This window comes from Moschus berezovskii, chromosome 15 (genome assembly GCF_049115385.1).
Source record: "Moschus berezovskii isolate FMDL1 chromosome 15, NW_MosBer_1.0, whole genome shotgun sequence".
NCBI classification, from domain to species: domain Eukaryota; kingdom Metazoa; phylum Chordata; class Mammalia; order Artiodactyla; family Moschidae; genus Moschus; species Moschus berezovskii.
In genome coordinates, this window is record NC_142474.1 from 13,570,645 (window position 1) to 13,777,994 (window position 207,350).

A 207,350-nucleotide genomic window follows, 5' to 3' on the forward strand; every position below is an offset into this window, starting at 1 on the left:
AGCCTCTGTGTCATCCAGTCTCAAAGCCCAGGAGAGAGAACAGTTGGCCTGCCTAGCTCAGGTGTGTGCCGCCACCCCACCCAGGACCCTGTGGGTATGGCTGGAACAGGGCAGGGGCGCACATGTGGGCTTCAGAGCTGCCCTAGTCCAGTATCCTTGATATCATCGCTTTTCCCAAAGGCTGTGAATTCACATCTCCAAGGTGAATTCACCTCTCCAGGTGTGCCTCAGAGTTCTGCATCTTCTGCACACCCAGCTTTACTTGGGGAAAGGCAGAGATGGTGAGGATCACCTGGGTGGATGAAACAGAGCCAAGAATAAGTGGCACTCTGTTGGAAGACAGAATCAGGACTCAAAAGGCTTCCTGCAGCTTAGCAAGCCAACAAGATGATGCCGAATGAAGATGACTGTCCAGGTCAGCTCCCGAGTTCCAAGAGTCAGTTTCACAAGGGACATTTGGAGGAAGCCTAACAACAGCTCCTTGTGAGAAAGACCGAAGGTTTTCTTTGACTCCTCACTGGAAATGAGTCGGCGCTGCGGGCTAGAGGGCTAAATCACAGAGAGAAGCAGAGCATCTTTGGCTGGGCTGGAGGGGTGATGGGCGTTTGGGACTTCCTGCAGCCAGAGACCTGAGAGATAAGAAGGCCCCCACCAGGAAAGGAGCAAGACAGCCTGACCACCGGGCTGGGCTGCGGAGGGTTAGGGAGCAGAGAGGGCTTAAGATGCCTGGGGAGGGGTCAGCAGAGATATCAGATGTCCTGGGCACCTCGGGACAATGAGGCTTCAGGGAGGCAGAGCAAGCGAACAGGGACGGTCTGGGGCCTATTCCAAGGAGGTGGCTGCAGAGGTGTTGCTGGCGCGTCCCCAAACACGGTCATCTCGGCTTCAGAGCCCTGGACCGCGGTCCCCGGGCGCGCACGGGCTTTGAAGACGAGTGTGTCCCGCGGGTGGACGGCTTTGAGCCCCGCGCCCAGGCCGGTCCCAGGGGTCTGGCTCGACTTCTCACCGCCACCGGGTGCCCGCGGACGACGACGGTGGCAGATGGGTGTGTTTGGGGGGCTCCTCCGGGGCGTCGACGACCTGCGCCCCTGCCACCCCGGGGCTGCTCCCTGCTTAACCTCTGGCTCGCGGGCGTCAGCCGGGAGCTGGGGCGGGGGGCTGGCGGCGGCGAGGGGGCCGGCGGAGGAGAGCGGCGCGGCCCCGAGTTTATGCTAATCCGCGCAGAGCCCGCCTCCCGCCTCCCCTCGGCGGCCCCAGGCGCGAGCCGCGCCGGCCACTCGGCGGGACGCAGCCGCCTCGAAGCGCCAGGCGCCCGGGCCAGCGAGCTCCGGGGGCCGCGACCGGCGGCGGGACGCGGACGGGCGAGCGGCGGGGCGGCGGGCGGACACCCGGCGGGGGCCCCGCGCGGGGCCAGGTGGAGACCCCGGGGCCGCGATGGGCCGCCGCCGCCTGCCGGTCTGGCTGTGCGCCGTGGCGGCGCTGCTCTCGGGGGCGCAGGCCAAGGGCACCCCGCTCCTCGCGCGGCCCGCGCCGCCGGGTGCTTCCCGCTACAGCCTCTACACGACGGGATGGCGCCCGCGGCTGCGCCCGGGGCCGCACAAGTAAGCGCGGGCCGCGCCGCGGGCGGGAAGCGGGAGGGCTGGGCCCCGGGCGGCGCTCCCACCTGCCCCGGGCCGCGCGCGCGGGGGCGCCGGGCACCCCAGGGCGAGCCCCCGCCCGGCCGGGCGCCCCCACGCTCCGGGGGGCTGCGGGGCTGGTGAAGGAAAATAAGCCGAGGGGGCCTGGCGCGGCGGCTGGGGTCCTGGCAGTGCCCGCGGAAACCTTTCCAGCGAAGTAACATTTTCCAGCTGCGCTGTGTGCAGACTCCGGGCGCAGCGGACCAGGTGGAGGGAGCAGAGGGAGGGCGGACGGCCCGAGCGCGCGGAGCACGCGGGGCCATCCCCATCCCGCGCCGGGGCATCTCCTCTCTCCCGCTGCCCACCAGGTAGGAGAAGGAGCCGTGCGCCCTGCGGCTCGCCCCCTCCCGCGGTCAGTCTGGACCCGCGCAGCCCTTGAGGAGCCCCCATGTGGCTGGGCCGCAGAGCTGGTCAGGGGGCCCCTGGGTCCTGGGCCTGTGTTGTGGCTCCAGAGCTCTATGGGGTCCAGTCCGCAGGTGGTTGGCGTCTGCCAGGCAACGGCCTCCCCTGCCACAGTGTCTGGTCTTGAGTAGTTTCAGATGAGTTAGGGGCTAGCTGAATGTGAGCTCCCGCTGAGTTTGAGCGGTATTATAGGAGGAGCGCAGCCAGCCAGCCCATGGCTGACACTCGGTAGGCCTGGGCGCATCAGTGCCGGCTTCCTGGAGGAGGTGCTACGAAAAATGATCTGAGAGCAGGGAACCAGGAGCTAAGGTAGGGGCCGGAAAACTCCACGGTGGGATGTATTTCCCCAGGAGTCAGTCAGGGGAGGAAAGGTGCAAAGTGTGGTCTCAAAGGCACCAAGTTGGGACCTCAGAAGCTTCAATGCCAAGATAAGGAGCAAAGAGCCAGTGAAGGAATTAGAGAGGGGTGGGGAGTGTGGCATGGGAAACCCAGAGTGGGCCTCTTCCCCAGGCCAGGAGGGTGGCTGCACCGGGCACCTGGTTCAATATTGTACTTACATAGCCTAGTGACCAATCCGACGGGGAGGCTGGGATCAGGGAAACCAGCAGTGGGGCTGGACTCAAGACCAGTTCCCTGGATCCCAGGAACAAGGAGGGGCACAGAAAGGAATTCCCTGGTGGTCCACTGGTTAGGACTTGGTGCTCTCACTGCCCTGGCCCAGGTTTGATCCCTGGTCGGGAACTACGATCCTCCAAGATGCCTGGTGGGACAGGAAAGAAAAAGAGGCAGAGAGATGAGAGTCTGGTCTCTTGCTAAGGCCCGCAGTGGGGGAGGGGAGGAGGAGCAGCCTCAGGGGGCCTGGCACAGGCCGGGTATTCCAGGGATGCCCTTTTCCCTGCAGGGCCCTCTGTGCCTACGTTGTGCACAGGAATGTGACCTGCGTCCTACAGGAGGGAGTGGAGAGCTACCTAAAGGCTGAATACCGGCAGTGCGGCTGGGGGCCCAAGTGCCCCGGGACAGTCACGTAAGTGCACCCCCGTCCCTCCCACTCAGGATCCCAGGCACAAGCTCCAGGCCTGCCTTCAGTGGAGGGCAGCAGCCCGCTCCACCAGGGCTGCGACTCCAAATGGCCTTCCCCTGTGCTCATACGGGTGGGAAAGAGGCCAGCGGGGAACAGGGCTCAGGCTGGAGCCCACAGAGGGTCCCAGGGGAGCAGCAGCACAAGACAGAGGGGGTGGGGACAGAGGAGAGCAGAGAGTCACATTGGCAATGGCTGATCCCAGAGGGGGCCCCTGGGCAGACCCAGGGAAGGTGGCGCTGACCATGGAGAAGGCAGGCCAAGGGTAAGAGGCTGGGAGCCCAAGATCTGGGGCTTCAGCCAGATGGGTGGGCCGAGGACATGCTGCACGCAGGTGTGACGCACAGGTCTGTACTTGGAGATGTTCAAACGTGTGTCTGAAAACAGACCTGTTTGCTCCCGTGTATCCGTGGGTAAACAGGGGAGTTCTATGGGGAGCACTCCCCTGCATCCCTGGGCCTCTCTGCTGTGCTCAGCATCAGAGGTGCCCTTCTGCCAGCCTCCCGGGCCAGAGCCGAATTCTCGGAGCAGGCCAGGGGGCAGGGGAAGGAAGTAAGAGGCCTCCCAGGTAGGGAGTGGCCCCCAGGCAGTGTGACGGGCTGTCTGCCTCAACTTCTCTGCCCTGCCTCTCACCTACCTAGAGGGTAGAGGCTGGGTTATGTCAGAAGTTTTCATGGTGCCGCCAAAGCCAAAGTTGGAATTTCCGATGGCAGGGTGAGCCAGAGGGGGTCCAAGTGGTCTGGGGAGTCTGGGGGCTAAATTCCCACTAGTCTTTGGCCCCAGCAAAACAGCATGGGGCAGGGCTTTGACCTGCCCCTTCCCTAAGGCATCTCCAAGCCTCTGGAAGGCCTGCTGCCACCCCTCTGCCTTGTTAGCAGAGAAAAGGCGGAGATACTGGTGGGGCAGTGAAGCTGGGAGACTTCCAGCCCTTCTGCCAGTGTCATGAGAGAGGCCCTGCGTCCCAGCAGGGGGAAGGGGCCCCTGCCCATGGACAGAGCTCTGCCCTCTCCCACCCCTGACCCAGGTACCGCTCGGTGCTCAGACCCAGATACAAGGTGGGCTACAAGACGGTGACGGACCTCGCCTGGCGTTGTTGCCCTGGCCTTGCTGGAGAAGGCTGTCCAGAACACCTCACGGACCATGGGGCCACACCACCTCAGCCGGAGCCTGAGACCCAGAGTCCCTCGGGGCAGGTGGGCCCAGGCCCCAGGCCCCTTCCTTCCAGCAGAGTGGCCCCAAGCCCCCATGGTGAGTCTGCCCACGGAGACCCCCACCAAGGTGATCAGGCTTCTGGGGGCTGACCCAGGCTGGCGGAGCCCGGGCTGGGCAAGGGAGGGTGCATCTCACTCTGGGTGTGAGGGCAAGCCCCCCAGAGCCCCCCTGCCACAGCTGGGGGGGAGCCATGCCCAGCAAGGTCGGCTTAGAACAGAAAATCTCTCGGGCGTCTGGGCCATAGGATGGGCTGAGTGAGCCAGGCCAGTGATATTCCTGGGGTTCTCGCCTCTTTCCCAGGAAGGAAAGGCCCAGGGCTGTTTGGTGAACGGCTGGAACGCCTGGAGGGTGATGTCCAGCGCCTGGCACAAGCATATGGTACCCTCAGTGGCCTGGTGGTCAGGCATGACGACCCCAGTAGGATGACCCCAGTCATGCCTGGACCCAGGGCTCCTGCCACCCCCGTGGGCTTTGGGGTCATCCCCGAGGGCTTTGTGAGCCCCCGAGACAGAGCTGGAAGACCACTCAGCCCACCCCTGGATGAGATCCTGAGCAAGGTGACTGAGGTGAGCAACACACTCCGGACCAAGGTGCAGCTGCTGGACAAGGTGCATGGGCTGGCCCTCGGCCACGAGGCTCACCTGAAGCGGCTGCGGGAGGCGCCCCCGTCCCCCCTCACCTCCCTGGCGCTGCTGGACGAGTACGTGGACCGACGCCTTCACCGGCTCTGGGGCAGCCTGCTGGACGGCTTCGAGCAGAAGCTGCAGGGTGTCCAGAGCGCATGCGACCTGCACGTGCAGGAGGTGCGGCAGCAGTGTGAGGAGGGCCAGGCGGCCAGCCGGAGGCTGCACCAGAGCCTCGATGGCCGAGAGCTGGCCCTGCGCCGGGAGCTCTCACAGCTGGGTACCCGGCTGCAGGGCCTGAGTGTGGCTGGTGGGGGCAGCTGCTGTGGGCAGCTGGCCTTCATCAGGGCCCGCGTGGACAGCCTCGAGAGGAACCTGCAGGCCGTGATCGAGGCCCACCGGGGCCGCGGCGCCCCCGATGGAGATGACCTCACGCGGCTGTCTGCCGCCATGCTCGAGGTGGGCATGGATGGGCTGCTGGAAGGCGTGGAGACCGCCAACGGGACAGGGGGTGGAGCCGGGGGCTGCTGTCTGGGGACGCAGGAGGGGGGCTGGGGCGCGCGCGGCTTCCACACCACGCTGGAAGAGCGCGTGCAGAGGCTGGAGGAACGCCTGGTGACGCTGGCCGGGGAGCCGAGCCACGACCGCGCCCCTCCAGGCAGGCCGGCTCGGCCCCTCGTGCAGACGGAGCTGGCCGTGCTGGAGCAGAGGCTGATTTCGCTGGAGACCTCGTGTACCCCCAGCACCACCTCTGCCATCCTGGACAAGCTTGGGGCTGAAGTGAAGGCCTGGCAGAGCCGGAGCGAGGCCCTCCTGCGCCAGGTGGCCAGCCACGCGGTCCTGCTCCAGCAGCTCAATGGCACCGTGGCCGAGGTCCAGGGGCAGCTGGCGGAAGCGACGGGCAGCTCTCTCCAAGGCGAGATCACCCTGCTCAAGGTCAACCTGAACTCTGTGAGCAAGTCGCTCACGGGCCTCAGCGACTCTGTCAGCCAGTATTCTGATGCCTTCTTGGCCGCCAACACGTCCCTGGATGAGCGGGAACGCAAGGTGGAGGCCGAGGTCCATGCCATCCAGGAGCAGGTCAGCAGCCAAGGCTCGCGGCTTCGGGCTGATCACAGGCAGGTCCTGAGCCTGCGCGGGGAGCTGGAGCAGCTCAGGGCCAGCATGGCTGAGGTGGCTGGCGGGCTGAGCCGCTGCCAGGACACGGCCCAGGAGCTCCGGCACGCGGTGGGCCACTTCGATCAGAGGGTGGCCCAAGTAGAAGGTGCCTGCAGGAGGCTGGGCCTGCTGGCTGCAGGCCTGGACAGCTTGCCAGCTGAGTCGCCGGGGCCCAGGGAGGGCCTGTGGGACCATGTGGACCAGCTGAATCGCACACTGGCCCAGCACGCCAAGGACATCGCCCACCTCCAGGATGACCTGCTGGACTGCCGTGCCCAGCTGGCTGAGCGGGTGCGGCCAGGGAAGGCCAATTAGGTGGGCTGGCTGGGACCCCTGAGATGCCTCCAACCCTGGGAGCAGACCCTCCCCACCGCCCCCGTCCCCCACCAGAGTCCAGCCTCCCTGGCCAGCGCAGATGCCATTTCAGAAGGGTTTGAAGGAACAGTCCAGGCACCAAAACCCACACTAGGTGTTGCACCAGCTGGACAATTCAGGATCACGGTCAAGGCCGGTACTTCATGCCTCAAGGCCGGGGTGGCCCTAAGAGACCTCACCATCGAGTCTGCAAAGTGTTGTTCTGCAGATGCCCCAGCCGGCACCTGCGCACAGACCTCCAGGTCCCTGCTCAGACCACGGTCTCTGTGGCTCCCTTGGCTCAGTGACGACAGCTCCAGGCCCGCAGAGGCTTCTGGCCACCCTGTCCCTCTGGCCTCGCTTCTCGGCCATCTGGGCTCAGTTTCTTCAGGAAGGCGGTGCCCGTTGGCATGGTCCTCCTACCTGGCAGCTTCATGGATACTGTTTCTGAACCGAGGACTAGAGGTTTCCACCGCCCTCCCCCTGGCTCCTTCAGGACAGAATGGAAACACAAGGACTCGGCGAGAGCACTCTTTATTCCTTCTGATCCTCCCCCAAGGTGAGGGCTTAGGCAGCTGTGTTTTCCTAGCAGAAAGGATGTTTGGAGACCCCTCCCACTGTAATTTATCCTCTTTTTCTTTCCCTTCCCCAGAGATGTTTCTAGGGTACTTTGGTCCCTGCTTGGTCCCCTGCTTTCCATTTTGGGGAAAATCCACCCCCCACCCCAGGTTAGAGCCTCCTTCCAGAGGGCAGCCCTCATGTACGTCATGGCCCGAATGAGGCCAGACCCTGGGCAGGAGGCCACGGCTGGAGAGCAAGGGCTCCAGGCCTAGTTTCCAACATCCTTGGAAAACCCCAGCCCTGCACGGATGTTCCCAACGGGGTGAGAAATTCAGGTATGACAACATGAGAACACAAGTGTTTGTCTGGCTCACATACCCGGCGGAGACCCATCCCTGCTGAGGCTTGCGGCCTCGGTTTCCCCACGGGGGCCTGGGTGCCCCCGTGTTAGCTCGCAGCCACGCTTTCTGTGTTCCTGACATTTGGTGTTCTGCCCTCCACTTTGGTGCTGGGCGGCAGGAGTGGTGGTTGGGGGTGGGGGTAGGTAGGGCAGGCCTGGATTAAAGCTTTTAGCCCATCTAAAGGCCCTTTCTTCCCCAAAGGTGGTGGGAGGGGTGGCGGCAGTGGGGTGTCAGCCCTGCTTCCCACAGTCCCTCAGACAAAAACTCATGCCGCAGCTGTGGGTGGTGAAATGACCAGCAAGGGCTGGGGGGTGGGGTGGGCCAGGCAGGTCATCCCCTGTGTCTAGGGCTGTGTCCTCAGTGGAGGTGTGGGGAGGGGCCGGGTGTGTGGCATCTCCCTCCCCAGAGGCTGGGGGTCCTAGCACCTCTGGTGTCTGGATGGGCTGAGGCCCCATGGCACCAGAGGGGGGCCACAGTGACGTTGGGCTGGCTCCAGAGCTGTGGGAAGGGGCCAGGGCTACAGAGGATCTGGCTTCAGAGGGCACAGTGCAGGCTCCCTAAAGAGGGTTGGGAGACAATTTCTTCCCCGGATGGTTGGCCCCTCTCCTGGGCGTACAGGACCTCAAGCCTCAGAGGGGCCTCTCTCTCATCTCTGTCCTGTCAGGAGTTGAATCCAGGTCCCGGGTGAGAGGGAAAGAGACATCAAGAGGGTAGAGAACCCCCGCTAGGACCCAATCATTTCCTGGCTACAGGGCAGGGCCACACCGAGGCCTGGAGCTGCGGCCCCTTTGCCCCCTGACCATAGCTCAGCTGGCCAAGACCAAGGGCCAGGAGAGGCCATGGCCAGCTTGCAGCCCTCCTCCTCCCCTTCAGTGGGTTGGCCAAGTGGGCACCCAGCTTTCTGACCCCCACGCCCTGGGACACACAGTCAGTTCTGGGCTGAGCCATGGTCGGCGGGCAGCTGGAGGCAGGCTCAGACCAAGGCATTGAGGTCCAAGGGGGCCAGTGGCTCGCGCCAGTAGCAGAAGTTGCTGTATTCAGGGTGGGCCAGGTCTGTGCTGGGGCCGCGGGCCACGGGCGGGAAGAGGAGCTCGACCACCTCGCTGAGCCGCTCGTACCTGCGGGCAGAGATGCAGGGCTCCGTCACAGCAGGTGGAGACCTTTTGTTCTGCCTGGGAGCCCTGGACCCGGGGTGGGGGTGGGGGGCGAGATAGGGGGTGGTCCCCAGGGGCGGGTAGGTAGGTGGCACTGGGCCCCGGGGAGAGGGCTGGGGCATGGGGGCACGTGGCAGGGCCTCACGTGGACTTGTGGTTCTTTATCAGCTCCTGGCTGAGCTCTCCCCGGGGGTTGACTGTGAAGATGCGGCAGGGAGGCAGGCCGACCTGCCGGTAGGCAGTGACATCCTACAGGGGACGAGGAGGGGTCGGGGGTCAGGGGGCCAGGAGGGGTGGAGCCAGCAGCTCAGCGCCCCCCTGCTCCCCAAGGAGGGGACACTCACATTGGGCCTGTTCCCAAAGGCGGCATAGAAGGGCTGTTCCTGGGGCAGAAAGAGCTGCTGGACATCACTTAGGCAGGCGATCTTGAACACCTCTGGCTTCCTCTCTATCACCTCCCTGCAGCAGCCAGGGCCGTGGGCAGGGAGGGGGTTAGCGCGCTACCGGATGAGCAGGGTCAGGGGACAGCTGAAGGGTCTGACCCAGTGGACTCCCGAGCGAGGCTGGACGCTGGCCCAGCCTGGCGCGGGCTGGCGGTGGACCTGCATACTGCCCCACCCTGCCCCAGCGGTGGGCTTGTGTCCCCTGGGACAGTTACCTGTGCAGGGCAGAGAAGAGGCTGCTGGGGGACAACAGGATGGGGCCCTTAGGGAGGCCGCAGCCCCTCTCGCTCACCCACTGCAGATACCCCTTGGTGAGGTTGGCCATGCCGATGGCCCGTGCCGAGCAGTACAGGAACTTGTACCCGTTTCTGGGGGTGAGATGCGGAATCAAAAGACCGGCCCAACCCACTTCGTCTTCGTGGCTTCGATCGGCTTAAGTGCAACCCTGGTGCCTCTGCCGGGAGGGGCTTAGCATGGCAGCTGAGCCAGACCAGGGAGGGAGAAGGGACACGCACAGAGTCCCGAGGCCTAGGTGGACCCAGGCCCGAGGTGAGGACTCGGGCCACTCTGTAGGCTTCATCTACAGCAGGAAGGCCAGCAGGTAGACTCAGGCCCCGACCCCGGCCCCACGAGATGAGCCTTTCACAGGAGAACTGAGGGCCAGCAGGTCTCCCCACTCCAGGGACCTGCCCCGGGTTCCTCCTTTGCCCTGGGGTCTAGCCTGGCTTCCAGGGGCGGAGGCCAGGGTGGCCTCAGACATCGTGTCACTCCCTCCCTGGGGCCCTGCCCCGCCCAGGCACTCACAGGTGGATTTTGTGGTAGAGACTGGTGATGCCCTGATGTGTCCAGTCTTTCCCCAGTTGGGGCAGAATGTGGCCCAGAGCGTCCGACCTAGAGCCACAGAGTACCCAGTTACCCAGTTCCTCGGAGACAGTCCCACGAGGCCCTGCAGCTCCATGGGTGTGGTCCAGGGGGCCCCGCCCCCAGTAGCCCACCGGGAGGGCGGGCCCCTCTCCCCCGCCCCCTCCGCCAGCACAGAGGGAGGCGGGGCCCCAGGCCCCCCCCCACCCCGCCCACGGCTGGCCCCACCTCACCTGGTGATGGTACCGTCGATATCAGAGACGATCACCTTGTCGTCCCACTGCCACAGGTAGATGGTGGCCCTGCAGCGGCAGGTGCCCTGGTACTGGGTGGTCACACTGAAGACCACATCGTTGGCACCTTCTTGCAGGTTCAGGCGCCGCTGGAGTTGGACAGCGGGGAGGGGGGCCGTGGCTCAGCGGGACATTGTCCTTCCACCACCCACCCCCAAACCGTGGCCTTGCCTCTCCACAGGCCTCCTTCTCCTGTTCCTCCCAACTCAGGAAGCTTCCTGAATGCATCAGAGGCAGCCATCTGGGCAGAAGTTGGCCACAAGGAGGACTCAAGGGACTGCTGGGGGGGCCCATACAGCTCCGGGCATGGGAGCTTCGAGATGAAGCTCATGGAGCAAGCCTGGCCCGTGACCCCGCCCAGGTTTCTCAGGTCAGCCTCGGGGCCAACACTGCTCTGGGCGGAGACACCCCACTCCACAGAGGGGGCCCCGAGGGGATCTTCACTGGCAGCCCCCTGCCTGAGGCTAGGGTACCGGTGATATCTCCCCCCGAAGAGAGACCTAGCCCTGCTCTTGGTCCAAAGAGAAGAATCAGGGTCACAGCTTGTGATCTGGCTGATCCCCGAGCTGCGTGTGCACCCCTGGGAACCACACAAATGGCAGCTACTCTGTACCAGGCTGGCCAGACCCTACTGGGCACCTCCCTGGCCAGAGTCAAACTTGGGAAAAAAAACATTCTTGTTACAGGAGCCACAGTGACTCTAGGGTGTGACTTGGGGGCCTAGGGTTGTCAGAGTCTTTGAGAAGCTGTCATCAGCGTTTGACTTCCTGTAGCTTCCAAAGGGAGACCCGGAGCCAGCCAACCCACTACAGGGACATTTTTTTAAATTGCTTTTGGCCACGCTGCAGGGTATGTGGGATGTTAGTTCCGCTACCAGGGATCAAACCTGTGCCTCCTGCATTGGAAGTGCAAAGCTTTAACCCCTGGACCACTACCAGGGAAGTCCCTGCAGGTAGATATTTTAAGATTCTATACATAAGAATGTCCTTTTCTACTTTTCTATACATAAGAATGCTACTTTTCTAGCCAGAGTGTTCACCAAAGAATGGGCTTGTTTTCTCCCTGCCTTTGTCCAGGGGTGGGAAGCAGTCCTGGCTGAGATGCCCCTGCGAGGTGGCTGCCAGAGAATGGTGTTGCTAACCCACCAGTTTCTTGTCCTTTTGGGGAGGTCAAGGCCAGACCCCCATTTGGCTTGAAAAGGGACATTTTCAGAGTTTTCTGTCACTTATGGTGTCTTTACCTCTCATATTTTTCTAATAAACTCAACTTAAAAAAAAAGGGCTGGCATGTGAAGAAGTGGCACAGAGGCGTCCCCAGAGGAGGCATGCAGGGGCCGGCAGGCTGGCAGACACTGGGCGACGGATTCTGGGCTTCAGTGAACACAAGCTGTTTTGCAGTCGGGCCCTAAGGGCCCTGGGAACATAGTTCTTGCAGCCCCGCCACCCCCACACCTGCACACACTTACGATCTGACTGGAGGAGAGGCGGAGGGACTTCTTGTAGGCAGGGGCGTGGGCTGGGGGTGAGGGGGGCGGGGAGGGGGCCTCCAGGATGACGGGGCTGTCCAGGGTGTCGTCCTCGCTGCTCAGGGCTTCTGTCTTCTCCCTGAGGGCGGACCAGCTCTCAAGCCACTTCCCCCAGGCAAGGCTTTCCCTCCCGTAAGTGCCCACCCCTCACCCAGGTCACAGGGAGCCTGCTGCGTGTCCCTGAACCTCTAGGGATCCCTCCCTCTAGGGGCCGCCCATTTAGGGGGTGGTGGCAGGCAGCAGGATGCAGGCCAGGGGTTCTCCACCCAAAAGGGTGACTCCACAGAGCCGGAGCAGAGACGCAGGGCCCCCAGCCCCCAGGGTGCTCTCCATGGTCAGGATGTTGGTACCTGCTTCGGAGACGGTGAACTGAGAACTCTGTCCTGGCCAATCCCGCCTGCCGCGGGGGCAGTCAGCCCATCCTCAGTAACCACCCCCCCACACCCACACCCAGCCTTGGGCACTCTGGGCCACTTCAGACATGAGAAAAGGAAGCAAGGTCAGCTGGCCCCTGGGGGAGAGGGGATGCCCCACTCCTTCATAAGGTAGCCCCTTGTCCGGGCCGGTTATCTGGGTACCCCTTCCAGCTCTGCAACTTCCTGGCTGTGAGACCTTTGGTGTATGTAGGTTTTCCTGTGAAATGGGGACATGTCCCAGGAAAAAGAAGGGGTGTAGAAGTGATCGCAGAATGAGAAAGACCCATGGCAGGGGAGGGGTGTTGGCTCCATCCGCCCCACACGGCCATCCTCCCCAGCTCCTACTCCAGCTGCAGAGCCCCAGCCACGAGATCCAACTCACCCCCGCTGCTCCCTCACTGCGGTTTTCTCCCTCTGGGTGCTGCACTGTGGGGGAATTTCCATCTAGTGAATCCCCGCCCACTGCCCATGCGGGGCCCGCCCTGGGACCATGATCACCCACCTCCTTGGCCGGGAAATCCCTGCGTCGCCAGGAAAACCACCACCGGCCTCCCTTCCGGGGCATCTTCTCCTTCTCCAGCTTGTCCACGGCGCTCTGCGGGCAGAGGAAGGCCACTGGCGTTTTCTCCTGCCCCACTCAAACCCACCTTACCTTGCCCTGCTGACCCCCATGAACCCGGAGTCTGGGGCTGACTCTAGAGCAAGGTGCTATCTACATGTGGAGGCTAAAGAAGCCTACTCACCCCCATCTTGGGATTTTGAGCAATGACTAGGAGCTAAGCGTGGGAGAACAAAGTCCACTTCTGCCTGCCTCTACCCCCACCCCAGCTAGAGCTGATCCCCCAGCTCTAGTCCAGCCTTAGCCTGGCCTCCAGACCTCATGAATCAAGATCTACTGCCATCAGACCTACTCTAGTGGCTGAAGGCAGTGCGCTTTGGGAGTTTCTCAAGATCTGGTTCTCCCTGCATGATGCCACCAAGTGGTGGCAGGGACAGTCTCTAGTCAATACTACCCTCAATCTCCAAGACCAACATTGGCAATTCCTAAGGTTAGTGATCTATCCCCTGAGCAGCCTCCTTCTCTGTACACATGACCATCATTGTCTGGTGGGGACAGCACAACCCTGTGAAAAACTCTGATTACGTTTGTGCTAGGTAATCCCAGGGATAGCTCGGCCCAGGCCCACCTAGGAGACTTATCAGCTTCCTGCAAATACAATGGAAAACCCAAGTCAGGAGGACAAGCAGCTTCCCAGGTGCCGCTAGTGGTAAAGAACCAGGCTGCCAATACCGGAGCCGTAAGAGATGCGGGTTCAATCTCTCCCTGGGTCGGGGAGATCCCCTGGAAGAGGGCATGACAATCCACTCCAGTATTCTTGCCTGGAGAATCCCATGACAGAGGAGCCTGGCGGGTTATAGTCCGTGGGGTTGCGCAGAGTTGGATACGACTAAAGGGACTTAGTGCCCACCACTTGGGCTGGTGGAGTTTCTCCTGTTTGTCCGGGTTAAGGTGAGGAGAGCCAAAGGAGGGGGAGACCCTCTCCTTTCCCACAGGCTCTGGGGTCCCAGCTTAGACCTACAGCCAACCAGAGGGCAGAGCTGAGTGGCACCAATGGGAGGCACCCGCTGTCAACATCAGGTCATTCGGGCAAGCCTAAGCAAGCTAATAAGGATGGGCCAGACAGGGCAGGGCCCTGGATGGCTCCCAGAGGGGCAGAAGGGGTGGGTGCAGGTCAGCTCTGTGTGGGGTGGAGGTTCTGGGAGGGACTACAGAGGCTGGACCTTCCACCTCTGAGCATCCGCACAGGCTGTTCCCCACCCCCGTCTACTCACCCTTCAGACATCAGCAAAACCCCTGCTGGAGGCTCTCACAGCACCCCAGACTGCTCCGTCCCACTTCTCACAGTTGAACTGTATACTCATTTGACTGTCTGATTAAGTATCTCCCTATGAGGGCTTGACTCTCCCTGGTCCAGGCCTGGCACATAGTAGGTACTTAACAACTGTGTGCTGATAAAGCAAGACTCCAAGCCCAGCCTGGAGAGGGTCTCCGGGGAAGGTGAGGGGTGGGACCTCCACCTCCCAAGACTGTCTCTCAGATCCAAAAAGCTCCTGCTGAAGGCATGTGCCTGTTGCCTCTGGTTTGCCCTGAATTCCAAATCCATTCCAAATGGACTTAGCCATGGCAGGAAGCCAGGGTAAGGGGGGTGCTTCACCCACACCGCCTGGGGGAAGGCTTCAAGGAGCCTGAGTCTCTCCTCCCCGAGTGGGTCCTGCTGCCCACCAGCCCCAGGCCCATCTCTGCCCACCCTCTCCTTCCTTGCCAAGGGGCCCTTACCCCAAGGCTATGGCCACTTCCCCCAGGAGATCCAGGGGGAGCTCCAACCATTACCTTGGGCAAGTTTTTCTGAAAGGCTTGCAGGGACAGGATCATGGGGGCAGCTACAGCCCAGTTATAATGCCTGCAGAGACAGATGGGGTGTCAGGGCCATGGAGAAAGGGGTGACCCAGCAGCCCAGTCCCAGTACCCACTGCTTGTTGATCTTCACCACCAGGTTCGGGTCGTCCAGGAGGCCGGGGTTTTGGGCGAGGTCCTGGTAGGAGACCAGGTGTTGGTTGAACTTCTCTGGGCGCAGAGGCAGAAAGCGAGAGGTGAGCTGATGTCCCGTGTGACCCACTGTCCCAGCCCCTCCCGGCTGCCCCATCTCTGCCCCTGGGGCCTCCTGCAGCTCGACCACAGCGGGGCTCCTGGCTCCCCAGGGCTCTGGCATCTGCTGGTCCCAACCCAGGCTTTCCTGGAGTCACAGCTTGGCGTCACTTAACATTGGCTTCACAGGGTCCTGGGGATGCCCAGCACTTGCTGGCCGAGGGTGGGCTCCATGCAGCCTCACACACACCTCCGCTGCCCACCCTCAAGGATCTTCCCTCCCTTCTACCATCCCCTGGGCTCAGTGACAGTCCTCAGGAGGGCAGGGGCCACCGCCGAGCATACCCACGGAGACGTCCCTGCTGTTGGCCAGGCCCCCACAGAGGGACAGCGCCACTGTGTCTGCTGTGTCCGCAGTAGGTTCTGGCTCCTGCTTGGGGTCGCAGTCCCCCAGGGGCTTCAGGCTGTCAGGTGCACTCCACTTCCTGGCCCCCAGCCCACCGTTGCTGGGGATGAAAGGACCAACAGGGACGTGAATAGGAGGAGGAGGCTGGGAGGAGGGCCTGGCCCCTGCTAGCTGACCCCTGGCCCTACAGGCCTCGATCCCAAGACACCCTGGAGTCCAGAATCCAGGCACCTCTGGGGGAAGTAAAGGGCTGCGTTCTCAGAGTCCAGGGAGGGCAGGTCATCCAGGTAGATGTCACTGGGACCCAGGTGCTGGCTTCTTTTCAGGGAACCTGGTGGGAGAGGTGGGGGCATCTGTCGGCCTAACCCAGCGAGGTGGACTCTTGGGAGTACTCTGCGTCCCCTACCCCTGAGCACCACAAGGGGGTGCTGTCTGGTTAACCGTCTGCAAGGCTAGGCAGGTCCCAGGTCTGCACTGTGCAGTACACTAGCTGCTGACCACACGAGGTGGTGGGGTATACTTCAACATGGCGTGATGAAGAAATGGAATTTTAAGTCTTATTTTTTTCTTTTTTTTGGCCACGCCCAAACAGGGACTGAGTCCTTGCCCCCTGCAGTGGAAGTGGGGAGTCTGTACCACCGGACCGCCAGGGAAGTCCTCCAAGTGTTACTTCATTTTAATTAATTTTAATTTGGGGATTCCCTGGTGGCTCAGATGGTAAAGATGGTTCAATCCCTGGGTCAGGAAGATCCCCTGGAGAAAGGAAAGGGTTACCCACTCCAGTATTCTTGCCTGGAGAACCCCATGGACAGAGGAGCCTGGCGGGCTGCAGTCCACGCGATTGCAGAGTCAGACATGACTGAGCGACTGACACTTTCACTTTAATTTTAAATAGGCACTTGTAGCCAGTGACGACCCATGTGGACAACTCAGGAGCCAATTTCCTCTCTTAATACTCTCCCTGGCCTCGCTTAAGATAGACCATCTGCCTCGGTTCCTAGACACGAAACCTCTCTCCCTCCTCATCACCATGCTGTTCCCTCTGCCTAGAATTCTCTTCCCCTGGTCCTTACTTGGCTGGATCTTTATGGCCCACGTCTCAGCTCAGGCATCACCCACTTAGAGAGGCCTTCCCTGGTCCCATGATTTAAACAGCCCCCATCCCAACCAATGATTCTGTCTGGTATGTGCCACGTTACACTCTCCCTGCTTTACGCCTGTGTCATCTGTCTGCTCCATGGGACTGTGAGTCCCTCAAGGAGTGCTGGGCCAGACACAGTGCACACAGTAGGTGCTTAAATGTGCTTGAAGTCCCGGAGTCCACCCAGGGGATAATGTAGGCCAGGGAAGCAGTGGGAGGGGTCCAGCCATCACTCACCTTTCCTCTGGGAGACCCCCTCCAGCTTCCGGGTGTGAGAGGGGTCTTCCAAAGCAGCCCAGCTCCAGGATTTGGATGGAGGACGGGGCCCCGTGTCCCCCGAACTCTGAGTCTTGGCTTCCTCCCTCTCAGGGGCAGAGAGAGGGGGACCCGCCAGAGCGGGCGCCTCTGTGTCAGGCTGAAGAAGGTCAGTGCCAGGCCCTGTCTGCAGGGTTGGGGGTCCCAGAGGGTCCATGCCAATCACAGAGGCGGAGGGGCTGCTGGGCGCCCCCTGAGGCGGAGAGGCTGTCCTGGAGCTGGCATCAGCGACCACCGAGGACTCGGGCCACTCAGCTTTGCCCACCTTCAATCAAAACATTCAGGGGACGATGGGGACGGGGCAGGGCCTGCCTCCCACAACCTGCAAGGCCTCAGGGGGGCGGGCCAAGTCTCAATCACTCCAGTCCTGACCCGCAGGGGCCATGGATCCCCTAAAAGGCAAGGCTGGGGGCCTGACACAGGGGACTCACCTTTGGCAGCTTCCCCCAGGCCCACTGCATGTGGGACTCTGCTCTCAGGGGACTGGGTTCGGGGGTCCGCAGTTCCAGCTCCGAGTCACTCTTGGGAGATGTTAGCTCACCTGGCGAGAGGCTGCAGGAAGCAAGAACTCAGGGGCCCCCAAGCCAGCCAGATGCCCCCTGCCGCCCTTTCCAGCCTGGGAACGTTTTTTTTTTTTTGCAACATGTGTTTATACCTGTGTTGGATCTAGAACATCTAAAGAATATATAAATATATAAAGAACTCCTGTAAATCAACAATAAGAAGGCAATCCAGTTTAAAAAAAGAAAAAACAACAATGGGCAAAGTTGTGACTTCTTTTTTTCGGCTGTGTGCCACATGAAATCTTACTTCCCCAAGCAGGGATTGAACCCACACTCCCTGCATTGGATGTGTAGAGTCTTAACCACTGGGGTACCAGGCAAGTCCCAGGTTGTGACTTCTTAATGGGTTTAGGGTTCCATTAAGGGTGTGAAAAGGCTTTAGAACTCGAGGCGGGGTGATGGTTCTACAATATCGTGAGTATACTAAATTCCACTGAATTGTGTGTCCCTTAAAATTGCTGATGATGAGTTGGTCGCTTAGTCATGTCTGACCCCATGTACTTTAGTCTGCCAGGCTCCTCTGTCCATGGGATTGTCCAGGCAAGAATACTAGAGTGGGTAGCCATTCCCTTCTCCAGGGGATCTTCCTGACCCAGGGATCAAATCCGGATCTTCTGCATTGCAGGCAGATTCTTTACCGCTTGAGCCACCAGGGGATTATTTAAAATGGTTAAAATGATAAATTCTAGGTTTTTTCTTTTCAACTTTTTGGCTGCACCGTGCAGCATGTGGGATCCTAGTTCCCCAACCAGGGATCAAACCCATGCCCCCAGCCTTAGAAGTGTGGAGTCTTAACTACTAGACCACCAGGGAAGTCCCATGTGTATTTTACTGCAATTAAAAAAAAAATGTTGAATATCAACACTTTACACAAAAGATATACAGGCTGGTAAATGCAATAAATATGTTCTGTATCATTATTCATCAGCAAAATGTAAATGGAGACCCCTCTGAGACCTTGGCTTTGAGTCTCTGCCTGCGGCCCCCCTGGACGCTCACCTGGCCTGGGGGTGCCACTCGCCGTCAGAGTAGGGGTAGATGTCTCTGGGCTCCGGCGAGGACTCTCCTTCTGTTTGGATGCTGCTGAGGGCAACTCAGGCAAATAAATGGTCACTGACTGGACAGGTACCCTGGGCAGGGCATGGAAGCCTGGACATCACTAAGGAAGTAAAGCAACTAAAGCCCAGAGAGGTCAAGGACCTGACCCAGGGTCACACAGCATCGGCAGAGGAAACTGAGCTTGAACCCCAGGTGGCGTGCCCACACCCTCAGCCCCGTACATACCCTGGGGGCTCCGGCCTTGGCTTGTCCAGCAGGGATGGCTCACTCTCAGCGCCTGCCTCCAGCTCCTCTGAACTAGAATCGGCTGCCACCGCATCCTCCTTCCGCTTGGTTTTCCTCCTGCGCCGTTTCTTCTTCCGCCCGGTGGAGGCCATGCCCGCGATGCTGGCATCAGGCTCGCTGGTGGTGCCCAGCTGGGAGTCCGAAGGGAACCCCGCCAGGCCCCCCCAGGGGATGGGTGACGTGCACAGGCGGGGAGGCACGTCTTCCTGTGGAGCAAAGCAGGGGCGGGGCTGAGGGGGCAGGAAAACAGGCCTGGAGGCTGCAGGGGCGGGCGGCGGAAGCATGGCCTCATGACTTGCTGGCCTCAGAGTTCCTCACTGAGATAGAGCAGCCCCAAACCCCAGGCCCCGCCCAGAGGGGACACCAGTGAGGACGCACTCACCTCATCGCTCTCCAGCTCCTGGACGAAGAAGGCCTCTCCGCTGTCCCCCAGCTTCATGTGCAGGTCCACCGGCTCCCCGTTGATCTCGATGTCCACCTGTAATGGTGCATGGTGGGGCGGGGGTCCCCGCTGTCATCCCCCACTCCTACCTCCTGTCCACTGGCCTCCAGGCTGGTCCTGGGGACACAGGCTGCCTGCTGCCCCAGCACACTGCACTTTCTGGATCTCTCTCCTCCCTCCCCACCTTGGGGCGCCCCCTGATCCCCACTCTGAGGGTCTCTGCTCACATCTCAACATTCTTGTTTATGCCTTGGTTTCTGTGTTCCTCTCTCTCCCACAGCCCATCAGCACAAGAACATGATTTTTTTTTAACTTTTTGGCCACCCCATGTGGCATGTGGGATCTTAGTTCCCTGATCAGGGACTGATCCCACGTCCCTGTATTGGAAGGATGGGAGTCTTAACCACTGGACCACCAGGGAAGTCCCAGAACATGATCCATCTTGTCACTGGTGGTCCCCAACACCCAGGAGCGCACCCAAACAGTTGTGCATGACATGAACAATGTTAATAAGGACCCTTTCCTGGGCACTCTCTAGAGTGTGTTATATAGACCATCTCATTTAATCTTCACAACCACCCCTGGCCATAGCTCCCATCATCATCCCCACTTACAGATGAGGAAAATGAGGCTCAGAGGGGTTAATTAATTTCCTGGGAAGTAGCCAAGTGAGGCTATGAACCCAGAAAGTCTGAGGCCACAACCCAAGCCCTTAACCAGTCAGCTACACCATCTCCCGAAAGGTTACACTCTCCTATTAGGATTTGGGAAAGTCACCCCATTGTGAAGGGGGTCTGGGCTCACCAGACCAGAACTTGGTGTTAATAAAAATCTGTCATGTTCGTCTGAGCCCCGCGAAGACGGAGCCGGTCTGCTAAGGGGGAAGGGACTAACTTGTGAGTAACTCCCCCCACCACTCCCCAGTGATCTCCGAGTTCATCATCGGGGAGATGAGAATGTACCCATTCACACGGGTCAAGTGACTTACCAGGAACACACAGGTAAGGTCTTAGGAAGCTGGAGCCGGTCTGATGGCCCCCGTATGGAAGCCTGCCCTGATATGCTGCTTGCAGGGGAAAATAGGGACCCTCCTGGACCCGAAGCCCCAGTCCAACCCCAGGAAAACACAAAAGAAGGGAAGCCTGCCCGGAGGACGCATTGCCACCCCAGGGAGGTCTGGGTCCTGTCCTGGGACCATGGTGGTTGTCCTGGCTCCCAGAGCCCAGCCCCCACCCCCCGGGGGGCCCCTCTCCTGGCCAATACTCACCACCTTCTCCCGCGAGCGCAGGACGCCCAGCTTGCCAAAGCGCACATGGAAGGGTGAGCATCGGAAGGAGCCATCCACCTGCCTCACCACCAGCACATCAATGCCCCCGCTCAGCGTGGCCGGGTTCAGGCCCTGGTACAGGCCCTTCACTGTGCCGAACACGGTCTCCGCCAGCTGCCCCATGTAGTTCATGGCTGTGCCGGCGAAAAAGTGGAGGTGCTGGGCCCACCCCTGCTTCTGGGGACGGCCCTGCAGCCTGACCCCCTGGGACCTACCTCAGGCTTCCGGTGTGTGGTCCTCGGAGCACCTCCACAGACGGGCAGCCGTGATGGGCTGGGAGGTGTGCCTGAAGACGTGGGTTCTGATCCCAATGGTGCCCCCTCCCTTCTCCAACTGCGATGCTCACTTCTGTCAAATCGAGGCGCCGGGTAAGGCCATCCAGGGCGCTGCGAGCCTCTAAATGCCATGAGTAATCATGACCACAGCGCTCAGTGGCAGGGCTCCTGTCGTCTTTACGACAACCTGCCAGGCCGGCCTAGCGGGTCATTATCCCTGTTTACAGACAAGCCAGGCCAAGGCTCAGAGAGGCAGAGTGACTTGTCCACGATCTCACCACCCATCAGGAGAGGAGCCAGGATTCGCTCCCAGGCCTGGGTGGTTGCTGAGCCCTTGGTGTGAACCCCTGGGATGGCCTGACTGTGGGGGCAGGGAGAGGGAAGGCACCCCATGTACAGTGAGAGGCCAGCCTTATGGCACAACAGGCCCAGGGCCCTCATGGGTCACATGGGACAGTCCCAGGCAGAGGGGAGAAGGGGACCTCAGTTTTCCCATCTGAGAAATGGGTTGCTTGCTGCCTCCTGGTCCTAGGAGTTAAAAGGAACCTTACTGGGCCATTGTGGCTAATGTGTGGGGGACCAAGGGTGGAGGTAACCCTGGTACCTAAGGCTTTGCTCAGTTCTCAGATGCTTGCAGTAAGGCATCCCCCACAGCTGGGCCCAAACAACAAAATATAAAGCCCAAACTCCCAAATTCTTCCCAGTTTCCCTGGGACATGTGGGAAGCCTGTCTATAGCCATGATCTGATCCCAGTGTCTCTAAGTCATAGCTCTCAGCCCTGACCCCACTCCTCAGACCCACATTCAGGGCCTTGGGCTGGCCCTGGGCCCATCACAGCTGTTCCTTCTTCTCCTAGCTAAACTGGTCCCTCCGGCTTTCACACTGGGCAGAGCTGGGTCAGCCAGAGGCAGGAGCCGTAGCAGCTGCGGAGAAGAGCCAGGGCCATAACGAGAGCCACCTCCACGCTGGCCGGGTGCCCGCCCCACCAGCGTCAGCTCATCATCCCTTCCCTGCTGGCCAATGTATAGCCCTGGCCTATACCCTTCTGGCTGCCAGGACCCACACCATCCCACCTTCACAGGGCACTTCCTTTTGATCCTGCATCCTCCAGGCAGACCTGCCATGCAAGCTCACCCGTCAAACAAGTCAAGTGACTTATCTGAACCCTATGAAGCTAGCAGGCCGTAGATGGGGGGAGGGAGTGATGACTCATATCCTGGTTTCCTGATTCCATACCATGGTTCCTTCCCCTCCGTGGTCCTCAAACCACGCCACAGTCATCTACAAAGAGGGCCACCCTCTCTGCACAGCCCTGTAATGTCTCACCAAAATCCCAAATGTGCTGCTTCAGGGCCCAGCATCACCTGGCAGCTGATTAGAAACAGAGAGCCTCACAAACATAAGGTCCCATGAGAATTGCTAAAGTGAGAAACTGGGGTAAAAATGAAACTCTTTGGACCCCTAAAATGTCACTCAAATTGAACACATCTTTTACCTGCAAGGCACACCTGCTGTGTGATGGTGAAAACTCCCACTTTGGTTTCTCCATCCTTAACATTACAGTATGAATACGGGAGACCCACTGACAAAGAGAGACATGTGGTGGGCAGGGCTTTAGATCACTGAGGCCAGGAAAAGCAGAGAAGACTCCAGAAGCTTCTAGGAATATAAAGCAGCAAGCATTGGCTTTCTCAGTGGCAAAGAGTCCAGCAGTTAAGAATCCTGCATTGTCACCTGGCAATGCAGGGGACACGGGTTCGATCCCTGGTCTGGGAAGATATCACATGCCGTGGAGCAACTAAGCCCATGCGTCACATTGACTGAGTCAGCGCTCTAGAGCCTGGGAGTTGCAACCACTTGCCCCCTAGAGCCCGGGCACTGCAACGAGAGATGCCACCGCTGTGAGAAGCCCATGCACCACAGTGAAGAGGAGAGCCCACTCAAAACTAGAGAAAGCCTTTGCAGCAAGGAAGACCCAGCACAGCCAAAAATAAATAAATAAGTATATAATTTTTTTTTTTTAAAGGAGCAAGCAAGGGAGAGGCACCCCGGGAGTGGGAGCAATGTTCTGCCCTGCACAGAGCAGAAGAGCCAGTGGTGGGTGGGCGGGGAGGGGGCGGAGGAGACAGGCTCAGCTCCACCTGCTACTGGGTTTCTCAACTTTACCACTACTGCTTTTTGGGGCTGGGATAATTCTTTGTTGTGGGGTTGGCGTGATTTGTAAGACGTTTAGCAGCATTCCTGGTCTACCCAAGTTGCACCCTCCCTCCTGACAACCAAACTGTCTCCAAACTTTGTCAAATGTCCTCTGGGGGACAAAACTGCCCCCAGCTGAGAGCCACTGAGATAGGAGAAAGCTGAGTGGCAGAGGGGGCACCCGGGTCCTACTCTGATCCACTCGTGGGATGTGGTCCGGGAAGTAACTTGCTGGCCTCAGTTTCCCCTTCTATGAAACTCAGCCTGGGTTTCTCAGACTTTCTCAGCTCTAATGTCATGGGAGCCTAGAATTCATTCCTCTCCTTGCTCCCCCGCTCACAAGTGGATGTCCCACCTCTGTCTGCTCAGTATTTTGGAGGGGAGGGGGAGAGTCTTGTGAGTCAAGCCCTGGGCTCCCTCCCCTCTGCCTGCACCCATTCCTGAAGACACCTCCTGTCTCCGGGACCAGCTCTGCCTCCTTGGTCTGCTCTGGATGGAGGAGAGCTCTGCTCGGCTCCCCTATACTCCCCTTTACCCCCAAACTCACAGGTCTAAAACCAAATATGTCCCCTTCCCCTGGGAACTTGGTCAGCTGAATTCTTCTAAGGACTCATGGCTACCCCTCCCTCCCAAGGCCTCTGAAGCCTATTCCCCAATTTCCTGCTCATCTGGCGCCCCCTTTCCTTCTGTCCTAGATTGAGGCTTTATGACCAATGCCCAGATCCTGGGGGGCAGCAGACAGTGTGGTTAAGGCACCAGACTGTCTCTCTGACCCTTACTAGCTGTGACCCTGGGCAAGTCACTTCATCTCTCTGAGCCTCAGCTGCAGCCTCCTAAATGGAAATAACACAGGGATGCCTGAGTAACTCATGACATAATTGGTATAAAGCAGCGGCAGGCACTGAACGCCCACCCACACCACCTATCAGTTGCAGCATTGTTTTTGGAATCGTGACAGTCCTTACTCAGGCTGGTGCTGAGGGCAGGACAGGTCAGACTCCAACACACGGCCCCTGCCCTGAGTTGACAGTTCAGACTTAACATGGCATTCAAGGCCCTGCACAATGGTGGCCTCACTGTTTGCTCCAGGCAGGCCTCCCAGGGTGCCCAGGCCTCAGAGTCCACAAACATCTACACGCCACCCCACCCCACCAGACCTGCATACAACCCCACTACAGGGAAGGCAGAACAAGCTGCCCTGGGTCTCAGCCTTTCTGGTCTCCCAGATTCAGGGCTGGTCGCATGTAGTGCTCTGTCTAGGACCAGAGGGTGTTGGAGGGTCAGCCCTGCTCCAGCTGTGCAACAGAGACAGTTCCACCAAGGATCCCTAGCTGCCTTCACTGCTGCTGCTTCTGACCTGCCCAGTCTCAGGGCCGGCGGGGCAAGGGTCAGACCTTGTCTTGCAACTGAGGACACTTAGTATCAGAGAGGGTGGATGTCTTCCCCAGCGTCACACAGTCTGCCAGAGGGGTGAAGCTGGAGGTGGGGTGGGGTGGGGTGGTGAAGCTTTTCCCCAGAGAGGTTTGTATATCTCACTCTCTCCCGATCCCCCATTCTGGATGTCCCGGGACCCCGGAGGCGCTGAGTCGGGGAGAGGGATGAAGTGAGGCCCGGCTCCACCACCCAGGAGTTCCCTTCGGATATCTGCAGAGGGACTCGGCCCGGGATCGGGAAGGAATGAGGGTCAGATGGCAGGGCAGATGGGCGGTGCTGGGTGGGGCGGGGGACGGGGACCTCATCTCCGGCCCTGGTTGTGCCCTACCTGGGGAGCTGCCCACTGGACTCCAGGCTCCCAGAGCCGCCGCTTCTACCTGAGGGCACAGGGTCAGCAGGTAAGTGGCTCCAGCCCCGCACTCCCTAGCCACTTCCGGCTCCTCTAGGACTGGGCGAGATCCCGGTTCCGCCCCTTCCACGAGCTAAGGGCGGCCTCTGCAGGTCCCAATCCGTCTAGACTCCACCCACCAGGGGCGCCCCGCCTGGTCCCCACGCCCAAGGGCGCCCTTTCACCTACAGTGTCCGGGGCGGGGCCAAGTTCCAGGCCCCGCCCCCACGTCCAGTTCGCCCCGCCCCGAGCTTCAGGCCCCGCCCCGGACTCCATTCCGTCCCGCCCCCCCAGTGCACCCCGCTCCCCCGGGCTCCAGCCCGCCCCGCCCCCCGAGTTCCAGGCCCCGCCCCCGGGCTCCAGCCCGCCCCGCCCCTGGGCTCCAGCCCGCCCCGCCCCGCCCCGCGCCCTAGCGCTCCCCGAGGGACCATCCCTGTGGCCCGCCACCACCCCAGTCCCGGGAACGGCGGAAAAGCCAGGACTTTGGAATCCAGCCGACCTAAGCCTGCCTGTCTTTGCTCCTAGCTCGCTGTGCGACTTTGGTAAATTCTTTCCCCCATCTGACCCCACTTTCTGCTTTATGGGGATAGCGCCCCCGCCCTTGCAGGATTTTCTAGATGACCCGAAATGACTTTGAGAAGCATCAGGCACTCGAAAGTCCCCTCTCTGGGGCAGCTTGGACTTCCTAATCCCACCTCCAACATCCGCCCCCGCACCCCTCCTCCAAGGCTGGATCGGACCCTCGTATTCACTCACATGGCCCACAGCTATAATTTCATATTCGCTTGAATTTGATGTTATGGTCTGTCTCTTGGAATTCCGTGAGTGCAGGTCGCGTTCATGCTTACACCCCAGCGTCCAGTTCAGTCCTGAAACACAGCAGGAACTCAATAAATGCCCGCTCTTCATTCCATCCAGCCGATGCAATCCTGGTGGAGCGGAAGTGGGGGGGTCAATACCTCCACCGGCCAGCAGAGGGCAGGCGATGACCAGCCTTCTCGCCGAGCTGGCGCCGCGAGAACAGGCAAGTCCAGGTGCGTGAAGATTTGAAGCATCCAAGGACCCGCAAGCCGCGGGCCGGGGGCTTGGGCATCTGTGGTTGTGACTTGATCTGGACCAAAGACGTCTCCGACAATCTGTGAGGATGGACGGCCCCTGAAGATGCTCTGAGAAAGGTCAGCAGGTGAAGGAGTTTGCTGTAAAGACAGGAATTCCAGGAAAAGCTGGGAGGAATGGGACTCAAGGGCAAAGAGTCGAGCTTAGAAAGTACTAGCCGGTGGGGAGCGAGAGGTGGCCGCTGTTGTTCTGTGACTCGAGATGGCAGGACCTGGCTGGAAGTGACTGGCCTCAGCTGTCCTAGATGTAGCAAAAGTCATTTGGTGTCAGTCTTGAAACCGGGCTGTGTCTGCTGGTATCTCAGAAGAGCCCGGATGGGAGCAGAGCTATTTTGGGTGGTCAGAGGGCAGAGTCATGCCACAAACATGTCTGTGAAAGCATTGTATATAAATACTATATTAAGCAGGGACACCCTGGAAACTTCAGAAATCCTTCAAAGGAGTCTGGGAGGGAAGAGAGGAGAGAGAACAGGGGTTGTGGCTACAGGTAGCACAGTAATTCTGCCTCTGGGAGCCTCAAGTTCCTCATCTGCAAGATGGAGATAAAAATCTACCTTGTAGGACTGCATTGGATTAAACAGGATGAACTGAATCAGTGGTTCTCAACCTTGGTCGCACATTGAAATCACTGTGCCCTTGGCAAATACTGATGCCTGGGGTGCGAGAATTAAAAAATAACAACTCTCCAGGTGATTGTAATGTGCTGCCAAGGCTGAGAACTACAGAGCTAAATAAAACACTGAACATAGATCAGGGCACATACTAGGGGTTCAACAGTGTTTAGTTCATTTTTTTTTTAAATGGAGCACACTTTGTTTTCATTGTTCTTTGTTAGAGAAAAAAGTTGATACAAAGATTGTCGCAGAAATTGGATTTCCGACAGGCTTGTTTCCGGAACCATGAATCATCTGGGATTTGATGCTTCTGGAGGTGGGGGAAGACAGAGGCAGCCTCGGGTAGTATGACTTGTCCTAACACCCAACTGAGCTGAACAAGGCAGGGACCACCCTGTTCTAGCTTGTGGTTTGCATCACTGTCTCCGAGGCATCCTTTGAGTGTGCAATCAGCATGAATGCTTGTGTTTGCCCATTTCTGGGGTTAAGGATAGAGGCAGTTTTCTCCTCTCCCTCAGTACCCTTGAGCGGTGGTGGTGGGTGGGGGTATGCCACTGTTTATCTTTTGAGCAACGCGTCAGTGCAGGGGGGCACTTCCTTCTCTATGGATCTTGGTGGCCGTATGTGCTTTGTCACAGACCCAGTGATTATTCACTGCAGCCCACTGCTTTCTTCCTGGGTGAACCCAGCCTGAAGTGCTATGAGGATCCACTCACCCAGGCCTGCAGCTGTGACCCCTTGCCATGGGCAGCAAGATTGGCTGCAGAAGCGGGCTCCTCAACCACTCCTGGTGGTCTGGCCCCGCTGAAGGTGGAAAGGGAGACAGAGAAACCCGCACTGACTCCCTCCAGATGCGGGCTTTTGAATTGGGTGGCAGACAGTTGGTGTCAGGCCAGGGTGATCAGGTTTAACAAATAAAAATACAGGATGACCAATTAAATTTGAGGGGCTTCCCTGATGGCTCAGATGCTAAACAATCTGCCTGCAATGTGGGAGAACTGGGTTCAATCCCTGGGTTGGGAAGATCCTCTGGAGAAGGGAATGGCTACCCACTCCAGTATTCTTGCCTGGAGAATTCCATGGATAGAGGAGTCTGGCAGGCTACAGTCGGGCCCCAAAGAGTCTGACATGACTGAGCAACTGACACATTATACTAAAAAGTTATTCATTGGCATCTGAAATTCAAAATTAATGGTATCTCCTTGATTTTTACTTGCTAAATCTGACTGGTCAAACAGCCAAGGAATGCTCAGCACATGGAGCTTGCAATGGCCTCCTGCTCAGTGCTGCTACATGCAGCTTCCACCTGTCACTGCCCTGCTCCAGAACTGTGCGTGGCTCCCAACTGCTTCCAGAGACAAGCTTGGACTCCTGGGCTACTGTGCTGGGCCTGGCTCTCCTGCCAGGCCAGCTGCCCTGCTTGGGCTCTTTCCCATCTCTGCCCCTGCTCACGTTTTCCTTGCCTGGCATGTCTCCTGTCCATTCCCCGTAGCAGTTGCAAACACTTACTGAGCACCTACTGGATGCAAGCAACATGCTGAGTTTTTCATTTGCATTATCTCAATTTGATTATCACAAAACCTAGTAGAAAAAAAAAAAAAAACCTAGTAGAGACAGTAGTTGTCCTGTTTTACCAGTGAAGAAAGCGATGCTGTCAGATGTGATTCTTTTTTTTCAAACTGAAGTATAGTTGATTTACAATATTGTGTTTCAGGTGTACAGCAAAGTGATTTGGTTATATATATATATATACTCTTCTTCAGAGTCTTTTCCATTATAGGTTATTACAAGATTTTGAATATAGTTCCCTGTGCTCCACAGTAAATCTTTGTTATCTATTTATGTATAGCAGTGTGTATCTGTTAATCCCAATCTCCTAATTTATCCCTTCCCTCCTTTTCCCCTTTGGTAACCATAAGTTTGTTTTCTATGTCTGTAAGTCTGTTTTGGGTTTATAAATAAGTTCATTTGTATGACTGTTTTAGATTCCACGTGTAAGTGATATATAATATTAATATTTGTCTGTCTAACTGACTTCACTTAGCATGGTAATCTGGAGGTCCATCTATGTTGCTGAAATTGGCAATATTTCATTCTTTTCTATGGCTGAGTAATATTCCATATAAACATACACACCACATATTTATCCATTCATTTGCTGATGGACACTTAGGTTGCTCCCATGTCTTGGCTAAAATAGGCTGCTATGAATACTGGGATGCATGTATCTTTTCAAATTAGAGTTTTCACCTTATCTGGATATATGCCCAGGAATGGGATTGCTGGATAGCTCTATCCAACAATATCTATTGCTGGATAGCTCTATCTAATGGAAACTCTAGTTTTAGTTTTTAAAGGAACCGCTATACTGTTTTTAAGAGTGACTGCGCCAGTTTAAATTCCCACCAGCAGTATATGAGGGGTCCCTTTTCTCCACACCCTCTCCAGCATTTATTATTTGTAGACTTTTTGATAATGGTGTGATGTGATACCTCTTTGTAGTTTTGATTTGCATTTCTCTAATAATTAGCGATGTGAAGGATCTTTTCATGTGCCTATTGGCTCTGTGTGTGTCTTCTTTGGAGAAATGTCTATTTAGGTCTCCTGACCATTTAAAAAATTTTTTTATTGAGTTGTATGAGCTGTTTGTATATTTTGGAAATTAAGCCCTGCATCATTTGCAAATATTTTCTCCAGTCCGTAGGTTGTTAGACATGATTCTTAAACTGTGGTCCCTGAGACAGCAGCTGCAGTACCATGCACACTGTCAGGCCCTACTCCAGACCTACTGAATCCGAAACTCTGAGGCTGGGACCCAGCAATCTGTATTTTAATCAGCTCCCTTCAGCCACACCAAAGTGTTTCTGATGCTTGTTCTAGTTTGCGACTTGCTGCTCTAAGAGATGAAGTAACTACAGGAACCTCTCATTCAGGCAGAGGTTGAGAGGATGGTAGAGGACCCCCAGGCAGGGTGTTTATGATCATTCTGAGCATCGTGCCTGGGCTAGGCTCTGGAAATGCTGCAGCGACCCAGCAGTCCTTGTTGGGAGGAGGGGGAAGAAAGAAGGGAAAGAAGCAGAACTGACAGGCAGTCAGGCAGTTATGATGGATGGCAGCAGGATGGGAGGGTCAAGGAAAGCTTTCCTTAAGCAGACATCTAAGTCTCAAAAATCAGTTGGAATTAGTTAGATATAAAGGGTGGGAGGGCTTCTCAGGTGGCTCAGTGGTAAAGAATCCGCCTCCCAATGCAAGAGAGGAGGGTTCCATCCCTGCGTTGGGAAGATCCCCTGGAGAAGGAAAACGGCAACCCACTCCATTAATCTTGCCAGGGAAATCCCATGGACAGAGGAGCCTGGCAGGGCTATAGTCCATGGGGTCGCAAAGAATGGGACAGGACTTAGTGACTAAACAACAACCAAAGGGTGGGAATACTATTCCAAGTGTACTGACTAGTTTGTAGAAAGGCCATGCAGATGTACCTGGGGACAGTTCAGTCTTGATGACGGAAGGTGAAACAGCTGAGTAGGGGGCAGGGGAGGAATCAGATTGTGTGTGGTGGGGGGAGGGGAGGAAGTGGGAGGCGAAGTCCTCCGCTTTCAAAGCAAAGGAGGGAGCTTTAGGGGCTTCCCTGATGGCTAAGATGGTAAAGCGTCTGCCTGCAACGCAGAAGACCGGGGTTCGATCCCTGGATTGGCAAGATCCCCTGGAGAGGGAAACGGCAACCCACTCCAGTACTCTTGCCTGGAAAATTCCGTGGATGGAGGAGCGTGGTAGGCTACAGTCCATGCGGTTGCAAAGAGTTGGACACGATTGAGCAACTTCAGTTCAGTTCAGTTCAGTCGCTCAGTCGTGTCCGACTCTGCGCGACCCCATGAATCACAGCACGCCAGGCCTCCCTGTCCATCACCAACTCCCGGACTGTGAAGAAGGCTGATCGCCGAAGAACTGATGCTTTTGAACTGTGGTGTTGGAGAAGATTCTTGAGAGTCCCTTGGACTGCAAGGAGATCCAACCAGTCCATTCTAAAGGAGATCAATCCTGGGTGTTCATTGGAAGGACTGATGCTAAAGCTGAAACTCCAATACTTTGGCCACCTCATGCGACGAGTTGACTCACTGGAAAAGACTCTGATGCTGGGAAAGGTTGGGGGCGGGAGGAGACAGGGGACGACAGAGAATGAGATGGCTGGATGGCATCACCGACTCTGTGGACATGAGTTTGAGTGGACTCCGGGAGTTGGTGATGGACAGGGAGGCCTGGATGTGAGCAACTTCACTTAATGGCAATTGAGAAAAAGCCCTCTGGCTTCCGTGTGGAGCGGGCACTAGAGAAGATAGTTGGGGAGGGGGCGAGCAGAGACCCAAGGGTGTCAGGCCTTCCCTATCGCCCCTAGACCCAGCCGCTTCTGACCTTCAAGGCAGTTGCAGAGATTCAGACCCCAATCACAGTTTTGGGCAGGTGGCGGTTCCAAGGCCCGAGTTGCGGCATCCGAGGCCAAGGGGTGGGGCTGGGGAGGGAACTGCCCCCGCCGTCTTCCGCTACTGGCCCGCCCCGATGGCCCCGCCCCGCCGCCGGCCCCGCCCCGTGGTCCCGCCCCACGGCCGGCCCCGCCCCGTGGTCCCGCCCCGCCCCCGGCCCCGCCCCGGCCCCGCCTCTCCCCAGCTGCTGGCTGGAGGAAGCCAGGCTCTGGGCTGCGATCCTGGGTTGCTCTTCCTTTCCTTGTTTCCTTTCCCTGCCGATGTGGCTGAGGCTGCGGGGCTCCTGGGGCCTCTCCTCCCAGACTTTCAGGGACAGGCTCTGGATGTGGTCAGGGATCCCTAGGCTGGAGGGCAGGAGACTTCCGTTGCTGTCCCCTATTCCTGCCAACCAGGCTGTGGGTGGGAGCTGAGCACTGTCCCAGCCTGGCCAGGTTGCCTGGCAATGTGGGCTCTGGCTGGGCAGTTTCCGGCTCCAGCTGTCCTTCCCAGAAAAACGTCAGTTTGACTGAACCCTTTTGAAACCTGTTTGGGATTTCTAGTCGAGGGAAGAACACTGAAAGATCATTAACCACCTGTGAAGGGGAGCTTTCTGTGTGTTCTGAAACCTCCGCAGAACTTAGCAGCTATCCTATGCGCTGAACCTTCAGCAAAGGGACCTCTTATTCTTCCTCTTTTTACTTAGATGTACTTTCTGGCCCCGTTCTCCTCCATCTGGTATCCAGACTCATGTCTCACTATGCTTTGCAATTCAAGGAGGGTCTCAAAAGGATGGGCTTCCCCGGTGGCTCAGCAGTGGTTTGATCCCTTGAGTTGGGAAGATCCCTTGGAGGAGGGCATGGCAACCCATTCCAGTATTCTTGCCTGGAGAATCTCAAGGACAGAGGAGCCTGGTGGGCTACCGTTCACAGGGTCGCAAAGAGTTGGACATGACTGAAGTGACTGAGCATGCACACACGCTAGAATGGATGCTCAATATTTTTAAATTTTGTTCAGAAATAGAATAAGAGATGTTAAAAAATACTGTTTAGGGCTCCCCTGGTGGCTCAATGGTAAAGAATCCGTATCTCAATGCAGGGGACACAGGTTTGATCCCTGATCTGGGGAGATCCCACATGCAGAACAACTAAGCCCATGTACCACAACTACTGAACCTGCACTCTAGTGCCCATAAGCTGCAACTACTGATCCCATGTACCTCAAGTACAGAAGGCTGCACCCCAGATCCTGTGCTCCACAACAAGAGAAGCCACAGCACTGCAACTAGGGAGTAGCTCCCGCTCGCTGCAACTAGACAAAGTCAGTGCAGCAACAAAGACCCAGCTCAGCCAAAAATAAGTAAGTAAAAAATTTGTAAAAACATTGTTGAGAGATCAGTTAATGATAGGCCTTGAATTGTACAGGGATGGAGTATATGCAGGAGAGTCAGGGACAGCGTCAGTAGGTTGAAGTGGTGGATGGAGCCATGAATAGTGGAGAAAGTGAGTGCTAGGAGGTGGCCCATCTGGCCTTGAATATGGGGTAAAACCACAGGTACTGAGGAGCCATTGATGGTTGTTGAGCAGGAGAGGGACACAATATTGCTGTCACTGTACCAGTGTAAATGTTATATGCCCCATAGGGTCCTGCTCGATTACATCAACAAATCATCATCATTGGGCTTCCTAAAAGAAAAGCAGTATGTATTCCTGAGTTGAAAGTCATCACTTTTGCCTTATGCATAATTTTTTCTACCTGTTTAGTATCTTTGGTGGGGCTTCCCAGGTGGTGCAAATAAAATCCACCTGCCAGTGCAGGAGACACAAGAGACGCAGGTTCAATCCCTGGATTGGGAAGATCCCCTGGAGGAGGGCACAGCAACCCATTCCAGTATTCTTAGCTGGAGAACCCCATGGACAGAGGAGCCTGGAGGGCTACAGTCCATACGGTCGCCAGGACTGATGTGACCGCACATGCACATGTCTCTGCCAAGCTCCCTGCTGGTGTGAAATACTGAATTCCAGATTTTGAAAATTTATTTAGGGGCAAGAGAATTAAAATTGGGGCTTCCCTGGTGGCTTGGATGGTAAAGAATCTGCCTGCAATTCAGGAGACCCAGGTTTGATCTCTGGGTCGGTAAGGTCCCTAGAGAAGGGAATGGTCACCCACTCCAGTATTCTTGGAGAATTCCATGGACAGAGGAGCCTGGCTGGATGACAGTCCATGGGTTTGCAAAGAGTCAGATACGACTGAGTGACAAACACTTTCTAACACAAAAGAACTAAAGAGGAAGGAGCAAGAAGAAAAGAGATGATACAGGTAGCAATGGGATAGGGTGGAAGAGAGAAGACTATCATGGATTTTCCTGGGGTCCCCACCCAGTCAGTTTTCCAAGGAGCTTGAGGAGCAGCCGGGAGTGAATGTGGGCTGCATGCCACATTTCTGACCTTGGTGCCACGTATTACAATATCAGGGGCTGGGGGGCCACGTGGCAGAACCCATTGAGTCATGGGACGCACAGCCACACTGCTTCGTAAAGCTTGGTGTGAGGAGTATTTTTGTATTTTACAGCCCAGCTGTCTGTGTAATGACTTCCTTCCCTCGGCCTTGTTCACTGAGGTGTCCCTGGGCGACCAGCTGAGTCACCACATTCCTTGCAGCTTAAAACACTGGCCCAAGCACAGGGGCCTGGCTCCTTCATGTAGGTGGGACCTTTGAAGTCTGCTGGAGAGTGTGGAAACACAGGCTACAGAACTCCCATCTCTCACCTGTACCTCTCCCCCAAAACGTGATTTAAAAAGCAAGTGAAAATAGAAAGTTCATCTGTTAAACACTATGGAATGGCCACAGCCTGAAAAACAATTATTTATCAGCAACCATGAAGTCATATAGGACTTACCCTATTGCCCAGCAGGTAAAGAATCTGCCCGCAACTCGAGACACAGGAGACGTGGGGTCAATCCCTGGGTCGGGAAGATCCCTTGGAGGAGGAAATGGCAACCCAGTCCAGTACTCTTGCCTGGGAAATCCCATGGACAGAGGAGCCTGGTGGGCTGCAGTCCAAAGGTTTGCAAAGAGTCAGACATGACTGAGTGACTAAGCACACAGCAAATGAAGTCAATGTCAAATAGAATGCAGGGAAGTGAGGAGACGAGGGGTGACCAAGAACTGACACCCCTGCCCTCTGTCCTGTTGCAGCATGAAGGGTCCGAAATCCAAGTGAAGAGACTGGGAACTCTCATGTCCTGCTGGAATAGAATGGAAACTTGCTCAGCTCTTCCGTAAAATAAACAATAAGCATGTAGTTTTCAGTAAAAATAAGGATACATTGGCAGAAAGTTCAGCAATCTTACTCCTTGAAATATGTTTTAAAGGAAGCTTGGTCAGGTATATAAGAAGACAAGGCAGAGATTATTTATGATAGCCTTGTTCATGGCATAGGTGAGTGGGAAGCAAAAATGAGTTAATAAACTGTGGTAGAGGCTGACCTTGGAATTCTACACAGCACTGAGAAACTATGTGTCAGGTGTACATACACAGCATGGATGGAACTTATAGTGTTAAGTGGGGGAAATCAGTAAAGGAGATTTAAGGCATAATACTTTCCTAGCCTTACTGAGGTATGACTGATGTATAGTAAACCACGTGTATTTAAAGAGTACGATTTGAGTTTTGACATGTGTAGATACCCATGAAACCATTACCACTATCAAGCTAATGAATATATCCATCTCCTGGCCAAGTGTGGAGTAGATCTATATGTATTAAAATGAACAGATGTTGAATACCTATTAAGATAGGAAAAAAGTTCAGCAGTGTGTGCAATATAAACCCATAGTTAAAACAAAAAATGTGTAGGTACCCTGAAAAATCTGGAATAATATATACCAAGATAAGCTATTTGTTATCGTTGCTTAGTCACTTAGTCATGTTCGACTTTTTGCAACCCCCATGGGCTGTAGCCCACTAGGTTCCTCTATGTAATTCTCCAGGCAAAAATACTGGAGTGGGTTGCCATTTCCTTCTCCAGGAGATCTTCCAACCTAGGGATCGAACCTGGGTCTTCTGTACTGTAGGCCAATTCTTTACCATCTGAGCCACCAGGGCAGCCCCTGGTGGTTATTATAGGTTTTATATAAAGGTCACCATTAAGTGTTTGTTCTTTGGTGTCTGGCTTCTTTCACTGCATGTGATTTATTAGAGTCTTCCATGTTGCTGTGTGAAGCCGTAGTTCATTCACTTTTAGTGCAGCATATAGCAGCATTCCATTGGGTGACTATACCAAAATTTATTTATCCCTTCAAGTACTAATTGACATTTGAGTCGTTTCCAGTTTAGGGCTACTACAAATAATGCTGTTGTGAGCATTTTGGTACATGTCTGCTGCTCTACCTTAGCATGTATTATAGTGCGGTTCCACATCATTTACATCTATAATCTTGTTATTTCTCTTCTATTTAGCCTGCCTGGATTTTGCTCCTATTTGCCTTTTTTTCTCCTTTTCGATCAGCCAAGTGTTTTTGATTATTGCATTTTGTCTTCTGTATTAGATTTTTTTAAGTGTCTTAAAACATACACAACCCAAAATTTACCATTATAACTATGTTTAAATGTGCAGTTCACTAGTTTTAAGTACATTCACATTTTTGTGCAGCCAATCTCCAGAACCATTTTCATCTTGCAGAACTGATACGCCCCATCCATTATGAAATCGTTTCCCATTCATCCCTTTGCTGCTTCCCCATTCTACTTTCTATCCCTGTGTATTTCACCATTCTAGGTATTTCATACAAACAGAGTCATGTAGTATTTGTCTTTTTGTGACTGGCTTAGTTTCTTTTTAAAAAAAATTATTTTTGACTGTGCTGGGTCTTTGTTGCTGCACGCGCTTTTCTCTGGCTCACTGCATCATTGACTCAATGGACATGAGTTTTGAGCAAACTCCGGGAGACAGTGAAGGACAGGGAAGCCTGGCATCCTGCAGTCCATGGTGTTGCATGGAGTCAGACATGACTGAGCAACTGAACAACAAATCATGGAAGCCAAATAATAATTAAAATTATTTATTGTATCATTATGCACATTGATGGAAAGCATTATTCCCACCATAAGATTATTTACATCCATTTATTTAGCTAGGAACACTAGCTTGAAGAGGTACTGATATATTCTATTTGAAATTGTTTCTCTAGAGCAAACCATTGTCTTACAGTTGGAGCATGTTGAAGAAGAAATTGTTTTCTCATAAGCTTTTTTTATTCTTTTGAGTCTCAATCACTGAATTCAAGGGACTTAGAATCCCGGTGTCCTGATGAATACGTTAAAATCAAGCATTCTATTTGTATTCTGATGATATTCTTAGATCCATATGAATGTTGGTTGGTTTGTGAAGCTCATATTTCTCCCACCGGTACTGTGACATTTGAAGAGCATTTGTTGTGAAAGTTTCACACCAGTTTTCACACCACTGTGCTTCCTGTCACATTTTCTTCCTTTATTGTTCTTTTGCTCTTGTTCACCTGTCTGCTGCCTTCTGCTGCCTGAGAACTTGTTTGGTTGACAGACTACATCTTCTTGCCATGCATTGGTATATTCCCGCCAGGTATCTAAGTCACCTGATTCAGGAGACTGGTGAATAAAAGGCACGTGGTGTGTAGCTGCTAATCTATTAGAGAAACCTGTGCCCACTGGGATGCCAGAGTCTAATGGTTCTGTCTTCTGAATGATTTCCTGAGTGTTCCTTTTAGTGGATGTCATGTCCTTAAAATAGTCAAGTCCAGTTGTTCTAAAGCTTTTTGCTGTGTTGTCACATTCCCATTTCCTCCTTCAGTCTTTGCACATACCTGTGGGTGCCTCTTCATCCCAGAACCCTTCCACATCTGTCTGCTAAAGAGCTGATGAATAATCAACTCTAGTTGGCAGAGTTATTTGATCTTCCCTTAATTTCTGTCCTCTGCCAGATCTGCATACTAATCTCTTTGGGAATGAGAATACTGTTGCTGGGTGGGTTTGTACTTTAGATAATCAAAACTGTGATGATGGCCCTGGTGGGGATCAAAACTGGCCCCTTCCTCTCCCCATCTTCCCAGCAGAGGCTCCAGTCAAATTGCTCTTTAATTAATATATTAAACCAGTTTGATATGTCTTTGGTTTTTTTATGGTTTCATTGTGATGTGTGTAGATGGAGATTGATTTTTATTTATACTGATTTGAACTTTTAAAAATTTATTTATTTTAATTGGAGGAGAATTGCTTTACAATACTGTGTAGTTCTGATTTGAATTTATTTGGCTTACCTATGACTAGATATCTTTCATAAGTTCTAGAGAATCCTCAGACATTATCTTTTCAAATATTGCTTCTATCTCATCCTTTCTCTTTTTCCTGTAGAAACAATCTTAAGGTTAGAATGATGTAAATTTTTTCCAAAGAGTTTAATATTTTTTTTTCTACTAACCCCTTGAAGTGCTTACGGTTCAGGATCCCTTTAATCTGTATTCATAGTTTCACATTATCTAGACAACTCAGATGACTTGAAGCCAGGCTGCATCTGTGAAAGGAATGGATCACTTCTAGTTCACATCTTAAAGTTCTTCAGGATCCTAGATTAAAGTGTAAAGAGTTTTGTTGGCTGGGAACTTGCATATCACACTGAGGAGTCTAAGAAGGGGTGGGCAGTTGTGGATTTGTCAAATCTGATTGATCAGAGGCAGCATTTTGTTAATATTTTTTAATTGAAGTATAGCTGATTTACAATCTGTTAATTTCTGCTGTATGGCAAAGTGATTCAGCTGTACATATACATATGTATGTTTCTTTTAGAAATATTCTAAAATATTCTAGAAAATATTCTAAAATATTCTAGAAAATATTCTTTTCTATTATGGTTTATCATAGGATATTGACTATCCTTTGATATACAGTAGGACCTTGTTGTTTATCCATTCTATATTTAAAAGCTTACATCTGCTAACCCAACCTCCCACTCCATCCCTCTCCTAAGTCCTCCCCCTGGGCAACCACCAGTCTGTTCTCTATGTCTGTTTTTCTATTTCTATTTCATAGGTTCATTTGTGTCATATTTTAGATTCTACAGATAAGTGATATCATACATAGTATTTGTCTAGTATGATAATCTCTAGTTGCATCCATGTTGCTGCAAATGGCATTATATCATTCTTTTTTATGGCCGAGTAGTATTCCATTGTACATATGTACCATATCTTATCTGTTCCTCTGTTGATGGATATTTAGGTTGTTTCCATGTCTTGACTATTGTGAATAGTGCTGCTATGAACATAGGGGTGCATGCATCTTTTCAAATAATAGTTTTGTCTGGAGGTATGCCCAGGAGTGGGATTGCTTGATCATATGGTAATTCTATTTTTAGTTTTCTGAGGGACTTCCATACTGTTCTCCACAGTGGCTGTACCAATTTACATTAAAGGGCAGCTTGTTGAATCCTAGTGCTGTGGCCTGTTGTGGGAAAAGGAAGAAGGCAGGCTGGGCTAGACTAGGGCTAGGGAAACACAACCAGCCACAGAGATGGGTGGTCATGGCCGAGGTAGACTAACGCACCAGGTCTACCAGGTGAGGAGGGGAGGTGAGAAGCCAGGACTGTAGAGAAGCTGCGGATGTGACTAGGGTGGCACTGTAATCCGAGGCCTCTGTTCACCGGGGCCAGAAGCAAGTTTTCTTCAGTGATTCTGGGTAGCTTGGCTGGCCAGTGTCTCCTCCTGGCCAACCAGCACCACGTGTATAGCCTGGGCTGGGTCTGGGCGCTCTGGACAGCTTCATTATTGTTCTGTCTACATCCATTGTGAGCCCTCCATTCTGAACTGCACCCAGCAGGTTGTCCTTTATTGAAGTGTTTATTGACGGGTTCCTAGAATGCAGCTCAAATTATTACCACCACCTTCAAGGCCCTGCATGATCTGACTGGCCCCTGTCCACCTCTGCAGCCTGACCTCCTCCCTCTATCCGTCTCATTGTCTATATGCCTTCTTCCTCTTTGTTTAAACCACCATGCACCGTGGATAGCTGCAGGGTCTATGCATGAGCAGTTCCCTCTACAGGGAGCACACCTCTCCGATATTCTCCTACTGTGATGGGCTAAATGTGTATGTACCTGCAAAATTCATATGTCGAAGCCCTAACTCCCAGTGTGGCAATACTGGGAGTAAGGAAATAATTAAAGTTGGATGAGATCATGAGAGTGGGATCCTGATCCAGGACGGTTAGTGTCCTTGTAAGAAGAGATACCAGAAAGTTCACTCTCCTTCTCTCTCCGTGCTCGTATATGAGGACACAGCAAGAAAGCAGCCACGTGCTAGTCAGGAAGAGAGTCCTCACCAGAAACTGCATGTGCTGGAAACTTGATCTTGGGATTCCAGCCTCAAGAATTTGAAGAATATTACTTTCTGCTGTTTTAAGTCATCTAGTCAAAGGTATTTTGTTATGGCAGCCCGAGCACACCAATACATCTAGTTTAATTAGATCTCACACCAACTATTTCCCTAAACGTTTTTTTTTGCCATATTGGGTCTTAGTTGCTGGGCACAGGCTAGGACTTAGTTTGCCCTGGGCATGTGGGACCTTAGTTCTCCAACCAGAGATTGAACCTACATCTACAACATCGGCTGGTGGATTCACTGAACCACCAGGGACCTCTCGCTCTAAGTGTCTTTGATCCAAAGTCTCCTATTTCTGGGATCTTGTGGTACTAGGCACCATGTAAGATTTCTATTTTTGATTATTTGACCAAACCAGTGTCCCCTGCATTGCAAGGAGGATTCTTAACCACTGGACCAGGGAAGCACCATAGTTCATTTCATAGTTAATCCTTCTCTTGCATTTAAAAAGTCTGGAATTTAAAAATCCCAGATGCATTCCCATCCCCCAGAGGCAGCTAGTGTAGTGTGTAAGTAAGTAGGATTTAAACCCAGAACTCCCGAGTTTGAATCTTGTCTTCCCCACTTATTTGCTGTATGAGCTGGAGTAACTGACTTAACTGATTTGATTATCTTTGATTATTTGATCAACGTTGACATCAGTTCAGTTCAGTTCAGTCGCTCAGTCGTGTCCGACTCTCCGCGACCCCATGAATCACAGCACGCCAGGCCTCCCTGTCCATCACCAACTCCCGGAGTACACTCAAACTCATGTCCACAGAGTCGGTGATGCCATCCAGCCATCTCATTCTCCGTCATCCCCTTCTCCTCCCGCCCCCAACCTTTCCCAGCATCAGAGTCTTTTCCAGTGAGTCAACTCGTCGCATGAGGTGGCCAAAGTATTGCAGTTTCAGCTTTAGCATCAGTCCCTCCAATGACCATCCAGGATTGATCTCCTTTAGATGGACTGGTTGGATCTCCTTGCAGTACAAGGGACTCTCAAGAGTCTTCTCCAACACCACAGTTCCAAAGCATCGATTCTTCGGCGATCAGCCTTCTTCACAGTCCAACTCTCACATCCATACATGACCACGGGAAAAACCATTGCCTTGACTAGACGGACCTTGGTTGGCAAAGTAATGTCTCATACTAGACTGTAAATTCCATGAAGGTTTCTAGTTTTATCCAAAGCTACACACCTAGAACCCAGTACACAGCCAAGTACGTAATAGGTACACAGTACATATTTACTGGGAAAGAGAGTGGTGGGGAACAGACAATGCCTAAGGTTGGGAGGGTTTTATGAACATTCAAGTTCATCTCTGGTCCAGCAGCACCCCTTTAGCCCTCTCTACTGACAAAGCCTAACATTGTGCCACTGACAAAAGAGACATGTTAGCAGAATTCAGCTCCAGCATCACAAAGCATGGCAAGGAAGGGTAGATTGCAAGGAAGGATGGATTTAGAACAGAGAGACAATAAATTGGCACAACTGGATTCAGAACTTTACTTAAAACTATGGATGGGACTTTCTTTTTAACCTTTGAGTTCTCATCATGCATCACACACCATGTTAATAGCAACACGTAGATTATCTCATCCAGTTCTCACAAAAACATTAGGGGGTTAAGTCAGTTACTCGAGCTCATACAGCAAATAAGTGGGGAAGACAAGATTCAAACTCAGGAGTTCTGGGTTTAAATCCTACTTACTTACACACTACACTAGCTGCCTCTGGGGGATGGGAATGCATCTGGGATTTTTAAATTCCAGACTTTTTAAAGGCAAGAGAAGGATTTACTATGAAATGAACTATGGGGCTTCCCTGGTGGTCCAGTGGTTAAGAATCCTCCTTGCAATGCAGGGGACACTGGTTTGATTCCTGGTCCAGGAAGATCCCACCTGCCACAGGGCAAATAAGCCTGTGCACCACAGCTACTGAGCCTGCGCTCCACAATAAGAGAAGCCACTGCAACGAGAAGCCCGCGAGCTGCAACTCAGGAGCAGTCCCTGCTCACACAGCTAAAGAAAGCCCGCATGCAGCAATGAAGACCCGGGACAACTAAAGATAAATCAACTGAATTTTATTTTTTTTAAAGAAACGAACCATGTACTATTGATTAAGCTAAAGGGGTCTCTCACTACCCTGGTTCTATAGAATTCTCTTCCTTCTAAACCTCAGTTCATGGCTAGTTACTGCCTTCTCTGTGCTGTGAGGCACTGTGATAACCTCATTCTTGACAAGCAGCCGGCATAGTAATCACCGAGAATGTTTTACCTTCTCTTCCTTCTATTGTTTACAGCTCAGACTCCCGCTTGTGAAACTGTGGCACTGGCTACTGCTCAGAGCTGTGCAGTGAATGTAGCATTCGAATAGCCATCGTTAGAATGCTTTTGGTTTCAACTAATAAAAAAAAATCCAGCTCAAGTTAGAATCAGTAATAGAGGGAATGCATTGATTTATGTGACTTGATTGGTAAGTGGGATTCAGGTAAGCTTTGGTTGGCGTTTCAACACTCTTCCTCTTCAGTTCTTTCCACTTTTCCTGAGTTCATGGATTGGCTTCATCTTTAGCCTGGCTGTTCTCATTGTACTAGAATAGCTGAAATGGTTCCTTACTGACACCCAGGGAGGGAGTGAAGGCTTTTACCCAATTGTTGTGAAGAGGTAAATATTGAGTACTGATAGATGTAATCCTGGGTAAAAGGTCTGTCTTTGCAGCAATCAGTACAAGGTATATTGTGCGATGGACTGTAGTCCGTCAGGCTCCTCTGTCCATGGGGATTTTCCAGGCAAGATTACTGGAGTGGGTTGCCATTTCCTTCTCCAGGGAATCTTCTCAACCCAGGGATCGAACGTGCGTCTCTTGAATACTCCTATATTGGCAGGGGGGTTCTTTACCACTAACACCACCTGGGAAGACCAACAGTCAATTGAATTGAAGCTCCACACTTGCATGTGGGAGATGCGGGTCCAGCCCCCCCAAACTACCTCAGGACTGTACAGTGGGAAGTGCAGTAGACTGGATGTTAGGAAGATGCATCTGTCAGGGTAGGCTAGGTTTTGCTTTGGTAACACACAAGCCCTGGCCTTGCTTTTCAAACAGGCAAGGTTTGTTTCTTGTTCATACTACATGTCTGCTTGGGTCATTATGCTGTGTTTTCTCACTCCAGGACCCAGACTGATGGAGCTGTCACCTCCTCAAGCATGGTCTATGGCTGTGGCTGAGGGAAAGAGAGCATAAAAAACTGCTTTCTAGCTCTTAAAGTTTAGGCTGAGAGTGATGTGCTTCTACTTGCAATGTATGGACCAAAACAAGTCCCACGGCCACTCCTGACTCCAAGCTGTGAGGAAGTATAATCCTATCATGTGCTTGGGAAACAAACCAGAATTATCTGGTGACGTAACATTAATGTCAACTATCACAAAGGGCTTGTGGAGACCACCCCAGCTTTTCCCTACTTTTTACTGGGAAAAAAAACTTGGATTGCTACATTTTAAAAAAAGAGATCTTCATACTGTGCAGAAATTAGGTGTTTTCCTGATTTCTGATCAAATGTCTCTGTTCAGTTCAGTTCAGTCGCTCAGTCATGTCTGACTCTCCTACTTTTTACTGGGAAAAAAAACTTGGATTGCTACATTTTAAAAAAAGAGATCTTCATACTGTGCAGAAATTAGGTGTTTTCCTGATTTCTGATCAAATGTCTCTGTTCAGTTCAGTTCAGTCGCTCAGTCATGTCTGACTCTCCGCGACCCCATGAATCACAGCACGCCAGGCCTCCCTGTCTATCACCAACTCCTGGAGTTCACTCAAACTCATGTCCATAGAGTCAGTGATGCCATCCAGCCATCTCATTCTCTGTCATCCCCTTCTCCTCCTGCCCCCAATCTTTCCCAGCATCAGAGTCTTTTCCAGTGAGTCAACTCGTCGCATGAGGTGGCCAAAGTATTGCAGTTTCAGCTTTAGCATCAGTCCTTCCAATGAACACCCAGGATTGATCTCCTTTAGAATGGACTGGTTGGATCTCCTTGCAGTACAAGGGACTCTCAAGAGTCTTCTCCAACACCACAGTTCAAAAGCATCAATTCTTCGGCGATCAGCTTTCTTCACAGTCCAACTCTCACATCCATACATGACCATGGGAAAAACCATAGCCTTGACTAGACGGAACTTTGTTGGCAAAGTAATGTCTCTGCTCTTTACTATCAAAGTTGGTCATAACTTCATTCCAAGGAGTAAGCGTCTTTTAATTTCATGGCTGCAATCAGCATCTGCAGTGATTTTGGAGCCCAAAAAAATAAAGTCTGACACTGTTTCCATGTCTCTGTTATTTTGCCATTAAGCAGAATCAATGGATCTGTGAGGGACTTAAGACACCTTCTCAACTCAAAATAACACCCTTTTCATGGTCTTGATCAACACAAGTGGATTCCTACTGAAACTCATGACTTGTAAGCTGACCCCGATTGTTCTGGTGGAGGGAGACACCTGACTCAAATTAGGCCAGTTAGGGCCTCTCTTCTGGGATTTTGGAATTGGAATGATCAGGGATTTACATGTCTCTCATGTCTCTCTGGATCACTGGAAGTGGTTGGGAGATAGATTTCCCATTGGAAGCAGAGGAAACAAGTCTTCAAGAGTCTTACTGGCAACTCTTGCTATGCTTCCATTTCATCCAAAAGCGCAGCTGGGTTCTTGCTGCTGGCCTAAGAATCCACTCCCACTTCCCCCTGTCCCCACTTCCAAAAGCTTTAAGATCAGTTCCCCTCTTGTTTTTCTTAAACTGGGTTGATGGGTTACTGGTAACTTGCAGCCAGAAAACTCCTAATCGATACATGTGACACAAAGAAGTCACAGGTGTAGCCCATTCCAGTAAAATAGAGGTCAGGTTGTAGTTCTATTGCATCAGCTGTATTTCTGGCAACTTTTCTGCTTGAGATAGTTCATCTGAATGGGAGTGAGTGCAGGTGACATTATTATATGGATCAACTGGAATTCACTTAAAACTTTTTTTTTAAAGGAAAATGATTTGTCTCTTTGGGTAAACATTATTTGCCACATACCTCCCAACACAGATATTACGTGCACACTCTTTCCTCTGCCTGAGGTCCTGTCCTCTTCAACTCTGTAGACCCAGCCTCAGTGTCACCTCTGCTGGGAAGCCTTTCCATGTTCTCCTATATAGAACAAGTGATGTTCTTCTCTTTGCTTTCCAAAGTGTTGACACGTACATCTAGTGTTACATATTTTCTTCCAGAAGTGTTTCTTTCCACATCTGGCTCCTCTGAAATATCAAGTTCCTCGATGGTTGGGAGAGTGCCTTGTTTATCTCTGCTTCCCATAGTGTTGGGTTGGAACAGATGCTCAGAAAAGTTTGTTGACTAAATGGGAGTTTTAAATGAGAGGACTATAACCCACGTACAGTCATCCCTCAGTATCTGTAGGGGGCTGGTTCCAGCATCTGTTGTGGATACCAATACCCATGGATGATCAAGCCGCATAGTGGGCCCTCCATACTCCTGGTTCTGCATCGTGGGATTCAACCAGCCATGGATCGTATAATATGGTGGTTTGTCAGCTTTGCTTACTGGACACCAGGCACTGTGCAGAAAGCTGCCCGTGTGCTGTCATTTAATCCTCTCAGTCATTTCTACTGGCTTGATTATTGATATTTTCATTGCTCTTTTATGGATGAGAGATTAAATAGCAAAGTCACTCAGCCAATTATTAATCTGCTGTATATGGCAGATGTGAGATTCCAACTCTGGAGAGTGCTCACTGTTTATTGACCCCTAGATTCTAAAGGTGGGGACCACTTTCTGAGCATATTTGCTACAGACTTGGGACTCCATAACAAAAAAGGTGCCTGGGACGTGTGACAAAAACTCAGAAAAGGGGTCACCTTTACCCCAGGTGTCACAGGTTACACAACAGAAGCTGTGGAAAAAGAGCTTTACTGTACCTGAGGGGGCTGACTGATGTGCTTGAAAGTTCTCAAGTACCTTAAGATTTAACGGAAAGCAGTCATCAGAAGTCGTCCTTCTTGTTAAGAAACAGAGGAGAGAAAAAAAAAAAAACTGCTGTAAAGTTTTGGTGGGATAAAAGGAAAACTAACTCCCAGGCGATGCTTGTTGGGAAATACTGGACTGAGGAGAGAGCCGCGGCTCAAGGTCAGGGTTCCCAATCCAGCTAGCATCCTTTTCAAAGTGCAGCCTGGCGTGGCCTTTCTTTGGTGGTTCTCTAGAAAGCCTAGGACACGGGGTACAAAAGCTGGGAACCTCCGGGGATGCAGCATCCGCCCCCGGTCCCCGCTCCTCCCCTGCCGGGTCAAGCCTCCGCGCCGAGAAAAGCGGGAGCGACGCCCGCGCATGCGCCCGGGATACGGGCCTCTCTCTGCGACGTCAGGGGGCTTGCGCCCGCACGAAAGCCCCGCCCCTCCAGGCGCCAGAGGCGACTTGGGCGGGGGGCCTCGGGCCACGCCCCCAGCCGAGCCGAGCGGGGCCGAGCGGAGCCGAGCGCCTCCGAGTGCGGCCGGGCCGAGCCGAGCGGCCCGGAGTCGGTTGGTGCAGCTGCGTCCCCGCCGCCCAGCCGTCCGCGGCTCCGGCGTCGCCGCCGCCGCCGCCGCCGCGGCCTCCGCCTCCGCGCGGTCTGCGTCGGCCGGCGGCCGGCCGCCCGCCAGCCGGGAGGGAGGCCTGGAGCGCGCGGAGAGCGGCCCGGCCGCGGGCGCCGCCGCCGCCACCGCTGCCAGGTGAGCGCCCGCCTCGGCCCGCCGACCCCGTGCGCCCCCGCGGCTGTCATTCCCCGTGTGCGTGTGTGTGTCTGTCTGCCCGCCTGTCAGCGCCCCGTGTCTGCGCGCGCGCCTCCCGCCACGCCTGGCCCCCGGCCCGGCCCGCAGCGTCGCCACCCCCGCCCGCTGCCCCGGGTCTTTCTGTCAGCCGCCAGCACCCCCGGGCCGGGAGGCTCCGCCCCTTCCCCCCGAGGCCCCGCCCCGCCCCATCTGTCATCACCCGCCCCCTCCCCCCCCACCTCGCTCCCGGCTCGGGCGCCCTGCAGGCGTGAGGGTGCCGCTGCTCCCTGGGGGTCCGAGCAGCCCCCCCGTGGCCGCGCGGCTGCAGCTGGAGGATCGCGGCGGGGCGGTGGGGGTGTCCGCAGAACCCGCCGGACCATGCGAGGGTGCGTGTCGGTGTGAGCGCAGTGTGTGCGCCCTGGAGCCGGGAGGGGAGCGCGGCGGGGTCGGGGCGGGGGGCGGCCTGATCGACGTGGGGCGGGAGATGCCAGAAGACCGAGAGCCACTTGCCCCAGCGCCCGCGGGTCCTCTGCGTCCTGCGGGGACGGGGCAACCCCGGGCCTCTGGTCCGCTCTGCCGGGGAGGCAGCTGGACCGGGACTCGAGCCACTTGGGGTTACGGTAGAGTTCTCCATCCTGGGGCCGGCCCCCCCCCCCCACCTGCCCACGCGAAGGCAGCGGAGCTGGGCTTGGGCACCCCGGATGTCGCGAGGGGCACGTGAGCGGAGTTTGGGGGCTTGTGAAACCCTGCGGGTTTGGGATTTCCATTCAGAGACGCCTGTCGGAAGTGATTGAGGGCTGGGTGGGATGTGGAGCTTAGGTGGAAAGTGTTTTGAGAGCTTGAGTCATTTTGAGTTGCGTGGTTTGCATTTCTGAGCAGTGATTGCCCTGGGCTTGTGCCCTGTGAGAAATTGTTGTGTGTTGTAGGGGTTGGTCGGGGGGTGGGGGTGGTGCTCGTGTAGACGAGGATTGAGGGCACACTTCTTTCTGTTTTTATCTGTGTCATGTGGACGTATAGTATATTTATTCATGAGACCTTCGTACAGCCTCAGTTTTAAAAAGGGTTACAATAGTTTCCATTTACGGATTCTCTTGTATGCTGTTATCTTGATGTGCTTTATTTGCAGTAACTTCGTATTGCGATATTTCAAAACTAAGAGAAAACGCGTCCTAAAACAATTGGTATTTTGCCGGATAATTCTCAACCACGGGGAAAGAGCCAAGAGCGCACTTCATTAGCTGGAACAACTTATTCGGGCTTAATTTGTTTCTAAGAGTCACACAGTGGAAAAATCCAGAAGCGGCATAGTAGTAGAGGAGTGTTAGGAAATTAATGAAAAGAACCCTTCTGTTGCTGCCTTGGAAAGATGGTATCAAAGTTGGTGTAGAGCACAGTGCTTCTATGTAATGATAAACATATTAACCAGGTTGGTTTTGTGACCTTGATATGTGGCTTGGTGCTTGATTTGTGTAGTGCTTTGTAACAGGGAAACATTGCATGGGAAGCAGGGTAATTTAGGGAGAAAATGGTCCTCTTTTTTTGGGTCATATTTAAGTAAGATTTCACACCAGGGCATTCTGCTGGTGGAGGTGAGTCTTTAAATTTTCTACGATGACATCAAAAATTACAAAAGTAACTCATGTTTAAGGCAGAAAACTAGAAGAAAAAAAAAACTAAGAAAAGCTTAAGAAAAAAGCCGTCATCCCACAAACCATAGGAAACCACACTTTCCTATTTATCCCTTTAGTTTTTTGTTCCCATATGTAAGTATGTTTTTTCTTACAGAAGTGCTACTGTACTGTAAAATTGTGGTTATGATCTGCTTGTTAACACTTACAAATAGATTGTGAGCAGTATGTCTTACTTTTGTAAGAACTTGTTCCTTTTCTGATCCTTTTAAAAAAGAGATTAGAATTTTTGCTTGCAGTGCTCCAGCAGTTTCCCATCTTAAAGTCCCTGCCGTGGCCTATGAGGCTGCCTCCCTGTCCTCACTTCCAGCCTTGCCTGACAGATCTCTTTGCTATTGTCTAAAAACTTCAAGCCAACACCAGCCTCGGTGTCTTTGCATTTGCTCTTGTGTCAGCTTGGAACCCTGTTCCCTGGATACCCTGGTTCTTGCCTCAGGTCTCCACTCTGTGGAAGACTTGCCTCATCTCCCTGTCCTCCTTAATCAACCTTACTTTTTTTTCATGGTACTTACCACTACTTGGTAAATACCAATTTATTTGTTGGTTTACTGTCTCTTTCCCCCCATTAATCTGTGAGTGTGAGGTTTTTTTTCATTGATGTATCTTCAGAGCCCAGAACCTGACACATAATGGGTGCTTAATCAGTATTTGCTGAATGAATGAATGGATGCTCGTTATCCATCCATTCATGAGACCTTCCTGGAAGCCTCCTAGGCTCTTAGATAACCATATCATGAAGTGGGATAACAATCCTTTAAAAGTCAGGATAGGCCTCTCCTTTACATATCTGAGGTGAAGAATTTCATGGTGTGAGGTTTATGGTCTTAAAAAGAATCACAGTCTTGATTTAACTTGCACGATTGAGGGAAGGAAGAAGAGTTTTGGCCACTGTTACTGACTTTTCTTCTTATGCATTATTCCTTATGTTACACTGGAAATCTTTGAAACATTTCAAGTATTCCAGTGGTGTTGACAGCTATGATTTTGGTTTGGTGGTTCTTAGTGATAGTTTTAGCCTCAAGAGCATAATGAGTTTTTTGTGTCAGCAGATACCCAGAGATTATAGCTTTATTGCATTTTCATCTGAGGAGTAGCTGTATTTTCCTGGCAATTCTGTCCTTTTCAACCCCCTGCTTATCAGTTTTTGGATGGTTTAACAGGTAACTTAAGGTTGTTTTTTGTTTTTTTTTAATTTTAAAATAAATCCTTGATCTCTTGAGCCTTTTACGTTTCTCATTTGACTCTTGAACTGTTTGAAAGTACCAGTTTCATCTTTCAGGACAAAATGACATCTGTAGTAAAACATATAATTGCATTTTCATTATAAGGAAGGGGAAATTTGTATAGTGAGGCAGAATTTTTACAGAGTAGAGTGTGAGTATAAGGTTTTTAAAGCCTTGAATTTCAAGCAGGCAATCTCTAATTTTAATGAGTTTTTTAAAAGAATCCTTGCTTTTGCTCTAAAGGAAAAGAATTCCTTTGAACACAATCCAAACCATCAAAAAGTATTTTTTCTGATGCTTCAGATATATTTTGGGGAAGAAATCGTAAATGAAAAATTTTGTTCTTTTAAAGGAAGGCCTAAAGGGAATGTGTTAAGAATTTATTTGTATTTGTTCCACAGGCGTTTATTAAGCACGTCGCTGGGGCAGCTATACAAGCACGTTGTATGGGCTGCATTACCACGTTTAGTTTTAGATTACCTGCTGATTTGTTATTACTTATTCCCTTCTTTCCCTTATCTACCTCCCTTCTCTCATCAGATTCTCTCCCTAAGTGAGCCCATCCGTTCCCAGGACTTTATTACCCTCTGGATGCAGATGACTGCCTGAGTTACACCTCCCGCCCAGACCTTTCTTTGGTTCTGGGTTTCCAGTTTTAGCTCCTGCCTCCCTTCTCTGTCTCCTTGCAGACTCGCAGTGATCTCAAACTTCTCGTGCCAGCGGTTGATCACTCAGCCTCTCCCTCTCAAGCCTCCAGATTTGTATTCCTCATTCTCGATCCCTCTGCCCTCTCTTCTGCCTTCTCCTGCCCCCAGCCTCCCTTTCATCAGCACTGTCCATCCATTCACTGTTTAGCCGGAGATCCGAGAGTCGACCTGGATTTTCCCCCATTCCTCAGCCGACATCTAGTCCCTCAGTGTGGGCTGTCGGCCTGGGCTCCAGGTGCTTCAAGCTCGCCCTTCCCTCGGTGCTCCTCATCCGGCTACCGTCCTCTCTCAGCTGGGTGGCTGCCCCTGCCTGCCGCCTGGTCTCCCAACTTCCACTCCTGCCTTCTCTAACCCATTCTCCCCCTGCAGCCAGCGAGCCTATCAGACCTTGTCCCCTCGAGCGTCCTCTGCCCATTTCAAGGCCTCTTACCGCCCTGAGATCCACGTCCACGCTCAGGTGCCAGCCTCTGCCTCTTCTCCACCCTCCACTCTTCGCTTGCCATGCTCCTGTAAGGTGGAAGTACAGTCGATTCTTCTCAGTGCCAAGTTCTTCTCTTCCGTTAGCGCTTCCCTCTGCCTGCCAGACTCTTCTAGGAGAAGGGCCTTCTCCGACATCTGGGCTCAGTGAAAATGTCCCTTCTCAGAGGGGTCCCTTCCCTGATCACCCCTTTACAGCAGCTTCCTCCTCATTGTCCCCCTCTCAGTACACATGCATTTCCTGCTTAGCATGTCACCAGAATTCCAGGTATTTCATCCAGATGTTTGTTTCCTTCTTTATGGTCCATTCCCCCAATAGACTGCAAGACCAAGAGGGCAGGGACAGCCTTGGCCTATTTATGGTCCAGTCTTGGCCCCGTCTCTGTGTAGATTTCACTAGCCACAGGTCCCGGATACCTTTTGAATGATAAAGTGATTGTAACAGCCAACCTTTTTTGAAATTATGTGCCAGGTCCGTGGTTAAGTGTGTTCACACATTATTTCTCAACCTCTGGGAGAAGCTACTAAGGTGGTGATGGTTATTACTTATCATTTTTTGTTGTTGTTTTGAGACAATTGAGCTTAGAGAAGTAACTTTTGAAGTTACAAAGCTAAGAAAGTGGTGGAGCCAGAATTTGGATCTGTATGGTCTGACTGTAGAATCTTTCCTCTTATTCTTTGCTGCCCTCTGATAAGAATGTAGGAATGAATAAATAAACATTGAACAGTCTGTAAGATTAATATTAGGTGGTTCTTCATGTTTGTGTTTCTGAGCATACACTGGAGCATAAAAAACAATGCTTGTGTTAGGGTTGTGCATTTCCTGGAAACTTTCTGTTAACAAGCCCTATGCTGAAACATATAGATTAGTTTGTGTTCAGGCTGTTGTTTTTTTTTTTAATAAAGATTTAAAATATATTTATTTATTTGGCCATGCTGGGTCTTAGTTGCAGCATGCAGAGAATCTAATTCCCTGACCAGGGATCAGACCCAAGACTGCAGTGCAGAGTTTTAGCCACTAGACCACCAGGGAAGTCCCAGGCTCTATGTTTTTATTTTACCTCTGCCACTTACTAGCTGCAAGCCCTTGGGCAAATTCCTTAACAGCCTGTCTGTTTTTTTGTTTTTCAGCTGTAAATGGAGAAAAATAATATTTCTTATCTCACAGGGTCATTATAAGTAGCTTAATTATACACTAAAAGCAATTAATGTTAGCTATTAATATTATATGGAGAAAAAAGTTAGGAAAAGACTTTTAGCCCCATTAACAAACTAGAGTTGGGTTACGAGTGAGAGACAGACCATAATTAACAGTATTGTTTTACTGACTCTGGTTTTGAGTTTATAAAAGTTATCAGGGAATTAACTCTTTGTCTTAGAATTATAATCGTTCTGTATGCAGCTTTTGTTTGTATTTAGTTAAATGCTTGTAGGTAAGAGAGTTTTATTTTCTTTTTCTTTTTAGACTCCTCCCAATCTTAAGATTCTCAGGGTAGAGGGATCCTTTGAGAGGGTGGATTCCCCACCCCCACCCCCCATTCACGACTATTACAGCTTACTTCGGTAATGATTATCACCAGGGAGCTTGCTTTAAATAACCAAGCAAACAGTAGGCCCAGCACAGGCACGGATGGGCTTGGCAGCCCTTAAGATGGAATATCTGGGCATAGCTGTGTTTTCTGGTGGAACAGCTTATAAGCAAGTGCTAGTCTGATGACTTCCATCATTTCTGTGAAATAGAGGTTCGCTAAGAGTGAGTGGGAAGAAGTCAGAGGAAAAGCAAGGAGACTTGACATACAGTCAAGGTCAGGAAGAGGAAGAGTGAACTTGGGCCGATGCCCGTGACCTCTCAGCAGTGTGCAGGGCTCTGTTGAGGTAAGAGACTGTGGATTGATCAGGGCACTGGTAACATACAGCTGGCTAGTGTCAGGAGCAAATAAGACGTCTAGTTGGACTGAGCCTGGCTGCAGTGAGCTGCAGCAGGACAGTGTAGCGGAGGAACTACACTGTTCCTCCGAGCAGGGAGTTATCAACATAAGCAGGAAAGGGGGTCCCAGCTGGACGTGGAGGAGAAAAGGGCCAGAGGCGTGGGTGAAACGAAGCACTGCGTGTATGGGAGCACTGGAGTAGAGGGACGTGTGAGTGGAAGATCTCAGAGTTGGAGCAGTTAATTACCGCACAGAACAGGCGCCCGGGTTTTGCCGCGGACTTGCATAGCCCAAGTGAAGTGAACTCAGTGAAGGAGGCCAAGTGACTGAGGCTTGAGAGTTGTTTGGGTCATCCCTGTGGTTATCCAAGCCATCAAAAGGATGGTAGGACCTTTGGGGTACAGAGAAGGAAGGCATGTCAAGTCTTGGGTGAATGGCGTACCAGCAATAAGAGGGTTGATGGCCACCCTGGAGGAGCCTCAGAAGACTGGGGCATTTTGCCTGAGAGCAGAGGCAGAGCAGTGACCTGAAAGCTTTGTTGGTTGCGGGGTCTCTCTGGAAGAAGTCAGCCTTGGATCAGGTTCATTGTGCTTCTGAAGGCATCCCGATTTCAAGTGAACAGCATGGGTGACATGTAGTATTGTGTTTCTATATCTGGTCGTGGAAATCATCTGAGGGTCTGCATTAAAAAGTCAGCTTCCAGGGCTCCACTCCAGGCCCACCAAATTAGAATTTCTAGGAGAGGGGACTGAGAATGTATATTTTAACACTCCACTCTCCGCACACATACCTAGTAATTCTTTTTTTCTTTTTATTTAATTGGATAATTGCTTGACAGTGTTGTGTTGGTTTCTGCCGTACATTGCATGAATCAGCCATAAATATACATATGTCTCCTTCTTGAACCTGCCTCCCACTCCCCACCCCATCGCACCCCCTAGGTTGTCACAGAGCACCTGCTTGAACTCCCTGTGCTGTGCAGCAACTTCCCACTAGCTGTGTATTTTGCATACGGTAATATATATAGTTTAGTGCTGCTCTCTCAGTTTGTCCCGCCGTCTCCCCTGGTAATTCTTCATAATCAGGCAGGATTGGGAAAGGCAGCTGTAGTGGATAAGAACACGGGAGGTCAACTGCTTGGGTCTGAAGTAAGGCAGATGAGGGCGAGCCTTAGCCCATGACTCTTAATAGCTTGCCTTTCTAGGTTTAGCTGATGGCAGAGACTCTGAATTAAGAGACCCTCCATTAGAGTCCGTCACCCTGGCTAAAGCAAGAAGAGACAGCTGTTGATGACAGAGACAAAACTCCCTCTACCAAGTCAGACAAAGGATGGCAGTTTGGGGACACTCAGAGAGGAAACAGTCTTGTTTGCCTCCGTGGTCTCTGAATACATTAATCAATCATAATTGCTATCCTGTTCAGCAGGAATAGATCCAATTATGGTTTGATTAGTTCAGAAAGGTTGAGAAGGAAGTAATGCAGTTTAATTTAGAAAGCTTCCATCCTAATCTTGCATGTTTTAGTACTTCAGTTACCAGTAATATTAACTTATGTGACATAGTTCTATTTCTGAGGACACTGGATTAAAAAACCCTTTACTCAATGAAAAGCCAAAAACAATAGCAGTTATTATCCCCAAGGGGTTGCGTACACGACTAGATAGTATCGTTATACCAGAAGGCCTGCCACCCCATGCTCCCAGCTTTTATGAAGAAACTTCTGTTTGTTTCCATGATAAGGACAGGGAGTCATACAGGAGAATAGCTGCTAGAGAGGGAACTTGGGGTTCACCATCCAAGATAATATTTCTTACCTCACAGGATCACTATGAGTAGCGTAATTGCACTCAAAAAGCCAATGCTAGCTATTAATGTTGTGTGGAGAAAAAAAGGAGAAGACTTTTAGCCCCATCAACAAATTAGGGTTTGGTTAAGAGTGGAAGACCATAACTAGCAGTGCTTGTTCCACTGACTCCTGTTTTGTTTATAAAAATGATGAGGAAATTAACTCTTTGGCTTGGGATTTATAATCATTCTGTTGATTCTGACCATCCTGGGCTGACAGCTTAGAACCCCCTACTGCTAGTGAGGAGGGTGTGAGTTTGAGCTGCGTGTTTAGAATATTAAACTGTACTTAGCGCCCGGTTCGTCATAGCCAAACACTGAAAGCTTTGGGAAAACAATGTTGCCCTGCCAGACAGAAGTAGTTGCTTTGGACCTTGAGCTTGAAACTTAACTTGCCGGATCGCGTGCTCTGTTTCTTACTTCCTCGTAGCACTGTCAGTACTGAGGGGCCTGGCTTTCAACCTTGATGAACTGGGCACCAAACGTGGCACAGTGTCTCTGTTATATTCCTGTCACTTTGCACGTCCTTCTGCGTGCTGTCCCATCTCCCTGCTGAACTGCCGGCAGCCATCTGCATGCATGTTTTGAGACCCAGAAAATGTGGCAATAGAGGCTTAATAGTGCCAGCTCCGCCAGAATTTTCTGTTTGCAAGTTGAAATTTTTAAAAAGTAATTCCCTTTTAGGGGAAAAAAAAAGAAAATTCAAACAGGAATTTAGAATATTTTTCCCTTGTAGAAAAACATTTTCTTCTAAAGCTGAGAAATACTGAGCAGAGGCCAAAGAGGGTTAGTGATAGTAAATGTGGTCTCTAATATCACACTTTTCCTGTCCTTCAGAGCTCAGGACCCCCGAAGGTCTGCTGTGTTATGGTACCCTTGACAGCATCTGAATCACTTAAAGAGTATTTCAGTTTGTGAAGTGTTTGTATTCTTGTTGAACTAGGCACTTTGGGGTTAAAAAAAAAAGTCACTGGTCTCCAGGAACACTTTTTTTTAAGTTAGACAAGGTGCATTTAAGTCTCTAACCTAAAGTAGATCGTGCATTGTGCTGCAAAGCAGGTATAATCAAAATGTGGGTTCCCAGACAAAAGAGAGGTTATTTCTGGTGGTGGGTGGAGTTGGCAAGAGGGGGTTGCAGGATACTTTCAGGTAAGATTTGTCATCAGACTGGATCTTGAAGGTTGGGGAGAATTTTGAACTCTTCTTGATATTCTGTGTTTACTAAGGCATCGTTTATTTTAGCAAGACTATAGAAATATTTTGGTGCTTAATGAATTAGCTTTCAGTTATCTAAATGACTCACTCATCCAGCATGCCTCACGCCTTAATTACTTTGCATACCTTGTCTCCCTAAGTAACATATGAAGTATTAAGGAATGTGTGATGGTGAAAGGCTTTTATGGAAGCCCTTAAAGATAATCTTGGGATCATAGTGGATATCTCAGATCCCTGAAGAAATGGAAACATTGTGCTGTGGTGGTGAGTAGGAAATCAGAATTGCAGTGGAAGGCGCATGTTTGGGTGTGTCATCTAGGAACTGGGGGAAGATGGCACTCTTGGGACGTTGGTGAAGACCCGATAGGGAAGGCATAGTCTGAGGGTTACGAGGCTTCTTTTTGTTTTAATGACTTTTTAAAGAGTCATTTATGTTTTCATTTTTGTCCTCACTGGGTCTTCATTGCTGCGTGCGGGTTCTCTCTGGTTGCAGAGAGTGGGGACTACCCTCCGCCGGGGTGCTCAGGCTTCTTACAGCGGTGGCTTCCCTCGTTGCAGAGCACAGGCTCTAGAGTGTGCGGGCTTCGGTAGTTGTGGCACATGGGCTTAGTTGCCCTGCAGCACGTTAGATCTTCCCGCATCAGGGATTGAATGTATGTCCCCTGCATTGACAGGTGGACCCTTAACCACTGGACCATCAGGGAAGCCCTCGAGGCCTCTTGAATACCATGGTAAATGGAAGGTGGCCAGCTCCTTCTCGTTCTCCCTTGCTCTAGTGGGACTGAGCACACAGGGTTTTATAGAAAGGCTGTGAAGCCATGCCCAGAACTTCTCTTCCTGTCCCAAGCCTCTGTGTTGCTTGTTGCTTGTCCTGCCTCAGACCTTGCACCTTTGTGCTACAGATTCAGTCATGTGGCTGTGTGTCCCTCTGAATGAATCGTTGCTCCTTTAGCAAGCCCATTTTTTGCCATGGTAAGTTAGTGACAGCTGGATCATTGTTCCAGCCGTGCAAATGGTTCTACTATGCCAGAGACCTTGCAGTTTTTCCTTTCCCATGCGAAGGCTCTATTTTCAATCTTCCACTTGCTCCATCAGACCAACACTTAATTTTCTAGGAAGCTGAAAAACATACTCCTTGCTGCTTTATGTGCTGAAATGGGGCCCTGCCTCAGAATTCTGATCCCCTTGGGAATAAACACATAGGGTTTTGAAAAGATACTATTTTCTTTTTCCTTTATTCCTCATGATACCAATAGCATTTTAAAAGCCAAGACATTTGGGAGTGCTCTATGCCCCATCCTGCCATCCAGGTGACTAAAGCAGCTCTGAGAGAATGAATTCAGTTGTTCACCAGTGATGTACTTTTTGTCTGCTGTGTGTCAGGTCCTGTGCTAGACCCCATGGGGGAGCAAGTCAGACGTGGTCTCCCTGTGGCCTCGTGCCACTAAGAGTCTGGAGGCTCCATGGCCAGGAAGCCAGGATAGGTTTCTGGAGTAACGATAGGTGGGGCAGAAAGGCCTGGTATCTAGTCTCCCTTTTGCCTTTTGCCAGTTACGTGATCCCAGGCATTTGCCCCTCTTTCCTGTCAGATAGAATAGAACACATTTTAAAAAGGTTTATAGAAGTCTTATAAAACGTAAATGACAGTACATAAATAAGAATTTGGAAAGGTCAAGTTCAGTTCAGTTCAGTCGCTCAGTCGTGTCCGACTCTTTGCAACCCCATGAATCACAGCACGCCAGGCCTCCCTGTTCATCACCAACTCAAGTTACATATATGCACATACCGGCAGAGGAAGTCAGCTTCTGTCTTGTTCGGTAGGAATAGCTGATGGAGAGTTTCCACAACTCCTTGGCTTCAGAAAATGACCAAACACAATATTTGGACTATATATTATTAATATTTCACTAGTTCTAATGTTTATTAATAACAAATAAGACAACCAGCTATTTGTTGGTGACTGAAGTTAACATGGACTACTTAGTCACCCCTGCATGTGTGATCACTTAGTTGTGTCTGACTCTTTGTGACCCCATAGACTGTAGCCCGCCAGGCTCCTCTGTCCATGGGATTATCCCGGTGAGAATACTGGAGTGAGTTGCCATTTCCCTGACTCCAGAGTGCCTGTTTGAGTCCAGGACTGCACATCCACTCAAGCTGCATTTCCAGCCTGCTGGTCTTCCCTGCAGATTTCAGACTTGCCGGTCCCTTACCATCATGTGGGCTGTTTCCTTAAAGTAAATCCCTTAATTTGTATGTGTGTGTACACACACACGCACACACGCATTCTGTTGGTTCTGTTTCTTTGGAGATCCCAGGTCGCTACAGTACTCAGTAGATGTCATTATCAATGCAGAAAGAGGAGGAACAAGTGTGGTAAGCAAGGTGCTAAGTGTGGTTTTAGCCATGTTGGATTTGAGGGGCCCGTGGCATCCGTAGGGAGATGTGCATGCATGTGTGCTCAGTCACGTCCAACTCTGCGGCCCTGTGGACTCTGGCCTGCCAGCCTTCTCAGTCCATGGGATTCTCCAGGCAAGAATCCTGGAGTGGGTTGCCATTTCCTCCTCCAGGGGATCTTCCCGATCTAGGGATCAAACCTGAGTCTCTTGAGTCTCCTGCATTGGCAGGCAGATTCTTTACCCACTGTGCCACCTGGGAAGCCTCCAGGGAGATACCAGCAGGGAAATGTAGCCAGGATGTGGAGAGCTCACACAAGAGGTCTGGACTGCAGAGATGTAAGATTGGAAGATACTTCCATACCGATTGGAAGTATGTAGCTGTCAGTTGAAGCTGTGTGTGGGGTGATTTCAGAGAGAGCGGAGTAAGGTAAGATCAAAATGGAACCATAGGAAACAAGGACATTTAGGGAACAGGCAGAGGAGAGGAAGCCAGAGCCAAGGAGGAGCAGACAGAGGAGTGTGGGTTGTGGAAATCAAGGCAGAGAAATGTCAAGAGTGCAGCACTGTGAAGTGCCCTAAAAAGGTCGAAGGAAATGTTGCTGTCTGTCCATTGCGCCCAGCGCTTAGGAGGCATCATTAGAGGTGACTGTTTCAGTGTCGTAACTCATTAGAGCCGGTGGAATGGAGCAGGGGTCCCCAACCTCCTGGGTCTCATGCCTGGTGATCTGAGGTGGAGCTGATGTCATAATAACAGAAGTAAAGCGCACAATAAATGTAATGTGCTTGAATCATCCCGAAACTCTTCCCCTGCCCCAGTTGGTGGGAAGACTGTCTTTCACAAAACGGGTCCCTGGTGCCAAAAAGGTGGGGGACTGATGGGATAGAGGACCGGGTGATGAAGTGGAGATCTGGGTCTGCCTCTTAAAGGAGATCAGTGATGAGGTATGAGGAGAAGAGGGGCTGTGGGCTTCCTGAGGAAGGGGTGATTTTAGGATGCGAGGAATTCTAGCATGATCAGAGCCTGAAGAGACAGAGCTCGAAAAAAGGATGAAGGCAGGGATTCAGGGGAGAGAAAGGACAGTGGTTGATGCAGGTGTCCTCCGTGGATGGACGGACGTGCACCAGGGTGGTCGGCAGCGTTACCAGAGGAGGGCTGCCTCTGGCATTTGGTGTGGGGAGGGGAACGCCGTGTGGGGACACAGGTGTGTCTATAGGAGCTTGGGTCCTGAAGTTCTGCCCTCATAAAAGCATCTAGTTTCTTTGTGAAGGGGACCCCTGGCAACAAGTGACAGCCAGGGGAGAGGCTGTGCAGAAAGGTCTTTGTGAAAGTGGAGGCTGATTATTGTTCCCCCTTGTCTATTGTATGAAAGTTAAACTCCACAGCCTGATGTTTATAAAGTCCTCTACAGTCTGCCTTTAGCCAATTCTGCCAGACTCCCTCCCTATCTTCCTTTGTTTTATTCCAACACCCTTGTGTACTTCAGCTGAGAGTATCTCTGTTGTAGCCCTGGAGTGTGGCTCTGAGAGGCTGGATGCTGCAGGGGAGACGCCAGTGGACTGTGAGTTGGGAGTCCTGTGGTCCAGTCCTGGCAATGGGACCATTTACTCGCAATGGGACCTTGGACCCACCTTAACTTCTCTAAGTCTGTTTCTTTGTTTGCAAACTGTTAATTATAACAGCACTGATGATAAATGATGATGATGATGGTTGTGTCAGATGAGAAAACATGTTTCAAAGTAATTTGAAGAGAATTGTTGTTCAGTCACTAAGTTGTGTCTGATTCTTTGCAATCCCATGAATCACAGCACACCAGCTTCCCTGTCCTTCACCATCTCCTGGAGTTTCCTCAAACTCATGTCCTTAGAGTCAGTGATGCCATCCAACCATCTCATCCTCTGTTGCCCCCTTCTCCTTCTGTCCTCAATCTTTCCCAGCATCAGGGTCTTTTCCAGTGAGTCAGCTCTTCACATCAGGTGGTCAAAGTATCAGAGCTTCAGCTTCAGCATCAGTCTTTCCAATGAATATTCAGTGTTGATTTCCTTTAGGATTGATTGGTTTGATCTCTTTGCTGTTCAGGGGACTCTCAAGAGTCTTCTCCAGCACCACAGCTCGAAAGCATCAATTCTTTGGTGTTCAGCCTTCTTTATGGTCCAGCTCTCATATCCATACATGACTACTGGAAAAACCATAGCTTTGACTATAGGGACCTTTGTCAGCAAAGTGATGTCTGTGGTTTTTCGTACGCTAAGTTTGTCATAGCTTTTCTTCTGAGGAACAAGCATCTTTTAATTTCATGGTCTGCAGTGATTTTGGAGACCAAGGAGGATAAGGAGTATGTAAATGAAGCAGGTTTCATCAGACCATGAATGATCCTAGACTCAGGCTTATGTATAAATTTTCTTCTTTACCACTAGAATCCTCCCCCTTGCTCTCCAACTATCTAAATTCAGCCTGTATTATCTAGAGAAATGCTAGTTCCTATAACAGATAAACCTGCTGAAATCTCAGTGGCTTAAAACATTTTTGAAGCGTCTTAGCATCAGCAGCAGCAGCATGTTCATTTTAAATCCAGTCAGCCATGGGGATGGGGGGACCCAGACTGATGCTCTACCTTCTTCAAACCATGGTTTCCGTGGTTCCTGGGGGGCGTCGTCATCCAGGCAGCAAGGTGGGGAAAGAGAAAGTTGATGATCGGGAGGCTTTGATGCTTCAGGCCTCGGATGGGGGCTGGTGACTAAGGCCAGAGGAGAGATGGTTGAGAGGATCTGTTTACTGGATGGGAGATGAATGTGGGGTGTGTGGGATTTAGCACACACAGAAGGGTGGCGGGGCCTGAGGACAGGGAGACAGGACTTGTCCTGCCTGGGACAGAACAAACAGGCCCCTCCTCCGGCCTCTAGGGACAGAGCCTGGGAAAGGGGAAGGGCCGAGGGGCCCAGGACTGGTTCCCAGTGACGGGAGGCACCAGGAAGGTAGGAGAGAGGCCCCTGGGTCAGGGGAGACAGGGAGGCAAGAACCGGGGTGTGCACACAGCTTCTGAGATGAGCTTCCTAGAGCTGGGGAGGCAGACCCTCTTCGTCTTTGTCAAGATGAGAAAACTGGTGAGGTGGTGCCTTGACCAGAGACAATCAATACGCAGGAGAGAAATGAGCTAGGACTTGAGGGTTTTGAGGTCCAAGCCCCTGGCAGTGAGAACCAGGAAATATCCCACCTGGAGAACTGGAGAATTTGGACTCTGAAGATGGCTGGAGGTGTGAGGGGGGAGGGGAGGGCCTCTGCGGTGGCGGTTCCTTCACAGGTGATCCCCGCTTTGGCTGCTTGGGTTGGATCAGGGAGGGCAAGAGAGGAGCAATGCGGGCAGAGGGAGCAGCCTGAGTAAAGCTCCTGAGGCGGAGAAGTGCTTAGAGGGTTTAGGGACTGAAAGGAGGCCGGCAGGAGGGCCAGGGCATGGGAAGATGCTGGGGAGGGAAGCAGGGCCCAGGCCACACAGCCTGGACAGGCTGTGGCAGGGAGGCGAGGGTTTCTTCTCAGGGCTTTGAGTGGGGAGTCACGGTGGTCTGGTTTATAGTTTAGAAAGACCACTCAGGCTGTTGTATGGAGAATGGGTGGAAGGGAGGTCACAGTGTGCGCTGGATGCGGTGGGTGAGGGAGAAGGAGGGCTTTAGGACGGAAGCGAGTCTGGAGCTCAGGACAGAGGTTCAGGCTGGCAAAGAAGATTTGATGCTGTATTTCCTGTTGGCTCCCTCTCTATTCTCAGCCAAACTTCCTCTGAGCAGCCTTATCCATAGTCTCTACTTCCTTACCTCCTCAGCTCAACCCTCTGCGCTCTGGCCTCTATCCCTGCCACTTCCCTGAAATGTCTCGGGCAAAGGGCACTCAAGGCCCTTTATGATTAGCCAAGTCCAGGCCTTTGACCCTTGCTGGGTTGACTTGCATCCAGTCACACTGTGAGCCATTCCTGCCTTTAATGGTTCCTCAGCCCCCTGTGTCTCTAGTCCCTCTGTGGTCCCCAAGTCCTTAGGCCAGTCCAGAAATGATAGCATTACCCAGGCTTCTGACCTTGGTCTTCCTGGATTTCCTCTGTGTCTCTTAGAAAAGGAGGAGGCCGCCCCTCTTTCATCAAGACAGTGCATACTTGCCTTTCCGCTTCATTTCAGGTACACTCTCCTCCAGGAAGCCTTCCCTGACCCCTCAGACTGGGCTCTGCTCCTCCTCTGTTTCTCCTGGAGCTTAACGTGGGTATGGTGGCGCTTAGCAGCCTGTGTGGTCTCAGCCTAACAGTGCTGGAAGGATAGGGTTATGACAAAATACCCTGTGATCTAGGACAAAGATTGCTTTCTCCAGTTCAGGTGAAAGGTAAGGTACCTCCACCTGATAGTGGGTCTTTTAGTAGATCATTCATTTCTCACTGGGTCTGAGGGCTGTGAAGTCTGGTATAGTGTCTTCTGTGAATAGAAGGAATTAATTTAACTGTAAAGAATTAGTAATTGTCTCCACCTTCTGAAAGGAAAAACATCTGAGAACTTAAGAATATGAATTGAGCCTTTTGGCTCTCTGAGCGGCACTATGGCGGTTGGCAAGAACAAGCGGCTTACGAAAGGAGGCAAAAAGGGAGCCAAGAAGAAAGTGGTTGACCCATTTTCTAAAAAAGACTGGTATGATACGAAAGCACCAGCTATGTTCAATATAAGGAATACTGGGAAAACATTGGTCACGAGAACGCAAGGAACCAAAATCGCGTCTGATGGCCCAAAGGTCGTGTTTTTGAAGTGAGTCTTGCTGATCTGCAGAATGATGAAGTAGCATTTAGAAAATTCAAGCTAATTACTGAGGATGTTCAGGGCAAAAACTGCCTGTCTAATTTTCATGGTATGGATCTTACCCGTAACAAAATGTGCTCCATGGTCAAAAAATGGCAGACCATGATTGAAGCTCATGTTGATGTCAAGACTACCGATGGTTACTTGCTTCGTCTGTTCTGTGTGGGTTTTACTAAAAAACGCAACAATCAGATTCGGAAGACCTCTTATGCCCAGCACCAGCAGGTGCGCCAGATTTGCAAGAAGATGATGGAAATCATGACCCGAGAGGTGCAGACAAATGACTTGAAAGAGGTGGTCAATAAATTGATTCCAGATAGCGTTGGAAAAGACATAGAAAAGGCTTGCCAATCTATTTATCCGCTCCATGATGTCTTCGTTAGAAAAGTAAAAATGCTGAAGAAGCCCAAATTTGAATTGGGAAAACTCATGGAGCTACATGGTGAAGGTAGTAGTTCTGGAAAAGCTACTGGGGATGAGACAGGTGCTAAAGTTGAACGAGCTGATGGATACGAGCCACCAGTCCAAGAATCACTTTAAAATGCAGACTCTTAATGGTGACAAATAGAAGATCTTATTTGTGGGAAAAAAAAAAAAAAAGAATATGAATTGCTTCCGAAGAGCTTCTGAAGGCTTGCATTGCCTGGTAACTTGGTTCTCCACTCCCTTGTCTCCACCCCTAAACCTGTTCCCTGTGCCCTCATTTTGTGATTCCACAATTCCGGGTTTGACATTACAACTGCCTCCATGATGAAGAGCACCAGCGTTCTCCTGGGCTCAGCTGTGCTTGCCCTTGGAGGCAGCAAATGGGCTGAATGAAAGACAAGCCTCTGCCTCTATATCCTTTTCTCCTGCTGTTGTTCTTTAGTCGCTAAGTCACGTACAACTCTTTTGTGACTCCATGGGCTGTAGTCTGCCAGGCTTCTCTGTCCATGGGATTTCCCAGGCAAAAATACTGGAGTGGACTGCCCTTTCCTTCTCCAGGGGATCTCCCAACCCAAGGATTGAACCCACGTATCCTATGTTGCAGGCAAATTCTTTGCCACTGAGCCCTTTCTCCTGCTGACCTGGAGTGAAAAAGAAGAGGTCGGCAGAGACAGCAAAGCATACACAGCTCGCATCTAGAGTTTCAGTAAGGTTTTGGGTGGTTAATGTCACTAAACTCTCAGGCTTCTCTTTCTGATGTCATTTTCTACCCTTTTGAATTCTTTCTTTTTGTCTTTTCTCTCAGTTCTACTTTATCTTTTTTATCTACTTTATCTTTTTTGGCAGGTGAAACAAAGACAAGAAAATGTTGAATCACTTTCTTCTCAGTGGCTTGATTTTTAGAATCTTTTTTGATTTATCCCCGCCTTGTGTTTAGTTTTCTGAGCTTAACAGAGCAAAAAGCAGAGATGCCTTTGACTAAACGGAACTCTTAGCTTTGTTATTCAAAATAATGCTGCAGGTTTTGCTTAGTCTTTTTGAATGTAGAGTTGGGCTGATTATTTTCTAAAAGAATAAAGAACTATGAGGCTGTTATTTATTTTTAATTTTAGACACCTCTCAGATGAAGTAAGACTTCCTAAGTGTGTGTAATAATGGACTGAGTCTTGGCCCCCTTATTACTCTCTCGAGACTTCGTTGTTATCAGGATGAGAAATGCTTGCACACATGAGCCCCACTCCATTGATTCCCACTTATGTTTATTTCTGGTGTCCAAAGAAGACAATAGGATTACAGACACTCGGATAGGAAAGGGTGCAGAGTTTTCCAGTGTGCCCATTAGTGAGATGCCAAGTCCCCTTTTTTTCTTTTTTTGTATGATTTTATTTATTTATTTATGGCTGTGCTGGGTCTTCATTGCTCAGCACACTTTCTCTAGTTGCAACCAGTAGGATCTACTCTTCATTGAGGTACATGGGCTTCTCATTGCAGTGGCTTCTCTGGCTGCACAGCACAGGCTCTAGGCGCACAGGCCAACTCCCCCTCTGTGTGCGGGACCCCTCTGTTAGCTTGAGAACGTTCTTCCTCACAGGAAGCTACAATCTCTGACCCTCTGGATTTACTTAGTCTTTTTCCGCAACATATAGCATATTCAGCCTTTTAAATACTTGAAGACAGCTATCGTCCCTCTTATTGCCCAAGCTTTTCTCTGTAGACTATGAATTCCTAGTTTCTTCAGATATAACCTCCTTCCTTTTTCTCCGTATTGTGATCTTGATAGAGCATCCCAAGGTCTTGTTAGCTTTTTCTGGTGGCTCCACCTCTTGTTGAGCTGAATCTTAGCTGAAACCCATCCTCGTGGAACCCACCTCTGAGTAAAGGTTCTAAAATGTCTATTTAACAGAATTTTTTTAATCTCAGTAGTCTTATGTAATAGTAAAGCTTTTTGTTACACTTGATAATGTTGTAATATACTTTCCTTTAAAAGAAGACAAAGGCTTTTAAGTCCTAGGGTGCAGGTAAAATGCCAGCAAGGCCAGGGAATCTGATTTTTCGCCAGAGGAGGCGTAAGCTAGTTCAGTTGGGTCTGATGATAAAGGCTGGCATTGACTGTGCCCTCACCGCATGCCTGCTGCTGGGCCAGAGTTGTTACCCGTATCATTTGGTTTCATACAGCAACCCTAGTTAATAACAATGTCATGACTGGCAGATACTGTTGTCGGCCTTATTTTAATGATGAAGAAATGGAGTTTTAGAAGGGGTAGGGGCTTGCCACATGTTTCACATACTGTGTTTAGTCGCTCAGTCATGTCCAGAGTGTGACCCAGACCTTGAGCTCTTCTTGCTCTCTGCCACCTTTCTGCTGGGCGAGGCTTTGTGTACAACGCCCTTTTCGTGTGCTGCATGTTTAGCTCTCTGATCTTCTTAACTAAAAGGTAAATTTTAAAAAGAAAGAATTGAATGGTTCTTTGCAACTCACCAGGGCATCTTGAAGAGTGCTCTGTACATGTTGGGTGCTGACAGGTTAGTTCTGTCTCCAGGCCCAAGAAAAAGAGGCTAAACTCTATGAGGTCTTTAGTCTGGGGATGACTGGGACCACTTCAGTCCCCACAAGTCCATTTTGAACCAGGCCATCTTGGTGGGCGAGGCCTGACTGAACCTTTGTGTGCCTTTGGGCAGCTGGCTAGCACAGACCAGAGGGATGAGCGTGGCCGTCGTGGTTAAGGTTGGACCAGCAACGACGACTGAATACAGGGATCTGATGTCAGATCAGCCCTGGTTCTTCCTTGCACACTCGCCCTCTGTGAGCCTCAGGGTCCTCCTTTCCTCGGAATTGGGAGGGAGAGAAATGTATGAGTGGGGAGTTGGTTACTCCACATTTTCCCCCTGCTCTTTTGGAGTTTAAAAGAGCCCTTTTGGTGTTGGAGCGTCAGTTCTTATGCCTTGTTTCCCAACTCCTCACTTGAAACACTAACACAGTGGGAACTGCGGGACTTTGGGAGGCTGCTCTCCTCTCCGAGTCCCTAAGGAATTGGTGAGTTGTACACCATTATAATAAACTTGGGGTAAAACCAGAACTCTTTAACTGAGCCTGGACTGAGGAATTAAAATACCGGTCTACCCAGGCCCTCATCTCCCGGTTCACAGGACCCAAGAGTTTAGGAACTGATGTTAATCCCCGTGGTCTGAGGTCTGAGGACAGTGGCTCAGTTGAAGGCCTGCTTTAGGCCTGTTGGGGGAGCACAGGCTAGGCTTTGCCAGTCTGGTTTCTTAGAATAATCAGGTCCTGCCTGCGTGTGCCTCTCGGCCTCAGATGAACTCTGGAACTGCCCACTGCCCCTGTGATTCAAGGTATAAATGCTGTAGATGGAATGCTTTCGATAGGACTTTATCGGTCAGAGTCCCAACAGGAAAAGTTGATTATTCTCAATTTAGAATCATTATGGATCCTAACTAGGTTTGCTTAAAGTGGTGTGGATAGGACATAGAGGAGATCTCCAGGGACAGAGCAGGAACTCAGATGGTGAAATTACCACCCCAGCTGCAATGGGAGAAGGGAATGGAGTGGTCTTCAGAAGCCAGAAGGGCTTGTCATTCAGAAGAGGCCACCTTGAGCAGAGCGGTGACCTCTGGTTGAGGAGTACAGCTGGCAGAAGCAGGATATTCAAATTGCTAACCTCACCCTTTCCTCGCGCCCCTCCCCACCCAACTCTGTTTCCTTCCCTGACCTCTTTCTGGGACTCTGCCTTGGACACACATGGGGGCCTGTTGATGGGATCCGTAGAGATCAGTCTGTAGGTATAGGAACAAGGTAGGGATGGGTAGAGAGTGCACCTGGAGAGCAACAGGAAGATACTTGACAGAAGGACCATGTGACTTCACAATAGACAGAATGTGTGTGTTTAGTGGAAGGTGGGAAAAAAGGGTAAGGTAAGCATTTCTTGAGCATCACCATTTACTGGGGATTTTCTCCTGACCCAGTCACCTTGCGGGGTAAGTAGGAGTATTTCCATGTTATGGAAGTGGGAAGCTTGAGCCCAGGTCTCTTGGCCCTAAGTCAGCTCAGTCTGGTGATGCCTGTGGTGACAGATGGTAGCCAGGTAGCCCTCACGTCTGACTTTCTCTGAGCCCTTTCCAGAAAGCCGCCCTTCATGGCGTCACTGGGAGAACCGGGGGAAACTGTAAAAGAGCTGCTGTGTGTTTTTTTCCCTTCACGTCTATGAACTTGAAGAGAAGGGGAAAGAGGAGGGAAAAAACTCGACTTGGCATGAGCAGTGTTAACTGAGATCAAATAAGGTGAAAAGCAAAATAGAATCCAGAAATTTAGTTTTGCTTTTACCCGAAGTTTATGGGCGGCCGCTGTACAAAGTCCTTCTTACTTTCCACAAATGTTAAGCACTTTTCATAACGTGAATCTCATTATATTTTACTTTTGGTGATTTATGGAAAATAAGTTTATAAAAGACAACCAATTGAACATTAAGGTTCAACTACATGTCACCTTTGTGTGATTTCATTTCTTGCTAATGTACAAATTATTACACTTATAAGTTAAAATTATTTTGGTTCCTGGTACATTCATTCTGAAATTATTTATTGAACAGTCAACAGTAAAGTAGAAATTTTAAATTAAGCTTGGGGCTGGTGCACTGGGATGACCCAGAGGGATGATATGGGGAGTGAGGTGGGAGGGGGTTCAAGATGGGGAACACATGTCCACCCGGGGTGGATTCATGTCAATGTATGGCAAACCAATACAATATTGTAAAGTAATTAGCCTCCAATTAAAATTTTAAAAAAATGTTTTTAATTAAAAAGAGAGGAATCCTAACAGCCAAAAAAACCAAACCTTAAACTTTTTTCCCCTAATTTTTATTATATGCATGAATATATTTTGCATGGCTAAAATTGTGCAGGTTTATATTGTTGTCATTATACATATGTTTACAGGTTGCTATATGACCTTCATGATTATTTAAATAGTTTATTAATTTACCTTAAACATGCTCCTACTTGTTGGATATCATTTACCTTGCTTCATGCCAAAAAAGATAGGCAGTTTTGTCAAACATATAAGTGGTTTATTTACTATTAGTTTTCTTTATAAACATTGTTCATTTGAATCTTCTTGCATTTAGTTATTTAGTTTCCCCACCCTCTCCCTCTTTTGTTCTTTCTGCCAGAGGGAAAGGAATTGTTATTTTTTTCAGAATAATTTCTCAGAAGTGGGATGAGCAACTTTTAAGGTATATCAAGGAACGTTAAATATAGTAGTTTTAAGGGTCTCTGAGAGAAGCAAGAATACAATTAAAATGAGTCATTAAGTAGAGCTGTTGCTTAAAATGTTAATGTGGAGGATTTTTATTAAATCCTTGGTTTAAAAAACTACTGCTAAAAGAGAAATTATACACCATGTATGTTTACAAACAAAATTTAGCTGAAACCCTAAATTGTGATTAAGTTTTAAAAAATTTATTCTTGGCTAAATTGAATATAGTGTAGTTCTGAACAGATTTTTTTATTTGATTAATGATATTGGCCCCGGTTATCCTGCAACTCTGGAATATAGCACTGGCGCAGGAGTCCCCTCGGCTGCTCCCTGGGAGGCATGCGTCCCCTCCCTAACCCATTCCACTCAGCCTGGGGGGCCCGGCCATTCCATCTGTGCACTCTTTACAAAGCCGGAGCCCCTCAAGCCCCTCAGAGGGGCTTCCTGGTCTGGGGCCCTTGTCCTCCATTAGCCTTACATCGACCACAGCTCCACTTTGTGGGACAACAGACAAGTTTCTTCCACTAGTCAGGAAAATTCAGACAATTAGCAATTCTGGTTTTCCTTCTGTCCTTAGTTCCTGGCATAGTGCCTGGCACATAGCAGATGCTCAGAAACACATTTGCAGAATGAAATGTCTTGGGACAGCCCTTCAGATGTGTCAGTACAACCACGATGTCCCCACTTAGTCGCCTCTTGTTCGGGTTTAATGTCCTCCAGGTCAGTCATTCCTCAGGAAATACTCCAGGTCCCTTTCCCTCCCACCCGGGTTCTCACCATCATCTGTGGCCAGTTTGTTGTCAGTCACTCTGTTAGAACACGTGGCCAGGTCTGCAGCCTGTTCTCCAGAAGTGGTCCCACGTGCAGACATACAGTCAAGTGTGCATTACTTTCTTTTTCTCGTTAGCAAATCGCTGGTTGCTTACATCTTTGCACGTGATCTGCTCTCAGGCCTGGCCTCTTCCAAGAGGTGCTTGTACAATTGAGTGTTTCCTTCTAGATGAGTGTCACTTGGGACTTGCGGAAGGCTCTTCAGTATCTTCATGTGAGTCGTCAGTAAAAGTGACAGACAGGGGAGGCCCATGGAGGGCTCTGTGGAAAAGTCCCTCCACGTGGACAGTAATCTCCTAATCCTAGGCTTTTTTGAACTGTGGCGTGCATACAGATGACCTGGGGCTTTGGCTAAAATGCAGGTTCTGATTCAGTAGTTCTGAGTGCAGCCTGAGATTCCATCTTTCTAACAAGTTGCCAGGTGATGCTGATGCTTGCGGGTTGGGTCAGGTCATACTTTGAATAGTGAGGCCCAGTTTTGGGGAAGAGTTGTTGATGAGAAAAAAATCCTTCCATGTTTGGATAGCTGTGCTGTGCCCATCAGATCCACCGAAGATACTCTCTGTTTCAGATTCTTGATCCCTTATTCAGAGGTTCCTCTCCTACCTCACTAAGTAAATGAAGAAAACAACAGTGGTACTGTTTTGCCCTCTTGCCAGTGGTATGTACCTCTCTGTGTATGTCTGGTTGGACTCTTTATTCCAGCCCGACAGGCTGTTATCCAACATATTTGGTGTCTTTTCAAGTTTCTCATCTTCAGGACATTAATAAAGTGCTCATGGAAACTGAGCACTTTAAAAAAGTTTTTATTAATATGATATAGCTTCATGTGCCAGAAAGTTACCCAAAGAGAAACTAACTGGATACTTAGTTTTAAAACATTGGTTATAAGATACAGTGTTCCTGATAAAATTCTTTTATAAGAAATATTATGGAGCATTCAAATTTTTTTTTTTTTCCTCTACTGGAGTTTGGAGAAAATGGATGCATTGTGGAAATCACATTCCTAAGTTGGAAGAGCCTCGTGTAGCTGGCGGCGTTTCAGTAACAGATTAGCAAGTGAGTCTGGAGAACACCGGGCGGGGAGGTCATGAGCACCTGAGCCCCCTTTACTCCAGGCTTTTACTCTCTTAACTCATGGAACAGGTACGTTTCTTTCAGTCTTTGTTCCAAGCAGGTAACACTGTGGCCAAGACTTTTTTGGTCATTTCAGGGGATGATTATTATGTCAGAATTTAGAGGAAAAAAACTACACAGAGCTTACTGTGACCTGATCAGTAAGGTGTGTCTTAGCATTAGGGATTCTCTACCTCCTTGTGAGATGAACTGTTTCCTCAAAGCTAGAGGATTCGGCTAATGTTCCTGACAGAGATGTTTTTGCTTTGAACCATTCTGCATCCCTAAGAGAGTGGACTCTTCTAGCTCAGAGTTTGTGCTTAGAACATGACTAGCTTTTTTCTTTCCTGAGCAGGCCTCTAGGATGCAGTGTTCTTGATGTGGGAGCTTATCAGAGCCGCTTTCAGAATGCAGCCTACCCAGTGCCTTCATTGCGGGCAGTGTGGGACCCGAGTGGCGCAGTTACTGCAGCGCACACACACGCACACACATGCTCATGGAGTCCTGCAGTTCCTTAAATTTCACCTCTGTAGGCACCATTTCCTTTTTTGTTTTCCCCCTAGTGGAACAGAAGGAGTTTTTTGTTTTTTTTTCACTTGAAAAATAGTTGATTTACAGTGTTTCAGGTATACAGCAAAGTGATTCACTTATATAAATGTATCTGCATGTGTGTGTGTATATATGTATATGTATAGCACAGAGAACTATATTCAATGTCTAATAGTAACCTATAATGAGAATCTGAATATATATATATTCACACACACATATATATTTCCCTGTGCTTTACAGTAAGTCCTGTTTATCTATTTTATATATAGTAGGGTGAATCTGTTAATCCCAGGTTCCCAATTTATCCCTCCTCCACGTTTCTTTTCTTTGAAAATAGTAGGTATTTTCACCATCCTGGAAGGTGTGCGTCCACTGAAAATCCAAAACCCCTCTCTCCCTGGGTTCTTAAAGTGCCTAAGCCCTGAGTTCATCACTTGAGCCAATGGGGGACAGACATGGAGCGACATGTTGCTACTGTACTTTACCCAGTAGTCTCCTCCTTGTCCGTGCTGGTTTTTTGAGATGAGTCCGTTGTTGCCCTGTTCTTTCAGCAGCTCACGTGCAAGCACGGTACAGCAGTAACTATGCTTTCCCTTTAACACTTTATTCTTATTACAGTGATTTTCTAATATGTATTACAAACCTCCACTAACCCATCATGCAGCCTCCACACTGTCAGCACCTTTCTAATCTTATTTCATTTCTTTCACATCCCTTATTCAACCTCTTCCTTACCCACAACCATACATGGTCTTTCCGCTGGCCCCCCGTCTTCTGGTCTTTGAAAGCAAATTCCAGATGCCCTGTCATTTCATCCATAATACTTCAAGTATGGAACATGACAGAAAAAACTTTTTAATTGAAGTCTAATATACATAAAGAAAAATGAACATAAGTGTAGAGGCTGGTGAATTTTCATAAACTGAATGGGCCTGTGTCATGAGCACGGAGGTCAAACAGAACATCACCATTACGGAGCGGTGGACTTTGGTCTTTTCTGGATAAATTCAGTGTTAATCTCCAACTTGTCCTTCACTAAATATTCTGAACCCATTTTAGTGCATAATTGACGCTTTTATGGTATGTCTACAATTTAAGTAAATGTAAATTTTCTTTCCAATACATAAAATACAATTAGACTAATTCTGGCTTAAAGAAAAAAGTACCATTAGTCTCAATGAGTTGATTACTTCACCACTCTTGATGAGTGTGTTTAGATAATTTTGACTCCTAAATAAGTGTCCTCCAAACATATCCTAAGAGTTAAATCCTGTAAGTAGACATTAAATTAGGAAATCCTAATCACAGGAAAAAGACAACAGAAAGAAAAAATACGGCTTCGACATTGAAAATGATCAGACTTCTTTATTTTCAGTGAAAAATAAGTAGTAATGCCCATATTCAGTCCAAGTTGGAAAGTAGTGTTTAAATGTTTTAAAACAATGATTGAAAAATAGTACTGTAAAAAACCTATGACTATAGTGCCATTAATGTACCTAAAATTAGTAGTAAGGTCTTTAATATCATTTAAATAGTATGTTTGGAGAAGGCAATGGCAAGCCACTCCAGTACTCTTGCCTAGAAAATCCCATGGATGGAGGAGCCTGGTAGGCTGCAGTCTGTGGGGTCGCTAAGAGTCGGATACGACTGAGCGACTTCACTTTCACTTTTCACTTTCACACATTGGAGAAGGAAATGGCAACCCACTCCAGTGCTGTTGCCTGGAGAATCCCAGGGACGGGGGAGCCTGGTGGGCTGCCGTTTATGGGGTCACACAGAGTCGGACACAACTGAAGTGACTTAGCAGTAGCAGCAAATAGTATGTTAAAATTTTCCTAATGCTCAAAAATGGTTCTTTTAGATTCATACTTTGGTAGATGGCCCATATAAAAATTACTATAGATTTGGAAGATATATCTCTTAATCTATCTTTTATCATTTTCATATAACCACTGCTCAAAGAGTGCTTATGCTCTGTGCTTGCTAAGTTAATTACAAAGCCACATGTCATTTCCACTATAATTATTGAATCTTTGATTAGAGGAGAAGATATTTTAAAAATCAGTCCAGCCAACTTTTCCAAACCTATACTCACTTGGTTTAGTGCAGCAACCAACTTACAGACACTGCTGTAGCCCTCCTGCAAAGTCTTTTGTATTATTCTGGATTTGCCTCTTCCCTGCCGGCATTTCTCATCTTAATACATTCTCAGGTTTTATGTGATTCTCCTTTCTTATCTTCCCTTTATCATGTAGACATCTTACCTTGAGGTTATGTGATTCTCCTTCCACTACTGAAAGGAGCCCTGCTTGGTAGGGGGAAAAATGTCTGGGTTGAAATCTCAGTTTTCCCATATACTGTGTGACCCGAGGCTGTGTGTTTAACCTCCCTGATTATTTATGTTTAATTCCTTTTCAGTGGCCTGCATCAAACAATACCACAAATTTTTAAATATATCCAAAAGTTCCCCAAATTTGTAAGCAGGGAGGAAGTTATTGGGTCATTGCTTGTCTTCCCAGATTACGACTTAGGGAGCCAGGGTGGGAGGCCCCCAGATGCAGAAGCTGGGAGAGGAGAACAGGGAAGGGGGATGTGAGCAGTGTTTACTGAGTGCCTGTAATGGCTTTTCCATGTGCTCGCTCGGACCTCGTGACTGCCGTGGTGATTTTATGACCAGTGTAACACTGTGTCTGCCAAGGTAGCCAAGTGGTTAAAAGCAATAGTCTGGTTGAAATTCTTGCCTTGCCCCTCTGTGACCTAAGGCGGGTCCCTGGGCCTCTCTGTGTCTGATTCCTTGTCAATAACAGGGAGGTAATGAGCATCTGTTTCATAGGGTGTTGGTGAGGGCTGGATGAAATTAGTGTGTAATGTGCCAAGCACAGTCCCTGTATGTAATCAGCATTCAACAAAGCAAAGTGCTATTTATCCTGTACTTCTTTTTAGATTTAACTCTCTTTTTAAAGGAAGGCTGTGGAGTTTTTAATAGCTTAATGATTTTCAAATTGTGACCACAGATTTAGCAGATTTTTCAGCAATCACAACATAACTTTGTCAGGTACTTTCCTTTCATATAAGTACTTTCCTTTCAAACTTGTTATCTTGAAACCCTTTTACTTACTCCAGTGTTGACTGGGCCTCAAAATATGGACTTTTTACTACTAATTTTTAGTGTATGGAGAATCCCAGGGACGGGGGAGCCTGGTGGGCTGCTGTCTGTAGGGTCACACGACTGAAGTGACTTAGCAGCAGCAGCAGCAGCATCTTTTTGCTAAAATTACAACTAGGATCAAGGTGAATTCTTACATAATTAAATCTAGTCAACAAACTTTTATTGACCACCTACTATGTGTCACCTACTGCTAGACACTAGGATAATAGCAGTGAACAAGTAAGACAGGGTCATTTCCCTATGGCATTGGTCATCTAAGGGGCAAAAAGCTTTCACCACCTTGGATTTTGTAAAAAAAAAAAAAAAAAAAAAAAACAGTGACAGCACTAAATGACATTGTTAAAACCACTGAAAGGAAAAATGCAAGTTTGGGAATATTGTATAGATACGTCCAATACTTTTTGGTACAAGGTCACATCCATGACATGTTACCCAAAGGATGACAGATGCCTTTTTTATGAATAAAATGAGATGTACTGAGGAAAATGCTGATCTGTATCCTTGCAATGATGTAACCAGCCCTTTAAATTCAGATTTGAAGTAAAACAAGGAGCTCCTTTATTTCTTCTCCGTTTGTGACATTGGAGTCACTCATTCATGAACTTGAAATCGGAAGCACAGTTTCATTAAACAACACAACTGAAGCTAAATTATCATTCACCAGTGGCCTGGTGATGATTGAGAATAACTCTTGGTTATGCACTTGAGTATTGGCCTGGCTCTGGTCTGGATTGAAGCTGGAGAGTCCCAGGCCCTTGTCTCCTCAAAGGATACCTCTTGGCCCTGCCACCCTAAGAACAGGGAGACAGGAGACCAGCGAAGAATGCAGAAGAGTGGAGGGAGAAGATGTTTTTTCCTCCCCTACAGTTTCCAGTGACCGTGAAGGGATGGCTGGGACACTCACTAGCTCCAAAAGCTGCAGAGGGGGTCTTGTGAAAAATGAGAATTCCTACTAAAGTCGGCTCTCCCAGATCTCTGTCTATAGTGCTTGGTCAGGATAGGAAGACGGTTGCATTTTACCCCTCCTTCTTCCCTGAAAGTGTTCACAGTCAGCTACAAGCAAGAATGTTCCAGCATGTATCACTTGAACAACTTCGAGACCAGGCCAGTGGACTGAAAGTGCCTCTTATTAAATGCTCCATTACTCACCTCACGTAGAAACCTAACAAGGGGGCATTTACTCTACTGCCTCCTGAAATGAGACACAACTCTTTGAATGGACAGACTGATTTCCAGGGCTGAGACTGATTCAGGTTAATGGAGAAGGAGCCTAATCCCTAAAGAATGGTATGTCAGTTTATAAAGAACCTGCCAAGAAAGGCTTCCCTGGTGGCTCAGTAGTCAAGAATCTGCCTGCCAGTGTAGGAGACACAGGTTCGATCCCTGGTCCAGGAAGATCCCACATGCTGTGGTGCACCTAAGCCTGTGCACCACAGCTATTGGGCCCACGCTTTAGAGCCAGTGAGCTGCAGCTGCTGAAGCCTGCACACCCTCGAGCCTATGCCCCGCAACAAGAGAAGCTACTGCAATGAGAAGCCCGCGTACTGCAACTAGAGAGTAGCCCCTTCTTGCTGCAGCTGGAGAGAGCTCGTGCATAGCAATGAAAACCCAGCACAGTCAAAAATAAAGTAATTAAATTATTTTTTTAAAAAGAACCAGCCAAGCTTGTTATGGTGACACACGTGACTGATGGATCTTTTGGATTTAGATACCTACAGTGGTTTCAATATATGTTTAGTGTTACAGTTGTTCCTGGGTCCTTTGCAAAAACAAAAACAGAGCATCTGTTAGGTTCCATTCATTAGCATGCCTAAAAAGTGTGTTGATATCTTAAAACTTTCCAAATACTTGTGGTTATTCAGTTTTAACATCTTAATGTTAAATAGTTGCAAATAAATACATTTTGTTGTTGTTGTTCAGTTGCTAAATCATGTCTGATTCTTTGCAACCTCATGGGCTGCAGCCTGCCAGGCTTCCCATCTCCCGGAGTTTGCTCAAACTCATGTTCATTGAGTCGATGATACCATCTCATCCTCTGTCACCCCGTTCCCCTCCTGCCCTCAACCTTTCCCAGCATCAGGATCTTTTCCAGTGAGTCAGCTCTTCGCATCAGGTGACCAAAGTATTGGAGCTTCAGCATCAGTCTTTCCAATGAACATTTAGGGTTGATTTTCTTCAGGATTGACTGGCTTGATCTCCTTGCTGTCCAGGGGACGCTCAAGAGACTTCTCCAGCACCACAGTTCAAAAACATCAATTATTTGGTGCTCAGCCTTCTTGTGGTCCAACTCTCACATCTGTACATGACTCTTGGAAAAACCATAGCTTTGACTAGATGGACCTTTGTCGTCTAAGTAATGTCTCTGGTCATAACGCTAAGTTTGTCATAGCTTTTCTTCCAAGGAGCAGGCGTCTTTTAATTTCATGGCTGCAGTCACCATCCACAGTAATTTTGGAGCCCAAGAAAATAAAATCTGTCACTGTTTCCATTTTCCCCCCACCTATTTGCCATGAAGTGATGGGACCAGATGCCATGATCTTAGTTTTTCTGAATGTAGAGTTTTAAGCCAGCTTCTTCACTCTCCTCTTTCACCTTCATCAAGAGGCTCTTTCATTCCTCTTTGCTTTAAATAACATATATAAATAAACATAATTATAGAGCCCCAAGATTCAAAAGAGCTTTAAAAATAATTTAGGATTGTCACCCTTATAGTGCAAAAATACATTCAGCCTGTGCTCAGCACCTCTGGTGATAGAGAATGTTTAACTACAGAGTAGGGGCATATAACAGAAAGGTCAGAATTTGTTAAAAGACAGGAATGGTAGTTATCTGTGGGAAACTTTTAGGTCCTATCTATAAGTACGCTTATTTTTAATGCTATTTTCCCCAAATAACATTCTGGCTACTTAAGACTTCTCTCCCCACAGCCCAATTTCTTCTGCCTGTGGACTTCCAGTTTGTAGCCCTTCCTCTAAACTCTGACACTGGGCTTAGGAAACATCCCAGGCTCTTTTTTGTTTTCTTAATTTGTAACTACCATAGTAGTACATCCTAAAAGAAATAAGTCCTGAATATTCATTGGAAGGACCGATGCTCAAGCTGAAACTCCAATACTTTGGCCACCTGATGCAAAAAACTGACTCATTAGAAAATACGTTGATGCTGGAAAAGATTGAAGGCAGGAGGAGAAGGGGATGACAGAGGATGAGATGGTTGGATGGTGTCACCAACTCAGTGGACTTGAGTTTGAGTCAACTCCGGGAGCTAGTGACGGCCAGGGAGGCCTGGTGTGCTGCAGTCCATGGGGTCGCAAAGAGACGGACAAGACTGAATGACTGAACTGAACTGATGGTAGTGTATGGTTTTAACCATGTATTCAGTTGGCTGATATTTTCCGTGACTATTGTGCACCCATCACTATTCTAGGCAAAAGATATGATGGCACCAAGCCAAAAGCAGCCGTCTCCATGGAGATGGAGAGTTCCTGAAGGAGTAGCCCTAAAGTTGCCTTGGAATGTTAAATAAAGGAGATGGGTCAGTTCCGAGAGAGATGATGATTCTGGCTTGGGACATAGTGAGCATGGCAGGCAGTGGACCGTCTGATAGCAGATACCTGGTAGCAGCTAGCTCTGTAGTTGAGAGAAAGCTGGCCTTGGGGATTGTTGGCAGGGAAGATGGGATTTGAAGCGATCAGAGCAGAGATCAGTGGTCTGAGAGAAGAGAGTCTGGGATAAGAGGCTGAGTGAGTGGTCTGAGAGAAGAGAGTCTGGGATGGCAGGCTGCTTGGGGCCTTGCAAAGTACTGATACAAAGTAGATGTTTATGAACTCATTTATTTGGTCAACAGTTGTGTTCCTTTTGTAGTAACAATGTAATAAGCATTCATTTTTTGGTAATTGTCACTTTATGAAGCATGTACAATTTTCTTGTTACTTTGGGGAAGGAAATGGCAGCCCACTCCAGTATTCTTGCCGGTAAAATCCCATGGATGGTGGAGCCTGGTAGGCTACTGTCCATGGGGTCGCAAAGAGTCGGACACGACTGAGTGACTTCACTTTCACTTTCTTTCACTTCTATTACAAAGGTTGGAGAAATGGAAGTTTTTGTGTAGTAACCTTTCTTTTCTCTTTTCAGATTTGTGTAAATAATTCACAAACTTTTAGCCGCCAAAAATTACACAAGTATAGAGAATAACGTTTGTCCCTTTTATCTCTCTCCTCCCCTCTTCCCATCCAAGACCTTTCAGAGACTTTCCATGTACTGTTCCTGAGAGAAGTTGTGTTCTGAACGGTGTCTAGGTTGGAGATTGGAGGACACAATTCCTTGTGTGTGTCTGACTCACAGTGACTGTGTGTGTGTGTTTTAGTTGCTCAGTTGTGTCTGACTCTTTGTGACCTCATGAAAGCCCTCCAGGCTCCTCTGTCCATGGGATTCTCTAGGCAAGAACAATGGTGTAGGTAGCCATTCCTTTCTCCAGTGGACCCTCCCAACTCAGGGATCGAACCTGGGTCTCCCGCATTACAGGCAGATTCTTTACCATCTGAGCCACCAGGGAAGACCCACAGTGACCATAGATGAGTTATATAAATGTTCATTTGCTACCTCCCCAGGAGATGTACTTGCCTTTGCCCTTAGTGGTGGGCGACCTCATTCAACTGCATGGTTAGTAGATAGCTGGAGCTCCATATTATAGACTTTTAGAAGCTCTGGTACAGCTGAACAGATGGAGGTTAGGGAGAAAATCTCATTTCCAAGGTATAGAACATTCTTGGTGTCTTCACACATGCATATATGCACAAGTGGACACACTCATATACACACATGTACGTACCCAGATGGAATACTTGAAGAGTTGTGACTTATCTTTGGTGATGGACTGAATCGTGGGTGTTATTACTTGTACCAGTCTCTAGCTGATCAAAATAATCATCTTTAGGGAACATTAGTGAAAAGTAGTCACGAGACATTGTACATTTGATTAGGTTCCTTATTTGCCCAGTTTCTCTGCATGTAATGGACCTGCGTTTCTAGAGTTGGTGTTTGACTGTCATTAGAGGTGACTTTGTTAGAGGCAGTTAAGAGCCTCAGTGTGTCTAATGGACCTCTGCAGCATTATCTCCACAGTGTTAAACATGCATAAAATCAGGTGCTTGAGGAAGACTGTTAGTTGATAGGGAGGATGAGAAGAGAAATTCTGTGATTGCCCTTAGTGTTTGCAGCATTATCACAGAATCTAATATTTAAATGAAAAATTAGTCCAGAGCCAAACCACTGAACGGGTGCTTAGTATTTTTCTGACAACTTGCTGATCTCTGGTCTTCCCCATTTTGGTGAAATAGTACCTTCGTGGATGTGGTTGGTAAAGTCAGAAACCTGGGAGAAACCCCCCAAATATCTTCATTGTACCCTCCTACTTAAATGATGGTTTTAGGGGGCTATAGGATTCTAAGTTTAAAATGATTTTTTTTTCTTGCGAAACTTGGTAGAAAATGTTTCATTTGTGTTTTAGCCTCTGGTGTTACAGATGTGAAGTCTGTGCAGACCCACTTTTCCTTTTGTTATGGTTACACCCTGCCATCCTCCCCCACCTTAGATTGCCAGGGTCTCTTTCTTGAAATTAAAAAATCCTCACCAAGTTGTATTTAGGTGTTTCTTTTTCCAATGTTGATATCAACCATTGGCAGACCCTTTCAACCTAGCACTCAATTCCCTCTTCAGAACTTCAGAGAAATTTGGTCATTTTCTTTGACAGTTTTCCCCTCCCCATCCCTTCACCTTTAAAAAAAAAAAAAAGATGTATATTAGACCTACGTTGGATCGTGTGGATTCATCCCTCTCCCTTCATGTTTCTTATTGCTTGGTTTGGGAGGATTTATCTGCTCAGTCGTCCAGATCACTGCTTCTATCTTTGATCGTGCTCCTTTTGCTCTGCAGACGTCCCCAGTGGTTCAGTGGTAATCTACCTGGAGTGCAGGAAATGCAGGAGATGGTTTCATCCCTGGGTAGGGGAAGATCGGAGGAAATGGTTACTCACTTCAGTATTCTTTTGTGGAAAATCCCATGGACAGAGGAGCCTGACGGGCTACAGCCCCCGGGTCCGCAAAGAGTCAGACACGACTGAGCATCAGAAGCACAAGCACTTTTGCTATACAGAGATTTGCTGCAGAGGACTTTAAAAAATAATTTTTTTTCTTAGTTCTGTTTCTTTATTCTCCAATAGTAACTTTTAGTATTGCTTTTCTCCACTTTAGTATCCTTACAGATCTTTGAAATGGTATCTTCACAGATCTTTTAGAGAATGCAAAACTGATTTTGTTTCCTTTGTTAATAACCCTGTTTCCTCTGGGCTTGGTTCCTCTATTCAATTTGGTGCCTGTTTTCAGGCATCTATTGTTTTTCTTACAGTTTTATTCTTAGTTGGTTTTCTGTTCATATTTCTAAATAAGGATCCAGGTCAGAGGTGCATTAAATTATCTGGAGAGAATTTAAAGGACTTTGGCAATATGAGTCTTTAAAAAAGTTCATACTCTTTGACCCAGGGATTAAAATACTGACAGTTTATCCCAAGGAAATAATCATAGGTTAAGGCAATAATTTATGTACAGAAATGTTTATCTTCACTTTATAAAGTAAAAAAAGCTCAAATGTACATATTCAAGTGTCTGACACTGAGCAGTTGTTAAATTTTGTTACATCTCTGCAGCTAACAAAATTCTACAGGCAAAATGAAACTAACAAAAATAAACGTTTCAGTTCAGTTCAGTCACTTAGTCGTGTCCGACTCTCTGAGACCCCATGAATCACAGCACGCCAGGCCTCCCTGTCCATCACCAACTCCCAGAGTTCACTCAAACTCATGTCCACAGAGTCGGTGATGCCATCCAGCCATCTCATTCTCTGTGATCCCCTTCTCCTCCCGCCCCCAACCTTTCCCAGCATCAGAGTCTTTTCCAGTGAGTCAACTTGTCGCATGAGGTGGCCAAAGTATTGCAGTTTCAGCTTCAGCATCAGTTCTTCTAATGAACACCCAGGATTGATCTCCTCTAGAATGGACTGGTTGGATCTCCTTGCAGTCCAAGACTTCTCCTTGAAGTCTCAAGAGTCTTCTCCAACCCCACAGTTCAAAAGCATCAATTCTTCGGCGTTCAGCCTTCTTCACAGTCCAACTCTCACATCCATACATGACCACGGGAAAAACCATAGCTTTGACTAGATGGACCTTGGTTGGCAAAGTAATGTCTCTGCTTTTTAATATACTCTCTAGGTTGGTCATAACTTTCCTTCCAGGGAGCAAGCGTCTTTTAATTTCATGGCTGCAATCAGCATCCGCAGCAATTCTGGAGCCCCCAAAAATAAAGTCTGACACTGTTTCCACTGTTTCCCCATCTATTTCCCATGAAGTGATGGGACCAGATGCCATGATCTTTGTTTTCTGAATGTTGAGCTTCAAGCCAACCTTTTCACTCTCCTCTTCACTTCCCTGGTGGCTCAGACGGTAAAGCGTCTGCCTACAATGCGGGAGACCTGGGTTCAATCCCTGGGTCGGGAAGTTCTCCTGGAGAAGGAAATGGTAACCCACTCCAGTACTCTGCCTGGAAAATCCCATGGACGGAGAAGCCTGGTAGGCTGCAGGCCATGGGGTCGCAAAGAGTCTGACTCGACTGAGCGACTTCACGTCGTCACTTTCTGCCATAAGGGTGGTGTCATCTGCATATCTGAGGTTATTGATATTTCTCCCAGCAATCTTGATTCCAGCTTGTGCTTCTTCCAGCCCAGCGTTCCTCACGATGTACTCTGCACATAAGTTAAATAAGCAAGGTGACAATATACAGCCTTGACGTACTCCTTTTCCTATTTGGAACCAGTCTGTTGTTCCATGTCCAGTTCTGACTGTTGCTTCCTGACCTGCATACAGGTTTCTCAAGAGGCAGGTCAGGTGGTCTGGTATTCCCTTCTCTTTCAGGATTTTCCACAGTTTATTGTGATCCACACAGTCAAAGGCTTTGGCATAGTCAATGAAGCAAAAATAGATGTTTTTCTGGAACTCTCTTGCTTTCTCCATGATCCAGCGGATGTTGTTTAGATAGACTTTAATGAGATAGGGAAAATGCTTATGTAGTTTTTAGTGATGCTAAGAGAAAAAAAACATACTCTGAAATGGACTTATCTAGAATATCAACTCTATGAGAAAAATATACATGCAAAGAAAAGTAAAATTAACAATAGTGATTGTTTTTTTGTTTGAATTATGTGTTTTCCCGCTTATAGTCTTATACTTTTCTGTATTTTCCACATTTCAGCAGTAACTGTAATTAGGAAAAATAATCAATATTATTTTTTAAATTTCCAAGCTGTCTCACAGAGAAATAAGAATGGCCAATAATCACATGAAACTATTTAATTTCGGTAGTAACAAAAAATGCAAAGAATGCTCAATGACATGGAAAATGTTTGTTACATAAATTTAAGTGAAAAAATAGTACGCATATTAGGATCTCAATTTGTTTAAAATAGTGTGTGTATGAAACTGTTGACAGTGCTTATTTTTGGATAGGGAATATTTTTCAGATGACTTTTAATTTTCTTCTTTATGCTTATGATCTTGGAGTATGTGAGTTTTCTTCCCCTATAGTCTTCTGTATTTTCCTGTTTTCCTATACTGAATGTGTATTGCCCTTACAATCAGGGGAAATTGTTTCACACATTATTAATGTGTGTAATATCGAATTAGTCTTTCCATCCTTTACACTAGACTTTGTGCCCTGAAAACATTCTTAAAATATTTAACTTGGATGCTGAGTGAGAGAAATTTGAGGGAATTCTTTACATAATTCAGTCTTAAGACTTAAATGCTCTGGCATAAATTTCACACTACTTTGAAGAGGCTTATCTTTGTTTTGTCTTTAGGAGTATATTTGAGTACTTTGAACATCTTGCCTCTTCCTCAGAATGGTAGCCACATAGGTGCAACATGACAGGAAACTGTCTTTTGCCATTTTTAATAAAGACTTTGGAATTTTTTTTTCCTGAAAAGTGAGATATAATTTACATACAGAAAAAATGTGCAGATTTTAACTGTATAATTTAATACATTTTTGGCAAATGTTTACACCCATATAAATACCTCCTCAACAATCTATAGAACGCTTTTGTTGCCACAGAGAAGTCCTGTCATGCCCCTTCTTGTCAGGCTTCACAGCCAAACGTAAGCTCTGTTAGGATTTTTACCACCATACATTAATCATGTTTCTTCTAGAACTCCACAAAATTGAATCATATAGTATGTTTTCTTTTACATGCAGCTTCTTTTGCTCAATGTGATTTTGAGAGTCTTCTATATTGGAAGCTCTTTTTTTGGCCATACCATGCAGCATGTAAGATCTTAATTCCCTGACCAGGGATTGAACTTGTGCTCTCTGCAGTGGAGTTATAGAGTCTTAACCATTGGATGACTAGAGAAGCCCTCTTCTTTTTAATCACTGAATAGTATTCCATTGTATTAATCCCACAATTTGTCTGTCCATTCTCATATTGACCGATATGTAGGATGTGTCCAGGTTTGGGCCATTTTAAAAACTAGGGATGCTGAGTTTGTTGCTGTGTCCTCACCGCCCCTCCCCACCCCTCCCCTGCTTTTCTTTTCCTGACTAGCAGTGCTCGTGAATCAGGGCTGGTTTCCAGGAGCTCGTAACTAAGACCACCACAAAGAGATTAGAGAACGAAAGTGAAGTGGGCCCGCCAAGGCCAGGGCAGATGCCTCTGGGGTTTAGCTCCTGGGCACAGAATGGCAGGCCTGCAATTAACCGAAAGCTCCTTTTATAGAAAGAAAAAAGAGACAGAGCCAAGCAGTGAAAGAGCCCAGGGCACCCGGTTGGGGACCACGAGAGCCATTACCACATTAGATCCAAATCACAGCCCTTGTGTGAGGCGACGTAGGACGCTGAGTGTTAACTACATGAGTGTGGGGAGGGGGCTTCCTCACCCTAGCCGGCCCCACAGCCGGTGTTGCCCGAGTGCCCATCTGGACTCCCTTCTGCCCGGGTTTGTGGGGTGAGGGGAGCAAGGAAGAACTTGCTGTGTGGCCCCTGACTGCTCTGCCAAGAAAGCAACAGAAAAAGAAACCCCACAGCCTCTGGGGCACGTGATTTGGTAATTGAGAAAAAACTCTCCCCAGGCCCAAGTCACGCATTCAGCTTTATTACCCAAGAGCAGCAATCAGGACTCTAGGTTTGAGAGGCCCAGAATGTCTGTCTCTGGGATGGAAAAGGACCCAGCGCCCCCTTCCCCCTTTGCATTCCTTGTAGAGTTCATTTCCGTCTGCTCTACCTCCCATTAAGGAGAACACGGCCTTTACCCGATTTCACGGGGCCCTGCTACTTTCTCCCACCTTTCCCCTGCTTCTTCACCCAGAGTCAGATGAATGGCGGCAGACAGAGCTGAGGAAGTGTGGAGAGAGAAGTGCAGTTGTTCAGTCAGAGTGTGGAAACTGCTCTTAGAGGGTGGGAAATGGTGTGGGCCCTAAAGACGGGACCCCGTGAGGCAGTGGCAGGACCAAAGCAGGGGGTGCCCTCTCCCCCGGCCCTGTGATGAGGGCTTTCCAGTTCTGGAAGAGTTGGTGGCAAAACTCACACCTTGGGCGTGAGCCTACCGTGGATGTTACACTGACCAGCTTTGCTGTAACTCTGCTCAGAGGATCCTCTGATCTCGGCAGTACGTGCAGCCAGCGAGCTGTCCACTCTGTGTCCCCCCTCGGCCAGCTGTCCCCTCCATGTCTGTTACCTCACTGCCTCAGGTCCTACCTACTTGTCTGGTCCCCATTTCTTGCCCAAGTCTACTTTTTTTCCCCTTGTCTCCTCATTTTTTGCCCTTTTCAACTTAAACTTTCTGGTCAAAAACGAAAATAAACCAAACAAACATCAGACTTTCTAACTTTGCCTTAGCTAACATTCCCTGCCAAGGCACTGACCCTGAGCACCTGCCAGAAGATATTTTTATTGCCTTCGGTTTCATTATAGATGACAAAATACGTGGAATTGGATTTCTTTTTCCCAGGATTTGGTTGCTAGTTGTTTATCTCAAGACCAGATGGTATTTTCTGATTGAAGTTATTTATAAGCAGTTTTATTCTTAAAGCCTTTATAAATTTTTTTTATTTTCTTTTTAGTTGGAGGATAATTGCTTTGCAGTGCTGTGCTGGTTTCTGCCGTTCCTCGGCAGGAATCAGCCACAGGTGTGCATACGTCCCCTCCTTCTTGAACCGCCCTCCCACCCCGTCCCACCACACCGCTCTAGGTTGTCACAGAGCACCGCCTTTGGGTTTCCTGCCTCGTACAGCAAATTCTCATTAACTGTTTTACACATGACGCTGTATATGTTTCTGTGCTACTCTCTCAAATCATCTGCCCCCTCCTTTTCCCATTGTATCCAAAAATCTGTCCTATGTATCTGTCTCCTGTGCTGCCCTGCAAATAGGGTCATCAGTCCCATCTTTCTAGATTCCATGCATATGCATTAGTATACAATATTTGTCTTTCTCTTTCTGACTGACTTCACTCTGTATGATAGACTCTAGGTTCATCCTCCTCATTAGAACTGATTTGGTTGCGTTCCTTTTTATAGCTGAGTAATCACGACCAAGATAGTCACAATAACGTGATCACTGACCTAGAGCCAGACATCTTGGAATGTGAAGTCAAGTGGGCCTTAGAAAGCATCACTAGGAACAAAGCTAGTGGAGGTGATGGAATTCCAGTTGAGCTATTTCAAGTCTTGAAAGATGATGCTGTGAAAGTGCTGCACTCAATATGCCAGCAGATTTGGAAAACTCAGCAGTGGCCACAGGACTGGAAGAGGTCAGTCTTCATTCCAATCCCAAAGAAAGGGAATGCCAAAGAATGCTCAAACTACCGCACAATTGCACTCATCTCACACGCTAGTAAAGTCATGCTCAAAATTCTCCAAGCCAGGCTTCAGCAGTATGTAAACCGTGAACTCCCAGATGTTCAAGCAGGTTTTAGAAAAGGCAGAGGCACCAGAGATCAAATTGCCAACATCCGCTGGATCATGGAGAAAGCAAGAGAGTTTCAGAAAAATATCTATTTCTGCTTCATTGACTATGCCAAAGCCTTTGACTGTGTGGATCACAATAAACTGTGGAACATTCTGAAAGAGATGGGAATCCCAGACCACCTGACCTGCCTCTTGAGAAACCTGTATGCAGGTCAGGAAGCAACAGTTAGAACCAGTCATGGAACAACAGACTGGTTCCAAATAGGAAAAGGTGTACGTCAAGGTTGTATATTGTCACCTTGCTTATTTAACTTATATGCAGAGTACATCATGAGGAACGCTGGGCTGGAAGAAGCACAAGCTGGAATCAAGATTGCCGGGAGAAATATCAATAACCTCAGATATGCAGATGACACTACCCTTATGGCAGAAAGTGAAGAGGAACTCAAAAGCCTCTTGATGAAAGTGAAAGAGGAGAGTGAAAAGGTTGGCTTAAAGCTCAACATTCAGAAAACAAAGATCATGGCATCTGGTCCCATCACTTCATGGGAAATAGATGGAAAAACAGTGGAAACAGTGTCAGACTTTGTTTTTTTGGGCTCCAAAATCACTGCAGATGCTGATTGCAGCCATGAAATTAAAAGACGCTTGCTCCTTGGAAGGAAAGTTATGACCAACCTTGATAGTATATTAAAAAGCAGAGACATTACTTTGCCGACCAAGGTCCGTCTAGTCAAGGCAATGGTTTTTCCCGTGGTCATGTATGGATGTGAGAGTTGGACTGTGAAGAAAGCTGATTGCCGAAGAATCGATGCTTTTGAACTGTGGTGTTGGAGAAGACTCTTGAGAGTCCCTTATACTGCAAGGAGATCCAACCAGTCCATTCTAAAGGAGATCAATCCTGGATGTTCATTGGAGGGACTGATGCTAAAGCTGAAACTCCAGTACTTTGGCCACCTCATGAGACGAGTTGACTCACTGGAAAAGACTCTGATGCTGGGAAAGGTTGGGGGCGGGAGGAGAAGGGGACGACGGAGAATGAGATGGCTGGATGGCATCACCGATTCTGTGGACATGAGTTTGAGTGAACTCCGGGAGTTGGTGATGGACAGGGAGGCCTGGCGTGCTGTGATTCATGGGGTCGCGGAGAGTCGGACACGACTGAGCGACTGAACTGAACTGAACTGAACTGAATATTCCACCTGTGGACATGAGTTTGAGTGAACTCCGGGAATTGGTGATGGACAGGGAGGCCTGGCGTGCTGTGATTCATGGGGTCGCGGAGAGTCGGACACGACTGAGCGACTGAACTGAACTGAATATTCCACCTTGTACATGTACCACAGCCTCTTTGTCCATTCTTTTTTTTTTTTTTACTACCACATTGTATTTTTTTAAATTTATTTTATTTTTTAACTGAAAGATAATTGCTTTACAGAATTTTGTTGTTTTCTGTCCAACATCAACATGAATCAGCCATCGGTGTAGATATGTCCGCTCCCTCTTGAATCTCTCTCCCATCTCCCTCCCCATCGTACCCCTCTAGGTTGATTCAGAACCCCTGAGTTCCCTGAGACATAGAGCAAGTTCCCATTGGCGATCTATTTTGCATATGGTAATATAAGTTTCTATGTTTCTCTTTCCATACGTCTCACCCTCTCCTCCCCTCTCCCAGAGGCCATAAGTCTGTTTTCTGTCTGTGTCTCCATTGCTGCCTTGCAAATAAATTCATCAGTACCATCTTTCTAGGTTCCATATATATGCACTAGTATATGATATTTATCTTTCTCTTTTTGACTTATTTCATTCTGTATAATAGGCTCTAGGTTCATCTACCTCATTAGAACTGACTCAAATGTATTCCTTTTAATGGCTGAGTAATATTCCATTACGTGTATGTACCACAACTTCTTTATCCATTCATCTTTTGATGAACAGCGAGGTTGCTTCCATGTTCTAGCTATTGTAAGTAGTGCTGCAATGTATATTGGGGTACATGTATCTTTTTCAGTTTTGGTTTTCTCAGGGTATATGCACAGTAGTGGGATTGCCAGGTCATAAGGTAGTTTTATTCCTAGTTTTTGAAGGAATCTGTACTGTTCTCCATAGTGGTAAAGCTTTTTTTGATATTACTGGACCACCTAAGACCATGAGTCCCAGGTGACCCATATGTTGAGATACACCAAAGCTGTGAAAAGTTGACATGGAACATAGGAACTGAAGCAGTCACTGCCCCTCAGACTAATAATCTACTGGTTTTAAGATGACTTTTTCTTTTGGGGAATCTATAAATTTCTTGAAATCACTACTCAGAAAAAGCCACAGTTATTTTTTCTGGGTTACTATATTGTCTTCAGTTATAACTTTGACATGAGTGCAAAGAACAGATTGTGTCCATCCCAAGTTATGTTTATAATTTCAAACAATTGTCCCCTCATAATCTTTACCAAAAAGTTTTTAGAGAAAAGACTTTTAAAGGCTTCCTCCCCTCCCTCCTGATTATAGTTGATACTTTAAGCTGTAACTAACCAAGGGTGTTTTTTAATAAGGTTTAATTCTTTTTTTAAAGAAAATGATTTTTAAATTTTTGGCTGCGCTGGGTCTTTGTTGCTGTGTGGGCTTTTCTTTAGTTGCAGCAAGTGGTGGGGGCCGCTCTCTGGTTGTGGTGTGCAGGCGTCTCACTGTGCTGGCTTCTCGTTGCAGAGCATGGGCTGTAGAGCATCTGGGCTCAGTAGTTGTGGCGCACGGGCTTAGTGCTCTGCGGCATGTGGGATCTTTCCAGATCAGGGATTGAACCTGTGTCCCTTGCACTGGCAGGTGGATGCTTTACCGTTAAGCCACCAGGGAAGCCCAACCAAGGGTGTTTGAGCACACGTTTGCACACAGTCTTTGGCAAAGTAGCTGATGTTTCATCATCAGTTTTTTAAAATTTGAACTATGTGGAAAGAGAGTTCATGATTCCATTCTGTGAAGCCTGTTAAACAACTTCCTCTTATCAGGGAATATATAAGATTCATGCATATCAATTCCTCTACTGGGAGCCGAAGATGAAAATTAAAACTAACTATAAATCAAGGAAATGAAAATCCTCGAGTTCTAACCTTCCCCATAAACAAAAGCAAATAGCCAGGCCCTGAATAATTGGCCTTCCTTCTCTGGAATATGAATACTGAGCTCCCCATGGTAAATAAACTTCATATTTGTAACTAACTTCAGGACATACTTAATAGATTACCTAGAGATACAGACAACTAAAGGAATTTACTTTATGACATTACCTTATCAAGGATATTTTAAGGTAACTTAAAATTAGTAATATGTTATAGAATGGAAAGCTATCCCACGTCCATGGGTTGGAAGACTTGATATAAAGGTGGCAGTGCTACCCAATGTGCTTTATAGATTCAGTGAAATCTGTACCAAAATCCAGGCAGCCTTTTTTGCAGAAATGGAAACGTTGACTCTAAAATTCATATGAAATTGCCAGAGACTCCAGATAGTCAAAACAATCTTGAAAGAGAAGGATGGACTCATGCTTCCCAATTAAAAAAAAAACACTACAGTTGGCCTCTTGCCTTCTGAGATGGCTCACACTCTGTCTATGGAGTGTGTTCAGTTCAGTCCAGTCCAGTCGCTCAGTCGTGTCCGACTCTCCGCGACCCCATGAATCACAGCACGCCAGGCCTCCCTGTCCATCACCAACTCCCAGAGTTCACTCAAACTCATGTCCACAGAGTCGGTGATGCCATCTAGCCATCTCATTCTCTGTCATCCCCTTCTCCTCCCGCCCCCAACCTTTCCTAGCATCAGAGTCTTTTCCAGTGAGTCAACTCGTCGCATGAGGTGGCCAAAGTATTGGAGTTTCAGCTTTAGCATCAGTTCTTCCAATGAACACCCAGGATTGATCTCCTCTAGAATGGACTGGTTGGATCTCCTTGCAGTCCAAGGGACTCTCAAGGGTCTTCTCCAGCACCACAGTTCAAAAGCATCAATTCTTCGGCGATCAGCTTTCTTCACAGTCCAACTCTCACATCCATACATGACCACGGGAAAAACCATAGCCTTGAGTAGACGGACCTTTGTTGGCAAAGTAATGTCTCTGCTTTTTAATATACTATCAAGGTGGAGTGTGTTACTCCCAGGGCTATTATCTTTTGAGATGGACTGCATTCTGTCTATGGAATGTATATCTCTCTAAATCTACTTTTTAATTAAAAAAAAAATCTACAGTCATTAAAACAATATGGTACTGGCATAAGGATGGACAAAACAGATCAATGGAATGAAATTTAAAAGTCCAGAGATAAACCCATGTGCTGCTGCTGCTGCTGCTAAGTCACTTCAGTTGTGTCTGACTCTGTGCAACCCCATAGATGGAAACCCACCAGGCTCCCCTGTCCCTGGGATTCTCCAGGCAAGAACACTGGAGTGGATTGCCATTTCCTTCTCCAATGCATGAAAGTGAAAAGTGAAAGTGAAGTCGCTCAGTGGTGTCCGACCCTCAGCAACCCCATGGACTGCAGCCTTCCAGGCTCCTCTGCCCATGGGATTTTCCAGGCAAGAGTACTGGAGTGGGGTGCCATTGCCTTCTCCGAAACCCATGTATCTATAGTCAGTTGTTTTTTGACCAAGGTACCAAGTGCATTCAGTGAGGGAAAGGACCGTCTCTTCAACAAATGGTGCTGGGACAGCTGGATATCCACGTGCAAAAGAATGCAGTTAGATTCCAACCTCATGCCGTATACTAAAATTCACTCAAAATGAATCAAAGACTTAATTGGAAGAGCCAAAACACTTAGGGTGAATCTTCATGATCTTAAATTTGTTAATGGATTCTTAGAAATGACTCTTAATGGTGTAAGCAACAAAAGAAGAAAAAATGGATATGTTGGACTTCACCGAAATTTACAGCTTTTGTGCATCAAAGGACGTTATTAAGAAAGTGGAAAGGCAGTCTACAGAATGGGAGACAATATGCAAATCTGAGAAGGGCCTAGAAACCGTAATATGTTTAAATAGAAAAGCTCGTAACAGCTCAGCAACGAAAAGATAAACAACCCGATTAAAATATGGAAAAAAGACTTGGTAGAACATTTATCCAAAGATGGAATACAAATAGCCAGCAATCATGTAAAAAGATTTTCAGCATCATTGGTCATTAGGGAAATGCAAATCAAAACCACCATGAGATACTATTTCACATCCACAAGGGTGGCTATAATTTAAAAACACACTGAACAGAAAATATGAAGTGTTGATGAGGATGTTGGAACCCTCGTGCTTTTCTGGTGAGAATGTAAAATGGTGTAGCCACCATGGAAAACAGTTTGGCAGTTCCTCAAAAAGTTAAACATAGACTTAACATATGACCCAGCAGTTCTACTTCTAAGTATATACCCTAAATGATTGAAGACAGGTGTTCAGACAAGTACTTGTACCCAGATGTTCACAGTGGCGCCAATCACAGTAGCCAAAAGACAGAAACAACCCAGATGTCCATCAGTGGATGAATGGATGAATGAAGTGTGATATATCCATACAATGGATTATTTTTCAACCATAAAAAGAAAGTACTGATGCATGCTACAGTGTGGAAGCACCTCAAAACAAGATGTCAGGTGAAAGAAGGCAGATGCAAAAGGTCACATATTGTGTGATTGCATTTATATAAAATATCCATAATAGATAAATTCATCAAAGCAGAAAGGATATTAATGGTTGCCAGACTGGAACAGGGATAATGGTAGCGACTACTAAATGAATACAGATTTCACTTGGGGATAGATAACTAAAATGTTTTGGAGCTAGATAAAGGTGTTGGATGTACAGCATAGTGAATATACTAGATGCCATTCAACTGTACACCTCAACGTGGTTAATTTTATGTTATGTGGGTTTTACCTAATTTAAAACATTACATCATCCAGTTTTTGTGATCTCATAAGTAACTGTGGCTTTGCTGTCATAGTTACCTCGTGACTGTTGGAATCCATGTGCTTCGTGGCGTTGGGATGTTGGGAAAGTTCTTTCCAGGCGTGGGCAAGAAAACTGGAAGACAGATGATCCCAAGTGGGTGTCCTCCTAGAATACCGATTAAGGAATAGAGTTGTATTTTTTCTCTTTAACTTGTGGACGCTGGTAAAACTTCTTCCTTGAGAGGACCCTTGGTTGTTTTAAAGTGTGATCTGGACTGATTGGAGTTGGTTTCTTCATTTATTAATTTGAAAAAGCATGTTTAAGGTAACTTCATATTATTTGGAGATGAAGCAGATTTTGGTTTTATGAAAATTAGGAGTGATTTTTAAAGAAAGTGAGATAAACCTATGGGAGGGCAGTAAGATTTTTCTGATGGTTTGCTGTATTGCACTGCTAGAGATTTTTGTGGCACTTTCGAAAAGCTTCACAAGTGCTTTTTTGATCATGGAATTGGTGTCAGGAATAAGAAATTTCTGTTTTCAGATGGAGCACATGTTGTGAAAAAATTAAAAACCTTAGTTTCTTATTTGATTCTTATGCCTGTTTTGTTTTTTGAAGGAGGGACTTTAAGTTAGATTCTGGCAAAAGATCTGAGCTTGAGAAGAGCATCTGACCTAGAAAGGTAGAGGTGCTCTGCCATGATCATGAGGTTTTTCTTTTTGAATCGAGTTGATGGTTCTGCCCCAGAGTCCTGCTGCTGCCCCTGTATTGGATGTGGGCTTGTTTCTCTGCTGCTGCTGCTGCTAAGTCGCTTCAGTCGTGTCCATCCCTGTGCGACCCCATAGACAGCAGCCCACAAGGCCCCTCTGTCCCTGGGATTCTCCAGGCAAGAACACTGGAGTGGGTTGCCATTTCCTTCTCCAGCAGATGTCATTTATGCTAGTGGTCTTGCATGCTCCCACCTGGTTCCTATTATGACCCAAAATATGCCATCCAGGCTAAGGGTTTGCAGACGTGAGGCAAACAAAGTGAAGTGGTTTGCCATGAATTGAACCCACAGCTTTTGGCATCATTACCTTCAGGTCCCAATCAATTCAACCATACAGCAGAAGAATTAATGTCTTGTTTGCGTGAGGGATTTGAAATTTTAAAGTTAGAAGGGATCTGGTAAGCAGGGCAGAATATCTGGAATAAGTGTAACAAGCTGAAGTCATGGCTGAATGTTAAGTATTCAACTGAAAATCCTGATTGCTTCTGCTTTCCACAAAACTAGGGAGAGTTCCTTTGTGTGATGTTCACTGGATGAGTTTTTAAATTAAGAGAAGGTCAGGTTTTTTCATTTGTGGAGACTTTAAAGTTTTTAATAAATTATTCATTAGGACAGTTTCCCAGCAAGAGCTAGTTTAGCCATTGAGCTACTACGATACCGTGAGAGCAGTGAAAGAAAGTGAAAAGGGTGGAAGAGGTGACAGCTTCCTCCTGGGTCACGTGTGTCCAGGAGCCACTGCCTGTGAAGGGCAGTAAAGAGCGCATTTCCCTACACAGTTTCCTTAACCTTTCTGTGCCTTAATCTCCTCATCTGGGCAATTAGAATAATAGAATCCACCTCTTCGGGTCATTATAAAAGATCGAGTGAGTTAATGTAGTTAAAGCTCTTAGAACAGTGCCTGACAGAGTAAAAGCGTGACAGGAATGGTCACTCAGAGCTCCTCTGGCTGGGGGTGCTTTCCTGAGGGGGTAAACTTGTTTCCATTCAGATACGCATGGTCCCAACCCTCTCTTGTGTACCCAGGCACCATTCAAAGTTCTGAGACCCTCTGGTAAACTCACTTTAGAGCCATTTTACTGGGCATCTCACCCAAAGAGAACACTTTGGGATGGAAATAAAGAACTCAAAAGCAGTGGTTTTTCACTTATTTCCCAAATAATCTTAAGATCATGTGAAGCCTTTCTGGCCATTTGTTGAAAACATAGTTACTGTCTCATTCATTTGCCAGGAATTACTGTGTGCACATCATTGCCACTGGGTAGAATGGGATGACCTAGGGATAAGGGTCAGAGACAAAGAGGAAGGCCACAGAGCTCCTTAGCCTGGAACTCACAATCTAGACCATTTTCGTGCCTCTAGAATCCATGTTAGAAAAACCCAGGCTTTGACTGAAAGAGCATCAGAAAATAGCACATCCTTTTCCAGTGGTCATGTTTGGATGTGAGAGTTGGACTGTGAAGAAAGCTGATCGCCGAAGAATTGATGCTTTTGAACTGTGGTGTTGGAGAAGACTCTTGAGAGTCCCTTGGACTGCAAGGAGATCCAACTAGTTCATTCTAAAGGAGATCAATCCTGAGTGTTCATTGGAGGGACTGATGCTAAAACTGAAACTCCAATACTTTGGCCACCTCATGCGACGAGTTGACTCACTGGAAAAGACTCTGATGCTGGGAGGGATTGGGGGCAGGAGGAGAAGGGGACGACAGAGAGTGAGATGGCTGGATGGCATCACCGATTCTGTGGACATGAGTTTGAGTGAACTCCGGGAGTTGGTGATGGACAGGGAGGCCTGGCGTGCTGTGATTCATGGGGTCGCGGAGAGTCAGACATGACTGAGCGACTGAACTGAACTGAATGGTATGCATCCTTGAAGCTGTAAGGCCACACCTCAGTTAATTTTATCATTTCTGCTAAGCCATCTCAGCTAGGAGAGAGAGCTGGAAACTCATTGGTGGAAAGAGATTTTAATGAATCATCTTGTTCTGATCTATTATCAGAGACAAGTTTGCCTTTGTTCCATTAATATTTTTTCAGTCACTACTAGGATTTTAAATCATTTTCACTTGCTGATTTTGTACTTTAATGACCCCTTTTTATTTTCCCCACCTCCTTGGTGTTTCTGTTTGTGTATAGTTCTGGAGACTGATGAGATTGGGTCACTCAGTTTCCTAGAATCCACTTTACCTCTTCTCATGTGAAGTGAAGCTATGCCGCTTCTTTTTGCAGGACTGGATTGCAACTGCAGAGGCAACAACAACTGAACCTTTGAAGATGCATAAGGGGCTGCACAAAGAGAAGAGAGAAACTGGAAAAACCAATGAAGTGAGGAAAAAGTATGTTTCCTGGGTAAATAGTATAAATTTGAATGTTAAGTTTCTTGCCATATATCAGTTACCATCAATTTGTCATGCCTAAGTCTTTATAGCCATATTTATTGCTGCTAAACATTTTTTTTCTCCTTCCTTGACTTTTATTGCTGAGTTCTTTGATCAAATGATTCTTTTTTTGATTAATCTGAAAAATTAGTTGAGGTGACTTCATAGGTCACTTGATAGGAGCCTGTTCTATTCTATCTTAGGTTGACCATTGGGTATTATAAAAGTAGAGTTGTGTGCTGTGTCTCTTGTAACATACAGGTTTAGTTAAAGGTCAGCTTTTCTGTCTGAGTGCAAAACTTATACTTCTGCTTTATTAAATGACTGATCTGAAAAGCTCTGGTTTGGATACCAAGTTATCCAAGCCATGTTCTTGGCTCTGCCCTCTGCAATAGGAAACTTAATACTAAAGATGAAGCAGACTGGCAAATAATTAATGTAAATAGCCATAGCTTTCTCTTGATGAAATATATGTGCCCTAGTAAAGTTATATGTGTGTGTGTGAGAGAGAGAGAGAGAGTTGGGAACTCATTTTATTGTTACCATGCCCTTCACAAGCTTAGATATTGAGGGTTTTTGTTGTTGAAGTTTTTTAAGTAAAGGAAATTTATTACATTATTTATGATTATAAAGAACCTTTCTTCAGTTTGCTGATTAGAGTGTTTTGGAAAGAAAGCAGAAGAAATGGAGTCAGAGTTATCGCTAGTATGTAATGGAGGCTCTGTGCACAGGAGCTGGGCTTGGACAACCCATGAGAGCATCGCTGCGTCTCCACCAGCCTGGGCCGCCCAGCCCATGGGAATTTCCCCACAGTTGTTACTTGTGGAACTTCCTGCCTCATGGTGGATTGTGGCCAGGCTGCTGTTGGCTAGAAGATACAGTCTTGTTTTCTCATTCTTTAACTTTGAGTTGCAAGGTGGAATAAAAACTGTTCAGTGGCCTTTGTATATCAGTCCTCTAAGCTGAAAGTGGCATAAGGCAGGTTTGTTTGTTTGGCCACACCACACAGCTGGTGGGACCTTGGGATCGAATCTGCGCCTATAGCAGTGAAAGAGCCATGTCCTAACAACCAGACTGCCAGGGCAGTCCCCAAGCCAAGTTTATCATGCACACATTTTCTAGTGCTCACCTTCACACCGACTCTGCGTCACTTACACTGATCTTATGGTTCTCCAGTCAGTCTGGAATCTTCTCCTCCTGGACAGCCACATGGCTCCTGCCCTCCTTCTCCTTCAGGTTTCTGCTGGCGGGGGGTGGGTGTGGGCGTGGGGGGTAAAGTGAATGCAAAGGGCAGAGCCAGATGGAATGACCAGGAATTTTCTGTGATGCCATTTCCTTACCTGCTCCCTGACCGCGCTGAGCCATCTTGCCCAGCTCCAGCTTACCTCTTCTTTCTCTCACTCCACTTGTCCTGTCACGTGTGGTGTCTTGCTCATTCTATACACCATGCTTGTTCAAGTTCATCTTTAAGATCTTTTAAATCTGATCTTTCACTTCTAAAGGCACATACCATTTGACTCAGCAATTGCATTTCTAGGAATTTATCTCACAGGTAACCTCACACAGATATGCAAGTAATCTTGTACCTCCTCAGCCTCTGTTAAATCTTCATGCGTGCTTCTGATCTCAGTCACATCTGGACTGAGACTAATTAGCTTTTGTTGCCACTGTTCCGTTCCGTGGGTCATGTCCCCCTCCACTCACTCGGGCAGCTGCCTGCCTCTTTGCCTGAACTGCAGTAGACTGGAAACACTGGCCCTGCAGCTGACCGTGTCCACAGTCAGCTTTCAGACTTCTGCTTTTGCACTCCTGTTGCCTTACAGCAGTCTTTCCCTTCCCATTTGAGAACATCACAGGTGGTTTTGCATTGCATTTCTTACATATTTAGGTAATTATATATAATGTAGTGGTATCTTGAGTTAGCTGTACAGTAGAATCGCCTTAGAAGCATTATAAATTACAAATGTCCGGTCCCACCCCCAGAGATGCTGAGGCAATTTGTCTGGGGTGAGTTGTAGGCATTGGCATTTTTAAAAGCTGCCTGGGTGATTTTCACTATGGTCAAGTTTGAGGACCAGAAATAGTATTGGTTTTCTGTATCAATGATGACTCTGGTCACTTTAAGCTCATTGGAACCATTTAAGTAATTCCTTTGGGTTTTTAAGTTACAGCAATGTTATTTATTTTAAAAATTTTGCCTCGGCCTTTATTGTATTTCTTATTTTTTTTCATGTTGCTTTTTTTGGAAAGAACTTCTGAGCCTGTATTAATTAGCGGTGATGATAAAATGCTGCTTCGGTTTGTGCCTGAGTGAGGCACATGCTGATTGCATGTCTCATTTCTTCCTTGGAGTGTACTGTTGACGTTTGTTTTTATCGATACCCCAAAAGGGTAAGAAAGGATACCTTTGTTATGTGTTTTAGGATTTTAAAATTAAGAATATCTGTTGGAGTTTAACAAATCAATTTTTGGTGTCAGATGACATGACACAATTTAAAGGTTTAGCCTAGTCCTACTTATTGTTATTTTCTTTTAAACTTTTGAACATACACTTTAAGTAAGCTTCATCTAGTTTTCTCTTTTCGTTTTTCTTTAACCAGTTTTAGAATACAGTTGGTAGAAGAACTCGGTAATCTGTATCTTGCCTTTGTTAGGCCTGATTTCTGTAATGTGTTGTGTCTGTTTCTTGAGAGTTTGAAATGATCCACTAATAAGCCATCAGGGACTGGTTGCTTTAGGGGTGGGGATATAGTTATTTTTAAAGATGTTGGCCAAGTTAAGTATTTTATAGGTATTTAGAATTTTACATTTTTAATGAAAAATCCGCCTGTTTAGGTTTATCCAAATTTATTAACACGTACCTACTATTTGCCTACAATTTTATTGCTGCTTTTGTGTCCTATGTTTCTAGTGTCATGCATCTCCTCTCTTTGTAATTAACTTTAGTAGTAGTATCACTTTTAGTCTCTTCAGAGAAATTTTAGCTGAAGTATAAAACTTTATAGTTTTATATTTGAAGTACAAAATGCAGGAGTTCCATGGCAGTCAAGTGGTGAGGCCTCTTGAGATTTCACTGTGAGCCTGGATTCAATCCCTGGTCAGGGAACTAAGATCCCACAAGCTTCATGGTGTGGCCATAATAAATAGATAAATAAATAAATGCAAAATGAGATAGTGAAAAGGCAGTTTCCTCCTCACTCCAGATCCTCAAGCATTAAGTTCCCTACTTATAGGTGGCATTTCTTACCAGTTTATTATGTGTCCTTCCAAAGCATTTTTTTGCTTTCAAAATATCTAATTCTTCTTAGGAATCAGGCTTTTTTGGTTGTTTGTTTCTAAAGATTATTAGTTTCACTTTTAGTTTTTTTTTTGACAATGCTTAAAACAATATTTATCTTCAACTCTTTTTAAAATTTTTCTTTTCTTTTTTTCTTTTTTAAAGTCTATAAATTTCTTGTACAGTGATTTTATTACATTTTCTAATTTCATTATTGTTATTTCAGAACTTTGTAAGTAGAATATTGTTGGATTTTGTCTTCCGTTCATCCAGTCTTAAAGATTGTATAACTTATGGGTGAATTTAGCCTCTTTAATTTGTGGTTGCTTTTGCATTTGTTATGTTTTCTACATATAATTTGTTGTTTAATTTTTATATTACTTAGTTGTCTCTTTGCTGTTACGCCTTCTGTTTTATGGAGTGTCCTTTTCTTCTTTTCAAGACAAGATTTAAAGGTGAACAGTTCTTTTAGTGCTGAAAATAACATTTGTTCCTATATTTATTTACTATCATCAAAGCAAATGCTAGAGCTTTCCTTCCATATAAGGAAACTCAGCTTCTCCCTGTTTTGTCATCCTCTCTTCCTGCTTTTCATCTACTTCCATTATTTTTATCCTTCACATTTTACATTTATTCTATGAAGGGCACCAGTTCTTCTGGGCTTCAGCCTGATACTTATAAGTATTTTATTAATCTTGATTAAATGAAGTAACAACCACCAAGGCCTCACTCCAAGCTGGCCAGGCACTTAGCTTGGTGCAGGAGATATAAAGGGAAAGGTAGTTCCATCCCTGGCTTCAGGGTCCCGTTCTGGTCAAGGAGGTGGCGTGTATACAAACAACCACGGCAAAAGATGTCATGTGTCAGGTGTCCTGGGACACAAGAGGGAGGGAATGGTGTCCTGGTGAGTCAGCGAGGGCGTCTTGGGAGCTGGGTGTTACTGTGCCAGTAAGGCTCTTCGAGATACAGGATAAAGCGAATGGGCAAAAGCCCGAAGGTACCCAGATGGCTGGAGACGAGACTGGACAAAGGGATGTTGGGGCCAGACTGAGAAGCCTGGCCAACAAGTTTTAGTTAGTATCCTGTGGCTGCACCAGAAAGATTTTAAAGCAGAGGCGTACTCTGTTCAAGCTTGTTTTTAGGAAAATAACTCTGGCTGTTGTATGAAGCACGGACTGCAGGGAGGAAGTTAGTGAGGTGACTGTGGCTGTCATCCAGCTAAGAGATGATGAGAAGCTGAACAAGGCGGTAGCCGTGGTGATAGAGAAGATGAGGTGTTTTGACGTAGAATCTGAAAATACCTGTTCCTGACTCAGTGAGATTGGGATTAGAGGATAATTTAGAGGGTTTTCTTGTTTATTTATTTTAGGGATGGTCATAATAGATGGTGGAAATATTGACGACCTTATGTCGTGGGGTAGGTTGTGGAGGGGGTTGCAGAGACTAATTTGGAGAAAGAGCATTTTAGGACTTTCTGAATTTAAAAAATCGTTCAGAGATCCAAGAAAACATATCTAAGAGCAATTGGAAATATGGGTTAAAAACTCATTTGAGATATAGGGGCCAGAGATAAAGGTACATTTGCTCCAAGGAGGAGGTCCAAGCCATAGAACAGATGTAAATTTCCCCGAGGCAGAGCCTGTAGTTAGAAGAAAGGGCTTAGGTTGGCCTCTTGGCCAAAACCAGTCTTTATGTGCAGGAAATCAAAATGTGCTGAGCACTGTAATACATGTCCTGCGTGGGGTGCTGAGAGCTTTTTCAGATGGCTTACTTTATCTCCTTAATAGCCCTGTGTATGGAAATTATTACCACCCTACTTTATGGGCCAGGAAACTAAGGCTCCAAGGCATTGTTACTAAGCTAGTAAGTGAGACTGCAAACCAGGCCTGAAAGCTGATGCTAGGGGAAGAGATAGAGGAGAAGCAGAAGAGAGTGGTGTGGAGGTCATGACTTGCTGTGGGGACAGTGGCTGGCAGTGGTCGTTCTCCCAGAGGTTCAGTAGGATAAGGAGACGCTTAGCCACTGGTTTTCTCCGTTAGAAAACTGATAGCGACTCCACCATGCCCAGTCCACAGAGTACGGAGGTCAGCTCACACTGGACGAAGTGCAGACAGCGCTGTCGACTGCAGCTCTTAAAGACATCTTGGTGGTGGAGGAATGACAAGAGCATGTGGCTAGGGGTTGGCATCATTGTGTTTATTTGGAGATGACAGCTCGAAGGATTCTGATTCACTCATCTCTTTTCCTTTGAGGTCTTATATCTTCGATTGCCTTGTCTCTGCGCTTCTGTTACTTAAAAAAAAAAAAAAAGTAACTGCTGGATTCTCTTTTCACATAACCTGCTTGTTTAACTTGTCAACTTGGAGTCCCTTCCTACACACTGTTTTCAGATGTTTCCAGGCTGTTGTCTCAGTGACCTGCTTTGACTGCTAGTTAATGTATGAGATCCTGAGAGCCCCTTCTTATTTCTTCTCTCAGGTCTTTCCATCCTGGAAGAGATTTTCCTCTGTCATTTGAATGTTTTATTCAGTTCAGCTTCCTCCAGAATTCACATTCATGGATGGCCTCTGTCTTCCAGATGAGAGTATGTTCGTGCCTTCTATGACAATAGGAGAGCATTGAGCTCAGAGCCTGCGTTCAGGAGTTAGGCTTGCCTGGGCTCAGATTCTGGCTTTGCCAGCTGCTCGCTGAGTGACCTTGAGCAAGCTGCTTTTTGTAACTTCTGTGCCTCATTTTCCTCATCTGTAAACTGCCGTTGTTGTTCTTCAGCCACTAAGTCGTATCTGACTCTCTGTGACCCCATCGACTGTAGCCCACCAGGCTCCTCTGTCCATGGGGATCTCCAGGCAAGAATGCTGGAGTGGGTTGCTATTTCCTTCCCCAAGGGATCTTCCTAACATAGGGATTGAACTAGAGTCACCTACATTGGCAGGTGGATTCTTTACCACTGAACCACCAGGGATGCCCTTCTGTAAACTGTTCAGTTTAGTCGCTCAGATGTGTCTGATGCTTTGTGACCCCATGGACTGCAGCGTGCCAGGCCTCCCTGTCCATCACCGACTCCCGGACCTTGCTCAAACTCTAGTTCATCGAGTTGGTGATGCCATCCAACCATCTCATCCTCTGTTGTCCCCTTCTCCTTCTGCCTCCAATCTTTCCCAGCATCAGGGTCTTTTCCAATGAGTCAGTTCTTCGCATCAGGTGGCCAAAGTATTGGAGTTTCAGCATCAGTCCTTTCAATGAATATTCAGGACTGATTTCCTTTAGGATGGACTGTTTTGATCTCCTTGCAGTCCAGGGGACTCTCAAGAGTCTCCTCTAACACCACAGTTCAAAAGCATCATTTCTTTGGTGCTCAGCTTTCTTTATAGTTCAACTCTCACATCCATACATGACCACTGGAAAAACCATGACTTTGACTAGATGGACTTTTGTCAGCAAAGTAATGTCTCTGCTTTTTAATATGCTGTCTAGGTTGGTCATAGCTTTTCTTCCAAGGAGTAAGTGTCTTTTAATTTCATGGCTGCATTCACCATCTGTGGTGGTTTTGGAGCCCAGAAAAATAAGGTCTCTTGCTGTTTCCACTGTTTCCCCATCTATTTGCTATGAAGTGATGGGACCGGATGCCATGATCTTAGTTTTCTGAATGTTGAGTTTAAGCCAGCTTTTTCACTCTCCTGTTTCACTTTCATCAAGAGGCTCTTTAATTCTTCTTCACTTTCTGCCATAAGGGTGGTATCATCTGTGTATCTGAGGTTATTGATATTCTTCCAGCGGTCTTGATTCCAGCTCGTGCTTCATTCAGCCCAGCATTTCACACGATATACTCTGCATATAAGTTAAATAAGCAGGGTGACAATATACAGCCTTGACGTGCTTCTTTCCCAATTTGTAACTATAAACTGTAAGCAATAATAATACCTCCTAGCAAGGGCTGTGATGAGAGTTAAGTGAACTAGTGCTTGGAACATACTTAGAAGGCACAGGGTCCAGTGCAAGCTGTGTGTTCCACCATTGTTAGCTCTTGTTGTTGTTCTCGGGGGAACTAGTGGGAGAAGTAATAATCTTTTCCCAATTGTCTTTTGGGCCACACATTTATCACTTATTTGATAAATTTACACACTGTTGGAGCCTCACTTAATAAACTAGAAGTAGACAGATCCTGGAGACCAGGTAGCATTCCCTCCAGTCGCTAAGGAGTTCTGCAATGAACACTTTGAACGATGGTCCAGATGTGACGTCTATAGTTGCAGATGTCCACGGTGTGATTTCTCCTGCCCCACGGCCATGTTCAGTTGATTTCCTTTAAATACAGGCCATAAAATGTTTACTTCTACCTTACTGAATAGTTCTTCCAAAAATGTTATTTAATTTTGCTCATCCCATCAACAAATAACAGATGCTGGCCAAATCAGCATACAGAATTAAGTAACTTTCCTAAAGTTCATGGTGGGACTGGGACTTAATAAGCCTATGGTATCTGACTCTAGTGGTGTTAAAAGGGTTCACTGGGATGAACACGCGCACACACACACACGTTGTGCGTATACATATACATGCACAATACAGTGAACTAAACCAAGGATCTTATTCAAATAGATATGTGCATATATATGTGTGTGTGTGTGCAGCTCAGACTCTCTAGAGTGCTGTCTTAGGCTTCTGTAACAAAGTAGGGGTGGCTTATAAACAACAAACGTTTCTCACTGTCCTGGTGGCTGGGTGCCAGCATGGTTGGGTTCTGGTGAGGGCCCTTTTCCAGGTTGCAGACAACCTTTTTCTTTCTGTATTCTCATATGGTGGATGGGATGAGAGAGCTCTATAGGGTCCCTTTTTTAAGGGCACTGGTGCCATTCATGCAGTTCTACTGTGATGACCTAACTACCTCGTGAAGGCCCCATGTCCTAATACCATCCCATCAGGGCTTAGAATTTCAACATGAATTTGTGTGTGTGGCAGGGGGGACACAGATGTTTAGTCCACAACAGGTACCAATCTCTAAAGGCGTGGTTATGAACACATCATATTTTTTTGACAATGAAGATGTGCTCTTTTTACAAGTAGAAGAAGTAAATCTCGGGACTTCCCTGGTAGTCCAGTGGCTAAGACTCCATGCTCCCGATGCAGGAGGCTTGGGTTCGATCCCTGGTCAGGGCTCTAGATCCCACATGCCACAACTAAAGATCCTGCATGCTGCAACTAAGACCCGGAACAGCCAAATAAATAAATAAATATATTAAAAAAAATATATTGAATAAACAAAAAACCAAAGTGCTTGCAGGGCAGGCATAATAAAGGTAAATACTATCAACTAATCTCTTGGAACTTTTAAGAAAAGCAAGCGGGTTTGCGAATGAGGGAGCCAGTAATCCACTAAGAAACCTTTCCCAGAAATTGCATAGTCTCGGGTCAACTCTTTGAACATATTTATTAACTATAAAGGAAAGAAAAGATAGTAACTTTACAGTGGAGAAGACACCTTAGCCAAGAGGTCAAGGTCATCATCAACAGTAATAAGACAAGCAACATCACGAACCCCATGATACGATGTACTACAGATAACACGACATCATTTCTGTGGCTTTTTGGCCAGAAATGCATCAACTGCAGCCTAATCATGAGAAAACCTCAGGCAAATCCAAATCAAGGACATTCAAGAAAATAACTGATTAATGCTTTTGAAAAGTTTCAAGGGCATAAATAACAAGACTGAGGAGCTGTCACAGACTAGGGGAGCCTAAGGAAATAAGGACAAAATGCAGTGGGGATCTTGGATTAGTCCTGGGACAGAAAAAGGACATAAAGAGAAAAAAACTGGTGCAGTTTGAAGATCTTTGGCTTGGTTAATAGCATTGTGCCAGCGGTAACGCCCTGGCTCTGTTCAGTTACTGGGGTTATATAAGATTTGAGGACACTCTTGTTGTTGTTCAGTTGCTAAATCATGTCTGACTCTTTTCAGCCCCATGGACTGCAGCACGCCAGGCTTCTCTGCCCTTCACTGTCTCCTGGAGTTTGCTTAGATTCATGTCCCTTGAGTCGGTGATGCCATCCAGCCATCTCATCCTCTGCTGCCCCTTTCTCCTCCTGCCCTCAATCTTTCCCAGCATCAGGGTCTTTTTCATTGAGTCGGGGACACTGGGTCAGGGATATAGGGAAACTCTGTACTATTTTTTGCAACTTTTCTGTAAGTCTAAAATTAGCTCCAAATTTAAAACTTTTTGTTTTTTTTTCCTCTGTCTTATTTTTCTTTTGAGTAAAAAGCCATCTTGGGATAAACTGTCTGATCCTGGGTAGAAACTGGCTTCAGAAGAGGAAAGAAAGCTTAGAGTTAAGGTCCCTTCTCCAAGAGGGTGAATGTTAATGATGACCTGTCACTGTGTTGCCTCTAGGCTCATTCCACATCTGTTGAATCTCCTAGACCTTTCTAAAGGGTATGGTAGTAAAAAGCTATGCTGATGGGAGATTTTCCTGAAAATTTTATGAGGCCAAGTGGATAAAAAATTAGACAATACAAGATACTGCACTTAAGGGGAAAAAAAACTAGTCTTAAATAGAGCCATGGGTGGGTATCACTGGGTACTTTAGGGTTCTCTGAAGATACTGTCCAGCATTTGCTGCTGAGGCCAAAATGGCCTGAAAAGTTGGTGCACGTCCATGCAGAGATGACCAGACCGAGTGATCCTCTGGAGGCATATGGAGATGAAACTCCCTGTTTGGTCATTAGAGGTCAAATTAAAGCCCTATAAACAGGAAAATCTTAAAAGCAAGGGGTTTATGGCTTGTTCAAGTAAAGAATACTGCAATAGGACACCAGATTGGGAGTCTGCATGGAACCTGGGAAGGATCCTGAGGGTTGGATTTAATCAGAATACATTTCCCTTTGTCCACGAGAGCGAGATGCCATAGTGGCCTGGGGCGAGCATTCTGCTTGCCGCAAAGCTGATCTCACTACATACGTAGGTGGAAAACCTTCTTCAGTCAGTTCAGTCTCAGTCATGTCCGACTCTCCGCGACCCCGTGAATCACAGCACGCCAGGCCTCCCTGTCCATCACCAACTCCCGGAGTTCACCCAAACTCATGTCCATCGAGTCTGTGATGCCATCCAGCCATCTCACTCTCTGTCGTCCCCTTCTCCTCCCGCCCCCAATCCCTCCCAGCATCAGAGTCTTTTCCAGTGAGTCAACTCGTCGCATGAGGTGGCCAAAGTATTGGAGTTTCAGCTTTAGCATCAGTCCTTCCAGTGAACACCCAGGACTGATCTCCTTTAGAATGGACTGGTTGGATCTCCTTGCAGTCCAAGGGACTCTCAAGAGTCTTCTCCAGCACCACAGCTCAAAAGCATCAATTCTTCGGAGCTCAGCTTTCTTCACAGTCCAACTCTCACATCCATACATGACCACAGGAATCTAAATTTGTTCCTTAAGTGGCCACCTGTTTTGGACTTCTGTTTCTCAGGTGCTCTCATGTTAGGAACAGACATGCATGTGTGCTCAGTGTCTCAGTTGTGTCCGACTCTTTGCAACCCCATGGACTGTAGTCTCTCAGGCTCCTCTGTCCATGGGATTTTCCAGGCAAGAATACTGGAATGGGTTGCCATTTCCTCCTCCGGGGATCTTCCTGACCCAGGGATCAAACCCACGTCTCTTGTGACTCCTACTTTGGCAGGTGGATACTTTAAACTGAGCCACCTGGAAACAGACAATTCTGGGTAAATTTCAGAAATAGTGGGGCTCCTGGAAAGCTGTTGTTGTTGTTTTTTAGTCACTAAATTGTGTCTGACTCTTTGTGACCCCAAGGTCTAGAGCATGTTAGACTCCTCTGTCCATGGGATTTCCCAGGCAAGAATGTTGGAGCAGGTTGCCATTTCCTTCTGCAGGGATTCTTCCCGACCTAGGATCAAACTTGTGTCTCCTGCATTGACAGGTGGGTTCTTGACCACTGAGCCCCCAGGGAGGCCCCCTGGAAAGCTATACCCCCTCTAAAATGGAGGTGGTGTGGATCTAATGTATCTCCATTGAGTTCAGTTGGGATTAAACCAGTTCTACCCCACTCAGTTGGAGAAGGAAATGGTAACCCACTCCAGTGTTCTTGCCTGGAGAATCCCAGGGACGGGGGAGCCTGGTGGGCTGCCGCCTATGGGGTCACACAGAGTCGGACACGACTGAAGTGACTTAGCAGCAGTAGCAGCAACCCCACTCAGTTAAGAATTTAATAATGTCAGTGTATTTACAAAGCTGGGGACTGAATCGTGTACTTACTCATTTAACAGATATTTTGTGAGCAGCCACTCTGGGCCAGGCACGGTATTACGCCCTGAGGACACAGCAGTGAGCCAGACAACGATGCTCCACTCTGACCCTGCAGACCAGGAGTCTGCTCCTCTGAGCCTGAACCAGCCAGCCCACCCACTCACTCAAAGGTGTCTCGACTCAAAGGGCTTGGTTTACACCAAGAAAGAAGGTTCCCTGTATACAGTCCCCTAACTTTTAAACCTTTTTATGTTAGTTTAATTTCCTTCTAATAGTGCTTGAAAGGAAAGATGTTTTCATGTGTAGTTCATATATTTAATTTACATAATTTGGAAGCAGCATTTACTGCCTTTATTTGTAAAAGCTTTCCCATCTGTGGGCCGCTCCCCTCAGGGCTCTGATGTTGAAGACACTTTGAGCTTCGTGGGTTTGCTCCATGCCTGCAGCCATCAGAAATGTGTTTACCGAGGCCAAGTGAGGTCTGAGAGGCACAGCACGGCCAACTGGCAGTATCCAAAGGGAGCCAGCCCTTCTCTTCTGCTGCCTGGACCTTCCTCCCTTCCCAAATTTAATCTCGGCTCAGATTCCAAACTAAACCTGAAAGCGGTGAACCAGTGGGTGGTGCTAACTAACTTGATTCCACAACACTGTTATTAAGATCTTCCCTGCCCCTCCTTCTGAACTCTCTGGGTCTTCTTATTGAGTAGAGATGCCTTGAATTGGTAAAGTAGTAATTGTAATAAATTTTTAGTTATTCTATATAAAGAGCACAGTGGATAAATATTTCTTATTTATCAGAAAAATTAAGGCTTTTTTTTTTCCTAAAAAAAATTAAGGTTTTATTTTGAAGATCTACCTCTTCTATATTCCATATATGGAATATATGAATGGATGGTCATTTTTTTCAAAATACTTTTGGAGAACAAAGTCCACATTCATCAAGAAAGCTTTCTGCCATCGGATCCCAGTCTCTTTCCAGCCTCAAATCTTCTAACCTGCCCCTGCCTATCTTTTATTAAGCTCTGGTAGGTTCTCATATGGTACTTTCATATTGCCAACCCTGTTCTTCCCTTTCTCTGCTTTCAAGTCCCAGATCACCCAGTGCCTCTCACTCAAGGCCTCTTTTGTCTTCCTCAGTCATTATCATCAGTCCTTTTTCTGATATCCCAAACCCAGAGTAGTACATCTCCCCTAGGGCACACATCACATGCCACTTTGTGATGCTTCTGTTGACATGGCTTTCCCCTCTCCTGGATAACCAACTCCTTGAGGTGTCAGGGACTTGCCCATTCTATTCTTCATATTCTCTGGATACCCAGCATAGTGAGTTTGCTAACATTGGCGAGTGTTTATACTGCTCCAGCCACTGTCTAAGCACTTAGTAGGTAATATCATATTGAATTGTCACAATAACCCCACAATAGCCCCCGGTTACCACTTTTTTCCCAGAATAGGAAACTGAAGCACAGAGAGGTTAAGGATTTTGCCCAGAGCTACAAAGTGGTAGAGCTGAGAGTTGAACCCTGGCAGTCAGTTAGGGGTCAGGGCTTCTATCCACTGCTTGACACTGAATACCCAGGATAATATGGTGCCCATGCTCTTTGCATAATAGCAGCCCCATGTCAAGTACTGAACTTAAATGCTATATGTTTATCATCTCAATCTGCACAACATGAAGTTATTATTCCATAGAGGAGGGGACAGATGCTGAGCGCTTGAAGTTAGGCAGTTTGTACTAGGTGATAGTACAGTGTATGCCTAGGAAGTGTTTGCAGGCAAATGGATGAATGAAAACGGAGAAGGTTCAGGAAGAGAACTAATGTGTACTGAATGCCTTCCATTCTTTTCCACTGAATCTGTTTTTCCCAACACTTTACTATGAAAAATTTCAAACATAATGCGAAATTGAAGGGCTTTTGCACTGAGCAGCCATCCACCCACCACCAGGTTTGAACATTAGCATTTTATTCTGTGCTTCCTGTTCCTCTGTCCGTCGGTCTGTCCATCCTGTTTTTTATGCATTCCCCCTTAGTACTTCGGCATGCATTTTACTAAGGAAGAGGTCGTTATTTGTTCATAGTTTTTTTTCTTCTGAGGTAAGATTGGTACATTTCATTATAGTTAAATTTTAACAGTACATTTGCTGAGTTTTGACACATGCATACACCTGTGTAACCCAGACTCCTGCAAAGATATCATTACCCAGAAAGTTGCCTCATATCCCTTCCCAGTCAGTGCCCACCCCTACTTCCCAGCAGAGTGTCTACTATTTTTATGTCATATTTTTATATGCTTTTTTTGTTCCAAAAGAATTTCAGGTGACTCACTTAGTTCCATAAAAACATAAAGCATAAATCATACATGAGAAGTAGTTGGGAAAAGAAAGTAAAGGAGGAATGTTAAATGGATCCAAGAGAGCACCTCTGAGATGCCAGGCACTTTTATAAGTGACATATTACTTAATCCTCACAAGAGGTATGTGCACTTATTGCCATTTTATAGATGAAGAGTCTGTGAAGTTATGTGGCTAATAAGTAATAGGGACACTCTTTAAGGCCAGTTTCATGCTTTTTCCACTCTAGCCCCGAAAAGCAAGAGAACAGGTAAAGGAAAAGTTTATTTAAAAAGTTAGCAAGGTCTCCAAGACATGCTCATGTATTTTTAAAATTGTGTTACCTCATCACATATGTCAGAGTTTAGCTCCAGGAGATGGCAGGGGTAGGGGCATTAAGTAGTCCTACAGTATTTGCAAAAGTGCTGTAAAGTCAAGGTTGGCTTTGAGTTATCCTGTGGACCTAGAGATGGGATTCCATGTCCTCAGAAAGAGAAGAAGGCAACTTTTCCAGAATTGATCATAACAGTGGGAAGTCTCAAAATGGTCTCAGTTCAGTTCAGTTCAGTCGCTCAGTCGTGTCCGACTCTTAGCAACCTCATGAACCACAGCACGCCAGGCCTCCCTGTCCATCACCAACTCCCGGAGTTCACTCAGACTCATGTCCACAGTCGGTGATGCCATCCAGCCACCTCGTTCTCTGTCGTCCCTGTCTCTTCCTACCCCCAATCGCTCCCAGCATCAGAGTCTTTTCCAGTGAGTCAATTCGTCGCATGAGGTGGCCAAAGTATTGGAGTTTCAGCTTTAGCATAAGTCCTTCCAATGAATACCCAGGATTGATCTCCTCTAGAATGGACTGGTTGGATCTCCTTGCAGTCCAAGGGACTCTCAAGAGTCTTCTCCAGCACCACAGTTCAAAAGCATCAATTCTTCGGTGATCAGCTTTCTTCACAGTCCAACTCTCACATCCAAAATGGTCTCAGTTCAGTTCAGTTCAGTTCAGTCGCTCAGTCGTGTCCGACTCTCCGCGACCCCATGAATCACAGCACGCCAGGCCTCCCTGTCCATCACCAACTCCCGGAGTACACTCAAACTCATGTCCACAGAGTCGGTGATGCCATCCAGCCATCTCATTCTCCGTCGTCCCCTTCTCCTCCCGCCCCCAACCTTTCCCAGCATCAGAGTCTTTTCCAGTGAGTCAACTCGTCTCATGAGGTGGCCAAAGTATTGGAGTTTCAAATCAAGCCCTGCATCAACAAGGAAGCATCTATAAATGAAGGAGCCTTGGTCAGAGATTTCAGCTTTGACTTCAAGAGGGTCATTTATTCATTGTGTTAAGAAAGGGTAAAGGTGGGACTGCCCTGGCAGTCCAGTGGTTAAGACTCTGAGCTTCCAATGTAGGGAGTGTAGGTTCGATTCCTGGTCAGGGGATTAATATTGCCCGTGACACATGGTGTGGCTAAATAACTATCAGAGCTCAATAAAAAATTAAAAATAAATTAAGAGTAAAGGTAATCTTTGGTAAAAGAATAACAGATTTCTAATAGGGAATTTAGAAATCATCGTATCTGCTACCTCCTGCATTTTGTGTTGAATCTTCCTTATGATAATAGATTGGATATACACATTAAGGGTAAGGAAGAATTGAAGATTACTCTGAGTTTTCTTACTTGAAATGCCAGAAAAAGGGTTGGGTCTGTTACAGTAGGAAGCTTATCATTGGGATCCTGGATAAAGTTAGAGATTTTGAGAAAGAAAGGAAGACAAGGGTGTTAAAATGATATGGGCTTGGCAGTATCAAATAGAAGAATTTCCTCTTCTGTACTGTGGCCTCCAGCATGGTGGGATGATCCTTGTGTTAGGCTCTGTGGGGCTGTGAGAACCAAGACATGTTCGTGTGGCCTTAGTGATGGAGTGAAGATTCGTGTTTCCCAGCTCAGTGGTCAGGCCTGTGGAGACCTGGAGCAGTGACTCTGGAGACCACTGGGAATGAGGCAGGTTTCCAGCAGACCAGCTCTGCTATCCGCATCTGTCAGCTCCCTCCTCTCCCTACTTCCATCTCCTGGAACTCATGCTTGAAGCTTGCAGAGAGACAACTTTCTGAGTCTTTCAGGCCTTCTGCCTTGTACCTCTGGTCCTCTGGGGAGCAGGAAAGGGAGATACAGTCAAATTGCCACATTAATGAAAGTAGAAAGAGCCACAATAATGCTGGCTACTGAAAATAAATATTAGGTCTTCCTTCCTGGGCAACAGCAGTTATCTTTAATAGACTGCTTGAATTGAAGAGAATTTTAAAAATAATGTTGTTTTCTGATTATAAAAGCCATTTATTCTTATGGTAGAAATCTGAAAAATATAAGAAAGCATTATGAAAATAATTGAGATTCTTGCTAGTGGTGATACCCTAACATGAATTCTTTTTAGCCATTTATAAATTGTTTACATACAGTGTGAAGTCATGCTATAATACATTTGGTATCTTATTTTCAAAATATTTGCTGATTTAATCTAAGCATTCTCCCATATCATTAAAAAGTATTCATAAGCACGATTTAAAGGAGCTACTGATATTCTGTCTGTTGTATTTTCAGCCTACCTCAGTTCAGTTGCTCAGTTGTGTCCAACTCTCTGCGACCCCATGGACTGCAGCACGCCAGGCCTCCCTGTCCATCACCACGTCTCAGAGCTTACTTAAACTCATGTCCATCAAGTCGGTGATGCCATCCAACCATCTCATTCTCTGTTGTCTCCTTTTCCTCCCACCTTCAACCTTTCCCAGCATCAGGGTCTTTTCCAGTGAGTCAGTTCTTTGCATCAGGTGGCCAAAGTATTGGAGTTTCAGCTTCAGCATCAGTCCTTTCAAATGAATATTCAGGACTGATTTCATTTAAGATGGACTGATTTGATCTCCTTGCAGTCCAGGGGACTCTCAAGAGTTTCCTCCAACACCACAGTTCAAAAGCATCATTTCTTCAGTGCTCAGCTTTCTTTATAGTCCAACTCTCACATCCATACATGAATACTGGAAAAACCATAGCTTTGACTAGACAGATCTTTGTCAACAAAGTAATGTCTCTGCTTTTTAATATGCTGTCTAGGTTGGTCAGAACTTTTCTTCCGAGGAGCAAACATCTTTTAATTTCATGGCTGCAGTCACCATCTGCAGTGATTTTGGAGCCCCCCAAAATAAAGTCTGTCACTGTTTCCATTGTTTCCCCATCTATTTGCCATGAAGTAATGGAACCGGATGCCATGATCTTCGTTTTCTGAAAGTTGAGTTTTAAGCCAACTTTTTCGCTCTCCTCTTTCACTTTCATCAAGAGGCTCATCAGCCTACTTATCTTATTGAATTTGAAGTGAGTTTCATGTGAGCAGCATATAGTAGGCTTGTGGTTTTACTCCATTCTGACAATTTCTGCTTTTTAATTGGTGTGTCCAGACCATGCACATGTAAGGTAATTATACGTTAGGGCTCCCCTGGAGGCTCAGCAGTAAAGAATCTGCCTGCAGTGCCGGAGACGCATGCAGGAGACAGAGGTTCGACCCTGGGTCGGGAAGACCCCCTGGAGAAGGAAATGGTAGCTCACTCCAGTATTCTTGCCTGGAGAATCCCAGGACAAAGGAGCCTGGTGGGCTACAGTCCCTGGGGTCACAAAAGAGTCAGATATGACTTAACAAAACCAAAAAATGTAGACATTAGAGTTTTAATCTGCCATTTTCTTATTTGTTTTCCCTCCAATTTCTCTTTTCTTGCCTTTCTTGGGTTACTTGAACATTTTAAAGGATTTTATAGTATTTGTAGTGTTTTTGAGTATATCTCCCTAAATCATTTTCTTTGTGGCTGCTTTGAGTATTACAATATACATATTTGGCTTATAATGGTCTATTGGTATCAACAATTCACCACTTTGAAATGTGAAAACCTTGTTTCCATCCAGGTCTCTTTAATCCTACCTTTTATATATAATCATATGGTTTTTCCAGTGGTCATGTATGGATGTGAGAGTTGGACTGTGAAGAAAGCTGATTGCTGAAGAATTGATGCTTTTGAAGTGTGGTGCTGGAGAAGACTCTTGAGAGTCCCTTGGACTGCAAGGAGATCCAACCAGTCCATTCTAGAGGAGATCAATCCTGGGTATTCATTGGAAGGACTTATGCTAAAGCTGAAACTCCAATACTTTGGCCACCTCATGCGACGAATTGACTCACTGGAAGAGACTCTGATGCTGGGAAGGATTGGGGGGCGGGAGGAGAAGGGGACGACAGAGAATGAGATGGCTGGATGGCATCACCGACTCTGTGGACATGAGTTTGAGTGAACTCCGGGAGTTGGTGATGGACAGGGAGGCCTGGCGTGCTGTGATTCATGGGGTCGCAAAGAGTCGGTCACGACTGAGCGACTGAACTGAACTGAACTGATATTGAGCATCAGATGGTATTATAATGTTTGTTTCAGTCACTAAGAATTCACAAGGAGAAGGATAGTCTATTATATATATTCATTTCCTTTTTCTGTTCTTTATTCCTAACCAATGCTCCAAGAATATTTTTTCTTTTATCATTTCCTTTCTCTTTGAAGAACTTCCTTTAGCCATTTTTTAAGGGTAGTTCTTCTAGCTCCAAATTCTTTTAGTTTTCCTTAGTCTGAGAATGTCTTTACCCCTCCGATCTTGAGGTGTAGAATACAGAATTCGTGGTTGACAGTTCTTTTCTTTCAGCATATAAAATATTGTGCTGCTTCCTTTTGGCCTCTGTGGTTTCAGAAGAGAAGTCTGTTGAATTGGTTTTCCCTTATAGACGATGTGTTGTTTTTCTCAGTTTTCAAGGGTTTTTCTTTGTCTTTGATTATCAGAAACTTAATCATGTGTCTTGTCATGAATTTCTTTGAATTTATTTATTTGAGGCTTGCCCAGCTTCTTGAATGTGTAGATTTATGTCTTTCACCACATTTGGAAAATTCTCAGCCATTATCTTTTTGAATACTCTTTCAGCCCATCTCTTTATTCTCCTTCTGGGACCCTGGGGATATGAACATTGGATCTTTTGTTTTTGTCTCACAAGTTCCTGAGGCTCTGTTCATTTGTTTTCAGTCTGCTCTTTTTTGTTCATAATGGGTAAATTCTATTGGCCTATCTTCAAGTTCATTTATTTTATCCTTTGTCATCTCCATTATTAAACCCATCTAGAAAGTTTTTATTTCTATTATTATGTCTTTTGGGGCTATGATTTTTATTTGGTCCTTTTTATAACTTCTATTCCTTTGATGAAATTTTCTGTGTTTTCATTTATTTCAAGAGAATTTGCAATTAATTGCTTATTACAGCATTTTTGTGAGGGCTGCTTTAATATCCTTTGTAAGCTGATTCCAACATCAGATTTATTTTGGTATTGGTGTCAGTTGATTGTCTTTTCTCATTCAAGTTGTGGGTTTCCTGGTTCTTGGTAAGGAGGTTTCCCATTCTATTCCGGACATTTTGTCTATTATGTTAGGAAACTCTGGTTCCTTTTTGAACCTTGTATTTTACTGGGAAGTCACTGTCTTTAGATTAGCACACAAATTGGGATCTACTTTTATGGGCTGTGGTTCCATTGACAATTTACTTTTCAGAACCTTTGCTGTTACAGTTTTGGTCTGCTCAATTTATCTGGTGCAGCTGGGGCTCCCACTGGACCCTGCTGGGGCTAGCTGATGGAAGGAAGAAGTTTTCCCAGGCCACACTGCCTGATGCCTTCACGTAGGTGACAGGAGCCTCCATCCCACTGGGATAAAGGGAGGGAGAGTGTTTTCCCAGATTTTCATATCAGTGGGCTCCTGACCTATCCTCCTTATTGGTGTTCCCGGCTGGCCTGGTGTTGTCAGCAGAACTCCCATTCCATCATAGGAAGGATGTGCTTTTCTGGGTTGCCTTCTGTTGCTGGTCTGGATGAGGCTTGGGAAATATTTGACCTAGGCCCCCTTCTGCAGTTGGATTGGGGAGTCACGAGATGCCCTGCTGCTGCTGCATTGTTCCTTTACTCCTGGGGTCCCTAACCTGTTCACCTTCCTTTCCCACCTTTCAGACTTCTCCTTTGGCTGCCTCTTGTGTTATTTAGAGGATTTATAGTTGTGCTTAGCAAGCAGGCTGGGACAGAAATGGTTTATAGCATCTTGTCCAGGACCATGATGGTGTTCTGTTTAACTGTTCATCTTCCTCTCCAGTATTCTTCCTGGAAAATCCCACGGACAGAAGAGCCTGGTAACTACAGTCCATGGGGTTGCAAAAGAGATAGATACAACTTAGCACCGAAACAACAACAGCAACGCTTTTGGATGTTTGTTATTATTGTTCAGTTGCTCAGTCACGTCCAACTCTTTGCAACCCCATGGACTGCAGCACGCCAGGCTTCCCTGTCCTTCACCATCTCCTGGAGCTTACTAAAACTCATGTCCATGGAGTCGGTGATGTCTTCCAACCATCTTATCCTCTGTCCTCCCCTTTTCCTCCTGCCCATCAGGGTCTTTTTTAATGAGTCAGCTCTTCACATCAGGTGGCCAGAGTATTGGAGTTTTAGCTTCAGCATTAGTCCTTCCCATGAGTATTCAGGGTTGATTTCCTTTAGGTTGACTGGTTGGATCTCCTTGCAGTCCAAGGGACTCTCAAGAGTCTTCTCCAACACCACAGTTGGAAAGTATCAGTTCTTCTGTGCTTAGCCTTCTTTATGGTCCAACTCTTATATCCATACACGATTACTGGAAAAACCATAGCTTTGACTAGATGGACCTTTGTCATCACAGTAATGTCTCTGCTTTTTATATGCTGTCTAGGGGTCGCGAAGAGTCGGACACAACTGAGCGACTTCAATTTCACTTTTCACTTCCATGCATTGGAGAAGGAAATGGCAACCCACTCCAGTGTTCTTGCCTGGAGAATCCCAGGGACGGGGGAGCCTGGTGGACTGCCATCTATAGGGTTGCACAGAGTCGGACACGACTGAAGTGACTTAGCAGCAGCAGCAGCAGGCTGGTCATAACTTTTCTTCCAAGGAGCAAGCGTGTCTTTTAATTTCATGGCTGCAGTGATTTTGGATGATTCAGTTCAGTTCAGTCGCTCAGTCGTGTCCAACTCTCCGCGACCCCATGAATCACAGCACGCCAGGCCTCCCTGTCCATCACCAACTCCCAGAGTTCACTCAAACTCATGTCCACAGAGTCGGTGATGCCATCCAGCCATCTCATTCTCCGTCGTCCCCTTCTCCTCCCGCCCCCAACCTTTCCCAGCATCAGAGTCTTTTCCAGTTTGGATGATTAGGTTGTTTTAAATGTGACTACTATAGACATCATGATGGTGGAGTGGGGGTGGAAAGTTCCAACAGCCTTGAAATCTGAAAGGCTTCCTTACTCCCCAGACCCATGGGCCTGGGCCTGGTTGGCTGCCCAGTACAGACTGTTACTCATCTGTCTTCCGTTTGCTTGCCTCTGATGTCAGCTCTTCGTGTCTGCTTTAAAGGCAGGCATTTCTTACTGTTCTTATGCTCGTTGTATAATGCAGTAGTTTGTCACACTTCTAGCATGATTAAAACCGATAAACTGTGGCCTTTGTAGCGCCTTTTTCTCTGCTTTGTCTTTTGGTTAATTTTGTTTTTCTTTTGGCAAAGATTTTGTATTAAATTCAGCCATGGAAATTGTATTTGTGATTTAACTGGGAAACTTTTAATTTTTTTATGTGATTATTTCTCTGTTTCAGTACTGCAAAACAATGACCAAGTTTTTTCAAAATTAGTGTGAAAAAGTTTTTGACATTTTTCCACTTGAAAATGAAGAATTGGAGGTCATCACAGTAAATGTGTCTTTAAAAAAAAAAAACCAGAGTGGGAAATCCTTTGTATTGGAAGCCATGGGTCCCTTTGTATAGTTTACAATAATAGTTTTGCACAAATAATTTCAGGTTAAAATTGCATAGTATTTATTCCCACCCATTTCCTTTATTGGCTGTGACACACAGGAATTACGCCCATTGCTTGACTAACCTTTCTGACCTTTTGTTACTTGGCTATAAATTGACTTGGGTCTTTTGCAAAAACACTGTCAGGGGGGAAAAATCTTTTTGTTAGAACCCAGCCAATTCCTGCTTCAGTGCGGAACAGTTTGTTCTCCTGAAGAAATGAGCCAGTTCAGTGAACAGAAAAACATAGCCATGAACTGGCATTGCCAAAAACTGCAAACATAATTGCCCGCGATCATTCCTCAGAGCAGGGAACTTTATAAAATAATGAGGCTGGGGAGAAACTACAATTTGGAGTTCCATGGGCTTTAGGTAAATGTAATTGACGCATTAGAGTTTTAACCATATAAAAAGGGTTTCTTTTTTGAACTGTGGCAGTCACCACCATTTTACCATTTTCAATGGGAATATTGTTGAATTTCCCCTCTGCCTACTCTCCCAGTGGCTCGCAGCCCCTGCTTTTCAGTGGCTCTTCCCACCAGCTTCTTTGGTTCAGCACCGTAAACATTTCCTGAGTGACTACTTGGTGTAAGAGTGAGTCCTGGGTTCACCTCCCAGAAAAGATATTTACAGTGGTCTAGTGAATTACAAGAAAACGTGACAAATAATGACACCATGGCACTTGCAGTATCAGACAGAGGTATGAGACACGGTCACTACCTGTCACACAAGTGGGGCCTTCTGAGTGAATTTTGAAGCCTGTCTAGGACTTTGCCAAATAAAAGAGAGGAGGAGGGTATTAGAGGCAGAGGAGTGTGTGTAAATCTGAGGAGTGATGAGATAGCATCAGAGATCCGGTCCCGTATGTAGAATTGCTTGGCTGTAGAGTGTGAGGATGGAAAGGAGTGGTGGCCGGTGAACTGGAGGTGGCCAGGAACTGGATGACAGGCTCAGATGCCACGTGAAACAGTTTGGAGTTTAGAGTGTAGGCCGTGGGGGCTGTGTAAGGGCTTTGAAGCAGGGGCATGGCCTGGGTAGAGTTAGAATGGGAAGACTTGGGTTTGCAAGGAGCTCAGAAAGGGCAGGTTGGGCCACACTAAGAAAGGACCATGGCGCCAGGCACTGAAGACAGTGATTTGTGTGTCTGATGGCTAACAGGGGGGAGGGGGCATGCGTGAGTACAGACTGCAAGGGTCACTGAAGTCCCCACAGATGGCTGCTGACAAGAGGAGAGGGTCAGTGCCCGGAAACCAGGGGCCACCCTGGTGATAGGGGCGTTCAGGGACAGAGGACGGACGCAGGGAGCCTGAGACTTCTGCTTGACCATCCACATGCCCATCAAGGGTGCTTGCCCACAGACCAGTGGTTCCAGCCTTTCTGGCACGGAGGATGGGTTTTATGGAAGACAATTATTGCGGTGGGAGGGGGGATGGTTTCAAGTGCATTACATTTATTGTGTGCTTTTATTTCTGTTATTATTATATCAGCTCCACCTCATATCATCAAGCATTAGATCTTGGGGACTCCTGCCATAAACTTACTTTGTTTGATTTTTATAGTGAAACTTACCCTGTATGCACTGATTCCATTCCCATTTTATAAAAGAAAACTGAGGTTTGGGAGGTTAAATACATCACCCAAGACCCACGTGACCTGCCCTAGGAAGTTGCTGAGTCAGGGTTGGGACTCAGGTTTATCTGACTCCCACCGCAGTGACTGGCCACCTTGGAACTGAACCTGCTAGCACTGAGCTACCCAGTGTCAGCGAGTCTCCAAATGTCTCCATGCTCTCTGTGAGAGCTATGCCTATAGAGAATATCTCTGCCGATACTTAGATTGCAGCATTAGTGTTGGTACAATTAATATTTTAAAAACCTAGTTTTCTTCTTGACCTGTCATCTCATGAAAACATCACGTTCTTGATGTTATTTCTTAAAAGCTCACCATCTGGGAAGAACTGATCTTGAGGAAGACCCAACCAAATTGGTGAAAAGTTAAAGGACTGAGTATACTTAAAGAAATGTAATGTTTTAATGTTCAAGTGAATATGTGTTAACAACTTGTATTAGAGTAACAAACTATGGCTTTCAGTAATTAGAGAACCTTTTAGGACTAACAGGAAGTTAATATGGTGAATTTTTGTAAATCTGTACTTCTAAAGATCTCAGAAAATATTTTTCAGATGTGTACTACAGCTGAAGAAGGGGTTTACTAAGCAAAACTTATCTTCAGTGAAGTCCCAGGACAAATGAATGATTCAGTGATATTCATTCTATAGTCATGAGGTCATCGATTCCAGGATAATGGGTTCGGAGGCAGAAGAGAAAGAATAAAAAGCAAGCCTGGCCTACTTTGTATCAAAAAGCATATTCTTTGACTTCCCTGGAAGTCCAGTAGTTAGGACTCCACTCTCACTGCAGAAGGAACAGGGTCAATCCCTGATCGGGGAACTCAGTCACACAGCCAAAAAATAAAAAAGAGTGAAATTGCTTCAGCTGTGTCCAACTCTTTGCAACCCCATGGACTGTAGCCTGCCAGGCTCCTCAGTCCATGGGATTTTCCAGGCACGAATACTGGAGTGGGTTGCCATTTCCTTCTCCAGGGGATCTTCCCGACCCAGGATCGAACCTGGTTCTCCCACATTGCAGGCCAACTCTGTACCATCTGAGCCACCAGGTAATTGCTAAAAAATTGCCAAAAAAAAAAAAAAAGGAGAGGGGTATATTCTTGGTTAATGGATCAGCCCCAGTTGAGTTAGTAAAGGGCAACCCTGTCCCATCTGGGATTGGGGCCTTGAGATTCCAGCATCAAAAGCTGTAATTATGGAATGTTTTGAGCTGTCTCTTCGCCATCTCATTTTCACCCTTCCTCTTCTTCTTGAAGTGGAACCAGAAATAAAGACGGTTTTTGAGAGAGAAAAATGCTTGGAAATGTGGGGAAAGCATCTGAATCTTACACCATAGTCTGCATTATTATTCCGTGGCATCACTAATAAAAGAAAATTTGCTGAATTCTTAAGAGGGGGGAAAAAAGCAAGTAACTTCTGTGACTGAACTGTGGAACTGTAGCAGACTCCTTTGCCAAAGTGGAGATTATATACAACACAGGGGAGGCGAGCGCCCGCTTTCCTCCAGGGCCCAAAAGGAGCCAGAGCAGTACTTACGTAACTGGCGGGCTCAGGGCTTCTGCCCTCGGCTCACAGCTGGGCTGCGGCGGCCCTTTGTCTGCCTCCCGTTAACTCGTGCTTCTTCCCCGGAGGACGTAAGGGAATGCTGGACACACAGAACTTGGAACACAGCCCCTGATGGTCTCAGTCTAGTGGAGCAGACAGGCCGGGAAAGAGAGCGGGAGGCCGTGGGCCCTGGACCCCAGGGGAGGTGCAGCACCAGGGACTCATCAACCATGCCTGGGGCCTCTGGTCATCCGGGGAGGTTCCTCCGACCGGGAACCAAGAGAAATTCCTTGCCTCCTGGTACCTTACATCTCCTCTGCTAGAAACAGATGGTAATGCCCGCACCTTCACAGGTGTTGTATGAGGTCTGAAACTTGAACGCAGTCCCTTACGTGGTGGGCCTCACCCAGAACTGGCACCCTGTGGGCTTGTGTTCCTTGTGTCTCTCTGCCTCTCTCCGTTCCTCGCATCCCCCAGACCCATTTTACTTTGTTGCCACTTTGCTGAAAAACATTGTCTCCTTTGTGAACTCTGTCAGTGCTTCCCAGTTCTTTCATCTTCACCCCCGTCTCCTTTTTCCTTCTGCTCCCAGGACAAGTATCCGAGTCCCTTTCTGCTTTTCCCAGGTGACCGTGGTCCTGGGGTGAGAGGTGTGGGGTTGGCAGGTGGCCTAGAAGGCAGGACGTTGCTGTCCCAGGTGAATTGCAGCTCACTCCTCCTCCTGCTGCAGGTTCCCTCAAGGCTCCCAGACAGGTTTGGGAATTCCAGGCTCCCGTAGCTGCCCCATGTCTTCCTCTCTTGCTGCAGTTCTCTAAGAGGAGAAAACAAAGCGTGGGAGTAAGGGGGCCCTTTGCCAGTTGCCTGGCCTAGAGTGCTTTCTCTCCTCCTGCAAGCATTCTTCTCCCATCCAGGGTCCTGCTGGGCATCCTTCAGAGGGACCTCCTCTTGGGGTCACGTTTGACCCTGTTTGTCGTCCCTGCCAGGGCTGATGAGAGGTTGCTTGGGGCACGCACCTGTTCCCTCTCCTGTCTCGTTTGTGGCCGCCCCTTCTTTCTCTGCTCCTGCCCAGACTCCTAGCCAGCCAGGCTCCAGTTGATGGCACATCACTATCTAAGGATGTTTGGCCATGTCAGGAGACTTTTTTGATTTTTGATTGTCACAAGGGGGCAGGGTGGGAGGTGCTGCTGGCACCTAGTTGATAAAGGTCAGGGATGTAGTTAAACGTCCTGCAGTGAAGCCCCCAGAACAGAAAATTGCCTGGTCTACACTGTCAGTTCCCAGGTGGAGAAACCCTGCTGGCAGGTGTTTCCTGCACAAGTCCCTTTCTCTGAGCTTTCCTTTCCACGTCTGCGCTTGTAGGGGCTTTTGTTAGCCCCCAAAGGCCCTCCCCAGAGGGTGGTCTCAACTGTGTGAGGTCTTCCCATCCCTACTTCAGTCCGAGCTGATCCTCCCCCCAGGGTTTCCACATGACTTTGTGCATTCCCTGCAACACTCACCGCCCTTGGCCTTCAAAAGCCCCCTTCACATGATTTATTCTCCCGCTTTAGAAAGTAGAGTGAGAGCTTGAGGTCATAATGAGGATGACCATCCAAACCCCAGTTTATGTAATAATATTCCAAGGCCCTAAACCTTGCACAACATGGAATGAACACTGGACTTGGCCTCAGGAGATTGGGTCTGGTCCCTACTCTGACATTCCAGATCTGTGACCATAGATCTAACTGGCCTGAGCCCTGGCATCTACACAAGTAAGTAGAGATAAAAAGTCCATTTCCCAAGACTGTCTGTGGCCGTGAACAAATGTTAGCTCAGAACTTGGTGCAGAGGGATCAGTCAAATGTAGGTTGAAACTGAAAGTGATTCCAGGTCCCAGATATGACCCTGAAGTCATAATTGCTTCCCATTGCCCTGATAGCAGCAGTCTTAATTCTAGATCATACCTCACCATTGCTCCTTGCACGGGACCGAGGAGCCGCCCTGCCAGCACATCCTGTTCACTCCAAAGGACTAGAGGATTGATACTCCCTGCCCTCCCACCCTCCCCGATTCCACAAATGCAGAGGAGTCCCATCAGCTTCTGACTCCCAGCTGTATTAGATATTGCCCTGTTGCTTGGAACACCGGGGCCATTGTACCCTGGAGGTTGGGAGGTCCACCCTGCCCTGAGGTAACCAGAGTCGGCTGCCTCGTAAAGGGGCTGCTGAGGCGTGGAGAGGGACACTGCCTCCATCCACTCCCATCACTTTCTGGTACACGGAGACCAGCGCAGAGGAAGTAGTGTTACATTTTGTTCAGACCTGATGTTGCATTTACTTTGTCACAGTGCTAAGAAGTTAGTGACAATAGATCTCATGGGTTTTAAAGGTGGTTTTCACATATATCCTTCTGTACTTTGGATTCTTGTATCCTGTGTATTTGTTGCCCTATCCAAAGAAAAAAAAGCAAAAAAAAAAAAAATTTAAAGGCCATTTTCACATACTCCTTGGGGCTAGGGTTATAAAAATCATGTGAATATTCAGCGGTGGAAATGGCATCTAGTATTTGCCCAAAGAGTTTGAGACTTAATTCCTCAATGTGCTTAGTCTCTCAGTCATGTCTGACTCTTTGCGATGCTGTGGACTGTAGCCTGCCAGGCTCCTCTGTCCATGGAATTCTCCAGGCAAGAATACTGGAGTAGGTTGTCATACCCTCCTCCAGGGGATCTTCCTAACCCAGAGATCGAACCCAGGTCTCCCACGTTGCAGGGGGATTCTTTACTGTCTGAGCCACCCGGGAAGCCCTAATTCCTTCCATGTATGGTCTTATCTCTGGAACAGAGAGGAATCTTTGCACAGCAAGACAGAACTCATTCCATCCTTGGAGATAGCTGTGAAGTGTCGTAAGGCCTGCACAAATGTCACTGGCCTTCCGTTTTTATCAGTGGCTGACAGTGAAGAGACATTGCAGGAGCTGGCCATGGGTCCGAGGGCAGGGGACAGGTGGTATGTTGGCAGTTGGGCATCGGCTCACACGTCTGACGGCAGCACGTGACGGCTCCTCCTGACACCACATGCCTCCTTTGGCTTCCTCAGAATCCCGGGGCTCAGCTCTCCACCCCAGGACTGAGCTCTTCACCCTAGTGCACTGCCGTGCCCTGTCCGTACTTCTGGGATGTTTGTGCTGTGTGTTAAGAGTGCAGTTGTGGAATCAGGAAGCCCTAGGTGTGAATTCCAGCTGTGGCCTGCTGCTCGTGCGACCTGAATCAAGTCACTTAACCGTTTAACTTTGGTTTCCCAATTTGGAAAGTGTGTTGATGATACTTAGCTCCTGCGATTATTGTAAGGATTAAATTAAATGAGGAAATAAATGTAAGGCAGTTAGTGCTGCTGCTGCTGCTGCTGCTGCTAAGTCACTTCAGTCGTGTCCGACTCTGTGCGACCCCATAGACGGCAGCCCACCAGGCTCCCCCGTCCCTGGGATTCTCCAGGCAAGAACACTGGAGTGGGTTGCCATTTCCTTCTCCAATGCGTGAAAGTGAAAAGTGAAAGTGAGGTCGCTCAGTCGTGTGCGACTGAGTGACCCCATGGACGGCAGCCTACCAGGCTTCTCCATCCATGGGATTTTCTAGGCAAGAGTACTGGAGTGGCTTACAGTGCCTGACAAATACTCAGCCAGTGGTGGGAGCGGTGGTTATCCTCCTTGGGGGCAGAGATGTGGCCTTGAGTCCTTTCATTCCCACCCTGTCTCTTGGCACCGAACTGAGCACCGAGTAGCCTCAGATGTTTTATTCTGAACAGATGACAGGTACATGCAGGTGCAGGCACACATGCTCTGAGAGGGCAATCTGATAATGACAATCACTCAAAAACTCTAGCGATCATATTGTTAGAGAGACTGAGCTAATTGTTCGAAGTGTGATGTATAAGGAAGAGCCCAGCACTAGCCAGTCTCTCTTCTTTGAGTAAGTTAGGTCATTTGAAAAGAAGCATCTGGACCGTTTCACCGCAGCCCTCTGCTAAAATAACCTCACTTGGTTTCGATTTACTTCTGCCTTCTCTAGAATCAGCGTAATAACGGCCTCTTTGATGGGATTTCACCGCGTCTTTCTAAACTTAGACTGCTCTCTCACCTTTGTCTGTTTTCCCTTACATGGAGTTCGGAGACATGTTTCTTCTTGAGTTTACCTCCAGGGGAATTAGTCTCTGTTTAGAAATAAATGTTCATTTTTGTTAAGTGGTGAAGTGTCACCCAGAAGGCACTTTGCTATCTGCCCTCGACACTGGGAATCTGAGTCACATTCAGCACCGGGTTGGGTGGGGAGGCCTTTGTAGTTGCCCCCGTTCTGCCCCACCTCTTCTATCTCCCCACTCCCCTCCATAGCAAACCACGTTGGTTTTTGTCCTCTGGCAGAGAGGGATTGGCCCCCTCAGCCCAGGGGTGGCCCTTGAGTGTTTAAGCTCACTCAGCCAACCCTCACAGGTCACCACAGTGATTAAGCCAGTGGTAGTTCCCCGGGCGGCTGAGGGGGGTGGTTGGTCCAGTGCTCAGCTTGGGACCCAGGTCAGGAGGGTCCCAATGTTTGCTGAGGACGTCGGGAAGAAGGCTCTCCTCAGTGTTCTGAGTGGTCTTCCCAAAGCCAGCCCTCTCTCCGTTCTTTTGGGTGGTGTGGAGACTTGAAGCCTGGGATTGCAGTAGCCACCTTGCTGTGACCAGGGAAGCTGCCCCGAGGATGCGGCTGACCCGTGCTCTTTGGAGACAGAGAGTAGGCCCTGGCTTCCATCCCAGGGTCTCTGAGTCAAACCCCCTCCAGACTGTCCACTTCGCTGTGTCCGTGAGCCCCCCTCATTATGAAAACTGTTGTGACTCTGAGTTTTATTGCTTGTGCCGTAGAATCCAAGTAGTACTTGGTAGATAAATTTCCTTCTATTCTGCATCTGTTAGTGATTCTGATCTGTGAACCAAGACTCTACCTTGGAGGAGGGGGCCAGATTTAGGGGGCTCCATTTGGGTAAAGTGTGAGTTGCTTATGTATTTCTGCAAATTAAAGAAGTTCCTTGCCTATGTATTAGTATTTTTCAAATTTGTCACAAGGTTTTGATTAATGAAATACAAATTTGGATTGTTGTTGGATTTCTAGGTTTTTGTGACATGTTTTCACATGAGTAGATATTAAACGATCATGTAGATTTCTGTGGAAATGTTTTCTGGTAAAGAAGCCACTGCTTAGGTGTTTTCCTCCATCCTTCTCTCCCGTCTCTTTCTTCTTTTCCTTCTCCTTCTCTGTCTCTTTTTCCTCCCCCGTCACTCCCCACCGTCAGCTTTTTCTCTGAATCCTTTATCACTCACTTTTCCTTCTGTTCAGTCTTGCTAGTTTTCTCAGTGTCTGTTGGAAACAGTTGAGATGGAAGTTTGAATTAATGTTATTTAGATGTCAGCATTAAGATTTAGCTTGACGTTTCAGGCCCTACAGCTATGAGTTCTCCATAGATACAAGCAGTGACTGGGTATTGAGGCCTTTAGTATCAAGGGACCCAAACTGAGGTTCGATCCCAGGCAGCAAGTTGGGTATCGAATGGGAACACTTGTAATTACAGTCCCCCACTTTTTGCTGGTAAAGTAGGACCCTGTGGGTGGACTCTCCTCTAACAGGTGTGTTTAATAGATGCTTACTGTGTGCACATCACCATTCTGAAGCTGAGTGGTCTAGTGCTGAGCCCTTACCTCAGATACCTTGCTGTTCATTAGCGAGAAAAGTCATGTACACCAGATACTCTCTGAGCCAGGGCTGTTTTTATATGGAAACTCTTTTTTAAAATTGTTCTACCAAAAGAGTCCTCTGAACCCATGTTTAATAAATATCAGTCACTGATATTTTGAAATATGCTGTTTGCTAGTAAAATGTATTGCTTACCTGCCCTTCTCCTTCTTTCTGTGTTCTTTTTTGGGGAGGGGGGCGGAGCTGTGTGGCTGGCAGGATCTCAGTTCCCTGGCCAGGGACTGAACCCAGCCCACGGCACTGAAAGCGTTGCATCCTAAGCACCAGGCACCAGGGAGCTCCCCTCTTCTCTGTTCTTCCTTTGATTCTTGATCAGTAATTCTCAACCTTCTGTTAAAAGCAGTCCACAGCAGTTTGTGTGGGGCGGGGTTTTTTTTTTTGCATAGGGCCAAAATGTTGACACCTTTCCCAGTCATGTACACACAGAGAATTTGCTGCAAATAAAGCATTACAATAATTAAAATTGTGACTCTCTCATGGAAAAGAGGCTGCTGCTGGCTCCACATCTGCATAAGCAAGCTAGCCGAGTGCCGCCTCTTTGTTCCCATTGAATGAAGTATGACCGAACACGGGGGAAAGAGGCTTATCCTAAGGACAGCCTCGAATGGTCTCCTAGTTTGTTCGGAATACAACTTACCGTCTCTGGCTGTTCCACGTCAGCAGCGCCAGAGGCTTGACGAGCTGCCCACAGTTCTAGAATGCCAGTGGGCAGGCCAGGCCGGGGCGGCCAGCTGGCCGTGGAGCCCTCGTTCTGAGACGCTGCCGCCACTCGCCTGTGACACTGGAGTCAGAGGCAGAAGGGGCCCGGCTGCCGGTGACCCACAGGGCTGTGTTCAGGCAGTGACCTAGTTTTACACAGTAATCGGGTTGGGTTTCTCTGTTTCCCTCGTGAGGAGGTAAGCGCACATTCTTCTGAGTGCGGGGGAAGCCGCTTCCCTGTCACCCCTGTGGCTTGGTTTTTCCACGTGACATAGGTTGCTCTTAAGTGGGGCACATGTATATGCGCCTTTTCCTCAGCCAGAGGCTCAGGGTTGATTTGTGAGGATAAAATGAAAGAACCGGGGAGCCTGAACCAGGCCAGGATGGAGAACCTAGGAGGACCAGTGTAAGGTGAACTGTGTGGGGGAGGGTGTTGGACTTGCGGGTCCTCGGCTCTGCGCTTTTAACGCCGTCACGCACACGAGCCGATGACCGAGTTTAGTAGCCACTTTGTTTGAGCTCCAGATGTGCTGAGCGGTGGAGGCATGGTGGTAACACAATGACCGCTCTTGCCTCAGCCCACAGTCTCCGGGGAGGCTTGTATCCATAGTCACAGTGTGCTGTCACCGTGAGCAAGGCTGGGACTCGCTGGGACAGAGGGGCCAAGGAGGGTGTTGGGAATTCCCGTTGGCCCTTCCCAGCCAGATGCCGTGACTCGTAGCGCTCTCCACTCCAGCCAGTTCACGCCTTCATCAGACCAGAGCCTGGTCTGCACCATTGCTGTTTTTGCCACATAGGTACACACCTCGCATGACATGCAGAGGTCCGGTTGTTCAGGTACAATGTTGAGGAGGCTGTCCCTCCTCACGGAGACCCTGGGACCGGAGGAGAAGTGTGTCACGTGTCTCGTTTCTCCCGGCGGTGACAGGCCTGGGGACACGAGAGCCTTAACCGAGGGTGACGCTTGCTCCTGCCTCCCCCGTGGTGGACAGCGCCTCTCTCTTGAGACCTTCTCCCACAGGATGTCAGCTCTCCGCTACTGTCATGAGGAGCACCCAGATCGTACTTCTCGGGTGTTTCCATCGCTTGTTTCTTTGCTCCGTGAGCACGTACAGCTTTGAGCTTCAGCGACTGACACTGGTATTGATCCATCCCCACACTGGGCTGTGGCTTTAGGATGCAGGGCCTGTGTTGTATTCCTCTAGGACACACCATCGTGAGTCATGTGAAGGAAGTATACGTGTCGTGGAATGAGGTTCCACCAGGCACACGGTAACTGGAGACATGGGGAGGACCTTAAAACATCCCTGACTGATGCCCAGACTTTCTGAGCTTGTAGGATGTCTTTCATACTTAACAATAAAAGGAAGGGATATGGAGACAATTCTGGAGCACACAGCCTAGGAAGAGGTAAAAAGTGACCTGTTGATATTCAGGAGACAAAGAGAGATTGGAAAGGAAGGGCCGTGTACACAGTGGCAGAGCAGGAGGACATAGCAGAAAAGCACCCCATTTGGGTGTTGTGTTTAACATATTCCTGGGTGTAGGGCAGAACTCAAATGACATGGTGGTAGACAGAACTGTCATGCCTCAGCATAAGATGTTCATGTGCCAGTTGATGTCTCAGCGTCTGAATTTGGCATTCAAGCGTGATTGGGATGCAGCCATGTTCACCGTTCACAGAAGTGAGTTTGCCTGTGTCATAGCCTTCCTGGTATGGAAGGGGGAAGGGCAGAGAGGTGACTGATACAGCTGGATGTAGCAGTTAAAGGAACATTAGGAGAAGTTTCTCTGGACTCTATCATGGTCTGGACCCCATATTTTGAGACATACTGACATATGTCAAGAATCTCCCTTGATTGAAGGACAGTATGTACACCAGAGGGTGCTGTGTTTCAATTTTCCCATCTTTCTTTTCTCTTCATGTGGTTGTGCATAACGGGATTCATTTGATGATCAGCCATTTGAGAATTTGCCCTCAACAAAGGATTGTTGAAGGCCTGAACAAACCCTGCCCACTTGCTGCTTTCTTAGCATAATAAAGACAATAGCACGCACTCGCTGGTCTGCTTTACTGTGTGCTAGTTCTTAGCCATTAAATTTTCTTTAAAACTAGACAACTTCTCATGCTTCAGCTTAAGTCCATTTCAGTATCCTTTTCTTTGGTGGAAATGGAGACCATCTGGTCACCATCATCTGTGTAGTAACAATGATTGAAGATGCTTATTAAGTCGCCCTTCGGCCTTTTCTCTTGTCCGGGCAAAATTGTCTCTGTTCCTGTGGCCATTCCCCATAAATCTCATTTTCCAACCCTTTAATCATCTTGGTGGCTTTCTTTGGAAGCTACATCAAAGGCTCAGTTTCAGGGCCTCTATTCTGGTGGGGTCTGGGCTCTCAGCTAATGGATATGGAATGTGGTTTTAACCATTCAGTTTCCATAGCTAGTCCCCTTCTTCCAGGTCAGTCAGAATCTGCTAACCATTCGGGACTGGTTTACCATCTCTTAATTGTGACACACTTTATTAATATTACAGTGTTGATTTGACTTTAAAAGAAAAAATAAATTTTAGTTTGTAAATAATTTTAGCTATTGGTTGATACACTTTTGCAGCCTGGTTTGTTGCGTTTAAGTTACTTTTCTGAGATGAATGATGTTGAAGTGGATATGCTGCCTCTTACTGGAGGATAATCCGAATTTTGTTGTGTTTCTTTCTCTGATTTATTCATTCAGCATCTGTGAGTGCCTACTGAGTGTTGGTTTCTGTGCTAGGGATCAGTAACCCAAAGATGAACAAAATACAGTTCCTAGCTTCAAGGGGCTCAAATCTAAAAGGGAAGTCAGGCAGATAAAAATTTATAATATAAAGTACAAAATACTGTAAAAGGTGACTTCCGGTCCAGTGGAAATTTAGAAAGACTTCACTGAACACGTCATGTTTGAACTAGCTGTGCACATGAATTAGTCTTCAGGGAGACGGAAGGTGAAGAGAGTTTAGCATGTGACGGTAAGGAGGCTGACGTGTCACGGGGTAGGGAACAAGGCTTGAACCTGAGTGGCTCGAGAAGCAGGGAGATGTCAGACTCTGAAAACTGCCCATTCCAAGCCAACAAGTATCCAACAGAAATATCACGTGAGCTGCAAATATAATTTTAAAATTATAGGAGCAGCATTCAAAAAAATAAACAAGACGTGAGCCATCAAGCCTTGAAAAGGCATGGAGGAACCTTGTAAATGCTTATTACTAGGTGAAAGAAGCTCATCTAAAAAGGCTGCACAGTGTATGATTCTAACTTGTGACATTCTAGAAAAGGCAAGACTGTGGAGATAGTAAAATGATGAGTGCTTGCTGGGGGCTGGGGGACGCAGGAGAAACAGGTAGAGCGTAGAGGATTTTAGGGCAGCAGAACTTTTCTGTAGGTTCCTATAATGGTAGATACATGTTGTTATAAATTTGCTCAAACCCATAGAATGTACAGCATCAAGAGTGAACTGCGTGTAGACTGTGGACGTTGGGTGAAATGATATGTCCTTGTACGTTAATTAACTGTAACAAAGGTGCCATCTGGTGAGGGTGTTGACAATGGGCTAGCGGGAACAGGGGGTACAGAAATCTCTATACCTTCCACTGAGCTTTTCTCTGAACCTGAAACTGCTCTTAAAAACAATTAGAAAGGAATGAGCCCACAACTTGAATTCATTTTAATAATATATTTTACTTAACCCACTCTGTCAAAAATATTCATATTTCAACATGTAATTCATATAAAGGTCATTACTGAGATATTTTATCTCACTTTTTTTTGGTATCAAGTCTCTGAAATCTAGTCTGAATGGTGTACTTCTGGTGCATCTCCATTTGCACCAAGGCACGTTTCAAGTACTCAGTGGGCATACGTGGCTAGTGGCTGTTGTATTGGCAGAGCAGGTACTGAAGATTGAAACCTGAGTGTCCCTGATTCAGAAGCCTGACGTCTCAACCACACTACTCCCCTGCTCCCTAAGCACAGTAATGATAAACACAAAGGAGGGAAGCTCACAGACTGTCTCTGAATCCCCAGTGTCAGCTGTGGCCTGGTGGCCTGAGTTCAGAGCATCCAGAGCTGCACTAAGAGAAAATGTAATGCAGGCCACACGTGTGATTTTAAATGTTTGGGGAACTACACTGAAAAAGTAAGAAGCAGCAGATAAAATTAATTTCAAGACTGTATTTAACCCAATATATCAAAAATATTATTTCAACATTATTTCAAATATGTATTATTTCAGATATGTAATTGATATTAAACATTATGAACAAAGACATAGAGACCAATGGAAGAGAATAGAAAGCCCAGAAATAAACCCTCACACGTGTGGTCAAATGATTCTGACAAGAGTGCTAAGACCAAATATTCAATGGGAAAGGGCAGACTTTCCAATATATGATGCTGGAAAAATTGGATATTCACATGTAAAAGAGAGATGTTCAGTTCAGTTCAGTTCAGTTGCTCAGTTGTGACCGACTCTTTGCGACCCCATGAATCACAGCACGCCAGGCCTCCCTGTCCATCACCAACTCCCGGAGTTCACATAAACTCATGTCCACAGAGTCGGTGATGCCATCCAGCCATCTCATTCTCTGTCGTCCCTGTCTCCTCCTACCCCCAATCCCTCCCAGCATCAAAGTCTTTTCCAGTGAGTCACCTCTTCGCATGAGGTGGCCAAAGTATTGGAGTTTCAGCTTTAGCATCAGTCCTTCCAATGAACACCCAGGATCGATCTCCTTTAGAATGGACTAGTTGGATTTCCTTGCAGTCCAAGGGACTCTCAAGAGTCTTCTCCAGCACCACAGTTCAAAAGCATCAATTCTTCCCTGGACCCTTGCTTTTTTTACCATATGGAAAAATTAATTAATACACTGAAGACCTAATTTTAAGACCTAAAACTATGGAACTCTTAGAAGAAAACATAGAGGAAAAACTTCATGACATTGGATTTAGCAGTGATTTACTGAATATAACACCAAAAGCATAGGCAGCCAAATAAAAATAAATTTTACTATATCGCAATTAAAATTTTCTGTGCTTCAGAGGACACATTCAATAGGGTGGGAGGCCAGCCTGTGGAATAAAAGCAAATATTTGCAAGTCATATATCTAATGAGGGGTTAATATCCAGAATATATAAAGAACTCTTGCAACTCAACAACAAAACACAACCTGATTTTTTTTAAATGGGCAGAGGATCATCCTCTTAATTTTTGAGAGTTTGATATTGAAATTCCAACTAAAAATCTTAATTTAGCCACTTTAAAAAATAATTGTAATATATAGTGGAACTATATGTAACCTCATTCTGTATTTTCCAAATCTCATGTAAATGTGTTATCATACTTTCGAAATTTAAGAATAAAAAAATTTTTTTTAATAAAATGGGCAGAGGGCTTAAAAGGACATTTCTCCGAAGAAGTTATACAAATGGCTAATAAGCATCTGAAAAGGTGTTCAACATCACTAATCATTAGGGAAATGCAAATCAAAACTACAGTAAGATACCATCTCACACTTTCAGGACAGCCACTATCAAAAAACCCAGAAAATAACAAATGTTGGCATTGTTGTTGTTGGCATAGATCTAGAATAATTAGAACTCTTGTCACTGTTGGTAGGAATGTAAAATGAAGCAGCTACTATGGAAAACAATATGAAAGTTACTCAAATAGCTGAATGTATAATTACCAGAAGATTTAGTGATTCTACTTCTGGGTATATACTCTCAAATGTTGAAAACAAGGACCCAAAGAGAGATTTGTACACTCAAGTTCATAGCAGCATTATTTACAGTAGCCAAAAGTTGGAAGCAACTCAAGTGTCCATTGAAGGCTGAATGGATAAATGAAATGTGTTATATACATGCAAGGGTCTATTATTCAATCTTACAAAGGAAGGAAGTTCTGACACCTGCTCCAATCATGGATGAACCTTGAAAACATGATGCTAAATGAAACAAGCCAGTCACAAAAGGACAAATACTATGTGGGTGAGCTTAGATGAGGTACCTAGAAAAGTCAAATTCATAGAGAAATAAGGTAGAATGGTGGTTTCTAGGGACTAAGGGGAGAGGAAATTAAGAGTTACTCTTTAGTGGGGACAGAATTTCTGTTTTGCAAGGTAAAAAGAATTCTGAAGATGGATGGTGGTGATGGTTACATAGCAGTGTGAATGTACTTGTTCAGTCGCTAAGTCATGTCCGACTTTTTGCAACGCCATGGACTGCAGCATGCCAGGCTTCCCTGTCCTTCGCTATCTCCCGGAGCTTGCTCAAACTCATGCTCATTGAGTCGGTGATGCCATCCAGCCACTCATCCTCTGTCACCCCCCTCCTCCTCCTGCCCTCAACCTTTCCCAGCATCAGGGTCTTTTCCAGTGAGTCAGCGCTTTGCATCAGGTGGCCTAAGTATTGGAGCTTCAGCTTCAGCATCAGTCTTTCCAATGAATATTCAGGGTTGATTTCCTTTAGGATGGACTGGTTTGATCTCTTTGCTGTCCAAGGGACTTTCAACGGTTTTCTTCAGCATCACAATTTGAAAGCATCAATTCTTTGGCACTCAGCCTTCTTTATGGTCCAGCTCTCACATCCGTATGTGATGTACTTAAAGCCCCTGAACGGTATACTTAAAATGGTTAAGATTGTAAATTTTATGTTATATATAAACACATACTTTACCATAATATTAAAAAAAAAATCCTTCTTCTAAAAAGGATGTAATTACTTCTGAGACCATAGACATTACAGATGGGAAAAGAGAACACAAAAGGAGATATAAGTCAAGAGACTAAGACAAATAAGAAACCAAAAATGTAAGCATGTTTATATAAAAAGGTAATTTAAAAGTGATGCAAAAAGATACTCAAGCAGCATTTATTCCATCTCTGCTTCAAATAAAGAACTCTGTTCTATTAAAGAAAATTATTAATGAGTTATTTTACATTCATTTTGTACAAAATCTTCAAATCTTATGTGTGTTTTACCCTAACAATGCATTTCAGTTTGAACACATCACAGCTGAAGTGCTGAATAGCCCCATGTGACTGGTAGCTAAAGTGTCAAACAGCACATGTGGAGAATCTTCTCATTGGAAGTAAGAAGCCCACAGAAATTTTCTAAACCAAGGAGTGACATGAACAGATTTGTGAGTTTTGGTGATGAGCCTGGTGGCCATGTTAGATGCAGGCTGAAGGGGGCAAGAGCTCAGGGTGGCTGCGGGACTCCAGGCCAGAGCAGGCGGGGGCATCAGTGGGGTGAAAGACCTGAGGATGACGCCAGTAGCCGTCGTTGGTGGGCACCTGCCAGGTGTCACACAGGGTGGTGCACCCCTTCTACCCACAGCTTCCTTTTGTAACAACTCTGAAAGGTGGAGACTGCTCTGTCCACTTGCAGAGGAGTAAGGGAGATGTCGAAGGCGCGAGCACCTTGCCCAGAGACCCTGAGCTCACAGGAGACAGCATCAGGATATGACCAGGCCTGTCCCGCTCCAGAGTCCATGCACGTGACCCCTGGGTTGTATCTCACAAGGGTGGTTACAGAGGTCAGCTTTGAAACCTTCTCCCAATTATCAGATTTGATGACAGCTGGATAAGGGGAGGATGGGAGAGGGCTGCGTGAAGGACACAGGAGTGACTTGGAGATCAGATCTGTTGCTTGGAAATCTGAGTAGATGAGACGTGAGATGAAGATCAAGGCAGCAGCACATGGTGGCTGACTTTTTTGTTTTGCTTGTTTTGTTTTGAGGGATGAATGCGAAGGTAAGGGGAGGTAGACACTTTGTAGTTTTAAAGAAACTTCAAGGACCAGTGGCCTTGGATGTTATAGATTTGGAGCTTGGCCAGTAGTTTACGGGCTGGCAGGGGCAATTCGGAAGTCACCTGGGGGCCGGAGATTGCCGAGGGCTAGATAGGGGTGAGTTTTTTCCCTCGTGGGGAGCTTGAGGAGTGTGGTTTTAACCTCCTTGAGGTCCTGAATGACGTTGAGACACTTTGTGGGGGAGTCAGAAAGAGTCTTTTGACTGGTGACTGGCAGTTCGAGCAGAACAGGAGGGAGTGGGCCTGCAGCGTGCTGAAGACTGGCCGACGGAGGAAGCTGGGTCAGTGCAGCAGTGGGAGCTGGCGGTGGGTGTGGGAGAGGGCCCGTTACGGGGGTGCTCGCTGTTCTTAGGAGAGTTACATGGTATTTTAAGTTGAGTCAGATGAACATTTGTTGTCCAAAATTATCATAGACATACCACCACCATGTAATATTAAAGCAGCCTTTTGTTTAAAAACAGATAAACAAATACAACTTTCACCAGATTTTTGATGGCAGGCACAGCACATCATTTCTTGTGTATACCATCAAGAGAAGTTCTTAGGAACTTTTGATTTAGGCTCCTGAAATCTCATGGAAGGAAAATAAATGTTTACTAATTCGCAATAGAGGTTACACCTCCCCAGAGACTCTCCTAGGTATACCAGTAGTGAAGCGTGTTTGTGTGTATGTCCACACACGGGTATCACAGGAAGAGGGCTGAGATGGAACTAGGGAGACGTGTATTTTACTCCTGGTTTGACAATGGTTGTGAATAAACAGTTGTAGGAATTTTATGTTTTTCACTGTCACAGCACTCTGATTTCCGTTGCTGCTTTATAGACTAGAGAAGGTGCAGGTGCTGAGGCCTTTTGCTCCTCCTCACCCCAGGTGACCTTGGCACTCTGAGGTTCCTCAAAACAGCCATGTGCCCTTAGAAGGCCCTTCCATCTGGTTCACACCACCTCTGTTCTGCTGCCCCTCAGGACAAAATTGTGAAAGTGACCTGAAGAGTTATGACAAAGTGTGGAAATTTGTTGATCACACCCAGTTGGTCCCTTTGATTGGGCATCGTAAGATTGGAAGTGAGCTTGCATAGAATTACCCCAGCTCTGAGTCACAAGGCTCATTGTTAAACCCAATGAATGCTATTTAATCTTACCTGTTGAGGGAAACGAAAAATTTCCTGATGAGATAGTAACAGCATTCAAAACATCACTCATAGGGAATTCTTCGGCAGTCCAGTGGTTGGTTAGGACTAGGCGCTTTCTTTGCCAGGGCCGGAGTTCTATCCCTCATTAGGGAACTAAGATCTCGCATGCAGTGCAGCAAAAAACAAACAAAACCTTCTTTAATCATAAGGTGGAGCAACTGAGGCTCCACTACAGCCCTGCCCTGGCCCTGGGATCCTGCAGCTCTGTCCTGCCAGGCCTAGGGTAGGACCTTTCTCCAGAGAGGGACCTGGAGATTTCCCAACAGAGCGGAGAAGGAAAAGCTTAGTAGCTTCCTTTTCTTCTTGACAAAGATATAAATTCAAATTTTGACTTCCTGAATTCACTTGAAAGTAGAGGAGCCTGGAGGACATTAGAAAGACCTGGGGAGCAGTCTTGGGACAGAGGTAATTTGGTGGCAAGAGTTGCAACGCAAAGGCAGATATGACCACTCTGGTGCTGCTCCACTGGCATGATTGGATTGTGGACAGCTTGTTTTTTTTTTTTTTTTAAAGCAGTCTCTCTTTAAAAGAATTGAAAACAGGGTCCCACAGAGAGATCTGCACATCCATGTTCATATGAAGCAAAATTTTCACAGTATTAGAAGGTGAAAGCAATACGAATGCCTGCCAACAGATAAATGGATAAAAATTGGTCTCCACACACAGTGGAGTATTATTCAGCCTTACAAAAGGAAGGGAATCCTGTCACATGGTACAGCCTGAGTGAACCTTGAGAACACAATGCTAGGTGAAATAAGCCAGTGCCAGAAACACAGATACTGTGTAGGTCCACATCTAAAACAGTCAGACTTTTAAAAACAAGGGTGGTTGCCAGGGACTGGGGAAGCAGAGAGGGGACTCACTGATGTTCAGTGACTATAGAGTTTCAGTTTTGCAAGATGAAAAGAGGGCTGGAAATGTGATGTACAACCATGCGCATCTAGTTAACCCTCCTGTATAGTTCAAAGTGTTAAGCTGGTTTACTTTGTATTATGTGCTCTTTTTTTTTAACCACAGTTCTTTTTTTAAAAAGCAAGCATGGTAAAGCAGCAGAGGTACCTTTCGCTGTTTCGGTTAGTTGTCGGCCTCCAGGGGAAGGCGGTGGAATGAGGGCAGCCACACTGCTACAGTTACTGAGGGCTCACTGTGAACGAGGCGGCACGCTAAGTTGTTCTGTGCACTCCTTACCGGTTCCCCAAACGTTGTGTTGGCTCTGTGAGGTAGACAGGATTGTCCCTATTTTACCAGTGAGGAATCCAGTCATTTTCCCAGGAATACACAGTCCACAGTGGCAGGGCTGTGGGACACAAACCCAGCTCTGTCTGAATTAGAGTTGTTAACTCCATTCTCAGCGACCAGGTTTGCCGAGAATGACTTTGCAATGAATCGATTTGTCCATTCATTCACTGAAAGTCATGATTGTGTGCCAGGCACTGTGCTGGGTGCTGAAGACACTGGGGGCTTAGGTACTGCCTTTGTCGAGCTTACTGCCAACTGGGATGAGAGACAGCGAGCAGGAAGAGATACAAGGGAGCACCGATGACAGATTTTGGTAAGTGATACCAAAGGAGCCAGCGAGAGCACTGATCATGGGGGAGGCTGGGGGATGACTTAGTTGTTTAAAAATGGTGTTCAGAGACGACCTCACCAGGACTGTGATCCTGGGTAAGGAGATGTTAGCAGCTGGGAGGGGCCCCAGGTGCCATCCCCACCCAGGCTCTCTGGAGCTTACAGGAGCCTCACAGGGCTGTGATCCATGTGGCATGGCTGTAATAAAGGACGAGAAACCCAAACATTCCCTCCTTAAGGGCAGGTGGGGGTGTGAGGGGAGGGGAACCAGGATTAAGGCGGTCAAAAGGGACAGGCTTCTAGTTACGAGAGAAGTAAGGACTAGGGATGCAGTATATAGCATGATGAATATAATGAACACTGCTCTGCGTTATATATGAAAGTTCAGAGAAAAAATCCTGAGTTCTCATCACAAGGAAACAGAATTTTTTTTTCTGTAATGTTGCATCTGTGTGAGATGATGAATGTTCACTAAACTTCTTGTGGTCATCATTTCATGCTGTAAGGAAGTCAGATCATTAGACTGTACACCTTAAAGTTACGCAGTGCCGTATATCAACGATATCAATAAAACTGGAAGAAAAGTAAATGGCGAGAAGGTCGAAGTCAAAGGGGAAGAAAGCCAAGAAGTGTTCCATCAGAAGTGTAAAATGTGTCCCCAGATGGCCTCGTGATGAAAGAATCCCAGGCCTGCCAAATTCCAGCAGTGTTCCCTTGTGCCCCGGGTCACCTCACCTCTGCGCCTTGAATTTCTCATCTGTGTGGGGAGAAAAACCAGAACTTCTTCCTGGATCGACTTCTGGTAGTATTGGCAGTGGCGGTAGGATGGTTAAACACTGCCTGGCTTAATTCTCCTCTGGTTGGGCTAAATCCTGATGCTCATTTGGTTCTAATAGCCCCATTTTGAGAGAGACGTAGACAAAGAGAGGGTAGTCAAAGAGCAGGTCACTAGAGAGAGAGTGGGTTGAATTCAGGATACTTACTTTACACTGAAGAGGTGAATAAAGGATGAAATGACGACCTTCAACCGTGTGAAAGGCTGATGCATAGAGGGAGCTGACTGATCACATAGTGACGAGTGCTGACTTGTTCTGCGTCCATTCAAAAGACAGATCTAAAACCCGGGAACCAGGTCCAACTAAGAAAAGAGCTTTTTAATAAATTGTTGTAAGTGATAATAAGCTCCCAGGTCACGGAGGTACTCAAATGACAGTGGATAACAGGTTGTTGTAGGGTTTTTGATTGAGAAAGAGTTTGCTCTGCATGCACTGACCCATCCCTCCATCCTGGATGTTTTGAAGTTACTTTAGGACCATGGTTTTAGGCTGGAGGCAGATGGAATATGTTCAGGAGTAGGTATTATATTTAGTTGTGGATGACGTGTCCTTATGCCCCACTACAGAACTGAAACCAAAAGACCATCTGTATTTATTAGAAGTTTGAAACGTAAAAGAGCTCTCCGTGGTGTTCGACCCTGGTCACATATTCCTTTTCTTTTTTTCCAGCTGTTCTGGGTCTTTGTTGCGGCACACGGGCTTCTCTGTAATTATTCTTGTGGACTCTAGTTGCATGTGCAGGCTTCGTTGCCCTGTGGCTTGCAGGATCTTAGTTTCCCGACCAGGGATCGAGCGTGTACCCCCTGCATTGGCAGGTGGGTTCTTAACCACTGGACCTACAGGGAAGTCCCCCAGTCACATAATCTTCAAAGCCCTCTGGCCCAACTCGACCAGCCTCTTACTTCTTCGCCTGCTGCTGTTTGTAACAACTCACATAGTTTAGGAAATGGGCTACGTTTTCCATTCATATACTTCTTGTTGTTGCTGCTGTTCAGTCGCTAAATTGTGTCTCTTTGCAACCCCGTGAACTGCAGCACTCCAGGTTTCCTGTCCTTCAGTATCTCCCAGGTTTGCTCACACTCACGTCCACTGACGTGGGACTGCTGAAGTCAGTCTGCAGTGTAGACTGAGCCTGCGGTGGGGAACAGCGCCCCTCCCAGGGGACAGCTGGAGAATTCAGTTAGAGGAGTGTTTAGTCCTGAGAGGCTCAGACATGCCCACCAGCCTGCAAGCTGTTTAGCCTGCAGAGTCTCTGACCCACACTGGAAAAATTCAGTTAAAACAAAGCCAGTGTAATTCAGAAGTAAAACCACATTCAGGGCAAACCATTTACTATTTTGCTTTTTTGAATTTTTAGTTTTAAATTTAATAAAGTAATTTACTTTTTGAACTTGAAACAACATGTGGGCTTCAAGTGCATTTTCATGTAACGTGATTGTCTTTGGATGGTGCAGGTTCTGACGAGCTGCCTTTCAAGGTGGCCTCTGTTGGTCCCCACCCTCCCTCTCTCCCCACTTCCTCCTCCCCTGGGCCCCCTTCCCATTTTCCATAGTTTCTCTGTGGGTTCGGGCAGGTTTGGGCAAAGATCAGGGTCTTTTCACTGGGACACTGGCCTTGCACAGCCTCCCTGAAATGCTGATGACCAAGCCAGCTCTGTCCAGTCTCTCACCTAGAAAGGGACCTTTCAGTCTCAGCACACATGGGCTTTGGCTTTTGATAGGAAGCTTCCAGGTTCAAACCTATCTTGGTTGATGGCAACACCACCCTTCCAGTGGCTTAGGTCAAACACCCTGGAGTCAGCCTTGGTTCCTGTAGATGCAATTCCTTCACGTGCTCCATCCAGTCCCTTAGGAAACCTTATCAGCTCTACTGTCAGAAGGTCCCAGACTCCAGACACTTCTCTGCACCTCCATCTCTAACCACCCTGGTCCAGGCTCTTGTCGTCTCCTGCCTGGATCACTGCCATCCCCTCTTGACAGGTTTCCTGCTTCTCCCCTTGTTTTTCCTGCATTCTGTTCTCGACTCGGCCAGCTTCTGCGTCCTGTGGGACACACGTCAGACCTCGTCAGCCCTCCGCTCCTAGCCCACCCTCCCGGGTGCTGCCCAGCTCAGAGAAACCCGGGTGGTCACCATGGCCCGCACTGTCTGCTGCTGCTCACTCCCGACTGCTCCCGCTCAGCTGTCCTGAACAAACCAGGCACATTGCCACCTCCAGGTACTTGCACCAGCTCATGCCTCTGCCTGGGACGCTCTTCAACTCCAGGATGGCTCACTGCCTCACCTCTGAGTCCCTGCTCCAGTGTCACGTTCTTAGGAAAGCCATTCCAGCCACCATATTTAAAACTGTAGCCTTGCATTGCCTCCCCGCCCACCATGCTCCCTGTCCCCCTCCCTTGCTTTATTTTTCTCCGTTGCACTTACTGCTCTCTCTCACTCTTCCTCTCAGCACTGCAGACATGCCATCCCAGAGCCTTCTGTCATCCATTAGGTTGGTTTTTTGGCTTTTTTTAGCTGTGTCGGGTCTTCATTGTGGCATGTGGGTTTTCTCTAGTTATGGTGTGCTGGAGACTTCTCTTGTTGCGGAGCACGGGCTCTAGGGCATGCAGACTCAGTAGTTGTTTCATGAAGGCTCTCTAGTTGCCACGTGGCATTAGTTTCCCTGTGGCATGTGGGATCTTAGTTCCCCGACCAGGGATTGAACTAAAATTCCCCTACATGGGAAGGTAGATTCTTAACCACTGGGCCACTGGGGAAGTCCTGCACTTATATTCTTTAACACACAGTTTCACTTATTTTTTTGGTTTATTGTCTCTCCCCTAAAATGAGAATGTAAACTCCAGGGTGGCAGAGAATTTTGTATCTCTTTTTTGTCTTTTGTTCTATTCTAGCATATTCTGGCATCTAGGACAGTGCCGGGCACAGGATGTAGGTGCTTAGTAAACATTTCTTAAATGAATTAACTTTCTTTTCTGTATCAAACTTGTTCCTCTAAGTCTCCCAGGCCTAAAGGGGAAAAGTCCAGTGTTGTATTTTGATAGTGGTACTGGGTGTGAATTAAATCCAAGAGCACTTCTCCATATTGTTCTGGGGAATCTCACAGTGTAAATAATCTGGCATCACTGGGTCACAGCTTTTATGGAAGGATAAAGTATGATGCATGAAACTCCAGTAAGAAAAGTGATAAATACATCATGACTCCATCTGGAGAAGTAGGTTTAGATTCAGGTGCCACCCTTAAGAGAGCTCTAGACAAATAGGAGCACTCAGAGAAGAGCAGTTGAGACGATGCCAGATGTTCCAGCCATGACCCCACGTGCAGGAATGAGAGTGCTTGGCTTGGGTGGGAAAAGACTCTTAGGGAAATGGATTCCTTCTTTCAAATATGGGAGGAGGTGTCATGCAGACGATTAATAAGGCTTCAGGTCATCTCCTGCTCCCCTCCGCCCCCTCAAAACCAGACCAGGTTTGGTGGAACCTGAACAGTAGGAGGGAGGGTCTCCTGAGGAGGGAAGAGTGTCAAAAATATAAGCATGGTGGTGGTGCTCAGTTGTGTCCAACTCTTGGTGACCCCATGGACTGCAGCCCGCCAGGCTCCTCTGTCCATGGGATTCTCCAGGCAAGAATACTGGGGTGGGCTGCCATTTCCTCCTCCAGGGGATCTTCCCAACTCAGGGATTGAACTTGCATCTCTTCGTGTCTCCTGCATTGGCAGGCGGATTCTTTACCACTGTAGCCACCTGGGAAGCCCAATATAAGCATACACTTACAAAAATGTAGATACATTCCTCAGAGGGAGCCCATCAAGTGAGGGTCTTGGAAACTTCATCTTCAGCCTTGTGGGAAATCCACACATTCAGTCTCCTGCGCCAGCAAAACCAAGTTCCTTGGTCTCTCTCCAAACCACGTCCTCTCTTCCCTCCATGGGTTTTCATTAAGTGTTCTTCTGTCTAGAACCCCTTTTTCTCAACATGTCTGCTTGGCAGTATCTACTCGTCCTCCAGCCTTTGTTTAAAAGGCTGCCCCTTCTTTGAGGCCTTACCCACGTCCTCCGGAAAGCTTAGGTGGTGGTAAACCTTCTCCTGCACCCTCAGTGAGTCCCATGCACGCCTCCACTGTGCCACTTGGCTTATTGTTTGATTTGTGTTGATTTGTTTGTCTGGCTTCCCTTATACTGTGTATCCGTCAGGATGAGTTGGATTATGTTGCAGTAACAAGCAACTCCAAAAACCTCAGTGACTTAAAACCACAAAAGTTATTTCTTCCTCATGTTACATATACATTACAGATCAACTTTTGTTCTCCCTTTAGGACCCAGGCTAACAGAGTAGCTACCATCTGAAACATTTCCAAGTTGCCGGGCCAGCCGGAGAGTAAACAGTGGAGCAAAGCATGTACTTTCTCTTAATGCTTTCCCCTGGAGATGACACATTTACTTACATTTCACTGTTTACAGCTGCAGGTGGGCAAGGGAAGCCAGTGTGTGCAGAAGGAAAGCACACCCCAGATGACTGGTGAAGAGCCTAAAGACTCCAGTAACTGCTTAGCTTCTGCAGCACAGCAATGATAGCTTTTGAAAAATCCTTTTATACCCAGTACTGAGCATGTAGTACTGAGCACACAGGAAGTCTTCAACTGGTTTTGAGTGAAAAATCAAACCTAGTGAGTAAAACCCCCAGGAAGGTAATTTTGGGGGTGCTTGCTATGAGGAATCATTTCTAACATCTTTTCAAACCCAGTAGATGCTGGACACAGTCAAGCCTGGGCCAGCCTAACCACCTTGTAGAACTGGGTGGTTAGCCATCCTAACCACAGAAGTGACACTTTCAGGATGATTCATGTAAAGTCAAACGATTGAAATACGTGGTCTCTCGAGTCCAGTATTCTTGCCTGGTGAATCCCATGAACAGAGGAGCCTGGCAGGCTACAGTCCATAGAATTGCAAAGAGTCGGACATCTGTGCAACTGAGCACACAGCACAGGGTCCCTTTAATTCTGAGGCTGCTGTATTTTTATTCTCATCACTCTTCTGAGCTTGAGAAAGAGTGAATTACTGTTCACTATAGAGGTGACAGCATCTGACTGGAGCAGGCTATTTCTGTTGATGACTTGACAGAAACAAGAACTGTTTGAAGGGGAAAAATAAAGAGCGTTGGCCCCAAGCCCTCGCTGGGTAGTGATTCCTAAGTGTAGAAAGTATTGTCACCCACAGGTATCCAGAGAAGCCAGCCCTGGGCTTGACGTGGCTTTAACACTTGAGGTCTTGGCTCAGAGACAGACTCCAGTTCTTTGTAACTCCTTCCTTTGTTTCAGCAGAAATCTGGCAATTCCAGCCAGCAGATCTTCTGGGCTGCCAGGGTCCTGCCCACACACATTCCTGAGGCTGGACCGTCTCCCTTATGTTCTTTTTGTTGTTGACTCCTGCTGACTAACCTCGGTCTAATCACTTAGCCCCACCGTAGCAAAGTTCTGTAGTCATGCTCCGGAGGAAACAGTCCCTTCCCTCTTCTCACACTCTAAAAATGTTATACACGCGAAGGCTCATGAATGCCTTGTCAAGTCATTTACTTGAAAAATAACACCATCCAGCAAATTGCGCTTGTAAAAGTCTTTGAGCCCTCTGTAAGAAGGCTCAAAATTACATAATTGATAATGTGGATAATGTAAAACTAATGAAAGGTACTGAGTTTATCATTCAGTTAGTATTCAGAGTGAACGTGACCTAAAAAAGAACAGAGAGTCAGAACATCGGGCTCATGTATGAATCTGTCCCCTCCCATTTCTTGCCCAATAGCTCTCCAGTGCTCTGGGTGCAGGGACAATAATAACCGACTTCGGAGGCCACTGGGATGGATTGAGAGCGATGAACACGCTGTGCAGGCCATGGAGCACTTGGCGATAGAGAATTGACGTTCTTTCTAGCGTAGCAGTAGCACCGTCCATGCAGATTGATCCGCTTGTGTGGGTATTATCTTACACTTCAGAAGCCTCTGGCAGTGGAAGCCATTGATTTAATCCAGAGTTTATGGCAGTGGTTCACAGTTCCAGCCTCTGCTGCTGTGAAGGTCACCTGATTCGTGCCACACAGCGACTCTGAAAGGTCTGTCACTTACAGCCCAGACTGACTTCACAATGAGAACCTGCTGGGTGTTTGCTTGTACTTTGCTTGCACGTCTGGCCCCCAGACAACTTTCTGACACTTCCAGCACGTGGGGTTCACTCAGTTTTTCAGCTGTTCTGTGGGACTTCACACAAATAGATAATCTTTAGGATGCTTGTGATTAGGGTTAATTCTGCACTTCCAAGGATTCTGCCTCAATCAGATTGTGCCCTAATGGATTGCAGAGTGTCAAGGGTCCAACGAAATGATTACAGTCACTGATGACTGGAAACATATTTGAAAACAGTGAGTGGTCAGATTCCCTCCATCTCTCTGACACAGGTAAATCCATGGCAGATGTAATTTATTGTTCCAGTTGAATGACTTCAGCCGGACAAGTTTGCTAGTAAATGATGAGATAGTGACACCAATCGGGGGCTCCATTCTGACACAGCCTTGGGATCTGCGGGGGCATCAGGACGCCCTCCCCCAGCCCCCCTGTACCTCCTGTGCACGGGATGGTCATGTGACAGTGAAGCCTCCCAGCTGCACAGGAGCAGTCCACAACCGTTCTGTGTGCCGGCCACCCTACCTGCAGGGTTTGCTGCTCACCGGCACCATTCATCTTATTTATTTTCATCCTTACTGCTACTTTTAAAATTAAAAGCAATACATGACTGTACAAATTCAAACAATACAGAGGGCATAAAGTTTTAAAAAAGTAAATTTTCTTCTCCTTCCTGATAAAGTCATTATTGTTTAATGGATCAATATTTATCCTTTGTTCTTCTGAATTCTTTTCATATTCAAGCAAATACAAGTCTAGATAGATTATTGTATGATGAAATCATGTATTTTATTATGCATTATATCACATATTTTATTATTTAAATGTCTTAAGAGATATATTTACATCAGTACCTATAGGTCTTAATCCAATAGCAGAAGTAAAACTGAAAAATTCACAAATATGAGGAAATTAAACAACACATTCTTGAACAACCAGTGGGTCAAGGGAGAAATCACAAGGGAAACTAGAAAATACCTTGAAGCAAGTGAAAACAAAAACACAACATAACAAAACTGATACACAGCAGAAGCAGTACTACGAGGGACATTGATAGTGGTAAATACTTTCATTAGAAAAAAGAAAACGGGGATGCCCTGGTTGCCCAGTGGTTAGGGCTCTGCGGTCCATTGCAGGGGAATGGGTTCAATCCCTGGTTGGGGAACTAAAATCCTCAAGTTGCACGGTGTGGTAAAAAAAAAAAAAATCTCAAATCAACAGCCTAACTTTATACCTCAGGGAACTAGAAAAAGAACAAACTCAACCCGACCGCCTTGAAACCAGGTTCGGTGCAACCCTATCAAAATCCCAATGACATTTTCTTGCAGAAATAGAAAAAAGTTCTAAAACCTATCTGGAATCTCAAAGGACCCTGAATAGCCATGATAATCTTGAGAAAGAAAAACAGCTAGAGACCTTGCACATCCTGATCTCAAACATATTACAAAGCGACAGTGATCAAAGCAGCATGGTGCTGGCATGGAGATAGAGAAAGACCTATGGAAAAGAATACAGAACCCAGAAATAAACTCTGTCATACGTGGTCAAATGGTCTTCAGCGAGGATGTCGAGGGGGCATCTGCCACATGGCATCACATGGGTGAACCTTGAGGACATTAAGTGAAAGAAGCCAGTCTCAGAAATAGAATTCTGCATAGTCCCACTTACACGGGGTGTCTACAGTTGTCAAACTCGTGGAAGCAGAAAGTAGAGTGATGGTTTTCAGGGGCTGAGGAGGGGGCAAGGGCACCCACTGTTGTTCAGTGAGTGTAGAGCTGCAGTTCTGCAAGGTGAAAAGAGGTCTGGAGACCCGCTGAACAACAGTGAGGGTGTGTTAACGATACTCTGTGCTTCAAAGTAGTTAAGACTGGAAATTTTATGTCATGTGTCTTTTTTACCACAAGAAGAAATGAGAGTATAACCCTATTAAAATGCTATTTTGGTTTCTCCCCTTTAATTTAGCAATGATGTTAATTATTTTTAGAAATTTCCTAGTATTAAAATATCCTTGCAATCTTGGTATAAACCACAGCTTCCTCTGTGATAGATGATGAAGAGCCAATTTCCTTAATATGTAGAGAACTCTTAAAATCTACAGAAAAAACAGGCAAAAGTAATTTATCACGAAGTTATCAACAACATGTGAAAAGATTTTCGGCCATCACTGTACAGAAATGCAAGTTAGAACAGTAGTGACCAGTTTTTCATGTGTGTGTGAGCAGACTAGAAGTAGTGATACCATGTGGTGACACTGAGGTCACGTCACTCTCTGGTGATGGGAGTAAAAGTCAGTACCACCTATTTGGAGGGCAGTGTTGTATTCTACTGACAATATTTTAAATGCCACAGCAGGACTTCCCTGGTGGCCCACTGGTTAAGAACCTGCCTGACGATGCAGGGGACACACGTTCAGTCCCTGCTTCAGCAAGATCCCACATGCCGCAGGGCAACTAAGCCCCCTGAGCTAGAGCTGGAGCCTGCTCTTCACAGCAAGAGAAGCCACGGCAGTGAGAAGCCCACACCACAACTCGAGAGTAGCCCCCCACTCGCTGCAGCTAGAGAAAGCCCGTGCGCAGCAACAGAGACTGAGCGCAGCCAAAAAAAAGCACAATAAAATAAAGAAGTAATAAATGCCACAGCAAGTCTACTTAAAAGAACTTCAGAGTTTCAGATACTTTCAAATGCACAAAAGTATTCTCAGGGATAGCCATTGAAACATTTATTTGTAAGAATTTTAAAAAATTGGAGAAATGCAAAAGTCTGTTAAGAGCTAGATTAGTTAAATTTCGGTGGATGCATAAATTAGAACACTGTTTAAAAGAGTGAGATAAACAGTAGGTTCTGACATTAAAAGATGTTGAAACTACATCATTGTGGGAAGAAAAGAGAGGATCAGAACAAAATACAACTCCATTTTCAGTTTTTAAAAACACTGGTTACAGTAATTATGCCTGGAAAAGATGTCTGAAATAATGGACACTAGATTGTTAATGGTGGCTCTGTCTGGGGAAAACAGGGAGGATTTTCTCTTTTCTTCATTGTTTCTGAGAGAAACTTTATCTCATAGATGTTCTTGAGAGAATATGAAGTGGATGACTAGAATATTCAGGACTACCCGTATCTGTCAAGCCATCCTCATTATGGATGTCTTATTCTTCTCTTCCTCTCTCGTTGTCTACTTGAGCTTTCAGAACCACAAAGAGTATATTAAAATCACTGATTATGTTTCTGCAGCTCTGTCAGCTTCTCCCATTACTCCTGTTTCTGTCGATAAACTGTGTGTCGCATGTCACGGAGGGCCGAAGCCCGGCCCCCGTAACACTTGGAAAGCATCTGCTGACAGTCGCCTTTTCAACATTTGAAATCTTTTGTTGAACTTCTATTGTCCTGCCAGTTCCTTCCTCAGAATTAAAACAACAGTGGGAAGTTCCTGACTTATCTATAAAGCTAAACACTTTAAGAATTTGATCTACAGACATTTTTTTCCTCCAGCCCCACAGATGTGATTATTTGCAGTGTTGAAGTACAGCGACTTAGCTGCAGCTTTGTTAATTTAGGGAACTGAGCGGTTCCTGGTTTCCAAAGACAGATTTTGGGGGGAGAGTTACGTACTTTCAGTCTCATTTCCTCAGTGAAGAAAAACAATGCATTTACAAGACAAACTTTCAAGACAGGGTGGAGAAAGGGTTGTACAAAGAATGACGATGAACCTGGGATTGCCATCTGGTTGCGAATCTCTTTGGCAGCACAAAACCTCACATTTTCATCAGCTCACCTCACTCAGGGTTTGACTTGGCTAACGGTCTGGCTCCTCAGGGTAAACTGCTGCCTCGCCTGTCCGGCAGGGTCCATGAACCTCTTTTGGGTGGGGCTTCTCAATAGAGCCTTACTCTTTCAGTACCACTTTTATGGATACCCTTGAACAAAATGTGTGACAAATAGACTCATCCCCACTTAGCTAAATGGGTGGTATTACTGAAAATAGCCGGATAATGTCATCCAGGTGGTAAGTACGTGGGAATTCACTGGAAAATTCCTTCAACTTTTTGTATGTTTGGCATTTTTCCTGATAAACACTGGGGGGAAGTACAGCTCGGGAAAGTCCTCCAGGCCTCCTTCCAGCAGTGTTGTGCTTGCTTGGAGAGCTTGGTGTGTGCACTGGTGGAGGGCAGCCTCTGGAGCCCGCCTGCCAGCCTCCGCTGCCTGCCAGCTATGTGCCCTGCAGGCGGTTACTGCACCACTCTGAGCCTGGGAGTGATAATAGTTCCTCCTCTGGGGTTTGCTGTGGGAGTGAAATGAGAGGTGCGGATTACAGCACTCCCTACCCATAGTAAACACTCAGGGACCTTTGGCAATTGCTGTCCCCCTCACCCCACCCGCTCCCGCTGTTGAATCAGCTTCCTTCGCAACAGGTGGCCGAGCCACTCAGAACGGTTGGCAGTGGTGCTCTCCCGATTGTTGATTTGAAAGACAGTTGGGGGCTACCTTGAGACTGAATTGTGAATTCAGACATTAGGACCATCTCCTCAAATCAGTTCCATTTCGTGTTGTCCCCTGCTTAGCCTTAGTAAATGAAATACAAGGGACACGCCATAACTCTGCTTTGCTGGAGCCAAGTCGCCATCACAAAGGTCAGTTTGGCCTGAGTGTCGGGGGCTGGCTGGGCAGACGGGCCTCCCGGTGACCATGCTTGCTTGCTGAGCCGCCAGGCCTGCGGTTCTCTTCCCTTTGGTTCTTGTCCCTTTCTCACCTCGACGGGTGTTTACAGCCACCGCTTTCACCTTCCCCAGGGCAATCGTGAGGAAGAGGAAGGCAGGCTAGGAAGCACCATTAATCAGTGAGGCCACCTGTGCTGGACCCTGAGTTGCTTCAGTGACGGCCCTCTTCTACAAAACTGAGGCTGTAACTTGCTGTCCTCCACTTCCTTGGGTTTTTGAAGTCCTTTCAGTGGTTTTTAGCATGTTCACAGTTTTATGCATCACCCCAAACAGAAACCTTATCCCTGTTAGCGGTCAGTCAGTCCCCATTTCACCTTCCCTCTCTGCCCTTGGCAAACACTCATCTACCGTCTGTCACTATGGAGGTGCCTATTGAGTGTTTTGCACAGATGCAGTCACGTGACGCGTGGCGTCGTGTGTCTGCCGTCATGATGCTTCTAGCCGTGTTCTAGCCCACGCCAGTGCTTCCTGCCTTTTTATGGCTGAACAGTAGCGCGTCGCATGGACGAAGCCCACTGTGTCTATTCATTCACCTGTTGATGGCCACTGAGCTTGCTTCTATTTGCGTGGAATATTTTCATTTCTACTTAGTATACACCTAAGAGTGGAATTACTGGGCCTTATGGTAATTCTGTATTTCACTTTCTGAGAAACTGCCCAACTGTTTTCTCAAGTGCAGCAAAGGCGGCACCATTTTCCCTCCGGCCAGTGACGCTGGAGGGCTCTAGTCTCCCCACTTCCTCAGCTGTGTGTTATCGTCTGTCATTGTGGTTATAGCCATCCTGGTGGCAGTAAATTGGCATCTTGTGGTTTTGATTTGTATTTCCCTAATGACTAATGATTTTGAGCACTTGTTAAAAAAATTACTTATTTTTGGCTGTGCTGGGTCTTTGTTGCTCCAGGGGCTTTCTCTAGTTGCAACAAGCAGGGGACTGCTCTCCAGTTGCGGCGCGTGGGCTTCTCACTGAGGTGGCTTCTCTTGTTGTGGAGCACGGGCTCTAGGGTGTGGGCTTCAGTAGTTGACATGCGTGGGCTCAGCAGTTTCAGCTTCCAGGCTGTAGAGCACGGGATCAATAGTTGTGGTGCACGGGCTTAGCTGCCCCTCGGCATGTGGGATCTTCCCAGAGCAGGGATCAGAACCGTGTGTCCTGCATCGGCTGGCGGATTCTTTACCACTGAGCCACCAGGGAAGCCCAAGTACTTTTTAAATATGCTTATTGGTCATTTGTAGGCTTGCTTTGGAGAAATGTCTGTTCAAATTCTTTACCTATTTCTCAATTGGATTTTTGTCTTTTTATTGTTCAGTTATAAGCCCTTTGATAGGATTTGCAAATATTTTCTCCCATTCCGTGGCTTGTCTTTTTCACTTTGTTGATGACAACCTTTAAGGCACAGAAAGTTTTCTTTAATTTTGATGCAGTCAGTTTTTTCTTATGTCACTTGCACATTCATATATTATTTTTGATGTCTTCAGTGACCTATCTGAAAATCTGATTTGCCTGCTAAAAACATAACTGTATTATCCTTAGTTTTCCTGATTTGGAATTTAATCAGGTGGTAAAGCACTTGATTTAAAATGTTTGCTGGTACTATATAGAGGAGCTTAGAAATGTTGATACTGGTAAATTACCCATTTCTGTGTGCTCAGCGTCAGAAAATAATTTGATAGAAGAAATACATCCTATATGTCCAGAGATCATTTCATTGCCACCCATGAGAGGGGGACACTGAGGCCTGTGTGTAGCAGAGGAGGCTGAGCTCTGTAGGGGTGCACTACATGCTATTGAATATTATAATTATGAAGCTTATTTAATGACACTGTTTATGATGAAATGTTTAATGAAAAAAAAAACCCACAAGTGTGTGCCCATTGATGATTAAAAATGTGTACAAAATATTTGCAGTAGATGAAAAACTATAGGTGGTTTTCTTAAATTACTTAATATTGCTATTTTATTTTTACTATTAAAAATTAAGTTTAAAAAATGCATAACATTTCAGTGGAGGAAATGGTGACAAGTGGGTGCACTGGGTGTATGTTTATCCTTATCTCACACTATTTTTTTACTAGCAATTATTTTTTATCGTCATGATCACCAGGTCTTAAAAGAAAAAAAAATAGTTTGCTGTGTTTATTTAAGAATTTACATGGAGGTATTTTACCTTTATTTTACATTTTTATATAAAATCTAAACACTGATGATAATGTGATTCTGGTATTAGAATAACCTTTATTTTAGTCATTATCAGTATTGTAATTTACTAAAAGAAAGGTAATGATGATTATGGTGGTACGTTAATATCAATAATAGACATCACAGAAAGTTTTCTCCTGGCATCTCATGAAAGTAGTACTTTACATGTAAATAAATCATCTCAGCTTTTGAAATAAATTTCAAATGGATCAAAGCTTTCAGGGTTGGGTTTTTTTTAAAAGAAACAATAAAGGCACCAGAAGAAATAAAAAGCAAGCCCAATACAAGGTCACAGGTCGCACGCACAACCAAGGTGAAGCCACTCATGGGGCTGCCGCCCCAGGGCGAGAGGTACAGTCACGGGACTGCAAACTGCGTCTGCGGACCCTCTGGCCCTCCGACCTTGGGCTTTACCTGAGCACCAGGAGTCCAGGGTACAGCCAGTAACTCTGAGGTGGTTCCTCTCCCGCAGCCTGGAGCCAGGGTGACAGGGCAGGGCAGGCTGGTCCCCAGAGCTTGGCCCTGGGCAGCAGCGCCCTCTCCCTGGGACACGCGCCGCCACGACGCGGCCTCTGGGCTTGGCGCCGGAGAGGCAGAGGCGGCGTCCTGCGCTTATGTGTGGGAAGGCTATGAAAAGAAAACCCTTGTTGGCCCAAACATTTAAACAAGAATTACACTAGGATCTTTTGTTCTCTCTCTGACATGGCCAGAATTCATTTGGAGGTCCAGAAGAGGATTATTTTTGTTGTTGTTGTTTTGGAATCCGAGTTATTTTATGCGAGCAAACAGAGGGAAACACAAAACAGAAACACATGGCTGAAGTCTATCCCGTGGTGTCAGGATGAACATCACTCTTTGGGGCACCGTTTTGTGCTTGAGGGGCTCCCGACTGGAACGTTCCATCCAAGGTGCTGTTGCCTTCCTTGGGAGAAGGCCCGGGTGACCGGAGGCAAGCAGCAGAGTTTGTCTGGGAATTGGGGATACACACACAGCTCAGGAGAGCCTCACCTCTCTTTTTTTCCTCCCCAGGTTTAACAGGGAAAACCTGTTTTCTGCCAACCACTGAAGAAGCCCTCAGAAGCTGTTCCTTTGGGCCTCATGGAGCAGCTGGAAACCATGCTGTGAGACCCCTGGCGGGAGGATCTGTCACCCGTTGATCACCCAGCACAACGGTCATCATGGCCAGCAAGAGGAAGTCCACCACCCCATGCATGATCCCCGTGAAGACCATGGTTCTGCCTGGCTCCAGTGCTGAGGCCCTGCCTGTAGAGCCTGGGCCCGAGGGGCCCCCCCAGGAGCCGCCCCCGGAAGCGCCTGCCACCAGCACCGAGGCCACCCAGAGCGCCAGTGGTCCCGATGTCCCCTCGTTGGCCAACGGGCACCGGAGCACCTTGGACGGCTACGCATATGCCTGTAAATACTGTGACTTCAGATCCCAGGACATAACCCAGTTTGTGGGACATCTGAGCTCAGAGCACACGGCCTTTAACAGAGACCCAAGCTTCGTGTGCACTGAATGCAGCTTTCTGGCAAAAACTCCCGAGGGGCTCTCTCTTCACAACGCCAAGTGTCACTCGGGGGAAGCCAGCTTTGTGTGGAACGTGGCCAAGCCAGACAATCATGTGGTCGTGGAGCAGAGTGTCCCCGAGGGCACCAGCCCTCCCGACCCATCGGGAGAGCCAAACGTGGAGGGGACAGACGGACAGGCAGAAATCATCATCACCAAGACTCCAATCATGAAGATAATGAAAGGCAAAGCCGAAGCCAAAAAGATCCACACGCTCAAGGAGAATGTGCCCAACCAGCCCGCCGGGGAGGCCTTACCAAACCCTCCAGCTGGGGACACGCAGGTGACAGAGGGGGACCACGCCTTTGTCAACGGGGTGGCCCCCACCAGCCAGCCCGCAACCAACCCTGCGAAGCCCCCCAACTCGGCCAACGGGCCCCTGCTGGGGACGGTGCCGGTGCTGCCCGCGGGCATCGCCCAGCTCCTATCCCTGCAGCAGCCGCCCCCGCAGGCCCAGCAGCCCCTGCCCACTGCCAGGTCCCTCCCCAAAGTGATGATCCCGCTGAGCAGCATTCCCACGTACAACGCGGCCATGGACTCCAACAGCTTTCTGAAGAACTCCTTCCACAAGTTCCCCTACCCGACCAAAGCCGAGCTCTGCTATTTGACTGTGGTCACCAAGTACCCGGAAGAACAGCTCAAGATCTGGTTCACCGCCCAGAGGCTGAAGCAGGGCATCAGCTGGTCCCCAGAAGAGATTGAGGACGCCCGGAAAAAGATGTTCAACACCGTCATCCAGTCGGTGCCCCAGCCCACCATCACGGTCCTCAACACCCCCCTGGTTGCCAGCAGCGGCAACGTCCAGCACCTCATCCAGGCCGCTCTGCCCGGGCACGTGGTGGGGCAGCCGGAGGGTGCAACAGGGGGACTTCTGGTCACTCAGCCTCTGATGGCAAACGGGCTGCAGGCCCCCAGCTCCTCTCTCCCCCTGGCAGTCACCTCTGTCCCCAAGCCGCCCGCTGTCGCGCCCATTAACACCGTGTGTTCAAATACGACGTCGGCTGTGAAGGTGGTGAATGCCGCCCAGTCCCTCCTCACGGCCTGCCCCAGCATCACCTCCCAAGCCTTCCTCGATGCTAGCATCTACAAAAACAAGAAGTCTCACGAACAGCTGTCAGCTCTGAAAGGGAGCTTCTGTCGGAACCAGTTCCCAGGGCAGAGTGAAGTGGAGCATCTGACCAAAGTGACGGGTCTCAGTACCCGGGAGGTGCGCAAGTGGTTCAGCGACCGCAGGTACCACTGCCGGAACCTCAAGGGCTCCAGGGCCGGGCTGCCTGGAGAGCACGGCACCCTGCTCGTCGACCCTGTGCCTGAGGCGCCCTTCTCCCCATCATGCAAGGCCCCCGAGGTGACCTGCCTCCCCACGGCGGCCACCCTGGCCACCCCCCCTTCTGCCAAGCGACAGTCCTGGCACCAGACCCCTGACTTCACACCAACCAAATACAAGGAGCGGGCTCCCGAGCAGCTCCGAGCCCTGGAGAGCAGTTTTGCACAAAATCCCCTTCCCCTGGACGAGGAGCTGGACCGCCTGAGGGCCGAGACCAAAATGACCCGCAGGGAGATTGATGGCTGGTTTTCAGAGAGACGGAGGAGAGTGAGTGCCGAGGAGGCCAAGAAGGGCGAGGAGGGGGCTTCTCCAGGCGGGGAGGCGGCTGCTGAGGACGAGGGGGAGGAGGGCTTAGCCGGGGAGAACAGCTCCCCAGAAGTGCCCGGTGGCCGCACGCTGGCCGAACGCAAAGTCAGCCCCATCAAAATCAACCTCAAGAACCTACGGGTGACAGAGGCCAACGGCAAGGGTGAGCTCATGGGGCTGGGCGCCTGCGAGCCTGAGGACGAGGTGCCCTGCAAGCTGGCAGAGCAGCCACCAGGCAAGGCAGGCTACAAGAAGACGGCCCAGCAGCGGCACCTGCTGCGGCAGCTCTTCGTGCAGACGCAGTGGCCCAGCACCCAGGACTATGACTCCATCATGGCCCAGACGGGCCTGCCGCGGCCTGAGGTGGTGCGCTGGTTTGGGGACAGCCGGTACGCCCTGAAGAACGGCCAGCTCAAGTGGTACGAAGACTACAAGAGGGGCAACTTCCCCCCTGGGCTGCTAGTCATTGCGCCCGGCAATCGGGAGCTGCTGCAGGACTATTACGTGACCCACAAGATGCTGTATGAGCAGGACCTGCAGAGCCTCTGCGACAAGACCCAGATGAGCGCCCAGCAGGTCAAGCAGTGGTTTGCAGAGAAGATGGGCGAGGAGACCCGGGCTGTGGCCAACACGGGCAGCGAGGGCCAGGGCCCCTGCCCCGGCGACCCTGCAGCCCTTCACAAAGGACTGGGTGACACCTATGTGGAGGTGTCTGAAAACAGTGAGTCGTGGGAGCCCAGCGCCCCTGAGGCCAGCGCAGAGCCCTTTGACACGCAGAGTCCCCAGGCCGGACCTCAGCTGGGTAAGGAGCCCCCCAAGACTGTGCTGTCCTCTGAGAGTGCCAGGGCACTGGGTGGTGGGGAGCTGAGTCTAGGGCTGGGGCAGCTGCTATTTCTCAGGCTGTCTGGCAGGAGGGGCTGCTTCCTGGGGCACCAGGCAGCAGAACCCATTCGAGCATCTGTGATGAAGGGTTGACTGTTGGGTCTTTGTTTCGTTTTGTATTTGTTAAATGTGTGTAGGGGAAGGAAAGAGCACAGTGAATCCACCAGCGAATCCACACTTCTCTAATCATTTCTTAGCCAAAGGAGAGTAAGTCAGAACATCACCTGAGCCAGACAGACTAGCCACCAGGCAGGAGACAGAATAGGCCTATGTATTCCTGATGAGGAAATTCAACCCAAATTGGGGAACAAAACCAGAGGGAGCCTTTCACTGACCTTAGATCCACGAAGTGCTTCTTTTTTTTTTAAAAAAAAGGGTGAAAAATCCTGTACCTTGCTTTTCTGTATTTCTTCCTGATGTAGAGGACATGGAGATTCCTCTTCCGTCTTAGAATACAGAATCCAAAGCTTGAATTTGTTTCTCAGCTTCTCTGGATCAGGACACCAGTACTTGAAAGAAAGCTTTAGAAGGTTATTTATTGAAGACAGTTTGATGCCTCAGACACTTCACGTTACCCAGTGTTGGTTTTCTCAGGTGTTGACCCCTGAGTTCCTGGCCTTTCCCTCCCCTCCCCAGCCTCCTCACAGGTGGCCTTGTCACAGGCTGGCCAGGAGCATGTGGTGTTCAGTCATGTCCAACTCTGTGACTCCATGGACTGTAGCACCCCAGGCTTCCCTGTCCTTCACCCTCTCCCAGAGTTTGCTCAAACTTGTGTTCATCGAGTCAGTGATGCCATCCAACCATCGCATCCTCTGTGGTCCCCTTCTCCTCCTGACTTCAACCTTTCCCACATCAGGGTCTTTTCCAGAGTTGGCTTTTTGCATCAGGTGGCCGGAGTACTGGAGCTTCAGCCCTTCCAGTGAATATTCAGGGTTGACTTCCTTTGGGATCGACTGGTTTGACCTCCTTGCTGTCCAAGGGACTCTCAGGAGTCTTCCCCAGCATAATTGGAAAGCATCAGCTCTTCAGTGCTCAGCCTTCTCTGTGGTCCAGCTCTCACATCCCTTTATGGGAGGCTGTGGAAACCAAGAAAGGATCTGAATTCTCAGCTTCTGTAATTTGTGGACTTTCAGAAGTTGGTTCTAAGCCTGGGTTTTTCTGGACGTGACCTTGTTTTCTCCAGGCCCCTGAGACTAATGGGGTCCCCACGGGGGTGTCATGGGCACCAGGGAACAGGTGTGGGCCCACAGGGCTGGTTGCCTCAGGCACCTTCTCCAGCACCAGGCCTGCCCACTCCTGGCTTTGGCTCTGCCAACGAAATGGCAGACTGATGAGAACACACTAATTTATTTAGGTTTTTTTTTTTTTTTTAATTGCAGTTCTCCTGAATTATATTCTTACAGCTGGAAATAGCGTGGTAGTTGTTGCACAATTATGAAATGTGCTTAATGCCACCTGATTTTACATTTAAAAATGGTTAAAATAGTAGATTTTATGGTATGTGTATTTGACCACAATTAAAAATGCTCACCTGGATTTGGGATAAATGGGTTTGAATCACCAGCCCTGGCTTCCCTCAGCTGGTAACTCCAACTGTGAGTGAAGAGCTGGTGTCCTGGGTGGGACAGAGCAGGGGTGGCCAGGCTGGCTGTGCCTTCATAGCATCGTACTCTTCTGGCCGAGACAGGTACCCAGGGGGACAGGGAGGGCTGGTCTCTCTGTAGCTGGTTTCTCTGAGCCAGCCTCAACACCGCCCCTGGGCCTCCCCCCCCCCACAAGCATCCTGGGTGAGGGTCTCCCACAAGCATCCTGGGTGAGGGTCTCTCTGAACAGCCCCCTCCCCCACGACAGATGAGGGTGTCAGTGGGACAGGTCAGGAAGCAGACCTGCCAAGCGACCACTGTGTGTTCTGAGGAGCTGGAAGGGGAGGTGGTGCGTGGCAAGGGTTTACAGCTCAGGAGTCAGGCGCCCAGCCCAGCCTCAGGCCTAGGTTTGCAAAGGGGAGGCTCCAGGCCCTGCTGGGTGTGGCCAGCATCCCGTCCTCTGCCTCCACGGCCTTCCCCACCTTCCCTTGGGCTGGAGGGCAGGGAAGCTGGTGGGAAGGCCGAGCTTCTGGATGAAGTCCCCGACGTGGGAGGGTGGGCCATCCTGGTGATGCGCGTGGAGGTGACGGGCCTGTGTTTTCTCCTCAGAAACGGACTGAACGGGAACTGATGGCTGTGAAGGACCAGCCAGCCTTGGGAGGCCACCACCGCTTGGAAGGGCCCAGCCCCTCTCTGCTGCCACAGGCTGAGGCCGCACCAGCCCCCGGCCCACACAGGCCTCCATGTGGCCAAGCCCACCACCACCTGTGAGCAGGGGGACGCGTCTGCCAGTTCTGCCCACAATGCAGGACCTCTCCTTTGCCTTCCAGTGAATAAATAGTTCAGATTTCATATTCATAGACACAGAATCAAGCTTTTAACATATAAATCTGCCTGTACACGTTTAATGAAACGTCAGATTGCAGACACTTTTATTACACAGAAACTCTGGCTAGCAGTCCATGGTCTTTCACGTCATCTCTGTTCTCTGAAGATCGCTGGGCCGCACGGGCTGACACCTTCCACAGTCGGGCCGGGGCCAGCACACCTGCAACCGCGGGCCTCCTTTGCAGTCCTCGAGGAAGGCATTGCCTTTGAAGAGACCTTGGCCCTGTCAGCGGTGACTGGCAAACTGCACAGTGGGCTCGCCTCGCCTCCTGGGATGATCACTGCGGAACATGTGTTCCCAGTGGTTTAACAGACAGAGCGGGTACGCGGTTCATGTCTGATGCTCACACTCTTGTAAGCTGTTACAGCAGTTCTGCTTTTTCATAGAGTTTGACTCATGGACCATAACTCTTCAGTGATCAGATCAACTAAAGAAACACCTGTCAAGCCTAATGTCCTGACCTATGTGCCGCTTTTCTTTCTTTCAGTCTAGAGATGTTTAGAGAGGAAAACTGACAAAGAGAAACAGGGATGGGAGATGGGAGTGAAGGCTACAGCTGCTGGGGGGCTTCCAGGCCCTCTGTCGACACTCACTGCACAGCCGCCTCTGGTTTGGGAAGGAAGAGCCAGACTCAACCTGTCAGAGCAAGAACGGACGGGGCTCGGGGCCTCTCGGAGCCATCAGAGCCGGAGCCGGGGCATTCCTCAGTATGGAGACCTGTGTGTGGGCTTCCCGACAAAGTCCGAGTCCTGGCTGGCGTGCTGGGCATTGCTGGACAGGTCCTTGTGAGGTTTTTAAAGTTATGTATTTATATCCCCGAACTTGGAAACACGATCTCTCTGTTAGCCGAACTGTCATATCCGCTTTTTTAATTGAGAAAAATCACAGGAAGAGGTGCCTTTGTAACACTGGGAAACTTGCTTACAAAGCTGTGCTCAGCAGTAAATCCCTGTCTCCCCCAAGACTGGCCGCTCTGTGAGCAGCAGGTAGAGTGAAGCTCTCAGAAACCCCCTGCTGCCCAGAGCACCAAGGCCTGGGTGCTCCTCCTGGGTGACCCCAGAGGGAGGGCAGGGGCTGTGGTGAGAAATACTAGGGGTGGGGTAGCCACGGCCCTCCTCCCCACCCGCCCCCAGAACCAGACCAGGCAGGCACCGCACGGGCTTGGCTCCCAGCATGGAGGTGGTGGTTGCCCCTCCTGCCTCCGGGAGAAGCTTTTCTGTGGAAACCAAAAGCCCCAGAGCCACTGTTCCTCCCAAGTGTCTTTTCCCACTTGCCCGTCCCATGAGGGACCACCTCTCCTTTATCTCAAACAGGTGACATGTGAGGACTTGGCACGCTCTGCAGCCTGTTTTTGTATCCTTCCACGTTGGGTGTGAAGCTACTTAGCCCTAAAGCCTCTCTGGAGAATTGCCAAGAATGGCGAGTGCTTGCCTTCTTTCAGAGAGGAGACCCCTGGAACTCTTCCTGCAGTGTTTATGTGCATGCGGGTTAATTTACATATACCCATCTGCAGTAGATGCTCAGTTGATGCTTTACTGGTGATGGGTACACCTGACGTGTACACAAGAATGTGGTGGCACGTGAGCACTGGGGGCACGGCTGGGATACCGTGCAAAGCCAGCTTGTGGCGTCACTCCCAGAGCCCTGTGTGCCCCAGCCGAGGGCTGCCTCTTCAGAGAGGATTTTCTTTTTTTTTTTGTATTCATATGTCATTTACAACCCAAACAGCAAAGCAGAGAAATAAATTACATGGTGGTCAAGTTCATGCAGGACACACTGATCCCACCTCAGCACCAGCTGGTCCTTAAAAGGTGGGAAAGTCACAGTGCCGCCTGCGGGCAGGTTTTGTCACAGACGGGGGCCCTGCCCGACAGCCAGAATGCACTGCCGCTCCGCCCCCCAAGTGGCGAGACCACCCAGGCTGGCCAGACCTTCTTTCCTGTGCTCTTGAATCTGAGTGACTTAGGAGGGGGCCTTGGGCCACATGCTTGAAGGAGACAGAGATGGCTGGGTCATCGAACAGGTGTCTAAAGATACCCGGGGTCCTGGGGACAAAAGCAGGAACACAGCCAATGGGGCAGAGACGCACCCACGGCAGCCAGAGCCAGGGTGCAGTGGGAGGGCCCCGTGGCCGGGCAGGTCACTGCGCATTTGCACCCCAGCGGCGGTTAGACTGTGATGTCGCCTCTGGTAGGAGGCAGTCTGTGGGCTGCAAAGTTGGGGGAAACTGGGTGGGGCTAGTCTCTCCTGAAGGAAAAGCCTGTTTTGGTGAGGTGACTAATCTCTCCCCTCTTCTCTGCACCGGGACTCATCAGAGATGGTGAACCACGTCAGTGTTTCTTGGTGCCTGTCTTGTACGTGTTTGGTTTATTGTATTTTTTACACGGGGTTGTAGATCCAGTTTGAATAGCTGAGACCAGATCCCCATCCTGATACAGGAAACCTGGATTTATGCTACATATACTTTCATACTTTGATGACTATTGAGGAGCTTTTTGACTTGGAAAGTGGGCTGTCTTTGTCAGGAGCCCTGGGGTCCTGAAGTGGAAAGCCAGGCTGGGGGACTCGCAGCACCTGGAGGGTGGCCCTGTGTGACTCAAGCTCCTTTCAAGGCTGACTGCCCACCCCTGCTGTCGGGAGCACGGTTGGAGGTGGGCGAGGGTAGGTGGCACCTGTAGGCACTCACGGGCCCGGGAGGCCTTCCCACCTGAAGTCCCGCGTGTGCTCCAGGCTGAGACACAGATGCCGTGGGCTCTGTCCGGCTCAGTCTGTGGTCCTGTGGCAGGTCCTGTGTCCCCTCCCTGGGTGCCAGGCTGCTTTCCACGGAGGCACAGCATCGGCCATTCTGTGCACATCTCTGCTGACAGCTCCCTGCTTCTGCCGCCCTGTCGCGGGCCCTGCTGCCTCTTGTCTTCCTGTCCTCTTCGTGGACCAAAATCCTCCAGCTGGAGCAGCGTTTGTCCGTTCAAAGATTGTAGCCCAAGTGGATAAAGGCACTTTGTAAGAGAGAAGAGCCAGCCAAGGAAGAAATCATAAAACCTGGAGTCTGGGCTCCTCCTAAAGCTCCTTCCCCCCTTTTCTATGCTTAGACTCTCCCTTGGGTGGGGTGCCGGTCTGGCTCACCTTTTGTGTGATAACTAAACTGGCCGAGGCTCAGCTGTGTGCTGGAGAAAAGGCCTCTGGACGCGAAGAGCTTGGCATGGGCGGCCCTTGCAGGCCGAAGCTGGCAGCTGCCCTCGTCAGGAGAGTCACGGGCTGTGCCCTTCTCTCGGCCACTGGTAGCTCCACACCCGCCGCCTTCACTCCCTTTCCCAGGAGCACAGACCCTCCCTACCTGCCTGCCCAGGCCTGGGGGCTGAAGGGCATCTGTGTGCACAGAAGCGCCAACACCAGAAAACATGGGGTGAGTGGGGCCCCCTCAACAGTCCCCTCCCCAAGCAAGGCTTCAGTCCGGGGTCCCCCGCGTGCTGTGTCCTGGCTGCATTTATAACAGCCAGACTGGGTGACGGGCTGGGGTGGCTACAGGCGACCTTGTGACAGACGGAACGGATGCGGAGTGGAGAATGAACTGATTGTGGAGCTTGCTGCCCGGCTCTAGGTCTGGGTGAACCCACAGGCCTCGGGTGCAGTTTGTTTCTGCTGGAATCTGTGTTCCCAGCTCTGGTCACACTTGGGGGCAGGGGGGTGACCAGGCATCTGGGTGGGAGGAGGAGCAAACGGAGCGCTTGCCTGGAGAGGACAGGCCGCCTGCTCTTTGGTGTTTCAATCGAAGAACCTATGACCAGCGTGCAAACCTGGCTTCTGCACGGAAGCCCTGGCCAGCACCAGGCTGGAGCCCGGCAGCAGGCGCCCACGTGGGGTGGAGGCCAGAGCGGGTGGGCGCCAGGCGCCGCTGGCTTGTGAAGAGGATGGGGCTGGCTCCCGCTCCTCAGGTGCTGGAGTCCCACCTGAGTCTGCAGGACATGAGAATCGGTGCAGGTTCTTCCCTGCTGTCCCCGGCCCCGGCTTTCCCAGCCCGAGCCCCTCTGGCTGTGTCTCTCCTGCTGTCCTCTCGGGGCAGGCGGGTTCTTGCGGGGAGTCTGGGCGTTTACCTGGAGAGCGTGTCTTCCTCCAAGAGTCCGCTCTGCCCCCGGGGGGGAGGTGAGCAGCGTCTCTCAGCTGAGGCTAATTTACAACGTCTGTCCCTCCCCTTGGTGAGGGGACGGTCTGAAGGTCCCTATGCGACTGGAGCGCGAGGTGGACTGTCCAGGAGTCATGGAGGACAGGAAGCTGCAGGTCCACGGTCTGGTCCTTCCCAGTCAGGACCCTCTCGGTGCCTGCTTGTCCTGCGGTTTGTGTTCAGGGACACTGTCACGCACCCTGGGTCCTGCCCTGCCAGCTCTCCCATCCGGTTCGCTGCTCCTGTGGCCTGGAGAGCCAGTGCCCCTGGGTGGATGCGGCCTGGTGGCAGGCCATGGGGTGATGCTGAGGGGAGAGGGGGTCGCCCCCGAGCAGTGGGTTCCTGCCCCACTCCCCAGCACCGCTTCATTCAGTGTGTCCAGGGGGCTGGACTGTGCCATCGTTGTTGTTGGAGAGAGACCCCCCCTCACCCGTCTGCGCAGTTGACTGGAAGTGCACTGAGCGCAGCCTCTCTGCCAGGCCGGAGGTTGCCGGAGGCGAGAAGGGTCCGTGTGCCTCCCTGGTGGCTGGTTTTCTGCCGCCCACTCACAGGCTGGTCTTCAGCATACACCTTTTGCTCCCCGAGGGTGGGTGCAGGAGGAAGGCCGGGAGGGCAGGGGCAGCTGGCTGGAGGTGTGCTTCCTGCCCTGGAGCCGCCGAAGAAGCCATCGTCTTGGTGCTAAGAGGCCACTGCCCTGTTCTGTCTGTCCGGGGCCCTCCTCCTCTGGCGAGGGAGGCACAGGCGCACGCGGGCTGTCACCAGGCCTGGCAGAAGCGGAGTCCTCATCCTGGGAAGGTGTTTTTAACAGAAAGTTGGAACTTGCCTTTGGACAGCGGCTGCGCTGGGCCACGAGGAGGGGACTGCCCTCTGGGCTGAGTCTCCAGGCCTCACAAGGTCCCCTGTGGGGATGCTGCTATTTCTAAGATGCAAATTGCACATTTCCTAGATTTTGTATCTGTGGATTTGGATAAGGGAGGGGAACAGGGCCAAACTGCTTGTACAATTTGAAATGGGCAGAAATGGTACTTTAAATCTTTTGATTGCTCCTAAATAAAAATGTAAATACATTTCTCACCTGTGGACTGTTTTGTGGGGGAATCAGAAAAAAAGCTGGGAACACTGACATCTCCGGAGTTCACTCTGCGGGCTAGACCGGCAACTCGGAGGGATGAGTTTCCCTTGGGTGCTCCGGGTAAGTTCCAGCTCACCATGTCCAGCCGGGTGGGTCACTCAATAAAGGGCTGCAGCACCCATGGACTGACGCTAAACAGAGGGAAACTGAGTCAGATCTAGAGCTGTCAGGCGTCCAGTGAGAGGACACGTTTCCTGGGGAGAGAGCACTGAGAGGCTTGTCACTTGCTAAGGGGAGGTTGGCAAATATGCCTGAGGCCCCGGGGCCTTGAAGGAATAGGATTAAAGCCCAACCTCTACTGTTCACAGTGATTGAATCTCATGGGGTGATCCTAAGGGCCTGTGCCAAAAGGAAAAAGGGACCCCTGAAAAAGCCCCAGGCGCAGAGAGATATTAAGGAGGGATCCCAGGTGGACCCCAGGTCCTGGTCCTGACCTGGCCCTTCCAGAGGCGACCTAAGTCTTAGGGAAGGAACTTTGTGTGGAACCTAAAAGAAGTCTCCGGGAGGAAGACCAGCTGAGTGTAGAACCCTGAAGTCAGTCAGCCGACCCACGGCGGCTGCAGGCTCGGCTGCTCGCGTTGACCGAGTGGACAGCAGGGGCGACCAGGGGTCACTGGGGTGTCCTGGGGCAGCTACAGGGGCCTCCAGCAGGGAACAGAAACCCAGACTGACCCTGGAAGAGCCACTGAGGGCCCTCGGGCTGAGACCAGACTTGATCAGTTTAACTGATGTGACCTTGTTTTGTTCCACGAGCTCCTTTGGTGTGGTGACCTAATGCCACTTAAGAGTTGTTTTTCCCCTAAGAACTGAAATGGTGGGAGGGGATGAGCTCAAGCTGAAAGGTCAGTGAGTGTCCAGCCGCAGGCCCAGCCTTGGGCAATGATGTTCAGGATGTGCCTGGTCAGAAGGGAGGCCCTGCCCTCAGCACACAAGACCACAGATCGTTGTCAAGGGTGGTGTCCCTGGCTAAGGTCAGAAACCACTCAGGCCTCCTCCAGCAGGAAAGCTGGGGGCGAGGGGGGGGCGGGGGTTGCTCCGGATGCAGAAAGCCCCTGCCCTCGCAGTCGGTGCTGTGTGCGAGCAGGTGGAGAAGCAGGCCGCTCTCCACCACGGGCCAGGACACTTCCACCCGAAGCGAGGGTCTCCCCAACAGCCCCACCCCCATCTGGCCTCCTGGTTCAACCATTGTCAGGTCTGGAGGAACTTGGGTTAAACTCAATCTGTGAATCTGCTCGAATCTGCTGCCACGTTTTCTGCTAGGAAAAAGGATCAAGAAACTTACAGGAAAGGGTGAAGGCAGTCACAGGAGAGTCCAGAGGAGGTGTGTCGCCTCCAGTCAGTGCAGCCACCCAACAGCAGAGCCAATGAAGGAGCAGACCTGCTGGTTAAAGTGGGGAGTCATGTGACAACACACCCGCGCCCCAACCCTAAGGCCACCGCCACACACCTCCTCTCCTGTCACTGGTGAGCAAAGCTTTCTCCTGCCTGCGAGAATCTGGGAACACACAGGTCCAAGAAAGACTACGTTCATCCCCGCCTACCACTTCTTGTCCGAGGGAGACGATGTCCTCCTCTGAGTCAGACCACGAAGTGCCGAGAAGAAAGCCAAGGCGACAGTGAGGACCTGAGCAGGGTACTTGGCTAAATCTAGCTCAGGGACAACAGGAAGGATCTCAAACTGGGACCCAGTTCTCCAAGGGGGTGTGCTCAGAGGGGCCTGCAGTGGACCAGGACGGACCCCAAACCTGAGGACTTGGGGAATGCATGTCTTGGTCTGACTTGTCATACAGGAAAGGGATGCTCTGAACTGCTAACTCTGTAAAAAACCTGCCTTGAGCTCATCTTCAAAACCTTGGGTCTCTCCGAAGCCAGGGACCATACTTGCATACCCACATTGTCACACCAGAGCCATATGTCACATGACGACCATTTGAAGAACCAGCTGATTACACTTACCTTTGTCTCTTTGGTGATCGCTCTCAGGCTTCCTGGGCGGGCATATTATGCCCCTCCCCACCCATGCATCCAACAGGCAGGCGGCTCTCTTCTCTGTACAGCAGCGTTTTTGATCCACAGCAGCACAGTCCACTACAAAAACAGCCACAGGAAGGGCAGGGCAGGGCAGGGCAGGGCCCTTTAAACCATATTCTAGGCACAGAGATTTCGGCCCCAAGAGGAAACCAGAGTATAACCCAGAAACCTACACTTGAATGCTATGTGGGCCTTATTTTTAAAGGAGAGGTTTCTGCAGAACTGGGAAGGGACTCTGGCTGCTTGCAGGCGGGTGTACCTCACCCTCGGCATGTGAGCTGGGGCAGAGGGTAGCCTCACACCACCTTGCAGTCCAGAAGGAAGGTCTGCTGGACCTGGGAAGTAAACAACCTCCTCACCTGCTTCTATTGCAGAATAACCACCAGGCAAGCGGCCCCAGTTAAGACGTCTCCGGAGAGGAGCAGGCGTTCCTGCGCCTCAGAAAGAACTCACAAGTTAAGGGATAAAGGACGTGAGAATAACATTATGTGGCGGTCAGATCTTAAGAGGGCAGCAGAGCTGGCAAACGACCAGCCTCGAGCCCAGGTTAGGGCAGCAGGTCGGCACGACCTCAGGGTTGGCTGTGCTGAGGCACCTTCGTGCCCACGAGCTGGGACTCTGGCCCCTGTCCTTAGAAATGGGGCTGCGCCCCTCCAGACTTCCACGCCTTTCTTGGATTTTTCCACCGGTCGGGTCCATCAACGACCAGTGAGTGGCCCAGGACCCTTCATCCACCCGCAAGGCCAGCGGCTCCTTCATCCCTCCTTCCTTCCTGAGGGAAAGCATCCTGCGTCATCTTTGCCTTTAAAGAAACCTGCGTCACCGGCTGGCTTTGCTCTGTCCTCTCCTCCCGCCCCTCGTCCACCGAGGCTGAGCAGCAGGAAGAGCAGAAGGTCATTATGGTGCCATTGAGAAGTAATTCCACTTTTTACAGTCTTTTTCAGAAAGAAAGCTTTTTCAATAAAATTTAAAATTTTTATTAACATTTAAATTATAAACCAAACGCTGGCAACCATATATAGACATGTTTGCTATGGACAGCTGATTGGGAGGTGGTATTTTGAAATACCATTTCAGAATTAGTTTAAATAAATCAATACGTTTTCTGAGAAACTGTGAGATTTCCTTCGGTTTACAGTCCATGATGTGGAAAGTTTAATATAATGTTAAATAATTTACTGTCTATCCTAAAAGCTATAGAAAATGGAATCACTATTAGAACTGGATAATAACAAGGCTTGAACGGCTCAGTGGTTCTTCTGAAGAATATATAGAAATCTTAAAAAGGTAACACTGTTAACTGAGCTGTAAAATCCGTAAAAATAACAGGTCTGCCACAGTGCGCAGGTAAGTTCATTCATTTTGCTTTCCCAGTCCCATCCCCCCACCAAGCAGCTTTCAGGTCAGAAGTGGAAGACACAGAAAATCATACATCCTACGTGAAGGAATGAAGGTCGTGAGAAACAGAGTGTGCAAAAATAAACTTTACAAGTCCATACTCCAACATCACGTCCGTCTATTGTCAGCATCTGATTGATTTCACAAACGCGCGAGATCACCCAGACAGCGTCCTCTTGCAGGGTCGTCTGGCAGACTCCAATCCGAGATGTCTCGCTGTGACAGGGAAAATGGTCTTCACTCTGATTTGGGACTCACGGCTGGCCTGCGGAGCTGCTGCGGGAGGACATGTTCCTTGTGTGAGGGTGTTTCCTGAAAGCATGGCGGCCAGTGCCCAGCTGGACCTCTGCCATGGGGCCTGGCCTTTCCACTCCGGGCCCACAGGTGCCCACCAATCCTGACCCAGCTGGCGTCTTGCTCTGGCTCTCAGGGGGCCTGGTGCAAATGCAGGCATGTCCTCACTGACGACGTGGGAGGAGCCGCCTGCCGCCCAGCACGCCCAGTGCTCACAGACACGTGCCCCCTGGTGAGCGGGTCCTTCAGGCTTGTGCCCAGGCTGCAAGCAGGGGCCTCTGAGGCCCAGTGGGTGACCAAGGGCCACTGTCCTCCCACGGCCCTGAGGCGCTGCAGCTGTGGCCCTGCAACTCGCTGTCGCTCTCCCTGTTTCAGGTGGCAACCCTGGGCCACCTCGGCCTCCTCCACGGGCCCCTCACAACCTGGCTGCCCAATACTGCTACCCTGCACACGAGGCTCTGCATCGGTGAAGTGGGTGGCGCTCCTGGTCGTGGGCAGCATGCCCTTGTGCTGTGCCCTCCTCTCCAGGCAGGCCCTGTGCTCCTCCACCCGGGCTCCAGGACACCTCTCCTCCCTCCCTGCCCGGCTGGGGTTTAAAGCTGCAGGACTGTGTAAACGTTGACTCCCGAGCCCAGCAAGGCTGCTGCTGCTCTGCTCCTCTCAGGAATGTCAGCGGCTCCTCGGAGCCTCCTGTGCTGCCAGCTGAGGCAGCCTCTCTCTCCGAGAGGCAGTGGCCATGATGGTCCCAAGATGGAAGGCTCCATCTCCAGAAGGCAGGGCCAGGTGTGTGTGCTTAAAGGCCAGACAGTACAGTTTTTTGCCTTCACCCAGAGCTGGGGCGTGGAGGCCCAAAATAGGAATACATCTCATTAATGACATTCTTTTCATCTAGCGTCCACGGCTAGAATCTGGGCTCCAGGCGGTGAGGCCAGGAAGGGCGGCCCCATAGGCTGCTTCCCTGGAACCCAGTCCATGGCCCCCTCTCCGTGCGCGGCACGGCTCCTGATGCTCTCCGCGAGGCTGGGGCACGGCTAGAGGCGGTTGTCTCCATTGACCCGAGTCCTGCGCGGGGCCCTGGGCAGGAGGGAAGAGCATCCTGATGGGCGGTGGGTCGAGGCCCGGGGGGACGGGCGAAGGGAACCGAGGGCGGCCAGCCACCCACCCAAGCCTCTCAGGACCCCTCCTCCAGGCCACCTTGCCCTCACCCCTCACCTGCGATCCCGACTGTCAAAATGGTCTGTGAGATGCTCCTGGGAGATGCGGAAGTCCTCAAAGGGCTGCTGGTAGCGAGCTTCGAAGGAGCCCTCCCGGGCCCGGCCGTGGAACAGCGGGCCCGAGGCATCGCAGCTCCGCTCCCGCAGGGACGCGCCCCCAAAGGGGCTGAGGTCACCGTTCTCCTGCTTCGGCAGGGACACAGGGCTCAGCGGCTGCCCGGCCCCGCGCCGCCCCGCCCGCCCGCCCGCGGGTACCTTGGCCGGGAACACGTCAATCTTGATGAGCAGGGAGGCCAGCTCCAGGTCCTCACTGTAGTTGTTCTTCAGAGGCACCGCTCGGTAGCCTGGGGGGAGGAAGCTCGGCCCTTAGCCCCCGGGGGTGCCGGCGAGCCGCCCCACCCCCAAGTGTGGAGGAAGGGCCCTCACCGGTCTTCAGACCCTTCACTGGGAAGGTAGCCTGAGCCAGGAAGTTCTGGTCACTAAACATGTCCTCCTCATAGACCACGAAGCGCAGGAAGGCGAACTCGGGGTTACTGATCTGGAAGTGGAAGGGCTTGGCTGGCCACACGGGGTTCAGTCCGTTGTCCACTGCGAAAGCAAGGGCAAAGGGCCTCAGGCCGCTGCTGGGAGGATGGAGTCACAGGTGCAGAGGGTCTGACGTGCCCAGGGGCGTGGGGAGGGGAGACATACCCACAAACTCCGTCTTCTGCTTGACGCTGTCATACTCGGCTCCAGCCACCTCGATCTCCACAAAAGGACACACGATGCCGCGGCCGTTCTTTGGCAGGTGCCGGGCCCCCAGCACCTGTAAGGCGGGCAAGGATAGGCCTGGGCTGGTCCTTCCGACTCACACCCAGTCCCCACTGAGTGGTGGAGGCAGTGCGCCCTCTGCTGGGCCCCCAGGACACTGCCCAGAAGTCCCCCGTCGTCGGGGCCTGACAGCAGCTGCTGCAGCAAAAGTTCCCTTGAACCACAACTACCATGTGAGTTTTTGCGATCTAATCTACATTAAATCCACGTGTATTTTAACACAAACATGTTTAAATTACTTCTCTCCAGGACAAAAAAGTAGAAATCTCTGGAAAAAAGACATGGTCACCCCAACTCTGTCCTCACTTCTCTTTCAAGACCCGCCTGGGCCAACACCCCCTGCACCCCACAGCACCAAGCCACCTACACCACAGCTGCTCCCCCGGGGCCTTGAGAAGTTGGCAGTGCTGTTCAAGCGCCCATTCTAGCAAGTACCATCAAGCTTATTCCCGTGGCAGGGGCACCAGCTCCCTGCTGTCTCCGCACACTCCTGCCAGGCAGTGGCACCAGCTCCCTGCTGTCTCCGCACACTCCTGCCAGGCAGTGGCTGTCCACGGCGTGGTCTTACTGGACCACCTGACCCCTGAGTGCCGAGAACTGGCCACACTGAGCCCAGTCCCCAGGCGCAGGCCTGAAGCCTCATGCCCACCTCAGAGGACAGCTTCGTTTCCCTCGAGCTCCAGGACCGTCCAGCACCCCTCCCAAGTCGCGTCAGCCAGCCCCCCGGCCCTGGTGCTTGGAACCAGCCCAGCAGAGCGCCTCCTTCCCACCTCGATGCAGATGGCACACGGCTCCAGCCCGCGGAGGCTGCTCTTGTCAAAGGGGTCGAAGGCCTCGTCGCGCATGACGCTGGGCTGCAGCACGTAGCCACAGTGCCCACCAGCCAGGAACAGGGCCTGGTTCATCTGCATGGGCTTGTCTGCAAGAGTGGGTTACAGTGGACTCCAGCCCCAGTGCCCCGCGGGACCCCGCCCCTGGCCGCCGCCTCACCTGGGGTCTGGAAGTTGAGGGCCACAAGCTGGCTGCCGCAGATCCACATGGGCAGGGGGTCGTAATTGGAGGAGTCCAGCCGCTGGCCCTTGGGGTAGATGCGGGAGAGCTGCAGGCGGTTGTACTGGAGGAACTTCTTGCCTTTGGCCTTGTTCACGTACTTCTCGGCCTTGGTCTCCGGGAAGGACGACATGTCCCGGTAGCAGGCGCGTTCGGTGCCAATCTCTGGGCCCAACAGGGAGCGTGCTCAGAGCCCGCCCGCCCAGTGGCCGCTGGGGCCAGCCCCCTCCCACCCCGGGCCGGACCCTTACTCTCTTCATCAAAGGGGACAGGCCGGCAGTAGATGACGAGCTCTGAGAGCTCCAGGGCGATCTTCTTCCTCCGCTCCATCATCTTGCCCTCGGTGAGCTGGGGACACATGGGCCCTGAGCCCGGGCGGGAGCCCCCAGGGAGAGGAGCCCCCGGCCACCTTGGGCACGCCCACCCGCACCTTCCAGATCTGGCTGTCTTCAGTCTCAACCCAGAAACCCTCCTGAGAACACACACCCTCCCGGCTTCAGAGACTGGGATCCTCACACCACCTGTGCCCCAGTGACACTCCAGGGTGCTGGGCTGGCTGCACCCCAGGGACGCTCGGCCCTCACTCAGCACCGGGCCCGCCGCAGGCACTGGGAACGTGGGCGCAGTCCTCTGGGTCCTCGGGACCATCCTTCCAGCCCCCGGCCCAGAAGCCTTACCCCCTCGCCCTGCAGTTCTCCTTTCTCAACACAACCACCTACCCACCACGGCCAGACTTCAGCCTCAGCACATCCCTCACTGGCACCCGTGCGGCCCTGGACTCGTGAAGGCCCGCTTCCTTCCAGAAGCAGCTCCTGTCCTCGAGCTCTTCCTTCCCTCTGTGGCCGAGACCCTGGGATCCATCCCTTCAACCACCAGATCCTTCCGGCCTGGTCCTTCCAGGCCCTGCTCGGCTCAAAGTCGTCCACACCCAGCCCTCTCGGCTTGGCCTGCGGGTGTCCTTTCTCCAAGGCAGCCACAGTGCTTCCTGCAGCCCCTCCACCCCACCACAGGATTCCCGCACCCCGGCCAGCACGCCCTCCTCTCTCCTCCAGAAGCTGGTCCTTCCACCGTCCTGCCCTGCACAGGTGGTACCCTTGCCTTCCACCTGCCAAGGCCCACTGCCATCCCACCTAGCCACGACCTCCCATGGCCGTCTCCGACCGGCACTTTGAGCTTCTGGCCCTGCCGTCTGCTCCACGGCCCGCCAGACGTCAGACACCCCGCCTTGCTGGCCTGCTCGTCCTGGCCTTCCTTTCTCAACACCCACGTCCTTGGAGGTCACGCCCTGCTCCCAAGCTGTACCACCTCACCCTAAACCCTGGACTACTCCTGCTTCTAGCCCAGGACCCAGCCTCTCGTCTCTGCCTTTGATACCAACTGGTCACTATGCAGAGCCACTCAGAAACGTCCTGGGTGTATCTCAAACTCAACACACCCTCGATGTGCCACACTGTGGAGCACGCGTGTCCCTCCGGCCCCTGCCAGCCGGCGGGGGCTGCCCCGCGGCTGGAGGACCAGCACAGGCTCTCACCCTGGCGTCCGCCGTCTGCGCCACCTCCCGGATCTTCTTCACCCAGTCCTGCAGCTCCTCCTGCGAGTCGGCAGCCACATCCAGGGACCAGTGTGCCACCGAGGCCATGCTGATGGAGAAGACGAACAGCCGGTTGTTCTTGCCCTCGGGACGGACGGCTGGAGGGAGGGAGGAGAGGAGAGCTGGGGACACGGGGCTGAGCCCCCGGCCCACCCCAGCTGTGGGCGGAGCGCGCTCCCTTCCTCTTCAGGGTGGAGGACCGGCGGCCCCAAGACAAGCCCCGCCCCCACCACTAAGCCCATCTCAGCCAAGGACCAGCCCACCAGGACCGCGGACTGCAGCCCACCAGCGGCATCGTCCCCAGCATCTGCACGGGGCGAGCACGCAGGCCTCAGAGCCAGGGGGTGGGGGCTGGGGGGCCAGAGGGTGCCGAGGCATCCAGGAGCGGGGAGAGCTCAGAACGAGGGCAGCCTGTGGGGTGCAACCCTCAGCTTCCTCTCTCTGGGAATGGAGAGAGCCACCAGGGACAGCCTGACCCTGAGGGGCAGAGAAGGGGTTGGGGCTCACCTATCTGACAAGCTGGCACATCCAAGACCCCCCGCAACAAGTCCCCGAGTGGGCTGTTCTCGTCCAAGTGCTGTGGGAGGCAAAGCCCAGAATCAGTAAGTCTGCTGTGTGTACACAAGGGGGTGTCTGTGTGCACGCTAGAATGCATCCGACAGACAAACACGAAACCACACGTGCGCGGCACACATGCGCGGCCCAAGTGCATCAGACTGCAGCCTGCATGTGGCGGTGGGCCCACACACAGGAGCACTGTGTGCACGCAGGCACGTGGACACCGTGTGGGGGGTGGACACAGGAATCCCCGCCCACCAACGTGGCTCTGGTCTCACCTCCCTCTCGGGCTCCAGGGCTGCCGGGCTGACCATCTCCTCCACGTAGTTTGAAGGGAACCACAGCTGCTTCTTCCCACCATAGTCACCCCGCCACCTGTGGAAGCCGCAGGGTGCTGACCCCCAGGGACCACCCCAAACTCCCGAGAGGGAGCAGCTCTGCGGGTGCACTGGGGCCCACATGGGCCCATGCCTCTCAAGCCCCTCTCGCGTGTACACAGCCAGCACCCAGGATGCCTGGCCCGCACCAGGGGCTCTCGGGGGCTCACCAGCCTCCCTCCTGCTTCTCCACGTTCTGGATGATGGCGCTCTTGGTGAACGTCAGCTCGTCCTCCCGCTGCGCCTTGTAGTCGAAGAGAGCTTTGACGGCGCACTACGGGAGAGAAGCCCCGGTCCAGCAGACAGGCCGCCTGCTCCTCCTCTCCCTCCCACGGCTGCATGTGCACCAGCCCTCGTGACCACCCTCCCCGGGGCCTGCAGGAGGCACCAGGGCAAAGGGGATGGGTGAGCCAGGACTTCTGAAGAGAAGCTCCTTTGGGTTCAGGGGGACCTCACAAGCCCCCACCCTGGGCCCCAGGAATCAGACCGGGAAGCTGGGATGGGAGGTGCTGAGCACCTCCTCTAAGACTGGGATGGCTCAGGGTGTGGCTGGGACCCCATCATTTTGCATCTCCAAAGTAGGAGAAGGAATCTTGTCCCAAGCTCCACACTGCTGAGGAAAAATGAGGAAAAGAGCCCAGATCCTCACCCCTTAGAAACAAAGTCGCAAAGAGGAACATCCACCTGTCTGACAAATCTCAGCAGCAGCCAGTGTGCCCCACCCCCCACCTACTGCCACCAGGGAGGAAACGGGGGTCACCCCGGGAGGAGTCTGGAAGGGTCAGTGCTGACCCCTGGGACAGTGGCTGGGGTCAGCCCCAGGAGAGCTGCGGTCATACAGCAACCACACACTTCACAACACCTCTTGGGCTTTGGAAAACCACAAATACCACTGCCCTGCACCCCACAGCTGGGGACCCTCCCCAGCTTCCTGCGCCCACAGCCCAAGGCTGTACCTTGAACGTGGGCATGGGGTTCGCCTCCACATAGAAGCCAGGGTTGCGGCCCTCGTACAGCGCGCCATAGTCAGGCTCCTGGAAATGAGACAGAACAAGCTATGTTAATACCCAGAGGTGAAAGCAGCTGCTGGCTTCCGTGTCCCCTCCTCACCAGGCCGCCTGTCCGCCCCTTTCACACGCCTGGTCCACCAGGGTCCCCAACCTCAGGGGCCTAGACCACCCCTCCTCTCTCCTCACTCTTATCTTGGCCACCCCATCCATGACGCTGAGATCACGCCGCTCCAGAAGCCGCCTCCACCCCCACCTCCTCTCAGCCCCCAGTCCCAGCGGGCGGCCCGGGCCACCTAGGCCCACTGAGGACGAGTCTCGAGCGGACGTTCTGTCGGGGCCCCGCTGTCCTTGCTGTGGCCGTGATCCTGGCCCCTGCTCCACAGCCAGCCTTCATGCTGGCTTCCCCACAGTTCTGCCCTCCTCAAACACACCTCTGCAGCCTACAAGCCCCTGCCTTGGTCCCACCCTCAGGTGGACCCCCTACCTGCGTGAACTCTGGGACCTCCCCACTCCACTCCCAGCCCACAGGGACTGTTCTGCTGAAACCCCTGTTCCCCACCCCCTCACCCACCCAACTGTCCCGGCCTCACGGACACACACAGAGGCCCTCCCTCCAGGACGCCTCCCTGGGTCTCTGCTGGGCCAGCAGCAGGTGGGCCACTCTGTCCCTCGCATCCGCCCCGGGACTGCTGGGTGCTGGCCTGCCCTGCGGTGAGCCTGGAAGTTCCAGGAGGGCTGGTGGGTCTCCTGTGCCCTGTCCCCCGCCCCCAGACGCTCACAGCCGTGCCGATCTTCTCCAGAGCCTCCTCGTTGATGGGGTAGCGCAGCTTCATCTTGCGGTACAGTGGGTGCTTCTCGTAGTAACTGACGAGGTCGACAAGGCTGTCAAACTCAGAGTTGCCCAGCATCACGGTCTGGCCCTCCTGCTGGACGCGGCAGTGCTTGATCTTGCCCTCAGCCCTTGACAGAGACAGAGGAGCCACACGGGGTCAGTGGGCCGGGACCAGGGGTACCCAGCATGGCCTCCAGCCCCCCAGGGCTACCCCCTCACCGGAAGGAGATGGCGTAGGAGTTGGGCTCGTTCCGTTTCCGCACTAGGAAGGCCCCATCCCGGGGTACACGCATCAGCATGTGCTCGGCCTGCGCTCTGGTCAGGCTGGCGTGGTACCACCTGTGGGCGGACAATCCGAGTCAGCCCTGCCCTGCACCGCAGCCCCTGCCCGCGCCCCTGCGCGCGCCCCCGGCCCTCCCTCACTCTCTGCTCTCGTGCGCATTGGTCTGCGGGACCGGCTCTGAGAGGCGCATCTCAAACTCGTTGCAGCGCAGGGGCACCTGCTGGTAGTGCGTGATGAGGTCATAGAGGGAGTCGAAGACGAGGTTGTCCGTTAGGAAGAACTTGGGGGTGCCCGCATCCTGCCGGGAGTGGATCCGGCAGTGCTGGACTTTGCCGTTCCGCCTGAGGGGACGGGGAGGCCGTGAGCAGCTGGCAGGGTGGCAGCCCACACGCCACCCACCGGAGGGCACCAGGTCTCCAGGAGGAGGCACTCTAAGGATGGCTCGGGTGGGGGTGGCCCTGCAGGGGCTCCACACCAACTGCACGTGTGCACATGTGCCTGCGTGTGCCCGGGCCCCACGGCGCCCCTGGTGGAGCCAGATCCACGTGTGCATGTGCTGGGAGGTTTACCAGAAGGACAGAGTGTAGTCGCCCACGAAAGTCTCGCTCTCGCGCACAAGGAAGGAGCCGTCAGGGGCCCCGGTCTCAATGCAGTACTCGGTGAGCAGACGCTCGGCGATGTGCCGACCGTCCCGGCCCGCCCCGAGCTTCCCGTGGAACCACTTCTCATTGGAATGCAGCTCTGTGCTGCCGCTGGCCTGCAAGGCGGAGGGTGACAGCAGAGACGCTTGGTGACCTGGACCCCAGCCTGGACCCCAGCCCTGGGTCAGCCCCTCACCTCCTTGGGCTCCTCCTCATCCTCGTTGCCCTGGTCACTGCTGGTCTCCTCCGAGTAGTAGATCTTGCTGCTGGTCAGGACAAAGTAGTGGGGGTACCACTCCTGGAAGAGACGAGTTGGGGGCCTGTGACAGAGTCCTCTGCATGGCTGCCCTGCTGGCCCAGCCTGGCCCAGCGCTCACATGGTTCACGGGGTCTTCCAGGTAGAGGATGCCATTCTTGATGGAGTTGCTGATGTCGTTCTCAGAGTACATCACCGATGTAGGCACCTCCTCGTAGGCACTGCCCTCAGCCAACTTCTTGTGCTGTGGGCAATAGGCCAGGACTGGCATCCCAGGCCCCTACCTTCTCCCCCAGGCCTGGACCCACCACCGAAGCAAAGGCATGACCCCCCCACCCCGCTGCCACCCAGACCCACCTTGATAAGGATCTTCCTCTTGAGCTGGTTGGGGGAGGGGAGCCCGTCAGCCGCGATGTCCACAGGCTTGGTGAGGAGTGTGTCCCCGAGCACCTTCTTGAAATACTGGGCCATGTTCCTCTGCTGGGCAATGCTGCAGTGGTCCTCGATGGACAGGATGACCGGATACCTGCAGGGCAGGGGAACAGCATGTAACACAGGAGACGGCGTGATTCCCAGGGGTCACGGCTCAGACCGTCCCAGAGAGGTGTCAGGGGCCTAGGGCCTGAGGTCCTCCCTAGAGGGGAGCTACCCCAGAGAAGAGGCAGATCTTATGGGTGCAGCAGAAACCCAGGCCAACTGGGACTGCCTCCGACAGGCATCCCCAGACTTGGTCCCTTCGTGGAGCTGCCCTGGCAGCGAGGAGGGACATCTTACACCCAGGTCAGAAGCAGTGACAAACGGCCTCCAAATTTAGCTACTGGGGGTCCCTGGTGATCCCCTCAATAAGGTGGGAGAGGCTAGTGACCACAGTTTGGGGAAACAATAGGAACTACAGTGTGAAACACGGGGAGCACAGCTGAGTTTCTGGGTTGTGATGGGAAAGGAGCGGGCAGGACCACCTCACAGGCCCAGGGCTACAGGACTGATCTGTGAAGATGAAGAGTTTGAGTGTGTTCCACAGGCTGAGCAGCAGGGCCCACGGAACAGACAGGTGGGCCAAGGGTCCAGGAAGTGAGCAGCTTGGGCAGCAAGGGCTCCAGCAGCTGGCAGGAGGTGGAAGGCAGGGCCGGGGCCTGGGTGGCTTTCACAGGGACCCAGGAGAGGTGGAGCCGAGCCCTGGCCGCTCACTCTGAGGCCACAAATGCGTGCTCCTTGATGGTGTGCAGGACGTCTGAGAACTTGATCTTGGTGGTCAGAGTGTGTCCGTGGTAAATGACCGGCATCCCGTCCGGGCCGTCCCAGCAGTCCACTGGGGAGCAAGGCGACAACAGTCAAGCGGGCAGGCTCCAGCCCCCATCTCCCGGCCCACACGGCCCCGGGTCCCCACGCACACTCGATGCAGCGACAGCCCATCCGCAGGCAGCGAGCGTAGGCTTCCAGGGAGGACTCGCTGGAGAACTGGTCCCCGGTCAGGTACCTGGACAGGGAGACGGGGGGCGGGGTGTCAGGCAAGCCCCATGTCCCGGGGTCGGGCTGGGGCGGAGGGTGCCACTCACGTGTTGTGCGAGGAGGAGATCCAGTAGTGTGACAGGGGGCTGTTCATGGCGTCGGGGCACACCGCATCCAGCTGCGAGTTCCACACGCTGTTCTCCTTGGAGAAGAGGAAGGTGACGAACTGTCCGGGAACAAATGTGGAGAGAACAGAAGATGAGCCCCTGCTGCGCAGCACGGCATGCGCTGGCACAGGAGGCGGGTCAGTCCAGGCAGGGGGCACAGCGGACCTCATCCAGGAAGAAGTAAGGCTCCTCAATCTCTCGCAAGGGGTCTCGGAGGAAGCTGAGCATGAACTCCTGCACCTGGAGCCGGTCCACCGCCCACAGCTCCTGACAGGGGGGGAGACAGGGGCACATGAGACATGAGAGACCTCCAGCCACTGGTGAGCCCAGACCCCCAGCCGGCACCCCGGCCCAAGCCCAGCCCGGTCCTACCCCCTGGTACTCGAGGAGGAACTGCTGGAACTCAGGAAGGGACACCCGGCACAGCTCTGGCCGCTCCCCCGCCCTGCAGGACAGAAGGGAAGTGCCTGGCGGCCAGCTGGCTGGTGTGGACCACAGACAATGGGGGGCCCCTCGGAAGGCAGCACCCAACTCCGGGCCAGCACAGCTGCCTAGGGTGGTCCAGGAAGGCCCCCCACTGCCAACATCCACGGTCTCCCTCCGGCCCGGGGAATCAACCAGGGGAGGGATGGGTAGCCTGGGGGGAAGCCCACCTCCCCACTTCAGACCAAACCTCAGGGCGCTGGCTTCCAGGAAGGGAAGGTCCATCTGCAGGAGACAGAACCAGGTCAGCGCGAGAACCCAGGGAGGCCCCGTGGGCAAGGGGCTCCCGGGAAGAAAGGCGAGGGCAACACAAAGGGGCAGGCCTCACAGGGAGAAGCACCAGAGGCACGGCACCCCGCCGCCCCCAAGCAGGGCAGCAGGGCCGAGGCGAGTGGGATGGGGGCGCGGGCATGGGAGCGGGGCAGGGGGCTCATGCACCGTCTTCTGGGCGCTGTACATGAGGCTGCGGTACAGCTGTGCGAACTGCCCGTAGGTGATGTCACTGGTGCGCTGCTCCAGGTCCTAGAGACAGAGCGGGACTGCCGGTCAGGGCCTGCCAGGGCTGGGGGCGGCCGCGCTCCCTGCCCGCTTGCAGCCGGCCTGCAGGCCCTCACCGTCAGCCGCTCCCGGAGGAAGCGCATGTTGGGGACCCGGTAGTTGACCTGGGATAGCATGTTCTTCAGGTCCTTGGCCGATATCCTGAGGAGACAGGGACACCGCCAGTGACCTCAGCCCCACCTCTCACGACCTCTGACCTGTGGGCCGAGTCCATCTGGGAATAGGCAGGTAAACACCACCACTCTGGGCCCTGCAGCCCTGATGGAGAGCCTGGCTCAGAGCCAGGGGTGACCGAGGGAAGGCCATCCTCTCCCGGGCCTCCAGGCACAGAGGGAAGCAGCCCCTGCTGTGGCTCCCTGGGGCCTCTTCACCCTCACTCTCAAACCCTGGTGCCGCCACAGGCAGGCAGCTCACAGGACTCCCTACCCACTGCCCGGGGACTTGGGGCCTCCTCGGGGAGGAGAGGAAAAACCCGTCTCAGCCAAACGCCAGCGCTGGCGACAAGGCACAGTCCCAGGGTCTCACAGAAGTGCCCTGCCTTCCAAGGCAACCTGCCTAAGGATTGGAAGAGGACCAAGGCAACAGGAAGAAACAGATGGGGACAGGGAGGCCTTCTCCCCGGGGAGGGGGCGACACGGAGGGGAGGCGGGCGTGTCTCCTCCTGTCCTGGTGGTCCTGCTTTCTTCCAGCCAGCGCTCACCTGGCCTCCGTCACCCAGGAGGGGGCCGGCAGGGCCCTCCCGGGGTGGTTAGGAAACCTGCCTCACCCAGCCTTCCTTCTGTGGGCTCCTTGCCACCAGCACCACACACAGGTTGAAACCACTCCCCCCAAAACACCTGTCTGCCCTGCTTCCTCTCCAGCGGCTGCCCCTTCTCTGCTCCTCCTCACAGCAGTGCTTTGAAGGAGCCACCCAGGCTCCACTCACTCCCGGGATCCCACGTCCACTCCTCTACTGTCGGCCTCGAGGTCACTGACAGCTCTCGGGTGTCCCCACGTGATAAGGTGTGTGTGGCACAGCTGACCAGCCCCTCCTCTCTGGGCTTCCAGGGCTCTACCTCCTCCGGTTTTTCTCTTTCCTCAGCTCCTAACCACCCCAGGCCCGAGTGGACAAGCAGCCCAGGCTGGAGTCGGCCACCAGTCCTCTTCTCTTTCCTCGCTGTGTTTGCCTGCAGGCGCCTCCAGCCTCCCAAACCCCCTCTTCAGGTCCCATCTCTGGCCCACTTTGTCCCCGAGCTCGTTCCACCCACCTGTCTGCCCAACACCTCTACCTGACCATCCACGGACATCGCGGCACTCACCCGCTCAGCCGCATCCCTCTCACAGGCTTCCCTACCTCAGTCAACGGCAACCCGACCTTTCTAGATGCTCAGACCAAAAAGCTTAATATAAACCTCAACTCTCCTTCACGCTTCAGAACTGATGTGTCAACTTCATTGAACCCTATCTTCAAAATACAGCCCTGCAGAAATCCAACCCCTTCCTAACACCCCTACCCTGACCTAGCCGTCATCTTCACTGGGAGCATCGGAGCTGCTTCCTAATAAGTGAGCTCTCCACCCGCCCACTGCCCTGTGCAACTGACCTCAGGTCACGTCACACTTCTCTTCAAAACCTTCCGTGGTGCCCGCCTCTCCCCCCGTCAGCGGTCCCCCTCATCCATCGCCTGGCCTTTGCCCCACACCTCTGTAGCCCCTCTGGCTGTCACACCATGGCCTCAAAGCCGTGAGCTCCAAGAGCAAAAAGAAAAGTGAAGTCACTCAGTCGTGTCCGACTCTTTGTGACCCCATGGACTGTAGACTCCTCCGTCCATGGGATTTTCCAGGCAACAAACTGGAGTGGGTTGCCATTTCCTTCTCCAGGAGATCTTCCCAACCCAGGGACTGAACCCAGGTCTCCCACATTGCAGGCAGATGCTTTACCGTCTGAGCCACCAGGGAAGTCCTGAGTGAGCTCCAAGGCACCCCCCCCAAACACACTACAGCACACCCAGAGCTGGTTCCGCACCCCTGCCTCTGCCCACAGTGGCGGCACACTTGGCTTATCGTCATGTGGCCTCCCCACCAGCTGGCACAAGCCCTCGGACAGCTGACCGCAGGAAGTGCCTGAACCAGAGGCCTGCCCACCCCGGCCGTGCGTGAGGCAGGTCCTCCGGTTCTCGACGCGGGGCCACGTCTGGTCGCCCAAACCCACCCTGCCGGGCCAGGGCCCCAGCTCAGCACCCACCGGTCCTCACGGTTCCGGTCCACGGAGTAGAACTGCTTCCGCAGCCACCTGGTGGGAGAGGAGGAGCCTGACGTGAGGCCAGGCCTGGGAGAAGGCTGGCAGGCAGGCTCGGGCGCAGAGGCCCAGGAGTCCCTGCCCTGCTCCCGAGGGCCTGGCGCCCCGACCTCACCCGTCAGGAAGGGGTTCTCACCTCTCAATCTGCAGGGGTGTGGCCGCCTGCAAAGTGTCCTCCATCAGCCAAGTCAGGCCCTTGATCCACATGTTCACTTCGTCCTCAGATGTGGCTGAGAGCAGGGGGTAAAGAGCTCAGTCTGGGGCTGGGCTGTGCTCCCCTACCTCCCACTTCCTCCAGCCCCTCAGCTCCACCTTGGAGGCTCAGGGTCTTCAGGCGGAATTCCATTCCGTACAGGATGACGAAGCAGTGGGACTGGTCCGGTCGAAAAGCAGGATCCTCTTGGTAGCGATCAAAGTCCCGTGAGGTCTTCCCTGGGCGGATCTCCTTGATTTCGCGAATGTCAACTGGGAGGGCAGGGAAGAGGCCAAGGTCAGGCTCAGGCCTCCCAAGGTGAGCAGGGCTGCCTGGGCTCCCTGCTCATTCCCACACTCTCTTCAGAGAAGACCACTGAAAGAGACGGCCCCTCGGGGGCAGTCAAGACCACTCAGGCCCACTGGGGGAGGGAAGAGAACTGTGCTGAGACTATGGGCAGAGCTCTGCTAAAAGCTGGGGGTCTGGGGGAACAGGGAGCTCTGTGCTGTGTACGCTCCCTCCCTGACTACACAGGCGGGTCACTCTGACCTGGAGAAAGCTGGACTCGAGAACGAGAAATGGGGACCCGCGGCCGAAAGTCTGTGAGGACCATTTCCTGACACAAAATTGCACCAACTGAATCACGAAGTCCCAAGATTCGGGCTGGGGAGGGGCAGGCCCAAATGGGTCTCAGAGTCCAAGGCAGGGAGCAGGCACTGGGCCAAAGGACCTGGTGCAACCCCAACGACCCCCCACCACCAAACATCCCCAAGCCAAGTCCCAGCAAGAGCAGGGCTGCCCACAGACAGCTCCCACCCTAGCCACCCAGCTCAGACCGGGGAAGCACCAGGTCGGAACAGCAGACAAACCACCTCAGCCACTAACTCAGACCACGCTGAGTGACTCATTTAACTTCTCTCCATCTGGGTTTCACCATAATTCCTCCAGAAGGCAGGGTGGTAGAAGAAACCTGCATGGACTCAGGGTTGGGCCTGCCAGGACTAGACTGCCAGCTCCAGCTCACCTGAGCTGTGTGACCTCGGCAGAGGGACAACCACTCTGACCCCTCTGTGTCCCCGTGAAGGCAGGTGACAGAGTCCAACAGCCCGGAGCGCCCCACCCTGTAGGAGGCATGTGGTGGGCGCTCACTCAAGCCTCCCTCCAGCTCCGTGATGGGTCTTGGGGGTCTGTGGTTGGAACAGGTGCACAGGCTGTGACCCCAGGCCTGGAGAGGGCACAGCTGCACAGTCCCCAGGCTGGGACCCTACATGGAGGACACTTTCCAGGCCAGATGAAGACACAGATTCAGGGAGGTCAAAAGAGGGAAGCCTGGTGTAGCCACCAGAAATGACTGCGTGCTCCCTTGGCTCCGGAGTCTCTTCAGATGCTCTCAACCCAGACTGGCCCGGAAGACCTGGAGCCAGAAGTGGTGCCAGCACGCTGCCGGGCCCACCTCCCCCATGAGCCCTCTTGGCCCAAGCACACACCACCCTGGCTGGAAAGTTCTGAGAGACCCAGTCCCTCTAGCCACAGCCATGCCCCATCTATCCCACCTCAGAGAGCGGCATCACTCTGGCCCCATGCCCAGCCCCTGCCAAAGCACTGCTGGTCCTACCCCTACTCCCTGCCCTCAGCAACACCGGGGCCTGGTCCTCCAGCTAGAAGCCCCTGCTTTCCTGCCGGCCCTCCAGTTCTCACCACCCAGCCATCCTTCCCAAGCCCCTGAATCTGTGTAAGACATTGTTCCAATCCCCGCAAGGTGGCTCACGAGGGAAAACCCACTCCTTCTTTGGCTTTCAGGGACGTTGTGATGGGGTTCAGTGCCCTACTACTCACCCGTCTTCTCTGCTCCAACCCAACACAGTTGGACTGAGGCCAAGAACAGTCATGTTTCCTGTCCATCACTTCACCTTGGTCCCTAGCCAGGGACGGTCTACCTCCCAGACTCCATTCTCTGCCACCAGAGATCCAATCTGGAAACACCCCCGGCAGTAACTGCGAAGGGCACTTATGTGTGCTCTTCGTCTTTCCCAGGGCCGGCAAGGCCATCCAGAACTTGCTGAACGACTGAACAAACAAGGGGAAAGCAGCATCCTAACAGGGGGAGGGGCAGCAAAAACGGGAGTGGAGTTCTTAAAATGAAGAGTTATGCTCAAGTGAAAACAGAGGGGGCCGGGAGGGAGACTGAGCCAGAGACTCAGCCTGAGGAGCCAGGGTTCCCAGGATGGGAGGAAGAGCTGAACACGGGAAATGCCCAGAGCAGAAACTACAGGATAACCACAAACCCTGCCCTTTGAAACAGAAACCAGTGTGCCTTTCCGGAGTAGGGCTGCTGTCATGCCCTCCCACACCTCACACAGGCACACAACCTCACACACACAATGCACACAGGCCAACAAGGCCTCGTGGCCCACAGCCTGGGCCCTTCTGCGCAGCTGCCCACCAGTCACTAGAGGCAGCGAGCAACCACAGAGCCGGTGCGAAGCCTATGGCCGGGCGGCCACCGCGGCACCCCCACAAGACACACTGCCAGCGGGTCCTGGGTGACCCTGCGGCCTGCCCCGAGCTCCAAGACACATCCACTGTGACAGACCGGCAGCAGAGGAAGCGCCCACCCGAGACGGGACCAGGCAGGCGGAGAGCAGCCGCAGGCCAGGTGCCCAAGTCTCCCAGGCTCCTGCTGCCCACACCCTGCACTTCCCCTCACTGGAGCTGTCGGCCTGGGCCATATGCCCTCCAAGTCCATCGAGTCAACCGCAGGCTGGAAGGACGAGACACCGGGGGAGAGGCTCTACCAGGTTCTTAAAAGCTGCATCCTGTCTGACCTCTGGCCTCGCCCCCCACCCCCACCCTCCGCCTCACCCCTGCCCTCTGCCTCCCAGAATAAATACAGCAGGGTCCTCTTCCTGAGAGCCAGGGACGGCCACTAAGCCCAGGGGTGGGGGGTGTGACTCCCTGGGACATGCATGGCCTCTGCCCTAGTTTCAGGGAGGGGATAGGAGCCCCCCTAACACAGTCTGGATAAGACCTGAAGCGGGACAGGATGGCAGGAAGAGAGACCGTCCCAGAACTTGGGAGCTGGGGGCAGGGAGGGCAGGTGTGGGGGCAGGAGACTCAGGACCCAGCACTTATCCCCTCACACAACCTCAGAGAACAGCATTCAAGGGATGTGGGGAAAAGAAAGGCCAGCCGTGCCGGGAGGTCCTGGCCAGGCTGGAGATGAGGACTCTCTCTGAGGACAAGGGCAGGCTCCCACACCCAGGGCCTGAAGCCAGGCTGGGCTGGCGTCTGGCAGGAGGGAAGGCAGCTTTCATTTATGACAAAGGCCCACCCCCAAGAGGACTGCCTGGAGCTTCACCGGCACAACCCAGCCACCTCAGCCAGTCAGAAGCCATGGCGAGCTCGCTCCTCTGGGGACCAGGTGTCCGAGGCCCACGCAGAGGCTCCCAGGCTTCAGGAACAGCGTGGGCCTCACCATTCCAAGCAAGGCCGTGGTAGACAGTGACAAGATCAGCTGCCTGGGCAGGGAGTGGGGCTTGGTCCCTGGCATTTAACCACCCACAAACTCTCATGAAGAAGTAAGAGCAGCCCTCCTCAAGAGGATCTGGGCTAACAGGGGACCACCACGCCTGGGCCAAGGACTGGCTTCACATGCCAGGCCTGAGGGCTGAGGACCACCTCACAGGTCAGGCCACCTCCCCCAACTCCTTCAGTGAGCCTGCCCTGACCACGCTCTCTGAAGGCTGCCCGGGCCTAGCAGGGGAGAACCACACAGGGCTTGCACTCGAGCTGTGTGGCCCTGGGCAGTCTGACACTCTTCTGGCCTCAGTTTCCTCATTGGTAAACTGGGGATTCCTCCCACCTCACTGGGTTGCACAAGGGCCCGGCCAGGAGCCACCAGTCCCGGGAAGTCTGACGGCCCCTCCTGGGTTCCGAGGGTCACCGACACAGGGCCCACGTGAGCCAGCAGCAGGGGAGACAAAGGAGGCCACGGCCAGGGCTTTCCTGGGGGCGAACCTGAACCTGGGCAGGGTGAAGCTGGCCCACCACTGCCTGGGCCCGAGGAACAGAATCCAGCAGCCATTTCCCCAGCTCCGAATGCGGTCTCACAGGGATGGAGCACCGTGAGGGAAGGCAGGGACTCGTCCAGCCTCACATCCAGGCACACGTTCTAAGCCAGAGAATGCTTTCCCGGTCCGCTGCAGCCACAGCCCCACGCCACCCCCACCGTGCCTATGGTGAGGGACCAGAATAGGACACTAACAGGTCTGAAATCATGAAGGCCAAGTTTCAAATCTTGTTTCCAAGCATGCAGCCCGGGCCTTGAGCAAGTCTGTCTCTTCTTGGGTGGCTTGGGGATAAACTGAAGGCCTCAGTGAGGGGTGGGCCTGCCGTAAACCCTTCACATGCACACAGAGAACTACACAAACAGGAAGACGAGTTTGCTAGCAAGGGACATGAGGACATACTGAAAACTAAACCCCCAAATGATGAAGATCTGGTCAAGAAAACTACCACCACAAAACAAAAACGGAAATTTCTGGACATGAAAGATGCAATCGCTGAAATATTTCTCTTCAGAGCATTTTCCCTTTACAAAGTACATAAATAAATTGATAGAAACTGCAAAAGAACCTTAACTGTATAAAAAATGCATGTAGGACTTCCCTGGTGGTCAAGTGGTTAAGAAGCCGCCTGCCAACTCAGGGGACACCGGTTCAATTGCTGGTCTGGGAAGATACGGCATGGAGCAACGAGCCCGTGTGCTCCGCACCTGGAGAAACTGCTGCTCTTCACAACCAGAGAAAGCCCAAGCGGCAACGAAGACCCCGTACGGCCAATGAGTTAAATAATACTGACTTTTAAAAACACATGTAAATATATTTTACAACTTAAAATAATGAAGTCATGATAAATATGGAAGTTTTTTTTTTTAAATCTAGAAAACTTGACAGAGGTGAGCATTACCAGGACAGGTCCCTCCCCCTGGGCTGGCACTGCCCCACCTGTGGGGTGTGGATGCTCGGCCCCACGGGCACCTGGGGAAGGTGCACAAGGCCCAGCAGCACCCTCAAAAGGGCCCAAGTCTGGTCAAGGTCACGAGACCCAGAGACCCCCATCCCACCTCAGCTCCGAGCACGCCTCTTACCTGAGCCCCTGCACGTGCCAGGCCTACCTCTTCACCCAAGTTTCCATCACGCCTGGTCCAGCGGCACATTTGGTGCTCCCTACTCTGGTCACACTGTCTGGTGCCTCCTTGGTGTCAAGGTCACTGATCTGTGAGTTCCACAAGGCAAAAACCACACTTGCCTATTCCCAGGTTCCTGGGGAGGCCCCAACATGCTGACTGAGTACTTAGAAGTGGGAATGAACACGAGAGTTAAAAGACACCAAAGCTAATTATCTAAGAGGCCACAGATGCTCAAAGATGGTATCAGGGATGACTTCCTGGAAGAGGTGGTACAGTGCGGTAATAAAGGTTGAGGCGCTACAACAAATATGCAAGCACAGTGGTCAGTGAGGTGACCATGCAGACAGGAGAAAGAACAGCCACAGTGGGGGGTAGGACACTGCCCCTGGGGGCCAGAGCAATCTGCAAACACTGGGAGGTTCCTGTACAAAGGTTCCTGCGGTGGGAACCCTGGGAAGCTAATGGTGCTTTGCGGAAAACAAAAGAGAACAGGCAGGGCTCCCTGAGCACCATGCCCTGCTTGGCTCTATGCCAAGGCCACCAGGAGATTGAAAAGAGTGGGTCCCAGGCACCAGGAGAGTTGCACAGATCTTCCCAGAAATGACCTGTCATCACTCACGCCTTCTCCACATACAAGGCCGGGTTGGTCCCAGTCCCCACCCCCACCCCGAGTCAGCGGTCTCCTGCACCCCCCTCCAAAGAACAACACACTGGGGCCCTGGGGGCGCAAATGGGAGTTGAGCTCTGCTCCCCAGAGGACGAAAGGGAAGCGCCCTGCCAGCCAGCCGATTTCTGGCCGGCACCTCTGCTGCTCACCCCAGGGAGCCAGAGACAGAGGAGCTCTGCACCCTAGGGCGCCTGGACCAGCCAGCCGTGTACAACTCTGACAGAGCTTCACGGCTCAGGAGAACTAAGGTGACCAAAGAGAAGACAAGACAACCAGGGCACAGGCGAGACAGGAATCTGCTGGGCCTGGGACGGCCAGCAGTTTCCACGTCGGCTGCCTGCTGCCCGAGGACCAGGAGTGAGGGTCCTCACCCTGCCCCTGACCCCACTCCGCTTTTCCAGCAGAAGTCAGGAGCCGCTCCCAGGGAGAAAGGTGAGAGCTGAGAGGTGGGTAGCTCTCAGCCTCTATTTCACAGAAGACACAGGTCAGGCAGCAAAGGGAAGGTGCTGGGCTTTATCCCCTTTCCTTTACGGTACAGCAGCACCTTCAGACCAGACGGCCGGGGAGAGAGGACTAGCCCCCTCTCAGGACTCAACATGGAAGCCCCAGCACAACCCTGGAGTGCATGGTCCACCCCAGGCAGGGCTCGGCAACTGCTCCTGGCAGGGTCTTGCCCGTTACCCTTCCCCAGACACTTGACAGAGAAGAGCGGGGAGAGACCACAGACAGCTGGATGGGGGTCTGTTGACGTCCCACATGGGACCCTGTGCCCCCCTGTGCAGCTGCTTCAGTCATGGCTGTAAAGGGTCCTTGCCAGTCTGTGAGTCGCCTGGAGTCTAGATTCTGCGTGAATCTCCTCTCTGGAGCAACTAGGAGACGGGAGGCTCCCAGGGGTCTTGTCACAGTCACGTGGTAGTTCACGGAAGAACGGGGCCCCTCTACCCAGCAGCAGCCACCCCTAACGCTGGGATTGCAGAGGAGAAGCAAGGCCGTCCCAGCAAGCCCTCACACTATCCAGGCGGGCAGCCCTCTTCCCTAGGATGCGAGATGAATCCCACTCATCTCAGAGGTGGGAACAACATGCCTGGGCCCCAAAGGAAGGAAGGGCAAGGGGCCCCACCCAGGGAACTCAAAGCCGAGGGAGAGATGAGCAGCCATCCACTGGGCTTATTCTCTCATTCCATCACCCAGATCAAACATGCCCCAAACCTCAACCAACTCCAGGTCAGGCCCCAGGGTGGGTCCTGGGTAAACAGAGATCAATAAGGCACTGGAGTTCCTGCCCCTGAAAAAGTCAGAAAGCCCCTGCCCAGTGGAGGAAACAGATGGGGAAGCAGATAACTAGGAGGGCCTACAAAGGGTGGAACAGGGAGGTGTCGGTGGCGCCAGGAGCCAGAGAAAGTGAGCAGCTGGACTTGGGAGTCTTGGACCACTCTGTCCACAGAAGGCAGGTTGGGAGGACCGGCCCGCCCAGGTTCGCCAGCATGACATCATGAAAGCCAAGGCATCGAATGTTTGGGGAAAAGGTCATTCAGATTTTGGTGGATGAGAGGGGAGGGAAGGTTGGCCAGCACCGTCACAGCGGGACAAGTGCAGCAGGGCTTGCCTCAACTTCTCTGCCCAGGCCCACAGAACTTCCCAGGCAGCCCCTTGCATGCTGACCTCCGTCCCCTCTGCAGGCTGATGCTGCTGCCCAAGTTCTTTCCAGATGGCCTGTGCCTGCCAGGCTCCCAGCTACAGGAGAGAAGCTGAGGGCCCAGCAGAGCCAGGTATACAGAGTGTCCAGGATCTCAGGAGACCCAATGAAATGCTTCTCGTCGTCTGTTCAGACCACCTGGAGAAACAGAGTACTGTCCTGGGTGTAAGTCACTTGCTCAGCCTCCTCTTTCCTGACCCTCAGAGCAATCAACACGGCTGACCACATCCTCTCTCCTGCTGAACTTCTGCTCTTGACTTCTGATTTCCTGCTCCTTGGGCTCCATGACTATACCCACGACACACTGGCCTTCGTCAAGGCCCAGGCCAAGGGCATTTCCTCTCCTGAAGTTCCACCTGCTCTGCAGTCAGCGTCACGCAGGCCCATAGCTTTCACTACCAATCACAGACAACTCACAGAGACAGCCCTACTCTAGCCCTGACTGTAAGCTTCCAGACCCTTCAAGCCAACTGCCTACTTGCCGTCTCTGCCTGTTCACCTCAGTCACACGTGTGTGTGTTCAGTCGCTCTGCCGTGTCCGACTCTGTGATCCCCACGGGCTGTCTGTCCATGGGATTCTCCAGGCAAGGACACTGGAGTGGATTGCCATTTCCTTCTCCAGGAGATCTTCCTGACCCAGGGATCGAACCCACATCTCCTGTGTCTCCTGCATTGCAGGTGGACTCTTTACCACTAGCACCACCTGGGAAGCACATACCTCAAAGTCAACCCCTCACCAAAACCAGGCCTCCTGCCACACTTCTTGTCAGTTAACAGCTTCACCTCCAAAGAGGTGCCTAAACGAGACCCTGTACACTCTGACCACTCTCCAACCCAATCCTTGAACAAGCCCTACTGGCTTTATTTATATTAACGACCACGTTTACCAAGGACCTGGATGAGTGGGAACCATGTGTATTTTAAGACTCTTTGAGTATCTTCTCTATTGGAGCATAAGGTCCTTGACGCCATGAACCAAATGCCCCAGTGCCTAGCGGGAAATGGACTGCGTTAGGAGAAGGAAAAAATCTGGGGCCTGTCCCCCACCCCCAAAAGGAAGTGAGAGGGGCCTCTGGCTGGGGGCTGAAAAGGGGCTACAGTGGGGGTGGGGAATGGCGGAGGCCTTCCCCCGTGGAGCTCACTGACCCGTGCTGCTTACCCGCCTTTCTGGTTTCTGTATTACTGCCAGCACGGGCCCTTCTCTCCACGGGGAGGGGAATGTGGGGCCAGCCCTTAAATCCCCAACAGGATCAAACTTGAGTGTGCCGGTGGGAGACACTCTGAACAATGCAAAGGGTCATTACGTCACAGGCCTGATCACTCAGATGTCCTCCTCTGCCCACTGACCTGCTCTCCCGGTTCAGACCCGCTGGCCCAGCCTCGCCTCAGGATCGGGCCACTCCCTCTGGGTCACAGCAGCCCAAGCCCCGCCACTCGCCTGTCCTCCCTTTGCTTCCAGGGAGGCAAGGCCTTGCAAGGTCACACCACACAGGACACTACCCACTCCAAGGTGAGAGGGAAGCCCCACTCAAATTCTTCGAAATCAACTCCCCCGCTGAGTGGGGTGGCTACCCTGGGACTTCCCCTTCCTAGTTTTAATTCCTACTTCCACCCTCTTAAGACAGCTCCTGCCTCACCTCCCCAGCACAGACAGCTGCCTCCCAGCCTCCTGCCCCGGCCTGTAGAGCCTCACCCTTCCAGCGGGGGCCAGGCCACAGACCGGGGACCCAGATATCATCAGGGACAAGCCTGGCATCAGGGGTTCCCACTGGAGGGGACCCTCTATTTCACTGCTGGCCTCAACAGGCCCGAGTGACCCCTGAGAGAGCGACCTATGCAACCTTTTTTAACCTTCATCATGGACATGCTCAGCGCTCCCAAGAAGGGCCACAGTCCCAGCTGGGAGCTGACAAGCGAACACAGGCACATTAACCTCTTACTGTGTTAGGGTCAGCACAGGAGGGCTACCACCTAACAGCTGGATGGCAAATGGGGGGACGTGGTCTGCAGAGCCCCACAGAGGGTCTCGTCAGCCCCTGCCCCTGCCGCTCCCCAACCTCCCAGCTGACCTCCTGCCCTGGAGTAGGCCGAGAAGAAGCCTTTGGGACCTGTGCCCAGCCCCTCCCCTCCTTCCTAGGGTTAGTCACTCAGGAACCCAGGCCCACACTCTCTGGGCCGGAGGCTGAAGTCACTCATCCCATGGCGTTAGAATTCACCCACCACACACCCACAGCCAGAGGCCCAGGATGGTCAATGCCCTCCTCCCGCCACGGGCAAGGCCACACCAAGGACACTGTGAACTGGGCGGGGAGGCGGGGACCTCTTAAAGCACCACTTCCCTCAGGACATTTCAGCTCAGCCATATCCCCAGGTGTCCAGGAAAACAGGAAGCCAACCCCAACACGCACAGCCCGCCCTGCTGAGTTAGAATTAGATCTCACACAAACAAGTGGTCAAACGCGCCCAGGCCCAAGCCCTCACCAGTCTGGTCGGCTGTCTGCTGCCAGGGCCTGGAGCTTCGGTCAGACCGCTGCTCCTCACTAAGCCCACGCCTTGACCCTCCAGCCAACGCCAGCCTGCCAGCCAGCAGGGGGAGCGACCCACAAGGGGCAGGCTGAAGCTGTCTGGGGCCCCAGCCTCAGCCGACAGCACTCAGCACAACCGTCTCCTGCCGGCCCGGGGCTCTCATGGTTTTCCCCACGTTCCAGATTGCAAGCTTCCCAGGATCAAGAACTGGGTCAGCTCCTTTCCTTGTCTCCTAACCCCAGGCTGCTCGGTGCCAGGCCTGCAAGAGAAAGCCTTGCCTCATTTACTCTGCATCCTGAGTCTTGTCGAAGCCAGGGCCACTGGTCAATGCCGGGAAGGGCCCAGAAGGAAGCGCAGAGCCTATATACAAAGCCTACATGTGGGCTATAAAAAGGAGGCCTCCCTGGTTCCTCCAGGATGGCCAGGTTCCTAGGGGGTGACAAGGTGTGGTGGGGAGAGCTAGGACTTGTGCTGGGCACTCAGCCACTGCAGCCTCTCAAAGGCGAGCCAAGAGCCGCCTCAAATGGCACTGGTTGCACGAGGAGAGGAAGACCATCTACAGCGGAGGCAGGAATGCGAGCAGGGACTCTGAGCCACACACCCCCAGGCCTCAGCTTCCCCCAAAGCGACCACCTGCAGCATCCGCACGGCCTGGGCCCCTCCCATGTCCTTCCTCCCCTCCCGGCCGAGGGCACCCTCTCTAGGTGGCCTCGGACACTCCCTCTGGAGGCCCAGCACACTCAGCCACAAAGGGCGGCCCTAAAACCCTGGGCCGACGGTAGGAAGCTGTGGCGGCACGAGCAGGGGCACGTGTGTGTGTTGGGGTGAAGGAGGAGATTCAATCAGGCGAGGGCACAGCTGCAGCGTCTCGGAGCTTATGCTAGAGGACAGGAGACTCCCCCACTGCCAGTCCTGCTCTGAGAACTGCAGAAGTCACTTCTCAAGTTCCCTGTTTCGAAGACCCCAGCACAGGCCGCCTCTTGACCCCACGGGCTGCAATTGACCTGCCACAACCGTGGGGCCACCCTTCCTGTACCCTGTGCCCAGATGTCAGGAATTAACTCCTCCCTGGCCTCCTCCTCCAAACCCCCTCGGGCTTCATGTGCCCGGGGTGCTCCGGCTTTGCACCCGGGGGCCGACCCCGCGCCACCGAGAACCCTCTGCACAAACAGGGGCACACACAGCCTACACGGGGGAGAGCCAGGCCCCGGCTGCTGTCAGCCACGGGGATGAACACGGCACACCCTGCCCCTGCAGACCCACAGAGCTGCCCCAGCTTGTGTCCCTATCACCGCCCGGACCTCATCATCATTTTTTCTTTCTGGCCAATGGAGAGCCTCAACCCCTACGTTTACGTCAGCCTCCACGGCACCTGGCACATCAGTGAACGCCAGCGTCCAGTCAGCGGGGCACAAGCAGCGTCTCACCTGCTCATGTGCCTCAGGGGCCCAAGAAAGCTGTTTTTGGGGCCTTTTTTTTTTTTAAAGTAAAAAGTAGCTATGGTGACACGGCAAGCACACGACGCTGGAGACACGGCCTCAGCGAACAGGTCAGAGGCGGGAGTGACCACGTCCGGCTCGGTGTGCTCCGAACATGGGAACGAAGACCATGCTCAATGTGGGATGAACACAGGAACCCGCAGACAAGGGCACGCGCTTCAGCTTGTTGTTGGGTCCCCCAAAGGACCTTCTCAGGGCACCTCGAGCACAAAGCCCCAGGCTCCCGCTTCCCCAGCAGAGGCTAAGGGTGGCTGTCATCATAACCCAGGGAGAGCAAGTCAAAGCACGGTTCTCTGGTTAACCCACACACACACAGCAGGGAGGACCACGTCTCGATGGAGGGACTGCAGAGGGAACCTGAGTCTCTCAAGGCAACCACTGAATCCAGCCTGTCCAGACCGAAGCCCGGGCTGGCCGAACAGCGCAACTGGCCAGGGGGCGGAGAGATCACACAGCCCTGTCCAGGTAAATAAAAACCCTGTTCTTCTACAACACCCACCTGTCACCTGCCCCAGAGTGGAGGGAGTGATCAACTGAACACTGCAGAGGGAATCGGGAATTCCAGCTCTGGTCTCAGCACCACCATGAACTCGCTGAGTGACCTTTGCCTTGGGGCCTTGGTTTCTCCTCTGCAAGGGTGAGCCTGGCATCCCTGCCTCTCTGCGGGAGCTGTGGTGGAGTTCTAACACCCCATGGATGAAAAAATGCTCCATGAACCAATGCACTACTCAAATACCCAATTTTTCTCCTGCCCGTGACCTCTGTGAACAGACTCAGGGAGGGAACAAAGAAGTAAGAAAGAGACTTCCAGCCCCTGGCGGTTGGGAGTAGCCTCGAGGCCAGCGTGGTGGTGGAAAGAACTGGAGCTCTGTGGTTAGCCACGGTGAAGGCGAAGGAAACCAAGAGCTTTGAAGCACCCACGAGGGCCCCACGCTGTACTGAGCATGCTCAGGTGCCAACTTTCATGCCCAGACGGACGGACCTCACCTGACCACTGGCAACAGATGGCTCTGAAGATCAATTTCAGGTGCCTTGTATCCAAGGGCATAGAAGAGCTGAGACTCTCACCCAAACCTGACTGATTCTGGCCACAGCTGCTGGGGACCACTCCTCACCCTGGACTTGGCCTGGAGTCTTCTCACCTGTTACCAGGCTGCTTTCAAAGATGTCCCCCTGGGGAAGCTAGAGCAGTCCCCTCCCCGCCCCACTTCTCTTGGAACTCTCCTCAAAGTCCCCACTGACTTCTGCAGTTCTCAGAGCAGGACCGGCAGTGGGGCAAGTCTCCTATCCTCTAGTATAAGGCCTTTGCTACAGCAGGCCTCACTTTCTCCCTCCGGCTTTAGCTCTCACTGACCTCTCTGAAGCCACATCAGAGAACAGGGCAGAGCGGGAAGAGACGCCATGAATTCACAGCGACCAACGTGGACAGTGACAGGTGAGGCGGCAGCACAGTGAGGTGCCGGCGTTAAAGCCTTTCCGGAAGTCAGGGGCCTCCCACCAATGGACTCAGAGACCGTTTATCAGGGCGGAGTTCTCAGAGTCGAATCTGGTATCTTCATGTGATACCGAAGCAGCTGCTCCTAGTCAGCTGCCCTGACACCCTACAAAAGTCAGGGGCGGGAAAGAGCCCGATGACAAGAGACAGGGGCTAAGTGGCCTCCTGGTCCCCACACTGAAAGACGTGGCAGCCAGCCCCCTCGATACCACATGTACATTTGCTCCGTTCCACTAACGGGTCCTTCAGGGCCACTTAATCTTCACCTTCCTCCTCGTCAGGGTTCCCACATGTGAAGCACCTTACACGTTCTCACTGAATCCTCACAAAACCCTTACGAGAAAAACGTGTCTGTTACTATCCCTCTTTTAGAGATGAGAAAGTCACATGCTCAAGGTCACAGAGCAAGTGAGTTGCACAGCAGGATTTTAACCCAGGCAGTGTGAGCACTCAGAGCCCCAGTGCTCAACCACGACGGCTCCTCTGCCTCCTGCTTCCAGACGCCGCCCCGCGCCTCCATCATCGCTCATCCGCCTGCCCGCTAGGAGACAAGGCGTGCTGTGCTCATCGGCTCTCTCCCGCAGCAGCTCCCGGGTCCCCCTCCTCAGCCTCTCCCAGACATCCCGCTTCAGCCTCTGGTGACAGCTCTGCTACAGGACAGAGCACGACCCACGAGGCTCGGCACACCACATCCCTCCCTACGCTGCCCCCAAACCCACCCTTTGCAGCAGTCCTCAGGGCCTCACCCAGGGCACAGGCAAGGTCCTCAACCACTCAGGCCCATTCACCAGCCACCTCCCCTGAGAAGCCCTCCTGGCTCTCTTCTCTAGACACCCAGCTTGCTAGGCAGAGCTCATTCCTCTGAACACAGGAAGCTCTGGGCGTGGACCTTTATCATGGTACAGAACACGTGGGGATATAATTACACATCCCCAAACCTGCCTCTTCCAAGAGTTGTTCCTCAACGGCGCAGTCCAGGTCTTGTTCATCTTTTGAGCTCAGTGCCTAGCACTGGGCAAACAGGAGGTGTTCACACAGTATCTATTGAGCAAGCAAATGCCCCTCATTCCAAGGGGTGACCCAAAACAAGCCAGCGGCCAAGCTCTCTAACTGATGACTCTAGCCTGTGCGTTTGTGTACGTGTGCGGATCCCGGCGCACACACAGGGGAGAAGCTGGAGGTGCTGGGGCCCCCCGGCGTGGTGTGCTCAGCTCTCCCAGGCACAGCAAACCCCATCCCTAAGTTCACAGGAAAGACAAAGCCCCAGCTGCATAGGGGGCCTGGCTGGGCTGGCCTGGAAACCCACACATCAGGGCAAGCCTGGGGGCGCTGAGGAAACACTGAGAGCTCTGACTTCCCCTGGAAAAACTATAGTCAGACAGGAAACACACAGGCGAGGATGGTGAGCTGTGGAGATCCGGACACGTGCTCTTACCCCTCTCCCACGGGGACCAACCCGGCAGCACAAGGAAAACCCCCGACGACACAGGCCCGCCCTTCCCGGTCCCAGCCTTCAGAGCTGGCCCTGGGGTCTGTCTCCTCCATGGTCTGACAGCCACAGGGGTCAGGCCTCAGACTGCAGGTCCCTATATCACCTCCCCCACAAGCCTGACTGCCTTGTCTGGGGAGTTTGCTTTCTTCTGCCACCCTCCCACCCCCGGCATCAAAGGGAACAGGAACTGTCACTGCCATTGTCGTCTTCAGTTTCCCTGAAGGCAAGGGCCTATTTTGATTCACCACCTAAGGAAGCCTGGTGTCTAAAAGGGTATCGATTGCAGAAACAAAGATGAAAACCTGGGGCTGCAATTCCCCAGACGTGCTGGCCCTCCGTGGAGTCACCACCCGAGCCACCGTGCCCACAGCGACCCGACTGAATATGTCAACCCGGAAGGCACCAGAAGTGTGGAGCCGGAGCTGAGAAAGGCCGGGGCTATCCGGCAGGTACAGTCTGAACAGGAAGGTTTCTCTTCAAAGGAGCAATGTGGACCCCAGGATTGGGGGCCTGAGGCCACTCAGAACACAACCCCAGGGCGCCCTTGGGATTGGCCGGTCAGCACCTGCTGGGAGGGCTGGTTTCCACTGATGCTGTCACATGGCAGCACAGCTCACTCCCTGCATTTCCATTTCCTCTGTCTGTAAAGTGGGGTGGTACTCCAGACCATCCCCTGGGGCCCTTCAGCGGATCCGCCAAGAAAACACGGTGACAAGTCTCTCAGCAGGAAGTCTGTAACTGCTTTGTACTCATTTATGTCAGTATCTGTACCACGAAAAGCCAAATACCGACCTGGTTCCCGTCATACCACCGTGACAACCAGCACCAACCCCACCCCTCTGAAGCCAAACTCCCACCCGCGACGTGCGCACCTGCCGGCCGCATTTCACAGGAGGATAGAGAGAGAGGGCACGGAGTCAGGCCAGAACAAGGTCCTCTCGTGAGCGCTGTGCTCTTTCACCGAACCCCTTCTCGCTGCAGGGCCACGGATACCCTGAGAGTCCCACAAGAGTCTCCCTTTGGCCAGGTTACAGACACTGCTTGGTACCCTGGCAGGGTCAGCAGGAAAAGACCAGGCATCTGAGGCACCTGGGCAAGAGGCCAGGTGGCAAGGGGCCCTGCTGGCACTCCAAACTTCCTCAGAACCTACAGAGGCAGCTGCAGGGATCAGAACCCAGCAATGAGGTGCACCCACAAACAGGCGGCTCTGGGGCAGCTTCAGTGGAAGGCTCCGTCAGCAAGGCCTGAACTGCACACTGGTGTCCACCAGGCTTCTCACCCAGACTCCTTCAATCCCGGGCTTCAATTTATCAGTGGGCCAGGGCCCCTTCTACCTCCTCTGCCCAGGCTCTAGGCAGGCCTCTCAAATCCCAGCTCACTGATGAGGTCACTGAATTTGCACCCCTCTGACGGACCTACCCGCAGGGGCTGGGGTTATCAGGTACTTGGCATTCCTGCCTCCAGCCCCCGAGACCTGAGACCTGGCGGACTAGCCCCTTGCCTCTCCACACCCCTTCCTTCTGTACAGGCCCCAACTTACAAACAAGAGTCACCCATCCAGGAGAGAGATGTGCAAGTCTCCTCAAGGCAACTCCATACCCTGCTCTACGTGGTAGGGGGGTGACTAGTAGTTGGGTCGGGGCAAAACAAAACCATTTCCTCCCTTTTCTGGGTAGTGATCTCAGTGAAATGAGAGCTGGGTCCCCGTGCTCCTCCCTTCCTGCTCCCTCACCCTTTTGTGCAGCCATACAGTCCCAGTCCAAGAGGGGCAGTCATATTCTATTACCGTTGTCATGAATAACAGCTTACACTTATTAAACATTTAGAATGTATCTGGCAGCACAGTGGTTGAAGGCAAGGTTGGATTTGAAGCCCACGTATATTGTTTTACATCAATCCTCTCCTTTACCCACCTAGAATAACCCCATTTGGTGGAGATATTATTACTCCCCCTTCACAAATGGTGACACTAAGGCACAGACAAGTAACTGGCTGCGGGCGATACACAACTAATACATACGGGCTTCAAACCCAACCTTGCCTTCAACCGCTGGGCTGCACTTCAACCGCCTGCTGGTCCTGTGCACGGCGTGCATTGCAGCCTCTTAGCCAGGAGAAGTCTGCCTGGGAACCTCAGCCAGCCACTACCAATTCAGGAGAGCCCGGGGAATCCACAGACACACAGAAGGGCCGTGCCTGGAGTCTGATGCTGGGGAGATGCCCCTCCAGTCCTCTGCAGGGTCTGTCCTTCCTCCACTCTGGAATCCAGTCTCTCATATCATCTAACATTTTCTCCCACTGGCTGCCAGGGCCCGAGGCAGGTCGCGGAGGAAGGCGGCTGTCGTGTGGAGGTGCAGCAGCTGTGTGAGATCTGGACTGTGCGGCTGAGGATGGCTGTCTCACCACAAGACCTTCCTCCCTCCCCATCTCCTCAGTCATCCACACGCAGGTACGCCATACCTGAGGTCTGGAAGACCTTCTCTTGGGGGGTGTCACTTCCTGAACCCTCTTCCTCTACACAGTCCTAATTCTGAGCCTGGCTCTAACTCCAGTCTCGGGATGGGGGGCGGGGGGTGGTAGAGGGGGTTCTTGCAGGAAGCAACCCACAGCCTGGGGTTGCAGACACATCATCTCACGCTTGGAGGCGGGAGAATGGAGGGCAGAGCTGGGGGGCCCATCCGGCCACAGCACAGGCACGCACTCAGTGAAATCACTCTCTGAAGGATCTGGGGTTTTTCAAAATCCCCCAACTCTCTCTTTCACAGAAGCAGCCAAGGTCAGGTCTGGGACAGCAAAGAGGCAGGAAATAGTAGCCACTCCTGGCTCCCTCCAGCCACAGGACGCTGGACACAAAGGGCTGGACCCCAACTGGGCTGCGTCCTCTGGAAGAGTACCTGACACAAAGCAGTGAGGCTGGCCTTTCTGGGGCCAAACTCCGGAGAACGTGCTTCCAAAGGACAAGGGGAAGCCTGGCCTCTTTCCCTGCCCTGGCTTTGGGAGTCTGCCCACGCACACAGACCTCCAAAATTCAGCTTCAGGACAAAAGCGGCGGGAAAAACATCCACTGCCTCCTCTCGAGCTTTTCCAAACCAAACAAGACCACCTTCCTCCCTGGCCCCAAGAGAGAGATGAGTAGGCCCGGCTCCGCTCCAAAACCAGCCCTACGCCAACATCTGCCTAAGTTCTACTTGGGGAACCCAACGGTTCCTTTGTAAGTAGGAGCCCGGCCGGGAGGCCCAGAGGTGCACCAGATTGCTCTTTTTTGGAAAAACGGTGCATCTGGTCTGGCCTCCGGTTCCGGGGCTGGCGGGGGGAGGACGCTGCCTCGGCTCCCCTCGCCTCGGCCGACACCGCTCCCGGGATGTGGTGGGGGACTCGACGCCGGCCCCGCTGGTCTCCAACTCGCTAGGATTTTTAGGCCTCTGGGCAAAGCGCCTGGAACACTCCCCTCCTTGCTGGGGGAGGGGGTGTCCTGTCAGGTGACTGAGGACCCGGATGCCCCCCGCCCCCGGTGACCACCCTGGCCGAGGCGGGGGCGGGGCCCGAAAGTTTGCCGGAGTCTCTCCGGCGGCGGCCCCCGGTCGCGCGCGAGCCGGGGCGCAGACCCCGCACCGCCCCAGCGCGCGCGCGCGCGGCGGGCCCGGGGAGCCGGGGGTGTGCGGCGGCGGGGAGCGCACTTACTGGCCCCCTCGATCTTGTCGGCGCCTCGGCTCCACGTGATCTGCCGCGTCTCCAGCTTGACCTGGAAGGTCTTCCGCTCGGGCCGCTGAGACTTCTTGGAGTAGAACAAAGTCATGACGGTGCCCACCTCGAGGCTGCGGCAGAGGTGCAGCACCTCGGTGTCCGAGGGCGCGCCGGGCCCGCAGCCGTTGGCGCAGGGGGACGCGGCGCCCGCCATGGCTCGGGTGCCGGGGGCGGCGGCGGCGGCGGCGGCGGCGGCGCAGGCCCGGCGGGAGCGAGCTGGCGGCGGCGGCGGCGCAGGCGGCGGGCGAGCGGACCCCGGCGGCGGCGGCGGCTGCGGGCGGAGACGGGGCGGGGCCTGAGCGGGGGCGGGGCGGCTCTGCGGGCCCCGCCCCGGCCCGCGCGCCGGGAACAAAGGCGCCCGCGCGCCCGTGGGGAGGACCCCCGCCCGCCGCGCCTGCGCCCCGCGACCCCCCGGGCAGGCCCCGCGGTGGGGCCCGCGCGCGCGCGCGCGCGCCGCCCGCGGTCCGCCGGCCGGGCCCGCGGCCCCGCGGGGCCTCTTCGCGCCGCCCCGGACACAGCCTGGCTGCCACGGCCGGCCCCGTCGCGCGCGGCAGCCTCGCGCCGGCCCGGCCGTGTGTCGCGCGCGCACAGGCGGCTGTCCAGCCCACCGTCCCGCGCAGGCCCGGCCGCGGCGGCTCCTTCCGAACCCCGCTCGCGGGGCGCCGCCCGCGCGGCCACCGGGAGAAGAAGTGCAGGCCCGGGGCGCCCCCCGGGGCCCGCCGGCCAAACCCGGTACCTGGGAGGGCTGCCCGGCGGAGGGAACCAGGCCAGGCCGGGCCGCCCTCACACCCGCGGCGGCGGCGGCGGCGGCGGCGCTGGAGGAGGCGGGTCCTCCGCGCGCCCTCTCCGGGGCGGGGCGGGGGCGGGGCGGGGGCGTGGCCACCCGGTGATTGGTCGGCAGGCTCTGACGGACAGCTTGCCTGTCCCGCCTCTACCCTTCCCTTCCCCCGGCGGTTCCTGCGACCGTCGGACCCACGATCTTCCCGGCTCTTCGTGGGTGTGTGTGTGTGTGGCGGGGGTGGGGAGTCCCGTTATTCGGAGTAGCCCACAGGCCTGAGCATCCCGTGCGAGCCCTCCAGTGGTCTTGGCCTGGCCATACCCTTCGCACCCCCACGCCGCGACTCTCCACGCGACGAGGACGAGAGCTCAGGCCCTATGGCTCCGCACCATTCCTGCAGATGCTCTCCCGAGCTTTGGTTTTCCTGGGCCGACTCTATCCTTGTTTTCCTCTTCTGTCTCTGGCCGCTGCCTTTCGACACCTCATCAGCTTCTCTTCCTCCGGGGTGGGTCCTGAGTCAGTTCCCAAGGCGTCACTGCCCCCCGCCCCCCGCCAAATTCGGACACCCGAGCGCCGAAGCTGCATCCTCCCCTGCATCCCGTTACCTGTTCCACGTCCACACGTAGCGCAGACATCTCACATCTCTCCTCAAATTGCTTCTCCCATGGTCTTCAGTTTCTCAGAACATGCCTCTGGTAAGATGCTCGGGCTAAAACAGTTAGAGACAGCCTTGGTTCCTCTCTCTCCCTCAACCCCACAGCACTCCATCAAGTCCCATTCCCTCTGCCTTCCCATATCTCTGCTCTGCCCACAACCTCAAGGCCCATCTTCTCTCCTCCAGACTATTTACCCTCCTTGGTTTTGCCTGCGTGTATTCCCTATGCTCTAGTTTGTTTGGTTTTTTTTAAATTTGGCTGTACTGGGTCCTAGTTGCAGCATGCAGGATCTTTTAGTTGGGGGTTGTGGGACCTAGTTCCCTGATCAGGGATTGAACCCAGGCCCCCTGTGCTGGGTTGAGTGCAGTCTTAGCCATTGGACTACTAGGGAAGCCCCTGTGCTCTGGCCTTCAAAATTAAATTAAATCCTGACTCCCTACCTCCAGGCTCAAATCATCCAGAACTTCCCATGGCACACAAAATTGCCTACCTGGCTCAGCATGTCCAGCATGGTCTGGCCCCTTTCTTTCCCACTTCATCTCTGACCACCTCCCTTTCATTCCATTCTGCAGGCACAAGGTCTTTTGCTGGTTATTCGATTAATTTGTACTCTTTGTGTTGCTGCAGCCACTCCCTAGACGCACCCCGGGCAGTCTTAATTGCCCCGTCACAGAACACCGCCCAAACTAAAAACACCTTCAGTCACAGTAGAGCCTGTCTGACGGATGTTGAGCCAGACAAAACAGGACAACACGCTGCATTTCAGAGGTAAGAGGCCCAGCAGGGCACCCAGCTGATGCTAGAGAAAGATCCAAGGACTTCCCTGGTGGTCCAGTGGTTAAGACGCCATGCTTCCAATGCAGAAGGCACAGATTTGATCCCTGGTTCGGGGAACTAAGATCCCACATGCCACGTGCTGTTGTTGTTTAATCACTAAGTCATATCCAATTCTGTGCGATCTCCAAAAAATGATTTAAAAAAAAAATTAGGGAAAGATGCAGGCATCCAGGAATGTGTGAATACCTATATAAGAGTATGTGCTCAGGCAGGCCACCTAGCTGGTGATGACTAATGACTGGGGACTGCCTTTGACTTGTCTTGCTGTAGTGGTAGCATGTGTATGGTGTTGATCCCCTCAAGTGCGGCCCCCAAGGAGCTGAGAATTCAGCCTGAAGTTGAGACAGCCATTTGTGCTAGTTGGCTGTGCTCACCCAAGGGGAGGTGGAGTGGCTGAAATGGACTGCCACCTAGTGACAGACCTTTAAAGTAGGAGGGAGGGAACGCAAGTTGACCCAATACCCGGCCTAGCATTACAAGGTTTGCAACATGTGGTCACACCTGATCCTTATAATTACTCTAATCAGGGATTATTGTTCCCAGTTTACTGATGAGAAACAGATTAAAAGAAGTTCTATGGCTCGCCCTAAGGCCACATAATTAATCAGTGAGGATTTGAACCCCAATCTATCTGACACCATGCATATTTTTTCTCACAGGAGAACCCCTGTCTTCAGTAGGTGCTGGTGGACAGTGGGCATATAGGCTAGCTGGCTACTCAGCAAGGATGGGGGAGGCCCTTGGCATGGCTGGCCCTGGGCACAGGAAGCATGAGTGCAGAACTTGAGCGCTCATACTGTGTGGCTTGGGCTTGCTGGGGCTTGATGTGGTGCTTGTCCCTCTCTGCAGCCTTGAGCTTCCCTGTGTTCAGTGTCAGTGCCATGAGTAGGGAGAACAAGAGAAACCAGGCTCCGGGCCCCCAGGAATTCACAGATTTAAGACAGATAAGCACTCTGTTGTGTAGGAACAATTCTGATGGAGGGAAAAAACAGAGGGCTATGAGCTAAAACATTAGGGAGACCTGCTTCAGATCTAGTAGACAAGGAAGACCTCTGTGGGACTCAGCCGAGGCTGGAAGGATGTGAGGAGATGGCTGGCTGTATTATTAGGGGTGGGTTGGAGGCAAGTCCTTTCTAGACAAGGTAACGGCATATACAAAGGCCCTGAGGCCAGAAAGAGCTTAGTTAAGTTTAGTAATGGGAAGGGGGGGGGTGGTTGGTGAGGCCAGGAAGACAGGTGGGGCTGGCTGGGCCCCTCCCTGCTCATCTGATGTTATCCATTTTCCCAGGAGGCCTCCTAAGTGCTGTCGCCCTCACAGCTTGGTGGGCGGTGATGCTTTTTAGAAATCTCCATCTCTCCATTTTCTGAGAGCTTCCCAACATGTAGCCCAGGCTTCCTGGCTTCTGCTTATGCCTCTGGGGCCGGGCCTCCAGGGGCTCCAGCAATCCCCACCAACAGGAGCTCATGTTTTCAGCCTGCTGCCAGGCCCTCATCAGGAAACAGGGCCCCATTTCCTCCTGGGACTTCTGAGCCGGCATCCCAGGCCTCAGGTGCCTGCCTCCACCCAAGGAAACTCAGGAAAATCAGGGTGAGCCGAGGGTGTGACTGGTATGGGCTTCCCTCAGCTCGGCATATATATTTGGGGACGTGGGTGTTACTGGCAGTGCCTGCAGCTGCGCTGGCTGGGAGACGCAGCCCAGCACCCACACCAGGCACACACCCATGACATCACCCAGGCTCGCCTCGCTCAAGCCTATTTCTGTCAACACTCATGCTTCAGCATGCTCCAGCGACACCAATACCTGTGCCTGGAGTAGGGGGAAGGTGGAGTCCCAGCCCAGCTGCCCCTCTGGCTCTGTGAGCCTGACCCCATGGGGGTTTACTTACCAAACACTTTGGCTTCTCTCATTGTCCTGCACGGAGCTCTAGTGCTCACGCTCAGTAGGTGCAGCGCACAGGCCCAGTTGCCCCGCAGCATGTGGAATCTTCCTGGACCAGGGACGGAACCTGCGTTCCCTGCATTGGCAGGCGGGTTCTTAACCACTAGACCACCACGTCCGAGATAAGTACTCTCTTATTCTCATTTTACAGAAGGAAAAACTGAGGCCCAGAGAGATTAAGCTAAGAGGCAGCAGAGATAGGATTCAGGCCCATCCAGAGTCCACATGATGTTGCCTAGGTATGAACATTTCACTATTTTCTTACCCCTTCCATAATACCCATACCTGATGTGTTTTCTATTTTTAGTTGTTTGGTTACATCTTGTTCCAGGTTGGGTTCTTTGGGAAGCCTCTGTGACAGAGGTTAGTGTGCAGGGTGTTTTTTCAGGACACGTCCTTGGGATCAGCACTGTGGAAGGGAGGGAAGGAAATGGGAGGGGGCACTGGGAGAAGTGGAGCTGTGATGCAGGTCTGGTGGCAGCCTCAGCCTGCCCCCAGAGAGCTCTGTTGCAGTCCCTCCACCAGCCACTGAGTGTGGCCTGTCCTAGGCCGAGCGCAGCCTCAGATGTCTACAAGCATGGTGGTCTTAGGGGGCTGATGGTCTCCTAGCAACAAGCTCTCCCTCAAAGGGGAGTCTGAGTGGCACATCCCTGTGCCTGCCACAGATGTCTTCTTCCTCAGTCTTAAGTACTCCGAGCATTTCCTAACAAATCAAAAATATGGTCCCATAAAAATGGGACATGCTATTATCTGAAGGAATGTAATTCGGTGAATATGGGTTAGCACGGCTGTGGTGATTGAAAATCAAATATGATTGAAAATCAAATTGAGCTTCCTGGTATCCAAAGCAGAAACTTCGTATTCCGATAACTGATTCCTTGATAACTGATTTTCCTGGGATTAAATGTTAAGGGAAGTTTCTCAAGGGAACACTTACTTGATTGAAAAAGTAGAGAATGTTCTCTGCAGATTAACAGCAAATCCCCACCCAGTTTTCATTCTTCCCTGTAATGACCTTAAGTGACTATAGAAGGTATAAAAGTAAAGCACAGCTCCTACCACAGTTGAAGGTAGGCAGATTTATATACTTGCAGCATCTAATTTAATCCACATATGAAACTTTATCCCTCTTCTTTAAACTTTTAATTTTTACTTAGTAGTATTTTATGTCAGGTGGCTGACCAGCCCTTCTCATGGGTTTGAGTCAGCCAGCCTGCACCTAGGCCTGCACCTGGTGCTTAGTAAGTACTCACCTTGGTGCATCTTGAACTCCATCCCTCAACCTGTCATCTTGGCTGTTAAGCCTTGGTCCCCAGTATCCATCCATGGCTCCACCTTGGTCACCGGGCCTCACACTTTTTAGGTCTCATCCTCCTGCACACTCACGATATACTCTCAGCCCCTCAAGAGCCTCGTGTTTTCTGTCACTTGAGGGGAAACCAGGCCAGGACTCTGTGCTTCCTGCAGACCCTGCTTCCCCTCTGCTGATGGCCCCTTTCGCGGGACCCAGATGTCGAGGCAGGAGAGCTGGACTCCAGGGATACTGTAATTGCCTCTCTGCAGGCAGAGAAAGGGGCCCTAGCCAGCGACTGTGGCCCTGGCCAGGTTGGACCCGCTATTTTTCTACCCTTCTTCCAGCACATTCCTGATGCTACCCCTGTAGCGGTGAGACAGCAGAAGGAATCAGACCAAGTTCCCACTCCAGGAGGGGAGAGAGAAATGCCAACAAACGTTTGTCAGCAGAAGACATTTCAGTGTGATAAGGGCCCCTGGAGCACTGGGGAGGGACAGCTGACCTTATCAGACCTGCCGGTGGCTGTGGGCACAGAGTCAAGTGAGAGGTATTCTGAAGATGTGGCAGCTCCAGATACAAGACTGTCAATCACTTCTTTTCAAGATAAGGTCACTCCAGGTGTTTTGTGGCCATTTTTGCAACTACAGCAGAAAACTTTTAAAATTATTTACTTATTTATTGTTTTTAGCTGTGCTGGGTCTTCTTTGCTGCATCAGGCTTTCTCTTGTTGTGGAGAGTGGGGGCTCCTCTTTGCTGTGGTATGTGGGCTTCTCATGACAGCATAAATATTTTTAGGGATGCATGATTCAGATGTCCACATATGGCAGTTCATTTAGTTACATATTTTACACGTATTCAAAGTCACACATTATTTAAAATGATATATTAATTTATGAGTATTGATTTTTTTTCCCCACACTAGCCCTTTCTGTAATTATGTTCAAATGTTTTTAAAGTTAATTACGTAATTCCGGCTGCACTGGGTCTTCATTTCTGCCTGCGGGCTTTCTCTGCTTGGTGGCGAATGGGAGCTGCACTCTAGTTGCGGTGCGAGAGCTTCTCACTGTAGTGGCTTCTCTCGTTGCAGAGCACAGGCTCCAGGGCACATGGGCCAGTAGTTGTGGCGCACTGGATCACCAGGAAATTCGCCATTACAGACTCTTTACATGAATCTCTGACTTCTATATAGTTGTCCCATAAGAGCCCGCTTTTTGAGCCATCTAATGTAAGATCTGAAAGCGCATCATCTTTCTCAGTATGGAAAGAGCACTTATGAAAAACCAACTTTATTGAGGAATACCCTACAGAAAATGCACCCATTTTAAGTGTAAAGTTTGGAAAGCTTTGACAAATGTATACCCCCTGTAACCCCCATCCAGTTAAGACATAGGACATTTCCATCACCCCAAACAGTGTTCTGGGTGCCCATTAAGAGTCCGTCTCATGCTCAACTCAGCAACACACACAGTAAAATTGGAGTAATACAAAGATTAGCATGGGCCCCGCACAAGGATGACATGCAAATTCGTGAAGCGTTCCATATTTTAAAAAGTTGATCTCCCCTGCCCACAGTCGGCAACCACAAAGTCTACTTTCTGTCACTACAGGTTAGTTTTGCCTGGTCTAAAATTTCATGTAAGTAGAATCACAGAGTGTGTACCCTTGGGTCTGTGTTCAGTATAATGTTTTTGAGATTCATCCATGTTGCTCCAGAGAAAATACTTTTTGAATCAGTATGTGATGCTGTCAACTGGAAATTTCAACCTAAGCATAATTACTTTTCTGTATAACATTAAATAGCTTTCTTTTCATTTCTTCTGTAGACACAAATCAATGACTGACATAATCCCACTTAGACTGTATTGCTTTAAAAATATTACAGAAACTTGAAATATATATAAATGGAGACAAGATAGCATGGTGAAATGTACTCATCAGCCAATTTAATTATGAACTCTTGGCCACTCTTGTTTCGTGTCAAACTTGACCCACTAACCCATTCCATATAATTTTGACACTCATCTTAAATCCATAATGTTATCTATAAATATTTCAGTGTTTTTCTAAAAGACTCTTTAAAAACATATATACAGACCTGCAGTGCCATTTTCAAACCTGAAAAAAATCAACACTGTATTGCTATTTAAAGTGACCTTGAAGAAACCTGTTCAAATTCAGTGCTTGGGATTGTGAGAAATAATTGCCCAGTCTGTGGTAAATTTCTTTGCTTCCTTGTTTACTGGTTTTGTCAGGGGACTACTTATAATCATCCAAAACTAGCTTGACTGAGGTCATTTCAGGATAATGTGTTTTCTCCAAAAAGTGCTTTTTGGTTCAAAACAAGTTGAAAGAACAATCCATTATATGAAGGATTTTGTAAAGACTGAAATGTAAATAAAACTCCTTTTCTCAGGGGAAAAAAAAATGTTTTTCTTAAATTTTCTATGGAGGAAATACCTGTATTCGATGTGTGTGGTATTTAGAAGGTGATATCAGAACTGGTGATTTACCAGATATGAGAGAGAAGAGAAAGGTGTGAAGGATGATGGCTGCCCTCGGTTCCAGTTGGGAGACAGAGTGGATGGTGGTGCCTTTCCCGGAGATGTGAAACCAAGCCCAGTGGGCTGGTCGTGGTAGGTTCCGAACACGGTTCTAGAGCCCGTGGACATCCCTGCCAAGGGGTAGTTGGCAGTGTGTGTCTGGGTCTCAGAAGAGGGGTCTAGGCTGGAGGTGGAGATGTGGGGCTCGTCACATTCATGCGTGAATGAAATCAGCTAGGCTGAGGAGAGAACCGCAGCAGCTAAGGACCTGACAGAGGAGGTAACAGAAGCCACAGCCTGAGACGGAGGGATCAAATCAGGAGAGGGTGGCACCGTGGAAACCAGAGAGGAGTGCTTTAAGGGAATGATGCCGTTTATGTGAGACGTCCAGGAAAGACAAACCTATATAGAGGGTAGATTCATGGAGGCTGGGGGTAGGAATGGGGATTAACTGTCCCTGGCATGAGGGATCTTACCGAGGGGACGAAGCTCTAAAACTGACATATGCTGATGGCTGTACCATTCAGTAGTTACTAGAAGTCAGCGTACACTGGAAATGGGTGGATTTTATGACACGTGACGTATCACTAGTGACTTTTGAAAAGTGGTGCCACAGCGAGTTTGAGATGCAGAAGAAGCAGAGCCTGGTTAGTGGTTTGGTCGCTCACTCCTGGGTGACTGTGGTCAGAGTGGAAGGGGGGACTGGAAGCATGAGGAGGCAGAAGCTAGTTGCAGTGGGTGGGGGAGTGACCGGGTGGTAGAGGTGACTCATTCCAGGTGCTTGTTTGTGAATAGAGAGAGGGAGGGGGTGGTGGCTGAAAAGGGCTGGGAGTTGTGGTTTCTTTTTTTTTTTCGTTAAAAAAAAAAACGTGGCAGAGGCCTGAGATAGACTTGACAGGGAGAACAGACAGGACCTGCTGACAGGATGTGGGGGGGTGGCGGTGAGGGAGGAAGGGGCCGAGCAAGCACTAGCTTTCTGGCTGGGGTGGCATATGGAAGCGGTCTCCCTCTGCCCACAGCTGCA

General features: G+C 50.3%; 5 protein-coding genes, 1 non-coding gene and 2 pseudogenes across 19 annotated transcripts; 5 read left to right on the forward strand and 3 right to left on the reverse strand.

Annotated features, from left to right (window-relative positions):
• The first annotated feature begins 1,297 nt into the window (after positions 1 to 1,297).
• EMILIN3 (elastin microfibril interfacer 3) lies at positions 1,298 to 6,989 on the forward strand. Its single transcript, XM_055437506.2, has 4 exons — positions 1,298 to 1,601; positions 2,980 to 3,102; positions 4,181 to 4,404; positions 4,669 to 6,989. The coding sequence occupies exons 1-4, from the start codon at positions 1,435 to 1,437 to the stop codon at positions 6,462 to 6,464; spliced, it is 2,310 nt and encodes a 769-aa protein (XP_055293481.2). The 5' UTR covers positions 1,298 to 1,434; the 3' UTR covers positions 6,465 to 6,989.
• A 43-nt stretch (positions 6,990 to 7,032) lies between these two features.
• On the reverse strand, positions 7,033 to 25,516 carry LPIN3 (lipin 3). 7 transcript variants are annotated; one of them, XM_055437449.2, is made up of 22 exons: positions 25,393 to 25,489; positions 24,577 to 24,625; positions 20,558 to 20,738; positions 20,283 to 20,476; positions 18,956 to 19,051; positions 18,514 to 18,779; positions 18,229 to 18,312; positions 17,098 to 17,218; positions 16,589 to 16,931; positions 15,442 to 15,541; positions 15,150 to 15,310; positions 14,690 to 14,783; positions 14,550 to 14,619; positions 12,660 to 12,752; positions 12,540 to 12,583; positions 11,682 to 11,820; positions 10,157 to 10,305; positions 9,867 to 9,953; positions 9,278 to 9,430; positions 8,964 to 9,078; positions 8,765 to 8,868; positions 7,033 to 8,583 (listed from the first exon to the last, which is right to left on the reverse strand). In XM_055437449.2, the coding sequence occupies exons 4-22, from the start codon at positions 20,472 to 20,474 to the stop codon at positions 8,439 to 8,441; spliced, it is 2,556 nt and encodes an 851-aa protein (XP_055293424.2). In that variant the 5' UTR covers positions 20,475 to 20,476; positions 20,558 to 20,738; positions 24,577 to 24,625; positions 25,393 to 25,489; the 3' UTR covers positions 7,033 to 8,438. The 7 variants fall into 7 exon arrangements, with proteins under 7 accessions (XP_055293424.2, XP_055293432.2, XP_055293442.2 ...); XM_055437457.2 differs by lacking the exon at positions 24,577 to 24,625 and having other exon boundaries at positions 25,393 to 25,516; XM_055437467.2 differs by lacking the exon at positions 25,393 to 25,489 and having other exon boundaries at positions 20,558 to 20,690; positions 24,577 to 24,717.
• Positions 21,516 to 45,580, reverse strand: LOC129554895 (uncharacterized; annotated as a pseudogene).
• On the forward strand, positions 25,638 to 157,067 carry ZHX3 (zinc fingers and homeoboxes 3). Of its 3 annotated transcripts, none has more exons than XM_055437421.2 (4): positions 25,638 to 25,811; positions 94,582 to 94,688; positions 151,684 to 154,656; positions 156,929 to 157,067. In XM_055437421.2, the coding sequence occupies exons 3-4, from the start codon at positions 151,833 to 151,835 to the stop codon at positions 156,937 to 156,939; spliced, it is 2,835 nt and encodes a 944-aa protein (XP_055293396.2). In that variant the 5' UTR covers positions 25,638 to 25,811; positions 94,582 to 94,688; positions 151,684 to 151,832; the 3' UTR covers positions 156,940 to 157,067. The 3 variants fall into 3 exon arrangements, with proteins under 3 accessions (XP_055293396.2, XP_055293387.2, XP_055293377.2); XM_055437412.2 differs by lacking the exon at positions 25,638 to 25,811 and adding an exon at positions 45,747 to 45,958; XM_055437402.2 differs by lacking the exon at positions 25,638 to 25,811 and adding an exon at positions 46,244 to 46,383.
• Positions 62,031 to 62,864, forward strand: LOC129563630 (small ribosomal subunit protein eS1 pseudogene; annotated as a pseudogene).
• A 141-nt stretch (positions 157,068 to 157,208) lies between the features above and the next one.
• On the reverse strand, positions 157,209 to 199,089 carry PLCG1 (phospholipase C gamma 1). Of its 6 annotated transcripts, none has more exons than XM_088843776.1 (37): positions 199,018 to 199,089; positions 198,219 to 198,552; positions 180,091 to 180,243; positions 179,915 to 180,008; positions 179,725 to 179,772; positions 177,558 to 177,642; positions 177,382 to 177,465; positions 177,134 to 177,168; positions 176,833 to 176,905; positions 176,626 to 176,727; positions 176,401 to 176,519; positions 176,236 to 176,321; positions 176,033 to 176,153; positions 175,202 to 175,370; positions 174,966 to 175,088; positions 174,785 to 174,886; positions 174,517 to 174,704; positions 174,088 to 174,288; positions 173,884 to 174,003; positions 173,612 to 173,792; positions 172,779 to 172,856; positions 171,993 to 172,096; positions 171,724 to 171,820; positions 171,395 to 171,464; positions 170,828 to 170,985; positions 169,548 to 169,644; positions 169,237 to 169,461; positions 169,017 to 169,165; positions 168,127 to 168,241; positions 167,863 to 168,024; positions 167,692 to 167,780; positions 167,435 to 167,622; positions 164,890 to 167,296; positions 164,456 to 164,587; positions 163,782 to 163,877; positions 162,443 to 162,630; positions 157,209 to 162,154 (listed from the first exon to the last, which is right to left on the reverse strand). In XM_088843776.1, the coding sequence occupies exons 2-33, from the start codon at positions 198,433 to 198,435 to the stop codon at positions 167,254 to 167,256; spliced, it is 3,876 nt and encodes a 1,291-aa protein (XP_088699902.1). In that variant the 5' UTR covers positions 198,436 to 198,552; positions 199,018 to 199,089; the 3' UTR covers positions 157,209 to 162,154; positions 162,443 to 162,630; positions 163,782 to 163,877; positions 164,456 to 164,587; positions 164,890 to 167,253. The 6 variants fall into 6 exon arrangements, with proteins under 6 accessions (XP_088699902.1, XP_088699903.1, XP_055293366.2 ...); XM_088843777.1 differs by having other exon boundaries at positions 157,209 to 160,204; positions 160,332 to 162,154; positions 164,456 to 167,296; XM_055437391.2 differs by having other exon boundaries at positions 164,456 to 167,296.
• On the forward strand, positions 198,434 to 207,010 carry LOC129554887 (uncharacterized). Its single transcript, XM_088843624.1, has 5 exons — positions 198,434 to 198,442; positions 198,519 to 199,278; positions 200,343 to 200,483; positions 202,644 to 202,731; positions 204,131 to 207,010. Exons 1-3 carry the CDS (start codon positions 198,434 to 198,436, stop codon positions 200,351 to 200,353), a joined length of 780 nt encoding a protein of 259 aa, XP_088699750.1. The 3' UTR covers positions 200,354 to 200,483; positions 202,644 to 202,731; positions 204,131 to 207,010.
• On the forward strand, positions 205,230 to 205,333 carry LOC129535569 (U6 spliceosomal RNA). Its single transcript, XR_008681683.1, has one exon. It is a non-coding gene; the product is annotated as a U6 spliceosomal RNA (small nuclear RNA).
• Positions 207,011 to 207,350: the final 340 nt, after the last annotated feature.

Bases quoted from the DNA above. Each gene is read 5' to 3' on its own strand.
- EMILIN3 (XM_055437506.2), top strand. From the start codon at position 1,435: ATGGGCCGCCGCCGCCTGCCGGTCTGGCTGTGCGCCGTGGCGGCGCTG. The intron at 1,602-2,979 runs GTAAGCGCGGGC...TTTTCCCTGCAG, and splicing joins CTGCGCCCGGGGCCGCACAA to GGCCCTCTGTGCCTACGTTG. The intron at 3,103-4,180 runs GTAAGTGCACCC...CCCCTGACCCAG, and splicing joins AAGTGCCCCGGGACAGTCAC to GTACCGCTCGGTGCTCAGAC.
- LPIN3 (XM_055437457.2), bottom strand. From the start codon at position 20,474: ATGAACTACATGGGGCAGCTGGCGGAGACCGTGTTCGGCACAGTGAAG. The intron at 17,219-18,228 runs GTGAGCGTCCAG...TGCTTCCTGCAG, and splicing joins GAGTGGCACCCCCAGGCCAG to CCTCTCGCCAGGTGAGCTAA. The intron at 9,431-9,866 runs GTGAGTGCCTGG...TCTCACCCCCAG, and splicing joins CTCTACCACAAAATCCACCT to AAACGGGTACAAGTTCCTGT.
- ZHX3 (XM_055437421.2), top strand. From the start codon at position 151,833: ATGGCCAGCAAGAGGAAGTCCACCACCCCATGCATGATCCCCGTGAAG.
- PLCG1 (XM_088843776.1), bottom strand. From the start codon at position 198,435: ATGGCGGGCGCCGCGTCCCCCTGCGCCAACGGCTGCGGGCCCGGCGCG. The intron at 180,009-180,090 runs GTGGAGCTGAGG...CCCTGCTCTCAG, and splicing joins GAAGACCCTGAGCCTCCAAG to CCACATCTGAGGACGAAGTG. The intron at 168,242-169,016 runs GTGGGAAGGAGG...CCCGCCTTACAG, and splicing joins CGTGTGCCATCTGCATCGAG to GTGCTGGGGGCCCGGCACCT.